Source organism: Macaca nemestrina, chromosome 10 (genome assembly GCF_043159975.1).
Source record: "Macaca nemestrina isolate mMacNem1 chromosome 10, mMacNem.hap1, whole genome shotgun sequence".
NCBI lineage: Eukaryota > Metazoa > Chordata > Mammalia > Primates > Cercopithecidae > Macaca > Macaca nemestrina.
The window spans coordinates 26509189-26738415 of NC_092134.1; the positions used below are offsets into that span (position 1 = coordinate 26509189).

General features: G+C 42.4%; 1 protein-coding gene, 2 long non-coding RNA genes and 1 pseudogene across 19 annotated transcripts; 3 read left to right on the forward strand and 1 right to left on the reverse strand.

The window, feature by feature from the left end:
* Window positions 1–5498: 5498 nt before the first annotated feature.
* Window positions 5499–183919, reverse strand: LOC105497686 (regulatory factor X4). Of its 9 annotated transcripts, XM_071071192.1 has the most exons (20): window positions 165179–165381; window positions 157672–157758; window positions 128437–128497; window positions 113141–113264; window positions 84906–84967; window positions 79561–79774; window positions 77274–77351; window positions 69814–69977; window positions 57126–57226; window positions 55067–55125; window positions 51004–51148; window positions 46775–46869; window positions 45931–46048; window positions 34604–34723; window positions 33768–33938; window positions 22023–22145; window positions 19211–19373; window positions 16019–16157; window positions 6932–7077; window positions 5499–6439 (listed from the first exon to the last, which is right to left on the reverse strand). In XM_071071192.1, the coding sequence occupies exons 1-20, from the start codon at window positions 165246–165248 to the stop codon at window positions 6382–6384; spliced, it is 2298 nt and encodes a 765-aa protein (XP_070927293.1). In that variant the 5' UTR covers window positions 165249–165381; the 3' UTR covers window positions 5499–6381. The 9 variants fall into 9 exon arrangements, with proteins under 9 accessions (XP_070927293.1, XP_011767264.1, XP_011767262.1 ...); XM_011768962.2 differs by lacking the exon at window positions 165179–165381 and adding an exon at window positions 183463–183919 and having other exon boundaries at window positions 5499–7077; XM_011768960.2 differs by having other exon boundaries at window positions 5499–7077; window positions 33768–33935; window positions 165179–165385.
* Window positions 51145–88570, forward strand: LOC105497685 (uncharacterized). Of its 8 annotated transcripts, XR_011608886.1 has the most exons (6): window positions 82336–82443; window positions 83170–83244; window positions 84791–84969; window positions 85814–85893; window positions 86243–86358; window positions 88379–88570. It is a non-coding gene; the product is annotated as an uncharacterized lncRNA (long non-coding RNA). The 8 variants fall into 8 exon arrangements; XR_011608889.1 differs by lacking the exons at window positions 82336–82443; window positions 83170–83244 and adding an exon at window positions 51145–51480 and having other exon boundaries at window positions 88379–88567; XR_011608890.1 differs by lacking the exons at window positions 82336–82443; window positions 83170–83244 and adding an exon at window positions 55913–55933 and having other exon boundaries at window positions 88379–88567.
* On the forward strand, window positions 115306–128541 carry LOC105497683 (uncharacterized). Of its 2 annotated transcripts, none has more exons than XR_011608891.1 (4): window positions 115306–115495; window positions 120914–121125; window positions 122138–122279; window positions 128382–128541. It is a non-coding gene; the product is annotated as an uncharacterized lncRNA (long non-coding RNA). The 2 variants fall into 2 exon arrangements; XR_011608892.1 differs by lacking the exon at window positions 128382–128541 and adding an exon at window positions 123013–123220.
* On the forward strand, window positions 144758–145684 carry LOC105497682 (large ribosomal subunit protein eL6 pseudogene; annotated as a pseudogene).
* Window positions 183920–229227: the final 45308 nt, after the last annotated feature.

The following is a 229227-nucleotide window of genomic DNA, read 5'->3' on the forward strand; positions in this document are numbered from 1 at the left end:
GATTTTTCTCAACGTAATGAGCATAATTATACCTACTTTGCAGTAAGTTGGAAGGGTTAAAAGAGATGGCTGTCAAAGTGGCCAGCAAGGCGGACCTGGCGTGGAGTAGCCACTAAAATGTTAGCTGAACTGGAATGAAAAATGCAACCTTCCTTAGAAAGATGTGAAGATTCAGGGCTAAACATCTTGCTGTTCCTATGGATGCACAAATGCATGAGTTTTGATGTTGCTGCTGTTGTTTTTAACAATAGCAAAGTGATTCCAATGCGCTGCTTTCGTCTTTAGACTTTGAAGTTAACATTTTAACACTGACATGCTGTAAGACAGTTTTCGGATAGTGACTGTTATGTGTATGTGTGTGTAAATAGGAATCTAAAACACTCTTTCAGTACCCCCTTCCCATATCGATGCCTTTGCAATTAAGTTTATTGAGATTCACATGTCAGAGGAAATATATTCTCACAACCTTTCTTCCCACCACCTCTTTTGCAGTAAGGCATTAATTTACTTACCAACATTTGATTAAACTCTTAAGGTTCAACCCTAGGAGGAGGTGGCGGTGGACAAAGGATTATTGTCATTCATGATCAACACATTTTAGTCTTCCCCTCGAGTTGCCTATGAAGGATTAGCATTTCCCTGAAAGGAGGAGGACAGAATAAATTGCGTCTACCGCCAAAGAACTGCCAGCTCCTTTCAGCTGGGGGCACATACCGGGAGCTTTTCCCATATTAGTCAGCTTTATCTCAACTTTTGGGCAGTGCCTACATCTGAATTTCATGGGTTTCAGGGTCAGTCAAAACAGAATTGTAGGGCTGTTGAGGTCAGAGGCCACCTCTGTCAAAGGGTAGTGACCTTAACAGCAAGAGGTAGCCAGTCTCCTCCGTGCTCCTTCCTCCCCCACCCCAGTGACTTCATTCTAGTGAATGCTTGGCTCATTGCACGCCCCCCTGCAGAGCTTTTTTTTTCGACCTGGTAATAAAAATCCTCTGTGACCTGGTATTTTTTTTTCATTATTATTGATTTTCTTTTATTCCTGTTTCTATATAGAATAACCAAATCTCGGTCATACATAATGCACTGGTTTGTATGTACGTTGGGAAATGACAGAGGGAAAGGTAGTCTGCTATTTATTTACAGTGAGCAGAATGCCACCTCTGGTTTAGGGGAAGATCTGGTGCCCAGCTTAGAAACTGCCTGCATTTTGTGAGCACAAAAATTTCCCAAAACTTTTGAAACTCTCTTCCACCCCAGTAAGTTCTATTACCGCAGTCAAGGTTGATTTTTAAAACTGCAGAACTGCTCAGGAGAGGCGAATGGAAGTTGGGATGGGGTGGGAGGGTGGGAAGAAAAGTAGGAAGGAGGAAGAGTGTGCTTTGGTAGAAAAAGCACAGACAGGCTCTGGAGTAGTATTTCTTTTATTGTGTTTTAAAAATTAATATATAGAGAGAGACAGAGTCTCACTGTGTTGCCATGGTCTTAAACTCCTGGCCTCAAGTGATCCTTTCTCCTTGGCCTCCCAAAGTGCTGTGATTATAGGTGTGAGCTACTGTGCCTGGAGTAATTTTCAGATCCCAGCTCTGCCCCTTAAACTGTAACCTTCAGCAAGGCATTAAGCTGCTCATAGTCTCCGTTTCTTCACCTGTAAACGGAAGCAATTATGCCACTGGTATTGCAGGGAACTTGTGAGAAACAGACATGGCGAGTCTAATGTGCCTGGTACAGAGAAGACTTCAATAAATGGGAGACTCCGTGGATTAAGGCAGATCTATTTCAGAAATGTGCCCCTGAGTGTGAGGTGAGGAAAGAGTGTTGCAGACTTCTCATTTAAAGATCATCCTTCTGCCTCAACTATATTTTGGTTCTTAAGACACCTTGCAGTTTATTGTTTCTGAGAGGTATAGCATATGCCAAGACATTCTGGATACTGTCCCTCACAGGGGCACAGTTTGATAGTTCCTTGAGAAGTTACTCTTTTAAACTTCACTCAGAGGCTTTTCTTTTCTAGGAGAAGACATAAATACCAAGTATCAGCACTTCAACTCTTTCTAAGGCTGATTCTCTTACCCCTGCTGTCACGGTCAGACCTCATTATTTTTCATAATAGATTTTAAACAGCTGGTTTTAGCTCTTGAGGCATTTATGATGAGAAAGGGAGGCATATAACTGGGGAGTCCTATTTCTCCCGCCCACCATCTCTCTTCACCCACACTCCTTTCCTAGCAACAGCTCTTTCTTCATCTCTTGTGGCCCACGTCTTCCGTCCCACCTACACCACAGCAGCAAAATATGGGGGTGAGAGGGTGGCGGCAGGGTTGGGGGAGGTTGAGACACAGGAGGGGGATTGGGGGAAGAGCTTCAGGGAGGAGGCTGGTGAAGCACAAAAGGTTCTGACCTCCTTGGAACAAGAGGAAGCCCCAAGCACTGTGTCCAAGCTGGCTTAGCTTGGGAGGCTGCCAAGGAACTGAAGCAGAGAAGTTCCAGGTTAGAAGGGCAGGCAGCAAAGTGGTAGGGAGGTGGGGGTAGCTGAAGGGAGAACAGAACAGCGCAGTTTAGGGAAAGGTTTGTCAGCTAAGGGAAAACTATGCACGGTGTAGGTTACGGTGGAGTGCCAGTACTTGCACAGAGCATGGTTCTCCACTCTGGACAAACAACGCTGCAAAAGAGAAACTTGGGCCACATGTTCAGGGAATAGTAGTAGTTCCTGAAGTTTAGAACTTGAGGGTGGAAGGGATCGTGTTTCTCAACCTTGACTGCATATTCAGTCACCTGAGGAGCTTAGGAAAATACTGATGCCTGAGTCACGTTCCAAGTCACTATTCATTGTGGGTGGGACCTATACATCAGTATTTTTGTCTTTATTAATTTATTGAGACAGGTCTCTGTCCCCCAGCCTGAAGTGCAGTGGCCCATTCATAGCTCACTGTAAGCCCAAATACCCGGTCTCAAGTGATCCTCCCACCTCAGCCTCCTGAGTAGCTAGGACCGCAGGTGCGTGTCACCACAACTGGCTAATTTTTAAATTTTTTGTAGGGATAGGGTCTCACTATATTGCCCAGGCTGGTCTCAAACTCCTAAGCTTGAGCTCAAGTGATCTACCCATCTCGGCCTCCCAGAATGCTGGGATTACAGGTGTGAGCCACCATGCCCGGCCTTAATTGTTTTCTAATCTTGCAAGTCTGCCTTTAAGCAGTGCAAGAGGTTGGAACAAAATAGCTGTTTGTTTTTGCTATCTTTCCTTCTCTAGATTCACTTCAGACATTTCGACTTTACTTTAAAGCAAATATTAAGGCCAGTTTTGAAGAGAGAGGAAAATTGCCAAACACTGCTCTCCAGAGTTGTACAAGGGAGGATGGGGTTGGACTCATGAGCCTCACTCTGTGTTATAGCACCAGCTGGTGGAGCCAGTGCCTTCTCTCCTGTGGCTCCCTCCCTGAATCACTGCCCAGCTGCCAGTCTTCTCCGTTTTTTGTTTTCCCTAAACAGCCCATCCATCCTCCTCATCCAGCTCTGCCAGCCCTGGTCCATCAGTGCAGACTGTAAGTTGGAATGTCATAATCATGTAACACACCTGCTTGAGGTCCAGAGTGGGGAGGTGAACCGTTCAAGGTCACATGGCAGTTTCCACAATTTCCCCTCCCCCATTTGGGTTGGACTTACTCCATGGCAAACATTTTGGGTTGGTCTGTGCCTGGGTTTCAGTCTCAGAGGGGCGACAAATTCTCTTTCTACCCAGAGCTGGGGTGTACCAGAGGCCTGACAAAGAACACAGCAGGATGGAATCTGAGGACACCAGAGGCCTGCAATGTGGGTGAGCCATCCTGGCTGCTCTTCATGACTTCAGCCAGTTTCAAGCTGGCAGAGTTCTTTTCAGAAAAAGTCCTAAGAGGGGAGGGTCCCTTTACTGCCAAGACTCTTCTGTTCTTCCCCTGACAAGTGACTGGCCCCACTCCCAGCTGCCAACCTTGCCCGAATTTCCCGTTCTGGTGACTGACTGGGAGCTATCAGAGGGAAAGAAGGTGCATTTGAGTCATGTGCTCACAGCAGCTGCCGCCTTTTCCTATTCAGATCTTTCCTGGTTCCAAAGTTGAAAGTTTTAAAACAATTGGGAACATAGGTACTACTCGGCTCCCAAGAGGTAGGCACCTGGTGCTCTGGAGAGGAGGCCCAGTGGCCTTTTGCCTTCATCTGAAGCTGCCTTCTTTTCCAGGGTCTTGGTTGTGCTGTGAAAGGGAGGCACACATTTTCTTCCTTGCAAAGTTCCTGAGGTGACCTGTTCTATGGGCTTCAGACCCTTGTTGATTATGACTCGTTTTGCCTAAAGATTTGTGCAGTTAATGAGCTTGTGGCTGTTATGTGTAAATGGGTGTCCTATGCCCTCGTTACCTGACTAAAGAATTTGGTGATTACTTTTTTGTGCTTAGTAAGTAAAAAGTCTGACTTCCTACACCCTTTCATTTATTTAAGGGAGCTCTGGCTTTGAATTGTAAGAGAGACTGGTCTGGTCACTCTTAGGTTTATTTTTGGCAGTGACTAAATCTGAAATTTCATTCTTCCTTTTCTTTACTTTCCTTATATGAAAGCCAATTAATGGATTGTGGACAAAAGATCAAACTAATTGACCATCAGAAAGTGAAATTCAACATCTGCTTTCTTTTTGTAGAACAACATAGCTAAATATAAGGGGATGTTCTGTATTTAATTTTAATCTTAAAAATCATGTTCAGGTATAAATATATTACGTAATAGCAAGTAAGAACTTGGCTTTAAATATAAATCTTTCAAAATGCAAATTGAATTGTCAAGTTCTCATGCCTTTTAGTTAATATACTCACTACTCCCATTTCTGGACATCTGTGGTTCTGAACTTCTCATAGATCCTAGACTCTTAATGTTTGAGAAAAACACCATCATTGTACTTTGATACCCCACTCCTCTCAACCCCAGAATAAAAATACTGTGCTGGAGAAGAATTTGTTAATACTTATTAAGTATTCAGTAATGTTACTATTCTGTTCCAGAAGTTTATTAGCATTTAAAGCACTGCACTTGAAATATCTTTACACCCAGTGATCATTAAAGCATAATGAACTAAGGGATCTCTTAATGGTGTTGGTATCGAAGAATAGTATTCCCTATAAGAGCTGAAAGGTTCCTGCCTTTGGGTGACACTAACCACTGTGCAAACTTACGACACATCTCTGTGTGTAGAAGAACTAGTCCCCTACAAACCTCTATCAGACTGTAGGTACTATTTTTACTTAATCATTATTCAAGGACAGGATGTGTGGTTTATACACATTTTAATTATTATATGACAAGATGATGGGGAACTGGATAAACACAGCCATATAAGACTACTTAGTTTTTCCCTGCCTACTTACACCCTAAGTATTCAGAATGTTATTTATACACACACACACACACACACACACACACACACATACACACACACAGAGGTCATGTCAAATGAAAAGTCAGAAGAAAGCAGGTTATTTCAATATTTTTTATTTGAGTGTGAAACCATTCATATCTTGCACAACTGTACAGATAAAACTATTTCCATTTTAGCTGTAGACACAATTATCACACTGAGTGGTGTGATCAAAGATTTTATTTACAGAACAATTGCTAAAACATCCGATGTCGTATTTCCATTTATTTCTTACCCATAGGGTAATAGGTCCACCATAATTGCTTGGTGCATTTTATAATACAGAAAGAAAACCTATATTAATCTCTAACAAACCTCACAAATTACTACAAATCTGACAGAAAAATGCCTACAAAAAAATTCTCCAAAAGTACAATACATTTTTATTTCCACACATACACAGTATAGTATAGGCTCAAAGGCACAGCTTTGAATTTTTTTCTATCAAAGTGTCGGATATTATTATAGTTTTATGAAGGAACCATGAAAGTCATTTTCACACTTGGTGCTTGGTAAGTTAAAGTTTGTTCCATCCAGTTTCACAAAGTTAACACAGCAGAGCTGAGTGTGATACTCAATGCCATAAATCCACATTCTCATAGAACTTAAAAAAAAAAAAAAACCTTCCTGCCTTTTGCTGACACTAGCCATTGTGCAAACTTAAGACAAATCCTTGTATGTAGAAGAACCAGTCTCCTACAAACCTCAATCAACTTAAGGCAATACAGAACAGACCTCTTCCTTCCCTCAAGACAGTGCTTACATTCCAAGACAATGCAGGTACTGTGACAGATGTGGGTTATGACAGATAGCTCCCCATTTAGCCCTGGTGCTCCAGGAAGCAGTGATGATACCACCAGGAAGAAGGGATGTGCAGAACACGTCTGAGGGCTGTTCCTTGTACAGTACGATGACAGACAGATGGCAAGGTGAATGCTCTTGGCAAATTATGTGCCCATCCAAGAACACAAACCAGATTCTGTCTCCAGTATCCATCCTTCAAGACTAAAGAGATTTTGTCAACAGGAAAATCAGTAGCTTACTAGAAGTGGTTGCCAACACAAAGCAAAGTCATGGAACAGAGGGAAAAGGCACAGAATGGCCTGCCCGAGATAGTGCTCTATAGAAACAGTCAAGTCTGGCTTGGCTACAGAAACCCAATCCCGCTGACTTTTAGTAAGTCCTGTTTCTGAACTAAAGTTTATTCATCCCACATTGAATCCCATCCTCATGTTCATTAGGAAAATGGACACTTAGGAATAGCCCATGAGTTACAATGTATAGAGATAAAGTCTTCTGGGGGATGGGTGTTGGGTTTATTATTATTAATAATTATTATTAATATTAAATATGGATGCCTATGATAGCAGTCATTTAGCCCATCCTGTAGAGGCCTCTCCGTTGATGTAAGCAAAGCCAGGAAAGTGTTGCATGTGCTCATACTCAGAATTCCTGCGCGTTGTCAGGGGTGTATACATGTCACTAGAGTTTCCGTACCTCGTGGAATGCACAGACGGGCTTGTGTAGCACGTGTTGGCGGAGGGCACCTCTGGCCAGCGGGGAGTGACTGGGGTAGGATGCAGTCTGGGAGTACTGCTCATCAAACAAGGTTCCATCCGGGAAGTGGGGCTATTAAAAGGGTACTTGTTGAGGGGAAAGAAATTCCACAAAGTAAAAATTAGCTTGAAGTTGCATATACACAATATCAGTCATGTTTATAGTTTAAGTTAAATTTCTTAAGATGCTATTAATGAGAGCTGATGGAGAGGAATCACTGAACTTCTGCAAGATTGAATCTTGGTCTTAGGGAAGTCAACAGGAGAAATGCAAAAGATTTCATAGCCTGAGTTGGGCTGGTGTTTACTCATGCGGTTATACTGGCTTTCTGTTCCTAATCTGCAATATCTTGGGAAGTCAAACCCAAAATGAGAAATAGCCACACCAGGAATACAGAAAAGTGTGTGTTTGTCACACGCACAAATACACTAGTAACTGCATGTCCAGATAAATAAATATGGATGTACAGATGGATGGTAGTGAGTTTTATTGTTAGTTATGGAGATGTGATAGGTCCTAGTCCATCAACCCAAGAGCATAACACTGCCAAGTAAAATACAATGACGTTATTAAAAAATAACATTTTACAGTTGAATTCAATTATAAACTTCAGCCTAAAAGCAGGCTTTTGAAGAGGAAGCAAGTCAACAATTTCAAAGGTTATTATTAGTGCCTATCATTTAGAGAATGTCTTTCTTTTTGGCTCACATTTGCTGAACTCCTGGAAGATACACGAATAGGAATTGGACTTGGTGTGAATGTGGAGGAACGAGTCAAGAGAAACCAATTGAGAGCGGCGGGGAGGGGAGCTTTTGTGCAGGTCAGAGGAACAGGTGTTAGTAGCTACAAGAAGAGGGGAAGTAGTTCTAGAAAGGATTAGGAGTAAGAGAAGTGCTTCTGAAGTGCTGCTTCTTTTACATTCTTTTCTGTTACCAAGACAGCTATGCAAATAAGCCCGGGTTAGTAGGATCAGAGGGGAGGAAGGAGAGGAGCTATGGGCTCCCTTTGAGAGCTCCCAGTCTGCAGGCCAGTCAGCACAAAGATTTCTTTGCTGTGCTGAGGGATACCCCACCAAGGACAGGAGCCAATCAACAAGGATGGCCAGAGCAGCGAGGAGGAGAGTGTGTGAATGTATGAATTCTTCTGCTCCCCATCTGTCTTCCCTGACAGTTGGAAAGTGGAGCCCCAGGAGATTAGGTGGGAGGCTGCCTCCTATGAGGGAGACAGACAGGCTGAAGCCTAGACAGCAGGGAGAAGGGGCTATGACAACAATGGCTGCTCCCTGGAGTCTAGGTGGCTACAGGGAACTGCTCTTCCTCTGTGAGTGAGAGCCTAAGGGGAGCTGGGGCAGGTGCTTAGGCCTGAAGCATGCAAAGAGAACCAGCAATTCAGAGGTCAAGAAAGAGGGATCCTAATTCGAGTAGCGAGGGACTTTTCCCCCTACATAGGATGGCATGCCTTACATAGCAAGAGTACAGCCACTTCACAACCAAAAGAACAGTTAGAAAAGACGGAGAAGGGCGTAGGTGGTGTCTGGGAACTCAAGGGAGAAGGCACCAAGGGCTGTTGCCAAGGAGACCATGGACAGCACGCCAAGGCTTTCCTAATCCCAAATCAGATCAGAAACACTGGCACATACCCCTGTGCTCTGCATCATGGGAACCTGCAGGATGCTGTTTGTGTGGCAGCAGTGGTGGACTCTCAGGTCTGCACAGTGGGATTCTAGCACAGGAACTGCTCTAAATCCCAGTGAGACCATAGTAAGATTGGGCCCTGTCCCAAAAAACCAAGATCCCAGGTGTATTAAACAGATAACATTAGGAACTATTACTACAAAACGATCCTTTTTCAGAAAGGTTGCTGGCCCCACCTGATCTTCTCTCAAGTGAACTCCTGGGTGTCACCTCACCTCCTGGTGCTCTTCCTGGCACAGAGGCCTCCCTTCTGGTCCCATGGCATGCCAAGCTGGTTCCAACTCAGGGAATTCTGTCCTACCTGTTCCTTCTGCCTAGAACCTTCTCTACCACCCCTACCCCGGCTCCTGCCATACCTGCCATTTTGTCATTCTTTCTAGCTCAGCTTAAATGTCACCTCCTCAGAGAGACTTTTCTGGAACCCTATCTCAAGAACCTAAATACCCCAGCCTGTGCCTCTTGGGCCGGGGCCTTACCATCCTGCCTGGCAGCTAGCTAGGTCTTTCTTTTGGCTTATATTCATATACTCCTGATGGGGCTTTGCTGTGTTCAACACCATGTGCCCAACATCTGGCATGGTGCCTAGCACCTAGCAGGTGCTAAATAATAGTTAGCAAATGAACATTGGGACATTACTACTAGAACGAATTTTAGGAATCCTGGGATCCAACCCCATGTTGTACAGATGAGAAAGCCAGGCCCCATGAGATCACGTGTCCTGCCCAAAGTCACACAGCAAGCTAGTGGAAGAGCTGGCATAGAAACCCAGTTGGGGAGCATGCTTTCCCCACATTGATATGACCGTCCCAAAGGAGGCTGACCTGCCACTGCCAAGTTACCCAGGAGCAGGAGAGCACTCCCTTTTTGGAGGCCAGCCCATTAGACTTTAATCTCTCTGCTGCTCTTCCTTCTCTAAGCTCCCTCTTCCCCGACAGAGCTCTGGGGCCTTAGAATTCTCACCTGGCCTCAGCTTGCTGGTTCCAACAGAGTCCGCCTTGCCTTGGCTCGTGTAAGTAAAATGTCACAGAATGGACTTGGGCTCTTTCCCACAGAACCCGAGAGTGTGGCTTTTGTGCCTAGTCAAGGACCCTCGACACAGCTGTGCTCAGAAGTTGTGTCATACACTCAAAAGAGTAATTGCCTGGAAACGAGACTGGCTCAAAATATCTCTAATGTGACAATAAAATTCTGTTACCACAGAATCCAGCATGGAAAATTCTGTCCTGTTAGGTCAGCTAATTGCAAATGAGTCAGTGACTCGTTTTCCCTGTAGTGAAGAGACCATTGAAAGGCCAGTTAGCTGAAGTGCTCACTGCCTTGGCTTGGTCATTAACATGACCAATGAAGCTTCTATTTAGTCTGGTGGGAGTGGCAGAGGCTGGCCCATGGCACCCGCCTCACCTCTCACACTTTACATCCGGTTTCATGCAGGGTCCTTAAGCATGCTGGGCACAAACTCCGGGGTCCAGAGATCTCTGCTGGAATAAGGCACTTTTTGTTGAGGGCCCGTAACAGGAAGTTACCATTCTCTGGATTAAATCATATGCTGTTGCTACTGATTTTAAAAAGGACATAAGTCACCAGTTTACCACCCCTTGAGAGGAGGGTATGAGGGGTGCCTGTGTGCACGTGTGTGTGCCTGCACACACAGTCCAACGTTCATCAGATGCCTATGGCATAAGCCCATCTCAGCTACGATTGACTCTTGGTCTCTTTGGAACCATATTAGGAAGATCTATTTTGAGAAATGACTCTCCACACCAAGGGCTGACTTTCCTACACATGGAGAGGGAAGAAAGAGCCCTTTATTCCTGACCCCTTACCAAATGAGCTGCTACTTGAACAAGGGGTGAAAGGTGGTCCAGTCAGGAGCACAAACTGTTTTCCTATGAAAGGCAGCTCTCACTGCACCAAAGTACTGCCAGAGGGCTCACCCCTAGCCTCTTAGCCTCTTCTCTTAGCCTCTTCTGGAGAAGGATGTAGTTCCCAAAAATTCTTTGTCAGACAGTCCACATCTGCTGAGCTTTTTTTTTTTTTTTTTTTTTTTTTGAGACAGAGTCTTGCCCTGTCACCCAGCCTGGAGTGCAGTGGGGTGATCTCAGCTCACTGCACCTGTGCCTCCCAGGCTTAAGTGATCCTCCCACCTGAGCCTCCCAAGTAGCTGGGACTACAGGTGTGTGCTACCACTCTCAGATAATTTTTAAATTTTTTGTGGAGATGAGGTCTCACTACATTGCCCAGGCTGATCTCGAACTTCTGGGCTCAAACGGCCCCCCTACTGGAATTCCTGGGCTCCCAGCCTCCCAGAGTGCTGGGATTACAAGTGTGAGCCACCATCCCCCCGCTGCTGAGGTTTTAAAGTCAGGATTAGTTAAGTTATTACATGTGAAACACTTAGAACTCCTGTGTAGTAAGTTTTCAAAATGTGTCAGCTGTTATTAATGTTATTTTTAGAATCATAGGGTCATGGTCCATTAATGGTAGGAAGAGCCTTAGTGACTAACCATCTGGTTCTACCTCTGGTTTTACAGGTGAAATAATTAAGGTCAAGAGAAGGGAAATGATCTACTGCAATCACACAGCAACTTAGTACCAGTCATTCATTTGTTTCATTGACAAGTATTTACTGAGCACTCACTGAGGGCCAAGCTCGGTGCTAGGCCATGGGAATATAATGGGGAGAGAAAAAGGACTTGGTGCTTGCTTTCACAGAGCTAGTACAGTGAGGGAGACAGATCTTAATTATAAAATTACCCTAAATATGATAACTGTGGTGTTACAAAGGATAATAATAAAATGTGTTAACTATGAGCCAGGCCCTGTTCTGACCTTTACTAACTCACTTGACCCTCACTACAACCCTATGAAATAGATACCATAATTATCCTCATTTTTCAGATGAGAAAATTGAGGCACAGGGCTAATTGGAGGCAAAGCTGGGATTTGAACCCAAGGAGCCTGGCTCTACAGTCAGAGATCTTACAACACTATCATTGATTGATTTTTTTTTTTTTTTCTTTTTGGCCCAAGACGCCAACCCGAAGTACAGTGCCCTAAGCAAACGTTGTAGCACCCAGTGGTCCTGGGTTGGTTTGGGCCAGACTGCTGGAGATTCTGTGAGAGGCAGTAATTAGCTGATAAGGCTTGGCCTCTGCCTTTCAGATGATAAATAAGGGACAGCTTTCCAGTCTAAGTGTGATCAAATGGCTTTTGAGCTCAAGGGCCCCAGTTCCACTATGGCTGCTTGACAGGGTAGAGGTTCTATGAACATGTATTGAATGAGGCTCAGAAAGATTTTGTAGCTATGTACTTGGTCTGGTTTATTTTCTCCTTTCGGTTGGACCTGGGAATGGGGAACCTGGAAAGAGGCAGCTTACTTTGATGTGAACAAGTGCAGCACATGTTTTTCCAAAATAATTCAAACCTTACACTGTGAAACCTCATTCATCTGGACTAAGTCAGAAGTTATAAGAATCTAAGCAGGGCTGGGAGGCTTACCTTTGTATTACCCAGGAAGAAAGTATGTATTATACAAATAAGTAGTGTAAATAAAGGCATACACATATTCTATTTTGAAAACAAATGACTTAAAATTATTTTGAGCATAGAAATGCTGGGACCCCTATAATTACTGTGCTTCACAGATGTATCAGCCCTCTAAGGAAACCTAGCTGGCATTGATTTGCAGTAGTTTCAGTTACTTTTGTGCTGATGACCAATTGCATTTCTCCAACCATATTGCATACTTGCAATTTTTCTTCCAATTCAGACTCTCCTTTTCCCTGGTGAGTCTGACGTAGTGAATTGTGATATTCAGTTACTCAGAATTGGAACAGCTTGACCCCTGCTCTGAAAAGCTAAAACTAATTAGCCCTGCAGTGGATTTTCTCTATGCTCAACCTTAAACCAAAAAACCAATAAAGGAAAGAAATAAGGTTATCTTGGGGTGTGTGCTTCTCTTTGGCAACTTGAAACTTACTGAGAATAGCAGCAGTAACCTCTTGAATTTACCTTCCACTCTCCAAAACAGTAGTATTCAGTACCACTGGTTTAGCATTGGGATTGAGAGCTAGAGGATTTGCATTTGAGTCTGCTTTGTCCCTTACTGGATGCATGGCCTGGGGCGCATTACCTTCTGAGGCAGTCTACTTATCTTTAAAAACAGTGAAAAGGCTAGGTGCAGTGGTTCACACCTGTAGCCCTAGCACTTTGGGAGGCTGAGGCAGGAGGATCACTTGAGCCCAGGAGTTTGAGACATGCCTGGTCAACATGGCAAGACTTTGTCTCTACAAAAACACAAAAATCAGCTGGGCTTGGTGGCATGCGCCTATAGTCCCAGGTACTAGGGAGACTGAGGTGGGAGGATCACTTGAGCCCCGAAGGTGGAGGTTGCAGTGAGCCAAGATTGCACAGCTGCACTCCAGCCTGGGTGACAGAATGAGATCCTATCTCCAAAAATGCCTTCTTCCCAAGGTTGTTATGGCAATTAAGTGAGTCTGTATATTTAAATATGCCTAGAACAGTGCTCTGAATAAATGTTAATGAAAACAAAACAAAGGATACTTTGTCTTTAGACAGTACCTTCCCCCAGAGAGGTACCCCGTTTTGAACACTGACCTCACTCATCAACCTAGGTAGAGACCGATGTAATAAATTTCTCTCCACCCTATTTTACATGTGGAGACTAAGGCATAAACCACGAAGTGTGGAGTGTGTGTGTTGAGGGGAATGTCAGAGGCACTCGTCTAAGAGTCACAGGGCATGGTGGCGAAGAGCCTGGCCTAGGACCCTTTGGACTCTCACACCTTGTCTGGATTAAAAGGGCCCTTCCATGGGCTTTCGCGTGTCCTTGGGCCATTCTATTAAGACCAGCTATTAAATGACAGTGTTCCAGTTGGGGACTGTTGTGGCTTCCAGAGCAGGACCTCATGGGCCTTGAGGAGACCTTGGCTTCTTTTTATGGCAATGGCTTTAAAAATATCACCCCAGAAAACCAGCTTCTGCCATTTCATGAGGGGGAATGAGGAAGTGAAGAAGGAGGGAAGACAATGTCCAGAGTTGTGGCTTGATGATGCTGTCTCCCACTGGAGCATAAGCTCTACCAAAGCAGGCATGCTCTGTCTCCTTCTCACTGTGCTCCCAGTGGCTAGTGCAGTGCTTGCACATAGTAGTTACCCAGGAGCCATTTGAGAAATGAATGAATGAATGAGATGCTTGGAGTGTGTGGAGTGATTTAGGCTGTTGCAGCCGTTCTCAGTCATGCAGTGGGTCACAGTGAGGAGCACAGAGTGCCCCCAAGAGAGGGAGCTCCTAAGGAGCTGGCATCTCTGTGTGATACAGTTGGAAACCTGTAATGAATGCCCCAGGTGATGATTTAGTGGAATCAACTTCTTGGCTTGTCTGGGGATTAAACCAGGGCTCCCCTTGGTACTGCAGATGGAAATCAAAACAAACACCTGTTTGCCCAGAGTGCCATGTGTTGTGGATACGTTCTCCTTGGTGCCCTCCTTCAGAGACGAGTCTGTGTGCTAACAGCTGATGTAATTACAGCCTCCACGCTAGCGTCAGTCCTGCCATCTCATTCCTAAACTTCTACAAGTGCTTTGGAGCAGAGCCCCCTGCCTCCACCAGCCCCCCTTCTTGGTTCATTCTGTGGGGACCCTGAGAGCTCTCTTTGTTAATCATAGCTCTAATCTTACCACTCCCTAGCTTCCTGTGCCTGCAGAATAGAGTGAGCATGCTCAGCACACCGTACTATTGTTCATGCTGACGCCACCTCCCATGTACTCATCTGCTCAGTGTACACTTAGTGAATGCCTGCATCTGAGAGGCGGCAGGGGGTGGTGCCTGAGAGCCTGGACAGGAGTCACAGCTCCTGGGTTCAACTCCTCAGGCAGGTTACTGTGAGTCTCACTTCCTTTTCTGCAGGGGTTATCCAAGGGATGTGGAGAGTGCTCAGCGCAGAGCCTGGCATATAGCACGTGTTCAGGAGAAGGTAGCTCCTCTTTTTATAGGTGCCAAGTGCTGTGACTTGAGGATACTGGACTTAATCTTTGCCTTCAGGGAGCTTAGGGTCTCTGTGCGTGTCAAACAGGAAAGTTGGTGATGATAACAGGGTGTGAGAAATGCTACTGAGAGAGGAAACCCAGGGAGTGGCACCTAATAAGGTCCTGGAGGAAGCAAGGGGGTACTTTCAGGAATGCCACAAAGACAGCAAGATGCTTGTCATGAATGCCCAGCAGAAGAAACTGGGGAAGAGACACCCAGCCCGAGGAAACAATATCTACAAAGACACGGAGGAACTCGGCACATCCGAGACAACCACATGAGGGCTGGCATGGCTGGGGGGAGGGAGGGAGTTGGTGAGTAGGCCAAAAAGGTAACGAGTCTTAAGAGACATACTAAGGAATTGAACTTGACCTGGAAAGCGATGACGTGCCAAAGACAGCTAAAGTATCATGGTCAGTTGGGTTTTTTTCCGAAAGACTCCTCTAGCTGCAGTGTCGGGGATGAACCAGAGATGGGGCACTTTTTAGAGGCATAGAGATCATCAGGAAGGCTTCTGTCTTCATCTAGGTTGGATATGATAAAGGCCTGAGCTGAGACGAGCACAGAGGGCATACAGAGATACTTAGGACGCAGAGTGGAACTGGCAACCAGTCGGATCAGAGCCAATGCACAGGAAAGTGTTAGACAGATAGAGTGTCCAGCGGTGGTTTTCCAAATGCAGCCAGGTGCCATGGCCTGTCCATTCCCCACAGACCACGGAGGGCTGGTTTGGCTTATTAGACAGTGCGGAGCCCAAGGAGATATAGGGCCTGAGAGTGATTTGAAAAGGGATCCATTTCAGGAGGATTCTTCCGCTTAAGATTACGTGTGTGGGCTGGATGAAAAGAGCAGACACGGGACACCACGAGACCAGTTAGAATGATGTTGAGAGACCAGTCCTGACAAGACTCCATGAGGGTCTGCACCAGGAGAGTGGTGATGGGAAAGGAGACCCAAGGCCCAGGGTGAGGGTAGCTGCCCGAAAAAGGGCAGCAGACATGCGGCCGATTAGATCTTGGCATGAAGAAGTCAAAGAGAGGATAGAATGAAAAACAAACTGTTTAGCAACCAGGCATGTGAGAGCAAATGGAGCATGAACGCTGGCCGAGCACCCACTGTGGGCCAGCCATTGGAGGCCAGAAATGACGCTGATGAAAAGACTGTCCTCTCCTTGGGGACATACATGCTGCACACACAGCATGCATAACAGTTTATGAACTGTGTTAACCAGATTTGGCACCAAGTATACCAAGGTCTGGGCAAGAAACCAGGACCACTGACTCACCTGTGCAGAGCTCCTGTGGTAAGGGGCATAGTGGAGTGGCCCGGAGATGGCTGTGTCATGAGGGAGGGCCGGATACTGGCTCTGCATGGGGTGAGGATGCTGGTTGCCATAGCTCCCATAGTTATAGCTTCCCGTGTATCTAAAATGCATCAAGCACATTGAATAGTGTGAGTAATAGCAAGAACAGATCAGTTTGACAACTTTTTAAAAACCTCATCTATGTTTTTCCTTTTTCTTTTTTTCTCTCTTTTCTTCCCCCTTCACCCCCCAACCCCATTTTTCATTCTTTCGTCTTTTTTTTTTGTTTTTTTTTGAATCAGAGTCTCATTCTGTTGCCCAGGCTAGAATGCAGTGGCATGATCTTGGCTTACTGCAACCTCCGCCTCCTGGGTTCAAATGATTCTCCTGCCTCAGCCTCCTGAGTAGCTGGGATTACAGGTGTGCGCCACCATGCCCGGCTAATTTTTGTATTTTTAGTAGAGATGGGGTTTCACCATGTTGACCAGGCTGGTCTCAAATTCCTGACATCAGGTGATCCACCCACCTTGGCCTCCCAAAGTGCTGGGATTACAGGCATGAGCTATCGCGTCTGGCCTCTTCCTTTTGATTCTTACCATTTCCACTTTTGTGGCCTTGTTATGGTTAACTTAAAACCCCAGGCTGATTTTCCTACTCCCTCAACACCTAGAACATACCTCCCTTCCCCCAGCCAGCGTTCAGAGATGAAATCTAGCCCTGAGCCAAACATCATTAGTGATGGAAACCTCTACTCCTGCTGTGTTTAAAAGCCCTGTTGTATCCTGGAATCAAATAGGGATAACAAAAAAGAAACCACTGTGAGATTTATGTTTTTATATCACTCAGGCCTCTGCTTCCACATCATGGGGAAGGATATAGTGGGGTTCTGTAAGCTGTCTCCTGGGGGGATAACACCATGGCATGGTCAAACAGGCATCAAAGACCCCGGTTCTAAGCCAGACTCCACCACTTTCTAGCTGTGACTTTCACGACCCTGTTTCTCACATCCATAAAAATACTGTGCACGGTCATTCTGAGGATCATATGTGTGAACACACTCTATAAACCAGAAAGTCCTGTGTAGACATAGCCTATTATTATCACTGTTCTTCTTAGTAACATCTTTATAGCAAAGATGCTGACCTATGACCATGTGAGTATTTTTTCTGCTATTTCTGCTGAATCAAAAATCTCTCTGAAATAGGGTTTTCAGAGTCTATTCTAAATGTGTGGAAATACTCTCAAAGGCCTCCTGAGAAAATAATGGCTGCCCGATTGACTGCTTGGGAGCACTTGAACCTATGGAAAAGTACACCAACATCCAGGCCTATGCACACTGTCAGGTCACCGCTGTGCTGCACTATGCTGGGCCAACTGTGGAAGGGACCTGAGAGGTCCTCCCCCTCCTCCTCTCATGTACCCCACAACTGGTCTGTTGGAACCTGGCCTGGGAGTGGTCAGGCCCACTGCACCACATGGTAGGATCTCTCTCTCTTTCTTTTTTTTTTTTTTTTTTTTTTTTGAGATGGAGTATTGCTCTATTCTCCAGGCTGGAATGCAGTGGTGCGATCTCAGCTTACTGCAACCTCCGCCTCCTGAGTTCAAGCAATTATCCTGCCTCAGTCTCCTGAATAGCTGGGGCTACAGGCGCCTGCCACCACGCCCATCTAATTTTTCTTTTTTTGTTTTTTTGAGATGGAGTCTCCCTCTGTCGCCAGGCTGGAGTGCAGTGGTGCAATTTCGGCTCACTGCAATCTCTGCCTCCTGGGTTCAAGCGATTCTCCTGCCTCAGCCTCCTGAGTAGCTGGGACTATAGGCGCGTGCCACTACATCCAGCTAATTTTTGTATTTTCAGTAGAGATGGGGTTTCACCATGTTGGCCAGGATGATTTCGATCTCCTGACCTCGTGATCCACCCGCCTCGGCCTCCCAAAGTGCTGGGATTACAGGCACGAGCCACCGCGCCTGGCCCATTTTTGTATTTTTAGTAGGGAGACAGGGTTTCATCATGTTGGCCAGTCTGGTCTCAAACTCTTGACCACAAGTGATCCACCCACCTTGGCCTCCCAAAGTGCTGGGATTACAGGTATGAGCCACTGTGCCCAGTCAGGATCTCTTTTTAATATCCTAAGTGCTTTTCAGATCACTGCTCATTAGACATTGAAAGGTTAGTGTCTTTTGATAAAGACAATGCATAATGGCAAAGAACTACGAGGATTCAAGTAACACTTTTGTATGGATTTGTAGTTCATTCATCACAGCAACATCACTCCACACATTTGAAAAATATATACGTATGGGCAAAACAAATGATGCATCTTTCCAGGGCATAAAGCACCGCTAGAACCTATGGGGAATCCCCTGAACCTCATGAATAACTGCAGCCCTAAAGGGACCTCCAGCCCTCAGGTGAGGAAGCCCTTCTCTAAGTGGAATCATAAAAGACTTGAACTAAGATGGCGCTCTGTAAGTCTGCAATTTGTACAAAGAGCCAGCCGGGAGAACTGCGGAAAGGGGTTTTCAGCTGAGGCGTTAAAGGAGTGAAGAGGGAGGAACACAGGCTGTGGAGTCAGATATGTGCTCAGTTAGGTCCTACCATCTGCCAGCTGTGTGACCTTGGGGAACTGAAGAGAACCAAATTTCAATTTCCTCATCTAAAATGGGGTCACTAACACCTTCTTACCTACCTACCTACCCTGGTTGTTGTGGGGATTACACAATACAGTGCTCACGATATTGTGGGAACTCAGCAAAGGGTAGCACCCTTCCTGTTCTTTAAGAAAATAGCTGTTAAGGAAACCCCTCTTTAGATCTTTTTTTTTTTTTTTTTTTTTTTTTTTTTTTTTGAGACGGAGTCTCGCTCTGTCACCCAGGCTGGAGTTCAGTGGTGCAATCTCGGCTCACTGCAACCTCTGCCTCTCAGGTTCAAGCAATTCTCCCACCTCAGCCTCCCAAGTAGCAGGGATTATAGGTGTACGCCACCATGTCTGGCTAATTTTTGTAGTTTTAGTAGAGACAGGGTTTCACCACGTTGGCCAGGCTGGTCTCGAACTCCTGACTTAAAGGCCCACCTCGGCCTCCCAAAGTGCTGGGATTATAGGGTGTGAGCTGCTGCACCCATCCTCTTTAGATCAAATTTTAAAAGTCCAGCAGCATCCCTGGAAAGTTACCTACCCATGTTCCTCTCTGTGGGGATAAACTGGTATCCTGTGTGTGACGGAGGAAGAAGGCACATGAGTGTTCCTCATACAGGGCAGCTGTTGGGAGTTCTCAGCTGGGGACCCAGCAGCCGTCGTCACTGTGTATGTGAGAGACCACGTGTATGACTGCATTGCTCCTGCAGAGACAAATTAAGACGTCTCGATCATTAACAGTTCTCACATCCCTTGTTCTTCCTTACTTTAGTGGCTTCCCTTTGTTCTTAAGTTGAAGGCCAAAATCTTTACAAGACATGTATCTCTGACTCTGCTGAGCTCACCAGAGGCATCCCCCATCCCCTGTCTTTGTTTTATCTGGTCCAGCCACATTATCTTTCATCGTCTCCAGAGCACCACAGTTCCCAGCACCTCGGGGCCTTTGCACATGTTTCTGCTGCCTTATTACCCACTCATTCTTCCTCTCACAGTCCAAAAAGCTGTCGTCTTCCTAATCCCAGACTAGGCCAGATCCCTCACTGTACTGTAGGCCTAAGTGGTACCTACTGCAATTTGTAATCCTACACCCATTAGTGAATGTGATTTGATTAATGGTCCCCTCACCAGACAGAAAGCACCAAGAGGGTAGGGGCCTGGCCAGGATTTTGGCCACCAGTGGATTCCCAGTGCTTAGTACAAAGCCTGGCCGCCAAAGGACTCAATAAAAATTTTAGAAGGGAGAAAAGGGAAGGGAAAGATAAGAAGAAAGGAAGGGAGGGCCAGAAGGAAAAGGAAAGCCTGGGGAAATACAGCCTAGATAGGCACTGCCAATTAACTTTTCAGTGCTTAACTCAACAGGTATTAAGGATCCAACAAATTGCTTTAAGCAAACATAAGTAGATTATTGGGATCTGCCAGCTCAGGTCTTTTTGAAGATTATTAGACAGTGGCCTGGACAGTGACCTATTCTATACAAATTATGAATTCCCTTTGTCTATTTTTTAATTTAATTGGATACCTTGAAAGTGCTAAAGACTGGGGGATAAAAACTTGACAAAATTAAATGCTTAATATTTTATGAGATGGTTAGTTTTTTGTTTTTTGGTTTTTTTGAAACAAGGTCTTACTCTGTCACCCATGCTGGAGTGCAATGACATGATCATGGCCCTCACTGCAGCCTTGACCTCCTGGGCTCAAGAGATCCGTCCACCTCAGCCTCCCAAGTAGTTGGAACTACAGGTATGTACCATCATGCCCAGCGAATTTTTAAATTTTTTTTTTTTTTTTTTTTTTTTTTTGAGACGGAGTCTTGCTCTGTCTCCTAGGCTGGAGTGCAGTGGCACAATCTCAGCGCAGTGCAACCTCTGCCTCCTGGGTTCAAGCGATTCTCCTGCCTCAGCCTCCTGAGTAGCTGGGATTACAGGCGCACACCACCACACCTGGCTAATTTTTGTATTTGTAGTAGAGACAGGGTTTTGCCATGTTGGTCAGGCTGGTCTCGAACTCCTGACCTCATGATCCGCCCGCCTCAGCCTCCCAAAGTGCTGGGATTATAGGCATGAGCCACCGTGCCCGGCCTTGAAATTTTTTATAGACACAGGGTCTCACTATGTTGCCCAGGCTGGTCTTAACTCCGGGTCTCAAGTGATCCTCCCACCTCAGCCTCCCAAAGTGCTAGGATTAGAGGCATGAGCCACCACTCCTAGCCTAGAATTTTTTTTTAATGATAATTTAATAAATCATTAACAGCAATATTAAACTCATCAGACAACTTAATTTCTGATAAATTTTAAAATATGTTAATATGGTGGAAATAATCAAGCTTGTTTCAGAAGGCAGAGGGAATGGGATCCAACATCCCCCTTTAGGTACATGGAAAACTGAAGAATTTAAGGGAGGACATTTTTAAGGTGAAGTAAAAGAGAAAATTTGATCTCCCGTTCTGTATTTTCTTCAGTAGACCATTTCTATCTAAAAATTCCTCTGGGAAGATAAAGGAAAGGTTTTCATTTTAAAAATTAGTCCATTCCATCCCAGGGACTTTGCAAATAGCATATGAGAGGAGCTGCATTGACATGGAGTAGTGGGAGGAAGCAGTCGGTGGATCAGCACAGTGCCAGTTATGTGACAGAGACTAGGTAAGGAATACCCTTGAAGAAATGTGGAAATGGTATCCTATTTTAAATACCTTGGCTTATTGTTAAAAGAACCCTTTGGTGAGCCATTTCATAAATTGAAGAATCTTTTGGAATGCAAATAATGTCCTTTGTTGTAATGAGGCAAAGATTTATTCCAAGAGTATGAAAGAAGACACCATTATTGAGCATCTCTTACAGACCATGCAGTGTGCTGAGTGCTTGTCACACACCCTTAAAAGAACATTATCCCCCATTTTATAGGTAAGGAAACTGAAGGTTAAATCCAAAAGAATTTAAGGGAGTGTATAGCAATATAAAAGATTCGAGACAATAAAATGGAAGTGGGAATGAAAGAAGAAAGAAAAGCAGAATTGGAGGCAAAAAGTGCAGTCGGAATGAGGTGAAACATGCCGCCCAAATTCTTCCTATATGTGAATTTTAAACTTAGATACGAGTTTTCCAGGAGCCAGTGCTCCTGGAAACCTGAATAGTTAGGAGCACTAAGATTGACGATTGCTCGGGAGTATACTGTCCTCCATATTCAGAGCAAACAGAAATATCTTTAACTATGAACTGTTCAACAATGTCCTCAACACCCTTACAATGGACTTCATCTTAATTCTAAGGATGGTTCCTTTTGTCAACACTAACTGCAGGCTAATGGCATCACACAAAAGTCCAGTTCAAGGAAACTTAGAATGTTAAATAACTTGCCCAAGGTCCTGGAGTGGGTGGGTGGTTCAGTCGGGCTCCGAACCCAGACACTTTCTGCCACACACTTTCTACTCTCTACTGTCATGTCTCTTTGCTCTGGGTTCTGGTTCTGCCAGGTGCTAGCTGTAAGATATTGGGCAAGCCTGTTAAACTTTATGAGCTTCTGTTTCATCATCTTTAAAACAGGAGTAATCATATCTATCTTGCAGGACTGTTGTGAGGGTTAACTGAGATAATATATGTCAGAGATCTTGGCATGTTGTAGGCTTTTAATGGTATTCAAGCACTCTTCATTACGAATTCAGGTATTCTTACATGAAAACTTCTTAAAATAGATATTTCTGTATATCTCATTTCAGACCCCAAGGAAGAAAGGCAAGTTTCTTGGGTGAGATTCTATTACCAGTGTTGAAACATTTGAATAGCAACGGTAATTTGGCCAATTACAGCAAATTTCCTAACATGTTTTTCTATAAAATTACTAGTGTCCTTACTCACCAGCACAGCTGAAAGTACCCCTTCCTGCTTTGCACATCTACTCCATATTCTTCCCCCAAAAGATAATGACTTTAGCAGGCTTGATTTGTAAGGCTTGATAATGATTTGTCAGGCTTGATTTATAAGTACAAGAAAATGGGAAGGGAAGATCCCCAAAATGATCACGACTTAGATGACTGGATTATGCATAATTGCCCTCCTCTATGTTTTGAACTTCATGTGAAATTATATTACTGTTATAGTTTTTAAAAAGTCATGTTTATTAAAACGGATTATCATTAGTGGTGGGATTGAGGAGAGTTTTAAAATGTTCTCCCTTATTTTACTTATCTGTATTTTTCTGTAATGAATGTGTATTGCCTCTGTAAAAAGAAAAATATGAATACATTAAACAAAGTTTAGAATTGGAAATGGAATCGGAGAGGGTGGGCAGTTTGGGAGAACAATGAACCAGCCCCAACAAGCGAGTAATTAACCCTTAAAGCCTCTGGGACCTCAGGGGAGCACAGCGAGGTCAGTGGATATTTAAATGGGACAGCCAAGGAAACCAAAGAATTTTTTTTTCCAAGCAGTGGGAAGAAGTCATGATAATAGCCATCACCTGAGAGAATGCAACAGAAGTTACTTTTGTGTGAGCCCCTGGAGCACAGCAACTGTTCCTTATTCATCTCTGTATCCCCAACAGAGGGTGTGCCAAATAGTAGGTGTTCAGTAAATTTTCGTTCCATTGAATTTGTTGTTGAAGGAGTAAATGCTGCTAGAAATAGACGTTATCAAACAAAAAGCTAGTGGAACTCTTGGAAAAATGGGCTCCTGTGGTCTGGGGAACAAAACCCCTAAATGGCCATGTGCCAGCAATCTAACACATCCACTCAGGCAGGCTTAAGCAGATTAACACCTACTGGCTTGGGTGAGAAACCCTTTTTGCCTGGGGAGCAGAAAAGAACACCCCTTGAATTCCCTTTCCTACCAGTGAGACCTCCAGTGAGAATTGCTGCTGCTTCTTTTTTAAGGAAGCTAATAAAAGAAAATCTGTGCAGCTTACAGTTTGTGCTTAGTTTTTAAGACAAGTCTAATGCTTTTTATTTGTCGGTAAAACAATAGCAAATCTTCCCTATTTGTTCAATTCCTATATTTTTCTCTTATTCTCCCCTCCCCTCCTCACATTTCTATTTATTTAAAGGTCTGAGGATAGCGGTGGAAGCCCCTGATATTTGAGAATCCTGTAAAGATCCCAAGAGAAGCAGTTGTTGGTCACCTTACAGTATTGAAACTGCCACAGGGGAACATTTTCTTCCCCTCCCATCCCCAACAAAACACTCTTCTTCCCCTTGCTTTGTTTTGGAACAGGTTTTAAGCACAGGACAGGAAGGGTGCTCGGAATATAATAGACAGTCAGTAATGATTTGTCAAATAAATGAATTAATGATCATCTAACATAAACCAGATTTCATGCTCATTTCCTTTTATACATTGACCCAGTCTTCACAACAACCTTTTGAGGTAGGTAGTATTACCTCCTTTTTCAGGTGAGAAAATTGAGGCCCAAGAGGTTAAATGACTTGCTCAGGTAAGTGGCAGAGTTGGGATTTGAATGTGGGTCTGCCCAACCCCAAACCCTTTCCATAGCAGTGTTTCTTACACTTGAATGTGTATTTGAATCATTGGAGATCTTGTTAAAAATGCAGATTCTGATTCAGTAGGTTGGGAGTGAGGCCTTTATATCAGACTTCTAAATGATGAATGTGGTTGGTCGGTGAACCACACTTTGAGTAACAAGGCTCTATAACATACTGCCTCGTGTCACACATCCTGTATGTTAAGAGCCATTAAAAATCCAAGTTGGCCAGGCGCAGTGTCTCATGCCTATAATCCCAGCACTTTGGGAGCCTGAGGTGAGCTGATTTCTTGAGCCCAGGAGTTTGAGATCAGCCTGGGCAACATGGTAAAACCCTGTTTCTACAGAAAATACAAAAGCTGGATGTGGTGGTGTGTGCTTGTAGTCTCAGCTATTTGGGAAGCTGAGGTGGTAGGATCCCTTAAGCTTGGGAGGTAGAGGCTGCAGTGAGCTGTGCTCACACCACGACACTCCAGGCTGGGCAACAGAGTGAGACCCTGTTTCAAAAGCAACAACAACAACAAGAAACCCAGAAGCTTTGAGATTCTGCTACACACTTGTGAAAATTTAGAGTGCTTCCCAAGCTACCTGGCTGTACCCTTTTTTTCAGATCTTGGACTGAATCCTTTAACCCAGGGGTCACCAACCCCAGGGCCAGTACCGGTCCATGGCCTGTTAGGAGCTGGGCCACACAAGAGGTGAGTGGTAGGCAAGCAAGCGTTACTGCCTGAGCTCTGCCTCCTATCAGATCAGAAGCAGCATTCGATTGTCATAGGAGTGTGGACCCTCTGAACTGCACATGCAAGGGATCTAGGTTGCACGCTCCTTATGAGAGTCTAATGCCTGGTGATCTGAGGTGGAACAGTTTCATCCTGAAACCATCGCCCCCACCACTTCCCTAGTCCATAGAAAAATTGTCTTCCACAAAACCGGTCCCTGGTGCCAAAAAGGTTGGGGACCACAGTTTTAACCTTTTCCTTAGGAGGATTCTGTGAACCATCACAGATGTTGCTCAAGTTTTCAGCTAACCTATGCCTTTTGTTTGTAAGCTCATTTAAGTGTGTCAAGATTCTAGAGCTGCTCTGCCCTATCCTATAGCCACTCGTGGCTATTGGAATTTAAATGAATTAAAACTAAATACGATTAAAAATTCAGTTTCTTAGTTCCACTAGCCACATTTGAAGTGCTTAGTAGCCACAGGTGGCTAATGGCTACTGTTTTGGATAGCTAAGATAGAAATAATTTCCATCTCATCACAGAAATTTCTATTTGGACAATGTTGCTTAACAGTATTTGCTATTAAACAAGCATTTCCTGTAATCTTCATGACTGAGACAGGGAAAGAAGACTATATATTGATATTTACCTATATCTCTAGGTATGCCATTGGCTATCTTTTTTTTTTTTTTTTTTTTTTGAGACAGAGTCTCACTCTGTCACATAGGCTAGAGTGCCAGGGGCGCGATCTTGGCTCACTGCAACCTCCGTCATTGGTTATCATCTATCCTTAAGACAGCTGTGTTTAAAGAGACCACCTATTGAAGCTGGAAACCTCACCTGTTTGAGTTACACTTTACCAATAGTTCCGTGGTCAAAATCTGATTGACAGAACTGACCAGGGGCAGCAAATGAATCAGTTCCTTCTTATGTTGCTGCATAATCTAGCCTCTGCCTAGCTCTGCAACTTCCTCTCCTGCCACTGTCTTCCTTACTTATTATATATACATTTGTCAGTTCCCACTACGCCAAGCTCTTTGCTGCCTGAGGCCTGCGCACGTGCTTTTCCCCATCGCATAGAAAGTTCTTTTTCCCTCCCCAACCTCTATGTAGCTGGCTCCTTGTAAAACTTCGGGTCTCAGATAAATGTCACCTCATCAGAGAGGCATTCTCTGACCACCAACTAAGATGGGTCCCCACTTTATACTTTTTAATAGCACACTAATATTTTTACACATAACACTTTGACCATTTGAAATTGCACCTTTACCTGGCAGTTTACTTCTGTATTGACTCTTACCCACTAGAATGTAAGTACCATGCAGGCAGTGACTATGACTCCTTTTTTTCACTTCTGTACTCCCAGGACTTGGTACAAATTAGACACGAAATATATATTTGTTGAATGAATGAACAATGAATGAATGAGGGAGCCCAAAGTCCCAGCAGCAAGCTAAGATTTGATTTTGTGATCCAAAAAAAAAAAGAGTCAATTAATCTATTTTCAATCCCAGCTTTTTTTTTCGTGATTCCATTACTTTAAAGAAAAAGCAGCAGCAGGGACGAAAGAAGGAGGAATTCACTAGCAGTGACAACTCTGAGGTCCTGTAATGAGTCATCGCAGACTCTGTGACGGAGCTGAAGTGTCCATCTTATCCCACTCGGTTTAGCTGCCCTCAGAATAACTGGGCTTTTGTTATTTGGAAAGACTAAGGATCAGTTATCTTTGTTACATCCTCGACTGATGTAGAGAAAATGCAGCTGGGCAGGCCAGATGTTCTACAGTTAGGGCCATTTATGAGGAATTCGCTTTTATTTCATTAAGTATCCTAGTATCTCAGTGATTTAATTTGCTGGTTTTGTGTTGCAGGGAACCCATGGTGGGAAGTTGAAAACATGAGTTTAATAGTTAACTTTTATTGTCATTGCTGAAGGAGGGAATACTTAAAATGACATCATAAATGAGGTTTTAGAACCCTTTGGTGGCCTGATGGGACAGGGTAGGAGCTTAACGTTTTTCTTTAGATGACATGAAAGAATTGCAGCCCAATGTCATGTTAAATAGACTGATCAGTTTGGCACTGTCTGCCATGCTTCCGAGGAGGAAAGGAGCCAGTTTTCCTTAAAGAAAGTTAAGGTTTCTAAACTTTGCCAGGTCATGAGGGAGGGTAGCAAGCCTACAAATTTGGGGGAGAAAGTGAACAGACAGGCTAGATTTTACCTTGCGGAAATCTGTTGGAATGGAATCCTTTAACCAGCCTCTTATCATGACATTGCCGTAAACCCAATCAAAATTGGCCATATATCAGGTTTAATTTTAGGTAGCCGAAATTTATTTCATTTCCCTTTCTTTGCCCATTAAAAAAATCAATTAATAAGTACAATCTTAGTAAAATATATTTAGAAACATGGATATGGAACTAGACGTAGATACAGATAAGCAGAGTGACTGTTTTCCTAGTGAGTCATAACTCATTATCTGTACTACCTTGTGTTCCCTAGTCCTTGTATCAGAGGATGCCAAAAGGTTATGCGCAATGAATTAATTTTAGCTTTGTGCCACCAAGCACACATGATACCGTTCCTTTTTCACAGCGGAAAAATGGAGAAGTGTCCATCCAAAGTGGGACATTTGTTTGTGAAAGAGTCCCAGGTACTTGATTGGCCTTAATTCTCAACAAGTCAAACCTGGTAATATTTACATTGTCTGATCAGCGATAAGCTGGAAACCCAGCAAAATAACTGGGTCACATAACATTTCACGTATTAATAAGATTTTAATAAAATTTTAAAGCTAACATTTGTTTCATTTAATTTTCCTCACCTTTATTTCTTTCTTCCTGGTTTTGGTCCTTTTTATGAAATTGATTTTCCTCTATTTATTATAAACTGCTTCAAAACTTTTTGGAAAGTAGATGGGATATAAATCAAGCGATAATTTTTAAATAGAAATAAAAATTAACTGGGCATGAAAACCATGTGCTGAGTTGACTTTTTTAAAAAAAACATGGCAAATACATTTTAAAAGATTTACATAATTTTTTTTACAATTTACACTATTGTTCAATGAAAATTTGCACAAATTCCAAATGTAAGAAGCCTACCATAATAGATTTCCTAATATTTAGCTTTCTGTCATGGGTAAATAATTTGTGCTTTATAATATAATGTGCCTATACAATCATACATGTTGTTAGGAAATTAGGTTTCTTTTCTCCAAGACCATGACCTACATTACATGCCCAGATCCAGTATAATTTAGCAATGGAGTATTTCAAAAGTGGTACTTGAGAAAAATATCATACATAGTCTTATATAGGATGACATTTTTAATGCCCCCTGGAGATATCTGAGAACAAAGCTGGAATGTGCCAAAATCTTCAAAGCTTGAAATCATCTGAAGAGAACCTGTTTCACATTTGTATTTCTAAGAAGCTACTTTTATGGCTCTTGAACACATTGCACAGAAATATCTGAAGACATTTATGATATTCCTGTGGCCTTGTCTATCACACCTGCCATACTTTGAGGCCTCCACATTGCTTCGAAGAAAGCCAGGCACACTCACTAGCTGGATGAGAACTATGAGAAGATCCTAGACATGTTTCCTTCACACTCTTCCCTCCCATCCCTTATTCCCTTAGAGTGTGTCTCCTTATTTGAAATGTTGATACACTTTGAGAAATGTTGCATCCAAATGGTTTCTGCTTCACAATGCAGAACTGTATTATTTGTATAATTTCCCTGTTTATTTCAGAAGTAAGGATGTTATCACTAGCAGACTCATGTGTGTCTCCCTGGTGGTGACAGGGATATTTGGGTAAACGGCTCTTTCTTTAGGGAGAAAGGAGACTGGGGATGGTTGCCCAATAATCCCAGTCTTTGAAGAACTCCTCAGACCTGCATGAAGAGCTGTGAACGGTACTTGAATTCTCTTTCCTTTTAATGTTCAGTGAACAAAGTCATTCTTTTCACTACACTTACTTTTTCTGAGCCTTCTAAGCAGGAACTACAACAACCCACTATGGAAAGAAAATGGGAGGGAGGTGGGAGCCTGATCACTTTCTTCCTCCTCAAAGCAGAAAACAAAATACAGTTTGAGGCGCATCTATATAAACAAATGTGGTGATCTCACATCTAAATTTCCACAGAAGAGGGCTCTCTAGCTGTGTACCCAAAGTGAAATCAAAGCTTGATCTAATGCCATTTATCAACAACCCAACTTTTCAATACTTTGAAGAATCCAATTTCCTTAGCTGTCCCCGACAGAGGGCCACTGAGTTTATGGGCTAGTACACAAGACAGCAAGTCCTTCTAGTTTCTTAAGCATCTACTCAATCCCTCTCTAAGTAGGTGTAGTTCCACAGAGAGGAAACTCTGGGGAAGGAATTAATCAAAAGTCTCCAGGATATATACTTTTAAGTTTCCTGAAAGTAACATGCTCTCTCTTGCCTCTACTTGGAATACCTTTTCTCCCCTCTCCTTCATGCTCCCATAATACTCTGACCCTTCTTCCAACCTAGCACTCCTCACACTATATTGTTACTGTCAGTTTGTTCATCAAGAACCTTAACCTCTAAACATAAACCCCCAGGGGACAGGGACCACACTTCTATTGTTCACCATTGTATCTGCACCTATCTGAAAGTGTTTAGCACATCCAAGCCACCTGAGAAATATTTTTTGGATAAATGGGTAGATACGTGATAGAATGATAAAAGACATCCTGAATGGAGCAATCTGACCCTATTTATTTGGCCCCCCACAAAACAACAACAACAACAACAACAACAAACACTTTAGTTCTGAGTCTATTCTGGAAATAGTCCTAAATAGAATTAGGATATAATTAAGTCCATGCTGTGAGGGTCTGGAGGAAGAGTCTAACTTGGAGGGTGAGGGAAGCATCAAAGGAGATGAGTAGAATTTTATCAGGCAGAGGGTGGAAAGAGGCTAGCCCAAGAAGAAGGAACAGTGTGAGAAGTGATTTGGAGAAAGAGAGCTCTTTAAGGCTTTTAGAGTGAGGCAGTGGGTTCTTTGCCCCAGCACTTTGAGGAGGCACAAGCTTCATGAAAACGAGACTTAGTGGGTAGAATGAGAGAGGACAGAGTGGAGTCTGGAGGTAGGGTATCAGCTTGAGAGTCACTGTGGATGTCCGTGAGAGGTGGGGGTGGCCTGAACCAGAGGCACAAGTAGGATGGGAAGGAACAGATCAATCTAGATTAGTATTAGAACAACTGGACTTGGGAAATGTGATGGAGAATGCCTGCTGTCGCCCCTACAGCTGTTCCCCCTTCCCTGCCTGGGTACATGCTATTCTACATTTCCCAGCCTCTCTTGCAGTTACATGAGGCCACGTGACTAAGTCCTCGCTGATGGAATATAAGTGGGAGTGACGTGTGCTACCTTCAGGCCAGGGCTTTTAAGAGAGTAGGTTTTCATCCTCCATGCCCTTTTTCCATTTCTGCCGGCTGGTTGCAGACTTGACAAAGCCCTCAGGCTGTGGTCCTTAACCTAGTGAGCATCAGAATCACCTGGAAGTTTGTTGAACAACATTCCTGGGCCGTGCTTCTAGAGTTTCTGATTCACTGGGTCTGCAGCGGGACCAGATATGAGTATTTCTAATAAGTTTCCAAGAGATACTGATACTGCTGGTCTTTGGATCACAGTTTGGGAAACACTGCCCTGGGGTATGATGGAGCGTAATATTGAAGGAGCACATGTTTCCAAATGGCTACATTACAGAGAGCCTCCTTTATGACTGAATACCCTAGCAGTACTGCCTTCAAGCATGAAATAGATTTCTGTTTTGTTAACTCCACCTGTGTTTGGATCTATTTGTCACACCAGCTTAGCCTACCCCAACTAATACAGGAGTTTAGGGAGAGGAAAGATTTGAAGCTGATGCCCATATTTGTTGCCTGGGTAACAGGAGGGTAGTAGAGCAGGTTTGGATGGAAAGATAATGAATTAATTATCACAGCCTGACCAAGCCCTCCACTCCACAAAGCTTGGAATCTTTGTGAGGTCTTCCCTGATACTTCCAGCCACAAAGAATCTCTCCTTCCTTGGGAACCTCATAGCATTAGTTTATATCTCACTTATTGCATATACCACATTCTTCCTTCCATAACAGTTGTCTCTGTACTTTTCTTTATCCTTGTGTTCCCTCTTGGTAGCAAGACCTTGGCATATTAATCTATTTATTTCCCAGCACAGGACTTGACACATAAAATGTCCTCACAGGGGGAAAAAAATACATGTGTGTACATATATAAATGAATAAACATATATAGGATTCTGGATCCAAAGTTTTCAATGCAGTTTTTTTCTTTACACTTCAAAAGTATGGTTTCAGATATTGAATCTAATGTTGCAGATAAGAAGTCTGTTATCAGTCTGGTTTTCTCTCCTTTGGAGGTTATCTATGCATTTTCTTTGGGGAAGCTAATAAGATTTCTTTCATCTTTGATTTTCTTCAGTGGGCTTAGAGGTGATTTTTTTTTAATTTTTCCATTTATTCAGCACATGTTCAATGAGAGCTTTTGGTCTAAAAAGCCTTGTCTTTATTCCATTTTATAAAACTGTCAGCTATTATAACCTTCACTTTCTCTCTATTCTTTCTCTGGACACTTATTAAATGAATATTGCCATTTCTGACTTTATCAGTCCTTTTTCTCAACATCACTTTTATACTTAGTATTTCTTTTGCCACATTATCAGAGAATTCCTCAGCTCAGTCTTTCGGTTTACTGATCTCTTTCAGTTAGATCTAATTTTCTAATATTCAACCTATCTATTGAAATTATTATTTCAACAATTATATATTTCCTTTTGAAGATATTGACTCTCATGGGTATGATTTCTTTTTCTTCTTTCTTTCCTTTCTTTCTTCTTCTTCTTCTTTTTTTTTTTTTAAAAAACAAGCTATCACCCAGGCTGGAGTACAGTGGCCTGATCATAGCTCACTGCAGCCTCGAACTCTTAGGATCAAATGATCCTCCCATCTCAGCCTCCTAAGTAGCTGGGACCACAGGTGCACACCACCATGCCCAGCTAACTTTTTAAAAAAGTTTACGTAGAGATGGGGTCTCAATATATTGGCCAGGCTAGTCTCGAACTCTTGACTTTAAATCCTTCCACCTTGGCCTCCCGAAGTGTTGGGATTACAGGGTGAGCCACCGTGCCTGACTGATTTATTTTTAGTTCTCATCTTAACAGTACTTTTCAGGTTGTCCCATTAACTTTATTCCTTTGGATATAGACTCTCTGTGTTTTTAAGTTTGTTATTCCTCCTTCATGGAACTGGGCTTCCACAGATGCTTGGGTGACTTTTAATTGTGGTAACATATATCCATATTAACCCCTTTTTTTTCCTGAGATGGAGTCTTCCTCTGTTTACCAGGCTGGAGTGCAGTGGAGTGATCTCAGCTCACTGCAGCGATCTCAGCTCACTGCAGCTTCCACCTCCTGGGTTCAAGCGAGTCTCCTGCCTCAGCCTCCTGAGTAGCTGGGATTACAGGCGCCAACCACCACACCTGGCTAATTTTTGTATTTTTAGTAGAGACAGGGTTTCACCATGTTGGTCAGGCTGGTCTCAAACTCCTGACCTCATGATCCACCCACCTCGACCTCCCAAAGTGCTGGGATTACAGGTATGAGCCAACATGCCCAATATTAACCATTTTCAAGTGTACAGTTCAATGGCATTAAGTATATTCACCATGTTGTGCAACCATCACCACCATCCATCTCCAGAGCTTTTTCATCATCACATACTGAACCTCTGTACCTATTAAACACTAACTCCTCATTTCCCCTCCCTCCAGCCCCTGACATCCACCACTCCATTCACTGTGTCTGTGACTTTGACTCTTCTAGGTACCTCATATAAATGGAATCATGTATTTGTCCTTCTGTGTCTGGCTTATTTCATTAAGCATACTGCCTTCAAGGTTCATCTGAGTTGTAGCATGAGTCAGAATTTCATTCCTTTCCAAGGTTCAGTAATATTCCATTTATATATATACACCACATTTTCTTTATCCATCATCCATCAATAGATGCTTCGGTAGTTTCTGCCTTTTGGCTATTGTGAGAAATGCTATTAGGAACACTGATGTACAAACATCTGTTTGGATCTCTGCCTTCTTTTGGGTGTGTATCCAAGCTTGGGTAATTCTTAGTTGTAAATTAATCTTAGGAGACTCCTGTGCACATCTTGGACTGTGTGGGCAGTAGCATCAGCCTCATGCCATGTGCCCGGCAACTCTAGCTTAGCTCAAGACTCACTCACATTCCCAGCCCCTGCCTGCTTGTGGTTGCCATAGTTTAGTGTAAGGTTTCCTGTCTGCCTCCCTTTCCAGAGAAAAAGAAAGCAGCTCAGTTTTTGATTCAGAGAGTTCCCTTTCTTGTTTTCAAGAATGTTTGTGTATTTATGTTATATAGCATTATAATCATTTCTGGCTTAGTTTTTGGATTGTATCATGTGCTTAATTTGCCAACTTGAAAACAGCAGCATACAGAATGTGTACCAATGAATAAATGAGTACCTGTACGTCATTCACAAATCCAGGAGATACCTAGGTTTTGGCATTATCTTTTGGAGATTGTGGGGGAAGAATGTTTTTTCCAGAAAGCTCTTTTTTTCGTTTTTTTAGACAGGGTCTTACTCTATCACTGAAGCCAGAATGCAGTGGTGCGATCATGGCTCTTAGCAGCTTCAACCTGCTGGGCTCAAGCGATCCTCCTACCTCAGCCTCCCAAGTAGCTGGGACTATAGGTGTGAGCCAAGATGCCTGGCTAATTTTTAGTTTTTTGTGGAAATGAAGTCTCACTATGTTGCCCAGGCTGGCAGAAAGCCCTTTCTTCAAACATTCACTCCCCAAAGTTTTTGAGGGACTTCCCATTACCTGTAGTGCTGAGGCCAGTGTACTCAGGGGATGGATTGCTACCAGGGGAAGAGGGAGGTGGCACTTCCACAGATGGGGCAGATTTTGCTGGAGAAAACGATGGCACTGGTGAAGGGGTTGGCGCCGTGGCCTCTGCAGCCTCTGTCAAGATGATCTCTTCTCGGACTTCTGCTGTGGATAGACACAGGGGAAGTTTTTAGAACCAAATGTAAAGGCAGGTGTCTCTAAGATACTTTAAAAAGTGAAATATTCTTCTAATCTGTGTGATGTCACTCTTGCTTAAAACTTTCCGTGGTTTCCCATCACCATCATGGCACTCAAGGCAATTTGCATATATACACATGCCCACTTTATTTAATTTGTTTGTTTATTTATGTACTTATTTTGAGATGGAGTCTTGCTCTGTCACCCACTCTGGAGTGCGGTGGCACAATCTGGGCTCACTGCAACCTCCGCCTCCTGGGTTCAAGTGATTCTTGTGCCTCAGCCTCCTGAGCAGCTGGGACTACAGGTGTGTACCACCACACCCAGCTAATTTTTTGTATTTTTAGTGGAGATGGGGTTTTGCCGTATTGACCAGGCTAGTCTCGAACCCTGGCCTTAAGAGAGCTGCCCGCCTTGGCCTCCCAAAGTGCTGGGATTGCAGGTATGAGCCACCATGCCCAGCCCACATGCCCACTTTAAAGAGGAAAAAGACACGATTGGTTTGATACCACTTGACCTGTTTACCATAACTAAATTCTTTGAGATACAGAGTTAAAGAAACATAAAGCACAGAAGTAAGGATACAAATAACATTACTAAGTGGTGCAATTCCCAGGAAAATGCTGGCTTACCAGTGCTTCCCTCTCCCTTCATGGCTCGCATGAGCTCATTGGCCCGCTCCTGACAGTGCAGAGATTCTAACAGGTAGAGCACGTAGTCATCAAACATTAAGTGAATTAGGTGAAAAGACCCTGGTGAAAAAAAGGATCAAACAGAAAGTGAGTAGTGCTGTCTCATGTAGGCCCCCTCTGTCTGGTCAGCTGCACAAGTTACACAGTGTTCTAAATGGTCTGCTCAAGAGTCTAATTTTCCACTCACTTATGATCTCGTCACGGTCAGCGGTTGCATTTCTCAGCTGTATCCTCAGCTTAGCCTAGTGCTTGGCAAGGTAAGTGTCATTAACACTTTGTGGCAAGTGAATCTTTTCCTTGCTAAAGTTATATTAGTATGACACCATCAAAAATGGCACCCACCGAGCCACCTCTGAGCTCTCACATACCTACTGGCCTCATCCTCATTGAGCACCCCTCACTCTGTTCAGCATTTATTAACACAGCGTCTCTCACTTTTATCTCTTCCATCAGCGTATGATTCCCCCAACTGGACTTTATGTATGCCCGTGGTGGGGACTTTGCCTTCTATTGCTGTCTACCAATGTACCTGACATAATTCTAGGAGCAAATTTGAAAATTTAAACCTGCAACAAGCTATTTACTTATTTCCCTAAATGTTTTCAAGACCTCATTTAGCACATGGTTCTTAGAAAAGGTAATTCATTGAAGATAGTTGGTCTTTTCAGGTGGCAGTCTTCATTTTTCAATTTAGAGTAGATTATTTTGTAAAAGGGAATGTGAAGAGTCATTTCTAAAGACTTTCCTATATGCCAGTCTCTGTGCTCAAAGTCTTATCTTCTCTAATTTAATAACTACAACCATGTTGTAAGGTGGGTATTTTTATTCCTATTTTGTAGGCCAAGCACTTATGCAAGATGACACGATTAATAGATAATACATTATTTCAAAACCAGCTTTTTTTTTGCATGTCATGCTGCTATCGTGCACAGTGGAATGGTGCACCTACGGTAGGAGCTCAATTAATGTCTACTGTAATCAAGGCCTCATGGATCCAGGGTCAGAGAGAGGGGCCAAGCCTTTATCTCCCATCCCATGTTTCCAGGTCCCAATAGGACATCTCCATGTGGACATCCTGCAGTCCCTTTAAATGTCCAAAACTTTTCACCTCTCTCCAAGCTGACCAGTATACTGCTTGTTTTTTTTCCCATTTCCTTCTAGCTTGCTTTTTTAGAGACTTTTTTTTTTTTTTTTTGAGATGGAGTTTCACTCCCTTGCCTGGGCTGGAGTGCATTGGCACTATCTTGACTCACTGCAGCCTCTGCCTCCCGGGTTCAAGCAATTTTCCTGCCTCAGCCTCCCTAGTAGCTGTGATGATAGGCACGGACCACCACACCTGGCTAAGTTTTGTATTTTTAGTAGAGGTGGGTTTCGCCATGTTGGCCAGGCTGGTCTAAAACTCCTGACCTCAGGTGATCCACCTACCTCGGCCTCCCAAAGTGCTGGGATTACAAGCATGAGCCACCGCGCCCGGCCTTTTAGAGACTTTATGAGACACTCTGGCATTATTTTTTTTGTCATTCTATCTTCGTCATGATCATTACCACCACCATTATTATCATCATCATATCTACTGTTTATTGAGCGTTTACTCTGTCCCAAAAACTCTGCTAAGCACTGAACGTATGTTTCTTTCTTACAACAAACTGTAACGTAGGTGGTATTATCCTCCCTTACCAATGAGGAAATGAGTCTCTTCATTAGTGATCAAGTAGGGATTTGCCTCAGTTTGGTCTGGCTCCATAATCTGTTCCCATTCCCCTATAAGTCATTTAGTTCAATATCTTCATAGCACAGATGGGAAAATAAGGCCGAGATGGCATAAGTGACTTGGCCCCTAGAGGGGCCACTTGAGTTGGGAACTAGGTCTCTCCAAGTCTCAGAAATAAGGTGGTGGAGGCTAGTTGGGGGCTTTTGGAGCACTCCTTGGTGAAATTTATTTATTTTCTCCTTAACTGCACCTGGCTTCTGTATACATCCACACCCTTCATCTCGGATCAGTTAATTCTTTTGGTCTAGAAAGGCTAGAGAGGAAAATCCCTGGCTTAACTGTAAGGCCACTAGATGCCCAGCAGGTCATGAACATGACCCTCTGTCTCTAGAACCTGCCACAAACTCCTGTCCTTGTTCCCACAGAGCTCAAGGCCAAGGTCCACTGTCCTGCACCTCCTTCACATCCTTCTTCCATCTCCAGTACTATGTCGGTTTTTCAACCCCATTTGGAATTCAGCAAAGTCCAGGTTCTGCTCAGTCATTGTGAGATGCGGTCTCTAACACTAAACTTTCCATCAGTTTCCCTGAAATGGGATCCTGTGAGCCACTGAGGAGGAACAGCACCGTGTGGGTAATTATACGGGCTGTGGATTAAACTGCCCAGGTTGAGATCCTAGCTCTGCCACTTAGTATCTGAGACTTTAGATGAGTTACTTTACCCTCCCTAATGCTTATAAATACTGAAAACAAAATCCGACATTTATTGACTGCTGACTCTGTGGCAGCCACTGTGTAAACCACCGGAGATTTACTTTGGCATTGAATCCTCATCACAACCATGTGAGGTAAGTTACACTTTCCTTTTACAAAGGAGGAAAGTGAGGCTTAGGGAGTTAAAGTTGCTGTCTAATGTCACACAGTCATTAAGTGGCCGAACCAAGACTTGAACCCCGGACTGTCTTGACTCTGAAGTTGCTCTTCAATCATTATGCACTACAGCTCTCTAAAAGGACAGTAAAATGTACATTATAGAAGTACTAAAATGAGGGAAAGTATCTATTAGATGCTTAATAATTGGTAACTATTGTTATTATCGCTAAGGTCCCTTTTGCTACTATGTTCTAAGATCCCATGACACGACTGTTGTGTTCATAGAGTCAAAGAAGTCAAAAGATAGCATCAAATAAGGAAAGGGTCTCCAAAATGAAGAAATTATTTGCTGGGATGTTGATCTGAAGTCAACATGGATAGAAAGAGAGAAATGTACTATGAAATAATGAATTAACATGGAAAGCTTAGATGATAAAAATCCAAGCTAGTCGTTTTAGGATGAACAAACATTTTCATTTTATTCCATCCTCCTGTTTTATAAGACAAGGAGACAAAGATCTGATGAGGTGAAGAAACTTGCCTAAGATTACTCTTAGAAAACATCAGAGCTGAACTTGGAAGCCGGTACTTTAGGGAAAGTGCGGATTTGACATGGCGCTTCAAGCTGTCTTCATTAATGCCTCTGATCAGTTACCGGTTAGTCTGTTAATTTTCCATTGTAAATTTTAATCCTTGAAACAACAAGAGTTTGTAGAGCTACTGCTACTTGCTAACCATTGCGCTAAGCGCTCTGACTACAAAGGAGCCATAAAGCTCAGTCTCAGACTCCACAGAAGCTAAGTCTTCTTCGTAAGCAGAAATTAATCATTAAGATTATTGGGCAGTAAACAGTTCAGTGCCAGGGTGTTACAGCAATGAGGATAGTGCAAATCGATGAAGACAGGAAAAATGAAAAGGAAATACAGAAAGACTGATGAGAGAGACAGACATCAAAAACAAGAGGGGAGAGGCAGTTATAGCGAACATCCTGCTTTATCTATCTCCTTAGCATTTCTCACCATCTAAGTTAAATACTATATCCTGTATTTAACTTAATTATTATTGCATGCCTCCTCCACTAGATTGTAAGCTCCATCTTGCAGGGATTTTTCTGTCTTGACCAATGCTTTATACCCAGTGACCACGACAGTGCCAGGCACACAACAGAGACTCAATGGATATGTGTTAGATGAATGAATCAAATAGATAAGCATTGACTACTTCCATATGCACCGCGCTAAGTAAGCTCTTTTAACTTGTCAACAACACTGCAAAGAAGGTATTATCTTCAGTTAATACATGAGGAAATGAAGGCTCAGAGGGCTCGAATAACTTGCTTAAAGTCACAGAGCTAGGGAGCAGCAGAGCCTGTTACAGAAAAAGGCATTAGGATAGAGACAAAAGGAGATTTTATTTTGTTATTGTTATATGGTAATATAGTTAATTGCATTTGGTAGAATCAAAGCATTTCATTTCTTATGAAAAATATCCATCATAGACAAATACAGAGAATTCTAAAATGAACACCAGTGTAAAATGAACACCACCAATTTTTGTTAGAATTATTTCCAGGTACCTTTTAGTTTCTATTGCTATTATGAATTGTGTGTGTGTGTGTTTTAAGTTATATTTAAGTTATATAGTGAAATTAAGAATGCCAATGATTTTATAAAAACTGAATTCAGGGCCAGGCGTGGTGGCTCACGCCTGTAATCCCAGCACTTTGGGAGGCCACAGCGGGCAGATCATGAGGTCAGGAGTTTGAGACCAGCCTGGCCAACATGGTGAAAAGATACAAAAAATTAGCCGGCTGTGGTGGCGCATGCCTGTAATCCCAGCTACTTGGGAAGCTGAGGCAGGAGAATCGCTTGAACCCAGGAGGCAGAGGTTGCAGTGAGCTGAGGTCATGCCATTGCACTCCAGCCTGGGCGACAGGGCAAGACTCTGTCTCCAAAAAAAAGAAAAAAAAAAAAAAACTACTTTCAGTAACTTGACTGAATTCTTATTGGTTCTATTAGTTTGTGGATTCTTTTTTGCCAGCAATCATGACATCTATAAATAAAGACAATTTTGTGTTTTCCTTTCTAATTCTTGTGTTTCATTTTCTTTTTTTAAGGCATTGGCTAGGACCTCCAGTACATATTTATCAGACATCATATTAGAAGGCATTCCTGTCTTTTCATGATAGCAATGGGAAATTTTCTAACATTTCGCCATTCAGTGTGATGTTTGCTGCAGAATTCTAGATGCCCTTTAAGATATTAAATTCCCTTCTATTCCTAGTTTGCTAAAGGTTTTTTTAAAACCATACTTGAGAGCTGAATATATTAAATGCTTTTTTTCTCTGTATCTATAATGATGATTATATGATTCTTCTCTTTTTATTAATATAGTATGTTAATTAGTAATTTTTCCTTTTAGGATTTTTGGCATAGTCTAATACTGATTTTAAAAATTTTGCCACTAACTTTGATCTGCTAGTGTTTTACTTAGAATTTTTTTCACCTATGAAAAAAATATGTGTAGGCGGGTATGGTGACTCACACTTGTAATACCAGCACTTTGGGAGGCCGAGGTGGGTGGATCACTTGAGATAAGGAGTTCCTGACCAGCCTGGCCAACATGGTGAAACCCCATCTCTACTAAAAATACAAAAATTAGCTGGGCATGGTAGTACACGCCTGTAATCCCAGCTGCTCAGGAGGCTGAGGCATGAGAATCGCTTGAACCTGGGAGGGGGAGGTTGCAGTGAGCCTACATTTCACCACTGCACTCCAACCTAGATAACAGAGTGAGACTTTGTCTCAAAAAAAAAAAAGTGTGGTTGAGTCATAATTTTCTTTTCCTCTGCTTTTCTTGCCAGATTTTGATATTGAGATTATGTTAGCTTTGTAAAATGAGTTGTATATTTCTTTATTTTGAATGTAATTTAAAAACCAAAAACTAATTTGTATATTTGTTTTAAAAAGTTAAAAATAAGTTCTAGGTAAAAATATAACACGGAGTAATGAGAAGAGAATCTTCAAGGAACAGTTAAAGCATGCTAAGGTCTTTGTCTTTTTTAGGAATACTAAGTCACTTTTGACTTCGTTGGAGAAATTCATAGTTTGGATTTAATAAATGTTTAGCATATATGTTAATCAATTAAGGTATCATTACTAAAAGAATACAATCATTTCCTTATTTTGTGGGGGCAACCATTTTATTGAAGGAAATGAGGTGGGCAAAGCAGCACTGAGGACAATGAAATCAGACATCCTAGGCTGGACCAGGATGTCCTAAGCTTTGCAGTCACTGAAAACAGATTTTCTTTTTTTTTTTTTTTTTTTGAGATGGAGTCTTGCTCTGTTGCCCAAACTGGAGTGCAGTGGCATGATCTTGGCTTACTGCAACCTCTGCCTCCTAGGATCAAGCAATTCTCCTGCCTCAGCCTCCCGAGTAGCTGGGATTACAGTGCGTGCCACCATGCCTGGCTAATTTTTGTATTTTTAGTAGAGACAGGGTTTCACCATGTTGGTCAGGCTGGTCTTGAACTCCTGACCTCGTGATCTGCCCGCCTCGGCCTCCCAAAGTGCTGGTACTATAGGCGTGAGCCACCTCGCCCGGCCTCTTCTTTTATTCTCTGAAATATTTATTTTCATGTTTATTTTCATAAACTAAAGATTTTATATTTTTTATAACTTTCTTATAAGTTTAGTTAAACTATAAAAACATTTATGCCTGATGTTTTTTGAAGGAAGAGACTTACTCCTTTATTGTGATTATCATTTGGTCTTTATTTCTACCATCCTATTTTGTGCTTTCATTTACCATCCATTTTCTATGCTGCTTTTATCTTCTCAATTCTTCTTTTCCATTTAATGTTTTATCTCTTAAGTTTTCATATTCTTCCATTTTCTTCTATAATCATGATTGTATTCTTTTAGTAATGATACCTTAATTTGTTAACATATATGCTAAGCATTTATTTAAATCCAAACTATAAATTTCTCCAACAAAGCCTAAAGTTACTTAGTATTCCTAAAGAAGACAAAGACCTTAGCATGCTTCAACTGTTCCTTGAAGATTCTCTTCTCATTACTCCGTGTTATATTTTTACCTAGAAATTATTTTTAACTTTTTAAAACACATATATAGTTTTTAGTTTTTAAATTACATTCAATAGTTAATTAAATATGTTTACATATTTTTACATTTCTCTCATCTTAAAACAGGGTCCCTAAATTCTTTGATGTGCCCTCTGTTAAGAACTGGGGTCTGTGCACCTCCTTGAGCCATGATAGGCTTGGGACTGCCTTTGACCAATGGAGTATGAGGGAAGTTACACTGTATCTAAGACTGGATCATAAAAGCAAAGTGACTTCACATTTGGGGCACTTGCATGTGGAACCCCAAGCTGGCACATGATCCTGACTTGAAAAATTCATAAGCATAATAAAATGGTTGTCTTAAAGCCATTAAGCCTGGGTAATTTATTACACAGCAACGGCAGCAATAACTAGAACTTTGTTGTTTCTTGTATTCTAGACCTCAGCTATGGCTTTATTTTTCTTCTCGCTCAGGCTGGAGTTCAATGGCGTAACCTTGGCTCACTGCAACCTCTGCCCGCCTGAGTTCAAGTGATTCTCCTGCCTCAGCCTCCCAAGTAGCTGGGTTTATAGGCACCTGCCACCACACCCAGCTAATTTTTGCATTTTTAGTAGAGACGGGGTTTTGCCATGTTGGCCAGGCTGGTCTCAAACTCCTGACCTCAGGTAATCCACCTCCCAAAGTGCCAGGATTACAGGTGTGAGCCACCGTGCCCAGCCGAAATGCATCCTTTAATAGTTTTTTTTGTTGTTTTTTTAAGTGAAGATCTGTGGGTGCCAAATTCTGTCTTTGTATAACTGAGTATGTCTTTATTTTGCCCTCACTCTTCAATAATAGTTGACAGTTCTTTGTTCTCAACACTTAAAAGATATTACTCAATTGTCTTCTGGCATCTCTTACTACTCATGACAGTCTAATAATTATTCTTGTCTCTCATAGCTTTAAAATTTTTAATCTTAATCCATAGATTTTTAAAAAATATTAATAATATCATCAATGTGGATTAAACAAATGTTTCTAACTCTATTGTGGCATGCATCTGAGCCCAGAGTATTTGCCTTAATTGTGATAATCAAAAAGGAATGGGCTTTGTAGTCAGGGAGATTTGATTTTCAAACAGAATTCTGACATTTGCTGCATTGATCTTGTGCAAGGAAATTCTCCAAGCTCCCTTCTCAAGTCTTTAGAAAAGTATCCATTATTACCTACATTGCAGAGTTAATGCAATAATTCAATGACAGTATGTGCTTCCAAAATATTTCTTATAATAGTCGTCATTATCTTGTCTTTGCTTCATTCTTATCTCCAATCTTAAGCAAATCCTTCAAGTTCTACCTCAGCTTCCTCATCTGTCATATTGAGGGCAGTAATTCAGACCTCACAGGGTTGTGTGAGAAGTAATTGAGAAAATGTAATGTCTAAAGTATATCCGGCCCTCAATAAATGTTGCTGTGTTGTTATTATTAATTTTCTTTTACCCAAAGAAAGGTAAATGAGGTGGTGGCAGTGTAGCATGTCAGGAAAAACTCCAGCTTTAGCATGGGAATGATTGTGGGTTGAATTCAATCTGCCACTTCTCTGAGTCCACACGCAAGTCCTCTCTTCTCTGGGTTTTTACTTCCACTCCTGACTACAGGGAAAGCAATTCCTGTATCCTAGTGCTTGGTGGGGACCTGAATGACATTGCGAACATTCAGGTCCTGCAATTTAGCAGATTCTGCCTAAAAGGGAGCCAGGCCAGGCCATCTAAGCATAGAGAAGCAGTTGGGAAGGCTTGGTCGTGGCTACTTGTTCTGGGAGCCACTCCCTGACACATGCCCACATGGTCTCCCCGGCCCTGCCCAAGTGAGTGAGCTTTGATGCTAGGTCAGACAACAGGTGTGTAAAAAAGTGAAACCATGGAAGTGTTGTGCAAGTGTGCCATCAGCTGTGCCCACACCCAGGCTGCTTTTTAAACTGACTTATGCTGGAGTGCTTCCGGGAACTATTATTACCTTCCAGATGTTCGTAACAGTGAACTAAGCAGGCATTTGGTGAAAACCCAGAATGAAAGGGTAAAGGCGCTAGCACCGACTTGAGATCTAGGTACTCTAGGAACTGAAATCAGATCAGTCGACTAAAAAGATGGTGTTTTTTTAAAAAACAAAACTTTGATTTGCTCAGTTCCATTAGGACTAAAAGTTTGCCTGATAGCCTACCTTTGCTCACTAATTTTGCTAAAAACACTGCTTGCAGCAAAGAAAGAAAGTCTGGCTACTTTAGTTCACAGCATAGGTTCTTTCAGTTAAAAAGAATTAAGGAGAAGAGAGTGAAAAGGAATTAAGGAGAAGAAAGGAGTCAACTACCTTTGAAAGAGGCTGTTCTGGGAAGAGGTGATAGAGTCCCCTACGGGATCATTGTGATATTCCACACGATCATTGTAATGGTCAGCCTGTTACGCTGACACACAAACCCTGTAGCCATTCACAGCAACAAGGACCATGTGGGAGTTATAAGATATATAGAGCTGGCCCCTGTGGCTGGGGGAGGGGACCAGGGAACAGAGGGCTCTTTTTCCTAATTAGCTGTTTTCATACAGGGAACACATGACCCAAACACAACCACCAACTGGGTCTTTGACATATACAGGCAGAAAGGGGGAGCTGGGCTTTTGTCTGCCGCAAACTCTTTTAACTTGCCTGTCACCCCAAGCTGCAAAACTCAACAATGAGTCAGATGAGCTGGGCCGCCATTTCAGATAGTTTGCTAAATGGACTTGGAGACAGGTCTTATTTCAACCCACTCAGGGTTGAAAAATACTGTAAAACTGAGACTGGGTTAATATCTCTTTTTTTCCTTTTCTAAGTGATTTGTGATCATCTTTTTTTGCCATTTGCCTGAGTTTCCAGTATATCTATCCCAAAATAGTGTGTGGTTCAAAAAGAAACACATTTCAAAGAACCATATTTCTTAGTAATAAATTCAACCCATTCATAAAGCCTAATCATTCTCCTGTTCAAACTTTCTTTTTTACATTGACTGTTAGTAAGCACAGATGCATTTCCAAGAATATTGCAAGGGAATTACTTTCCCTGTCTAATGAAAGGCACCTGCTAGCACACGTGGTCAGTTTAAAAATCAGCAAATTGAAGAATAAAGGATAAAGCATGGAGAGGATGCTCACTGTGTGGATGTGGATATGTGTGTATTTGTGTGTCATATTGTTGATTCTCTGACTTGGAAGCAATGAAAAAAATCTCAAATATTTTCCAACAGTTCACTTAAGGGAAAACAGTTCTGCATGAATGATTTCTCCAGAGCTAGAGGTAACATGTGCTAACACTAACTGTGCTGAACTGGAAGTCATCAAAATGCCGTGCCTGATGCCACTGCCCAGGTAGCAGTCAGCGGAGCATTTCCATATACAGCTCAAAGAGAATTTCCATCTGTAGCCATGGTGCAGGCAGGTTCAGAGAAATCTCCAATGCTGAGATTAAAGAAATCCACAACAAAACGCTTCTCCAAGTGGGTAAACACAGTCTTTCATGGACAGGGCTGTTTAGAAAAAATACTGCCTTCTTTGTTTTCCCACATATTTACTTCGTTGTATAGCACAACTGGAAAATGGTGACAAGACCATAAAAAGCTAGATGGAAAAGTGTCAAATTAAACCCACAGCAAAACCCAGAGCTGATTGGCTTAATTGGAGATAATGAGAAACAAAACCACAACCCTTACTTGCAAAGCGAAATAGAGAACTGAAGCAATTACCCAGAAAATTTACCAATGCTCCTTTGCTGAAATGCCTAGAAAATTGAAACCAAAATGTTTTGGGATTTCAAATGTCTGGATAATGCCCAAAAGTCCCATCTCACTTTGCCAGTGATGATCTGGACTCGGTACATATTCCTTTCTTTCTGGTGAAAAGTAGAAAACTGTCCTACGATGTAGCGTAACATTCACCCCGATTCAGTAATCAGGTTGCTGCCCGCAGAGACTATTATCAGTACCTTTGGGCAGAGAGTTCAAGCCGTGTTTTACTAGAAAGCAGCAGATGAAGACTTGAGGTGGGGATGTCTCCTATCTCCTGGAGGTGATGAAGACTTAAAGGGTTAGTGAAACAAAAGGGAAAGTGAATGCAAATGACCTCTTTTAGGGATTAGACTAGAGTACAATTTTAAATAAAACTTAAGGTCATCTGCCCACAGCTAGAGTATGGTCAATCGAGACATTTGCAAGTGTTCAAACTCAGAGGTTTCTTCACATGCTCAGTCTTGGGAAGTGCACAAATACGGGATTCTATGAAATCGTGCTGTGGAAGCAGCAATCACTGAGGACATCTAGGCATGGAGAGCACAGCCACTGCAATTTATTCCTCTTTAAGCTCAGATAATACTATCTGTGGGCAAAACGACTCATTTTCAGATTGATACTCCACCTTTAGCTCGTAACGCCATCTCTCTCCCTGAAAGTCCTAACAATGTCATGTCTCCCCAGAACAGATGTGTTTCAGGGTGATGACGTTGCAGAAACAGCAAGTTAGGCTGTGGTAGACTCAATGCACGGAGCCCAGAGAAAAAGGTGTTTGGAGATGGGGAGGGCTGGGGTGGCTTTACCGAAGCTGGGGGCGCTGTGCAGGGTCATATCCCGGATCACCCTCGTGCCAAAACAGGACCACATCAAGAGGAACTGCTGGGCCACCTTCTTCAAGGACCCTTGTCTCTTGGCAGCCACCTACAAGAAAGTGAATGGCTTTAATAGTGGTCAACTTGACCTTTCATTTATTACTGTCTCTTTGAAAAATAAGGCCAGTTGCAGTGGCTCACGCCTGTAATCCCAGCACTTTGGGAGGCTGAGATGGGCGGATGATCTCTTGAGCCTAGGAGTTTGAGACCAGCCTGGGCAACATGGCAAAACTCCATCTCTACAAAAAATACAAAACTTAGCTGGGAATGGTGGCACACCCCTGTAGTCCCAGCTACTCAGGAGGCTGAGGTGGGAGGATCACATGAGCCTGGGGAGGTCAAGGCTGCAGTGAGCTAACTGCACTCCAGCCTGGGCAACAAAGTGAGACCCTGTCTCAAAAATACATACATACATACATACATACATACATACATACATACATACATACAGAAAAATGACAGGAAGGCTTATGGTCTTCAAAGTCATTGCTATGGAGCAATGGTTTTTGTTTTGTTTGTAGCAGCAAAAATACTGTGAAAAAATGAAATCTTATGCCAAGACTCAGTGTATACTGCAGATAAAAGAGATGCTGACCTGGTTGAATCAGGGATGGAAGACTCAAGAGTCCTGCCTTGTGCCCCCTTCACCTCCTGGGGCCTCTCCTCAAAACCCTGTTCAGACAGCTCACCATGGGGCTTTGTGTTAGCCAAGTTCACAGTAGGCGGTGGTGGGCTGCAGGACCCAAGGCTGCCCCCTCAGCGCTGGTTTACCAACCTTCACAACACAGTGGTCAACCATGGTATCCAGCCACTCAATGTAGGACTCGATGGGAGACTGTTCCTCCAAGAGGTGGTCAAACTCCTGATATACTGTCAAACAAAGGAGAACCCCACACGCGTCACTGCAGTTGTATTTAACAAGGGCTATGTCTTAAAAGAACAGGGGAACAAAACTTTGAATAAAGTAAAACTTTAAATAAATAAAACTCTAAGGTCTTAGCAGAGCATTCAAGACTTTATAAAACATGCCCCAACTTACCTTTCCAAGATCATCTTCCATGCCTGTGAACACATTAAACTGTGGCTATCCCATATTACTTGCCATTCCCCCAGCAAGCCCTACTTTTTTCATAGCCTTAGTCTGTTTTTTCAGGCCATTCCCACTACTTGGTTCCTCATGGCCCAGCTGAAATGGCCCTGGTATGAAATCCCTTTAACCTTCCATGCCCCTTGCCAACAGAACTGATCACCCCTCCTTTGCACTCACATAGCACTTTAGTATCGGTTTTCTACCTTTATTATATGACTAATGGCACTGGCATAATTGGATGGGCATGTGTGTCTCCCTGCTAGTTCTTCGTCTGGTATCTTTATTAGCTGGTGCATTATCTGTGACATAGTTGTTACCCAACAAATTCTTGCTTGAATTAATGGGTGAGGCATTGCTGCTCTCTTGCTCTCTGCCCAGGGTAGGGCACATTTGATAATTCAAATGTTTCTGGACCACAACTATATCAGGCAGGTAGCTTAAGCAGCCTCTCTGTGTGGCATGTAGTAGGTGCTTAATAGATACTTGCTGAGTAAGTGCAACAGTCTCTCTGCTGCTCATTTTCCTCATTGGAGAGAGAATCCTACCACTTTACAACCTGTCTTCATCTTAATTCAGATAACTGAATCTGGAAGTGTTTTTTAATCAATGAAGCGCTCTAGAAAATAGAAACATGGCTCTGGTGATCTCTAGTTTGAAGCATCTCTTTTCATCACATTTTTGTGTTTCTGTATGCAGAGATCAATAAATCAAACCACAATTCAAGATCCATACGTTTCTTTCATTTTCACTTGAGCAGTTTTTGTTCTCTCATTTTAAAGGACTGGCCACTTTGCTCTATTTTACTTAGTAGATGCTTGCTACAAGAAGTAAGATTCTGAGACCAGAGGGTCATAGCACTAGAATGCTCAAATGTTTGTTGACTGAACGGATGAACAACCCAAGGAGGTAGGTACCATTATTATCCTCCATTTTACAAGTGAAGAAACAGAGACAAAGAAAGATGAGTAATTATCCAAAGGTTGTTCTTTCACAGCTAGTGAATTGCAGAGACAAGATTCAATCACAGCCTGACTCAAGTGCTTGCCTCCTAACTACTTCACTATGCTAATACTAGACTGTGTACCAAGCAGGTGGCACAGATAGTCTCATTTAATCCTTTCACATTAGCCCCATTTTACAGAAATGAAAACCAAGGTCACAGTGCACTGGAGCCAAGATTTGAATCAAGGTCTTTTGGGCATCCCAGCCCCATGCTGTGTAAGAGCAAGGTTTGAACCATGGTCTGTTGGGCATCCCAGCTCCGGGGATCCCAGTCAATGGAACTTGGACATGGGGCTGGGATGCCCGACAGACCTTGTGCAGTTACAATGATAACTCATTCTAATCAGCTTGCTTAAGTACTAATGTGCACTTTTAAAATCTAAGGTAAGCTGAGCATTGCTGGCTGAGATCTGTATCACAGAGGTGATGGTAACCCCCCGCCCCCAAGCAAGAGTTTGCAGATTTGTCAGCTCGCTGTGAGGAAAGAAGAGTGCTGCACACAGTGTCCCAGCCCTGCTCAAGATGACCTTTGGTCCAACTCCATGTGTGTTCAGGGACTTCCCAGCTGTCTGCTTGGGAGGTACAGGGTTGACACACATGTGCTGGACTGCCTTGAGGCTTGGTACCCTACCTCAATTCCCCCTTCACAGCACTGCATTACATGGCACTGTTCTCTTTGGTAAGATGCAACACATCTGTAAATACATGTTTGAGGTCTGATTTACCATTAACTGTAAACTCCATGTTGGTAAGGGTTGTGTCCATCTTATTCGCTGCCCTCTGGCCAGCATCTAATACAGTACCTGACTTAGGACAGGCATTCAGTAAGGACTAGCTGGGTTGAACTGAACCACAGCATTTATGTCCTCAGAAGAATGCAATCACAGCTTTAAAGGGCACCATTCTGCCCTGTACCTAAGGAAACTTGAAGAGAAAGCCACAGAGGTTCTTTCTTGAGAGAGGCAGCAGTGACCTCCACGGTGCTCCAGCAAAGGCTCAGAGCCTGGTCCCTTAAGCAAGCAATGCTGATTGTATTTTTCCCCATGAGTCTGGTTCACATTTTCCTCCCTCATGAAAGGTGCTGAGGCGGGAAGAGAACTGAGTCTAACACTACTAGGAAGATTCGCAGAGCTAAGAACTAGGTTCACTCTGGGTTTCCACTCATCTCTTTGGTATTCCATGAACCTTGCTGGACACCTGCTCTGTGCCTGGCCCATTGGGAGTTCCTGGGGACACAATGATCAGAGGTACCCCCAGTGCTATTAGGGTATGCAGGGCCATGCTTTCTGTTGACGTTCCATCCAGGGGACAGGAAAAAACAGAACAGGAAGCATGATTGTAAACACTTGGAAAGATCCTGGAACCTCTGAAACTCACCCACATTTCCCTTTTTTTTTTTTTTTTTTTTTTTTGTCTCCCCTGCACATGAATACATGAGCAGCATTAAGGCCTGGTGGTGAAGCTGAGACTAGATGTGAGACCAGACTTGGGTTCAGCTCTATTGCTTAGTGGCTGCGTGACCTTGAGTTAGGTTCACCAGCTCTCTAAGCCTGAGTTTTCTGATCTGTAAAGTGGGGGTGATAAGAGTGTCTTCCTCATGGGCTTGATGTGGAGATTCAATGGGACCACGCATGTGTTGGATCTGACACAGGAGCTGGCTTAGAGCAGGCAGTCAATAAGCTGAATTATTATTTTAGTGATGATCTCTAAAATTCTTAACAGGGGAAAAGTGGGCTGGGGGCAGCTGTGAAGGAAGAAGTAACAGCCTGAGTAAGCTTTGGGCTAAGTCAGGAAAGAAGTCCTGGGGAAGGTCCACATGTTCAGACATTTCAACTATTCCATTTGCTTTTGAAAAGGGCTTATTGGGAAAGAGATCTCTAATAGGACCCTCTTAGGGAACTTTATTTGTTTAAAGGCACCTCAAGTTTAAACTGGGTAGCTGAATGAAGAGTTCCCTCAAGACAGCAGTGCAGAAGGCATATACTAAGAAATCTGAAGGGGCTTGGGGCTTTCAGAAAGACCCCTCTTGGTGGGGCAGCCTCTCTGCAGCTCCCCAGGCAATGTCACTTTTGGGATCCTGGGCCTCACCACCCTACTGAGAACATGGGAGTGCATGCTCTTAACACCTTTCTGAGACCTGATGGGAGGAGTGTCCCCTCACGTTTCCTGACCTCATGTTCTCTAATTATGGAGGTAGCCTGTAGACACCAATGGATCCAGGGTCATTGGGCTCAGGGGATGCCCTGGGCAGTCAGCTGGGATGGGCGTCTGAGGAACAGCAGGGATGTGCTAACAATGATGATGTTCTCTGGCCCTCTCATATTGCTTTAGTACTAAGAACAAACATCCTGCCTACATGGGGTTAATATTTGGAGCAGTATACCTGCAGTCTGCATGGTAGAAATCTTTGTTCGCCGGGACATGAACATATATTCACAGAAGTAAAACTGAAAACGCCATCCACCTGCTTCTCAAACATTTAACGTGATTGAAAGGTTCACCTGCCAATAAGTGGACTGACTCATGTGACCCTCAAATGAAAAATAGACAGCATATCCAGCTGACCCCAGACTGACATACACTGAGATAGGCAATAAGCTTTTGTTCTCATATTTAATGCCACCTCCATGGAACCAGGGCTGGCATTCAGGTCACACGTGGGGCCCTTTGCATGACATTGTGTGCTGCCCAATTGCACCAGAACCCTCTTTACCCAGCAGTGCTGACACATGTCCTCTTAAGTCAATTAGCCCTTCCTTCTGGACCGACTCATTTAAAAGGAACAATGAGGAAGAAGAGATGCTGGGAAGGAGGACAGGGTGGGGATGCCACTTCAGTATTTACTAAGATACTTTTTCTTTCTTTCTTTTAAAAACAAAAACAGGACAACAATCCCTGGTGGGACAGCTTACATTGGATGATGAGTTTCCGATGTTCATCGCGAGAGTCTTCCATGGTGTAAAGGGTTTGCTTGGTGATGCTGTTTAGGTCCACATTCCTCCAGTCTTCCAGCATTTGGAACGTGATGTCTGCACTGTGGATCACTGTTCGAGATGCCTGTAATCCAATCCAGTCAACTCATTAGCTCATGGGTTGTTAAACCCCTTCACTGTATTTCCTTTTATGCCTTGTTAATGCATCTGCTTATGGTATTTTGCAAACTACCTTGAAATTCCGGGAAATTCAATTTCAGGAAAGCACCGGAAGACTCCATAACTCAGAAGATGCGGACACTGTTTTCTCCTGTGGCTCTTTCCACACATGTCTTTTTCTCTACAAGCAACTTCCAGGGTGGGCTGGGCCAGACCAAACCCTGCTGATTCCAGTCCCTTTGGTCTTGACCCCATGGAACAATGGGATGAAGCCCAGAGATCTGTCAGCTTTCTGAGGTAAGCCTGTGGGATGGGAGCTCTGTGCCGAATAATCCTTGTATCTCTAGTCCCTGAGAAGCTACAGGCCGGGATTTAGAAGTGTTCTTGCTACCCCAGGGCCTAACTTAATCCCAGATATTTCAAAGTGTATATTTTTCATATAAATACATTCTGAAACAGTTTATGCTCTAGTTTTCCATTTTTGCTTTTTTAAATGTAACTATAATGATTAAAACATATATGAATAATTAGGTTGGAGGAAAAGGGAAACTATACCACCATACATCTCAGTAGTTTGTTAGTGGATGGAGGGATGTGTATAGTGTGTGAATAAGTTTTTATATTTATATATGTGTGTGTGTGTGTGTGTGTGTGTGTGTATGTGGTTTTTTTTTTTTTCTTTAAAGCTGTGGCTTTTTCATGGAACCCTCATTAGTGAACTTAAATTTACAAGTTGGAACAATACCTGGAACAATATCATCAAGTTGAAACAATATTGAGAAAAGAAAAATATATATCCAGGATCATTTCCTTTACTTGCATGTTTTCACAATGTCTTTTAATAAAATAAAAAAAAAGATTTAAAATACACAAAGACATTGCCAAGTCTCCTAATGCTTGTAAATTCCTAGGCAAAGGTAAATACTGACAACCCCTTGTTGTACCCCGACCATCCAAGCACAAGTAAAATCTGAGTTAAATAATTGGAGAACTCTTTAAAGGTCACAAAGGCGTAGAATATATGAGTGAGGTGAATCTCTAATGATCGGCGTAGAATATATGAGTTAGGTGAGTCTCTAAGGATAATGAAAACAACTGAATAGAAAGGTAAGGTGTCCTGCATTCAAACATAACCTAGTTCAAATCCTGGCCTCATTGCTGACCAGCTGATTGATTTCGGGTGGGCAAGTAGATTAACCTCAGCCTCCTAATCTATAAAATGGAGATACAATAGTACCTACCTTTTTTGTTTTTTTCTTTCCTGAGCATGTTCCTTCAGAGATGCATTGTGAGCCACTTTATTACAATGAAATGAACTGTTTACCAAAGAGTAAATTCTGTAAGCAAGTGTTTAGAACATGCTATTTTTTTTATTTTTATTTTTTGAGATGGAGTTTCACTCTTGTCGCCCAGCCTGGAGTACAGTAGCGCGATCTTGGCTCACTGCAACCTCTGCCTCCCAGGTTCAAGTGATTCTCCTGCCTCAGCCTCCCTAGTAGCTGGGATTATAGGTGCATGCTGTCACACCCAGCTAATTTTTTTATATTTTTAGTAGAAACAGGGTTTCGATACATTGGCCAGGCTGGTCTTGAACTCCTGACCTCAAGTGATCTGCCCACCTAGGCCTCCCAAAGTGCTGGGATTGCTGGCCTGAGCCACCGTGCCCCACCTAGAACATGCTTTTTAATGGTGTCTCTTACCATCGTGTTTAGGGCCTTAGTGCTTACCTCTTAAAGAAGGGCTGCTGTTGAGGATTCCTTGAGATAGTGTTTAAAAAACAGAGTGCATAGTGCAGGGAGCTCAATAAAAGTGGCTACTGTTGTTCAGATCGCTTCTCTTTCAGTGACTGTGTTGATACCTCAAGGCCTTTGCACATGGTGTTCTTGCTGGCTGGAACATTCTTCTCCCTCCTTGCCCCAGCAGCCCCACTACGATGTATGCTCCAGCCTAAATGTCACACCCATGGAAAGGCCATCTCTGACCACCTATTTCCATTCTGTTTCTTTCATCACATTTAACACTTTTGTTTTCCTGCTGAGGGCAAGTACTACTAAGCACAGTATTGGGCACACAGTAGGCACCCAAAAGATTTTGTAAAGTGAATGGTTAAGATAGGAATGCCAAGTGTTTACTTGCCTGGTGTATCTGAAAGAGCCTGGACGTGCGAATCTTGGGTCTAAATATTTGAGGTGAGTCTTCAGTTGGACGTTGTTTAGTCTGACTTGCTGTGTGTGTGTTTAGGAAAGCTCACTGGGATGTTAGCTGGTGTTTCATTCCCAGACTTAACCCTAGTCCTCTGTCTGATCTGGGAATGTGTCTGAAAGTTGTCCAGTAGAGATGGAAAGGGGGCATTTGCTGATTAAATTACATGCTATGTTTGTGCGGAAGGTGGAGAGGGAACATGTGGGCACCCCCACGCTTGTGCAACACGTGGCTATGGGCATGGGTGTGGACGCTTTTATCTACATGTGTGTTAAAGGGACAAAGTCCTCTCTAAATTGTCTGATCCCCAGAGGGAGGCACCAAAACCACGTCTAGTTCCCTGATACGACCCAAGAGCCACTCTTCTAAGCTGGAAAAAAAGAACCAGAGGGCCAGGCTGGCATAGCATCCGCAGAAATAAGGCAATGTTTCTTTGTTAGGCCAATATTAATGTTCTTCCCTGAATCCCATTAATCTGTCAGGCTCTGCACCGTCACCAGAACAATGCTCAGGTGTAGCCTCTGTAGCAGCCTGCATGAATCTGGAAGAATTTCCCTCTGGTCTCCAAATCAACCCCTGTGCTGTCCATGCCAGGGGCAGGACAGGAGCAGGGAGGTATGTGTGGCTGTTGTGTTATACTTTCTGGTTCCTGGCCTGGGGCCCTCCTTCAGACCACTCTAACTAGAAACCCCTCCCTCCCATCTTGACCTTGAACCCACCCAGAACCAACAGCACCTTAAAGGAGAGGCTGCAAACAGAAACACAGGAAGGGGGCAGGCAGGTGACATTCAGGAGTGAGGTGGGCCAAGTGTGACAGAGTTGGTGGAATGAGGATGGTGGCCACTGTGGAGAAGTTTGGCCCAACAGCTGACAGCTGCCTGGGGAAACGGGGCTCTGGGAGCAAGTTGTCAGCTCTTGAAGGTTTAACTGTCATCTCCCAGTTCCAACTGTTAGTGACCATGTGAAAAAATTGTTTTGAACATATTCAAGCCAAACAACAATAACCCCACACATCTGAGGGCCAGATTTGGCCTGTGGCCACTGGTTTGCCACCTCTGCTGTAACGTCATTAATATTTTAATGTAATGTTAATCGGTTGCCTTAACAGACTTAGAGTCCCTTCATTAAAGTGCAAAATTAATAGAAATGTACTTATGTGCCATCAAGCTGTAACTACAGAGTAGGTAGGGGCATGCAGTGGGATCTTCCACTTCTACTTAATACACTTACATTTTTAAATGTTTTTGATAGCAAGCATATGTCACTTTCGTGCTAAAAATAATGCAGATCTGGAAAAAAACTAAACAAAATTGGGCAAATATTGAATATATTATATGACTTTGAACTCCGATGATACAACAAACAAATCATCCTCTTAATCTGTTTGAATCATTTGATTCAACCACTACATACGTTTTGGGCTGGATAATTAAGAGAAACACAGAACTGTGGACCTAGAACATATCTGAAAGGTTAAGGGGCAACTGATATCAGAAATTATTTTGTATATTAGTTGAAACTATTTAGTTATTGGCTAATGTTTTCATTCCTTATCTGCAGAAATGAATAGAGAGAGTGCCCTGGTAACCTGAAAGATCCTGCAGGAAGTTGTTTTTGCGAATTTGCCCCCTCATTTGCAATGACTCAGCAGTGGTTAAAACACATAGCGCAGGACAGCTACCTGGCAGAGATGATTTAGTGATGTTTGCCGTCTCAGAATTTGGGAGAACCTTCTCGACACTGCAAAGGGAAAAGAATTAGTTTGAAATATTTGCAATCTTTATGATTCTAACTTGGATTTTCCAGGGGCAGATTTCAAAACGTAGGCTGCTTATTTTGCCTACATTTGTCTCACCGCCCAATCCCATTTTATATACCCACTGGCAAAACCCTGCACTTGGTTCTTTGTTCTCCCATGTGAGCTTCAACAACTATTTCCTAATGGTGACATTCGGGGTACATATTTCAAAGTCATGCACACGATACACTCGCAGGTGTGAGAAATGGTGGCGTCAGTCAACCGTGAATAAAGGCAATTATTGTCTTCATTTCACTAATTGCAAGCTCAATCACTTCTCCTCATAAATAATTGCAGGAATCAAGTGGAAGCTTTGAAGAAGGCCCTTTAAAAAGTAGTATGTCTAATAGTAAATCCTGATTGAGCCTCAGCGGTGTGTGGGGCTAGGAGGTGCTTCTGGGATGGAACCTGGCTTTGCATTCATAATCTGTCCTTTTTATCAAATGAGCTCCATGACCTATTTGCATGTTTCGATGATGACTGCAGCTAGGAAAAGGTCTTGTTTGCTACACTGACATAATAGGCTGATAATTTGAAGTAGGGTGATCTTATATCTGCGGATTTCAATGCAGACCAGACATGTGCTTGCCCTAGCTCTTCATTCTTACAGAGCTGTTGGAGTGGGGCTTGTTTCCACCCCTTGCACATTCAAAATACACTCCCAGGCTGGGCTCCCTGGGAAGAAGAGCCTCCGCCCGACACACACAGGTGGAAGGTCCAACAAACCTCCTCGCCGCCGACTTTGAACAGGTTTGTTTTGTCGGCATAATTAAAATGGGTGCGGGGGCATTCTTCTTGGTAATTTCTGAACTGGTCAAGTAATAGTCAGAAATTTCCCTAGGATTATTCTAATTTGTACTCAGAGCTGGCTTGATTTGAAAAAATAAGGTGTGGGGTGGAGGAGTGGGGGTGGGAGGGGGCAGATGGGAGACTTCTAATTTTCCAGGCTGATCAATCGTTAATCCTTCTCCTTAATTACTTTTTCTTTAACTTTGTGATGTGGAATTTAGTGCTCATGAAAAGAAAAGAGCTGAAAGCCATGAAATAAAGCGGGCTTTATCAATAGGTGATGGCCACTGCAGGCAACCTCAAAGCGCGTCTGAAAGGGCTCCCTTTGCCTGTGGAGAAAGGGTAATTTGATCGCCTTCATTTTGCTCACTGGCACTTATTTCGGGCAAGAATAGCAAGCTGTTGTATTCAAATGGGGCTTTAAAAATGTATATTTTAAAACTTTGTTTTACTGAAAATCATTTCATCTTTAATAGCAATAAACAAACCATACATGAGTCTCCCCGCAAGTACAGGCAGATTGAAACAGAAAAACAAAACTAATGCTGGGGAATGGGTGCCAACACTCAGCAAAGAAAGGGTTCACGGTCTCAATCCCTTTATGAGAAATATTAATTTGGCTTTCTAATTAGGCAGAGAATGAGTGAAGCCCTTAAGCTGTTCTCTCTCTCCTGCTACCACCATTTTATGGGCAGGAACTTCAAGGAAATCTCAGACCTGAGTTTGATTCCTTGCCCCTACTTACAGCTGTGTGGCTGCGTGGCTTTGGGGCAACTTTCTTTGCCTCTCAGAGCCTTATCTGTAGAATAGAGATACTACTTCCTACATGGCAGAGGCAGCATGAAGATTAAATGAGATAAGGAGGATGGTGGTGGTAAGCAGAAACTTTGGTGTCAGACCTGGGAGAAAATCCTGTCTCTGCACTACCTCTCTAAGCTTGACTCCTCCTCTGTAAAGGAAGAAGTGTGCCACCTATAATAAACATTTTATGAGGATTAAATATGTGTATATACATAATTAGTATAATACCTGGTGCTTTATAGTTAACCAGTAAACAGTAGCTGCTGCTACTATTGTTATTAACAACTTACGTAAAATATTTGGCACTAAAATGTAATTCTCTCTTCCCTTTCACTCCCAACTCAGTACTTACATTCGAATTTGATGTTTCGCAAGTTTTCTGGGAGGTCGTGGAGAGCCACTTTTAGCCACTCATCCAGTTGCTTGGCAAACTTTCGAATCACCTGAGTTAAGCTAGAAAGAGAAACGATGAGTTTTAAGTGCTGCCCATGTTGCTCAGTTCCTCCCACAGTCCCCTACAGGGTTTTATTTCCCCTAATCATGTTTGGGCTGCTACCAATAGGTGCCATTTGTAAGAGCAACCTCAGAGACAGTGCCAACAGCCCAAGCCCTGCGGAGAGCGGGTGGGTCTGGGAAGGGCACGAACAGAATGTACTCTGCTGGTCACTGATGCCCACTGCAAGGCTTGGTGGCATCCAGAACTAGTTAGATGCAAGCAAAACATGCTCCTTTATGCTTTTGAAGAGCTTGTGTGAGGGGTGAAGACAGTGGGCCGTGGGCCTAAGAAAGCCCAGTCTTGTCCAATCCTCCCAGGCAGGCAGGAACCCCGTTTGCAACATAACTGCCATGCCTGCTCACCCAGCTTACCAAACTGCTTGCCATTTGGTGGGAACTGGGAAGCAACAGCATATTTTTAAATTGGCGAACAACCTTGATATGGGCCTTGAAACCATATTAGATTCCAAGAGTCAAAGACAGTATTGGAACAGGAGGCAGGAGGGAACTGGAGAGGTGAAGCACTGAGCAGGGCAGTAGGTTGCAATAAGATGGGAATTTGGAGTTGAGAAGACACTGGGCCCCCTTTTCTGGCTCTTGCTATCAAAGCCATCTGCTCACAGGCCTAGGTTCGTTCTCCACGAAGTCCTCCTTGGTTGTGCCAGATATAGGGACATCTCCCCTGTTGACCATCCACACCATCCTTGCCTTCCACCAACACCGCCTAGCCTGCTGCCCTGGTTCAGCCTTTCGTCCACTGTCTCCTGTCAGACACAAAAGCACCAACCTCCACCCTGCTGGGCAACCCCATTTCTCTCTGGTCACTCATTCTTTCCTTTCTCATAGCTATCTCCAACCTTCTTCAAGACCCTTATGCCTCCAATTCCCGAAATCTCCCCTCCCTGCCAGTGGGTGGAATCACCTCCTACTTCTCAGGGGGAGAAAAAAAAAAAACAGAAAAACACAGAGGAAGGATGTCATCAACACTCAGCTACCTGCCTGGTTCATCTCTTCCTCCCTAATAGAATCCAGGAGCGATCCCTCCTCTTGCCGTCCCCTGCTGCTTTCTCAGGAATTGTACATTGCTGACGGTCCCTTCTCCTGTATATTCAGCTTTTTCTTCTCTACTAGATCATTCTGCTCATCTGTTTTTTTAGGAGACAGTCTTGCTCTGTTGCCCAGGCTGAAGTGCAGTGGCACAATCTCAGCTCGCTGCAACCTCCGCCTCCCAGGTTCAAGTGATTCTTGTGCCTCAGCCTCCTGAGTAGCTGGGATTACAGACACATGCCACCATGCTCAGCTAATTTTTTGTCTTTTTAGTAGAGATAGGCTTTTGCCATGTTGGCCAGGCTGGTCTCGAACTCCTGCTCTCAAGTGATCCGCCCACCTCGGCCTCCCAAAGCACTGGGATTACAGGCGTGAGCCACTATCCCCAGTCCTGCTCATTATTTTAATGTATTTAAGAATGTCTCACTTTAAAAACAACAAAAACCTCTTTATTTCCTCCACTCTATCCCCTCGAGCCACTGCCCTTTCTCCCACATCACAGACAGACTTCTTCAAAGTGCTGCCCAATTCTTTGTCTCATTTCCTTCACCTCCCATTCCCTCCTCACCTCACTCCTGACCTCAGCCTAAACAGCTCTCACCTAAGCAGCCCCCATGCATGATTCCAAACCCAGTGGACTTGTCATGGTTCTTGTCTGCTTAACATCTTGGCGGTATTCGATTCTGTCACCTGCGCCCTCCTTTTGGAAACACTCACTTCCCTTGGCTTCTGTGATCCCTCCTTCTGGCTGCTCCTCCCCAGTCACAGAACTCCTGCCCTCTGCCTGGTCAGCATGCCTTCCAGTTCTTCATATCTAGTCCTGGGCTCTCATCTCACAAAGCTTTCTTCCTTCCCTGGGTAGTTTCTCCAGGCCCACAGATTCACTGAATCTGTGAATTTCCCGTCTGTGCAGATTTACTGTCTGCACTTACTTTTGCACCTCTGGCCCAGAGGCCTCCAAGCTGAACTCGTGATTTCCCCCTTGGACATGCTTCTTTTCTTGTGTCCTCTATTTCAGTATGAACTCTATTTTTCATCATTTTATTTTTATTGATAACTTTTTTATTTTCAAGAATTTCAAACATACCCCAAGACAGATAGTATAATAAACCTCCAAGGACCCATGACCCAGCTTCAACAATTGACATCATTTTTGCCAGTTTAATAGATTATATTCCACTTTTTCTTTTCTGGAGTGTTTGAAACAAATCCAAGATGTCATTTAACCCCTAAAAACTGAGTGTGCATTTCTCATTGGCAAGGTTTAAATATGTATGTGTACGTGTATACACACATATGCACACAAAGTGTGTGCAGCATTTAAATCCTCCATGCCATTAGTTTATCTAACAGAATGAACAGTAATTCCTTAATATCATCTACAGCCCAGTCTGCATTCAGATTTCTGTATTTCTCCCACAGATGTTTAGTTTGTTTGAATCAGGATCCAAACAAGGTCCACACATTGCATGAAAGATACAACATTGCCCTGTTCTGTTTCTTAAATCTTTTTTCCCCCCTATTTTGTGCCATTTATTTATTGGCAACATCATGGTATTTGTTCCCTGGAATGTCCTACACTCTGATTTGGTTGAGTTCTGTCTTGTAATGTCATATAGTCTATCCATCTATCCTGTCTGCTTCTAAAGACTTGATTAAATTCAGTTACAATTTCTTTAGGCAAGTATCCAGTTTTGCATACACTATTTTGGACATAGTCTCTCTTTCCGTTTACCACATATTACAGATTTTGCTTCCAAATTACTTCCCAAGCACAGCCATGTCTCTCCCTTTTCTCCCTAGTTCAGGCTGCCATCAACTCTCATCCAGACTTATAGTAGCTTCCTGAGTCCATCCTGCCCTGCTCACCTTCCCACCTCCACTCTATCTTCCACATTGTGAGAGGGACATTTCCAAAACACCTGTAATTTTGATGAAAACTCCTCAATGCTTTCACATCATTCTTAGGATAAAAAACCCAGTTCTTGCTGCAGCCCCCAAGGCCCCACCTTGCACCTTCTCCCTTTCTCCTCATTCTGGACCTCTGGCCTCCATTTGGTCCTCTCCCCTCAGGGCCTTCGCCCCTGGTATCCTTTCAGCCAAGAGCATCTCTTCCCTCTTCACCTACTCAGTTCCTTGTTATTCAGCTAATCTCAGACTAGATGTTACTTCTATATGCAAACCTTCCCCGAAGCCCCCAGACCAGGTCAGCACCCCTGATGATTCCTCTTGAATGGCCATGTAGTTATGACAGTTTGTTGTTATATACCAACTTGTGTGATTATCTGATCATTGTACATCTTTCTCACTGTACCCTCCATGCAGAGGGCAGGGACTATGTCCATTTTGCTTATCACTGTATCCTCAGTATCTAGCATAGTGCCAGACACATAGTAGGCACATAAGAAATGCTTGTTAAGTGAAATGTAAGAATGAATGGCTCTCCATCCCCAGATGGACAACGGGCCTTGTCCTAACTGCCCCCCTCCCTACCCTCCTTATCTCTGGCTGCAGCTCCTCCCACTGTCCGCTCAGCTTACTCCATCCCCACAGCACTAGCCTCCATTCAGTTTCTCCAACACTCCAGGCCCTTGCTTACCTCACCAGGACCTTTGCACTTGCCATCCCTTCTGCCTGGACGCTCTTGCCCCAGATAGCAGCTCACCTGATCACCTGATCTAAGAGATGCCTTCCTAAGCTTCAACTGACTCCATCTCCTGCAGCATCTATGCCTTCTTGACATACTGTCCTCTGTGGGTGTATACCTGCAGTTCGACCTCCTTCCTCTGCTTTCCCTCCACCTCTCTCCTTCCCAGACTGGGATGCCAGGGTGTGTCCTCCACTTCTAGGGACATAACTTTTCCTCCGTCTTGTGCAGGTGGTTGCCAAGTCTACACCTCCAGCTTCAGCCCTTCTCCTACATCCTACATTCACACTCATAGCTCCCTGAATGACCATCAGTGGTGATGCTAGTAAAACTGCAACAATGGTGATAACAGCAGTTACCTTTTAATGAGTGCAATGTGCCAAGCTACTAAACACTTCGCATGTACTTTCTTAATTAATCCTCACTTCAGCCCTAGAAGTACATACTGTTGTTAGTCCCAAAATAGAGGTGAGAAATTGAGGCTCACAAAAGTTATTTTACTTGTCCAAAGAGATGCAGCAAGTGTTAGAGCCAGGAGTCAAGCCTAGGTCTATCTGACCTATAACCACTGTCCTACTTCTCTTTGATGAAAGTACCACATCGTGCACTTTGACATGCCTTGGATATGCTCCCCATATCTGGTGCCTTCTGCTTTTCTGTTCAGTGTTGCTATTCCTTTGGCATTTCAGGCTTGGTCTTCACTCTTTTCTTTGCCTCTTTGACTTCTCCTTCCTGCCCATACCACACACGCACGCACACACATGCACACACACACACACAGATGCATACACACATACTTTCTTACTTTAGCTAACCCAATTGTTATTAACAACCACTGTGCCAAGATTGCTTGGAAGAAGTGAAAAACTCCAGTTTGAGAGTGATTTCCCTTTCCTATAAATGGGAGTGTGTGATCCATGGTTATCTCTATAATAGTGTATTTTTATTCCCCTGAATTTCAATATGCTCTTCTGAGTTGGAAAGGATGGGATGGGTCTGAGCTAGGGGGTGGGGAGCTGTGCCTCAGCCTGGGCCTGCCCAGGGTCATGAGTGAGAACTTCTAGTGCCAATTCTTATTTCCATGATGCCAAGCACAGGGCTTGGTACAGAAAAGGCACTCAAACAAGTTTGAGGGATGAATGAGTATATAAAACTGAAAAGTCAGTTGGAGCCTGATCTTTTGAATAAATTTGTCTTCCTGATTTAATGAAAAAGGCACTTGATTTGTAAGCCAAAGATTGCAGTGGTAATTACGTAGCCACGTAATTTTTAACAGCCTCCTTTGGCAGACTGTAACTCAATGAGGGCAGGGAGCATGCTTATCTTATGTAGTGCTGTATTCCAGGACCTAGCACAGTCCCTAGCACATTGTAGTAATCAATAAACATTTGTTTAATGAATGAATGAACATTTGTGGTTTTCTTGAATAAATATTTGAGTCCTGACCATTTTATTTATTTGCAGGTGAAGGTAAACAAGTCATTTCAACCCTCTTTTTATTTTATTTTATTTTTTTTTTGAGACAGGGTCTTGCTCTGTCACCCAGGCTGGAGTACAGTGGTGCGATCTCAGCTCACTGCAACCTCCGCCTCCTGGATTCAAGTGATTCTTGTGCCTCAGCCACCCAAATAGCTGGGATTACAGGCGCCCACAACCACGCCCACTTAATTTTTGTATTTTTCATAGAGATGGGGTTTCGATACATTGGCCAGGCTGTTCTCAAACTCCTGGCCTCAAGTGATTCATCGCCTGGGCCTCCCAAAGTGCTGGGATTACAGGCATGAGCCACCATGCCTGGCCCTCATTTCAGCTTTTAAACTTTAACCTCCACATCTGTAAAAATAAGTCAATTATAGATAGGAAGGGAGGGGTTAACATTTCATTTGTACCCCACAAACTGCTTTGCAATAAACAGCAAATGCCATGTGTGTATGTGTGTGTTTAATACCTATAAAGCATTATTAAAAGTATGTGAATCTTTCTTATAAAGATGGGTTTTATTAAATCCTCAGAAGATACCTTTGTGGTAAAAAATATAAGTGGAGATTTAGCCTCAGTTCGCTTGATCAGTGCCTGAGAAAGATTTTAATAACACGAAGCCCTAAATGGCTCCTACATATATAATATAGACATATACATATTAGTATAAAAATTGAAATTTGGTCTTAATGTAGAACATTTGAATAATGCAGAAAAGGATGAGACTAAAATTTGGCCATAATCGCCTCTGGAGGTAACCTTTGTTAGCCTATTTGGGTGTATTTCTGTTCCATCTACAATGTGGAAAGCTGGAAAGAGCATCACTCCTACCATAACAAGAAAAAGCCAGATAATCTACAAAATTACAACTTTTCTTTAAACCATTAGAGAGCTGAGGTCACAATCACGTAGCCTGGAATTTATGGAAAGAAAGGCACCTCCAATGAGAGAAGGACTTGGGAACTGGCTCACTTGCAATAGAGAGAAGAAAACAGGGCGTTACATACATGTGGGTGAAATAAATTTTGCTAACAGTTTTAACAAATAGCTAACGGGCCAGTATGAACTACCATGAGAGTATAGAACTCTTGGAATGACAGATACAAGGGAAGTTCACATCTATTTGCAAGCCCTTCTGCACAGGCCTCACCAGGTGTTCATGAGGAAGACTGGGGACAGGACAGGAGGACAGAAGAAGCCTTTCTGAGAGGTATATGTTTGGAGGAAGGGAACAGCTGTTGCAGTGGAAAAAGCATGAAGTTCCACCAAGACCTTTCTCCCTTATGGATCAAAAGCCTCAGTTGACTAGGGGAAGAGCAGAAAACACTGTTGACCCCAGGGAATAGGGAAGACCCATTGTAGGTGGGGGAAAGATGAAAAGAGAAAGCTCTCTAACCCTGCTGGAAACCACCAAGGGCTCAGATCACTAGAGATATGTCTCTGCAATGAGTCAAGATCACTGAGAGTGCCCAACTCTGAGATCCAAAGCACAGGGCTTGCTTGAGACTGAAACAGGGCTGAACAAAAGAGAACCCACTTCCCGACTTTTCAGCTCCAATCAGGCTAACAAGCACCAAGTCTTAAGCAACTGTGTACATAGGGACGGCCTAAAGGTAAAGGAGCAGGCACATTAAGGGAAACAACCCAACAAATCTCCAACTTAAGCACAAAGTACCCCAGAATAATTTAAATCTGGTGCTACACTAAAGGTAACCATAGGAACAACAAAACCCAAATGCAGTGAAGTCCCAAATAGACTGCCTCAATTCATATTCAGGAACCTAGGGGAAGGAACCTAAGGGAAATGGGAATACTTATCCCATTTCCAGGCTTAAGTATTATTTATCCCAGTCTCTACTCTTCTACACACTGTTTGGCAGCCAATAAAAATTATGAGATAAACAGAAAATTAAGAAATAGAACCTACTGTCAAGAAACAAAACAATCAACATAACCAGACTATCAGACAGGTAATTTAAAATTTAAAATAACTATGACTAATGTGTCAAAGGCTCTAATGGAAAAAGTAAACAAGCAGGAACAGAGGAGGAATTTCAGAAGAACATATAAATAATTCCTATTATTACATGAATTATTAATTAATATATTAATAATTAATGTGATAATAATAATTATTAGAGATAGGATCTTGCTCTGTCATCCAGCCTGGATCATGATTCACTGTAACCTCAAATTTCTGAGCTCAAGTTATCTTCCCACCTCAGTATCTTTAGTGGCTAGACTATAGGCATGAGCTACTATACCCAGCTAATTGTTTTTGGTAGAGACAGGATCTTGCTATGTTGTCTAGGCTGCCCTCAAGTGATCCTTCTGCCTCCGTCTCCCAAAGCACTGGGATTACAGGTGTGAGCCACACTGCACCCAGCCAGAACACAGAAATTACTTTTAAAAGAATTGTAATATTAGAAATAGACATAAAAACAAAGTACAGTAATGGAGATAAAGAATGCCTTCAATAGTCTCATTAGTAGCATTGACATAGCAAAGGAAAGAATCAGTGAACCTGAAGATATGTCAATAAAAATTACTCCATTTAAAACACAAAGAGAAAAATGAGTAGAGAACAAGCAAAATCGAGCATCCGGGAGTTGTGGGACAGTATCAAATGGCCTAACATACTTGTAATTGAAATACCAGGAGAAGAAAAAAGAGAGAAAGCAGAGAAGAAGATAATGGATGAGTATTTTCCGAAAATAATGAAATACATCAAAGCACAGATCCAAGAAGCTCAGAAAGCCCCAAGCAGGATTGAAAACAACACAAAGCATTGAGATACATCATGGTTGAACAGCTGAAAACCAAAGACAGAGACTGAAAAACCAAAGACAGAGAAAGTCTTGAAGGCATCCGAGGAAAAAAGGCACACTGCCTACAGAGGAGCAAAGATGCACAAAAAACAAACATGCAAGCCAAAAACAATGGAGTGAAATGTTTAAAATGCCAAAAGTGAAAAACTTGTTAATTCAGAATACCATACCCAGTGAAAGTATTTTTCAAATTGAAAGAGAAATAAAGACTTCTTCAGACAGAGAAAAACAAATAATTTGTTACCACTAGACCTGCAATATGAGAAACATTAAAGAAAATTTTGCAGGCAGAGGACTATGATTACATATCCAACTCATATATTATACAGATGAGTTGGATATACATAAAGAAATGAAGATTAGGAATCATGCGAATGAAAGCAGATATAAAATATTTTTTCATATCTTTAATCATTCTCAAAGATAGTTATCTAAAGCAAAAATAGTTATAATGTTTTAGGAGTTTATAGCATATACAAAAACAAAATCTATGACAACAATAGCATAAAAAATGGGATACAAATTGGGAGTATAGTGTTGAGATTCTTATATACGTGTGAAGCAGTATAATATTATTTGAAGGTATATTATAATTAAAGATATACAAACTTAAAACAACTAGTAAAAATTTTTTTTAAAGAGGTATTTTTAAAAAGACAATCATGGCCAGGCATGGTGGCTCACACCTGTAATCCCAGCACTTTGGGAGACTGAGGCAGGAGGATTCCTTGAGCCCAGGAGTTCAAGCCAACCTAGGAAACACGGCAAGACCCCATCTCTATGTAAAAGTAAAACAATTAGCCAGGCTTAGTGGCACATGCCTGTAATTTCAGCTACTCAGGAGACCGAGATGGGAGGATTGCTTGAGCCCAGGATGTTGAGTCTGCAGTGAGCCGTGTTTATGCCACTGTACTCCAGCTGGAGCCTGGGTGATAGAGTAAGACCTTGTCTCAGAGAGGGGAAAAAAAAAGCCAGCCATGGAGATAAATGGGATGATGAAAATAATTAACACAAAATTAGACAAAAAAAGAGGAATAAAGGAGCAAAAACTGATGAAACTAATAGAAAACAACTAGGAAGAGGGAAGATCTTAATTGAACCATATATTTAATTACATGAAATATAAAGATCTATACATACCATACCAACTAAAAAGGAAAATTACCAGACAATAAAAAAGAAAGACTTCCCTCTATGTTTGCATGTTGGCTATAAGAAATCTACTTCAAATATAAAGACAAATTAACAGGGTGGAAAAAAAAGTCATGCAAACACTAATTTTAAAAAAACTTGGAGTTAGCTGTATTAAACAGACAAAGTAAACCTCTGAACAAGAAATATTATGAAAGATAAAAGAAGACATTATGAAAAGAAGTCAATTCACCAATAAGACATAACAGTTCTAATTTGTATGCGTTTAACAACAGAGCTTCAAAATACATGAAGCAAAAATGTATAGAAATAGACAAATTTACAATTAGAGCTGGAGGTGTCTATATTCTCTATTGCTAATCAGTAGAACAAATCAACAGAAAATCAGTAAAGACAAAGAAAATTGAAACAATACTATCAATTAAATTGACCTAGTTGACAATTAACCTAATGATACCAGAATATATAGCTTTTTCAGGTACACATAGAACATTCACCAACATAGGCCACATTCTGGAGCATGAAACAAGTATCGACTTAAAAGAATTGATATAAAACGATATATATAATATGACCAGAAGGGAATTAAACTAGAAATTATTAGTAGGAAGATATCTTGAAAATCCCCAAATATTTAGAAATTAAACAGTTTACTACTAAATACCCCATAGATCAAAGAGGAATTCACAGGAGAAAGTAGAAAATATTTTGAATTAAAATGAAAACCCAACATATCAAAATTTGTGGGGTGCAGCTAAGTAGAGATTAGAATAAAATTTATAGCATTAAATGCTTTCATTAGGAAAGTAGAAAGATTTATAATCAACAACCTAAGCTTTCACTTAAAGAAATTTTAAAAAGAAGAGCAAAATAAACCCAAAGCAAGCACAAAAAGGGAGGAATAAAGATAAAAAACAGAAGTCAATAAAATTGAAAACAGAAAACAAGAAACCAGAGAAACCAAAAGCTATTTTTTGAGATCAATAACATTGATACATTTCTAGTCACACTGACCAAGAAAAAGGACAGAAAACACAAATTACCTACATCAGGAATGAGAAAGGACACATCACTACAGAGCCTACAGATATTAAAAGGATAAGAAAATATTATTAATTTAAAAAATTTAGATAAAATTCTACACTAACTCCTCCAAAAAAAAAAGAGAGGGAACATTTTTCAACTCATTTATGAGGCCAGGGTTCCTCTGATATCTAAATAAGAGAAAGACATTATGAAAACTAAAGATGAAAAACTTTCATTATTGATCAAATAACTTTGATGAAGTATAAAACCCTTTGAACAAAATATTAACAATTCAGATCTAGCAATATGTTTTTTTAAAAATTTATGACCACCAGCCTAGGCTGAATAGTGAGACCCTATCTCTAAAAAAAAAAATTTTTTTTTTTTAAATTAGCCAGGTCCTGTGATGCATGCCTATAGTTCTAGCTATGCCACAGGCTGGAGCAGGAGGATCACTTGAACCCAGGAGTTTGAGGCAGCAGTGAGCAGTGATCAATGATTGCACCACTGTACTCCCGCCTGGGCAACAGAACAGACTTCATCTTAAAAAAAAATAATTGGCCAGGTGCCGAGGCTCACGCCTGTAATCCCAGCACATTGGGAGGCTGAGGCGGGTGGATCACTTGAGGTCAGGAGTTCGATACCAGCCTGGCCAACATGGTGAAACCCCATCTCTATGAAAAATACAAAAAATTAGCCAGGCATGGTGGTACACACCTATAATCTCAGCTATTTGGGAGGCTGAGGCAGGAGAATCACTTGAACCCGGGAGGCAGAGGTTGCAGTGAGCCAAGACTGTGCCATTGCACTCCAGCCTGGGCAACAAGAGCAAAACTCCATCTCAATAATAATAATAATAATAATAATAATAATACACACACACAAACACACACACATTCAACCTGATATTAAAAACCTGTAGCTAGCATTGTATTTTATAGTAAATACTGAATGCTTTCCCCTTAAGGTCAGGGAAAATGCAAAGATGTCCACCCTTGCCTAGGCTAGGACATCATCCTAAAGATTTTAGCCAGTGCAATAAGACGGGGGTGCGGAAAAGGTATACAGATTGAAAATCACACACACACACAGAGCAGGAAGCACTGTGAAGGTGTAGGCAGAGATTAGAGTGATGCGTCTGCAAGCCAAGAAACACCAAGGATTGCTGGCAACACCGGAAGCAGAAGACAGGCATGGCACATATTTTTCCTCAGAGCCTCAGTAAGGAACCAGCCCTGCCAATGCTTGATTTGGGACTTCTGGCCTCCATAAGTGTGGGAGGATACCTTTTCTGTTATTTTAAGTCACTTTGCCAGTTTGTGGTAATTTGTTACAGTAGTCACAGGAAACTAACACACTTCACCATGTTTAAAAAAAAAAAGGTAAATGAAATGTCATTCATCACAGTGTTGTTTGTAGTAGGACAAAACTGGAAATATCAAGAGAATCAACTAAATGCAAGATGGTGGAACCCTATACAGTTGTGAAAAAGAGAAAAGCTCCTTATAGATGGATGTGGAATGTGCTTTGTAACAGTCCCCACAGGAAGGAGTGCCACTGTAAATGGGTGGGTTTATTTACAAGGGACATGTCACAAAGGTGTGGACGGGGTAGAGGAACTGTAAGGGAGACTGCTGCGACCTAAGGCTCAGACCACAGGCTCTCATCCACCCTGTGCCCAAGGACAGCCTGGAAAGTTGCCTGGAAGGGAACACAGCCCAGTGAAGGAACCCAGCCAGCCTGACACAATCTCACAGGGAGGGGGCCAGATAATCCATCTCCTGACTTCACTCTCCTCCCTCCATCCCTCCCTGAGAAGCACCCTGTGTGGTGGCCCATGCTGTCAGCATATGCCCCACCCCCAGCCCCAGCAGAAGGCAGCATGAAGTGTGGAGAGTGCATCTGGAGGGGCATGGAAGCTGTCCAGCACAAACTTCAAGGTTAAGTTGTTTGGTTTTACAGCAAGGCACAGAACAGTATATAGTGTATGTCACCATTTCAGTAAGAAAAACAGTATATTATACGTATTGATTACATGTGCATATCAGATCTGGTCAGACTCCAAGAAAATGATTCTATCTCATGTTCTGGGAAAGGACTGGGTTGTCTGGGGACAGGAGTCTGGTGGGGAGATTGCTTACTGTACACCATCTTATACCTTTGAATTTTAAGCCACACAAATGGTTCAAAATATTAACGGTTTATTTATATTCCAAAATATAAATAAACGTTAATATTTAAGAGTTCAATATTAATGGTCTTTACAAGGGAGGCCTCTGGACAGTGCATGGTTTTCAGTACAAGAGAAGCAGAACAGTCCCTTCTGTGGACCAGCCATGAAGGAAGACAAGAATAAGCATGCCCACCTGTCAGGTAATGCCTGCAGCACGGTGGGCATCAGCACCCCGGAGATAGCTTTGTAGAGGATGGAGTCACACACGCCGACAATGTTCACCACTGTGGAGGAGCCCAGCACAGGCAGCATGTGGGGCGGCATTCCTTGCCAAAAGTGCAGAAGGAAACTTTGAACCTGTATTGACCCACAGAGAGAAGAACCATGAGGTTACCCAGGGCCCTCCCAACAGAAACTTGGGACTCCACCAAGGCCAACCCAGTCTACAACGCTGTCATTTACTTCCCCTGCGGCAGCAGAAGGCACCCCCAGCCTGCCATGTTGTAGGAGGCCCTGGGAGTTTCTCCCACTTCAAGTCTTCCCTCTGCCTAGGCATGCAACATGCTCACTGCTGGAGAACTGCCTAGCCTAGCAGGCTGGGGTCTCCTCTGCCCCAAAAGATGAAGCACTTTCACCCATCAGCCCCTTCAATGCTTACTAGGGTCTGGGAAGAGTTTAAGGAAAGAAAGGTGGGGCATTGTTTTTAAAAAGGTCGGAGCACTAGTACTCACTATTCTTTGAGCCCACTGAACCTCAGGGGCCCCTGGGTTTTCTGGGAAGGAAGGGAAAGGTATGGGAGTTGCGCGTAAAAGGAGTGTGGCTGAAGGGAGGAGAGTAGGTGCCACACACACAAAATTCTCCTGATTCAAATTTGTGCATCAAAGATTGGGTCAAGTGCAAGAGGCTTTTCATGTCGGAATTCTTCCATTTCCCAAATCTCCCTGCCTGTGGGTGCTATATGGGATGCTAGATGGTGATACCTGAGTGGTAAGCTATGTGGACACGTGAAGTGTGTGTGATTGACTTTTTAAAACTCCCCAAACCACTAGAAAGAACCAGATTATAGCAGGCACCCAGAAAGGCAATTATTATTATTAATATGACGACAGCAGGAACTTGAGCCGCATTGTTACTGAATGAAGGGCAGAGTGAATGTCCAAAGCAGAGAACCCATTGCTGCCTCCCCTACACCTCTGTCTTTTAGCTGTGGGTAGAATAGGAGGTGGAGGGGTGGGAAAGTTAAGGGAAGTAAAGAGAAATAGTAGAAGATATTAACTGATGTATATAATAACATTCGAGAATATCTAGACTTCAGTTATCAACTAACATCTGCAGCACTTCTTCAGTTGGGGAGCAGCCCATCTCCAGTTGGGGAGCAGCCCATCTCGAAGCTGGGGAACACATAACTCTGAATTTTTATACATTCCAATGGGTTTCTGTATCATGTTTCCTTCTCCCCTCAACAGATGGGCACTCTTGAGTTCCACATGTAGCATTATCCACATCCCTGGTTCTCCAAATCAATCCTGATTTGGTGTGGGAGATAATTGAGTCCCTCTAGTCTAAAACTTTGGAGCAAGTATTATTGCCATTTTAGCTTTCTTTTTGGTGGGGACAGAGTCTTGCTCTGTCGCCCAGGCTGGAGTGCAGTGGTGTGGTCTTGGCTCACTGCAACCTCCGCCTCCTGGGTTCAAGCAATTCTCCTATCTCAGCTTCCTAAGTAGCTGGGATTCTAGGTGTGTGCCACCACACCTGGCTAATATTTGTATTTTTAAAGTAGAGACGGGGTTTCGCCATGTTGACCAGGCTGGTCTCGAACACCTGACCTCAGGTGATCTGCACGCCTTGGCCTCCCAAAGTGCTGGGATTACAGTGAGCCACCACACCTGGCCACCATTAACTTTCTTTATTGAGTACCTACTATATGCCAGGTACTTTGCTTAGGTTTCATGTAATACTCATAATACTATAGCTGAGAATCATTACTCTTATTTGCAGAGATATTAGTTGTCCAAAGCCAGACAACCAGTCAGGGAATGGATGAGATACAGCCCATGTCTGCCTCAGTCCTTCCACAGTCTCTCTTATGGCTAGTTTGTTCTTCACATGGTAACTGGGTTTCTACCCCATTCCTGAGGCTCATGTCTCTCCCTAGGCTGCTGTCCACTTCCCAGCTTTCTGCCCCTGCGCTGGTAACCTGCAGCATCCTTCAGGCCCCTCCAAGGAGTAGGGCCTAATTTTCCTCTGACCAGGCTGCCTCTGGCTAGTGGAGCCATGCCCCGACTCTAGCCTGGTGACTCCATCTCAGCCTCGTGTGAATAGGCTTCCTTGCCTGCAGCCTGGACTTCACTGGATGGAAGGCTTGGAGGATAAGGAACAGGGAGAAAGGCATGCCCCTCTGACTTCTTAGGAGGGAAGTGGTGATTACCGAAAACATGGTCATAGTGGTTAATGAAGTCAGGTCTGTAAATCGAAAAGACTTCAGTGAGAGTCTTGTTTATTCCATGACAGTGGAAATACTGCAAAGTTTTCATCCAGATTGAAAATTAAAACAAAATCTGGAGGAGCGAAGACTGACTTGCAGGGTTCTAATCCTGGCTCCACTACTGAGGAGTATCACATCTCTAAGCCTCCATTCCCTTTCTGTGAAATGGGGATAAAAGCAGTATTCTCTGTATAGGTTTTGGTAAAGATTTCTAAAAAGTGCTTCTAGTGCTTGGCACATAGTAGATGCTTAATAAAGGCTAGCTGTGGGCTGGGCGTGGTGGCTCATGCCTGTAATCCCAGCACTTTGGGAGGCCAAGGCGGGTGGATGACGAGGTCAGGAGATTGAGACCGTCCTGGCTAACACGGTGAAACCCTGTCTCTACTAAAAATACCAAAAAAAAATTAGCCAGGCGTGGTGGAGGGCGCCTGTAGTCCCAGCTACTCTAGAGGGTGAGGCAGGAGAATGGTGTGAACCCGGGAGGCAGAGCTTGCAGTGAGCCGAGATAGCGCCACTGCACTCCAGCCTGGGTGACAGAGCAAGACTTCATCTCAAAAACAAAACAAAACAAAACAAAAAAAAAACAGGGTAGCTGTTATTACTACTATGATATTATGGAGGCACTACCACTGCTGAGCTCAAGAGATCAGTGTCCTGCTCTAGGTGTTTGAGATTTTCTTGCCTACGTTTCTGAGTGTCACCCAGCCAGGATCCCTACTGTGGCTCCACTCACCTATCAAGACTTTTGTTCTGTCATTGAGGAACCCGGTGGCTGACCACTAGCGTGGCCTGAGTCTGGAGATGTCCACGGCTTTTGGACAAGGTACTTGCCCTCCAGAGGACCCTCCACTGTCCCTGATTCCAGCTCACTCCCTGGGCATCAGGCTCAGGTCAGGTCCTGGGCCTTCTTGTCTGCTCCTCCAACTCTGAGTAAGAAGCTCTGCCCAGCTGATTCTTGAGTTGATAGATTTTGAATTCATTTGCCTTACTTAGCTCTTCTTGCAGGCAGCCGTACCCCTTTTTTTTATATGAGCAGTCAATTTCTAGCAGAACATCTAGAAAAGATCAGCTGTTGTGTGGATTCAAACAAATCTGTGCAAAATCAGTGTCCTTAGCAGGCATCTGTCTGTTTGAAGCCTGTTCAAGCTGCACAGGGAAGGCTGATCAGTCCTCAGTTTCCTGAGTGGCTTTTGTAGAATATGTATTCTTCCTTCCTACTCTCTGCATTTTAGGCCATTTATTGTTCAATGATACTTCTTCCTCCGGGTGAGAAGGAAAAGGAAGGAGGGAGAATGGCTATAGCTCAAGCGCTAAGGCTTGGAAGTTAGGCATGAAATGGACAGATGCAATGTTTCCCTGTAGAAGGTGGAACTGACAGGATCTCCCAATGGACTGAATCTGAAGGGTGAGGGAAAGGGAAGAATCAAAGTTTGTGACTTAAGCAATTGGGTGGAGGGGAGTGGCAATCTAAGACCTGGGAAAAACAGATTTAGGGCAGAAAATTAAGAGCTCTGGTTTGGCCGTGTTAAGTTAGATTTCAAGTCAATTGAATCTGGAGCTCAGGACTAAACATATAACTTTGAGAGTTACCAGCATTTGTAAAATGAAGATAATCATGTCTTCCTACTATTAGGGTGAAATAAGATAGCTTATGTAAAATGCTTGGCATTGTGCAGGCATTTAACAAATGGAAACAGTATTAGGCAGAAGGGAGAGTTCTGATAAGTTCTTAACACCTTGCAAGCATAAACAGTGAAATAATCAGAGGCAAATGATTCCAAATTATTAATAAAATTCAGTTTCCTGAGGTATCTGTTTCAGTCTTCTAAACTCTCTGCCCTTTGTCTCTCAGCTCAGTGAAGTATGAGGAGATGATTTCCTTAGGAATACTAAGCAAATTTTCTATTTCTTTTTCCATGTTCATATTTAGTTCATTCTGAACATTGGTACCTTGTGGAAACACCTGTGCTGACTTGCAATTGGAGTCCCTACGTGTTACAGGATTGGAAGGATCTCAACAAAATAATTACAAAAATGCCTAACATTTATCATGTTCTAGAACAAAATCAGACACTTTACGTACACAATTTCATGTTCACTATGAGGTAGGTATAATTATTATTTTCATCTTGTAGCAAAAGAAATCCAGGCTCAGAGAGGTTAAGCGCCTTGCCCAAGGTCTTAGGCTAGTCAGTGGGGGATTTGGGACTCAACCACAAGACTACTGAACTTTACAGCTTATTGGGCAATGTAGTCTGGAGAAGACATTCCCAAGTCCCTTACATGCAGATTTGCTTTTTTTTTTTTTTTGAGAGAGAGTCTCACTCTGTCACCAGGCTGGAGTGCAGTGACACAATCTTGGCTCACTGCAACCTCCACCTCCCAGGTTCAAGCGATTCTCCTGCCTCGGCCTCCTGAGTACCCAGATAATTTTTGTATTTTTAGTAGAGACAGGGTTTCACCATGTTGACCAGGATGATCTTGATTTCTTGACCTCATGATCCACCCACCTCGGCCTCCCAAAGTGCTGGGATCACAGGCATGAGCCACTGTGCCCAGCCTCAGATTTGCATTCTTTAGTTGCTTGACAATGTTATACGTCAATGGCATTTCTACACCTGTTCGTCCATTCATCTACTCATTCACCCAACAAACATTTACTGAGAACCTAAAAGTATGGCTGGATAGGATACAGTAGTGATCAAGACAGATGAAGTTCCTGCCCTCAAAGGCTTACATTATAGTGGTAGAGACAAACAATGAACAAGTGAACAAACAAGATAATTTAGGACTGTGATACTAGCATAAGTTGTAACCTCAACCAATATTAAAGACCTGGAAGACTTGAAACCAACTGTAAAGTCAAGGTGTGCCAGATACATCCACCGTCCATTTACCAATGACTTTTCTCAGCTATAGGAGAAAGCCATCCTCATCAGAGGTAAAATATCTCCCTTCATTATTCTGTGGCTGAGAAGAGTGAGTCACATCTTGATTAGCCATCTTAAAAGCAGCCACCAAATATTCCTGCCAGTGGCATGGAATTGGCCTAAGAGTGTCAGGTGACAAAGGACCTTGACACACCTTTGGCCCTAACCAACTGTGTGCTCTTGGCCAAGTCTCTCAACACCCTGGTTGATCCATCTGAAAAGAACAAGCATTTGTATGACCTTTTGCAGTTTACAAAGAGCTTTTACCAGGCATAGTCTTATCTCCTCCTTCTTGTAACACTGTGAATTCAATAGATGGGGATGAATTTTTAAATCTTCATTTCTAGGATGAGGAATTGAGGCTTGAAAGGCAGAGCCAGCTCTTGAATCCAAGCTTGGGACTCAAAGCCTGGCACTCTTCCCATAGCAGCATCTGCCCCTCAACGATTCTGCATACTAGTTGCTAGTTACATGCCTTCCCCCTATCCCATCAGCTGTGTCTTACTTATCTCTCCAATAATGTATGGGACCCAATAGGTGTTGGAATTAAGCTAATGAAATGAAATGAAATGGGAGTGAGTTTTGAGATGAATAAGCTACATACGAACATAAGAGATGACTGCCACTAGTTGTGTTGTTGGTAACTGTGGCAGAGAGGATAATGTATGGGACCCAAGTTTTGAGATGAATACGCTACATATGAACATAAGGAAGAACTGCCACTAGTTTTGTTGTTGGTAACTGTGGCAGAGAGGAAGAGCTGTCCATTAGAGATGTGAGTAGTGGAAGCTGCTATAAGTAGTGTAAGGGACCACATTCCCCAGCCCCCGCTGCATTAAGGTGGGGCCATGGGACCAGCTCCTGTCAATGGAATATGGGCAGAAGTGCTATTGTATTTCTGGGCTGACAAGGATAAGTAGGGGGTATGCCTTCCTAGTAGTTCTTTTCCCCACCCATCAGCTGAACAAAGAGGACTCCAAGGCTTTAGGGCAGGGTGGAAGGAGCCTGAGTCCCTGAATCACCCCCAGCAACCAGCCTTCCAACCAAGAACAACTGCACTGGATTGTGACATGAGTGGAAATAAACCTCCAGTGTGCTAAGATTTGGAGAGTTATTTGTTATAGCAGCTAGTGTTGTCTTAGCCAGTCACGAATCATTATTTGTCCTGATCTCAGTGATCTTTGGAATGTAAGACAGAGCCAAACCACAGTTCAAAAGAAAGCAGGGAGTTTTCTTTCTTAAAAGAAAAAATCCACTGAAACGGTTGCTCAAGTAATTTGGGAGATTTTAAAGTACGTTTTAGAAGTCTAGTGGATAAAAGTCAAGAGAAGGAAGAACAGTACTTCTTTACCAACACGCTCTCCCATCTCATCTGCAGCTGTGTCTATGAGCAAAGTGATAGTGGAAGTGCTCAACAAACATTTGCTCCTAAAGCACACAGCCGTGGGAAGGCAGAAAAGTACGGGAGAAGAGCATTTTGTACCTGACATCGTTTTATACCCCTCCACCTACAACAGCACCCCCTCCCCACAACACACACACCAAAGGAGTCTCTGGGATCTCTTCCACCAATAGCTACTGGGTTTTTTATAGTCCTTTTAGAGACCATATTCTCTCAAAAAATAATAAAGTTATATAACTTTATTATTGGTTATTGTTCTTCCATCCTTTCTCATTTCCTCCTCTCTATTCTTTAACTACAATATTTTAAAATAAAATGGACTTCTTACATTGTTTGTATTTAATGATGGCCCTACTGATGGGATTTGATGGAAATCTATGGATCAGATCTTGGGAATGGAGGGTAACTGGCTCCAGATGTACCAAAGTGGACAAGCCTCAGTAAAAGCCTAAATATACAAAATAGAATAAAGTTCTTTATATATTTTTTCCAAAATGTAAGGAAGCTTTTCTTTAGCTTCTGTGAACCTATAATCCTGGGTGTAATGATGCACTGGCAAAATGATCTTCCTAACGGACTGATAGGCCTGGAGGCAGTTCACCATTTCAGTCAGACGAGGAGGCCAAGTCCACTGCTATACACACGTCATGTCTGTAAAGTGGGGATAATAGTCATACCTGCTTCATGGGCTCCCATGAGGATGAAGTGAGCTAATGGGTATCCAGGAAGGGCTTCCAGATGCCAGGCCTGGCACCTAGCAGGAGCTCATGAAATAGGAGCTAGTGCTATAAGATTTTTAATACTGAGTATTCACAGCTCAACCCTTCTTGACCTACCTCATCAAAGTTGGCTCTTATTACAGTGTCCAGTATTCTCTGACAGTGTGTTCTGTACATCATGATAAAGGTAGAAACCTGTGGGGGTGGGTAGAGGATCAACAACAAAGACATACATTAATATCCATTGCTGCTGCCTTTGGACTTTCAGTTTTTAAGTCATTTCTTCCCTTTGGTGGGGGATGGAATTCACTTAACACCTGCTCAGCCTACTAGACCCAGGTGAGACTGATTTTCATTGGGTGGTATTCTCTGACCCTCAGCTCCCTCCTCTGTGCTCACACAGCATGAGTGGGTTTCTCCCTGAGATACGGAATGTGCTGGTTTCTCCTTCTGCCCCCATTTTCCACCCCCTGAGACTGTGAGCTCTAGGAAAACAAAAATGCTATCTTATTCATGCTCATGTATCCAGCACCTAGCACAGTGCCGGGCACACAGAGCTAAGCAGGGCTTATGGAACTAAATTCTCTTCATTGGCTGAGACCACTACAAAGTTGAAATCAGTGCATAGTTATATGAAGGTGATTCTGCCTAAGTCACCATAAGACATTTGGAAATTCTCTGCAATGTGCTTAGCAAAAAAAAAAAAAAAAAGAATAAAAAAAAGTAAAAGAAAAAATCTCCCCCTTCATTTATTCAATAATTTTTTAATTTTTATGTTTTTTTAATTATCTGAGAATTTTAAATCCATGGTACAGGAAGTTCATTTGTGTGTTTATTGACCAAAAAAGCAAATTAAGAAAAAATATTTATCTATTTCTTAGATTTAATGTATCCTTTACAGATATAAGTTCATTTTCTTCATTTCAGAACATAGACATGCATTTTACGTAAACTTAAGTTGACTTATAGAAGCATCTGTCTCCCTGATTGACTCTAAACTTTCTGAAAGCAGGACTCATCTCATTCTTCACTGCATCCCAGATCCTAGTGTGACATGGAGACTTAGTAGAAGCTCAATGTGTTAGAGCAGCACTGGGTTGCATCAATAGGTGCATTAAAGATATGATACTCGGCTGGGGGCGGTGACTCATATCTGTAATCCCAGCACTTTGGGAGGCCGAGGCGGGCAGATCAGGAGGTCAGAAGTTTGAGACCAGCCTGGCCAACATGGTGAAACCCCATCTCTACTAAAAATACAAAAATTAGCTGGGTGTGGTGGCGGGCACCTGTAATCACAGCTACTTGGGAGACTGAGGCAGGAGAATTGCTTGAACCTGGGAGGCAGAGGTTGCAGTGAGCCAAGATTGCACCACTGCACTCCAGCCTGGGTGACAGAGCAAGACTCCATCTCAAAAAAAAAAAAAAAAAAAAAAAAAGGTGCAATACTCCAAGGGAAACTTCCCCAAATTTGTTTTTCCAGTAACTTGCTCCAAATATTCCATGATCAAAACTATCAGATTCACTATACCTATAAAATCTTCTTTTACTGTTAGACTATGATTTCACCAAATCCCCTGCAGCACATGGGAAAATGAACTTTATCCTGTGGAAAAGCAATTCAGACGGGAGCGGTTCTTTCCTCATGAAATGAGACAGCATAAGATCATAGGACAGGTATGCAGGTAGACAGAAGATAGATGATAGGTAGATAGACAGATAGGCATACATGATAGAGATTGACAGAGCAAATTTGATTTTAGAATTGTTTTGGATTTACAGAAAAGTTGTAAAGATAGTACTGGGAGTTCCCATATGCCTCACCCCTGTTGTTAACATCTTGCATTGCTAGGATATATTTGTCACAACTAATAAACTGATGGTGATAAATTGTTATTAACTACAGTCCATGCTTTATTTGGATTTCTTTTCTTTTCTTTTTCTTTTTATTATTTTTATTTTTTTTTTGAGATGGAGTTTCGCTCTTGTTGCCCAGGCTGGAGTGCAATAGTGCAATCTTGGCTTACTGCACCTTCCGCCTCCCAGGTTCAAGCAATTCTTCTGCCTCAGCCTCCAGCTGGGATTACAGGTGCCCACCTCCACACCCAGCTAATTTTTTGTATTTTTAGTAGAGACAGGGGTTCACCATGTTGGCCAGGCTGGTCTCAAACTCCTGACCTCAAGTGATTTACCCGCCTCAGCCTCCTAAGTGCTGAGATTACAGACGTGAGCCACCTCTCCTGGCCTGGATTTCTATCTTTATATTTTTAAACTCACTGTTTTGCAATAAACGTGTGTGTGTGTGTGTGTGTGTGTGTGTGTGTGTGTGTGTGTGTGTGTAGAGAGAGAGAGAGAGACAGAGAGAGAGAAACCACCCACCCCAAAGAATCACTTTAGTTGTGGTTACCTTCTCCTCAGGCAGGCTGGCTGGCAGATTTAGATCTTTGACATTGGGAAATTCTGGCAGCAGCGTTCCGAGTTTGGACCGGGGTGAATATGCCACTGTCTGTTTGCTCACTTCTTTCTTGCCTGTCTCACTCACCCAGGCGGCTCCTTTCTTGGAATACATCACATCATAATATTGGGAGCTTTCTTTCACTGCAATGCCATAGTAATGGTACCTGGGCCACAAGGGGAGGGAGAGAGAAAGAGAGAAAAAAAAAAAGAGAGAGACCAACATGTACTATTATTAAATGAGGTTTCCTGAGTAGGGGGTGTTGCCCAAGGCCAAGGAAAGCTGGGGCCATCCTACCTGGGGATAGAAGAGTTAACTCTCCTGTAAGGCTAAAATCTCTGAAATATAGAATTGAAACAAAGTGCCAGCCATCAATCAGGCAGGTAAAAATAACCAAAATTGCCTCCTACAGAAAACGTTAAGTCAAATACTTTGCAAAGCAGAGAGGGGATGAAAAATTTTCCATTAGTACTTGATCTCTCATGTCTAGCCAAATGGGATCCCAGCACTTGAGTGTCCCTTCTCTGTGGGGACCCAAGCAGGATACATTTGTGACTACTAACTGTACCTCCAACAAAAATTCATTTGGCCTTTGTTTTTCTTTTCTTTTCTTTTCTTTTTGAGACAGAGTCTTGCTTTGTCACCCAGGCTGGAGTGCAGTGGTGCAATCTCAGCTCACTGAACCTCCACGCCTCCTGAATTCAAGAGATTCTCCTGCCTCAGCCTCCCAAGTAGCTGGGATTACAGGCATGTGCCACCACACCTGGCTAATTTTTGTATTTTTAGTAGAGATGGCATTTCACCATGTTGGTCAGGCTGGTCTTGAACTCCTGACCTCGTGATCTGCCCACCTTGGCCTCCCAAAGTGCTGGGATTACAGGCGTGAGCCACCATGCCTGGCCTTGGCCTGTGTTTTTCTTTTTCTTTTCTTTTTTTTTTTTTTTTTTTGAGATGGAGTCTCGCCGTGTTGCCTAGGCTGGAGTGCAGTGGCGCGATCTCAGCTCACTGCAAGCTCCACCTCCTGGGTTCACGCCATTCTCCCACCTCAGCCTCCGAGTAGCTGGGACTACAGGCGCCCGCCACCACGCCCGGCTAGTTTTTTGTATTTTTAGTAGAGACGGGGTTTCACCATGTTAGCCAGGATGGTCTCGATCTCCTGACCTCGTGATCCACCCGCCTCAGCCTCCCAAAGTGCTAGGATTACAGGCGTGAGCCACCGCGCCCGGCCGGCCTGTGTTTTTCTTAATTAAAACGTGGTAGTCTCAAAGAACTGTATTTTTAAAAAGGTAAATTCGGTGCTTCAGTTGACACTGAATGTAAAACGGAGACCAGAACTTTTTATTAACTCAAAATGGGCTTAATATTAGCAATGTTTTCAATTAAGACTAACAAGGGATTGGAGGCTGCATTTTGTTTAGATTTTAGCTATAATCTATTGAGCATTAGCTATATGCCAGGCACTTTGCAAAGGATTTTGCATGCATCAATTTGTAAAATAACCAATAATGGAAATGATTACAGTCTTTCTACACATGAGAAACTGGAGCCAAGAAAGCTCAAATAATTTGTTTAAGGTCATATAGCTGTTTAGGGGAAGAACAGGTTCTTGAACACAGACAGGTCTTTTTGACTACGAAGTCACAGTGCTATCCTACTGAAAACACTGCAAGGTGGTCTTATAAACTTTGATTTTTATCAGAATCATTTATAAAGTTTAATCAAAATACAGATTCCTGGGCCCTCTCTCAGGACCTACTGATTCAGAACATCTGGAAATGGGGCCCAGGAGTCAGCACTGAATCCAGCACCACAGGGGTAATTCTAAAGCACATCAGTTTGAGATCTCTGGTGCTGAGTGCTTGACACACATTATCTTATTTAATCTCACAAAATCCCCATAAGGCTGGAATTAATTATTATCCCCATTTTTATAGATAAAGAAACTAAGGCCCAGAGAATTTAAGCCTCACACCGAAGATCACCTAGTGAGTAAGTAGCAGAGGCAGGATTTGAACCTCCCAAGTGCTTTGAACCACTAAGCCAGTGAGTCTCAAATTTTACAACTAATAAAAAGCACCTACAAAACATATTAAAATATCCCTGGTAGTCTAGTGGCTAGGAATAAAAGAAGAATAAAAAATATATATATGAAAATAGAGACTCCTGGGCCCTGCCCCACCCTTAAAGATTCCTGTTTAGTAGGTCTAGAGTAGATTTTCACAGTCCCATGGCAATATAAATGTTAGGTCATCCATGGACCTCGGTTTCAGAAATACTGCACAACATATTAACTACTTTTCTCTACCCGTGGAGATACGATGAAAGTCACAAAATAATACAGATGAGAAGGCATTTTGAATTATGGGAAGGGCTTTCGCGAGGAGGGAAGAGATGAGCACGTCAAAACCTTCCCTCTCCCCAACCCTCCTTTACTCCTGATACCATTCCGTGATATTTCTGCTTAGTGGGCATCTTGAATCTATGTGAATGCCTTCTGGGATGAAGAATTCAGACCCTCCGAAGGCAGCCCAGTTCATTTTGCCAGTATGGTTATCAGAAAATTCTTCTTTGTGCTGAGCAAAGTCTGCCTTCTGTGCCTTCTGTGTCTTCTACTACTTCCCAACTGTCATAACTGCCTTTCCACCTGGAAGTCACTCCGTGGGTGGGGGAGGAGGGGGCTTCCGGTGGCTTCAGGTGGGATGACAGTTATGACACACCACCCTAACCTTAAAAAGTTCACCTTTATAACTTCTTAAGAGCCAGATTATTTAATATCTTCAGACCAGACCACTTCTTGACTATTCAGAGATCATGTAGCTAAAATCAACAACCACAGTTAAGCTACTGCTCTGATCTTGAGTTCTTCTATTTCAGTTCTGTAGGGCACGACAACACATTCCTCACCAGCCACCCCCAGATTTCTTTTTTCTTTATTTCTTCTAAAAAAAGAGGGGGGATACATGTGCAGAATGTGCTTTTTTTTTTTTTTTTTCTTTAGACAGGTGTTGCTCTGTTACTCTGGCTGGAGTGCAGTGGTGCAATCTCAGCTCACTGAAACCTCTGCCTTTCAGGTTCAGGTGATTCTGCTGCCTCAGCCTCCTGAGTAGCTGGGACTACAGGGGCATGCCACCACGTCCGGCTAATTTTTGTATTTTTTGTAGAGATGGGGTTTCACCATGTTGGCCAGGCTGATCTTGAACTCCTGACCTCAAGTGATCCACCCACCTCGGCCTCCGAAAGTGCTGGGATTACAGGTGTGAGCCACTGCACCTGGCCCACCCCCCAGATTTCTTCTGTCATGGTCAATTTGCCAAGGGAGTTTCTCTATAAGGCCATGATGCAGGTTGGAGACAAGAGCTTCTTACTGCCTTTCAACTGGTCAAAGGTGTGATCAACTTTGGAGTATCCTTATGGAAGAGGATACAATAAAATTGATTATACAGAATTTTTAAAGAAGATATTGCCAATTTGCCAACCTCGAGGTTAAAGAAAAAGAAAAACAAACAAAACAAAAACAGACTCTCCCATGTGGACAGAAGGAAATTTTCTCTGTTTATACAGGATGGGAAACTTCTCTGCTCTCTCTTTACTATGTGTCTTTACTATTGCTACTCTTCTTAGAAATCAGCAACAAAGGTATTGGAGCCACTGATTCCTCAAAGACCAAGAGCTAGAGGAAAATAATTCATTTTCATTTATTCCATATCCTTCTATCCATCCACTCTTCTGTTTGACCAACATTTTGAATTGACTACTATGTGTTTACCAGCAAACAAGGAAGAATCTGGCTTTTGTAATCTATAATCGTACCAAGGCTGAAACCTCACTTTTAAACAAATACTAAAATTTTAAAATTATAACTGAGGCTTTTTTTTTTTCAGAATAGTCATCTTGGAAAATTATTAGGAATTTATTCCAAGAGGTCCTTTGTTCAATAGTCTTCTGGAAATCCCTTTAGAGACTGATTCTAGAGCTTCTGAGCCACACCAAAAAAATTAGTCTCATTATTTTCAGAACTTTACCAAAAAAGGGTTCTTCCCAGTTTGATCAGCCATTTTCTTTCCCCACCTTGGCTCCAAAGTGAAGCCCACCCTTGGAGGATGGGAATGTGCTGCCCAGGGATGAGAGGAGCTGTTGACAGACAGGGGTTTGGCCCAGGGTGAGAGCACTGGACATGCTTCTCACACATCCTTCAAGACAAGTCTTTTAAGTCCTATATGGTTGCCTTTCTAAAAACTTACAGTGTTTTATAGGTCACTATGTGCTGACCTGCTCAACACGGTCAAAATGCTTAGACATGCTGCATAATAAGGCACCCTCTAGTGGAGTCACCTTGTACATTAGCATAATAAGGGTTCTGAGAAGTCTTGCAGTAAAGGAAACTGTTAAACGTAGTGTTTACCAAACTTAAAGGGCCTGCTGCTCTTCTTCATGGAACACCTATTATCATCCAACAATTTTTGAAACATCCTTAGAGGCACGTCCTGTAAATCCAGATTTTCATGAAGGCCGAGCAGTACAGGAAGAGATTCCCTTCCCACGGACTCACACCTAGCAGACAAGTGTCTGCACAGCCTTCTGCGCTCCCCTGCTCTTTTCTTCAATGTAACCTCCTCCGAAAGACCTTCCCTGGTCATTCCTCTTTTGTTGCTCTCTGTTACAACTTTCTTTGTCACAATCTGATTCTCGGTTTTGTCTGTGTTTCCCACCTGAATGTAAGCTCCATGAGGGCAGCAACTGATTTGCTCCTGTGTTCCCAGTACCTAGCACCACATATGTGACATACAGAAAGTATAAAGCATGAGTTGGTTGGTTGCTTGATGAAACTGATGAGTGGGAAGCCATGAGCCCTCATGGACCATGGTGCACCTGCACCTTTCTGCCCCATCTCCCATGCCGGGAATAGCACAGTTTTGCTTCTCTGGTCTACTGGATACTATCAGAGCAGAGTTTACTCAGCAAAACAGTCCAGATAACCTGGTGATCATCCAAGAAGCCACAAGGCAATCCTTTCAAAGATGCCCAAGACTATTTTACAAAATATGCCTAAAAACAGGGTGGTAGAAAATCAGATTCCTTAAACAGCAGAGCCAACTCGTCTTGGGCTTTTGGACAACCTCTCTTTCAGGAGTCCTGAGAGAGGGGCCCTGGCCATCATAAAGCTCCTCCATATTCCCTCTAGGCACAGACTTCTGCCAGGCCTGCAGACAGAGCTCAGGATAAAGAACCAAAGGTCTGCCCTGTCTCAAGGCCCATAGATGTGTGCTCTGCAGGTGGAATGGCCGTCCGGTGCTTACTTTGACTGTCCTCGGGTCCCGAGTCTTCTGGTGGTTAACTGAGGAAACTGCTGCCTTATGATCTGTAAGTCAACACAAGAATCAGTTACCCATTGGGAAGAGTTGGGAGCACAGTGACTGAGTTTTATAAACAGCCATCTACAGAAGGGAGGAAAACATAGGTCCTTGGTTGCAATGACTTAATAGGAGTCTGTGAGGACCCTGGAGAAGACTACTGGTGTCAGAGTGGGGAGTGCTTGGATGGTTGTGGGGCTCTGGATACTAAAGGGGTCTCACTTGGCCACTCTGTGCTTCAGCCCCTCCTACTCACAATGGAAGGAGAATTCTGGTTGGTCTAGAACATGCCACTCCCCTGTTTAAAACCCTCCAGTGGTTTCCATGGCACCTGGAACTAAAACCCAAACTTAGCCTCTGTAACTCATCCTGCTTACCTGGGCTTCTTCTCTTACAATTCTCACCTTTACTCACCAGATCCCAGCCACACTGGCTTTTTATTGTTTTCTCTATTACTGAAACACATGGGCATTGCTCCACATGGTGGGGTGGCGGGGAGGGGGGCTTTGTACTGCAGCCAGGAGTGGAATTTCACTCAGCTCTTCACAAGACTGCCTCCTCTTAAACCGTTCAGGTGTCTGGACAATGTCCTTCTGCCCAGAGGCCTTCTCGACCAGCCAGTGTGGAGTAGCACAAGGGTCACATGGCCCTGCTTTGTCTTCTTATCACTTAGCACTGTCTGAAGTTATCTTGTTCCCTTACTCTCTGGGTGCTTAGTTTATGTCTCCTCCTACTTGAACACATGCTCCATGAGAGCAAGGACCTCATGCAGGGTTTGACACATGCAAAGACCTCAATCCACATTTGTTGAATGAAGGAATGAAAGCCTAGGGGTATCTTTTTTCTGTCTGCAGAGCAGAGGATGATAATTGCTGTTGCCCAGGACAGCCACATCAATTCACAAGAAATCTGTGAAGAGAGAGCATCTCTCAAGGTGAAAACACAACCATGGGGCGCCTTTCCTTGGGGTTTAAGATGATGTTTGTGGAGAGGCATGACTGGGCAGGGGTTACGTGCAAGAACTCTGGAACTCAACTACCTGAATTGAATGCAAGTTCAGGCATTGGTTAGGCTGGGTGCCCTTGGGCAAGTTATTTAGCATCCACATGACTCAGTTTCCCCATTTGTAAAATAGGAATGATAATAACCTCTAGAGTTATTGTGAAATTTAAAAAAGTGAATGTACGTAAATGGCTGGCAGTAGTGCCTGGCAGTTAGTTAGGTGCTTAATAAATGTTACCCATTATTACCACTGATTGTCCTGATGACCCTTTTACTTCCAGGGATTTTTCGAATGTAACGAAGACTCCCTTCCCTCCTGGCACAGCACTGAGCAGGCATGCATGGCCAGAGAGAGTGAGCCTTCATGAGAAGAGATGCTGTTGCTGATTTCTTATTGGTAGGGTATGAGCCTTGAGTGCTTTCTCTAGGGATGGGGGTGAATCTCTATTCATCTATTCACCCCTCTTTTATCCACATCAATACTCTCATTGATTGATTTACTCACTCACTCAACAAATACAGACTATGACCCTGTTAGCTGTTTGAATTTGGACATACTATTTAACCTCTCTGTGCCTGAATTTCCTCCTGTGACATTTGAGGACTAAGGGGTTGTGTAGTCTTCCCCTAATTGGAGGGCTAGGTGTTGGTGATCTCAACTAAAATGGCATCAGTGGGATCGATAGAAGTGCACAAATTAGTGAGAAATTGAGAACCTTGAACAGGTAGCAGGAAGACTGACCATTTCTCTACACTGGGGAGCTGACCACGTCCAGTGTGGAGAATGGGTGGGGCAGCATTTCAGTATCTGAAAATGGTTGACAAAAAGATGCACCTCACAAGAATGTTTAGAGAATCTAATGTGGTAGCATCATGAAACCACTTTTGGAAGTAAAAAAGGCTTTTAAAATACCATCTCGTGGTGATAATACTGAACAAAATGATGCAACAAGTCTCTGAATTCTTTAAGGGTACCACTTTGTAGGCAATAAATCCCCTCTCTTTAACTCTGACTTTTGTAAACTGAGGATCCAAGCTTTTTACTTTATGTCCCTCTCAAATTGTTGTGACCTGAGTAAAAGGCAGTGATTCAAGATGAGGTCAGTAACAGTGCTCTTTAAACACCTTGTCTAGCAGTGCTGCCTAAGACTGCATCCAGGTTTAGTGGCCTCATCACCTTGGATTTGTATTAACCTGTAGCCAAGCCCTTCAGACTTTCATCATATGAATGGCTTCAGAGCCAGGATTTGAAGCAGCTGTTCACAAAGGCACACTACTGAACAGACTAGACATGCTAATAGAGATAGAAAGAAAACAAGGGAAGCATAAAAATTGAGCCAGGGGATTTTTCACATTGGTTAAAAGTGGGTTCTGAGTTTCCTAACCACCCAAGCAAAGAAGATAACACAATAGAGTGCCAAGAGTCCCAGTATCAATATAAGTCCAAACTAGTTCCTTAGAAAAAGTAGAAATTTTTCTATGTTTAGGTCTGGAAAATTTCTCCTATACAAATGGACACAACAGTAAAATATCATATTTTTTGTTTTCTGTTTTTCTGAGACAGAGCGCCCACTCTGTCGCCCAGGCTGGAGTGCAGTGGCACGTCTCGGCTCATTGCAACCTCCGCCTCCTGGGTTCAAGTGATTCTCCTGCCTCAGCCTACCAAGTAGCTGGGACTACAGGTGCCCACCAACACAACTGGCTAATTTTTGTATTTTTAGTAGAGACAGGGTTTCACCATGTTGGCCAGGCTGGTCTCGAACTCCTGACCTCAAGTGATCCGCCCACCTCAACCTCTCAAAGTGCTAGGATTACAGGTATGAGCCACTGCGCTCGGCCAGTAAGGCACCATGTTTAACCCTCTGTTATTCACAGACATTTTGGAAAGGATAATATTCAGTGCTGTCAAGGCTGTAGTAAAACTGGAATACGCAGATGGCTGATGATGTAATTTATTAGCACAACCCTTCCCCAAAGCATTTTTAAAATACATAGGAAGCCATAAAGTACTCATATTTTTTATCTATTAATTCCAAGGAAATAATCTACAATAAGAAAAGCTAAATGTGAGGCTACTAATGAGAGTGAAAAATTTGAAACAACATAAAAGTCTAATGATAGGAAACTGTCTAAAAACATGATAGCATATATACACCCTGTAGAAATTATGAAATAGCCATTAAAAATGATGGTAACAAAAACTGTGTCACAACACAGAAAATGCTTATAATGTTAAATGAAATAGCAGATCTCAATCTATGTTTATGTTATATAACAGAATTATTTATAAAAATACAGGAATAAACAGGTAGTGTGGTAAAATGAAAGTGGATATTCATTAGGGTATTGGGATTGTGGGTAGAACAAAAAGAGTTTGTATATTTATGTACTAAATCAACTTTTTTTTTTGCAAATAGAAAAGGATTTCCTTGTTGAAATAACAGTGAAAGTTCAAGATAATCTCGGAAGAAGCACCTAAAATCTACCAGAATGTTATGCTGGTTTTTTTTTTCTTTCTTTCCTTTTTAAAAACATAAATCATTTCCTATTTTCTATAAACAATATGTAGATAATTAAAGAAAGCAGCATTGTTTTGTTTGGTTGCTAAGTCTTATGATTACTTAATTTAAGAGACTGGGCTAAGTTCTGAAATCTTTCTAAGTGTTTATCCAAATGGTATCCTACATAACATCTATAAAGCAACACAGGCCAAGCCCCTGATGCCTGGCCCTAGGTTAAGGTACCAGGGGTTGCTGACTATATTCTAGAGATGTGCCAGAAGGCCCCTGGGGAATGACTGGCCTTCTGGAGCCATTTGTTCTACCCCTGTGAGGCAATAACATGTACAATCAGTGTGTTTAGAATTCTATGCACTGTGATCTTGAGGAATTATCAAGCCATAGCATGGGGCCTGGGAATTCACGGATCAATTCAATCTATGACTCCCTTCATTCCTGATGTTTTTTACTTATTCTTTTTGAGTAATGTATAGATCAATACATGCAGTTTTAGAATCTGTGTGACCAGCATCAACCTCCGCTGAGTTACCTAAGACAGAACAGGAGGGTCCTCCCTGACTCCTCTCTTCCTAACACTGCACAACCCCTACTGATTCTGCCTTCAGGACGTCTCCCGAACTTAGCCCCTTCTCTCTATCTGCCCTTACCCCCACTGCTGCACTAGTCCACTGTGATCTCTCGCTGCTTGGACCACAGAAACATTCTTCCAACTGGTTTCCCTGCCACCAGTCTTGTTGCCTCACCAGTGGGATTTGTTTTTTAAATTTTTTTCAGACAGGGTCTCTCGCTCTGTTGACCAGGCTGGAGTAGTAGTGCTATCCTAGCTCACTGCAGCCTTGAATTCCTGGGCTCAAGAGATCCTCCTGCCTCAGCCTCCAGAGAAGCTAGGACTATAGGTACATGCACCACACCCGGCCTCAGCAGCAGGATCTTTCTAAAATGCCAATGTGATCATTCACTTCCTCATTGAAAATGCCGGGTGTCTTCTCGCTGCCCACTCTGAATAAAAATCCAGGATCCTAAGGCTGGTCCATGAGGCCCTCTGTGATCAACTCCCACCCAGCTGCCCAGCCTAAAATCCAGCCACTCCCCAGAGCTCCAGGCTCATGTTGCTCCCACATCCACAATGCTGTTCCCTGTGCCTGGAATGCCAAGGCCACACTGTTTCCGCTCACCCCCAAGGAACTCCCTAGCTTTCTCGGAGCCTCTCCCACTTGCCCTGTGGCCCTTCCCATGCAACCTTAGCTGCCTCCTTTCTCTGTGTTCCTAGTGAATTGGGAAACAGTGGTATACAGTGGTTAGGCACACAGGCTTCGAAGTCAGGCTCACCCACGTTCCAATCCTGGCTCAGCCACGGTGCTAACCACTTTACGTGTATTATCTCAGTTGATCATCACAATCCAGTGCCAGGTTCCACTGCTATTCCCTCGGTATAGATGAGTAAACTGAAGCTTAGAGAGGCTAAGCAACCTGCACAAAGCCACACAGCTCAGATGCAGACCTACGATTTGAATGCATCCAGTCCGACTTAACACTCTACCACCACGATGTTACGGTTTTCTGGATGAATGAAAATGTCCCCAAGCTTCTCATTCCTTCCTTTAACAGCAACCTTTATTTCTTTTATGTCATATTCCTGCATTTACACATTGGGTGTGTTTGAGGAATGAAATGATTTCTCGTTCTCATCGACTCTTCAGTGAAGATTTATCTTCTCTTCTTTTCACGCTGACCCTCTTGGAAATGTCCTGGTGGCCTCTACTATGAACAGGATCTGAGGGCCCTGCACCCAATAGGCTAGGGAAGGTGGGAAGCAGCTGAGGGGATGGTGACATCAGCAGGCAGCCCCATGTCTCCTCCTGGATGAAATTTACCCGCATCCACTCAAGTGGCAATCTGGCAGTGAAATGCTCCTGCTTAATAAAATGCTAATCAAAAATCATTGTTTGCATAATTGAGGTCCCCAAGTAGGTTTACTGAAGGAATGATCCAGATCATTACCTGTCTACCTAAAGGCCTCTGGCAATTCTCCATGGTCACCTGACTTAGTAGAGGTTCTTTTGATTGAAACTCAGATACCACTCTTTGCTTCCATCTTTTCTCCCTAAATTTCCTTCCATGAACTCGAGGTTCTGTCCAAGTCAGACTACTTGGTGCTGCACTATTCCCTGAATGCTGCTTCCCAGGCCCATACCTCTGCACTTTCTACCCTCCACTCTCTCTCCCTCCTTACTACCTGCGCCCTCAGAGCCTATCCAGCCACCCAGCATGCACTCCGCTGCTCTATGAGCCTTTCCCCGTTACCTGACCACACCAGAGCTCGCCCTTCCTCAAACCATGATTGTACGTGCCACTTGTACATGCCACTTCCAATCTGTGACCAAGTTCTACCCTCTATCTTCATATCCTGATTCTACCCATATCCTCCTATCTCCATGCATCCCAGGACCACGGTCTTGCACCTGGATTGCTGCAATGGTCTCACTGGCCCTGCTTCCTGTCATGCCCCATCACGACCACTTCTCCATGAAGCCTCTAGACAGAATCCAGACCCACCAGGTCCTGCCTGATTGGCCCTGCCTTTGTTCCAGCTTACCTCTCCCCTTCCTCTCCCAATTCCTGTGCTCTGGCCATACGGAATGGAACTTCTTCCAAGTTTCATGAACACACTATGTTTTGTCTTACTCTGGCCCTTCCCACAGGATGTTCTCATTGTCCGGAGCCCTTTCTTCACACCCTTTTTCTGCCTAATGTGTACTTATCCTCACATCTCAGCTTGTGCCTTACTTCCTCCCAGAAACTTTCCCTGAGCCACTTGTTTGGGTGACCATAGTTATGCAATCCACAGAATCTTTTTTTTTTTTTAATTAAAGTTGACAAACAAAATTGTGTATATTTATAGTGTACAATATGATGTTCTGAAATATGTATACATTGTGGAATAGCTAAATTGAGTTAATTAACATAAGCATTACCTCCCATACTTGTTATTTTCTGTGGTGAGAACACTTAAAATGTACCCTCTTAGCAATTTTCTTGTCTTCTTGTTTCTTTTTTCTTTTTTTGAGGCAGAGTCTCACTCGTCACCCAGGCTGGAGTGCAGTGGCGTGATCTCAGCTCACTGAAACCTCTGCCTCCTGGGTTCAAGTGATTCTTGTGCCTCAGCCTCCTGAGTAGCTGCGATTACAGTCATGCACCACCATGCTCAGCTAATTTTTGTATTTTTAGTAGAGATGGGGTTTTGCCATGTTGGCCAGGCTGGTCTCAAGCTCCTGGCCTCAAGTGATCCACCCATCTCTGCCTCTAAAAGTGCTGGGATTACAGGCCTGAACTACGGTGCCTGGCCAGCAATTTTCAAGAATACATTGTTATTAACTATAGTTACCATGCTGTGCAGTAGATCTCTCGAACTTACTCTTCCTGCCTAATTGAAAGTTTGTATTCTTTGACCAAATTTCTCCAACTCCGCCACCCCCATAGAATCTTTATAAATAATCAATGTTACTTAGCTTTGTAAAGTCCTTACCTAGACCTGTAAGATTCCACACAAACTAGATCTCCAGTCTCATTTTCCCCACATTCAACAAGCTGCAGCCTCAATAATCATAATAGGTTGGCTAATGGTACAAAGCTTGGATTCATTCACCAGCAGATATCTACTGAGATTGTGCTATAGGCCGGACATTTTGCTAGGCACTGAGGAACACACTGAGCAAAACAGAAACCGCCTCTGTTCAAGAAGCTTACGTTCTAGTGTGAGAAGACTAAAACTAAATGAAAAAGTCAATGTGTCTTCTATCAGGTAAGTGCTCCAGCGGGGAACACAAAAGCAGGGCGAGAGGAGTAAAGAAAATGGAGATGGAGGCCGGGTGTGGTGGTTCACACCTGTAATCCCAACACTTTGGGAGGCCGAGGCAGGCGGATCACGAAGGTCAGGATTTCGAGACCAGCCTGGACAACAAGGTGAAACCCTGTCTCTACTAAGAATATGCAAATTAGTTGGGCGTGGTGGCACATGCCTGTAGTCCCAGCTACTCAGGAGGCTGAGGCAGGAGAATTGCTTGAACCTGGGAGGCGGAGGTTACAGTGAGCCGAGATCACGCCACTGCACTCTAGCCTGAGTGACAGAACAAGACTCTGTCTTAGAAAAAAGAAAGAAAGAAAGAAAGAAAATGGAGGTGGGGGTGTTATTTTGTTTGGGGCGATTAGGACTCCATGATCATGTGGCATCTGAGTGGTGACCTAAAGGAAGTGAGAGAATGAACTTTGTGGATATCTGGGGGAAGGAAACTGCAAGAAGGAATAGCCCATGGGAAGGCCCTCGGTGGGAGCTTGTCTCATTTGTTTCAGGAAGAACAAGGAGGCCCATGTGGCTGGAGCAGAGCCGGTAGGCGAGGGAGTGACAGGAGGAGAGGTTGAGGGGCTGGAGGGGTTCGCAGGGCCTTGCAGGCCTTTGTAAGCATGTCTGCCTTTACTCTTAGTGAGATGGGAAGACTTCAGAGGGCTTTAAGGAGGGGAGTGGGGAACAAGATCTGACTTACCATGCAAAAGGGTCACCCTGGCTGCTGTGTGGAGAACTGACTTAGGGGCAAGGGTGGAAGCAGGGAAACCAGTTGGAAGGCTACTGCAGCAGTCCAGGTGGGAGAGAAGGTGGCTCGGTGCATTAATTCGTTGACTCAGTGAATGAAAGAATGAAAGAATCATTCCTCTTTGATTGGCCATTGAAGTTGTCTCCAGCATTGTGTTAATGCAAATAATGCTATAAGTAATATCTTTGTGTGTCATGATTTTTGTTTTTTATCCTGGATACTTTGTTTTGGGATTTCCTCCTCATAATAGTTTCTCAAAGATGGAGCTGCTTTATCCAAGGGGAGACACATTTCAGTGTTCTTAAAACACATTATAAAGTATAGGACAGCATTAACACTTTATAAAAATGTGCTAAATTGAAAAGCCACAAAAGACCTTTTGCTCTTTCTTCCATTTGAGCATCAGGTTCTTCATCTATAAAGTGGGGATTATAACACTCGCTCAGCTTATCTCACAGGCTTGTAGCAGAATCAGAGAGCCTAGAGACTGGGTACCCAGGCTTGCCTCTTGGGACTTCACCAGCCGGAAGTAGGACAAGAGTGGAGGGCAAGAGCTCAACCTCAGCAGCCTTTCACAGCCCGCTGGCTGAACGGGAGCAAGGAGTGACCAGCTGCCAGGGAGGGGCCGGAGCAGGGGCTCTGTATCTACTAACACTCCTCTCTGCCTCTCTAGTGACTCGACCTCTGGTTATCATTCTTTTCTAGCCCTTTCTCTTCACTGATGGAGTTAGCCCTATATACTTCCATCCTTTCATGGATTTGCAGACGCTCCTCATTCAATCTAGTTTTGGGGCTTTTGTGGTATATTACGCTTTCCCAAGGAACATATTAGTGTAGTTGGAATATTTGGTTCTGTTTGTGAAAATTCTTTTACCTAAAAGTATCTGATGGGCAAATCTTCTCCTCCTCCTCCTCCAAAGAGAGAAAAAGGCAATCTCAAAGAAATGAGAGGCAAGGGAGTTTGTTGTGAGTAGGGGATGGGGGATGGGTGGAAGTGCTGCTGTATCACATCACATTCTGCCCAAATGCAGGTCAAGACTTTTCCCACTCTGAGCAAAGAAAGGGCTGCTGCAGATAGCACCTCCTCCTTGCAGCTGCAACAAAAACCTGTGGGAAGGGGGTTTGCCTTTTTTTTTTTTTTAAGTGTTTCTTATGGGCTGCAAATTATAAATTATTCTCTTCTCCTTTCACCAAATAATAAACTGGTCCCTGAATCTGAAAGCCCAGCACAATTTAGTTTGAGTCTCAAAATGCAGGGTCGGTTCAGCCCCGCTCAGGCTGCTCAGCTTTTAATTTCTGGAGCAAGACTCAGCAAACAGTAAAACACTTTTGTGGAGCTGTGAAAGTTGAGCTTCGCTGTTTGATAAATGAGCAGACAGGCAGGCAGCCCCTCTTTCTTTTTTTGTATGGATTCAATGAAGCCTGCCTAAAGAACGCCACATGCTGTTCTAGCTACTGATCTAACATTCCGCAACATCCCAGCCTTCCAAATTCCCTTTAATTACTCATGAATCCCACCCTTCTCTCTTTCAGCCTGGGCAGACAGAGCTGGGGGCTCCACGGGGATGGGGGTGGGAAGCAGAGCAGCTCTGGAGAACTACTCTCTCTGGGGCAGTTAGAGTTCTTCAGGTGGTGGTGGCCATGTCACTCATCTCCCCTGTCCGTTCTCCTCCCCATACACCGCACTCCTGTTGAAGGTAACCCAGCATGCAGGATACTCTTACATCATTTTGTGGGTGCAATTTTTTTAAAGAAACACGAGTTTTAAGCAAGAATTTCCGAGATGATATGTCCAAACAATTGCCCTTCTAATTTAAGATGAGGAAGGGAAAGAGTGAAAAAGGGAACTGTCAGCCACTGAGCATCACTAAGCACCATGCCCTAAATGAGGTGTTTTTATACGCGGTAGTACATTTCGTCTTAGAAATGGAGGAGGCCGGGTCCGGTGGCTCACACCTGTAATCCTAGCACTTTGGGAGGCCGAGGTGGGCGGATTGCCTGAGCTCAGGAGTTCGAGACCAGCCTGGGTAACACAGTGAAACCCCGTCTCTACTAAAATACAAAAAATTAGTCGGGCATGGTGGCGTGCACGTGTAGTCCCAGCTGCTCAGGAGGCTGAGGCAGGAGAATTGGGTGAACCTGGGAGGCGGAAGTTACAGTGAGCTGAGATCATGCCACCCTACTCCAGCCTGGGTGACAGAGCGAGACTCCATCTAAAGAAAGAAAGAAAGAGAGAAAGAGAGAAAGAGAGAAAGAAAGAGAGAGAGAGAGAGAGAGAGAGAGAAAGAAAGAAAGAAAGAAAGAAAGAAAGAAAGAAAGAAAGAAAGAAAGAGAAAGAAAGAAAGAGAAAGAAAGAGAGAAAGAAAGAAGAAGGAAGGAAGGAAAGAGAAAGAAAGAAAAGAAAAAGAAAAGAGGAAAGGAGGAAAGAAAGGAGGGAAGGAAGGAGAAGGGGAAGGGAGGAAGGGAAGGAGAAAGAAAGAGGAGAGAGAGAGAAAAAGAAAGATTACAGAAAGGAAGGAAGGAAGGAGAAAAAGAAAGAAGAAGAAAGGAAGGAAAGAAGGAAGGAAGAAAGAAAGAAAAGGAAAAAGGAAGAAAGAACGAAAGAGAAAGAAGGAAAGAAAGAAAGACAGGAAGGAAGGAAGGAAGGAAAAAGAAAGAAAGAAAGAAAGAAAAAGAAAGAAAGAAAGAAAGAAAGAAAGAAAGAAAGAAAGAAAGAAAGAAAGAAAGAGAAAGAAAGAAAGAAAGAACGAAGAGAAAGAAAGAAAACAACACTGGAGAAGAGTATGATGATCCCACTTTACAAATGAGGAACTGGGATCTAAGGTGATTCAAGGCTGCCTTGATTCAGTCTCTGCCCAGCTGAAGAAACAGGAATCTGATTCTCCTACCTGTCATCTTCTTTACTGTGGCTGACACACGCCCACACATGCCAGAGCCAGCAAGGTGTCCCCTCATTGTGAATGACACCCCCTGCCCCACTGCCTCTCTTGGTGTTGCTTCAAGAGATACCCCCAGAGCCACCAAGGAAGGCCATTCAGTCTCATCACTCTACATAATACAGCCTTCAGTTTTGACCCAAAATAATATGATCTTGATCAGCTTGATCTCCAAACTTAGTCATCAGGCTTTTGTTTTCAAAAATTCCACCCACCCTCAGTAGGTAAAGATTTGCCATCAACAAGAAGTGATCTAAAAGAAATTCTAATGCAATGGAATCAGTAGATGTCCTTCCACACATTGAAGGAGATACACTCATGTAGAATAGAGTCAAGTATGCTGAACACAGTTTAAAAATGAGAGTTGCGGGTCTTATTTCAGGGTCATTTTAGGTGTGGGAAAAGAAGGCTTTTCGAGTAGCAAGAAATTAGAAATTTAACACAATGACAAGTTCCTGTTTTATAACCATGTATTGTGGAAATCTCATGGCATATTTTTAAAAACACACATAAGAAACAATTCTTTGAACAAAAGAGAGAAATGATTAGGGAAAGAAGTTGGCTAAAGGGAACTAATGGTCACAAATTTAACTCTGAAAGCGGAATATTCACTTTTTTTCTTTTGACAATAAACCTAGTCTATTTTTCCGAAAAGAAAAAATAATTAAAGTGGTGATATGAATGGGGACTGTAAAACATCCTATCTCAATGCTTCCATATTAAAATGAGTGTTTGCTGGGGTCATTTTACTATACTGACATAACTCTTACCTATTCAACAATTTTTATGGCACTTCCTGGGTGCCAGGAACTGGGGAATGAAAGGGTTAGGGAATGCTACAGATTCCACAGGAAATTCCCTAAGAGAATTTGCAAAATTTCTATAAGAAATTCATACTGAGTGCAATGAGACAGAAGTGGAATTTCAAATCATGCATATGGATTGATGAAGGATTCCTTGAAAAGCCCCAGGGCTGGAAAGGTAACAGTGAATCTGTTGCCCCTTGAGGGGTACCACGGATGGCAATAACAAGAATTCCAAAAATCCGTATGTGAACCCCTCATTGTCCTCAGGGTGACTGGATATGTGTCACATGTACATGAGAGAAGACAGTCATCACACACTGATTTAGTTAGAATGAGGTGAGTTACATAAGATACAGGTTAAGTCAAAAATGGAATAATTCTGAAGATGATAATAAGAGAGGGCGAGGGTGGTGATGGCAGCATGTGTGTGATGTAGGACATTTTTAGAACAATTGTTCTCAAAATTGTTCAGAAAGAAGAGCACCTAGAAAGGCTGGAACACTGATATGGTAGTGATAATATATTAAAAACATGATGTGTTCAAGTCATGAAATGTTGCTATAATAAACTGAAGTCCTAACTAACAAGCATTGAGTGTTTATATTTATCAGGCTCTGTGCTAAGTAGCCCTTTTACAGTCATTATCTCAACAGTTCTCCAGGTGATTGATTGCTATCAATATTCCATTTTACAGATGAGGAAACTGAGGCTCAGGGCTGTTAGGAAATTATCTGAGCTCACACAGCCGCTAAGTGGTACAATCAGGATTCAAATTCAAACCCAAACAGTTTGACTTCAGAGTTTTACATGGCACTACACACACACACACACACACACACACACACACACACACACACACACAAACACCTTTAAAAACCTGGTGTGAAATCAGGCATTCTGACATGGACACCCCACAGCAGATTAAAAAAAATTAAGAAAAATATATGCAAGAATTAAAAGTAGAAGGAAAGTCTATGTACATGTTTTTTTCCCTTTGATAACTAGGAAAAAGACCATCTTTGAAGAATCCTAAAGATGCCTCAAGAGTGCCCTCATCTTCTACTGTGTCAGTTCAGGGGTGTGCGAGTGACCCCAGGTCAGGGTGGGAGGTGGGTGGGCAGACTGGTGGGACTAGAAGAGGGCCAACATGTAAATGAGGGGGTCTCCATCCTCCTCTCCAATGCAGGTAAGTGCAGCTGATGAAGCACAGGTCCCCAGAACACACTTGGCTTTTTTTCCCCATTGCTCAAGGATGGTCAGCAAGGAGAAAGGAGCCAAATCTTCAAGGATGAGCCACCCACAACCCAAACTGCCAATGACCCATGTCCTCACTGGAAAAATGCAGGCTCTAAATAAATTCAATTCATACAAGCACATCTGTCACCCCAGCTTCCCTTTCTCCAGTCTCTCTACCTCTTACTGGTGTCTCTTCCCCACTCTCAGCCCCACCACTGGATCCAGTGTGGGTGAGGGGGAGACCTGCCACTAAATGTAGGAAATGGGGAAAACCACTCAGTCCCTCTGAGCTTTAATTTCCTCATCTGGAAAGTGAAGGGATAGCATCAACTGATCTCTAAGTCTCCTTAATAGATTAAACTCATACATACTGAAGTGTTAGTAAGTGATAAGTATTAATGAATGAACTTATCCTGTTCTAGTTGCATTTTTACAGATATAAAGGAGTGGAATTCAGGGATTTAAGACATCATTAAGCCTTTATTTTGGAAGGTATATTTTCGAGGCCAAATGGCCTCTCCACATATTCAAATTACACTATATCACAACTATCTAGTGCCTATCCATAAGCCAGCCTTTTCCTGAAAAGTTCAGTAAATTCCTGACCATGAATCATGTCACCCTCCACAGTCTTTAGTGATCACATTGTACCACCTACGTTACTTCCCATGAGCTCATAATTCAAGAGAAAAACCTATACTCTTCCAGGATCCTGAGTTCCATTTCATAGCTGTAGCATATACAATGATACATGGATGTGTGAAATGCCCTTATGTGGATAAAATGGCTAGTTGCCTACTCCTTCCCCACTAAACCCTAATTATTTTTTTCCCTTTCATCCTTAGTCCAAGATAAATAAATCCTAATTATTTATTTAAATTAAAAAAACTTTAAGAGATGGGCTCTCACTGTGTTGCCCAGGCTGGACTCAAACTCAGGGGCTCAAGCAATCCTCTCACCTCAGCCTCCTGCCTGAAGAGCTGGGACTATAAACCTGCACCATTGCACCTGGCTCAAACCATTGTTTTTATTCCAGGATAGAGTGGACCACATTTTCTTGCCTTCCTGATAGCCAAAGGCAGACAATGAGATGTAAGGGAAAATCACTGGGCTGGGTCCTGGGAAAGAGTCTAAAGAGGGCTGACTGAACTGGGAGCTTTGACTTTTCTCCCCTCACCCCATGTTTTTCTACTTCTTTCCTGGAAGATAGTCTTTGGAGTCTAGCAGTCATTTTGGACCATGAGGTGATATAGAAACTGGAAGCCATCTACTAAAAAGGGCAGAGCACAAAGACAGAAAGAACCTGGGTCTCTGATGCTCTTGTAGAGCTGCCCAACTACAGCTGGGTTACCTTCTTCTAGACTTAGTTTATGTAAGAAAAGTAAGACCACTAATTTATTTAAGCCACTATTGAGGAATGGGGAGGGACACCTTTCCCCACAGCCCCAATTTCTATAATAACTCAGAGACCTTCTGGTTTCCACCCAGGATCTACTTTATAGAGAATGCTCCAGTGTTTAGCTCCTTTGCGTTATCAGAAATCTGATATTGACAACATAGGCCCTGGAGCCAACTACCTCATCTTTAAATGGGAATAAAAACAGCATTTTGACTTCCAGTTTCTGGTTCTGTATATAAGAAGCTTTGAAGTCACCACTTCATCCTAACGAGTACAAAGCAAAACAAACTGAAAAATCAACAATTCTTCTTGGGTCCCTAAGAGAGGGGAGGACACAGAGCAAACTACTGCCCCCAAGATTGGAGAGACAGGCAAATACAGGGAGTCGTGGCTTCCTGGAGCAGAGACTCAGGAGTGGGAACTGCCTCAGGAGCCAGTGCTGGGGTAGGAACACCTGAATTGTAATTGATGAGTTGTGAAGGCTTAATGCAGACAAGGCTGAGAGTTAAAAATAACTCCAGGGAGGCCCAATCATAGAGGAACCCACACAATATTGAGAGATGTACCTCTAGGAGTGTGACCAGATTCCCACAGTAAATATCAGAGCAAAAGTCCCTCATGCTTCCGGCAGGCGGGGGAAGAAAAGGGCCCATTTTGAAATATGCCGGAGCACTCTGTTCTTCTTAACAAGGCCTGCTTTCAGGAGAAGCTAGTTAACCAGAGCCTAATCTGCTGAGGTATTATCAGAGCCTAACTGACTTGGGAGAAGGGAAATACCCAACTCCAGTCAGCTCTAGCCTTCCATGCAGAGAAGGAAATAACCGAACACCAGTCACCTCTAACATTCCATGTGAAAGAAGGGAAATATTCAATTCTAGCCAACTTTAGCCATCCTATGACATCTAAGAGGGAGGGAAAAAATTGAGAAACACTTGTAGCAAAGTTCACAGTCCAGAGGCATAGGCTCACTAAAGGATTGAGACCTAATCACAGGACAATAGATTGCTTCCCCGCCACCACATGCCTTACCATCACATGACTAAAGGTGATTTACAGCAATTCCTTTCTTACCTGGCCCATCATGTTCAGCCACCAAGAAAAAATTACAAGGCATGCTAAAACACAATTTAAAAAAACAGCAAGCATCAGAACCAGACAAGGCAAGGATGTTGGAATTTGACCAGGAATTTAAAACAACTGTGATCAATTTGCTAAGGGCTCTAATTGATAGATTAGACAGCATGTAAGAACAGATGGGCCATGTGAGCAGAGAGAGAAATCCTGAGAAAGAACCAAAAAGAAATGCTAGAGATCAAAAACACTGTAACAGAAATGAAGAGTGACTTTGATGGATTTGTAGGTGACTAGACACAGCTGAAGAAAGACTCTCTGAGTTTGCGTATATATCAACAGAAACATCAAAAACTAAAAAGTGAAGAGAATAAACACTGAAAAACAGAACAGAACATCCAAGGACTATGGGGCAACTACAAAAGATGTAAATACACATAATAAGAATATCAGACAGAGAGAAAAGAAGCAAAGAAATATGTGAAACAAAAATGACTGAGAATTTTCCCAAATTAATGTCAGACACCAAATCACAGATTAAAAAAGCTAAGAGAACACCAAGCAGGATAAATGTCAAATAACAAACAACAAAAAACCAAGTCACAGGAAAACTACATCAAGGTATATCATTTTCAAACTATAGAAAATCAAAGATAAAGAAAAACATCCTGAAAAAAGCCAGAGAGAAAAACAACCCAGTTACCTATACAGGACAAAGATAAGACTATCTTTTGACTTCTGCTTGGAAATCATGTAAACAAGAAGAGGGTGAAATGAAATATTTAAAGTATTGAGAGGAAAAAAACCTACCAACCTAGGTTTCTGTACACTGAGAAATTATCCTTCAAAACTGAAGTAGTCGTAGAGACTATCTCAGACAAACAAAAATTAAGGGAATTTGTTTTCAGTAAACCTGACTTGCAAGAAATGTTAAAAGAAATTCTTTAAGGAGAAGGAAATTGATATAGGTCAGAAACTCAGATCTACACAAAGAAAGGAAGAGGACTGACGAAGGAATAAGTGAAGTAAAATAAAAACTTATTTTTCTTGTTTTTTAATGGATCTAACAGATGACAGTGATTCAAAATAATAATGGCAACAAAATATTTTATTATATGTGTATATCAATTAAAACACATATGTAAGTATGTGTGTATGTGACTTTTTACAGAGGGCTCCAAAGTTAAGATTTTCTCATTATAAGGTGCTCACCCTTCTTGTGAAGTGGTATAGTGTTATTTGAAAGTGGGCTTGCATTAGTTGTAAATATATATTGCAAATTCTAGATGGCCATTTAAAAGATTTTTTATGTTAAAGTATAACTGATCTGCTAATAAAGGAGAAAAAAATGGAATGATATGAAATGCTCAATTAAAACCACAAAGGGCAGCAGAAGAGTGGAAGACAAAAATAGTAACAAATAACAAGGGTAACAAATAGAAAACAGTAACAAATATGGTAAATATTAATCCAATTTTATCAATAATCACTTTGAAGATCATGGTCTAAATGCATCAATTAAAAGACAAAGATTGCCTGAGCAGTTCAAAAAACAAGACCCAACTATATGTTGTCTATAAGAAACCCACTTTAAATATAAAGACCCATATAGATTAAAAGTAAATGAATGGAAAAAAATATACTATGGTAATACTAATCAAAAGAAACAGGAATAACTATATTAATTTCATATGGAGCATACTTCAAAGCAAAGAAAGTTATCAAGGATAAAGAAGGGCATTATATAATTATAAAGGTATCAGTCTCCAAGAAGACACAACAATTCTTAATATACATGTGCCTAACAACAGAGCATTAGACTACATGAAGCCAAAACTAATAGAACTGCAAAGAAAACTTGATGAATCCAGTATCATAGTTGGAAACGTCAATACCCCTCTATCAGAAATGGAAATCAGTAAGGCAGAAGATCAGTAAGGACATGAATCAATTAAATATAATTGATATTAATAGACTACTTAATCCAAAATAGCAGAATATATATTCTCAAACTTACATGAGACATTCATCAAGATAGATCACATTCTGGGTCATAAAACACAAAAATTGTATAATGTCTGCTCTCAGGCCACAGTAGAATTAAGCTAATATTCAATAACAGAAAGATAACTAGAAAATCCTCAAATATGTGAAAATAAAATAACAATTCTACATAACTTATGGAGCAAAGAAGAACTCTCAGAGAAATAAAAATATTTGAACCAAATAAAAATGAAAATGCAACATTAAAATTTGTGAGATGCAGTGAAAGCAGTGAGTAGAGGAAAATTTATCACACTGAATGCATATATTAGAAAAGATATAAAATCAATAATGTAAGTTTCCACCTTAGGAAACTAGAAAAAGAAGAGTGAATTTAATCTGAAGAAGAAACAATAAGAATTAGAGCAGAAATCAGTGAAATTGAAAACAGGAAAGCAATAAAGAAAATCAATGAAACCAAAAGCCAGTTCTTTGAAAAGATCAATAAAATTGATAAGCCTCTAGCAAAGCATAACAAAGAAAAAAAGAGAGCAGACCCCAATTAGTAATATTAGAAATGAAAGAGGAGACACCACTACAGATCTTATAGACATTATAAGGATAATAAAGGAATACTATAAATAACTCTATGCCCACAAATTTGATAATCTAGATGAAATGGACTAGTTTCTTGAAAGATTTGATTTGCCAAAACTCACACAAAGAAACAGACAGAATAGGTCTATATCTATTAAGTATATTGAATCAATAATTAATAACCTTCCAAAACAAAAAGGTTCAGATGGGTACACTGGTAAATTCTACCAAACATTTATAGAATAAATTTTGTCAATTCTTTACAATTTCTTTCAGAGGACAGAAGCAGAGGGACTACTTCCTAACTCTTTCTATGAGGTCAACTGTTACCTAGTACCAAAACCAGACAAAAGACATTAAAAAAAGTTATGGACCAATTTTCCCATAAACATAGATGCAAAAATTCTTAACAGAATATTTGCAAATTGAGTCCAATGATGTACAAAAGAAATTATACACCATAACCAAGTGGGATGTATCCCAGATATGCAAGGCTGGTTTGACATTCAAAAATCAAGTAATGTAATCTATCACATCAACAGGCTAAAAAATTATATGATCATATCAACAGATGCACAAAAGTATTTGGCAAATTGCAACACCCACTCTGATTTGAAAAAAAAAAAAAAAACCCTCTCTGCAAACTAGGAATAAAGGGTAACTTCTTCAATTTGATAAAGAATACCCACAAAAAACCCACAACTAACATTATACTTAATGGTAAGAAACTCAAAGTTTTCCCACTAAGATCAGGACCAAGGCAAGGATGTCCCCTGCCACCACTTCTTTTTAACATCATACTGCATTAGCCAAATGCAATAAGACAAGAAAAGGAAATAAAATGCATGTAGATTGAGAAGGCAGAAATAAAACTCTTTGTTCAAAGGTGACATAATTGTCCAAGTAGAAAATCCAAAAGATTCTACAAAAGAAAAAAAATATCTCCTGGAACTAATAAGCAAGGTTGTAAGATACAAGGTTAATATACAGAAGTCAATCACTTTCCTATATGCCAGTAATAAACAAGTGGTATTTGACATTGAAAACACAGTACTATTTTTGTTAGCATCCCCCCAAAATGACATACTTATGTAGAAATCTAACAAACTATGTATAAGAGCTATATGAGGAAAACCACAAAATTCAGATGAATTCAATCAAAGAAGAACTAAATAAAAATAGAGATTCCACATTCGTGGATAGGAAGATGCAATATTGCCAATATGTCAGTTCTTCCCATCTTGATCAATAGATTCAATACAATCCCACTCAGAATCCCAGCAAGTTATTTTGTGGCTATCAATAAATTGATTCTAATGTTTCTGTGGAAAGGCCAAAGACCCAGAATAGTCAGCCCAATATTGAAGAAGAATAAAATTGAAGGACTGATTCTATCCATCTTCAAGATGTACAATAAAGCTACAGTAATCAAGACAGTATGGTATTGGCAAAAGAATAGACAAATAGGACAACAAAACACAATAGAGAGTCCAGAAATAGACCCACATAAGTATAGTCAACTGATCTTTGACAAAGGATCAAAGGCAATAAATGAAGCAAAGATAATCTTTTAAACAAAATGATGCTGGAACAACTGAAAATACACATGCAAAAAAAAAAAAAATGAATCTAGATACCGACCTCATACCCATCACAAAAATTAACTCAAAATGGATCATAGATCTAAGTCAAACACAAAACTGTAAAACACCTAGAAAACAACATAGAAGAAAACTTAGATGGCCCTGAGTATGATGATGACTTTTTAGATAAAACACCAAAGGCACAATCCATTAAAGACATAATTGATAAATGGGACTTCCTTAAAATTAAAAATGTATGCTCTGTGAAAGACAATGTCAAGAGAATGAGAAGATAAGCCACAGGCTGGGAGAAAATATTTGCAAAAGACACATCTAATAAAGGATTGTTGCTCAAAAGATACAAAGAACTCTTTAAAAACAATAAGAAAACAAACAACCCAATTAAAAGACGGACCAAAGACCTCAACAAACACCTCACCAAAGAGATACACAGATGGCAAAGAAGCAAATGAAAAGATGCTCCACATCACATATCATCAGGGAAATGCAAATTAAAACAACAATGACATACCACTACATACCTATTAGAATGGCCAAAACCTGGAACACTGACAACACCAAATGCTGGTGAGGATGTAGAGCAACAGGAACTCTCATTTATTGCTGTGGGAATGCAAAATGGTACAGCCACTTTGGAAGACAGTTTGGCAGTTTATTACAAAACTAAACAAACTCTTACCATACAATCTAGCAATTGCACTCCTTGGTATTTACCCAAAGGAGCTGAAAACTTATGTCCACACGAAAACCTGCACATGCATATTTATAGCAGCTGTATTCATAATTGCCAAAATGGGAAGCAACCAAAATATCCTTCAGTAAGTAGGTGGATGAATAAACTATGGTACATCCAGACAATGAAATATTATTCAGCACTAAAAAGCAATGTGCTATCAAGCCATAAAAGACATGGAGGAAACCTAAATGCATATTATGAATGGAAAGAGGTCAATCTGAAAAGGCTACATACTGTATGATTCCAACTATATGACATTCTGGAGAAGGCAAAACTGGAGACAGTAAAAAGAGCAATAGTTACCAGGGGTTAGGGGACAGGGAGAGAGGACTAGGCAGAGAACAGGGGATTTTTAGGGCAGTGAAAATACTCTGCATGATACCAAAACAATGGATACATGTTATTATACATTTGTCCAAACTCACAGAATGTGAGTGAATTCACCAATGTAAGTGAATTCATCAAGATTGAATTCTAATGTAAACTATGGACTTTGGGTGATGATGTGTCAATGTAGGTTCATCAGTTGTAACAAATGTACTACTCTGGTGAGGGATATTGATAATGGGGGAGGCTGTGCAAGTGTGGGGATGGGGGTATATGAGAAATCTCTGTACAATGTATTCTTTGCTGTTAAAACTAAAATTTCTCTTTTAAAAAGTTTTAAACAAACAAACAAAAAACCCAAATCACAGCATCTCATTCACAGAGTATGCAAGGATTAAAATGAGATAATCCATGAAAAGGTCTTACCCAGGAACTGGCACAGAGTCAGTGTTAGCTATTTTATGATTTCTAGTTGAAAAGTGTTTTGGGCTAATATGGTAAGGATCCTCATATGCTTGTAGACTAACTTCACCATTTGATAGATGGAGGAAGTGAGGTTCAGAGAGGGAAAAGGACCTGCCCATCATCACATGGTGAGTAAGGGTGATAGATCCTTAAGTTCAGGGCTCAAAACCTGACATTATTGGAAATTCCTGGGCTACAGCACATGGGGGACCCTCAATAAGTGTTAGTTGAAGAAGACATTCTTTCACTTTGTGGCCTCTACTGCAGCAGTCCCCAACCTGTTTGGCACCAGGGACTGGTTTCATGGAAGACAATTTTCCCACGGACAGGTTGAAGGAATGGTTTCAGGATGAAACTGTTCCACCTCAGATCATCAGGCATTAGATTTTCATAAGAAGCACACAACCTAGATCCCTCGCAAGCACAGGTCACAATAAGGTTCTCACTCCTATGAAGATCTAATGCCACTACTGATCTGACAGGAGGTGGAGCTCAAGAGGTAACGCTCGCTCACTCGCCCACCTACTCACCTCCTGCTGTGTGGCCCAGTTCCTAACAGGCCATGGACCAGTACCAGTCCACAGACCAGGGGTTGAGGACTGAAATGCTCTACTGAAATGCATCTTTCAAATGCTTGGAAAGCAACTCATTTGTAGGTTAGAGATGTTCTCTTTGCTCAAAAATCTGAGGCTCAGTTTTTCTTTCTGAAAAGGTTTAGCTTGTTGGCCAAATGCAGTGATGTTCCATCTTTGTGTGGGTAGAGTTTTTGTTTTAGAGTTTCTGAAAGACAAGTGGTCAAGCAGGAGAAGGAGGTTTCTGGTGAAATTAAAACACTCACTTTAGCTTTCATGGATCTTCCAGGGTTGTGGGCTGAGGGAGGGGGATGCTCAGTACCTGGAGCTTTTCCATGACTAGCCTGGTTCTCAGGCTGCCCCTCACCCCCACAAGGAGGAAGCATCCTTCCAATCCTGTGTCCTTCCAATCTTGCATTCATACTTGGGAAGTGCATTTGCCATCTTGTTTTGCAGTCACTCATGTGTATATGTCTCTTCTACAGGGTTGTTACCTCAAAGGCAGACTTCACTCTGCATCCCATCTCCCAGCATGGAACTTGACCCACACAGACATAAGATAAATGAATATCAGATAAATGGATGAACCCGGGTGCTGGGGGTGGTAGTACTCAGTACCCCAGACTCCACAGTACCCAGAACACCCCAGCTGGGAAGATTTGCGAAAGCATTTCTCAACTGTAGTGGTCAGCACACTTGACCCCTGAGATACAGAGAGGCTGAGACTTCTCTCCAAAATTCCGTCACCTAGGAGGTCACCAGATGACTACTAACGACTACAACAAAGTCAAAAGGACAAGTGTGTACACAAAACCTGCCTCCACACATACCTAGCCTAGCCCTGAAATAACTCATCCTGTGTAAACGAGGTGGCTAAGGGCATGGGCTCTGGAGCCGTATTTCCCTGGTTCACATCCTAAGTCCACCACTTACTGGCTGTGTGAACTTGGCAAATCACCCAACTTCTCTGGGACTCAGTTTACCATCCATGGAATGGGAACAATAACAGTATCTACCTCATAGAGTTATTTAGAGGACTATACAAGGTTGATACATGTAAAGTGCTTAGAACAGTACCAGGTATACACAAAGCCCTACATAAATGTTTGCTATTTAATTGTATGAAAACTGAATGTTGCATTCTAAGTTAGACAGAGCTAGACACTTCTACCATCTGTTAAAAAACTGCCTATTGGTAAGCTTGGACAACATCAAGTGCATGCCAATTCTGATCCCTATTACTATATGTTTGTTTCAATTTATAGTTCTGTTGTTCTCTAAAAATTTATTTCACTGTTTCCCTGGAGAGCTAGAGTTATATTCTGGAAGTATTTTTTCTCAGTCTAACACACCTAAAGGGACCAGGAGCAGGAGGGAAAGGCCAGGGAAGGGAAGAAGATCAGATCACACTCTTCCCTTCCTTACTGTGGGTGTCCAAGCCAGAGATAGGCAGACCCAAGCTGGGCTAGGGAGGAGTTTTGAAGTAGATGTGAGACTGCAGTTTTAAATTCAAGAACTGGACTGGATGGAGTTTTAACATCTAAAAGAGAGTCTAAATTATTGAGAAGATGCTTGTTCTTATAATCAATAACCCAAAAGCTATTCAATCTGCCATGCAACCATCAGGGGTCAGGGAAGGAAGTGAGCCACAGACAAACTTGGAACAAAGCAAAGCTATTTTTTGTTTATGCTTCATTGAGTTCTATCTGCCAGTTCTGCTTTGTGGGGCTCCTCTGGGCATCTCTAAGAATCAGGGTGTAAACAGTGTGCAGTGAGTTGGCCAGAAGCTTCCAACACAATAACAGAGCGACAGAGGGACTCCTCAGTTACCTGCAGGGCCAAAGCAGCCTGTGAGTGGAGGTGGTAGGAGGTTGGCTAGAGAGTGCATCTCTCAGTTAATGTGGACAGAGATCCACAGTGGCTCCCCCAAAACCTATGACAGGACCCCTGGCCCCAGCATTTGGGTGACAGTCATAGCAGAAGGCATTGATAGCTAGGAGAAGCCCCCAGTGAGCACCAGTTGGTCGAATGACTCTTGCCTTTCCTCCTCTACTGTCTCCCACCCCCAACCCTGGAGGAGCCAGAAAAGGAAGGAGAAAAAGCTGACCCTACCCCTCTTTCCCAGAGCAAATTTTAAGCCACAAGGAGGAAGAAGCCCTGACTTAGATGTGAGATTGAAGTTTTAAATTGGACTGAACTGCACTTTTTAATAGCTGAGAATGAGCTGTAATTATTCAACCAAGACTGATGTGATGGGTGAACATGGCCAGATGCTGTGGGATTTCCTCTGAAGACATCATCATCAGAACAGGAAGAGTTGGACAGAGAACTCTGAAGGCGATTTTTCAAAGTAAGTAAAAATACAGCTAGTTTCCACGTGTACCTCAATAAGTTCGTTCCTACTCAGTAAATGGGCTAAAGGAAAATGGATACAACACCAGTTTCATAGAGTTATTATCATGAAGGTTAAATGAGTTCACATACCTAAAAATGATTCACATCATCCCTGACAAGTAATGTAAATATAAATCATACAACATGTAACAAATATCTGAGGGCTTATTCTGTGCCAGGCATTGTTCCGGGTGTAGGGGATGCATAATGAACAAAAAAGTCCTCATAGAGCTTTCATTCTAGAGGAGACAGACAAAACAAAATCATTATGTATATATAATGCTTCTCTATACTCACATGGTAGGTGTAGATATAGATATAGATACAGATATTTGGCAAGCCTAGAATAGCAGTAGGGAAAGTTAGCTATATATCTGTAGAGAGAGAGAAAACTATACTGTATAAATGTATAAATATATCTATTTCAAGTCATGATAAATGCTATAAAGAAAAATAAAGCACGGTAAGGAAATACAGGAGGTAAGATGGAATGAGGCCCTCATTTAGAGAATGATGATTTTTTTGATGGGCAGAGCACTTTATAGTTTCAAAAAACACCCTCATAAGCACTGTCTCATTTTATCCCTAGTTTCGTGAGGGATTATTCCTGTCTAAAGATAAGGAAATGCGAGCTCAGAAAAGTTCAATGACTCCAAGTCGGGTGACTTTTTATTACCCTTAACAGAGAAAGCAGGTACAAGACCAGTTCAGCTAGAAGCTTTCACATTCTCTACACTCCCTAAATTAATTCTGGGACCCAAAGTCAATACAGCGTTACTGGAAGTTGGTGCTTATGGGGCTTGGCCAGAGACTTGGAAAGAGGATTTATATTTCAGATCTTACTTGCAGCGAAGCAATGGCTGCCACCTACTTTATGAAGAATGGTATCCCAACCAGGTCACCCTGGGGAACAGCTTCAGCATTGATCTCTGTATTGCCTCAGCCCACTTGCAAGCTGGGTAGAGACTACTACTGATATATTTGTTCTCCAAAAGCTAAGCTGAAATATTAAACCTCGTCTGCTCTAAGTTAAAAGTTCATCAATGAATCATAAGTTTGGATGGATCTGCTCAAAGGAAGACTGTCCACGATTTCACCTCAAAGTTTCACAGAACAACTAGTCCCTTTCTCTCAAGGAGATGACAGCTGCAGCATGCTGGAATCCTCAGGAAAGGCAAATGTGTCTGGGATTTCAATCCAGCAAGCTCAGTGTGGAAACCCTTAGCAGGCAGCTCCTGTCCTCTGTGGCTGGAAGGACAGCCCCAGTTCCCAGTGCATTCGAAATTGATGGCAAGGCAGCTGCACAGAGCATTTGCATTTGTGCTCTTAATGCCATTTGAGTATTTCCTTGTTTTCAGGCTGAAGATAAGATGGAGTTTAGATTTTTTTTTTTTAATGACTATTTTGGAAGCAGCTGGCAGTATAATTCTTAGGGAGAAAATGTATTGTTCGGAAAAATAATTTGACAAGCTATTTGGGGTAAGTGAGATACCTCTACGGGCATAGATGTCAGCAGAAACCAAAGATTGCAGAAGAGAGACATTTGGTGGGGGGTGTCTCAAGGAGGAGGGGGAGAGGAGAATGAGGAGAAGGGAGATGGAAGAGGAAAAAAGGGAGACAGCAGGGTGGAGAAGGGCTGGGACTAGTTTTGGGAACCAGCAGGGGCGGGACCAGTAAGCCCCCACTGTGGTGAAGAGACTGAAGAGCATTTTGAAGTGGGGTATGTCTGTTCCGTAGGACCCTGTTTGGGAAGTAAACCCTGTTTGGGATGTAAACCTCTCCTACAAATCTCACTCTACTGGGATCACAGAGGCTTCCTGTGGGCTGTCTTGTGAAAAGCAAAGGGGGTGCTGAGTTTCCTCCTTGACTCACTGCAGTGTAACACAGGACTGTCTGATAGAACTTTCTGTGATGCTGGGAACGTTCCATTCTGCACTGCCCAATATGGTAGCTTCTAGTCACATGTGGCTCTTGAGTATTTGAAATGTGGTTAATACAACTGCTAGTGAACTGAAGTTTTTATTTTGTTTAACTTTAAGTTAAACAGCCACACATGGCTAATGACCAGAAGGAAGAGTCCCAAGTCAAGGTGACCCTGAGAATGCAAATGCTTTGAGATTTGCTGAAGTCTTGGGGCAGGCTTGAGACTTAAACTGAAAATGGGACTGGGGTGCTGAGGTGAAGGCGTGAGCTTAAACTGATTTTACCCAGATCAGGAGGTCAAGAAAACCACAAGCTAATAGGGTTACAAAAGTAGTTGAGAAAAAGAGAATAGAGGCTTCTTATGCAGGCAAATCCAAGTTTCTAAAAGTGGTGAGGGTTCTTGTTTGTTTTGCAGAATATAAGCTAACAAATATTCTTATATTTGTTATGCACAGACATCTCACGCGAAATTCGTAACAGCAACAGTTGTAATAGCACATGGTAGGTGCTTAATAAATGTCTGAGTTACTGGATGACTGAGTAAACAGTACCTTCCATCATCCACCGACATCATCTTAGTTGACTCTTGCAACATCCCCCTGAGGAAGCTGGGGCAGCTGAGGCTCAGAGAGGTTAGATAATAAGTCCAGGAAACTGAGGATTCCTGGTCTTTTGGTTCACCTAACCTGTCCCCCAGCCCGTACGTAAGAGGCCTCATTTGGGCTCTCCACTGTGGCCTCTGCGAGGGGGTTTGTAGGTGCCACTGAATATTCCAGGACCGCAAACACCTGACCAAGCTCTGGTAGCATACACATCCACAGTGTGTGCTCTCCCTTCTCCCACCTGCTGAGGGGCACCTCCATAGCAGAGCCATACCGAGTTCCTTTCTGGGTCCCCACTGCCACTACTTAACACAGGGCCTGCCACACAGCCAGTCTCTACCAATACTGAAGGACTGAAGAAATGAATGAAAGAAATAGTCAAAGGTGGTTTCTCCATTGACTTTTAAAAAACATCCCTTTCACTTTGGAGAAATTGTGTTAATCAACACAAAAACATTTTTTCCTCCCCAAGTCATCATAGAGCATCCTCCCAATTTATTGAATGGAGCCATTTCTCAGCCACTCCGTTTTTGGGCTCTCCAGGGTGGTTGGCCCAGCCCTAACACTGCTCTTTGTTTTTTCCTACTGATGATTTATCTGCTGGGGATCTGAAAAGGGAATTCCTGAAACTCATACACTGACCTCTTTCTGCCATTTCAGCCCTTCGTATTCCTGCACTCAGAAAACTGATAAAGAATCGTGGTACAGAACAAGCCTATTTTTGTTAGCAGATGCAGGAAAAATTACACGTAGAAAAATGAAGCTAACAAAAGGAGGAAGGGTTTAGGTGTATTGACTCAAATTGGGTGTTTTTTTGGTGTAAAATGCAGATTTTTAGCCATCGAATAAATAAATGATCAATCTTAAAGAATGTCCCAACAGCTTTCCTTGGCCTATTAAATGGGAATGATCAGTGCTAACAATTTTTTGTAGACATGGCTCTAAATGTGGATTGTATTTTTATTATAAGGTGGAAAGAGAACAGTTAGGACTGTGGTGATAATGCAAATAGTACCCCTCCTTGCAGAGGACTCCCACACCTCCAATCTAAGGATACAGGGCCATTTCCAGTTTCTCCAAGCATCTACATGACTAAGCCAAGAAGGTTGCCTGTCCCAGGTTGATTGACATCCGTGTAACACACTTCTGAGTTCAATATTTGCCCCTCAGAGAAAATAAGTTGCTTTGTGAAAATTAAGTACTGAGGAAATTCAAGTTAGACATACCCTTCTTACTTTACAATGTTTTTGAATTGTTTGAAATTTTGATAGCAAAGTATTACAGTGAAGTTGAAGTTGTCAAAGTACCAAAGTAAGTACTTTGATTAAAAAAAAAAAATAGCTAAAATGCTTTAAAACCGTGTATAAATGACTTAAAGTTGGGGTGGTGGGGAGGACAAGCCTGATGAGGTTGGACTCACCTTTCCAAAGCTGGCAGCATTGACAGGTTGGGTATCATTCTTCTCGCAGAAATCCAGGTAATGCATATAGAGGGCACTGCGAGGGATGCAGACCCCCTCTGCAATCTCATAGTTCTCCTCCAGCCTAGGGAAATAAACGCCCAATGAGCAATGTGTTACCTTCCCCAAGCAAGAACGGTCTGTTCTTTCTAGTCCTCCAGAGATGGGCAGACCTTAAAAATAGCGTTCTTTCTACAGGTGGAGAAGCTGGGGCCCAGGAAGGCAAAGCAAGCTACCCAAGGTCAAGCCTGGCATGAGTGGCTTGGCAGTGTCAGAATCCTGGCCCCTTTGGGTATAACACGAGGCTACTTTTTCAGCCCAAATTCCCAGATCCTCTACTCTGTACTGTTATTGGCCTGGCCTTGTTCTGGCTAGATCAGATACCTGCAAACTCCAAAAACTACATAGGGTCTTGTGGATGCCCCAATCAGCCAGGAATGAACCACAGACCCACTTGAGGAGCCACTTGTAATAGCTAAAAGCCAAAGGAGGATGTGTCAACATCTTGGAGCTCCTTGGCTGACAAACGCAATGGAGGGGGATTGTCTGGAAAACCAATGCCCTGAGAGAGGCCTATACAGCTGTACAGCCACTAATCTGCTGACTGAAGGGAGGTCTCATGACCAGAGAAGGAAGTTGGCTCCGTGATTACTTTAGAATCCTCTTCTTCTCTGCTGTGCTAGGGGTAATGATTCTATACCCATTACCTTCTTACTGAGTCTCTGTTAGGAATTCTATAGGAGAGATTTTCTACAACTGGGTTTACATCCCAGCCTTGTCACTTGCTGGCTTGGTGACGTTGGGCAAGTTACTTAATGAAGCTCAGGCCTCAGTTTCCTTTTGGAGGGACTGAATTGTAAGTGCCTTCTAAAGTGGTTATAATGATTAGATGAGGTAATGTGTGACAAGCATCCGCATCGTGCCTGGCACGTGCATGGGAAGCACTGAGAAGACGTCAGACCTCCTCATAATTCATTCTTCCTCTCCAGAAAACATTTTTGGGCACGATATGTCCTGACTCTGTGCTAGATATTGGGGATATAAACAAAAATTAGATACAGGGTTTAAATAATTTATTATTCTTTAACCCAAACACCAGAATGTAGGCATCCAAATGTATCTTGCCTCCATTGTCCTAGGCACTCTGGAAGTTAAATACCTTTCCCAAGAAAACTGCTGTGGCACAAGGCAATTTGGGAACTTCTCTTAGGGTCATGCCTTCGAAGCCTGGGGCACCTACTGCTAAATCAACTCACCAACAGAAACATTTCTCCTTTGATCATTAACTAGATTTTAGGAAACAACCCAAAGTGATTTGGAAGCAAGTTTGGGGGATAAAGTAACTGGAAACCCATCCCCCAGCCCCAATTTTTTGGGTCAAAAATAAGGCGTAATTCCAAAGTGATGAAACAAATGTCCTCAAGTGGCTTCAAAACTCCCTCTGAGAGCATTTGCCAAAGAAGTGGCCCAGCACTGTCGTAAGTGAAGTGGAATGAGGACACGGCCCCCCAAGGTGCCCACTTGAAAGGGCAGCGCTTGTTCAACTCATTCCAACATGTGATTGCAAGAACATCGGTTCAATCATTTCATATCCAAACCCCGCAGAGGGGGAACACAACCCTAGGGACACAGACCTGTCAGCACCAAGACAAAACCTGGTGCCGAACAGTCCCCGATCATCTCATCCACTCCCCGTCTTCTGGGATAGGGAACACTGAGTAACTTGGGATGGTTGTTAGAAATGTTCCCAGAAACAGTTGATGTAATCCTTTCTAGGTGATCAAATTCCTTGAGGCTGGGATAGTGTCTGAGTCACTTCTGCATCCTTGAGATACAGCATATTCCTTGGCACACAGTAGGTGGTCAGTAAGTGTCTTATGGATAGATTATTTCAGTCATTTATTCATTCAACAAATATTTATTGATCTTATCACCTGCCAGGCACTGGGGATATCACAATGAGCAAGATAGTTCATGTTTGCATACAGTGAACAGATTAATGGTAGACAGATGGACAAAGACATAGATAACCTTTAACTCAACAAGTATTTACTAAGTGCCAGGCGATGTTCTAGATTTTAAGGAAACAGTGGTGAACAAAACAATGGTCCTGTCCTGAACAGGCTTACATTCTGATGTATGTCTCTGACATCATAAATTGGAATTCTAAGTGTGTTTTCCGGTGGGAAAAGGGTTTCACATAAAGAACAGGTTTCTTAGGACTGTCCTAAGCTTCAGGTCCAGTATGAATGAAATCAGCCTGGGAGGTTAGCCTGGACCCCTAACTGCCATTCACGGCATTGTTTCTCTATAAAAGTGAGTTCAGAGGTCCAAATAACCAGCTCGCGTACAAACTTGTAGGGGCCATCTGAATAAGACAGCTTTCTCAAACTGGGGTCTCACAGACATGCTTTGTTTTGGCCTGAACAGTGTTGGCCCAATTTTTAAAATTCAGGACATTGCACATAAGAATCTGGATTTCTGGCTTCTTTTGAAAAAGCTGAGATCTGGCAACACTGGACCCATATTCCCGCACGACAACAATTGGCCAGAGCTACATGTGCCCTGGAGTTGGCCAGAGTCCTCACTCCTCCCTATTTCTTTGTACCCTGTCTATTTTCTGTTCCTTGTCTGGCTCCTGTAGGCACTTGTATTGGCATAAGACATGATCTATGTCCTAGTTAACTTTGCAGTCTATTTGGGGAGAAGCATGCATAAGAAATAATATTTAATTACTATAAACTCATGACCATAGGTATAGTTGAAGGTGGGAAAACAGAGAGATTGATGTGTAGATGAGAGTAGATAATTAAAGTTTCATGGAAGAATTGGGTTTGGAATTGTGTAACAACAAACAACAACAACAGCTAGCATCTGTTGAGCTCTTACTAGGTGCTGGGCCCTGGGTATCCATGGTCTCATTTGATCTCACAATAACTGTATGGTATGAGGTAGGTATTTATACATATGTTTCAGGATAGGAATCTGAGGCTCAGAGGGTGTAACTCATTTACCCAGTCATGCAGCTAGTAAATAGGAGGGTTTGTCTCAGTCCAAACCTCTCTGGTATTCTGCCATAGTAGTTGGGGGAGGGAGGGAGGTTCCAGGCAAGTAGAACAGCGAGGATGGGAGACAGTGCCATGTGTTTTGAATGATGGAGATGCCGATCCAAGTGGAGAGAGAAGGAAGGGGTATCTAAAGGGAAGAACCATGGGAGGTGGAGGGAGTCTTTAAATGCCACACAAATGGATATTATTTGGCTTAAGAATTTAGCACTCCCTTGGAGTTGAAGAGTTACTATAAAAATGTTATTTTCAGAAGAAGGCAGTAGAGTTGTACTCAGGAGGACTGAAAGAAACAAAGACTCTTCTTCCAGGATGCTATAGGAATAATAATAATGATAATGATAATAGTATCATCAATAACAACAATAACTGACATTAATTTAAACAAATTTAATTTAATAATAGTTTAATAATTTAAACAATAATTTAAAGCTTAATATGTTCTATTTGCCAGGAATGGCTTGAGTATAATAAAAGAACGTCAAACAACAAAAACAACAACGAAACACCTGTCTCATAGGTGTCATCTTAGACTTTTTTTTTTTCTTTTGAGACAGAGTCTCACTCTGTCACCCAGGCTGGAGTGAAGTGGTGCCATCTTGGCTCACTGCAACCTCCGCCTCCCGGGTTCAAGCAATTCTCCTGCCTCAGTCTCCTGAGTAGCTGGGATTACAGGTACCCACCACTATACCTGGCTAATTTTTGTATTTTTAGTAAAGATGAGGTTTCTCCATGTTGGCCAGGCTGGTCTCGAACTCCTGACCTCAAATGATCCTCCCGCCTTAGCCTCCCAAAGTGCTGGGATTACAGGCATGAGCCACCGTGCCTGGCCATCTTTGACTTTTGAGAGTTCCATTAAGCAGTTTTTAAAAGAGATTTGACTTCAACACTTGTAGTGGAACATTTTCCATTCTCATGCATACGTAAGAACAATTTGGGCAACTGCAATTTTGTGTATGACAAGTTGTGGGGAAGATAAAAGTATCCCTTTTTGCTTATTTTTGCTAATGGCTTCCTAGATTTTTTTTGGCTAAAAAAAAAATCCATGAACATACTAAACAAATGTGCATTTCAAACCATTCAGAATTCATCTTGCATATGATTATTTAAATTGATAGAAATCCTTTAAAACCAATTAGATTCTTTTTTAAGCATGGGAGTGGCATGCTCAATGCATTCTTTGGAAAGTTTGCTCTGCGCCTCTAGGGGAGGTGGCCCAGGAGGACGATCAAAGCCTGGCACGTAGTGGCTGATTAATTAGGACTTGTTGAATGAATGAATGAACACAGGAGACCAATTAGGAGCTACTATAATAGTTCTGGCAGGAAATGATGTGGCATGAACTGAAGCAGTGGTTGTGGGGGCAGAGATAACACTTAGGGTGTGGGCCTCATGCTGCCAGATGTGAGGAGGACAGGAGCAACCAGGCAAACTCTCAGGTTCCTAACTGGGCAGAATGCATGAATGGAGGGCTCCATTCCCCACGATCAGAAATGCAGAAGGAGAGGACAGTTAAGGGTGAAAATCATGCTTTCAAATGCGGCGTCAAACAGCATGAGTTTCCAAGGACATTCCTGGCACCTTCACTCATTAGTTACTTTATTTAAGCTCCCTGTGCCTCAGTTTCCGTTTGTTGTTCTTGTGACTTGTGTGCTCACTAAATCTGGCCAAGAGGTCAAGATTAAAATACAAGATCATGGTTAAGAAACATCACATCAAATGAACCCATAGCAGCAACAAACTATTCAAATCAGATAGGTGTAAGTCATGGTTCACACAGGCTGAGCTAATTAAACAGTTACCTGTCAAAGGCCAGAGCCTCCTAAATAAGTATATTTCAGCCCGCGTTTTGTTCCTCTTTCCGGAGCTTCTGAGCCTCAAAGTAACTAGGTGGCTTATAACTACCAAGCATTTTAATAAGCTCTATGAACAAATGGATGTAATTGGCACGGAAGGGCCCCTTTGATGCTTGATGAGTTTCTACAGGAATAGCATCATGACACCTTTGCCCAAACCTCACAAAATCCAGAGGTTCTGTCTGTCTACTAAAGTTGCTAATTGGAATGTCCACTTCCCTGACCAAGGCATGGCAGAAAGAAAGGCAGTTAATTATTCTTCTTCATATCTGATGAAATTTTCCCGTTTCCTCCTCTCTTTTAGAGGACATCATTAGTCTGACATGGTGAACAATACTCCATTATACCTGGGTTTTTTTTTAATGATCAGAAAAAAATTCCGCACTTCTTCCATTTTCCTTATCTTCTATTTAACAACTTGATTATATTTGAATTGAGCCTATCCTATTATGGAGAGATAATGAGCTCAGTCTGCTAGCTAACATGAGTCATTATCTGAGTTATATATTTTTAAGAAGACTTCCTCACAAGGTTTCAGCATGTGGCCTCCTAGGGCACATGGAGGAAGCTTTGTATCAGCACTTAAAATGAAAAGCAAATGTTTCAGCACCTGGCATAATGTCCCACTGTCCTCATTTTAAACCTGTGATTTCTTATATGTATACACAGAGATCTGTTAAACCAATCAGCTGTTTGATAGCATGGGAGCAGCATGATTGATGTATTCTTAGGAAAGGTCGCTCTGCATCAGCTCAAAGTACTCACTTCTCAAGTTCTTGAACACATGTCAAGAACAGAAACTTTTTTATTCTCTTTTACCAAAAAAGAAAAAAAAAGACAACAGGAATTTTTTTTTTTTTTTTTTTTTTTTTTTTTTTTTTTTACAGAAAGCCCAGACTTTACAAGGCAACAGGATTTTTAAAAATATTAACAATTATAACTTATCATTGAAGTTGTCACAGAGATCTGAGACTGTAAGCTATGAAAAAAACAAAAAAAACAAAAAAACAAAACAAAAAAAAACCCTTGCTAAGCAATCAGGACAAGACAGTAGTCTACACCCGTCAGTGGCTCCCTGTTCCTTCTCCACAAAAATCCAGATTCCTGACCGTGGCATCCAAGGCCCCTGGCTCCTTTTCCGGCCTGCTTTCCCACACGTATACCTCTTTCCAGCCAACTGGACTGTTTCCTGCTCCTGAGACACACCTGGTCACCTTCCACTCCCACACACGATCTGTTATCTTCCTACCGCAGGGGATGACCTCTTCCACCATGCTCCACGCATCAAGGCTCAACTCACATTTCTCTTCCTTGGAACTACATTCAATGCACACCCAACCCCATCTGCTAACCACTTCTTCATCCTTTCCTCCTTGCCAGATTCGTTTATTCCTTCGGTAACATGTAGAGTGCTGCAGTGGTCTAAATGCCAGCTATTGTTATGTCTGTAGAAAAGCCACATCCTCTACTCATAAAGCTCTCACTACTTCCCAGGCATGGCCATAGTTCCTCATAGTTTATGGCCCAAATAGCTTTCCTCAGGAGGCAGCACCGGTTTTAGAGTTTGAGATCACTGAGTTTGAATCCTGCTTCCGCCACTTACAAGCTGTATAGCCTGGGGCACGTTACTTGAACTCCCTCACTTCCTTCACCTGTAAAATGAGAGAAACTGTACCATCTCCCAAGCTTGCTGTGAGGACTAGACAAGAATCCATGCACAGCCTGAGGCCCTTTATTGTGGGGAACACTCAATAAAGAATAACGATCAGCATTATTTTACAATATTGTGGAATATTCAGGTAATGTTTTGTCTCTTAAACTGAAAGTCCTTCAAGGGCAGGGACCAAGCCAAATTCCCATTGAAGTTAACATGGTTCCTAGCACTGTGTAACTAGGTGTAACATGGTTGTAACATGGTTCCTAGCACATGGTTCCTTACACAGTCGGTAAACACTGCAGGAGGAAGGAGGGGAAAGGAGGAAAGGCTGACAGGAAGGAAGACAGGCTTTTGCACAGGTCAAGGGACTCTGGTATTTTATTAATCTTACTATCTGGGTGGTTAAAGGAAAAGCACGGTTAATATTAATACATTTGATTTACATTTTCAAGTGCCTACCGTGCGCTAGCGATGTTCATACTTGCTTTCACTACCCGCACAAGATGAGTAACACTATGCCCTAGGACATAGAGGAAGAAATGGAGGGTCAAGGAAGTAAAGTGGCTTGTCCACAGCAACTCGGCTGGGAAAAGCTAGGCTAAAAAGTATGAACTCAGGTATGATGCCTCTAAAGTTCTCACTGTGTGCTAGAAACTGACATGCATTTGGTCAGTCAGCATATATTTACTGAGCACCTACTATGTCCCAGCCACTGTAGAATACAGCCATGAACAAGAAGACACTACCCTTGCCCTGGCCTTTAAGAAACCGACAGTTAACCAGAAGGAAGATGGGAGCTAGGGAGATAACACCACCAGACAGCCAATGAATAGAAAACAGTGGGCTTTGGCTCATATGGGCTCTGGTTAGGACTGAGGCTGAGTCTAGAAAACTCCAAAGCAAAATAAAACAAACGAAAAACAAATCTATTTCATTATACAACAGTTAAGCCATGCTTTGCTGCTAAGTAGACAAGCCAATCAGAAACATGCGTTTGTGTGGACCCTGACATTTCTCAAGGGACCTCAGCTGACCCAGCTTCCTCGTTGTTGAGGATTTTCTTGGGGAGTCAGGAATGTCCCCCTCTTTGTGTAGAAAGAGACTACCTTGGTTTCCTCCTCTTTAAATACAGGTAACTGTCCCGCCTTCTTTACAGGATTTTCATGAGGATTAGGTGTGCTCAGCAGTGACATCACCTGACAAGCCTGGCATCCCACAGGTGCACTGAACGTGTAGGTTTCGCTGATGCGGGGCAATGGACTGAATCAGAGATTTTTTTCTGCCATTGTAATGTCTAAACTGGACCAGAACAGTAGCATCCGATTCCTACCCTGGGTTTGACCTACAACATACTGAACTAGTGTTCCGGTAAGGCCTGGGCTTAGGCAGCTTCTGGAATCTCTCAGCTCAGTTTTTGGTTATTCAAGTCCCTTCTTCTTTTTTTTTCTTTTTCTTTTTTTTTTTTTTGATAAAACTAGGCAATGTATTAAGCACAGTGTTGCAATTTCCATTCGGTTCCCAAAGCTTCTATTGGGGCCTAGGCTACGGGTTTGCAGCCCAGAACTCTGGTGGTCCTGGACAGTAGCTGAGGTGATTTTGGCACCATCCCCTACCAGAAGCTACCTCCTCAGCGGTCCCTTTCCACCTATACCCAGTGTCTACTCATCTCTACTGCACTTTGCCATTATGAATAGGGCCGTGCAGAACATCTTCATATGTGCCCCCTTACACACCTGTGTGGGAGTGTTTCTCCCTGCCGGCATCAAGAAGCAGAGCTGCTGGGTACATGTGCTTCAAATGCTAATGGGATTGCAAAATTGCCCATCAAATGGCTTTACCATTTGACACATTTACCCACAGCACAAAATACTTTTTTTTAAAAAAAAAGTTGTGGCTCCACAACACAGCATCTCATTCCCTGAGACATTTCTGCCCTTGGCATTGGGTTGTCCAGCTTAACTGACCTTTCTCCATCTGTAGCTGAGGTCATCTGGAGGGACACAGTCACATCTAGCGGTATTATCTATCAACACTGGTTGCATTCAGAGCTAAAAGTGTTCAGCCTCTCTTTTTAGAACTATGTTACCTAACTCATATTATGAAAGCAGACAATGTTCTGCCGCTGTTGAGTAAGAATCAAGTCACAAACGGGTGCAGAACGTCAGTTATCGGTTACATCCAATGAGTCTGGTCTAGCAGCTGTGATCTGGTCTAAAACTTCAATGTATTTCTTCTTTGGAACAATGCCAAACCCAATTTCTTACCTATGACCTTCCAGAACATTCTAAAGAGAAATTCTAAATTTCTTTTGTTTCATATTAATTTGGAATATTGATAGCTTGTCAACCAGCCAAGTCCTCAATTTATTTTTTTTCAACAGAAAGGAAAATCTGCCTCCAATCCCCCCGCTGAAAGTGACAATTTGATCTTCTGTCCTCCTCCTTTTTGGAAGAGCCTCATTTCTTCGGTAAATTGCTGGAAGGGAAAATGTCCCCACCCACTAGGCGCACAAGGAGCTCTGGGTAAGGGCGGCAAGGGTGGCGGGCGAGGGCGGGGCACAGAGGGGGCATGTGTTGGCAGCAAGTAGGCCAGGACTGCGGAACAGGCTGCTTTCCATTTCGAAATTCTCTGCATGAATAGAGGTTATTGTGCGGCTGGGATTCCAGCAGCGCTCACCATCCCCAGTGAGTTGGGATTTACTAACCCTCGTGACCGAGGATGCTGGAAAGTGTTTGGCAGAAGGCATTTGACAATATTTGCCTGTTTTCTGCTGGGAGTTGCCTCCAGATCACGTGGCCCCAATTATTTTAGGCTGCTTGGCTGCTGTATTATTTGTTCTTAGAGCGGTGTTATTTGTTCTAGGGGGAGGGGGAGGAGGTTTGTGGCAAGGAAGGGGAAGAAGGAGAAGCAAATAGCTCCTAACCCAATTCCAATAACAAGCCAAATGTCCCAGGAGAGCTCGGCACTGTCAGGCGGGTGGCGGGCGCCTTAGTGGTGCGGCCAGTGTCCTTTCCTGCGCCTGCCCTGCTCTCTGTCCTCAGGGGCTGGCCACTGCCGCTGGAGAGAGGGCACAGCATGAAGGACATAAATGCCTCAGAGAATGAGATGCTTGTCTTAGCGTTAGGTTCCTGTTTTGTTTTGTAAGTATTTTGCACTGCAGATGAAGATATAAAATGGTAAAGCCATTTGATGGGCAATTTTGCAATCCCATCAACACTTCAGGTGTTAATGGAGCAATTCTGCTTCTTGATACAGACATGAAGAAACACTCCCACGGTGTCCAAGGGGGCACACACGAAGATGTTCTGTGAGGCCCTATTTGCAATGGCAAAGACGAGATTTGAACATAACTTAAAAGTTCATCAAAAGGGAAGTGGTGCCGGGTGTGGTGGCTCATACCTGTAATCCCAACACTTTGGGAGGCTGGATCACTTGAGGTCGGAAGTTCAAGACCAGCCTGGCCAACATGGTAAAACCTCATCTCTACCAAAATACAAAAATTAACTGGACATGGCGGTGTGTGCCTGTAATCCCAGCTACTTGGAAGGCTGAGGCAGGAGAATTGCTTGAACCTGGGAGGCGGAGGTTGCAGTGAGCCGAGATCACGCCATTGCACTCCAGCCTGAGTGACAGAGCAAGATTCTGTCTCAAAAAAAAAAAAAAAAAAAGGGAAATGGCAACATTAATTCTGCCATTGTCTTAATTAATTCTGCCATTGTCTTATGCTGACCACTGCGCTGCAGTTAAAATGAGGTTGTTCTTTATGAACCATAGGTGTAGCTTCAGGACATTCTACTGAGGAAGAAAGCAAGTAGTGGATCAATACAGCATAACAGGTTGTGGGTCCATGTTTTTAGTGTGATACATCTTCATGCTTTTTATAAAGGAGACAATGCTAAATTAAAAACTGCAGTTCAGAAACTTCTACAGATACATATGTGTGCAAATGCATATCTGTAATACATATCTACACATATGTATACACACAAGTGCACACATGCACACACATGTCTCACTGGTAATAGGGTTGCTTTTGAGGAGAAGGCAAAGAACTACAAGGAGAAATGGACTGGACTCTTACCTATAATGTTTTTAATTTTTTAACAAGGAAATGTATTTCTTGTGTAAATAAAATAAAAGTAAAGCAAAAATATACTTTAAATGCACCCAGGATATGAGTAAATTGTCCATCACTGGATACAGGCTGCCCCCAGGGTGGGGTGTAACTTGGGAGAGGCAGTTCCCTTCATGTTTTGCTAAGGATCACTCCTTGAAAGGATTCAGCCTCCCAGCAGGGGGAACAATAAGGAACAACAGGATAAATTTACTTATATCCTGTTATTTTTTTTTTAAGCTTACAAAAGAAGAAGAAAATTAGACAAAGGAAAGAAGAGATTGAAAAAGTATGTAAGCATCAGATTTTGCTCTCAACCCCATGGCAGCCAGAGCAAAAAGGGGGCACACTGTAAATTATGTCACTTTTCCTTGTAAAATGGAGGGTGCATCCACTCTCTTTTCAGAGAGAAAGTTTTTATACTGAAACCATATTTTTAAAAAAATGATACATGTGCAGCTTTACATAGGAGGTCACACGTCCTCCACCACCATTTTAAGCATGACTGTTCCTATCTAAGTTTAATGTCCTACTTTCTCTTCCTTACTGCTTCCATACCCTCTCCCCTGCCCGCTTTTCCCGCCTCATCTTGTGTCACTCTCCTCCTTGTGTGCTATGCTCCAACCACATGGGCCACCTTCTCGCTGGTCCTTCAGCAAGCTCAGCCTACTCCCATCCCAGGAAGGAGTGGTGGATGTTGTGTGTGCCCAGACTGCCCTGGGGCACTGAGACACTGTTCCCCCTGCTGGGAGGCTGAATCCTTCCAAGGAGTGACCCTCAGCAAAACATGAAGGGAACTGCCTCTCCCAAGTTACACCCCACCCTGGGGGCAGCCTATATCCAGTGATGCACAATGGGGCTGGGGATAAAGGCCTGGATCTGTTGCTTTGATTCAGGTCATCTTTAATGGGCCGTCCCCACCTCAGAACTCCCTGTAGGATTGGCTGAAGCCTCTGTGATAACCTCTTCACTGCCCAACACCCCCTCTGTGTATCCAGCGTCCCTCACACTCCCATGGGTGTGGAGGCTGGGCACATGCCCTAATAAACCACCTGTATGCAGAACTCTGCTCAATCTGGAGAGGCCACCTACAACAGTGGGGCCTTTGTAGAAGCTGTTCTCTCCACCTGGAACATTCCCCTGTCCCTGGTTTTCGCACTGTCATGGTGTCATACATCTATCCACGGAAATGTCACCTTCTCAGAGAAACTTGCCCTTACTGCTCAACCTGAAATAGCCTCTCAGACACTACCCTATTAGCCAAGTTGAAGTCTCTGCACAGCGCTTCTCACTATCTAATACATTATTTGTTTATCTGTCAATCATGAGTAATTTTTAAAAATAGAGACAGGGTCTTGCTCTGTCACCCAGGCTCGAGTAAAGTGGCACAATCAGTCTGCTACAGTCTTGAACTCCCAGGCTCAAGCCATACTCCTGTCTCAGCCTCCAGAGTAGGTAAGACTACAGGTTTATGCCACCATGCCCAGCTAAGATTTTTGTTTTTTGCAGAGACAGGGTCTCACTATGTTGCCCAGGCTAGTCTTGAGCTCCTGGCTTCAAGTGATCCTCCCACCTCAGCCTCTCAAAGTGCTTGAATTACAGGCGTAAACTAATGCGCCCTGAGTGTCATTAGTTTAACTATATCTGTATATATTTCGGCTGGGCATGGTGGCTCACACCTGTAATTCCAACACTTTGAGAGGTTGAGGCAGGTGGATCACATGAGGTCCAGAGTTCAATACCAGCCTGACCAACATGGAGAAACTCTGTCTCTACAAAAAAATACAATATTAGCCGGATGTGGTGGTGCATGTCTGTAATCCCAGCTACTTGGGAGGCTGAGGCAGGAGAATCACTTGAACCCAGGAGGTAGAGGTTGCGGTGAGCTGAGATCACGCCACTGCACTCCAGCCTGGGCAACAAGAGCAAAACTCCGTCTCAAAAAAAAAAAAAAAAAAAATCTCTCTCTCTCTCTCTCTCTCTCTCTCTCTCTCTCTATCTGCCTACCTACCTACCTACCTATATCTATATCTATAGATGTAGATATAGATATTTCCCCTATTTCCCCCATCATTGGCTCCTTTTCTTCGTCTACCTCATCCACCGTTGCATTTCCAGAGCCTAGAACAAGGACCTAGCAAATACCAGGTGCTCAGTAAACATTTCTTGAATTAGTTAATGACTGAAATTCTAAAACATATAAAGATAATTAGAGGAAACGTTAATGTTCTTTAAACAACTTGATGGCTTTTGATAAGAATAAGGCTAAAATGTGCAAATTCCCAAATTTGGTTTGGCTTTGAAAATAGACGTATCATTAAAAACAGTTCACTGACCTTGTGACTTGGAGAGTAAAATTTCTTCTGGAATGATCTATGTGACCCTTTATTTAGAAGAACAGATATTTTGTGCAGAATTAGGTAGCATAGAAGGAGATGTGGCTGTGCCTATGCCAGGGAGGAGACGGGGCCTGCTCCAGGCTGTCCTTGTGGGTCTCAGAAGGAAGGTGTGAGCTGAGGGATCGACTGAACCCCCACCCCATGCCAGATGCTGTTCAAGCACCTTCTATGGAACAACTGATTTCATCTTCATGACTACCCTATGAGCTAGACACTATTGCTCTCCCCATTTTATACGTGAGTAGACTGAGGCACAGAGACATTAAGGACCTTGTCTAAGATTTCACAGCTTGTAAGTGGCAGAGCTGGGAGTTAAGCCATGACAGCTTGATTTCAGAGACCGCACCATTTACAGTCTCACTGTTGCCAGGCAGATGTCCTGCAACCACAGAAAAATAGACATGAACAAGGTGATTTTCTTCTAGTTCCTTTCAAATTTTTTACTCTGAAACATATGACATGTTCAGGTTATTAAAGCAAGAATGTCTGTTGGCCGAGTGTGGTGGTTTACACCTGTAATCCCACCACTTTGAGAGGCCGAGGCAGGAGGGTCACCTGAGGTCAGGAGTTCAAGCCTAGCCAACGTGGTGAAACCGCATCTCTACAAAAAGCACAAAAATTAACCAGGCGTGTTGGCAGGTGCCTGTGATCCCGGCCAGTTGGGAGGCTGAGGTAAGAGGATCACTTGAACCCGGAGGGTGGAGGTTGCAGTGAGCCAAAATCACGCCATAGGACTCCAGCCTGGGCAACAGAGTGAGACTCCACCTCAAAAAAAGAAAAAAAAGTCTGTCAATTCCGTGCATTTCTAAAAACTCTCACTCCCAAAGTCCTTTACATCGATGCCTCATTCGATGTCTTGGCACTATGGGAACTTGCGTGGCTGTAATACTTAGGGAAGGGTGAAGGGGGAGATTTGATCTGAGAAGTAAAGTCGAATTTTAAATAAAGCAAAAAGCAGGAAATGCAATGAGGAAAAGGTCTATAGGAACAAATGATGGAAAGAAGCCAAAAGGCTGGAAATAGAGCTCTTGAAAACAACCTTTGCTATTCTTGAAGCAAAACAAGCTGACTGCTGAGGCTCTTGTTAGAGAAGATTGAGTTACGCTCCTGAGTGCTTTCTCCCAGTGTTGTTTTCCTCTCACCTCTGGATGGATTAGACTAGAGAATCTAATATGATTTGCTCATTAAAGCCCATCTGCTTCCTTTTCTGATCTGCCCTCTCTTCTCTATCCTTCCTAATGTTTCTTTTCCTTTCTTCCCAAGCATGAGCTTTGCAGTTAAAGAGACCCAGCCAGGTTCCTGCCTCTGCCACTGATTGGCTGTGTGCCTATTCAGGCAAATGATTTAACTGGTTCAGCTTTATTTTCCTCATCAGTTAAACGGGCACAACAATAGCAACTCCACAGAATTGTGAGAATGAAATGAGGCGTATATATAAAGTGCCTAGCATGGAGGGGTGCATATAATGCACCCCTTCCTTTCTTTTCCCCATTTCTCTTTCCTTCCCCTTCATTCCTAATTCTTTCATATTTGCTGGGCTGCACTGCTAGGGCAATAATTGCCTTCAATGGCCAAGATTCTCCATGGGGTGAATCTCATAGAGAGCTCTAGTGTTCAAAGCTACAACATAATTTCCAAATAAAGCTTTTAGAGGAGAATTTATCTGTAAATATCAAACACAAAGGCAATCACTTAAACATCATTAAATATTTCATCAAGCCCAGGAATGCCGAATATTAAAGAGAAAGCCATTCTAGTAGATTACTCTTGTTAGTGTTATTAATGTTAAAATAATTATATATAGTTGCAATTAATTATGAATTAAGGGTTCATTGGTAAGAGTCAACAGACATCTGTTTCTATTATAAATTGTAATAATGGATTCTATTAAAATCAATTAATAACACCATGGGGAATCCAGTCCTTGCCAGTGTTTGGATAACAGAAAAAACATCTACCCTAAAATAAAATATGAAAATTCCAATCCCCAGGCTAGATCTAAGGCTAGTGGAGCATTTTACATATACTGCAAATTAAATAGATTTCATGTTGGTTGTGGGATGTCAAGTTATGACAATGTTAAAATATCCAAGTGATATCCTATCCTATAGGTAAGAAGATACGAGCATCCTCTGAAGAGAGAACTTGCTAAAAATGGAAACTTACCATTGCAGAGTAGCAGGAGTGGAGTGGGGCTTGGATGCTCTATTATTTTCTTTTTCCTCATCTGTTAAAGGAAAGAAAAAGAAGCTAACTTCAGTAGGAAACAGTAGGAAAAAGTAAAAGTCGTGTCGACTCTCCCAAGTTTCAAACGACTATGTTTCTCTGAAATGTTGATGCTTTGAAACAATATTTTGGCTTTTCCAACATGTTAGACTCATCATACTTTAATACAAAAAAAAGCAAAATTGACTTTTATTTTAAAACTCTTATGTCAATTTTGTTTTTATTTGACACAATGTGTTAGAGTTTGAAGAGCATTTCCCTTTATCACTGACCAATGTGATCACATTCATCCACTCGGTATTTTCGTAACTGAAGCAGGACAGACTACAATTTCAACCCTAAAAACATAGGGACCTCACTCACTGCTATGGACTGAATATTTGTGTCCCCCACAGAATTTATATGTTGAAACCTAATCCCCAAGATGATGATGATATTTGAAGGTGGGGCCTTTAGGAAGTGATCAGTCATGAGTCTTATGAATGAAATTAATGTCTTTATGAAAGAGATCCCAGAGAGCTTCCTCATACCCATTTCTCCCCTCTGAGAAGACAGAGAGAAGATAGTGAGAAGATAGCCATCTATGAACCAGGAAGCGGGCCCTCACCACACCCAAATCTGCTATTGCCTTGATCTTGGACTTCCCAGCCTCCAGAACTGGGAGAATAAATCTCTGTTAATTAATCTTTGAGGATAAACAATAGAGAAATAAATCTCTGTTGTTCATAACCCACCCAGTTTATGGTATTTTGTTATGAAAACCTGAACAGACTAAACTCTTCACCATTTGTTCTTTGTAACCCCAATGAAGCAGAGCCTTAATGTAGGGTAGGGAAAGTGTAAGTGTTCAGGAGAAGAATCGGGTTAGCAATGCAATGGAGCAGGGTTTAGCACATACTTTCTGTAAAGGACCTGATAGTAAATATTTTAGGGTTTGTGGACCAATAGTAAAAATCAAGAATATTGTATAGAATTTATATGACGGAAGAGAAAACAAGTTTCCATGAAATATTTATTGATAAAATTCAACGTAAGCCCAGGCACAGTGACTCACACCTGTAATCCCAGCACTTTGGGAGGCCAAGGTGAGTGGATCAGTTGAGGTCAGGAGTTCAAGACCAGCCTGGCCAACATGGTGAAACTCTGTCTCTACTAAAAATACAAAAATTAGCCAGGCATGGTGGTGCACACTTGTAATCTCAGCTACTCAGGAGACTGAGGCAGGAAAATCACTTGAACCTGGGAGGCGGAGGTTGCAGAGAGCCAAGATCGTGCCACTGCACTCCAGTCTGGGCAACAGAGCAAGAATCAAAAAAAAAAAAAAAATCCAATGTAATAGTAATAATTGAATATAATTTTTGTAATATATGTCTATTAATGAGAAGAATTAAATTAATTTTGGGGGTGTAGGTAACATTCTTCTAATTGGGATTAGAATTAATGTTGCCTATTATTAAATAGATTACAAACGTTGATCTGTAAAGGCCATTTTTAGCTTGCAGCCCCACAAGCATCAGGCCAGATTTGGCTCACATGACCCTGATTTGCTGAGCCCTGCAATACCACAGTCTGAACAACAGATTAATTTTCAGCATATCTAAAAAGAATTTGTCACAATTTCATCATGGATTTACTGAGAAACACATATAATCAGTCTCTTATCCAATTCCTAATAAAGATTATTGATAGGAACAGTCAACATAAAATTCCTTGATTCACAAAATTTGGCCCAAGATAATTAGGACAAATAAGAGTCTCAAGAAGAAAACTAATAATGTCAAAGCCTACAAATATTATCAATAAAATTTAATATAGACATTAAAAAGATAAATGAAATCAATCTGTGGCATAAAATTTATATGGAAAAGAATTGGTATCTATGAAAACAGTTTAAGTAAAACAAAAATGAAAATGGAAAAAAATGAAAATGTCATATGATGTACAGAAAAATTTTTCTAAAATTAGCTCATCAAAGCTGAATCCAGAAAATATCTTATTGATGAAAATGTATCAATATTGGTGTAATTCTGATTTAAATGTCTACTTATAAGCACTGTGGCAGATATTGTTGTTGCTTAATCAAAACCTACATGTACCCACCTTCTTCCTTATATGTAGAAGCCCAGTTTAGAGAGGATTGTGTGCTCAAGGAGAGTGACCCCCTTTCAAATCCTAGAAAGGTGAATGTTGATTCATTTACGACAATCATGATAATTAATTTTATGTCATCTAGCCACTGATTGGATTAGGTGGAGCATGTAACATGATGTAGGCTGATCACATTTCAGAAGACGCTCTCTCTCAGGGCTTCTGGGAAAAGTATTTTTCCCTAATAAAATTGAAGGAGTGAGAGATTCTCGCCTGTTCTACTTTTGAATGTGGCTTTGAGATGACACAATAACTAGATTAAAGCAGCAAACTTGGGATGGGGAAAAACACAATCTGAGGACAAAGTCAACACCTAGGAAGGCAGAGAAAAAAAGGGAAAGCTTGGGGGCTCTGATTATCACGTGGTGCCTCTGATGAACCAACCCAAACAATGGCTGCCTCCTATTCTATGAGACAGCACAGTTTCTTCGGTTGATAAAACTTCCTTTCATTGGGTATTCTCTTCCCTGCCACTAAAACTATTCTAACTGATGGTTAGAACCCGAACCACACTAATGCTAAATGTTCTCAGGAACGGAATGTAAAATACATCATAGACTCAACACCTGTTCATGATGCTTTGTCAACCTGGAGTTCTTCTAAATAGATGTTTCTCATCCCTTCCAGCCTGGAATAAATGCCACCAACTCTTTGAAGCTTTCCTTGATACTCTCTTAGTCAGGAATCAATCATTGATCCTAACTCTGTGCTTCTATAACACATTATTCACCTCTTAGCTGTCCTGTGTAGCCACCTGGATCACTATTTCTTTTCTTTTTTTTTTTTTTTGAGACGGAGTTTTGCTCTTGTCGCCCAGGCTGGAGTGCAATGGCATAATCTCAGCTCACTGCAACCTCCACCTCCCAGGTTCAGATGATTCTTCTGCCTCAGCCCTCTGAGTAGCTGGGATTACAGGTGCCCATAACCACGCCCAGCTAATTTTTGTATTTTTTAGTAGAGTCGGGGTTTCACCATGTTGGTCAGGCTGATGCCAAACTCCTGCCCTCAGGCGACTGGATTATTATTTCTGTACACATCCACCCCTTCTGCTCAAGCATAAACTCAGTGAGAAGGCAGGGGTGGTATCTCAGTCAGCTGCATTACCTCCTGCAGGACCTAGCACAGCACCTTCCACTTAGTATTTAAGTAGTTAAGTGTGCCTTCTCCAGTCTTAAAGAACAGCACAATATAGAGCGTGAACATGGGGGTCTCACAAGAATGTGGGTAAGTGAACACCTAAGTACACAGAACAATACTCAACCTCAGTTGTTCACAAATAAATAAAAAGGAAACAAATAATGAGTCATTCTTTATATCTCTGAGGGAAAAGCAAATTTAAATAATGACAATTTTTGATGCTGGTGTATACATGGTGAAATTGACACTCTCAGAGTTCTTTATACCTGAAGATAGTGTTAATGTTTTTAGTATGCAATTTGGCAGTAATGTTAAGAACCATCTAAAATGTTCAGCTGCTTGTCCTCACAACCCAACTTCTAGAAATTATAATACTAAGCAAATAATCGAAGAGAAAGAAAGGGCTATATAAAAAACATGGGACCACGTGCGGTGGCTCACGCCTGTAATCCCAGCACTTTGGGAGGTGGAGGCAGGCAGATCACTTGAGGCCAGGAGTTTGAGACCAGCCTGCCCAACACGGTGAAACCCTCTCTCTACTAAAAATACAAAAATTAGCCGGGCATCATGGCGCACACCTGTAATCCCAGCTACTCGGGTGGCTGAGGCACCAGAGTCTCTTGAGCCCGGGAGGCGGAGGTTGCAGAGAGATCACACCACTACACTCCAGCCTGTGTGACAGGAATGAAACCCTGTCTCAAAAACAAACAACAACAACAAATTGTCAATTGTGTTTTTTTAAACAAAAAAAAAAACATACAAACAACCTAAATCTACCCCTATCTAGCTTGCACTGGCACGTTGCTAGTATTTTTGTTCCCCCTAAAACCGGCGGGGTTTTAAATTTTTGTTTCTTTAAATTTCAGCGTTTTGGTCAACGTGGACAGGTTGTCAAAAGACCTAGATTCGAATAATCCTAACACTTAACCGGCCAGAACTGAGCAAATCACTCAACTTACTCGAGCTTCATTTTTCCTCTTTTGTAAAAAGGTCATCTTCTATGGCAATTATAAGAATCCTATTAATTTGTTCAACAAATATTTATTGAATACCTTATTTGTGCCAACTAGTCACCACAGAGAAAGAAATTAAACTCTTGCCCTTGAGTTTAGTTGGGGAAAGAGAAAGGCAGAGGAGACAGAGGACAAGTTCAGCAAGAAGTGGTAAGTGCTGTGATACAGGTAGGCACGGAGGAGTTGGCCAACCCAGACTACATGAAAAAGCAGAGCTTGTCAGAGAAGGTTCCCTGGAGGAAGTGATAGGTGAGCCATGTCCTGGAGTGAGTCAGAGATGGGAGCCAGACGGGGGTAAGGTGGGATGGAAGTCAGGAGTAGGGTGGGGAAGGTGAGAGCAGATAAAGACAAGGGACCTGACAGATTGTGTCACTTTCCCAGAAGCAAGGTGGCTGCAGCATGGGTCTTTGCTGGATGTGGCAGAGTGGATCCAGGTGAGCATGGAATGTGATGTTTAACAATCTAATTATCCCGTTTAAGTCTTAAGACAGTCGTCTCTAAACGGAGGATAATAATAAGCCCTACCTCAAAACGTTGTTGGGAGGATGAAGTGAAATGAGCTAGCCGTCTGCGGAGAAAGGTTGCCCTTGGCTATGCCTGGCCGGCCAGGGGGCGTTTGGAGCAATTCTGTCTGCTGGGATCTGCTGCTATGGAAGATTTACAGGGGCAAAGACAACCGCGTTGCCAAGGACCTCACAAGGCAAACACACACCAGGGGACGTCACAGCTCCGTATAGGAGACGGCACTTGAGCTGAGCCCTAAAGGGATGGTTGAGGTTTTTAAAAGATAATGTTGTTTTATATTCACAAAAGTAATGCATGTTCATCTTTTTAAAATGAAGAAAGTATGGAGAAAATATCTCAGAATCCAAGCCCCTCTCAACAGAGGGAACGACTGTTACCTTTTTATCCTATTTGCCTCGTCTTTTTTCAGGGTTCTTTCACACACAAACACATACATATCTGCGCTTAAAACATGTGAGGGTCATACAGTCCATCCTAGTTTGTAACCTGCCCTGTTCATTTTGAAGAGGACACGTCAGACTCTCGGAGGAGGCCACCAAGGGAGAGGGTACTCCAAGAGTCAGAAGCAGCAGGAGGAAAGGCAAGGAACTGGGACCTGGGGCCCAGGGAAGATGCACGTGGTCCCATTGGTGGAGCCAGGGAAGCTCCCTGTTCTGGGATTCCATAGCAGTGTCTCCCACTCAGGCAATACTGCCTTTGTTATATAAGATTTTTTTCCCAGCTAGATTTTGTTATGGCCCCATTTCTGAGTATCAGTGAATAAAAAGAACTTGGCTTTGAGGACAAGCAGACATGGGTTTAAATTCCAGCATTGCCCCCAACTGTGTGGACTTTGAGCGGCAACTTGACTCATCCAAGCCTGAAGGCCCTTATCTAAAAAAAATGTGAATCATAACTTATGTCACAAGGATGTTTTGAGGATTAAATATAATATGTTAAGAACTAGAACAAGAACAGTTTTTAAAAATGCCATACTAATAATAGCACTCATTGGTCAAGTACTTAGGCCAGGCACTGCACATCACTTTTCGTATGCTACCTCATTTTATTCCTCCAAATATTGCTATGAAGAAATGTTATATCCCCATTTTATAAATAAGGAAGCAGAGTTTGGTGAGGGTGAATAATTGCATGAGGCCATGTAGCTGGTGAATGCAGACAGGACCTCACTAGGTGCTCAGAAATCCAGTGGCTACAGATAGTGTTTAGAAGAGAACTGGTCTACCCCAAAGCCAATGTGGGCCCTCCAGCTCAGTCACCAAACAGGTGCTGTCCACCTCTGCTGGCTCCTTTCCTTAGATCACTGGCAATTTTGTGCCCAGGGTCTGAATGCCCAGCCCTTTTCTTCTAAAGTAGGAGGTGTGTCACACCCAGGCCTGACCCTCCTGTTTGATGGCTCTCTATCTTAGTTCTCCTGAAGTGCTGGCTATTTATTTACTCATTCATCAGATATTCATTGAGTGTCTACTACATTTCAGCCCCATGACAGGTGTTAAAGGGTAAGAAAAAGCAGACATAGTCACTGCTGTCTTGAGGTCATAAATTATCAGCCAATTGAATGTAAGTCCAAGTCAGGTACAGTGGTACGCACCTATAGTCCCAGCTACTTGAGAGGCTGATCTGGGAGGATCACTTGAGCCCAGCAGTTCGAGACCAGCCTGGGCAACATGGCAAGACCCGATTTCAAAAGTAAAGTAAAATTAAAACAAAACAAAACAAAAAGAAACCCCAAACTTTAAAAGTAAGTCCTAGGCAAGAGCTGTGAAGTGCAGGTCCAGAATGCTATAGCAGCACCAAATGTAGGGTGTGAGCCTGGCTTGGGGATCTGAGGAGGAGCAAGAACCTTACCTAGGTAAAGAGAGTAGAGAGTAGGGGAACACATTTTAGGTAAATGGAAACAGCCATAGTTGATAGAGACTTTAGGAACTGGTCCTGCCAAATGCCTTTTCATTTTCACTGGGAGAAATGCCTTGAACCAAACAAGATTCATCCATAAAGCATCATTTCAGGCCAGCAGGATTCCTGGAGCCATTCGCAGGCACACCTGCAGTGCCCCCCTGCTGGTCCTGCCAAGGCTGGAGAGCTGCAGTCTGCTTTAAAAAAAAAGCTCCTGCCAAGATGCTGCCCTGGCGCCTGGTCTTCTTGCCACTCTGTTCTGCTCCCACTTTGCAGTAATGATTCCTAACACGGTGCAGGGATCTCAGTCCAGTTCCCAGTAGTGAGCATCTCTGCTCTCCTCTCTGCATCTACCCCCAATATAAACTCTGGGGCCAAATTTCCAGGCTCAAATCCCAGCTCCACTACTTATTAGCCACCTGACCTTGAACACCATTTTGGTTCCTCAGTTTCATTATCTGTAAAATAGGGATAATAATAGGACCAACCTCATACCGCTATCGTGAGTATTAATCGAACCACTTCTGGTTCAAAGGACTTGCTATCTAAGTGTTCCCTGTTCCTATAATTGCTATTGCTTCTCCAGAGGGACCATGCGGCTGGCTCCCCACCCTGTCCGTGAGGTTTGGCAAGCTCTGCAGCTGGGAGGGTTATTCACTCTGTGCTCCCTCAGCACCTGACTGCTCCCCAGCAAAGTCCCCATGGTCGCTGCCCATGGATCGTTTTAATCCATTCAGGCTGCGGTAACAAAATACCATAGACTGGGTGGTTTTAAACACAGAAATTGATTTCTCATAGTTTTGGAGGCTTGGAAGTCCAAGATGAAGGCATCAGTGATTCGGTGTCTGGTGAGGGTCTGCTTCCTGGTTCAAAGACAGCTGTCTTCTCGCCTGTGTTCACACATGGCGGAAGGGGTGAGGGAGCTCTCTGGGGCCTCTTTTATAAGGAGACACTAATCCCATTCACAAGGGCTGAGCCCTCATGACCTAACACTTCCCCAAAGCCTCATCTCCAAATACCATCACATTGGGGGTTAGAGCTTCAACATTTGAATTTGGGGGGAATACAGACATTCAGTCTGCAGCACTGACCACTGTGTCTGCCTTGGTAGCTTGTAAGCTCTGCAGGGCGCAGACCTTGCTCACCATTGGGTCTCCAGCACCCACATGTGGTAGGGGCTCAGGAAGCATTTGTGGAATGAGTGAATGAATACAATGACATCACAATTAAAAGTGGAGTGATTCAGTAACATACAGAAAACATGATTTCATATATTAAATGTTCATATAAAAAACATATGATTTCAGTAACATATAAAACTGCAGTACTACCGGGGAATGTTTATTAAGGACTTATATTGTGCCAGGCACTGTGGAAAGCTCTTCATGGTATGGCATTTAGCTTTCACAGCTGCCCTAGAAAGTGAACAGTTTAACGCATGTGAAACATCAAATGCAGGGCCTTAGTGTACTTAGTGCTTAATCAATGTTAGTCCTAATTATTAGTATTATCCCCATTTACAGAGGAAGAAACTGAGGCTCAGAGAAGTGAAGGAATTTGTCTGAGGTCACACAGTGAGTGGCAGAACAAAGACAAGGACCCAGGCTAGTTGATGTCAAAACCTCCCCAGACCCAAACATTTATGAGCCTCATTCTGTCTTCAAACTCGTAGTACTGGACTGAAGATTTTAGAGAAGTTATTATCTGCCTCATCATTTCTTTTCTGCCTCCATGTCAAATGAATTCACACTTGGGAATCTATTCTAGAATATTTCTTGCCTGGAGCCAGTGTGGCAGAGTTTAACATTGAGGAAGCACATTTCTAAATTAATTACTTCTTTTCAAATCCCAGGAAAGGTTCAAGTTTATGTGAGTCTCAAATTTCACTTCAAAGTTCTAATTCTATTTCCTTTCATTATACTGACCTGGCTGCACCTGGTCAGACCTCACCTGTTGGGAACATGGGGCTGCCAAAGGTTTCATTTCCCCTCATTCACCTCCTTTCTAGCCCCTGCAAAGGGCACCAGCTGATGAGCAGGGTGCCTGGCACCCAGGCCTTTGGCAGTGGGCATCAGCCTCTGGCAGCAAACCCTTCTCCCCCGTGGGAACGGGGCTAAATCCCAAACAAAACTGTGATGTTGGCAGCATTTGCTGTGAGGGGCCCACACCTGCTTCCTCTTGCCTCCTCTGGGTGAATTCCTTCATAATCTTGGAGTGGGAAAGAGGCTGTCTAACTTTGATACAAAATCAAAAAGCCATAAAAGAAAAGATTGATAAATTTTATGACATAAAAAATCCAAAATTTCTATGTGAGGGGGAAAAAAAAAAACCACAACATGAGTACAAAGATAATGACTCACTCAGGAAAACTGCAATCATTCCACAGACAATGGTCTCATCTGCCCACCATAGAAAAGAGCTCCTGTAAAAGTAGCAGGAAAAAGACCAAGAACCAAAAGCAAAAATAGGCGATGCACATGACACACAGTTAATGGAAAAATTACAAATGCTCTTAAAAGGTGGAAAGATGGTCAGTTTTAACCAATGAACATAGAAATTACACCAAGATGACATTTCTTACTTATCAGATTGGCAAAAATCCAAATCACAACCACGCAACTCTGCTGTGAAGCTAATGGGAAACAGGTACCCGCCCACCTTGCAGGGGGAGAGTGAACCGTGCCTCCTGGCCAGACACAGTGGCTCACACCTATAATCCCAGCACTTTGGGAGGCTGAGGCAGGAGGGTCATAGTAAGACTCCGTCTCTACAAAAAAATTTTGAAAATTAGCTGGAAAGGCTGGGCACAGTGGCTCATGCCTGTAATTTCAGCACTTTGGGAGGCCACGGTGGGCAAATTGCTTGAGCTCAGGAGTTCGACCAGCCTTGGCAACATGGTAAAACTCCATCTCTATAAAAAATTAGCCAGGCATGGTGGTGCACACCTGTACTCCCAGCTACTCAGAAGGCTGAGGTGGGAGCCATCACCTGAGCCTGGGAGGCTGAGGCTGCAGTGAGCCGTGATTGCACCACTGCATTGCAGCCTGAGTGACAGAGAAAGACCCTATCTCAAAAACAAAAACTAAACAAAACAACAAAACAAACAAGCAAAACCCAGGGCTTCTCTGTATGGAAGGTCATTTGGCAGAATCTACTGAAATCCCATGTACCCTTTATCCAGCAGCCCCAGGTCTGTGAACTGATCCTACAGCTATACCTGGACACATCTGAAACGATGCATACACAAGGTTATTTGTTGCAGCTTGTCTGTAGCAGCAAAAGTTTGGAAACAGCGCAGGCGTTTATCTGGATAACTAAATTAGAATGCATCCTCACAATGGGATACTATGCAAGTATTTTTTTTTTTAAGATGAAAACCAAAAAAGAATGAGGACACTTTCTATATTCTTACTGATATGGAACACTCTGGTTTTTATTATTAAGTGAAAAAAGCAAGTCACAACACAGTGCATATAGTACGCCACTTTTTTGTGTTAAAAAAGTAACAAATGGCTGGGCACGGTGGCTCATGCCTGTAATCCCAGTACTTTGGGAGGCCGAGTCAGGTAGATCACTTGAGGTAAGGAGTTTGAGAACAGCCTAACCAATATGGCAAGACCTTGCCTCTACAAAAACACAAAAATTAGCCGGGCATGGTGGTGCATGCCTGTAATCCTAGCTACTCAGAAGGATAAAACAGGAGAATCGCTTGAACCTGGGAGATGGAGGCTGCAGTGAGCCAAGATGGCACCACTGCATTCCAGCCTGGGTGACAGAGCAAGACTTTGTCTCAAAAAAAAAAAAAGGAACACATATTTGAATTTTCCATTTGCATAAGGAAATACTCGAAGAATACATGATAAACAAAAGTGTTTATTACTAGGAAGCTGGAGTAGAGGGTTGCAGGGGAAGATGGGGGTGAGACCAAGACTTCTCAATGAGTACCTTTTACAGCATTTTGATTGTTGGACCATATGGCTGTATAATCTATTCAAAACTATTCTAACTTTTAAGTATGAACAAATTAAAAAGATCCTATAGGGGAGGGGCAGCCAAAGGAAGAATCTACTCAAATGGATAAGTGGTCCTGGAGTGCCAAAAACTGAAAGCAAATTATAAACACCCATAATCTAGTGAGGCTTTATGGTCTATTTTGTTTTCCTAATATCCATATGCTTACTGAGCACCTACCATGTACCAGGCCCTACTATGTTAAGTGTTGATGAGATACAGTCAGACACAGTGCCTTCCCCTCAAGATGTTTTGGCCCCATGGAGAGACTAAATGGAGGGTGGAGGGGCCCTGGCCTGACAGTGTGCTCGAAGCCCAGAGGAAGCAGTACGTCCTTCTTCCCCAGAGGAGTGGGGAAGGTCAGCTGGAGAAGAAAGGACAGATAGGCTGACACTGCGGGCAGAATGGGCAGCCCTTGATGACACTGTGGGCACGGAGGTGAGGAACGGGAGGAGCCAAGGGGGCCATCTTAAATCACAGCCTAAACACTGGGGCCGCGCCAGCCAGCTAGCAGTCTCAACCCTGGGTTCCCAGCCAGCACTAAAACTGCAGCAGACACCCCATGGGGGCAATCCAATTCTTTGCAAGTGACCCAGGAGGTTTCTCCTGTTGAACCTATCCTCCCAGTTTCTCTAATTTCTTCCAACCCTCTAACACCAGCCTAGTCTAAGGTCTCAAACTTGGAGTAGTAGCCTTCCTGGCTTGAATCCACCTGCATAGAACCTCCACACCAACCTTCTGAAAACACCACTTTGATTTGTCACTCCTCAGTCAGCTCCTTCAGTGACACCTCAGACCTCAAATTCTAGACTTCTTGTTTGGAATTCAGGTCCCTCAGTGATGTGGCCCAAACTCATTCCTAGCCCTGTGTGCCATGATTCTTCAACCTCTCTGCTCAAGCCAACCTGGAAAACTCTCCAAGCTCAAGACCAGTCTCGTAGCTTTCTGCCTCCCCCATTTTCCCATCACTGCAGGAACCACATGGATCCTTTGAGGGCGAAGACAAATGTCACCTCCTCCAAAATGCCTTCCCCAGAGTCACCTTCCAATCTCGTGACCTCTCCAAACTTCAGCATGCATAATTAGTAAATCACCTGCAAGTATTATTAAAATACAGAGCATGTGTCAATGAGTCTGGGATGGGCCTAAAATATTGCATTCCTAACAAGCTTCCAGGAAGGTCTATGCTCTAGGTCAGTACCACACTTGGTTTGGCAAGGTCTTAAGTACACCTCATATCCTTTGAATGAAGTCGATCACATATGGCCTTGCATTATGAATATTCAAGTATGTGCCTTAACTTCTTTTCTCGATTGAAAATTCATTGAGAGTAGGGATCCACGGAAAAGACAGTTTATGTAGTCGAAAGAGAACCAGCAATAAAATCAGATAGCTCTAAATTCAAGTCTTAACTCTACCACTTACTTGCTATGACATTGAATAAGTCACATAATCTCTGAATCTCAGTTTCTTCATCTGTAAAATGGGGAGAAAAAATACTTTCCCTCCAGAGGATTAAAAGAAATCATGGTTGTGATTATGCCCAGCATACTGCCTGGTGCTGAATATATTTTAATATTGGCTCCCTCCTCTTTCTTTCCTTACATAATCTTGGGATTTCCATAGAGTCTAGCATGTAGTAGGTGCTCAGAGAATCTTCTGGGCCCAACTTTTGCAGAAACTTCTGTTCTACCCATACAACTCTGTCCAATCCACACTGCTGAGCTTTCCTCTCTGGATATGATGCTCCAATAGTCACTGACTTTTTAATATTTTACAGTCACAATCCTCCTGTTTGTTGGTGAGTATGCTATCAGAAGCATACATATCTACTGACATCTGCTAGTGGAAAAATGCAATTGTTTAGGTTGGAAGTGAGAACTCATGAGACCTGAATTATGGCAAATAACCCATCCACTCTTGCTCGGTTTCTTCACCTATCAGGCATTTAGGACTTGACCCCACTGGTCCAGGGTTTTCTTTCCAACTGCATTCCATCAAAAAATATCAGTCCCATATCACATTTCCTCACACTCACTGAGTCTCTAGCGAATCAACTAAATTAATCTTTTCTGGGTTGCTAAGCGGACATAACAGAGCATTTGACAGATATCAGAAGGCCTCAGTAACAGTCCTGATTCTGACACTAACTAGGAGTGTGATCTCTGGCAAATCACATCCCTTCTCTGAGCCTTAGTTTCCTTAACTGTAAAACGGGAGAGTTGGGCCAAGATGATCCATAAAATCTCATACTCTTTTATTCTAGGCTAACAAACTGAATAGTCTCCCATTCCGAACAGCACATTTTCATTTTGACCAGGTCCTTGGTGCTGATACTGAAAGGCTCATGCCAGCAAAAGAAGTCCTCTCCGTAGGCAGAATGTTGACCTCTCTCAAATCACACCCCGAGAAGGCATTTTTTCCATTGGCCTGGTCCAGGGATACATTCTATGGCAGGCCACCCAATAGCCAATTGTTCATTTTTTCCTGCTTGCTAATCAAACCCCAGTTTTATCCAAGGCAATATTATGATAGCCCAAGAGGTAAACCATGATTTTTCTAAGCCAAGAGTTGGTAAACTTTTTCTGCAAAGAGCCAGATAGTCAATATTTTAGGCCCTGTGGGCCACACACAGTCTATTCCTTTTCTTCTTCTTCCCCTCAACCTCCACACACACTCTTTAAAAATGAAAATAAAGGCCAGGCGCGGTGGACTTTGGGAGGCCGAGGCAGGCGGATCACGATATCAAGAGATCGAGACCATCCTGGCTAACATGGTGAAACCCCATCTCTACCAAAAAAAAAAATACAAAAATTAACTGGGCATGGTGGTGAGCTCCTGTAGTCCCAGCTACTCGGAAGGCTAAGGCAGGAGAATCGCTTGAACCCGGGAGGCGGAGGTTGCAGTGAGCCAAGATCACGACACTGCACTCCAGCCTGGTGACAGAGTGAGACTCCATCTCAAAAAATAAAGTAAAATAAAATAAAAATGAAAAAAATTATTAGATCATGGGATGTATAAAAACAGCCCACAGGCTAGATTTGATCTGTGGTCAGTCCAGTTATAATCTTATTCTTTGGACAAATTCTCTTTCATCCTCCCTTTCAGCTATAAATGATAGAGTTCTGGACAAAAACAACATAAAATAAGTCTATTGGGGGCTTCTGGGAAAGATTTTGTTGTTTTCTGATAAAAGAGAGACACACAAGAAGAAAAGTAACTGGCACCTCCCCTTGTTCCATTTTCCTGTCTTAAATGTGGACCTGATGCCTGGACCTGCAGCAGCTACCTTGTGATTATGAAGTACTAACACGGGGACAAAATACCAACAATGTAGGGGACTCAGCAGAAAGACATAAAGAGCCTGGGTCCTGGAGGATGTTGAACTGTTGAATAAACCCTGGAACCTCATCCTTCCCGTCTTTGGTTAAATAAAATAATAAATATCTACATCATTTAAACCATCAGGTTTCTGTCTGTTAAAATCCAAAGCATTCTTTTGGATTTTTGTTTTTTGAGATGGGGTCTCACTCTGTCACACAGGCTGGTGTGCAGTGGCATGATCTTGGTTCACTGCAACCTCCACCTCCCCAGCTCAAGCAATCCTTCTAACTCAGCCTCCTGAGTAGCTGGGACCACAGGTCAAAGCATTCTTAACATGCTAAAGCAGACTGGTTTTTTCCTCATAAGTAATTTTTTTTTTTTTTGAGACGGAGTCTTGCTGTGTTGCCCAGGCTGGAGTGCAGTGGCCGGATCTCAGCTCACTGCAAGCTCCGCCTCCCGGGTTTACGCCATTCTCCTGCCTCAGCCTCCCGAGTAGCTGGGACTACAGGCGCCCGCCACCTCGCCCCGCTAGTTTTTTATATTTTTTAGTAGAGACGGGGTTTCACCGTGTTAGCCAGGATGGTCTGGATCTCCTGACCTCGTGATCCGCCCGTCTTGCCACTGCGCCCTGCCCCTCATAAGTAATTTTTAAAACTTCAACCATGTCCTGTAGTAAGCACCGGGGTTACAACAGTAAACCACACAACATTCCTGCCTTCTTGGGGCTTTCTAGTCTAGTAAAGGAGATGACAAGGCACAATCAAATATTGACACATCAGATCAGTCACTAAATGGGGGTGATGAGCTCTACTTTTGGTGTTCCTACTGGCAAATTATGAAATCTCCAATGCAAAGTCTTTGAAACATGACGGTTTATTACTTTCTGAGAGGCAGACAAGTGCAAAAAACACTATAAAAGACTAATGCTGAAAGGCAGACATATAGACCTAAGTTCAAATCTCAACTCTACCACTTAACAGCTATGTGACTTTGGGCAAGATTCTTGACATCTGCTAGACGGGAAAAATGCAATTTGGGCCAGGTGCAGCGGCTCACGCCTGTAATCCCAGCACTTTGGGAGGCTAAGGCAGTCAGTTCACGAGGTCAAGAGATCAAGACCATGCTGGCCAACATGGTGAAACCCCATCTCTGCTAAAAATACAAAAATTAGCTGGATGTGGTGGCACGTGCCTGTAGTCCCAGCTACTCAGGAGGCTGAGGCAGGAGAACTGCTTGAACCCGAGAGGCAGAGGTTGCAGTAAGCTGAGATGACTGCACTCCAGCCTGGCAATAGAGCGAGACTCCATCTCAAAAAAAGAAGCAATTTGGAGTGGGCTAAGGACTTGAGGGGAATTTGAATGCAAGTAGGCTTGAGCTTCAATTTCTACACATGGAAGTAAAGCTCATAATCATAAGCCGCCTCTTTGGACTATTGTGAGAAAGAAATGAGATCATGGAATTAAAGCACTTCTCATTGCTCAGTAAATGATAGCTATATATACATATTAACTATAAATAAATATATATATATAATTTTGCTTAACAATATATTCTTAGAAAAAAGACTGGAAGGAAACACAAAACATCAAGAGTGGTTATCTCTACATAGTGGGATTAGAGGCAATTATTTTCTTTCCTCAGATATTTTTCCAAATATATGTACACATAACTTTTAAAGTTGTGGGACTTTTTTAAATGTGATCTTTGTGTTTTGAAAATAAATGCAAAATGTGAACTGAAACTCCTTTATTCTTTTATCTGGACAAGAGTCAGGTGGCCCATGTTCTAGATCTAGCACTGGTATTGACTTCTTGTATAATCTTAGAAAGGCACGTCACTTCTCTAGGTCTCAATTTCCTTGTCTAAGAGTTGTTGATAATCAGACTTCCAGTTCCCTCCATGATAAAGTAGCTTGCACTAGATTAACTCACCCACCAAATTGTAAAAGCTAGAAAATATACAAATAGCTATTTGAAAACATTGGAGAGCAATAAATGCAGACAGGACTAGAGGAACTACAAGCCTTGAAATAAAGGAAGCACCACAAGTAAGCTCTACAGTCACCTTGGCGTTTTCCTGAAAGATCTTTCCAAATTGCTACACTGGGAAATAGAACCCAAGCAAAGAGTATAGTCTATTGAGCTAAGGAGAGTTTGGGGATAACAGAGTAGCTAATATCTAAGGAGCAAAATCCCAAAGAGAAGAGAACTTTAAAGAAAGAGACACCTCTTTCCCATCTTGCAAGATGGCGGGTGAAAAAGTTGAGAAGCCAGATACTAAAGAGAAGAAACCGGAAGCCAAGAAGGCTGATGCTGGTGGCAAGGTGAAAAAGGGTAACCTCAAGGCTAAGAAGCCCAAGAAGGGGAAGCCCCATTGCAGCCGCAACCCTGTCCTTGTCAGAGGAATTGGCAGGTATTCCCGATCTGCCATGTATTCCAGAAAGGCCATGTGGAAGAGGAAGTACTCAGCCACTAAATCCAAGGTTGAAAAGAAAAAGAAGGAGAAGGTTCTTGCAACTCTTACAAAACCAGTTGGTGGTGACAAGAACGGCGGTACCTGGGTGGTTAAACTTCGCAAAATGCCTAGATATTATCCTACTGAAGATGTGCCTCGAAAGCTGTTGAGCCACAGCAAAAAACCCTTCAGTCAGCACGTGAGAAAACTGTGAGCCAGCATTACCCCCGGGACCATTCTGATCATCCTCACTGGACGCCACAGGGGCAAGAGCGTGGTTTTCCTGAAGCAGCTGGCTAGTGGCTAGTTACTTGTGACTGGACCTCTGGTCCTCAATCAAGTTCCTCTACAAAGAACACACCAGAAATTTGTCATTGCCACCTCAACCAAAATCGATATCAGCAATATCAAAATCCCAAAACATCTTACTGATGCTTACTTCAAGAAGCAGCAGCTGCGGAAGCCCAGACACCAGGAACGTGAGATCTTCTACATAGAAAAAGAGAAGTATGAGATTACAGAGCAGCGCAAGACTGATCAGAAAGCTGTGGACTCACAAATTCTACCAAAAATCAAAGCTGTTCCTCAGCTCCAGGGCTACCTGTGATCTGTGTTTGCCCTGACGAATGGAATTTATCCTCACAAATTGGTGTTCTAAATGTCTTAAGAACCTCATTAAATAGCTAACTACCAAAAAAAAAAGAAAGAGACAAACATACTTGTATTCAAATTACCCCTCAAATCCTTAGCCCACTCCAAGCTATACATGCAGAGTGAGTAACCAAGAAACTGAGGGGAAAGTAGCAGCTTAGAGACTAAAGAGCCAATCATTAATTGGTTAGGGTTGGGGTCTAAGCTGGTTGGTCAAAGTAGAGGGAAGTTGGTAAACACCCAGAAAGGCCAGGCTTTAGGAATAAAAACCATACCCTAGTAGTACAGACAAAAGCGAAATATACTAGGTTTGACAAGATTAAGGAGATCTGCTAGCTCTCTCTCTGCCTGCTAGAACAAAACTCAATACTTGTTGGAGAAAGTTAACATCCTTCACCCAAAGGCTCTTCAACTTTGCATCCATAATGTCCAGTATTGGATAAAAACTATGAGGTGTTATTGAAAAACCTCAAAAGGACCAAAAATACCTGAAATCCAAGAAATAGCCAGATAATAGAAATAGATCCAGAGATAATTCAGATACTAGACTTAGCAGACAGGAACTTTAAAATAACTATGGATAATATGTTCAAGGAGATAGAGAAAAATATGGTCAAATTAGAGGAAATGATGGACAAAACAGATGAAAAATGGAGACTATCAATCAAGATTTAGAAACTATGAGAAAAGAATCAATTGGACCGCCTACCACAGAAGAATACAATATCTGAAATTAAGATCACTTGGATGGGTTTAATAGAAGACTAGACACAATAGAAAATGGGAATTTAGAACTGAAAGGCAGGTCAATTAAAAAAATACAAAACTGAGGTACAAAGGAATGAAGATGGACAAACCAGAGCAAAACATAAAAAAAGAAGTATAATCAAAGGTCTAATATTCATGTAACTGCAGCTCCAGAAGATGAGAAGAGTGAGGAAGACAAAATATTTGAAGAGACAATGGCAAAGAATCTGCAAATTTGATGAAAGACAACATACACATTAAAGAAGCTCAGTGATCCCCAAGAAGAATAAAAACAAGCAAGCCGTATCTATGCACATCATAGTCAAACTACTGAAAACCAAAGACAATGAAAAAAATTTTAAATCAGCCAGAGACAAAAAGACACATTGCATTCAAAGGAGTAAAAATACGTCTGATGACTAACTTTTCAATAGACATTTTTGGACCCCAGAAGACAGTGGAATAACTTAAAAGTGTTGAAAGGAAAATTAAAATTTAAAAAAATCTCACCAACCTAGAATTTTATCACTAGCAAAAATATCCTCCAACAATATATGTGAAATAAAGATGTGTTTCATGATCTACACTACACCACACAGTATGATAATAAATCTGCAAGGAATTTCTCTGAGTTAAAGAAAAAATGATTCCAGATGGAAGCATGAAACTGCTGACAGGAAGAAAGAACCCTGGAGAGGGTAAATTTCTGAATAAATAAAAATAAATATTGACTGCTTAAAACAATAATAATTATGCCTTGTGGGGTGTATAACATATGTAGAAGATGTATACATTAAAATGAGAGCTCAGAAGATGAGAAAGAGGAAAATGAGGTTAAAATATGATGGTGTTCTTCCCCTGTGCTTGAAGTGAGGGAAGGAGTAATGTGAGGTAGATGTATTAATAAGTGAAGAATGCAAAAATGCATATTGTAATCCCCAATAGTACCACTCTAAGAGAATGTATAATTGAAAAGCTAGCAGAAGAAAACATCGAATATTTTTTAAAATTCTATTAATCCCTTCCCAAAAAGCTAAAAAGTAAGAATAAAGGAATAAAGACAGATGGGACGAATAAAAAATAAATAGTAAGTTTGTTGACTTAAACTCAATAATGTCAGTAACAATATTAAATTTAAATGGTCTAAATTCAAAGATTATCAGACTGGGTTTTGTTTTTCAAAAAAGCTATAGTTAAAAACTTTACTGGACTAAATATAGTAAGATTATATAGTAAGACTGAAAATAAAAAGATGAAAAAGATATACCGTAGCAACCTATGTGTAAAGAAAACTGGTGTAGCTGTATTAATATCAGACAAGATAGACTTCAAAGCAAAAAGTATTACTAGAGATAAGGTAGAAATATTTAACAATAATAAAAAAAGTCATTTCAATAAGAGGACATAGCAATCCTAAATTTCTAAGAAATTAATACTTCAAAATATGTAAAGTAAAAATTAACAAAACTAAAAAGATAGACAGCTACAACCATAATCAGAGCTGGAGATATTAACATACCTGTCGCAGTAACTGAGAGAACAAACAATAACAACAGTAAAACAGTAAGGATATGGAATATTTAAATAACATAATTAACTAAATTCACATAACTGATATCTATAAAACACTCCATCCAGTATACATTCAAAATGTACATTCAAAACGCAAAATACTCATTCTCCTCAAGTGCACGTGGGCATTAACCAAAATAGGTTATATGTTGGGACATTTAAAATGTACATTCAGCTGGGCGTGGTAGCTCACACCTATAATCCCAGCCCTTTGGGAGGCTGAGGTGGGTGGATCACTTGAGGTCAGGGGTTCAAGACCAGCCTGGTCAACATGTGAAACCCTGTCTCTACTAAAAATACAAAAATTAGCCAGGTGTGGTGACAGGCACTGGTAATCCCAGCTACGTGGAAGACTGAAGCAGGAGAATCATTTGAACTGGGACGTAGAGGCTACAGTGAGCTGAGATTGCTCCACTGCACTCCAGCCTGCGTGATGGAGTGAGGTTTTGTCCCAAAAACAACAACAACAAACCCAAAATGTACATTCAAAATGCAAAATATACATCCTTTTCAAGTGTGCATGGACATTAACCAAAATAGACTATATGTTGGGACAGACACTAAGTCTCAACAATTTCAAATTTTGAAATAATACAGAATATGTCCTCTGACCATGGTGGAACTAAAAGAGAAATCAACAACAGAAAGACAATTAGGAAATCTATGAATGTTGGGACATTAAGCAACAGATTTCTAAATAAGCCAAGTAAAAGAAGAAATCACAATAAAAAATTGAAAATGTGTTTAACTGAACAATAATGAAAGTGTGGTATCAGAAAAATGTTGGGATTAATCGAGCAATGCTTACGGGAAAATTTTTGACTTTAAATGTATATCTTAGGAAAGGTTGAGAATCAATAATCTAAGCACCTATCTCAAAATCTGGAAAAAGACAGCATATTAAACTCTAAGAAAGTAGAAGGAAGGAAAAAAGATAAGAGCAGAAATGAATGCAATTCTTAAAAGATGTAAACTGAGAAAACAACAAAGCCAAAAGTTGGACCTTTGAAAAGACCATTAAAATTGATAGACCCTGGCAAGGCTGCTGAAGAAAAACAGAGAAAACATAAATTGCCAATATCAAAAATGAAAGAACATCAACATAGATGTTAAAAACATGACAAAAGTGGCCAGGCATGGTGGCTCATGCCTGTAATCCCAGCACTTTGGGAAGCTGAGGTGGGCAGATCACAAGGTCAGGAGTTCAAGACCAACCTGGCCAACGTGGTGAAACCCCATCTCTACCAAAAAAAAAAAAAAAAAAAAAATTAGCCGGGCATGGTGGTGGATGCATGTAGTCCCAGGTACTCAGGAGGCTGAGGCAAGAGAATTGCTTGAGTCCGGCAGGCAGAGGTTACAGTGAGCCAAGATCATGCCATTGCACTGCAGCCTGGGCAAAAGAGTGAGACTCCATCTCAAAAAATAAATAAATAAATAAATGCAAAAGTAATAAAAGGAAAGTTTGAACATTATGTAAATAAACTTGAAAATTTAGATGAAACAGATTCCTTAAAAGTAACAATTTACTAAAAGTAAAAAAAGAAATAAAAATATAAATAATCTAATAACTATTTAGAAAATTGAATCCATCATCAAAAACTTTCCCTCAAAGAAAATTCCAAACCCAGTTGTTGAATTATTCCAAAGAGTTAAGAAATAAAGAATACCAATCTTATATAAACTCTTCAAAACAATAGAGAAGTATGAAACTTCCTACCCCTGTTCATGAGACCTGTATAATCTTGACACCAAAACCTGACAAGAACATCATAAAAAAGAAATATCATAGGCCACAAATCTCATGAACATAGACGCCAAAGTCCTTAACAAAATCCAGCCTGAAATATAGAAAAATCACACCCAGAAGTATATAGAAAGATCATACTTCTGACCAAGTATGATTTATTCCAGGAATGCATGTTTGACTTAACATTCAAAACTCAACCAATGTAATTCACAGTATTAATAGAATAAAGGAGAAAAACATATGATCATCAAAACAGATGTAGAAAAAGTGTTTGATAAAATTCAACACCCATTTAAGAAAAGTCTCTCAGAAAACCAAAGATAGAAGGGAATTTTCTCAACCTGATAATGAGTATGTACAAAAATCCACAGCAAATATCGCACCTAATGGTGAAACACTAAACGCTTTCACCACTTAGGTTGGGAAAAAGGCAATGATGTCCACTATCACCACGTCACCTCAAAATTGCACTAGAGGTCCCAGCCAGTACATAAGGCACACAAAACAAATAAAAATACAAAGATTATAAAGGAAGATGCAAAGCTGTCATTATTCTCAGGTGACATGATGATGTTCATAGAACGTTCAAAAAATGCAAATTTTAAATTAATAAGCAAATTTAGCAAAGTGGTTAAATACAAAGTTATCTAAATAATTGCATTTTAATATGCTAGCAACTAACAATTAGAAAAAACTTCAAATGTACTACTTACTTTAGCATTGAAAAACATCAATTATCTAGGAATAAGTCTAAAGAAAGATGTGTAAAACCTCTACAGTGAAATCTACAAAACACTGCTGGGAAAAATTAAAGATGATCCAAATACTTGGAGGCCTAATGCAACATATGTTAATTGGAAATTTGATGTTGTTAAGGTGTTCTTCCCAAATTTCTTATAGATTCAATGCAATCCCCATCAAAAATCCTAGCAGATATTTTGCATATGTGAAAAAATGACAACTAATTCTAAAATCAATATGGAATGGTTAAGAATGTAGATTAACCAAAGCAATACTGAAGAAGTAAACAAGAACAAGAGGGCTTATGCACCAGATATCACGACTTATTGTATAGGTGCAGTAATAAAGACTGTAGTATTAGCCCAAAAATAGACAGTAAGGCCAACAGTTTGGAATAAAACTCCAGACCCAGATCCAAATATATATAATCTGCCAATTTATGATGAAGGCACCACTGGAACTCAGTGGATAAAGGGTGACCTTTTCAAGAAATCATGCTCTATCAGTTAATTAATAAGAAAAAAAAAGAACTTCGACTCCTCCTTCACACCATACACAAAAGTTCCAGATGAACTATTGATATAAAAATGAAAGGTAAAATAGTAAAGCTGCTAGATGATCTGTTAAAAAGATCTTCGTGAATTTCAGGTAAGCAAAAATTTCTTAATAGGATACCAAAGCACTAACTATAAAAGAAAAACATTAATAAATTGAATTTTATTAGAATGAAAAACTTGTATTCATAAAAGTTACCATTATGAGAATAAAAAGGCAACCCACAAACCAAGAGAAGATATTTGTAATACTTTTACCTGGCAAATATTAATATCTCCTATTCAAGATATAAAAACAACTCTTACAAACCCTTAAGGGGAAAACCAACAACATAATTTTTAAAAAACACACAGGCAAAAGACGTGAAGAAGGGCCGGGTGCAGGGACTCACGCCTGTAATCCCACCACTCTGGGAGGCCGAGGTGGGTGGATCTCGAGATCAGGAGTTCAAGACCAGCCTGGCCAATATGCTGAAACCCTATCTCTACTAAAAATACAAAAATTAGTCAGGCATGGTGGCATGTGCCTGTAATCCCAGTTACTTGGGAGACTGAGGCAGAAGAATCACTTGAACCTGGGAGGCAGAGGTTGCAGTGAGCCAAGATTATGCCACTGCACTCCAGCCTGGGTGACACAGCAAGACTCTGACTCAAAAAAAAAAGACGTGAAGAGGTAATTCACAAAAGATATACAAATGCCTAATAAGCATATAATAAGATGCTATACTCATTATTTATCAGAAAAAATGCAACCAAAATGACATATGCTATACACCCATGAAAATAGCTAATATTAGAAGGAATGGCTATCTCAAATGTTGACAAGGAAGTGAAACACTGAAACTTTTATAAATTGATAGTGGGAGTCTAAATTGGCACAACCACTTTAGGAAACTGTTTCGTCAGTATCTACTAAAACTAAATATACCTATACATTACAATCTAGCAATTCTACTCCTGGGAACATACCAACAAAAATAAGTGCTCATGTTCACCAAAAGATATACAAGAATATTCAGAACTCCAATCCTCAAATTCCTTCAAAATAATGAAAGAGGAGGGAACACATTCAAATTTATCCTATGAGGCCAGCATTATCATGATCTGAAAGCCAGATAAAGATACTACAAGAAAAGAAAACTACAGGCTAATATCCCTTATAAATATTGATGCAGGCCAGGTGCGGTGGCTCACACCTATAATACCAGCACTTTGGGAGGCCAAGGAGGGTGCATCACCTGAGGTCAGGAGTTGGAGACCTGCCTGGCCAAAAACATGGTGAAACCCCATCTCTACTAAAAATACAAAAATTAGTTGGGTGTGGTGGCGGGCGCCTGTAATCCCAGCTATGTGTGAGGCTGAGACAGGAGAATTGCTTGAACCTGGGAGGCGGAGGTTGCAGTGAGCCAAGATTGTGCCATTGCACTCCAGCCTGGGCAAAAGAGTGAGACTCCATCTAAATATATAGATAGATAGATAGATAGATAGATAGATAGATAGATAGATAGATAGATAGATGCAAAAATCCTCAGCAAAATACTAACAAACAGAATTCAGCAGCACAGTAAAAGGATTACAGATCATGACCAAATGGGATATATTCCGTGAATGCAAGGATGGTTTGGCATACAAAATCAATAAATACATTATATCAATTGATTTCTGTTTGCCAGACCATCCTTGCATTCAAGGAAGGAAAACTACATAACTATTTCAACTGATGGTTCCTACAAAATGAAGGAAAACTACGTAACCATCTCAACTGATGGAGAAAAAAAATATGACAAAACTCAACACCATTTTATGATAAAAGCACTCAATAAACTAAGAACAGAAGAGCATTACCTCAACATAATAAAGGTCATATTTTAAAAAACAACAGCTAACGAAGGTGAGAGACTGAAAGCTTTTTCTCTAGAATCAGGAACAAGACAAGGTTGCCTGCATTCACCACTTCTATTTGAAATAGTACTGGAAGTCCTAGCCACAGCAATTTGGCAAGAAAAGGAAATAAAAACATTCCAAATTATTAAAAGGAAATAAAGTTATTATTATTATTATTTTTTGAGATGTAGTCTCACTCTGTCACCCAGGCTGGAGTGCAGTGGTGCGATCTTGGCTCACTGCACCCTCTGCCTCCCAGATTCAAGCTATTTTCATGCCTCAGCCTCCCAAGTAGCTTGGATTACAGGTGTCTGCCACCATGCCCAGCTAATTTGTGTATTTTTAGTAGAGATGGGGTTTTGCCATGTTGGCAAGGCTGGTTTTGAACTCCTGACCTCAGGTGATCCACCTCCCTCGCCCTCCCAAAGTGCTGGGATTACAGGTGTAAGCCACTGCGTTCGGCCGAAATGATCTTATATGTAGAAAACTCCAAAGATTTAACACATACCCAAACACAAAAGTACTGTTAAAACTAATGAATGAATTCAGCAAAGTTGCAGGACACAAAATCAGCACACAATAATCAGTTGCATTTCTATACACTAAGAACGAGTAATCTGAAAAGGAAATTAAGAAAATTTCATGTACAATAGCATCAAAAAGAATAAAATACTTAGGAATAAACTTAACCAAGGAAGCAAAACACTTGTACACTGAAAACTACTAAATGTTGTTGCTGAAAGAAACTAAAGACACCAAATAAATGGAAAGACATCCTGTGTTCATGGATTGGAATACTTACTATTAAGATGTTAAAACTACCCAAAGCAATCTACAGATTCAATGCAATGCCTATCAAAACCCCAGTGGCTGTTTTTTTGGTTTTTTTTTTGCAGAAATAGAAAAATCCATTCTAAAATTCATATGGAATCTCAAGGGACTTTGAATAGCCAAAACGATCTTGAAAAAGAAGAACATGAGAGGTCACACATTTCCTGATTTCACAACTTACTACAAAGCTACAGTCCGGTTCTGGCATAAAGACAGACATACAGATCAATGGAGTAATATGGAAAGCCCAGAAATAAACCTCCACATACATGATCAAGTGTTTTTTGACAATGGTGCCAAGACCATTCAATGGGGGAAAGAACAGTCTTTTCAACAAATAGTGCTGGGGAACCTGGGGAACCTGGATACCAACATGCGAAAGAATAAAGCTGGACTCAGACGGGCACAGTAGCTCATGCCTGTAATTCAAGCACTTTGGGAGGCTGAGGGGGGCAGATCACGAGGTCAGGAGTTTGAGACCAACTTGACCAACATGGTGAAACCCTTTCTGTACTAAAAAAAAAATACAAAAATTAGCCTGGCTTGGTAGCACATGCCTGTAATCCCAGCTACTTAGGAGGCTGAGGCAGGAGAATCACTTGAACGTGGGAGGCGGAGGTTGCAGTGAGCCAAGACAGCACCACTGCACTCCAGCCTGGGTGACAGAGTGAGACTCTGTCTAAAAATAAAGAATAAAGCTGGGCTCTTACCTAATATCATATACAAATATTAGCTCAAAACAGATCAAAAATCTAAATGTAAGATCTAAAACTGTAAAACTCTCAGAAAAAAAAAAAAGGCAAAACTTCACAACATTGAATCTGACAATGATTTCTTAGATAGGACACTAAAGGCACAGACAACAAAAGAAAAAATAGTTAAATTGGATGCATTAGAATAAAAATTTCTGTGCATTAAAGAACACAATCAACAGAGTGAAAAAGCAAGCCATGGGATAGGAGGAAATATTTGCAAGTATATATAACTGATAAGACGTTAATATCCAGAATATATAAAGAACTAAAACAACAGAAAACAACCTGATTTTAAAACAGGCAAAGAACTTAGACATTTCTTCAAAGAAGATATGCAAATGGTGAATAAGCACATGAAAAGATGTTCAACATCACCACAACCATTAGGTAATTGCAAATGAAAACCACAATGAGATACCATTTTATATTCATTAGGATGGCTATTATTTAAAAAAAATAATAAATGATGATTAGGAACTGGTAAAATTGGAACTCTTGTGCCTTGCTAGTGGAAACGTAAAGTGATACAGCCACTATGAAACCATTTTTGTGGTTTCTCAAAAAATTAAACACAGAGTTACCATATTATCCAACAATTTCATTTCTGGGTCTGTACCCCCAAAAGAATTAGGTGCAGAGACTTGAAAAGATATTTGTATGCCTGTGTTCACAACAGTGTTATTTACAATGACCAAAGGATAGAAACAACTCAATTGCCCATCAATGTCTTAATGGATAAAGACAATGTGACATATCCATACGGTGGAATATTATTCAGCCTTCAAAAGGAAGAAAATTCTGACACATGCTACAACATGGATTAATCTTGAAGGCATTATGCTAAGTGAAACATGCCAGTCATAAAAAGACGCATACTTTACAACTCCACTTATAGAAGATACTTAGAGCAGTCGAATTAACAGAGGCAGAAAGTAGAATAGTAGTTGTCAGAGACTGAGGGAAAAGGATAATGAGAAGCTACTATTTAACGGGTACAGAGTTTCAGTCTCGGAAGATGAAAAAATCTCTGGAAATGAATGGTGTAGATGACTGCACCACAAGGTGAATGAATGTACTTAACGCCAATGAATTGTACATTTCAAATGATTAAATGATACATTTTATGTTATGTAGATTTTGCCAAAATTAAATAAAACTTAGAATATTCAGATATGTTTTCTTCTTCTTCTTTTTTTTTTTCCAGATGGAGTCTCGCTCTGTCGCCCAGGCTGGAGTGCAGTGGCACAATCTCGGCTCACTGAAAGCACTGCCTCCTGGGTTCATGCCATTCTCCTGCCTCAGCTTCCCGAGAGGGTGAGACTATAGGTGCCCACCACCACGCCCAGCTAATTTTTTGGATTTTTAGTAGAGACAGGGTTTCACCGTGTTAGCCAGGATGGTCTCGATCTCCTGACCTCGTGATCTGCCTGCCTCAGCCTCCCAAAGTGGTGGGATTACAGGCGTGAGCCACTACGCCTGGCCTTATTCTTTTATTTTTTTTGAGATGGAGTCTCACTGTGTTGCCCAGGCTGGAGTGCAGTGGCATGATCTTGGCTCACTGCAAGCTCTACGTCCCGGATTCATGCCATTCTCCTGCCTCAGCCTCCCGAGTAGTGTTTTATTCTTAGTAATCAAAAACTTGAAACAACTAAATATTCATCAACACTTAAAAGATCTGTAAATTGTGATATATGCATACAGTGAAATACTATACAGCAATGGGAAAGAAATAACTACTGCTAGAGACAACAACATGAATGAATCTCACAGACATTATATTGACTGAGACAGACATTATATTGACTGAGAAAAGTTACCCACAAAAGAATACAGAGTCCATTATCCCATTTATATGAAGTTTTAAAAGCAGGCAAAAACAGGCTATACTGATAAGTCAGGACAGTAGTGACTGATGAGGAAGCCTCCTGGGGGACAAGAAATGTTCTATATCTTTTTCTGGGTGGTAATGACACCAGTGGATACAATATGTAAAGAAAAAAGACATAAAACTACTCACATAAGATTTGTATAGTTTATGTTCAATGTAACTCAGAGTTTTTTTTGTTTTTTGTTTTTTGTTTTTGAGACAGAGTCTCACTCTGTCGCCCAGGCTAGAGTGCAGTGGCACAAACTCAGCTCACTGCAAGCTCCACCTCCCAGGTTCACGCCATTCTCCTGCCTCAGCCTCCCGAGTAGCTGGGACTACAGGCACCCGCCACCACGCCCGGCTAATTTTTTGTATTTTTAGGAGAGACGGGGTTTCACCGTGGTCTCGATCTCCTGACCTCATGATCCGCCCGCCTTGGCCTCCCAAAGTGCTGGGATTACAGGCATGAGCCACCGCACCCGGCCAATGTAGCTCAGTTTTATAAAATGAAGTGACATGGTGATGACAGAATGACAACCTCAGCTAAGACTCAGGAGGGGGCTATTGAGTAGATCTAGCAAATGTTTTAGGGGATTGTGGAGCAGGTGGGCCGGGGCTCATGCTTTCAGAAAACTGAACTAAGGAGATGCACTTTACCAACCATGGAAGAAAGTCATTTCTGACTCTGCAAAAAATTGGACTTATAATAAGCTGATCCCTCTTTTTTAGTGTTTAAGGGGAAAAATACAAGTTCCGAGTAGCCTACTGCTCTTAATATAGCACCCAGAAGCCCCAGTCTGACATAAAACAGGGCAAGGTGTAAACACAGGAGTGTACATCTTTCAGTCAACTCTAGCTCTCTAGTCCGAGAACTGGAAGAAATTTCTGCTTTCTGATATCAAGGCCATTTATGACTAAAACAACAATCCTGTGACACAACTACTTTGAACCCATATTTACAGTGGACACTGAGAATGGCCTTTCCCAACCAGGGACCACGTTTGCCCGACTGGAGCATCACTATAACAAGGTCTTTGGGAACACAGGCTAGCAAGTCCCCTGCAGAAGTTGAGTCTATAAACAGTTTAAACTGTAAAAACACAGTTTTTGCTGTGGCCTCAGTTTCCAGGTCTACCTGAATGGATTCCACTCCCTATTGTGGAATATTACAGAGAGGTCCTGGGATATTTCATAAATAGTTGGAGAGCATCTTGTTCCAGGTGACTCGGCCCAGCCTAGCAATCTAGAGGCACTACTCTCCCATCAGGACACTGGCCACGTCTGAGATGTCATGGAAGAATGAGTTTCAAGCACTTACTTTCATCATTAGAAACATTCCCCAGAGATGTGTGGCTGGAATAACGTTTGTTTTCACTTTCGTTGAGACATCTTTCAATCCAGCTCTCTAAAAAGAAAAAAAAAAGAAAGAAAGAAAAGAAAAAGAAAAAGAAAATCACAGAACTGCTGTGGGTGTTTGAGGAGAGACAGAACATCATAAATGCATTAGATTTAAATGCTCATCAACATGCATGTGGCATCTGCCCAGACTGGAATGGGATTTTACACGGAGTTCCATGTGCACCACTGCTGCTGCTGCTGAGACTGCTGAGTAGTTTGGATGCAAAATGGCTTTTTGAAGCCTCACTTGAGTATTTCTTGGTCAGATTCTACGAATTCTGGAGTATTTGTAGTACCAACTGAGGATTATCTTTCTGAGCAAAGAAGGTATGTTCCTGAGTAGCAGTTTGTAAAACCAGACTTGGTCAACTGAATCACTGGTGGTGGTTTGTAAACTTGTGAATTAGCAGCAGAACTTTTCTTCAAGTGAAAACAAAAAGAAAAACAGGTAAAACTTTAGGGACTCTGGTTGGAAGAGGACAGGGAACCTTGTAGCTTGCCTCCTTTTGGCCAGGGACCCCTCAAAGAGCTCTCACAGACTGGAAGCCATAGCAGGAAAAGAAATCAAAAGCACTATGGTAGCTATGCAGCCCCCCACCCCTTTTTTTTTTTTTTGAGATGGAAGTTTGCTCTTGTCACCTAGGCTGAAGTGCAATGGCGTGATCTCGGCTCACTGCGACCTCCGCCTCCCGGGCTCAAGCTATTCTCCTGCCTCAGCCTCCTGAGTAGCTGGGAAGGCGCCCGCCACCAAGCCCTGCTAATTTTTGTATTATCAGTAGAGACGGGTTTTCACCATGTTGGCCAGGCTGTTCTCGAACTCCTGACCTCAGGCGATCTGCCTGCCTTGGCCTCCCAAAGTGCTGGGATTACAGGCGTGAGCCATTGTGCCCAGCCGCTATGGAGCCCTTTTAAAATCCAAGACTATGGGTTGTTTTTTTTTTAATCCAGTTTCAAAGGCTACAAATACAAATGTATTTGTCGCAATGTAGTGTAATACTTATTCTGTTTTCTAGACCACCCACCATTCATTCATTCATTCATTCATTCATTCATTCATCATTCAACAACATCAGCTAAGTACAGTCAGCTCTACTATAACACTTGTCTTGAGAAAACAAATGTGTCCCAATGCAAGTGATATATTTGGGAACAATCTGAGCAGAGTGCAAACTTTGTGTCTCTTTATGCTCCATTTATTTCATAAAAAACATTAGGTGAATGCAGAAAACTCCACGCCCCTCCCCCGCCATTATACTGAGCACCACAGAAATATGCAGAACGCACTCATGTTCACACCTCAGACATCTACCAGCTACTTTGGTCCACATTGTGCTATGAGTCACACCTGCTCACTTCATAATAACTCACAGGCTGCAACCCTTCCGATATCCACCTCTAAAGGCAATCTTCAGGTCTTTTCCAAGGTGAAGTGCCATTTTTATTGGATTTGTGTATTTCTAAACCATTTAACATGTGCAAAACTGTGATATCATTTTTATTAGGTTTCTGTCTTTTATTATGTGTCACTGACAAGGTTTTTCAGTATTGTGGCCCTAAGCTTATTTTTCCAGTAAACTCAGTGGTCTTTGTTGGCCAATTCTGTATAATGTGGAAGGCATATGGGGTGTTATAGCAGAAATGGCTACACCTATGGCTGCAGGCTTTTGGGCAGTGTGGTTCCCCATTGCCTTCTTTATGATCTGGGAGCTGGTATTTATTGTACACCTATTTGAACATGCCAGCCCTCTGCATAAGTTATTTCATTGAATCTTCACAACAACTCTCTGAAGCAAGGATTTTAATCTCTATTTTTCCTAGAAAGCAACTGGGATTTAGAGGGATTAAGTAATGTGACTCTTCATAATTCAAAGAGCTGAGGAAAAGATCATTAGTTAACACCTTAGGTTACACATTGTAAAAAGAAGCCACGTAGACGAGTAAGCTATGTGGAGAGGGGAAATCAATGTCAACAGCCGGGAGAGATGTCGGATTTTTGTTTTGTTTTGTATTTTATGTCCCAACAAACTGCTCTTTTAAAAGCTGCTTCCAAAATTGTGAATAAGTAGGGGGAAAATATCTGAGGGGAGGAACAAGGGCCAGCTTGTTGAGAGGATATGGAAATCTGATATTTCCCAGGAAATACTGAGGAGCAGAGAAATTCAAAACATTAAAACGCTGCCCCTTCCAGATATCGAATGCACAATGTGGAGACAGACAGCTTGTAATGTTTCAAAGCTGGGGGTAGGTGTCTGTCATCACACTGTATCCAAACGCATATCTGCTTACAAATCTCCAGAATTCGTTTCAGGATTCTCCAGAATGTCTCCACTTAGATCTTCTCATCCTTTCAATTCCTGGCTCATTTTCCCTGGCAGCAGCCATGGCTACATGTAGATGGCATCTGCTGAAGTTGGCAGCCCCTGCCTCCACCAAACCATACCATCAAAAGCAATATCTATAGTTCTGGGCCAACCCCTGGTCTTCCTAGATAGGTATACACACCCAGTCACTCTCACACGCACTCACATCTACACCCCAATCCCCACATTGTCAGAAACAGGAACTAAGGGAAGCACTCTCCCTCTCACCCATTTGCCTGCGCTGGATTCATGCCTGTTAACATCAGAGTCCTTAGAAGGGCCTGTTCTCGCAGGTGAGAACCCCCGTGACTGGTGGGACATTCTCTGAAGAATTTGTGGCAACATTCCCGAGACGAGCTTGTTCTAATAACCAGGTAAGCCAAGAGAGCACAGCGCCCACCCACAAGAGCTCAAGTAAAGAAAGAACTTTCCTGACGGCAGCACCTGTCCTCCACACTGTGCAATCCCACATTGGAGAGAGATGAAAGCAAGGCTACGAGAAGTGGGAGAGGGTGGGAGGTACCGTGAAAATGAAAGAGAACACATCTCACCCATCGCACCCACTCAGATCTCTCTGACCCAACAGTCTATGCCTGTAGCCAACTGTGCTCCCTGGGGCAACCCACAATAAGTCTGGTCTCACTGGCACATTGCAGATATGAGAAGATAACCATCATTTCCCCATATTTCTGGTTGAAGTACCCCCATCAAAGAACTGCATTGTTTCACCTCTTTCTTGGAAAAAAATGTTCCCATTTCTTTGCCATCCAGTTCACCTGCTTCTGGGTGTCTTCTAGTTAATCAATGTCCATGTGAACACGTGGCACTTGGGATAGACTCTGAGGGTTCAGACCATGGTGTGAACAGTGAAAGAACCATCACCTGTGTTGTTCTGGACAGTTGGAGTTCTCATGCATTCAAGGGTCTTGCATTCCAGACTATGTGGATGCAACACTCTGAGATATCCAAACCAGATACAGGCCTTGAATCTGCAGGGGCACTTTGACCTTTGTCTTCTTCCCTAGTGGAGCTCTTAGGAGTGGCATCTCCAATTCATGTCTCATAAGCCGGGTAGCTTCCTATGACTGGAAGGCCTCTCTTTAGGTCAGCTGAAGTCAACGTTATGTACTTTAAAATTATTTTTAACAATGGATTTCGGTCTTGCAGAGGTCAAGAATTACTTGGGCAGAATGACATGTATACTGAATTTTGAATGAAACACTGTGTTCTTCCACCTTATTGATTTGTAGGTGATGTGATTTTATAATAATAAAGTTCAGTATATATTGAGCTCTCACTATGGGTGAGGTATCATATAACTGCATTACATACATCATCATACTTAATACTTATTACAGTCCTAGAGGTGGGTGCTATTAATAGGCCCATTTTAGAGACAAGAAAACTAAGGCTCAGAGAGATTCAGTGACTCGTCCAAAGTCATCTGGCTAGTAAGAGGAAGACCAGCATTCAAACTCAGGTAATAATCACAATGCTCTCTCCAAATGTGAACTGAGCTTTCTCCTCCTATGTCCCATTTAGTCCTCAGAACAATGTGCCAATTCTGCAGCATTTTTCTCAGTCTGCTTTGTATTCGAACTTTTGCTAAAACTCTACTTATATAATGCGCTAAATTCATTTACATATTTTTTGTCAGCCTTTGTCACACACAGAAGCCTCTTCAGTTTAGAATTTAAACCTCTTAAGAATGGAGCCTGTTTTATTCTATTTCTTTTGACTCTCCACTAGTACTGTTATAAAGTTTTTCCTGTAGTCTGGCCTCAATAAGTGTTACATCAGTGACACATATGTCAAAGAATGCATAGCTTATAAGTAGATACATCCACATATCTATAGAATTTCCTAATCATTTTCTCTTTTTTTTTTAACCGCATAGGCATGGAAAAGTATAACACATTAAAGGCGATTTTCCAAATAAAGCAAAATTCAACACACATTTATTTTGTGCCTTCTAGATGCAAGAAGCTGTGCTAAAGAGAAGCTGTAGTGGCCAGGCGCAGTGGCTCATGCCTGTAATCCCAGCACTTTGGGAGGCTGAGACAGGCCGATAAAGACCAGCCTGGCCAATGTGACGAAACCCCGTCTCTACTACAAATACAAAAATTAGCTGGGTGTGGGTGGCATGCACCTGTAATCCCAGCTACTCAGGAGGATGAGGCAGGAGAATAGCTTGAACCTGGAAGGCAGAGATTGCTGTGAGCTGAGATTGCACCACTGCACTCCAGCCTGGGTGACAGAGTGAGACTCCATCTCAAAAAAAAAAAAAAAAAAAAAAAGAGAGAGCAGTTGTAGTGATATAAACATGAACAAGACTGGCTTCTGCCCTCTAGTTACCAAGTAGAAAGTAAGGCATGTGCTACCCCCTGAGCTCATGAGTGCAGGACCCTGTCATTTTTGTCCATCATCTCACACCCAGTGGCTGGCCCTGTGCCTGGCTCCATAGATGTTGCACAATAAATACATGTTTTTTCTAAAAAATTAAGTTCCTATTGAGTGCCAGGTACTATAGAAGCCATTTTCACATATGTTGTCTAAATTGGACCCAGAACAACATTACATGTCATGTTTTCATATCTCTAATTATAGATATGGAAAGTTAGGCTTGAAGCAAAAGTTCTAAAGGAAGGCAGACTGTGATCAATGCTGCAATACTGGTACTGAGTTCTGGGGACTGCATGGGACATAGGAGAAAGAGAGTTCAGTTCCTACTGAGATAACTTCCTATTCCCAATTGCCTCATTCTTGATCTATAAAAATCATCTGACCTGTTAGTAAGGACCAAGCTTGTGCAAGTGCCCAAGAGGATTTGCCTACAGCTGTGAGCAGAGGCTCCTGGGCTGTGAAGCATCCCTTCCCCTGATTCATCTGGGATTATGGGCAGGAAGGAGGAGGCAGATAATGCCTATGGATTTTCACTTTCAGGGAGTTCAGCCCACATTCCTTAGAGGAAGATCTTTGTGCCTCTTCACTTTGGACTGAAGATTTGGAAACCCCAATGTGAAGTTATTCTCCTGGGTACATATAATGAGGTTGAGCAGAGCCATGTATAGTTATCAGGTTTTCTACAAGGCTTCATTCTCTTTACAGCAGCAAAGAATAACTCAGAAGTAGCCGCATCAGGGACATGGCACATCCAAGGCAGTTCAAGGTTCAGAGTGGTGCTTCACAAACTCATATTGACCTGGCAGAGAGGGCCTATTAAGAAGGTTATCAAGAGCCAGGTAATCCTTGAAGTTTATAGGACACATTGACAGGAATCTCTTAGATTATCCGTGCATCCATTTATTCATTTTCCAAATAATTATCAAGTATCTTCAGTGTTCAAATAGAAGAGATGAACAAAAGCTATTCAACAGGACACACATACATTACATAGGATATCTCTTGTGGACTAGCGTCTCAAGACCTAAAAGTATCTGGGTTTTTGTTGTTGTTGTTGTTTATTCCCTTTTTAAAAAATCACTTATTTTTCCCACCCTTAACACGTAAATTCTAATGACCTTGTGTATCTTGTTCAGTACCTTGTCCCCAAGAGCCTAGTACAGTATTGGGCACATAGCTGTAGTGATGCTTGTGATAAAGAAAAGTAAAGGAAGAAAATAATGGAGAATGAGAGAGGAGGAGCGGGGATTCTCCAGTAGAAAGGCCTCTGGGAAGAAACAGCCCGTGAGCAGACACTGAGTTTAGTGAGGGAGCAAGGTTTTCCAAGATTCAGAAAGACGGGACCACAAGGGTGAAGGTTACCCCCAACCCCAGGAAAGATCATGCTTGACTTGTTTGAGGAATGGCAAGAAGACTCAGGGGGCTGATGCAGAGTGATCAAGGGGGATATGGTACAACATGAAAGAGAAGACAGAGATGGGCTTGGTAGAAAGTGGGGTTTGGAGCTCAAATCCGACTGGATTTCAAATCCCAGCCTGGCCACTTACTAGTTATGTAACATTGGGACGGTTCCTAAACCGTCCTGAATTCTTACCTACCTGATTTCTTCAAAGATTAACTGGAATTATAAAGGTAAAGCACTTAGTGTGTTTGGCTTCAAGAGCCATAGAAAAGTGAGGAAGGCATGGTCTCTATCCACCAGGAGCTCACAGCTGAGTGACAGGGACAGATGCCCAATGGTGACGTCTGGCATTTATTGAGTGACCTCCAGTGCTGGTCGCTCCGCTCCACATGCTTCATCTCTGTTGCTCACAGCAACTGAAACGGAGACTTGACTAACTTTGATTTGCAAGAATGAAACTCAGACCCAGAGAAGCTAGTTGGTGGCTGAGCTAGGTCAGGTCTGTCTGACTCCAAGGCTGGGGTGTGCTCACTGCCCACACTGCCCACACTGCCCACACTGCTTCTACAAGCAGGTACCAGGAGTGTTTGGTATTATAATAAGATGCTGTGGGGCATAGAGAGGAGAGCTTCCATGGAGAGGAAAGCCTGGCTGCTTCACAGAGGGGGTGGCATTTCAGCTGGTCCTTAAAGGATTCAGCACCTGCCAGACCAAGGAGGGAAGCAGGGCATTTCAGGCAGGAGGGCTGCCTTCAGGACAAAGGCACAAAGCTGTGAAAGGCCTGGTGGTTCTGGGAAAGGTGAAGAGTTCGCCGACCTGTGACTCCCAGTGCTGGGAGACAGGTGGAAGAGTCCGTTAGGAGCAGATTGCAAAGGCCTTGCCCGCCGGGCCCACCAGGCCACGAAGCCTGCAGGCAGCTGGGAGCCAGCCGTGGTGTTCAAGCAGTGGGGAAGTGAACACGCTGAGTTTTGTTCCTGAGGCACTGGATGAGAACACGGAGGTCCTGACTTATGCAATACCTGTAGAAAACGCCTCCTGACTTAGAAAGGGTCACCGGGATTTAATAGAGGCTGTTATTCACACTGTATCAACAGTCTCTCAGGGCACTGTGCTGGGGCCTATTTTAGGAACTTGCAGCTCCAGAAACGCTACAAAAGAGTTGACACGCCACACTCACAGCTACCAAGGGCAGGCCTGGCCCCGGTTCCCCCTGGGGGTGCCAGGCCCACCCCAGTCTCCTCTCCCTGGGCCCTGGTCATTACCAGTGGAACGGCGCCGTCGAGGCCTGGTCCTGTCGCCTCCCGCACCAGGGTGGGCTCTCCTTTTGATCATTCTCTCTCAGCCCCTTTCTGTCTCTCTCCTGGCTCCCTGCCGGTGGCAGTGGCGACACACAGAAGCTTGGAGAAGCCCAGGAAGCCAGCAGCTGTGGCCTCTCCAGGGGGTGGCTCAGGTCAGTGGGTTGCCATGGCAACGCCACAGGCCCTGCCCCAGGGGCTGCTGGGTTCCAGGAAGGGGCCCTGCCCCGCCTCTGCTTTCACTCCTTCCCTCATTTACCAAGTATTGATTTAGCACCTACTGTTTGCCAGGTTCTGAGCAGCTAGTGATGAACATGGCAGACAAGGTCCCTGCTCTCAGAGAGCTTATATTCTGTGGTGGAGACAGAGACAAATTAGCAAGAAGACAGCAGAAAGTGAGTGTTATGAAGAAAATAAAGCCATAGAAAGGGAGATCAAGAGAGGTGGGGGTGCTTTTTGGGCAGTGGGGACACTGAAGGCCTCTCTGATGAGGTGATGTTGGAGTGCAAGGGTCTGGGTGGCCTTGGGTGTGTGAGGAGAAGCCAGGAGGCCAGCATGGCGAAGCGAGAGGTGGGGAGAGCAGCAGGAAATGAGGTAGAAAGTTGGGAAGAATCCAAAGTATGTAGGGACTTGCAGACCCTCCTAGGAACTTCACATTTATTCCAAGTGTGCTGAGAAGCTATCGGAGGACTTTAAATAGGTGACGCGGACTGCACTGGCTCAGAAAGGGTAGCCCACGTTCATTCATCCCTGTCTTCATTTGGCAACTATTTATGGGGTACCATGCACCAGGGGCTGACTACACAGGAGGGACACAGCCTCAATGGACAGTTCAGTCTTTCTGGAAGATTAGAGTTTAGTGTGGACAACTATAAATAATCACACAGCGATGCAATTGCCAAGAGTGCCACACGAGAGAAAAAAAGGGGGATTCGGTCTAATCTGGGGGTAGTTAGGAAGCTTCTTGGAGGAAGCAGCATTAAATTGGCAGCTAAAGAATGCGAAGGCACGAACCAGGTGGAGGGGGAAGAAGCATCTTCCTGGCAGAAGGAACAGCATGTGCGAAGTTCTTGAAGCAGGCAGAAGAAAGATGCATTCAAGAAACTGACAAGCAGCCTGAGCATGACTACACACATTGATTCAGGTATCAATACGTGTTTCCTGAGATCATGCTACTTGATAAGCACTTTACGATATGCTATAGGGGATGCACATACATAAGCCTTGCTTCTGTACTCAGTGCTGGGTTAGGAGTCTGGACTGTATTCAGTAGGTCGTGGGGAACCTCATAAAGTTTTTTAGTAGAGTGGGGCATAAGTAAAGCAGTTCTGTGGGCAACTTCATCTGGTGCTGCTAAACATGTTTTAGAGGGGAGAGAATAGAAAAGGAGGCCACGGAGTAAGGGTGACCATATCCCTTATCATCCAAACCTGAACACTTTTGAGATTGAAAAGCACTATCATTAATAATTTTGCCAGGATCACATGCATAAACCAGGATCGAGCCAAGCAAACCAAGACTTACTTGTCCCCCTCTGTAGGAGGCCACTAGAAACTCATTATGTCTTAAAGACCTGAACTGGATGGATGAAGTAATTTGTTTAAAAAAAAGAATGCTGTGAAGAAAATATAGGAATTCTTTCCAGTTGACTGTGTTCACTCCCCAGACAATCCATGTGATCACTGGCTCTGTGTCTCTTCCTCATCAGCTGGAGTCTCAATCACAACAGGACACAGGTGAGCCTGAGATGACGCTAATATCATTCTCCTGGAATATGGCCTCCCAACACAAGCACCATAACCTTCATCATCATCATTGTCATTGTCATCATCATCACAGTGATGACTTGCCCAAGATCACGCAGTCGTTAAGCTGCTGAGCAGGGATTTGAATCTGACTTGATCCTAACCACTCACCTGTGCTATAATACTGGTAATTATTATATGCACATTAAAGTCTCACTGTGAATTCTAAGCTGTGTCTAACATAACACCAGACATACAATAGGTGCTCAATAATGTGGCTACCCTCTCCCTCTTTAGGGAAACTCAGTATGTAAAACTCTAAAGCAGGCAAGGAAATTAACTAAGGGGTCATTATCTGCAATGTACAAGAAAAAAGAAAAGAACGAGGGAACTCCCAATGATACACCAATGCCGTTTGTTCAGAGATCATGAACTCACCAAGAGTCTTCAGACACTAGAGAAAATTCAACCTAAGGTGTTCAGTGCCATCTCCTGTCGAAGATAAATTCAGTGTAAAAGCAGATCTCGGCTCTGAAAATATCCCTGGGAACACTAGCATTCATGTACATTATTGCATAACCAGGTTGTAAAAATTTCATTTTCCCTCAACTTCTGCAGAAGGGTGTACCTACTACTACTTAATGTTAGCAGACTTTTTTCTTTGTTTCTATTTCTACTATAACAATATTATTAAAATATAAAATTAGGAAAAGAATCATTGAGGCCAAGGTTACTTGCTCTGCATGGCATCTGATATTATCCCATCCTTGACATCATTGCCTTTTCCAGTTTTGGGTTTTTATTTTATTTTTACCTCTCCTGCTCTGTTTGGGGATGTGGATTCTCCCAAAACCTCAGGAGCCAGGCACCCCTGGCTACAGAAGCTGAATAGATTTTAACCCAGCCTGAACTTTTGAGGTAAGCCACCAAAACATCCTTCTCGTAGGCAAAATGCCTTTATCTTTCCTGTAAGTTTATTGCAGAAATTACATTTTAAAATGTTGAAAAGAGAAACATATTTTCCCACAATCCCACCACTCTAACCTGGTAACTACCTTTCTTTTCTTTTTTTGTGTGTATTGGTCGCAAGTCTCGTATCTATAAGCGCACGTAAGAGAACTGTAACTCCAGCAAACATAGCATTTCTATTCGTTTTTCTCTTAATGTTCTACTATTATGTAGATTTTTCCTAGGGCACTACAGTCTTCATAGTCATCATTGTTTGAAAGATGACCAATGTTCCATTGAGCAAGTGTTTCTATTTTCCATAATGTTTCAATAAACGACTTGGTGCATATCATTTTTTCTTTGTTTTGATCATTTCCTGAGAGTCACTTAGAAGAAGGAAAAGTTACCAGGTGGGATTAGTGACTAATTACCAATGAATTGTCTGAATTTCAGGCTTAATACTTACTAGTTCAATGAATCAAGGCAAATTAACTTCTCCAAACCTCGGTGTCTCCTTAGGCGTAATATGGATAATAATAATCTGCCTACCTCATCTTAATAGTGTGAGATTTAAGTGAACAAATGCACAGAAAGCACATAGAATACTATGCTTATTCTGGACCAGAGCAAGTTCTAGCCACACGGAACAACCATAATCCCAAGAGTTTGCTTCTGACAGAGGCACCTTTTTTCCTCTTTTTCTTTATTAGTTTTTTGCACCCCAGTCCTGACCACCTTTTTTAGAGATGGGATCTTGCTCTGTTGCCTTGGCTGGAATGCAGTGGCACCATCATAGCTCACTGCAGCCTCAAATTCCAGGGTTCAGGTGATCCTCCTGCCTCAGCCTTCCAAAGCACTGGGATTATAGGCTTCAGCCAGCACACCTGGCTTTGTTATTATTGTTTTTAATGTCAGTGTAACAGTTAAGACCATGGACTGACGAGCCAAACTGCTAGATTCAATTCTGACTTCTTTGCTCTGTGACCTTAAGGCAAGTGACTCAACCTCCTTGAGCCTTGGGTTCTTCATCTGCAAAGTGGAGTAATATCAGTAACAGCTCACAGAGTTTATATAAGAATTGAGTGAATAAGGCACATCAGGTGCCTACATGATAAGCATTATATGTCTTAGCTAATGTATCATGCCCACCTCTAAGGCATCCCACCTTAGTCTGTACCTGAAATCACCTTTCCTGTTTGATTCTTGGATCTCCCAATACAATTAAAAGAACTTGGCCTTGGAAGCCAGAAAGACACTAATTCTAATCCTCCCCTTAAACAATTGACTAAGTAAGCTCTGCAACCCTAGGCAAATTACTTAACCTTGTGGGCCTCAATTTCCTTCCTATTAAATAAAAAAAAAACTATCCCATGAGGTTATTATGAGGATTAGAAGAAATAATATAAGCTCCTTAAGTGCTGATTGTATTTTATTCACTCACTATTTGCTGTATTTAGGACAGTGCTTGGCCCAGAATAGCAGATCAATAGAAGTGGAGGAAAGGACAGAAAGGAGGGAGGGAAAGAAATGAATGAATGAAGCACTAACACCATGCCTAGCACATAGTAGGGGATCCAAAGAGTGTTAGTTAATCTGTAATTTATCAGGCACAAACAAGTTTGCAGGGGCCCTTGGGGCCAGGCTTCCTAGAAAGTAAGGAAAGAGATGCGGAATCCTTTGCAATATTAAAAACGGTTTGATATATATATTAAATAAACATTTATTAAGCACTAACTATGTGCAAGCCACTCTAGCAGATGCTATGCACTGTGCTAAACACAGAAAACAATGACACAGGCGAAACTCTTGAAAAACAAAGGAAGAAGCTTCAAATAACCACATAAAATCAGAATGAAAAATACACTTCTTTTTAAGTTTTTAATTGGGATGTAGGTGGCCTGATTTAAACAAAGCAGGATCAGCTTTGGAGCAACAAACCTCAGTTGCCATACAGACCAATGCATGTGACTGAATCTTACTGGTTTTCCCAGGTGTACAATGGGAATGAATGATCATTCCAAGTCACAGGTTTATGAGATATTGCCTCAAAAGACTGAACACAGTGGAAGAACAAATTCTATAAAATTTTGTTTTCTTTTCCTATGTATTAGTACAATTTCATGCTGCTGATAAAGACATACCCGAGACTGGGCAATTTACAAAAGAAAGAGGTTTGATTGGACTCACGTCACAGTTCCATGTGGCTGGGAGGCCTCACAATAATGGTGGAAGGCAAGGAGGAGCAAATCACATCTTACGTGGATGGCAGCAGGCAAAGAGAGAGCTTGTGCAGAGAAACTCCCGTTTTTAAAACCATCAGATTTCATGAGACCCATTGACTATCACAAGAACAGCACGGGAAAGACCTGCTCCCATGATTCAATCATCTCCCACCAGGTCCTTCCCACAACACCTGAGAATTATGGGAGCTACAAGATGAGATTTGGGTGGGCACACAGAGCCAAACCATATCATCCTATGTGGTCTTTGTGTGTGGGGGTTGGGGGAAAAGGTCTTGGAAGCCACTAGAGGACCCCAAGGTTCTCCTTGCAAGTGGTGCTCAAAGCAGCTTTTGTTTATTGAGCTTTTATGATGTGCCAAGACCTGTGCTGGTCCCTTTACATATTATTTTATTTAATCCTCACAATACTCCATGAGGTGGGTATTTGAATAGTGCCATTTTACTGAAAAGCAAACTGAGGCTCAGAGAGGTTACCTAAGTTGCTGAGTTCATACACCCAGCCCATGGCAAAACCAATTCTCAGGAAGCCTGTTGGATTCCAGAGCCCGCACTGTTAATGATTCTATCCATGATTATAGACTACAACATGCTATACAATGGAAGGTGCTGTTCTTTTAACAGCAAGGTTTTTATGTTGAACCTATTCTAAGTGAAATCATGTCTGTAAGTAAATAGACATGGAGCCCTTGATGATATGTGTAAGATGTCAAATTTCCCAAAGTAACTGGCAGGTGGGAAGATACCGGCCTAGTGGTGGTGCCAGGTTGAACTTAGAAGCTCTGAGAATGATTTGAGATGAAAGGCACACATTGCATGGAGGCACCCACTCGGGGAGGATTGCCCGTGGGCATCCTCAGCAGCCTGCTGCTAGAGTCACATCTCAATGCCAGTGGCTCCCAGTCGCCATTGACACCCATGATGGTGCACTCCAAAGAATGGCAGCTGTCTCCCACCAGGATGAGGGAATGACTGAACCTCCTGAACTTGATGCAGTAGAGGAGGTGAATGAGAATGTACAGCTCTCAGGTCTTCCTTCTAGCTCTGGAGCTGAGGAAGCAAGGAAGCAGCCTGGCTTTGGAATCACAGTAATCCGTGTTCAAATCCTGGTTTGACACTAGGGGTTTGGCCTGGACATATCGTTACCTAGGCTGTCTGAATCTCAGTTTCCCCATCTGTAAACTGGGGATAATAACACCATAGAATCAATATGCAAGTTAAATAAAGTAACATGCATAAGTATTCACACAGTGCCTGGAAAAAATTACAAGTTTGATTAATCTGCTACTCAATTTCCAAAAGGGACTCACTTGTATAAAAAAGAAACTAATAATTTTGAAAAAACTCACCAAATCAGCCTGCTGTCAATTACAGAAATGATTCTGATGAAGCCTCTTCCTTGCCTCCCATCCTCCCTTCGGGTCCTCCTCCCTTTCTTTGTCCCTTCCTTCTCAAAATGCTCAGTTTATCATCAGCTATCGATATACAATTTCATTTCTTTTTAAAAAATCCCTCTCAATGCCAAGAAAAACTTTTAGCAGAACACGGGATCCGTGGGGCATCCTTGTGTAGGTCCCCGGTGGACTGCTCAGCTCGGCAGGCTTTCCAAGCAGCGCTCAAGGCTCAGCCCGCCTCGGTGCGAGGCTGCCCAGTACATGTGGGGCGAGGTCTGGACGGACCGCACTCCCACTCCCAGCGCCTCCGCAGCTGTGCCTTGTGAGGTAGCCGAGGCGAGAATGCCCCGCAGCCTGGGCACCCAGAGGAAACCCCAGCGTAGCAGAGAAATAATTTATTCTTGTCATCACACCAAAGTTTTCAAACTTTAAAACGCAGCCTTGATTAGAAGAAAAGCTCTGTTTTTTCTAAAAGCCTGGCATTTCTGAAAAGGTCCCCTACCCAAACCACAGAAACCTAAAAAACTCTGCCCACTGAGTTGAAAATAAAAGTTCACGGAGACCAAAGCCTTTCTCACAACAACGGCTCGACGCTTTAGAAATCTTCTCTCGAATGCTTATACGTTTTAATGTTTTAACTGAGGGCCTCAAGCCCTCTGGAATCTTTCTTCCTTGTAAACTCCCAGAACTTTCTAAGCCAGACTTATTTTCTGTGATGTCCAATAACGCTTGGTGGAGAAATTATTTTGCTTTTGAAAAAGGAGTCACTGAGTAAAAGAAATAAAAGTAAAAGAAATTTTAGCCCGGTTAGTAGCCATTTAAGGATGAAACAAAATTTGTTGATTTGCTTTTTGGGGAGGCAAATAACTTTATAAAGACACCCCACTTCTTCCCTCACCCTAGACTTATTATCAGCAGTGGAAATGAACACCAGGAAGAAAACTTGGCAAAATGTTGAGAATAATCCATCAGTTCCACCATGGGTTTGAGTTTATGCCATGGACCCAATTCTAGAACTTTATAAAATCCTAATAACTTCAATAGAAACTTGACTTATTCATGAGCATTTAGATTCAGTATACAAATTATAAATATGTTCCATGTATGGACACCCCAAACTTGGACTAATCACATTCAGAAAAAGATAACACAGAACTCAAAAAAGTCTCTCATGCTCACTTTTAAAAATTATAAATTCTGGCCGGGCGCGGTGGCTCAAGCCTGTAATCCCAGCACTTTGGGAGGCCGAGGCGGGCGGATCACGAGGTCAGGAGATCGAGACCATCCTGGCTGACACGGTGAAACCCCGTCTCTACTAAAAAAATACAAAAAACTAGCCGGGCGAGGTGGCGGGCGCCTGTAGTCCCAGCTACTGGGGAGGCTGAGGCAGGAGAATTGCGCGAACCCGGGAGGCGGAGCCTGCAGTGAGCTGAGATCCGGCCACTGCACTCCAGCCTGGGCGGCAGAGCGAGACTCCGTCTCAAAATAAATAAATAAATAAATAAAATAAAAAATAAAATAATAAAAAAATAAAAAATAAAAAATAAATAAAAATTATAAATTCTATAATCACAACATTCCAAGAAACACTTCTTTCTTCAAAAGTGTAATGTAACTTGCGATGATTTGATGGCCAAGATTCAAAACAAAGGCACTGACGTCACTTTATTCACAAAATGCATTTGTGTCTCAAAAATTAGATGCTGGCGTGGAGGTGTAATTGTCAATCACTAATCACTCATTAGATTATCCAAATGTCCATTCAAAATTTAGTTCAAAGACTAGTTTGCTTGCATTGACTGATACTGTATTTTCTCCAACATGATGGATTCAGGACATCAGTGCTTATGAAGTGGTAAATTTCCATTCGGATTAAATAAATATCTGCTACATTCAGCAGTCTCACTTAGGTTGTGTCTAACCACCGGTCTTTAGCACAATTACTGGGTAGCCGGAAAACACACAGGACACAAAGTGCTAACTAACCTTCACCGGGTGGCAGCCTTTTCAAAGGCTTTCTCATTGTTCTTTTAAATGAAAACAAAGCAACTGCAAAAACACAAATCAAACGTGTCCATGTTCACCTCTCTACTGATAATTATTGATTGCTCAGAGGCAGAATGATGTTTTTATATTTTATGGAAGAATAACCAACCAGAAAAGTGGAAACTGTACACATCTTTTGAAGTATTCCTGCCTTGAGGGTGGGATATGACACACATAAACCCCGTAATCTCCCGGCACAGGTCAATCCAGCCCTAGTTGCCTCAGTTTGGACTCAATTCAACTGAAAATAATACGGCTGCATTTCATTCTTTTCTGCTTTTTATGATCTCTTTCCCTCTGGTAAACATTTCAAGAACTCAAAAACTGCAATGTTAGTAAACATCAAATTATAAAGACAAAAACAGAACAAATGGATGTTTTATCCTTACATTAAAAATATATATATAAATGCAAGAAAGGCAAAAGAACCAAACTCTCTAAGCATCCTGCTAAAACGAGTTCCCGAGTATGGCTCACTTGAAACTGAGTTTTATACTTCCTGAAAACCAAGTGTGAAAATGGTTTAATCCTTAAAACAGTGATGCCTGCAAACATAAGAGGGTTGGGTGGTTGAGGGGGCTGGGGTCGGGGGAAGGCAAGAGGAAGAGGTATGAAAAATGTGGGCCATCACATTCCAGAACTGGAAGGGCATCAGGAGTTGTGGAGGGGCCTCTATCAGGGTTGTGCAACATATGTCACCTCTGAGTACGCCATAGATCTCTCTTCCAGGATTTAAATTCAAGCCCACAGGTGTTGCCTCGACAAAGACACATTTTCCACTTCCTTTAACAGACTGGAAAACACAAGGATGAAATAATGGCAAACAGGGGCACACAAAATGCCTTCTTCGTGGGGAAGGTGGAAAAATAAAAATAAAATTAGTCTTTTGGTCTAAACCCTTCAGAAAAAAAAGACTTATCGAAACATTAAAACTGGGGTTGTATCTACACAGTACAAGCACATCTAGGTATTCTAAAACAGTCTACTTTTTTTTTTTTTTTTTTTTTTTTGGTATTCTTATCCCCTTTCCCAACTAGGCACCTAGAATAAAGTGTAGGAAGCCCAGATAATTATTGTTAATAATAATAATAATATCTGCCATTTACTGAGCAACTTTTAGGATTCAGGCATTAAATCAAATACTTAACATGTACAATCTTACTGAATTTTCATAACCATCCTAGAAGGTAGTGAGTAGACATTTTCACAAAGAAGGAAACTGAGGCTTAGAGAAGTAAGATAATTTGCTCTGGATCACACAGCAAGAATGTAACTGATACAGGTTTTGAACCTTGTCTGATGGCAAAGCTCCTGTTCTTTTCACTAAGTCACACTATATACCCCTGAAGCCATATTTTAACACATATCTGTGAATGACTTCTAGATGCAATATATTAAGTTACCTAAAGGCTCCATATATTATCATATTACTTAATTGTTTTTGCCTCATTCTATTATTCTTCCTGTTGCATGAATGAAGCCTTGACTTTCTCAGAGACAAAGCAAATATTAGCCAAAGTCTGAGTGAATCCAAAAAAAGATGAAAGTACATTTCGTATGTGTAGTAAAGGTATGAATGATTTACTTACGTCCCTATTTTTGTCAACAACAATTATAAATTTTGCCCTTACAGTTCAAAAGATTATTTTAGCTGGATGTGGTGGCTCACGCCTGTAATCCCAGCACTTTGGGAAGCTGAGGCAGGTGGATCACGAGGTCAGGAGTTCGAGACCAGCCTGGCCAACACAGTGAAACCCCGTCTCTACTAAAAATACAAAAAATCAGCCAGCGCGGTGGCGGGCACCTGTAATCTCAGCTACTCAGGGGGCTGAGGCAGGAGAATTGCTTGAACCTGGGAGGCAGAGGTTGCAGTGAGCCGAGATTGAGCCATTGCACTCCAGCCCGGGTGACAGTGCAAGACTCTGTCACAAAAAAAAACAGAAAGACTTTTAACATTTTTATATAGGGAGAAAATAGCAAGTCTTTTGCTAAAATGCTATGTGTGTTATTGGGCATTCCTCCCACTGCCACCCTCTCCCTAATGAGAAAAAAAAAAAAAGGAAGAGATAGTCAATACAGCTTCATGACTAAGAGTGTAGATCTAAGAGCCAGCCAGGCTGGGCTGTGGGCCCTCCACTCAAATCCTGGTTCTGCCACTTACTCATCTCTTGGATAGGCTTTCTTTTTTTTCTTTTTCTTTTTTCTTTTCTTTTTTTTTTTTTCTTTTCCTTCCTTCCTTTCTTTTTTGTTTTTTTCTTTGACACAGAGTCTCACTCTCACCTAGGCTGAAGTGCGGTGGTGTGATCAGAGCTCACTACAGCCTTAAACTCCTGGGCTCAAGTGATCCTCCCATCTCAGCCTCCTGAGTAGCTGGGACTATAGGCATGCACCACCATGCCCGTCTAATTTTTGAAATTTCTTGTAGAGATAGAGTGTCGCTATGTTGCCCAGCCTGGTCTCCAACTCTTGCCCTCAAGTGATCCTCCTGCCTCACCTCCCAAAGTGCAGGGATGATAGGCATAAGCCACAGCGCCTGGCCATTGGATATCCTTTCTCTGTCACAGTGTTTTTAAAACATTTGCTTTTTAAAATACAAATGGAAAGCTAGGTCTCCTACTTGCATCCTGCCTCAGGAAAGTTAGGAGCACACAATAAGAGTGATCAAGCTTCCCAAGCAATCGAGGTATAGCTTGCCAGCCCAGCTTCCTGGGGCTCAGAAACTTATTTAACATGTCCATTTCTAGTTTCAATTATTCCTTTAACTTGTTGGTTTTTCTATTTAAACTGTAAATAATAACAGTTTCTTCTTAATAATAACAGTTTCTTCTTAATGGGATTGTTGTGAGCATTACACAGATAATGTACTTAAAATGCTTAGCAAAGTGAAGACGTAGTAAGTATCGAACGTATGTTAACTATTACCACTTTCATATTTCATGTTCACTACAGCTCTATCAGATGGTTTTATCAATCCCATAAGAAAATTGAAGCTCAGCAATGTTAAGCTTCCAGACCAAATGCTTGCAGCTTTATGTGGCAGAGCCACCCTCTGAAGGCAGCAACTCCATCACCATGCTCTGTCTTTATTTCTCCAGATAGGTTTTTCTTCCCCCCTTCATATTGCTAATCACTTACTGAAATTATCTATTTTTGTGTTTACTTATTTGTGGGTCTGGGACTTATGCTCTAGAGAAGCAAAGATGACATTTTTGTTAAGCCCAGTATCTAGCAGAATGCTGGGCACATAGGAGACACATAGTCTTCTTGGATGAATGAATGAACACATGAATGAAGAAAGCCAAGATTTGTCTGTGACCCAAATCTCTACTCAACTGCTGTGATACACTGCCTCCCATTGCTGCCACCATTTAAAATCCTCCTCAAAGGCAGAGTCACAGGATTCCTTCAGAGGGGTTTTTTTCTGGAGCCCAGGGAAGACAACATTCTGATTCTCCACTCTCATCCACCTGTTTCCCTTCTCACCAAATGGGATTCAAATCCACCTAAAGCCATTGTCATAACTAAACACTGATATATCATGACAGCAGTGTCTAGGTGATATGGCCTGGGTGGGGAGAAGGCATGAGTGTTCCCTAGTCTGCTCTCCAATCTAGCTCTGCCATGTACCAGTTGTGACCTCAGGCAGGTTTCAGACCCTCCTTCAGCCTAAAAAGAGACTATGCAGAGTTGTGATAGGGCTTCATTGGCTAATGTGTGAAAAAGTGCCTGTTACAGAGCTGATACATGGTAGGTACTCAGCAAGAGAGAGCATCCTTTCCTCTAGGCTCCAAAATGACTCAACTTTTATGTTCCTTGTAGTGCTCACCACTCTCAGTGTGTCCATACCTTCTCTTATTAAATGCATTCTGAAGTCCTTGACAGTAGGGACTGCGACCTTGTTCAACTTCAGGGTCTGCCACCCAGCAGGTAGTCAGGAAGTGAGACTGAATAAAACCCAAAGTAGCCTCTTTGTTTTCTTCTTTTTATAAAATTTCACTTTTACCTGATACCTCCAAATAAACTCTTCAAGTTCATTCTCTCTCCCCTAAACCTTAATAAAATTGCAAATATCTAAAATAGAGCGGAAGAGGTAAAAACAACATTGGGGGTTTCTCCCACCGTCTCCATCCTGCAGAGCCTTAGGGTCATCAGAGGAGCAGCTGAAGAGTTTCCCAAGTGACCTGCAGAACATATAGGGTGGGCTCTCAGGGACCTGTGGAGTGGAAACCTGAGTGTCTGGCATCCCAGCTTGTGATGTCATCATTTTATATCTTCTCAGCCTTTTTGCAAAAGACGCTGAGGCAAACAGACCAACTTGGCTTAAAAATCAGTCTTAAAATGTTGGAAATGAAAGAAAAACCCTATGCTTCACAGTAATGCCATGCTCATGGAGTGCCTGGGAGGCTCAATGTCAGTAAAACTACTCTATAAACAAAGCACCCAGAAGATTTCACATAGATGTGAGAAGACAAACACGACATAGGCATATCATTGAGAGGTAGAATTTCATTAGGTTGATGCAAAAGTAATTGCGGGTTTTACCACTGTGGCACATTTTGCCACAGTGGCAAAACCCGCAATTACTTTTGCACCAACCCAACAGACCATATCAACTTTTACATCCAATCCATTTTTTTGCAAATGAGGCAATGGAATCTCAGGGAAAGAAGAAGGGCTCCTTTGCCCAGATTGTCATCGGGAGGGGTGCCTCGGCGTGAGAAGAGACGTCTTCCCAAAACCTTGAGCAGTGGAGGGTAGAGTGATTTTCCTTTGATGGCTGCATTTTAGCACATTGACCAATGTGCATTCCTGTCTAACATATGTGAGGGTCTGTGATGCTGGCTTCATCATCTAGAAGCATTTCAGTGTTCCCTAAATTGGCACTGGATACAGCCCCATAAAGTCTAGTGTCTTTTAGTAAATCCTTTGGGGATGGAGGGAGTTGGCCAAACAATTAAGAAATGCACTGCAGGTGGGCAATGAGAAAGGACATCTGGGCCTTTTAAAAGAGTTGTTCATGGTTCTTGACTCTTAAAATCCTAAATGACTTGCAAAAAATAGTGTATTATTAGTTCGAGGAGAAATTAACTAATTGTGCAGTGGGTCATAGTTCAGATAGTGGTAACCAGCCCATATATTGCTTCCTGGATTCTACAGTAAAGTCAAAGGAATAGAGGGAAATGTCTACGTTGTCAGAGAATCCCAGCCTGTGAGCTGTCTAACCCTTCATTTTACAGGCAATTAAAAATAATCTTGGAAAGGCTAGAAGATTAACCTAAAGTCACATTACAAGTGGCTGAGTTGGAATCACGACCTAGCGCCTTTCTTACTGTAAAAAGTGGGGGTGGGGGTGGGGGGTGGGAATCAGAATCTCCTCTTTACCCATTCCCACTCCCAAGATTTCTGGCCAGACACTCCCTTCTCTTCTCGTTCTGTTCCCGCCTTATTCTAACCCATCACCCTTTCAGATCGGGTTTGAGATAGGGGGTGAGAAACTCACCCTGGGCGACCCACGGGTCGTGGGGAAGAAAAGCCAGAACCTTTCACGTTGGTGAGCCTGTGGCTCTTAGGGAGGCGGGCGCACTGCCCAGCTGGCGCCTAACCTCGGGACGGGTGAGGGGGGAGGCTGGAAGAGAATCCGGAGAGGAAGGGAGGGAGCAAGGGCTCCAAGGCGGGCTGAGAAAAGGTATAGCTGCTGGAGAGAAATTAGACCTCGGCGCCTCTGGGAAGCAGGATGGTCCAGCACTCACACAGCGGCGGGGAGGGCCCGTGCAAACTCCTCTCTCTTCCTCGCACTGGGCCCTTTGTTGTCAGCCTCTGCCTCTGGCTCCCGCTCCTGCCCTCCGGTCCCCCGGCCCCCCTGAAGTCACCCCAACTGCACTCATAATATTTTGCTTTGCGCCAGGTCTGTTTTCTACCACAAACTTCCAGCAGTCTCCATGGTGACGCGCTGGGGAGGAGGGCGGGCGCGGCTTTGGAAATCCCAGGCCCGAGGCACTGGGCGGCCCCTGCAAACTTTTCCGAGTCTCTGGGACCTGCAGGACGGGTAGGAAAGCGCGCTGTCTCAGGCTGCCGCACGGAGTCGCGTGCTGAATCCGGGACTCCGAGGGCCCAGCCTGCGTGCAGCGTCTGCGCCATCAAGGGTTGCAGCCTCGGGGACCCGGAACCCTGGTACCGTGTGGCTCTCACTTGACCCCGCTGACAAATCCAGACGCCCGCGCTTAGCAGGTGGCAGAATTGGGGGCGCACATGCCCCGTTTGCCCGCGCGCATGCACACACACACGCACACACACACGCCCAGGGAGGGCGAGACTGCCTGGTTTGGGCACCGGAGCAAGGCTCGGACCTCCGGCTCCTTGCTTTCCCAAGCCCGCAGACAGTGGCTCCTTCCCCAGGGCTGTGCCTGGGCAAGAATGGAGGAGACTCGGGCTCTGTTCCCTCCAGGACGCACTTTGCCTTGTGGGCATGGCGCCAAGGCCACTGGACATCCCTACACCGGGCCCACAAAGGCATATAATTAATTTGGTGGTAGAATTTTAGACAGAATTTGTGCTGAGCTGGGGGCCTGTAGACTAGCGTGCCCTCCTACTGATGCGACCCGGGGAACTCAAATCCGGCTCCAGGAGTACTTTGGCCGCCTCAGCTCTGGGTTCTGGAGATGGAAGCGGAAAGTGGATGGAGGCAGAAGTTTCCAGCTCCAGCTTGGCAGTGGCCCTCTCTAACGCGCCATCCCGTTTTAAAAGAAATGATCCGTCTGTTGCGTAGGCGACCGAGCCGGCCCGGCCCACTTTGCACAAGTTCTCGGTGGTCTAAAATTCTACCCACTTTCCCCCATCGTTCTGGAATTTCCGGATAACTTGAGTAACTGAGCAACGATCTCCCGGGCAGAGAAGCCCAGATTGGACCCGGCGGACACAAACACACAGCTGCCGGTGGCCCGCGTGGGGAGGGCAGGCCACGCGGGGCTCAGCACCCACTTTTGCGCGGCGTGGGGCTGTAGCGTGGGCCGAGCAGAACGCGCGCCTGCGCTTACTGCAAACCGCGCACCGGCCAGAAGGTGCTTCGACTGCCCCTGCGCGCGCCTGTCGCCTTTGCCTCCTGCAGGAGCACCGCGGCGCACCGCACCCTGGGGCTTTGCCTTGTCCGGCTCGGCCGCGAGAGAGCCTAGGGCCCAGGAGGCGCGCGCCGGCTGTCCAGCTTCCCCCGACGGGGCCATTGTCTTAGCTCCACACTTGTCGAGTATTTTGGGGAAACTCGAGGAATATATTACTGGCTCGGTGTGCGAAACAAAGGGGCGCGTTTCCGCAGGTCATGCTGAAGTGGCCCCAAAGCAGGCCACTAGAGCTCTGGCCCCTGCAAAACTGTTCTCCCGGGCCCGAGGCACTTCGCGGGGATTTTCCTTTTAAGAGCAAGGGACAGTGGCCCAGCTCGCCCGCCTCTCTTATCCTGGACGTTTCCTACTTCGCCCCAGCACTTGCTGTGAGTCGGTTGTTCCAGTCCTTTCGGAATGAAATAATAACAGCAATATCCTGGTTCTGATGGCGCGCGATCTTATACAAAAGGAGCAGAATTGAACTGCTCCGTGGAGCGCCCGTCTCTGCAAGCCAAGGAGAAAGGACCTTTACATAACAAGGGAAACTCAGAAGAAAAGCTAATTGGATTAAATTCTCTGGAAGGGAGGTGAGGGAAGGCTTCTGGACTGGACCGCGCCGAGCCGCACTTCCCTTGTCGTCGTCGGTTTTGCAAGTCCGTGTGAAATGTCACCTGGTGCGCCTCTTGTCATTTCTTCACACTGTCGTGTACCAAAACTTTTGATTTTGCGTTCAGGGTGGTGACCTAGGGATGTCTCGGGTATACAAAAGGGGGAGAGGTGGATGGGGTAAGGATTTCTGTTTCAGAACCTCTTTGGAGTGTTTGCAGTTGAGGTGAAGAGGACCCGGTGCTCCCACGACCACCAGTTGCATCCAGAACAGAAAACACCACGTATCCACAGTCCCACAGTCCTCCCCAGAAGTACCGAGGGGCCCTGGTCAGGTGGAGGAGGCAGCTAAAAACCCCAGCTGGGCCACTCTGCAGGTTTGCGATGTAGGCAGACCCTATGTCCCTGCGTGGGGCGCTCGAAAATACTTGGCCACAAACTCTGCAGACATGAGTTTAATTTTGTTAAGGATATGCATTTTTAAAGTTAGGGTTCTCAGGAGGTGGTGAAGGCGCAGCGCTTGAGATGAAAAAATGGTGGAAAAGGCGCTTTTCCTTCTCTGGGCTCCCGCTTTACCGCCAGCAGAGACCTCAGCGGGGCCCGCTGTGTCCGGAGGCGCACGCGGGCAGGCGACTCTTCTCCTTGCCTTCGTTTGTCATCGGGTATAGGAAGGAGAACTTCGGGGCTTAGCCTTTCCCCACTCCCTGGGGGCTCACACCCACCCAGAGGAGAGCAATCAGGGAGGGCCTTGACTCTAGGAATCAGAGATCGACAACTACCCTAAAACACCGAATATCCCCCCTGGCAAGAGCAGCCCGGTGTCCGGGCCACCAGGGCTGCAGCGGAAACCTGGAGAGGGCTTAAATATTTCTGCAGGGACTGAGGAAAGACCTTCTGGGGCAATGCCCCATGATCCCAGCCTCCACCCCACTTCCATATCCAGCCTGCCTAGGGGTGGAGTTGGGGAGACATTCGTGCGGCATTTATTTGCTCAAGGAAGGGACGTGCATGCTTAGGGGACGGCCGGGGCTGGAAGGCACTTGTTGCTCCGCGCTGCAATGCCCAGCAGCGTATGCGTGCAGGCATTCTCTCAAACCTCGCCACGGCCCAGGCTGCGTCCACTACCCTATTTCTGCTTCTCCCTGACCTCATCACCCCAAGAAACCCTGAGGCTGCAGCGGGGCCAAAATGAGAATAGCTTGGTTGCAAGAATGAGCCTGGGGGGGTGGGTGAACTGTAAGAGAACTTCCACCTGCATGGGACTTAGGAAGCGTAACAGATCTAGAAGTGTGACGGTTCTTCAAAGGTGCTAGGAGTGGGAGGTGGCGAAAACTACTGGAGGAAGAACCGAGATACCGGGCATTTTTGTTGTGAAAGATTCCTTGGCATCCCTTTTTCGTTGTTAAGGACCGCGGCGCCCCCAAAACCTGACGCCCAGCAACTCTTGAACTGCAGAGCAGTTTGCAGACCCCAACGCCGAGTTTAGCGAGTTATTCTGCGTCCTGCCCTCCCTCCAGCAAGGTCACAGCCCCCGAGTGGAGCCCGGCGTTGGGTGCCCCTTCCTGGTAGAAAAGCTAAAAGCCCGCCCCCACAGCCCAGGACTCCCACCTCCCGTTTCTGTGGATTCCCCAGGACCACCGGGTTCGCCGCCGCCACTCCCTCCAGCTGCGCGTCTCTACCAGCCGGAGCTTCGGTCCCCACCTCCCAGGCGCAGTGCGAAGCAGTCACCCTCCCCTGCCTCGGGGCGTTCCGCTCGGCTTCCCGGCCCTGGCCGCCAGAACCCGAGCGCACCGCTATTCCGAGGCCCCCATACCGGAGGAGGACCGGGCCCGGGAGGGGGCGGTCGGCTGGCAAAGTTTCTGCAAGTGGCACCTCGAGCTCGCCGCGAGCCAGCGCATCTTTACGTAACTTTGTGTCCAGGGCAAGCGAAAGCGCGCTCCTTCGCGCGCGCGCACGAACACACACACGTACACAATCACACGCTTATACACATACTTCCACTCATCCACTTACACACATCGCCTCCAATTGAAAACTTCTGCAAGCTCTCCGTTATTCCTTGGGGTTCCACTGTCAAGTTGACCCGTCTGAACTTTTCCCAACTTCTTTCTAAAGTTCCCCCTCTCCCTTCTCCTTCCCTCCCAACGTATCCCCCCAACCCCCCATCAGTAGCACTAACCTGTGGAATCCATGTCGGGTTCCTCCAGTAACCCACAATGCATGCTCTTCCCATGGACAGCACAGGCGCCCCCCAAAAGTCCTGATGTTTGGGGATCCCCTGTGCTAGAGATGCCCAGGGAGGAAGGGAGTGAGGGAGGGAGAAGGGGAGAGAGAGAGACGCAGAGTGTGAGGGGGCACAAGGATAAAGAAGGAAAGGAAAGGAAAAGAAAAAGAAGAGGAAAGAAAAGAGAAAGAAGAAAAGAGGAGAGAGAGGGTGAGAAGGGAGCGAGCTCGGTGAAGGGGGAGAGAGAAAAAGCGAGCGAGCGAGGGGACACTCAGTAATCCAGCCGGGCAAAGCCAAACCCGTCAAAATGTTTGCGGATGTTTCATGGGAAAAAGCATCATTTTATAGGAGCCCCGATGGGAGCAATGTCATTGATAGGCCAGCCGGCCTGATGAATGGCCGCTCGTCAGATGGGGCCGTGGCGAGGCGCACTGTGAAGCCCATTGTGGGCCTGTTTTGAATAAGAAAAGCCGCCTCCGAAAAGGGGGGCTCAGAGCGACGCAATCCCAGCCCTCCGACTTCCCCCTTCTATTATAGCATTAGCAACGTTTTTCTTATTTAAAGTTCCAGAGGCCTTCTCCAGCCTTCGCCCGGCACTCATTATAGGCGAAATCAAAATTGGCTTAGATGTGGCCCCCTCCCCCTCCCGGCCCTTCCCCGCCATCGGGCCCCGCGTAGCGCAGGCAGGCGGGGAGGGGAGTGGGGGGTGGGGAGCCGCGGGGAACTCCTGGAGCCTGGGGAGTCGCCTGCGCTACCACGAGTGGGGCCCCACTCCCTTCCTTCTCTTGTGCCCTCACCCCCCATTTTGGTCCTGGGTTAGATTTCTGGTGGTGGCCCTGGGAATGCGGGAGGGGATATGTCTTGACCCCTTATACGCGGATCCACAGACACGCGTGGGGGAGTGAGGCGAGCTTGAGGGGGAAAGGGCGGAGAAGGGGAACTGAAACCCTAAGATCCCATCCCCCAATCTGAGCGTGAGAAGGCCGCTAGGCGGGTAGGAGGTGAGTGGCTGGTTCGCCACCTCCAGAACTTTCTGTCTTCCTCTGGGCCTGGGTCCTTCATCCGGTTTCTCTCCTTCCATCTCGCTCTCTCCGCCTGTCTCCCGTTGTCTGTCTCTAGCTCTCTGTCCCTCTCGTCCTCTGTGCCTCTGTCTCTGTCCCTCTATTTCTCCTTCCTTGGCTGCAAGTGTCTCTGTCCAGACCCTGCCTCCACTTCTCTTTGTCTCCCCCTAGGACTCTGCCCCTCTCTGTCTCTATCCCCCTCGGTCTCTCTGTACCGTCCTCCCCCTCCCCCGCGCCTCTTCCCGTAACTCTGTCAGTCTGTCTGTCTCTGTTCCTCCGCCCTCCCCCTGCCCTCCCTACCCTACCGCCGTCCCCCAGTCGGCCTCCAAGTTTGTGAGAAGCCCCGGCGTCCAAGTGGGGACGCGGTTTTCCCAGGGACCCCCTCCTCGGCGGAGTTGAAAGTGCAGAAAGAGGGGGGCAAGGGCCGGGGGGGTGCTGGAAGTGGAAGTCGGGGGGAGCAAGCTGCGTCTCCTGCGGGCCCCGATAAAGTGGCCGTTCGCGGGCCGGCCGCGCTGTGATTAGAATATGAATGGGGCCCGGCGGGCGGAAGAGAAAGGCGGATTACCCCGGGTGCTTTGACCATGGACAGAGGCAGCGCCGGCCGGCCGCGGCGGGGGCGGGGAAGCGCGGAGTCCCTAACGTCGAGCGGGGGTGGGGGTCTCTAACCCCCGGCCCCTGGCTGCGCGCTGCTTCCAGCCATCCTTCGGAAAGACGTCCCCCGCCCCCCGGTCCGTCCCCCTCCCCACAATCAGAGCTGAGTGAGACAATGTATGGGGGCTGGGGGGCCCGAGGGGCCAGCACGTGCCGAGTTAAGGTCACGGTGCGGGAGGAAGGGGGCGGCGCGCGGTACCGGCTGGACAGAGCCCGGGATGGACTGACGGTAGCGCGGGGTTCGAATCCCAGCTCTGTAAATTCCTTCACACTCTGGGCCTCAGCTTCCTCGTCTGTGAAATGTAGCAAAGTTGCCCCCTCTCAAGGTTTGGAGGAAGATAACTGAGGCAGTGGTTATACAAGGAGCCGGGCATTTGCTGTTCCCTCTACTTGGCATTCTGCCTGCTCCTCCTTCCTCACAGGTGCCTAACCAGCCGACACCTTTGCGTCACCCTGGTCTCAGCTGAACGTCGCCTCCTCGGAGGGGCTGTGCTTGATCACTCTCTGCGAAGGTCCCTTCCTGCCCCGGCCGCTGCCCGGCTCATTATCCGGTTTATTTCTGGAGGACTTTGTTCACCACCTCATGCCCAGTGCCCAGAACGGCGCCAGGCACATTCTTTCCCGCTGCGATGCTGGTGATGGGAAAGAGGTCGATAGAAACCTTTGGCAGCCGAAGGCCATGGTGGTGGTCACCGCGCGTCCTCGTGGTATGCCTGGCAGCAATGACCGCGGAATTCGAAGTCAGATCTGACTGTCCGCGTTCGCCTCTTGCAGCCTTAGCTTCTCTGCCACTGGAGTAGGCTGAAGAGTAAAAGCCTCCTTCAGACGGCGGGAGGGTCTGACTGTGCGTAGATGGAGCCTGGCCGGGGGCTTTCCCGCGGCCAGGAGCGCGTCCCCAGGGTGGGCGGCTGCCACCGCCCGGAGTGTTTCGGACCTCGCGAGAGAGTCCTTGAGGGATGCCACGGGGGCACTGGTGGTCTCCAGGGCGGATGAGATTATTATTGTTGCTGTTATTATTATTTTAATTTTTGCACGCAGAGTGAACGTGGGTAGGGTGAGGTGAGCCAGGCTCACGGGCCAGGAGTGAGGCGGAAGAACCCGGAGCCGTGGGCGGCAGGAAGCCCGGACCCAGCCCAGCACAGCTCAGAGCCGGGCCAGGTGCGGCTGGTCCAGGCCCAGCGCTGCTTCACCTGGGAGGACGTGAGTGCTCGGCCATGACCGTGCTGCAGCGCCTGGGAGCTTAAAGAAATGAAAATAATAATCGCTCACTCATTTCTTGGTAAATTTTTATTGTGCAGCTACTATGTGTCCACAACTATTCTAGGAAGCAGGGGATACAGAACTGAACAAAACAGACCCCCAAAAAAAAAAAAAAATCTTGCTCTCCTGAAGTTCACATGGGAGTGAGGGGAAAGAGATAATATACACGACATAGAATCAGGAGATGGGAGAGGAAGTCAGGCAGGGCCTCTCTGAGAAGCTGACATTTGAGCTTAAAAATAATGGTATCCAGGGTCCAGTCACAAGGGTGTGTTCATTTGTGACAGTTCACTGACTGTGACACTTGTGAGTTTGCGCATTTTTCGGAACGTATTTCATACTTCAATAAAATGTTTGCTTAGATTTAATGCTGTCAACATCATAAATAGTAAGAGCTACCATTTACTATTAATATATTCATTACGTGTTTCCACGGGGCAGGCATCTTCCATGCATTAGTTCATTTCATCCTCACAACACAACTAAAACATTATTGTCTCCACTTTTAGGAGAACAACTGGGGTTCAGTGTGGCTCTCTTGCCCTTGACAGACACTGTGGACACGGTCATGAATTATCCAATTCCTATCCTGCAGAGGCTTGAAATCTCAATAGAACATAGCACAGGGGCAGGGAGGGGCTGATGGGGAAAGTGTGGGTGCTGTGAGAGCAAAGAGAGGGCCATGTGACTGATCCTCAGAGGCTGGTGTCAAGACAGGCCTCCTGGAGGAAGGGGTGACCCAACCAGGAGCTGAACTAACCAGAGAAGGGGGTTGAGGGTGTTACAGACAGAGGTACGGGGAAAGAGGAGTGTGTTTGGGACTGGAGCCTAGCCTGGCTACACATGGAACCCAAGAGAAGAAGAGAGGATTAACAGGCCATGTCATGAGGAGGTAAGCTGGGGCCATGCCAAGAAATGTATCCTGGAAGGGTTTGGTGCATATAGGACTAAATCTACATTTTGAAGAGATCACAAAATGTGAAGAGATCTCAAAATGTGTGGCGGCCAGATGGGGGTTGGTTGTAGGACGGGGTGGTCATTGGGAGGGATTGGGATGACCTGACACAGGTACATGGCAGTGGGGGCAGGGTTCAGGAGATACCAAGGAAGCTGTATTCTCACGCTTGATGTTGATTAGTTGTGGCCAGGGATGGGGAGGGAGAAGGGATGCCCAGGTTTCTGACTTGGGCAATGAGTAGCTATTGGTACCAGGATGTGACATGAGGAGGGAAGACTTGGCAGCAAGAGAGAAGGATTTGAAGGGCCCTTAAAACTTCCCAGTAGCCCAGTAGCAATGACAGGCAGGCAGACCCACAAAGGTGTGGAGTTGGCACTGCTTGTGTAGACCTGGGTAGCTGCTGAATCCCCTGGAATGGATGAATGAGCAGCAGGAAAGAGGAAGGTGCAGGGTGGATCCCTTTTAGATGATGGCGTGTGCTCTGCCTCCACTGCTGTAATCTCAAAATCCCTGTACTTTCCAAACCCAGCACTCACTTCATTGTAATTATTGACTTGTCTGATGTGGTAGATGGTATTACTTATTCCTAATTCTCTCTTCCCTCTCTGCCCTGCTCTGGCTTCCCTTCCCACTGATTTGGGGTTTGGCTATTGGCTTGCTTTCGCCAACAGAATGTGAGCAGACAACATATGTTAAACCAAACCAGAGGCCTTACACATCCTGGGGGTGGTTTGGCTAGTACTCTTGGACTCCTGACTTGCCTTGAGCAAACTCCAAGTAGTCACTGGTCCCAGAATGAGAGACACATGGAGCCAACCAGAACCTGCCGGGCAGTTTGAAGAGCTCCTCTTTTTCCCAGGGACCCACAGAACTGCGAGCAAGAAATAAATGTTTGTTGTTACAAGCCACTGAAAGTTGTTGGTAATAGTCTTACCATCTTAAAGGGGGAAGACAGGTCTATAAGTAGGGTTTTGATATATTAATGTCTTTTCCTTTAAGATGGTGAGACCATTACTAATAATAGCTAATGCTTATTAAGCATTTACTAAGAACCAGGCACAGTTCTAAGGCTTAATTGTCACAAAAATCCCGTGAGATCGGTATTTTTATTATACCCACTTCCATGAGGCACAAAGAGGTTAGGCAACTTACTTAAGGTCACACAAGTAACAACAGGGTCAAGATTTGAACCTAGGCAATCTGCAGACATAAGGGGAGCTATAGAGGTGCTAGTGAGGAACATCTCTCTGGTGATGGCTTCACCACTGTGAATCGCCTTAAAGCGTTAAGTCTATGGAAGAACCCTAGCTGGCTACTCTCAGCATCCATTTCAGCTTAAGCCAGCCTTTCTGGAAGAAACCCTTGGGACTATAGCATGTGCTTCAGATCTGAGCTCATCCCCAGAGCCACCAGAAGCCAGGCCTCCAGGTTGCCCAACCTACATGAACCTTTATTTCCACAATGCACTATGACTGTAGCCTGAAACAGGACTGCCTAGCCAACCAGCAGACCTGTGATATATGCTTGTTATTGTAAACCACTATGTCCTTGCGTGGTTTGTGATACAGCCTTGTTGCAGCAGTAATAGGGTTAGGGTAAGAGTAGGGATAGGAGTAGGGGTTAGGGTTGGGGCTGGGGTCCAGGCAAATTGTATGGTGACTTCTTAAAAGATGGTAGGTATGGAGATAGGAGAAACAGACAGGTTCGGGGTATACGTTGGAAGTAAAACAAGGCCTGCTGATGGATGGAGGTAGGGAATGAGAATAAGAGAAGAATGCAGAAACTCTTGTGTTTTTAACTCTAACAACTGGGTAAATTGTGGTCCTATTTACTAAGATGGAGAAGTCTGGGGTCAAACAGGTTTGGGGCAAAACCAATACCTCTTCTCAGCCATGTATGGTTTGAGATGCCTCTTGGGCATCCACTGCAGATGTCAAATTGGCATTTTGATATATAAGTTTAGGGTTTAGTGGAGAGGTTAGAACTGGAGATATAAATGGGAGGGGATTGTTATCCATAGAACACTGTTCCTTAAATTCAGTGTGTTGCAGAATCAGCAGGAGGGCTTTATATCGAAGCACACTAGTGAGTCTTGTCCCCTGAGGTTCTGATTAAGAAGCTCTGCAGTGGGCCCAGCAATATGTACTTCAAGAAAGTTTTATCATAAAACAATTCAAATAAATATAAAATAAGAGTAATGCAGAGAACCCCCATAAGAAAGTAACCATAAGGCAATTATTATCAACGTGGGATCAATGTCAATTCATCTGTAAATCTACCCTATTCCCCTCCCTGGCCCTTCACCTCTAACAGGTTTATTTCAACACAAATCCAGACATCATGTACTTCATCCATAAACACTCCCAGCATGTATCTATAAAATACAAGGATTTTTAAAAATATCACAACCATTATCACTCCTAAAACATCAATAATAATTCCATAACCATCAACTATTTATTGTCAAAATTTGCCTATCTGATACTTTAAGTTGGTTTGTTTGAATTAAGATCCAAACCAAATCCATGCAATGCATTTGTTTGCTATATCTCTTAGGTCTCTTTAAATATGGAGGTTTCCTGTCCTTATTTTATTCCTTCTATTTAGTGACAAAATCAGGTCATTTGTCCTGTTGCATGCCCAACATTCTGCAATCTGCTAATGACATCACTGCTGGGTTGTTTTACATGCTCCTCTGTCCCCTGTAGTGTCTGTAAATTGGTAATTGGGTCTAGAGATTCGATCAGGTTCAGATTCAAGGTTTTGGCAAGAGTAGCACAGGTGGTGGTGTGTACTTTCTGTTACCTAACATTGGGATTCATATAATGTCTGTGTTAAGAAGATCAGTGGGTTCAGGTGTTACCAACCTGATCCATTTTTATAAAGTTCCTCATCAGTTGTTCACCTAGTGGTTTTAACAGCCATTGATGACCATTACTTAGATCCATTATTTTTTCTTAGGGTCTGCAAAATGGTAATATTTGATTTTATTATCTCTTCTGCATGTATAGCTGGAATTCTCTATAAAATCCCTTCTGCATGTATAGCTCGAATTCTCTATAAAATTATTTCCATCCAGTATTTTGTTGCCTTGAGACAGAGTTCATATAACAAAGGCAGGATAAATATTTGACTTTCCCCCTTTACTTGCCAGTTTTTACAATAATAATTTTGTTTCCTAAATTCTTCCAAAGGTGGCCCTTATTGGATATTTTGTTGTAGTAGTATTATGATCTTAAAGAATTTAACAAATTTGAGATGCTTCAATCCATTACATTATTCTTTTTACACTAAAATTATCCTATCTGTCAATTGGTCCCCAAGCCTTTTGACATGACCCTTGTGGCTCTTGATGGCTTCCTTGCTCTGTGGCATGACAAGATGATCCAGGTTCATCTTTTACATTTATTTAAATTTTTTTTTTTTTTTTTTTTTTTTTTTTTTTTTTTTTTTGCCTTAGACATGGAATCAGCTATTTCTCCAAGGAGTCCTGGTTCCTTTCAGTGGGAAATGGTATTTAGAGCATTTGGTAAGCTTCTAAAATGGTGGACTCTACGCCTCTAGTCTCCCTCTCTTTTAAAACACCCTCCAGCCTCTATACCACTGTTTAGTAATCTTTCTCTAAGGCAAATCTGATTATGTTCCTTACCTGATATTAATTGTCCACGGTGTATCATCATTTACAGGTTCAAGTATAAGCTCTTTACATTGGTATGCAAGGCCCTTTTGCCTACTTTAGTCGCTCACTTCTCCATATTTCTAGCCTTCTTTTCTGGGTATACAGTGTTCCCCGTTCCTGTCAAAGCATTTTTGTAGCTTTCCAACCAAGCCATGCCTTTGTCTTCGTAAATTTTCTTGGCCTGGATTGCCGTTCTCACTTTGTACTAGAAATTCATATATAGTGCAATTGTTACTTCTTCTGGGAAGCTCTGCCTGACCTTATCACAAAAAGTTCAGTATTTCCTCCTGGCTATTATCCTCGAATCTTGTTCATATCTCTATTATATTATTTATCATGTTGCCATGATTATTAGCTTTTATGTCTGTCTCTTGCACTTGGCTATAAGTCCTGATAAGACAGTATTCTTTATAGTTATGTGTGTGTATAATCGTTTCAAAATTACAATTCTGTATTATTACTAACAATATGATTATGGGAAACAGTTTAAGGTCATTTTATTACAGTGCTCTTTGTCATTAGAGTGTATTTTGCACAAGCTATACAGTCAAATAATTGTTTCAAAATCCCTTGGGGAAAAAATCTGGATAAATTATCAGCTTTATTCGATTGTTATACCTTCTTGGAAAACTGATCCTTTCATTATTATTTAGTGCCCTTCTTTGTTCCTGATAATTTCTCTCGTTCTGAAGTCTGTTTTGTCTGAAATTAGTAGAGTTATTCCAGCTTTCTTTTCTTTTGACGGAATCTCGCTCTGTTGCCCAGGCTGGAGTGCCGTCGTGCGATCTCGGCTCACTGAAACCTCCGCCTCCTGAGTTCAAGCAATTCTCGTGCCTCAGCCTCCCGAGTAGCTGGGACTAAAGGCGCACGGAGACATTTTCACCGTGTTGACCAGGATGTCTCTCTCTATCCCCATTACTTATAATCTATCAGTCTTTATATTAAAAATGTGTTTCTGTAGACAACATACATTGAATCTAGTTTTTAAAAATCTACTTTGATAATTTTTAATTGGCATATTTAGATATTCATATTTAAAGCAATGATTAATATATTTCTGGGAGTGTCAACTATGTTTGTAACTGTTTTCTATCCATTGTCAGAGACTTCTTTTACTACCTTGTTTGGTTTTAATTGTGCATTTTATCTTCTCTCTCAGTGCATTGTAGTTGGCTTTTTAAAAAATGTTATTGATTCCTCTAGAGTTTTCAACATACCTTTCTAACTAATGTAAGTTCATGCTCAAATAGCATTATTAACCTGTAGCACAGGCACTTTATAGCAGAACATTCCCAATTCTTCTCTCCTGTCCCTTATGACATTGTTGTCATTTATTTACTTATCTATATGCTATCAACACCCATTATATTATTAATATTATTCCCTTAAACTGCAGTAATCTTTTAGATCAAGAGAAATGAAAGATTTTATTTTACCTTTATTTATACTTTCTCCAATGCGCTTATTTTCTTTACACAGATCTGAGTTTTTGCTTTTGTTTTCTTTTGTTTTTGTTTTTTTGAGACAGGGTCTCGCTCTGTCACCCAGGCTGGAGTGCAGTGGTGTGATCTTGGCTCACTGCAACCTCCACCTCCTGGGTTCAAGCAATTCTTGGCTTCAACCTTCCAAGTAGCTGGGATTACAGGCATGTACCATCATGCCTGGCTAGTTTTTGTGTTTTATGATAGAGATGGGGTTTCACCACGTTGGCCAGGCTTTTTTTTTTTTTTTTTTTTTTTTTTAATACTAGATATGGGGTCTCACTTTGTCACCCAGGCCAGAGTACAGTGGCACAATCACAGCTCACTGCAGCCTTGCACTCCTGGTCTCAGCCTCCCACGTAGCTAAGATTATGGCTTTAAGCCACAGTGCCTAGCTAGATCTGAGTTTCTGATATCACTTTCTCTCTCTTTGAAGAACTTCTTGTAACATTTATTGTAAGGAAGGTCTGATGACAATGAATTCCTTCAGTTTTTGTTAAAGAATGTCTATATTTCTCCTTGACTTTTGAAGAATAATTTTGCTGGATATGGAATTTTTGGTTGGTGTTTTTTTCCTCATAACACTAAATATATCACTCCATTCTCTTATTTGCATGGTTTCTGATAAGTTTATTGTAATTCTTATTCTTGGTCCTTTATAGGTGAGGTGTTCTCTTCCTTTTTTTTTTTTTTCAATTTTGTCTTTTTTTGTTTGGTTTTGTTTTTGCATTTTAAATGTGATATACCTAAGTGGGGTGTTTTTTATTTTTGTTTTTGTATTTATTCTGCTTGGTGTTATCTGAGCTTCCTAGATCTGTGATTTGGTGTCTGTCATTAATTTTAGAAAGTTCTTGATCATTATTACTTCAAATATTTATTTTGCTCTGGTTTTTTCTTCTCCTGATATACTAATTATATGTACGTTACATATTTTGAAAACTGTCCTACAGTTCTTGAATATTCTCTTCTGTTTTTTTGTTTTGTTTTGTTTTGTTTTTCCCATTGTCTTTGCATTTCTGTTTGGGAAGTTTCTGTTGGCTTATCTTCAGGCATGCTGATTTCTCTCTTCAGTTATGTCAAGTCTATTAAAGGAGTCATAAAAAATATTCTTCACTTCTGTTAACAGTGTTTGTGATTTCTAGTATTTCCTTTAGATCTTTTCTTAGAACTTCCATCTCTCTGCTTAAACTGTCCATCTGCTTTTGCATGTTGCTTACTTTTTCCACTAGAGCTCTTAACATATTAATTATCGTTGTTTTAAATTCCCTGACAATTCCAACATCTGTGTCATACCTGAGTCTGGTTCTGGTGCTTGCCTTGTCTCTTCAGACTGCTTTTTTCTTTATATATATATATATATTTTGTTTGTTTGTTTGTTTTGAGAAGGAGTCTTGCTCTGTCACCCAGGCTGGAGTGCAATGGTGTGATCTTGGTTCACTGCAACCTCCACTCCTGGATTCAAGTGATTCTCCTGTCTCAGCCTCCCAAGTAGCTGGGACTACAGGCATGTGCCACCATGCCTGGCTAATTTTTTGTATTTTTTTTTTTTTTTTTTTTTTTAGTAGAGACAGGGTTTCGCCATGTTGGCCAGGCTGGTCTTGAAATGACCTCAGGTAGTCCACCCACTTTGGCCTCCCAAAGTGCTGGGATTACAGGCGTGAGCCGCCGTGCCCAGCCACCTTATAATTTTTTTGTTGAAAGCTGGACATGTTGCATTAGGCAACAGGAACTGAGCCATTAGTGTGAAGACATACATAAATTTGAATAGGAGGTGGACTTTAATGTTTGCTGTAGTCTGGTGTCAGAGATGTCAGAGGTAGTCAGGTATCAGAGGCTTCAAACTCCTTCAGTGTCCTTGTTTTTAATCTTCCGTCTTGACTTCAGGCTTCCCTAAAGTATTCCTCTTACTCAGATACAGTCTGAGTCTTGCAGCTGTAAGATGTCATCTGTAACCCATTATTATACGGGAACCCTGTTGGTGTTGTAAGGTGTGAGGGAGGGGGAGCCTTCTATAATATTCTAATTAAACCTTTTAGTGGGCCTGTGTCTCTGAACTGTTTTTTGTTTTGTTTTGTTTTGTTTTGAGATGCGAGTCTTACTCTGTTGCCCAGGCTGGAGCACAGTGGCACAATCTTGGCTCACTGCAATCTCTGCCTCCTGAGTTCAAGCAATTCTCCTACCTCAGCCTCCTGAGGCTGGAGCTATGGCCATGGGCCACCACACTCAGCTAATTTTTTTTTTTTTTTTTTTTTTTTTTAAGTAGAAACAGCATTTCACCATGTTGGCCAGGCCGGTCTTAAACTCCTGACCTCAAGTGATCCACCTACCTCGGCCTCCCAAAGTGCTGGGATTACAGGTGTGAGCCACCGTGCCCAGCCTGAACTGTAATTTTCACAAGTATTCTTCTACAACTTCTCTTTTCCCCCTCTCCTTAGGTGAGACTGGGAGGCTAGAGGGGGCTGGAATGGGATGCTCTTCCCTAAAGGCTCTGGGACAAGGCTCTGATGAAGATTTTTACTCTGGAGAATAGACCTTTATTACGGAAAAAGCTCTGAACATATTTCACAATTATTAGTCTTTTCCTCCCCATGATAGAGCCACGAGGGGATCTTTCTTAGATCTTCACCATGAGAGCCTGGCGGGGCTGCTAGAGGTAAAGCCCATGAAAACCGTAAGACTGAGGTCCCCGAGAATGTCTTCCTATTATGCTAATTACACTTAACCTTCAACAATTCAAGAAAATGACCATTTAAACGTCCTATTAATTCATGGCTCCAGTGACTTCTGCTCCAGATAAGTAGATCTTGGCTGTGACTCTTTGGATCCTTCGGTCACTCTATATTCTGGGGCAGCACTTGCTTGGCAATCTCAGTTCTCTAGTGGATCCAAAAAAGTCGTAGCCTTTCAGTTTGTCGAGCTTTTTATTGTCACGAGAATGGGAGTAACAACTTCTGATCTCAAGGGCTAAAATTGGAATTTGATTCATTTAGCTTTTTAAATGTAGTCTTCTTTTCATTTTATTTTTTTAAAAAAACCAGGTAACTCATTTACATGTTTTAAAAGTCAAATCTGCACACAAAAATCTGTGAAACAAAGTATGTTAAGGATTTCTTATCCCATTCCTATCCCACTTACCATGTATTCTCCTTCCCTTATAGTAACCATTTCTTTAAAAAACAAAAACTAGGCTGAACATGTTGGCTCAGGCCTGTAATCCCAGCATTTTGGGAGGCTGAGGCGAGCAGATCACTTGAGTCTAGGAGTTGAAGACCAGCCTGCGCAACATAGCGAAACCCTGTCTCTACAAAAAATACAAAAATTAGCCAGGCCTGGTGGTATGCACCTGTAGTCCCAGCTACTCAGGAGGCTGAGGCAGGAGAATCACTTGAGCCTCAGAGGCAGGGGTTGCAGTGAGCCAAGATCATGCCACTGCACTCCAGCCTGGGAGACAAAGTGAGATCCTGTCAAAAAAAAAAAAAAAAAAGAAAAACTTTTGGTTTATCCTCCTATTGCTGTTGTGGCCTTTAAGTAAATGCCCTATGTAATCGTGATGCAGAAGGGTCTTGGATCCACTTTGAGAGACACTGCCCTATAGAAATATGTCTCATAAGGGGGTCAGCAAATGTGCATTTACAAAAAGAAAGAGAGGAGAAAAGAAAGAAGGATGTAAAGAAAGAAGAAAGAAGGAAAAGGAAGGAAGAAACAAAAGAAGGAAGGAAAGTGAAAGGTAATGAAATGAAATGAAAAGGAAAGGAGGAAATAAATGAGTTGCCAATTCAGAGAATTACAAGATAAATAACCACCTCACCATTTCTACTAAGTTCTAGAAACCTAACTCTAAAGGCCTAAATAACATAAAGTCTGATCATAGGAGGATTCCAAGTTTGGATAATTGAGAGGCTCAAGAATGTCATCATGGCCCCAGGTTCCTGCCACATTCAAGCTCTGCTTTCTGCTTGCTCTCATCCTCTGCTTATCTTTCCTCGCCATCACAAAATGGCTGTAGTTGCTACAGCATCATGCCTACCTAACACACTTCTCAAAGACTGAATGGAGGAAAGAGAATGTGTCCCTTCCTTCTGTCCTTTCTTAAGAGTAGAAGAACTTTCTCAAAAGCCTTTGAAAGATTTTCGCCCTTATACCATCAGATAATTGATTTTCACCTGCCCATTCCTTAACCAATACTAGGCAAAGGGGAAATAAATACCATGATAGACTAAGATGAACCAAAATTCTCCCCTGGGTCTGGATAACGGTCTGTCTTCCTCTGAAACACACAGGAATAGGTAGACAGCCAGGAGAGTATGCCATACCATTTAAAAGATCAGCCTTGCATAACTTCATGCTGTGTAGTGGGAAGGACCCTTTTGCTCAACTAAAAAATACACATCTTGTTTATTAATACCTTCACCCCAGGTCCTTCCCTTCCAGAGCACATGACCTCCAGCTCTCTCCTGTTTGATTCCCATTAACAGTTCACTTGTGAGAAACAGTATTCACTGCACAAAGATTTGTGTCCCACCCATTTCTCAAGATGGTATCTTCAAAACGGGTTCTATGGTTTGGTTTGACAGGTGTAAAGAAGACTCATGTTCCTAGCTCTGCAAAAATACCTCTCCTGCTTCTTCATGAGAAGAATGGATTCACCACAGTGAAAGGCTTTACTCTTTGTAGCCAGTGCTTTTGCATAAAATAGGCTGTTTTAAGGGAATATGCATTGAATGAGTGACTGAATGAAAATTCACTTTTAAAATGCACAAATAACTGGGAGAAAATAATTTACACATTTAATACATTTCCAAGAGAAGTTTCCATGTGCTTTTATTTCATTTGGAAGTATAAATTGGTAGGACTTAAGACAACTTTTTTCTTTTTTAAAAAATTCTTTTTGCCTTTGTTCAGTAACAGAAGTAATAAATGTTTGCCATAAAACTCAAATTATGGCCAGGAATGGTGGCTCACACCTGTAATTCCAGCACTTTGGGTGGCCAAGGTCAGTGGATCACTTAAGGGCAGGAGTTCAACAACAGCCTGGCCAACATGGTGGAACCCTATCTCTACTAAAAATACAAAAACTAGCCGAGCGTGGTGATTCATGCATGTAATCCCAGCTACTTGGGAGGCTGAAGCAGGAGAACTGCTTGAACCCAGGAGACAGAGGTTGCAGTGAGCCGAGATCATGCCACGGCACTCCAGCCTGGCGAGAGAGCAAGACTCCGTCTCAAAAAATAAGAATAGTTACTATAGGCCGGGCGTAAAAAAAAAACAAAAATGCCATAGACTGGGTAGTTTAAATGACAGAAAATGATTTTCTCACAGTTCCTGAGGTGAGATGTTCAATTCTGCCAATTCTGTGTCTGGTGAAGTCTCTCTCCCTAGCTTGTGGACAGCCACCTTCTTGCTATGTCCTCATATGGCCTTTCCTTAGTGTGTGGGCAGACAGATAGAAAAACAGATTTCTCTTTTTTTTTTTTTTTTTTAATACTGGTGCACAAAATTATTTCAGGGAGAAAAATCTTCATTAATCATCATGAGAAGAAACTCAACTCTTTGGACCATAAAAATACAACACCCAGGTATCACTTGTAGCCAAGTGCCTGATTTATACCTAGAAGGAGTTAAAGCAGCTATGGCACACCAGCCTGGAAAACACACTTATGGAAGGTCATGGTCTAGTTCTCTAAAACAGAAGGCAGGCTGCTTGTGGGGAAGGCTGCCCAACAGGATCCCACCACACAAAAGATTCTCTCTTCCTTGATTGCTCATAAAGGCTCATCCACTCTCCACACCCAAAGACAGCCATATGGGTATCTGACTGGTGTGGCCTGAGATGATCCAGAGGAGATTCAAGATGCAGATGCTATTCAGTGCAGAACAGGTGTTTCCTGGTATCTTTGTGGTGACACATTCTTTTGCCAAGAAAAGCATTTCAAAGCATGGTCCATGACTCCTAGAAACCCTTTTCCTCTGCTTGGGGGCAGTGAGAGATGGGTCAGGTCAATCCATCTGCTGGATTCTGTCTCTTTTTCATGCCTCTTAGTCAAAGGCAGATCCTGTAACTGGCCCAAGGTGACTCATGTGCAGGTGATGCCCTGCAGTCTGACCCCCACCCCGGCTGTCACATAGACAGTTCTAGGCCCAACAAGGCATTGAACCCACCAAATTGGTTCCAGTTTTTATAAAGGTAGTTTTTAATGCTGGTGAGATGATAATGAAACAGATGTGGACATTTCAACTCAGGAATAGCCAAATGGAAGAGATGTGTAGGGCAAGCTATGAGTGGGGAGGGATGTGCTTGTGTGTATGTGCAGAGCTGTCATGTCTTCTCTTGGGTGCCACCTTCCCAAACCTCAAGGTATTCACCAACCTGGAAGCTCCTTCTCCCTCTTCTTATAAGGCCACCAATCCTATTGGCTTAGGGCTGCATTCTCATGACCTCCTTAAGCCTGAATTACCTCCTAAATACCCTGACTCCAAATACAGTCACACTGGGGGCTAGAGCTTCAACATATAATGTTGAAAGGACAGAATTCATAATTCAGTTCACAGCAACTATCTGTTCAATAAGCCATATTTTCCTCACTGGTTTGTGGCACCACCACAATCATACTCTAATTTCCCACATAGGCACTCTTTAGTCATTTTCTTTCTTTTTTTTTTTTTTTTTTTTTTTTTTTGAGACGGAGTCTCGCTCTGTCTCCCAGGCTGGAGTGCAGTGGCGCGGATCTCGGCTCACTGCAAGCTCCGCCTCCCGGGTTCACGCCATTCTCCTGCCTCAGCCTCCCGAGTAGCTGGGACTACAGGCGCCTGCCACCTCGCCCGGCTAGTTTTTTGTATTTTTTAGTAGAGACGGGGTGTCACCGTGTTAGCCAGGATGGTCTCGATCTCCTGACCTCGTGATCCGCCCGTCTTGGCCTCCCAAAGTGCTGGGATTACAGGCTTGAGCCACCGTGCCCGGCCTTTAGTCATTTTCTTTCATCTGTTTGCCTCTTCCTGACCTGGTTCTATTCTGTCTTTATCACTATGTCTTTGTAACATTTCTTTATGTCTGGTAAAGCAAGTTTCCCTTTCTCTTCTTTTTCAAAATTGGCTTAGTGGTTCATGGAATTTTTTCATATATATATTTTAGAAGAAATTTGTGATATTTATCAAAAATCCTTGAACAATTTCTTTCCTTCCTTCTCCTTCCTTCCTTCCTCCCTCCCTACCCCCTTTTTTTCTTTCTGTCTTTCCTTTCTTTCCCTCCTTCCCTCCCTCCCCTCCTTTGTCTCCCTTCCCTTCCTTCCTCCCCTCCTTCCATCCCTCCCTTCCTCCCTCCCTCCACTGCCCAGGTTGGAGTGCAATGGCACAATCACAGCTCACTGCAGCCTTGACCTCCCAGGGCTCAACCGATTCTCCTACCTCAGCTTACTGAGTAGCTGGGACTACAGGCACACACCACCACACTCAGCTAATTTTGTTTTTTTTTTGAGAGATAAGATCTCATTATGTTGCCTAGGCTGGTCTTGAATTCCTGGGCTTAGGTGATCCTTCCACCTCAGCCTCCCGAAGTGCTTGGATTACACGTGTGAGCCACCATGCCCAGCCCTTTGAGTAATTTCAATTGAACTTGCATTAAAATTGTTTTGAGCTGAATCAGTATGTTTACATGTCATTCCATATATAAACATGGAATAATCTGTTCTTTTTTTTTTTTTAAATATGTCCTTTAAGTTTGTTGGTAAAAGTCTGCCTTAGTTTGTTCAATTTAGTCAGGAACCTATGGTTTGGTTTCTATTATTAACGCTATCTTGTTTATTCTGTTTTATATGTAGTTATTGCTAGTATAGAGGAACACTACTGAATTTTTTTCTCATAACTTTACTGAGGTATGTGGCAGTCAGGTAGATGTGCTACTCAGATCTCTTTTAAGAGAATCTGCTGTGGAAGCATGGTTGACAGACAGCTGCTGCTGCTGCCTCTCTGTGGCTACCATCACGGTCTTGCCTATGGCTCCCAATGACTGGGTACAATAGGGATAATAACGCTGCTGCATTCTTGCAGAATGCAAGCTTTGTCTGAAGGCCCCCCATTTGCCCGGCTGAACCATTTTTAGAACATTGCTGCAGACTGAGAGTTGTCCTACCTAATGTTTCTTCTTTCCCCCTTTCCTTTCACAGATATGAGTCATGTGTTACCATGTGAAGATTCTCTCCATCTTTTTCTGCTCTGTTCTTTTTTACTCTTCACAAGAATTTCTCTCCAAATACATTTCTTGCATGTATAATCTTTGTCTCCTGATTCTTGGATGACTAGAACTGAGAGAAGGGATGATTTACATTTAGTGAAATGCACAGATCTCATTTACAGTTCCATGAGTATGACAAATGCTTACACTTGTGTGTCTCACACTACCAACTCTACTTGCTGTCTTAGTTATTTCTTTCAATTGTCATTTAAAAATATGTATTTCAGCACTTTCTTAGGTAAATATATAGGTATGATCATATATCTGTTGAAATATGCCTTACCAATACATATCTTCCTTGTCACTTATCTATTTGTTCTGATAATAAAATTGTCTTTTTTTAAGATGCTATTTCTCTGGTGTATTTATCTCCCTTCTTGCATTTTTTATCTTTTTGTATTCTCTTGCTTAAAGTGCTTCTCTCATAGATAACATTAGATATTAATCCTCTCTGCATCTTCATCTTTTTATGCTAGTGAATTTTATACATATGACCTTCTTTTCATGTATTCTATTTACCACACTTTCTGTTGCTTTTATTTCCTCTTACTACTTGCCATTAGAAATGGTAAAATTAAACCAGGTTTTTGTTTTAGTAAGTTATGAACAACTACCCAAATAATAAAATTGAATGTATAATTTCAAGCAAGAGACATTTCAATCTGTCTAATCATTTTTAATTAATTGTCACGTACATGTTTTGTTTATTTCATTGTAATGGTTGCTGAGTTTTACAACAGTAGAATTTACCAAGTTATTTACCCTTCCATTTTTGGTCACATCCTCCTTGTTTTCTTCTTCTTGCTAGAGCACTTCCTTGAAGATTTTCAAAGAGGATGTTTCTATGGCAAACATGAATTATTAACATTAAATATTACTATTAATAATCACATTTAAATGATAGTTTAGCTAGATTTAGAATTTTAGGTCCTAAGTTCTTTTACTTTAATACTGAAAATATTACTCTGTGGTTTCCTTGTAGATGTCACTGTTGAGAAACCTGATGTTGGTGATTCTCGTTCCTTTTCAGGCAATTTTTTTTTTTTGTATCTCAAAGTGTTTAGAATTTTCTCAGTGTCTCTGATGTGCTTAAATGATATGAACATGTATCTAGGTATGTTTTTTTCTTATGTTCCTTATCTTGTTAGGAGTACTTGTACTTTGAGGTCTTAAAACTCTGAGAAATTCTGTTACTCTTTCTTTAAATATTCTACTCTTGTTGTTTTTTTTTCTTCTGAGACTTCTCTTAATTGAATGTTGGTGCTTCTATTTTCCATGTCTCTTTTCTTTTTTATATTACAACTATAAAACCCATCATGAAGCTATCTGGAACTAATACTCCACTTCTTTGATTTCTTATATATGTATTCTGCTATTCAATCTACTAATCAATAGTCAATTTATTGAGTTTTTGTTTCAATTTTTATACTCAGAAATTCTTCTTGGGGCTTCATTATGCCCCTTTGGCTTCACAGTATCCTTTCTTATATGTTTAATATGCTTTGTTGTTCTGTCTGGTCTGCTAAGATTGCTTTATCTAAGATTAGATTTTTCCATTAGTTGCTTTTCTCTTATACTAGCAGCTAATTTTACCCAGGGGTCTATTTAATTTTTTTTTCCTAGGAGTTCATACTCAGAGCTGTCACACTGCAGTACAGTGGCCCTATACCTATTCTTCTAGAATAGAGATTCTCAACCTGGGGTGAATTTGCCCCAACAGAAGAAATTTTTGGTTTTCATCACCTGGGGTGGAGGGAGGAGGAGTGTTACTACTGGCTGTAGTGTGTAGAAGCCAGGGATGCACTTAAAAATCCTATAATGTACAGGAAGTCCTCCCACAACAAAAACTTATTTGGCCAAAATTTCAGTAGTGCTAAGGTTGAGAAATTCTGTCCAAGAAGTGCTAGATGCCTAAGCCGGCGAGAAAGGCTAAAGCATAAGCCCTAACTTCTATCTTTCTTGATAAGTTTGGCATTGAGGGAGCAGAGAGAGAGCGAGAGAGAGCGAGCGAGAGCGAGCGAGCGAGAGAGAGCTCAAGATGTTACAGTTTGGACTTCCATCTGGGCCCCCTTGTTTTCAAGATTTGTCTGTGAAGGAGGAGTCACTATAAAGCAGGGTGGAGTAAGGAAGGAATGCTAAGGGGCTGACCACTTTACTTGTACCCACTATTAACCGATTCTTACCACCCAGCTTGGCTACAGTGCCTACTCTGATGTTATCTTGGCAACTCTGGCAGTCCTAGACTGGCTGCTTTTTCTGCTTCACTGTGGCATTGAGGTGGACACATGTCCACTTAGGACAATGTTAAAGAGAAAATGGTGCATCTAAAAGTCTCTTTGAAACATAATCTTCCTGCCACCATCCGTGGGACTCAGCCATGCTGGGTTCTGGACTTCTATTTCTCCCTTACATCAGGACCTAAATACCTACTGTATACCACAGATTTTTAAATGTGTTTATGTTAGTTTTATAAACATAGTTTCAGGCTTTTGTGAAATTTATGAGGAGGGATTTGGAGGAAAAAATTAGTGAGGCTAAGCTAATCTATTATTTTGTCAGTAACTGGAACTCCCAAATTATTTGAGTTTTAAAACTGTATAGCTATGTCTGTCTGATAAAACAAAAATTAACTTAAAAATAAATAAAAGGAAAAGCAAACTGAAGAAACCAAGAGGATGTGCAAAATTTACCATCTGAGTGGTACCAAATGAGGAGTCTACATTAGTTAGAATTGGTTCAGCTGGAATAAAAGATTCAGAATAACAGTGGCTTATTCAGGATATGAGTTTTATTTTTTAATATAAATGTGTGAAGCAGAGATACTTCAACTTATTTTCTCTTGCATGATCTCCATTTCCAAGATTGCTGAATGAAAGAGAACATTTATTTTAGAATCAGCTTACCAAGTACCATGAACACCTCATTAGAATCGTTGTTGGATTTTGTTAAGTCTATAGATCATCTTGGGGAGAATCATCATGTTTATGTTACTATCTTTCTATCCATCAACATAACAAGTCTCTCTATTTAAATATTTTCTCTTAGTTGATGTCAAAGAATAAGGCTGAAAGAAGTCAGTATCCTCTAAAGAATAAAAGGAAAGAGGAGAACCTTGACCTACCAGCTATTAGGGCTGACTGTGAAGCTCCAGTAGTTGATAAATTTGTCTCTATAAGAACTGTTCAATAAAACACATTGGAAAGAAAGTGAAAATGCAAGTTATTAGCTATCTGCTTTAATGATTGCTACATCAACTTTTTTTGATTAATATTTCCTTGGTATATATTTTTCTTACCATTTGATATGGTTTGACTGTGTCCCCACTCAAATCTCATCTTGAATTTTAACTTCCACAATTCCCACATGTTGTGAGAAGGCGATTGAATTATGGGGATGGGTCTTTCCTGTGCTGTTCTCATGCCAGTAAATGAGTCTCACAAGGTCTGATGGTTTTAAAAATGGGAGTTTCCCTGTACAAACTCTCTTCTCTTCTCTCATCTACCACCATGTGAGATGTGCCTTTCACCTTCCCCCAATTGTGATGCCTCTCCAGCCACGTGGAACTGTAAGTCCAATAAACCTCTTTTTTTTTTTTTTTTTTTTTTTTTTTGGTAAATTGCCCAGTCTCAGGTGTGTCTTTATCAGCAGCCTGAAAACGAACTAATACATCATTCGTTTTTCAATCTTTATATGTGATTTACTTTTAGATATAGCTTTTGTTCTCAGTGTGTAGCTGGATTTTAAAAATCCAATTTGGGCCAGGCACAGTGGCTTACACCTGTAATCCTGGCATTTTGGGAGGCTGAGGTGGGAGGATTACTTGAGGCCAGGAGTTCAAGACCAGCCTGGGCAACATAGTGAGGCCCAGTTCTACAAAAATTTTAAAAATTAGCTGTGTGTGTGGTGTGCACTTGTAGTCCCAGCTACACTTGAGCCCAGGAGGTTGAGGCTGCAGTGAGCCATGACTGTGCCACTGCACTCTAGCCTGGGCAACACAGTGAGATCCTGTATCAAAAATCAACAAATAAAAGTCCAATTTGATAGTTGCTTTTTTATACCAGGTAAGGTAACTTATTTCATGGTTTGAATGGTGGTGCCTAAAAAGGTGTGTCCACTTCCTTACCCCCAAAATCTGTGAATGTGACCTTATTTGGACAAAGAGTAGATGTAATCAAGTTAAAGATCTTGAGATAAGATCATCTTGGACTATTCAGATGGGCACTAAATACAATGAGAAATGTCATTCTAAGAGATAACCAAAAGAGAGAGAGAACAGAATGGCATGTGAAAGAGGCAGAGATTGGAGTTACTCAGTTACATGCTGTATTAATCCATTCTCACACTGCTATAAAGAACTACCTGAGACTGGGTAATTTATGAAAAAAAGAGGTTTAACTGATGCACAGTTCTGCAGGCTGTATAGGAAGCATGCTTGGGGAGGCCTCAGGACACTTATAAAAATAATCATGCTAGGAGGTAAAGGGGAGGCAAGCACATCTTCACATGGCCAGCAGGAGAGAGAGAACAAGCAAAGGGAGAGGTGCTACACACTTTTAAACAATCAGATCTCATGAGAACTCTATCAGGAGAAAACACTAAGGGGATGGTGCTAAACTATTAGAAACCACCCCCATGATCCAATCACCTCCCACCAGGCCCCACCTCCAACAATGGGAATTACAATTCAACATGAGATTTGGGTGGGGACACAGTGCCAAACCGTATCACATGCCAAAGAATGCCTGAAGCCACCAGAAACTGGAAGAGACAAGGAAGGATCTTCCCCTAGAATCCTGAGGGAATACTTCCCTGCTGACATCTTGATTTTGGACTTCTGCCTTCCAGAATTGTGAGAGAATGAGCTTTGGTTATTTAAGCCACCAAGTTGGTAATAATTTGTTATGGAAGCCCTAGGAAATTAATATAATCTATAACATAATCTATAAATATAATCTATTATTAATGTTTATTTATATTTATTGGTATAAATAGCATATTTAGACTTTTAACAACTTTTAACACCTATTTTTGTGTTTTGCTTACCATCCTTTTTATTTGCTGCTTTACTTTCTTCCCTGATTTCTGTTGGATTGAAAATGTTTTCTATATTTTTTCGCCCTCCTCTGTGCTGATTGTCTTTCTATTCTTCTAGTGGTTTCCCATGAAGTTTTAGCTATATATTCAATTAATCTTCTTATAAAAAGACTAAAGTCACAAATGAAACAAGCTTAACACACTTTAACTGCCCATTGACTGTAACTCTCACTTAATGTTGGTTTATGGATTTTACCTTTTTTGGGGGGGCAGGGGGTGGAGTCTCACTCTGTCACCCAGGTCAGAGTGTGTGGCATAATCTAGGCTCACTGCGACCTCCGCCTCCTGGGTTCAAGTGATTCTCCTGCCTCAGCCTTCCAAGTAGCTGGGATTACAGGCGTGAGCCATCACGCTTGGCTAGTTTTTGTATTTTTAGTAGAGACAGAGTTTCACTATGTTGGCCAGGCTGGTCTTGAACTCCTGACCTCAAGTGATCCACCCACCTCGACCTCTCAAAGTGCTGGGATTACAGGCGTGAGCCACTGCGCCTGGCTGACACTGAGATTTCTTAATTTGCTTTGGAATTTTGTCTGTAGCCTCATTTTGAGAAGAAGAATCTCCCTCTACCAAACCCCCTTTTCCTCCTCCCTCTCTGTCCCTCTCTTTTTCTCTCTGTTCACTCTCCTACCAGGCAGCCTATTGGCACAGTTCCACTCAGTCCACTCCATCCTGAACCAGGTTTTATTTGGCAATGTAAGGTTCCTGCCCCATGGTGATATTGAAGAAATGGCAAATATGCTACCAAGCTGTCAGAGGACAGTTTAATTTAATTCCTGGTCATAAACTGTGCTATGTTTTTTTCCTCCCTAACACCACAGTTCATACAAGCCTTGCTCCAGGCAACAATAATTTTTAAGCCTTCTTTCACAGGTAGAAGAACCCTGGGTGCTGCCTCTGGTTTCTGGTGACAACGTTGGCTGCATAGGACAGCGTTTAGACCCAGTTACCCTGCAGAGGACAAACTCCCACCTACAATGGCTAGCTGAGCCTAGTTTGCCTGTTTCAGTACCTGGGATTGTTACTCTGTGTTACTGTCCTATTTGCCAGTGCATGGATCTGTTTAATTTGTTTTTGAGCCTGGATATCTTGTTTAATTTTCTGTTTGTATATTTTATCCATTATTGCTATCTCTTTGGGTACCTCAATACAGGGACTTACAAAGCTGTATTATTTAATGTTTCAGAAAAAAATGTTAAAGTACTAGAGTTCCTAAAATTTTGGTTGAATTCCTGCTGGTAAACCATGTGGGATGTTTTCGTGGAAGACACCTGGCTAAATCTTCAAAACTTCATTTTGTCTATGTAATTGATCTGTTGAGATTTTTTTCTCTAAGCTGAATACTAGACAATATTTCTTCTTTTCCTGAAAAATCATCTTATTCCATTTGAAGTTTTATTGTGTTGTTAGCTGACACATAATAATTGTACATATTTAGGGGGTACAGTGTGATGTTTTGATACATGCATACAATGTGCAATTAGGCTAATTTACATATCAATCACGTCAAACATGTATCATTTCTTTGTGGTAAGAGCATTCAAAATCCTGTCTTCTAGCTATTTTGAAATATACTACGTATTATCTTTAACTAAAGTCACCTAACTGTGCAATAGAAGACTAGAACTTATTCCTCCTATCTAACTATAACTTTGTATCTGTTGACTAACCTCATCCTATCCCTCCAACCCGCCTACCTTTCCCAGCCTCTGGTAACCACTATTGTTCTAATTCTATGAGATTAATTTTTTTTTTTAGATTCCACATATGAGTAGATCATTCAATATTTGTCTTTCTGTGCCTGGCTTACTTCACTTAACATAATGTCCTCCAGGTTCATCTGTGCTGCCAAAAATGACAGGAATTCATTCTTTTTCATGGGTGAATAGTATTCCATTGTACAAATACACTACATTTTCTTCATTCATTCATTGATAGACACTTAGGTTGATGCCATATATTGGCTATTGTGAATAGTGTGCAACAATAAACATGGGAGTGCAGATATCTTTTAGATTTATTGATTTCATTTCCTTTGGATACATACCCAGTGATAGGATTGCTGGATCATTATGGTAGTTCTATTTTTAATTTTTTGAGCAACCTCCATACTGTTTTTCATAATGGCTGTGCTAATTTATGTTCCCACTAACAGGGTGTGAGGGTTCCCTTTTCTCCTCATCCATACCAACACTTACCTTTTATCTTTTTGGTAATAGCCATTCTAACAAGTATAAGGTGGAGAGATTGTTCCAAGATGGCCGAATAGGAACAGCTCCAGTCTACAGCTCCCAGTGTGAGTGACACAGAAGATGGGTGATTTCTGCATTTCCAACTGAGGTACTGGGTTCATCTCATTGGAACTGGTGGACAGTGGGTGCAGCCAATGGAGTATGAGCCGAAGTAGGGTAGGGCATCACCTCACCTGGGAAGTGCCAGGGGTCGGGAAACTCCCTTTCCTAGCCAAGGGAAGCCCTGACAGACGGTACCTGGAAAATTGGAACACTCCCACCCTAATACTGCGCTTTTACAATGGTCTTAGGAAACGGCACACCAGGACATTATATTCCACGCCTGGATCAGTGGGTCCCACGCACACAGAGCCTTGCTCACTTCTAGCACAGCAGTCTGAGATTGAACTGTGAGGCGGCAGTGAGGCTGGGGAGGGGCATCCGCCATTGCAGAGGCTTGACTAGGTAAACAAAGCGGCAGGGAAACTCTAACTGGGTGGAACCCACCACAGCTCAACAGCAGAGGCCTGCCTGCCTCTGTAGACTCCACCTCTGGGAGCAGGGCATAGCTGAACAAAAGGCAGCAGAAACATCTGCAGACTTAAATGTCCCTGTCTGACAGCTTTGAAGAGAGGAGTGGTTTTCCCAGCATGGAGTTTGAGATCTGAGAATGAACAGACTGCCTCCTCAAGTGGGTCCTTGGCCCCAAATAGCCTAACTGGGAGACACCTCCCAGTAGGGGCCAACTGCCACTTCATACACCTGGGTGCCCCTCTGAGATGAAGCTTCTAGAGGAAGGATCAAGGCAGCAACATTTGCTCTTCTGCAGCCTCTACTGGTGATACCCATGCAAACAGGGTCTGGAGTGGACCTCCAGCCAACTCCAACAGACCTGCAGCTGAGGGTACTGACTGTTAGAAGGAAAACTAACAAACAGAAAGGAAGAGCGTCAACATCAACAAAAAGGACATCCACACCAAAACCCCAGCTGTAGGTCACCATCATCAAAGACCAAAAGTAGATAAAACCACAAAGATGGGGATAAACCAGGACAGAAAACCTGAAAATTCTAAAAACCAGAACACCTCTTCTCCTCCAAAGGATCGCAGCTCCTTGCCAGCTACAGAATGAAGTTGGATGGAGAATGACTTTGACAAGTTGACAGAAGTAGGCTTCAGAAGGTCGGTAATAACAAACTTCTCTAAGCTAAAGGAGGATGTTCGAACCCATCACAAGAAAGCTAAAAATCTTGAAAAAAGATTAGAAGAATGGCAACTAGAATAAACAGCATAGAGAAGACCTTAAACGACCTGATAGAGCTGAAAACCATGGCATGAGAACTACGTGACTCATGCACAAGCTTCAGTACCTGATTCGATCAAGTAGAAGAAACAATATCAGTTACTGAAGTTCAAATGAATGAAATGAAGTGAGAAGTTTAGAGAAAAAAGAGTAAAAAGAAATGAACAAAGCCTCAAGAAACATGGAACTATGTGAAAACACCAAATGTACGTTTGATTGGTGTACCTGAAAGTGACGGGGAGAATGGAACCAAGCTGGAAAACACTCTTCAGGATATTATCCAGGAGAACTTCCCCAAGCTACCCAAGGTAGGCCAACATTCAAATTCAGGAAATACAGAGAATGCCACAAAGATACTCCTCGAGAAGAGAAACCTCAAGACACATAATTGTCAGATTCACCAAAGTTGAAATGAAGGAAAAAATGTTAAGGACAGCACAGAGAGAAAGACTGGACTACCCACAAAGGGAAGTCCATCAGACTAACAGTGGATCTCTTGGCAGAAACTCTACAAGCTAGAAGAGAGTGGGTACCAATATTCAACGTTCTTAAAATAATTTTCAACCCAGAATTTCATATCCAACCAAAGTAAGCTTCATAAGTGAAGGAGAAATAAAATCCTTTACAGACAAGCTGAGAGATTTTGTCACCACCAGGCCTGCCTTACAAGAGCTCCTGAAGGAAGCACTGAACATGGAAAGGAACAACCAGTACCAGCCACTGTAAAAATATGCGAAATTGTAAAGACTATCAATGCTAGCAAGAAACTGCATCAACAAGCAAAATAACCAGCTAACATCATAACGACAGGATAAAATTTACACATAACAATATTAACCTTAAATGTAAATGGGCTAAGTGCCCCAATTAAAAGACACAGACTGGCAAATTGGATAAAGAGTCAACACCCATCAATGTGCTGTATTCAGGCGATCCAACGCATGTGCAGAGACACACATAGGCTCAAAATAAAGGGATGGAGGAAGATCTACCAAGCAGATGTAAAGCAAAAAAAAAAGCCAAAAAACAAACAAACAAAAAAACCAGGGGTTGCAATCCGAGTCTCTGATAAAACAGATTTTAAACCAACAAAGATCAAAAGAGACAAAGAAGGTCATTACATGATGGTAAAGGCATCAATTCAACAAGAAGAGCTAACTATCTTTAATATATATGTACCCAATACAGGAGCACCTGGATTCATAAAGCAAGTTCTTAGAGACCTAGAAAGAGACTTAGACTCCCATACAATAATAATGGGAGACTTCAACACCCCACTGTCAACACTAGACAGATCAATGAGACAGAAAGTTAACAAGGATATCCAGGCCTTGAACTCAGCTCTGGACCAAGCGGACCTAATACACATCTACAGAACTCTCCACCCCAAATCAACAGAATATACATTCTTCTCAGCACCACATCACACTTATTCCAAAATTGACCACATAGTTGGAAGCAAAGCACTCCTCAGCGAATGTAAAAGAACAAAAATCACAGCAAACTCTCTCTCAGATCACAGGGCAATCAAATTAGAACTCAGGATTAAGAAACTCACTCAAAACCACACAACTACATGGAAACAAAACAACCTGCTCCTGAATGACTGCTGGGTAAATAACGAAATGAAGGCAGAAATAAAGATGTTCTTTGAAACCAATGAGAACAAAGACACAACGTACCAGAATCTCTGGGACACATTTAAAGCAGTGTGTAGAGGTAAATTTATAGCACTAAATGCCCACAAGAGAAAGCAGGAAACATCTAAAATCAACACCCTAACATCACAATTAAAAGAACTAGAGAAGCAAGAGCAAACATATTCAAAAGCTAGCAGAAGGCAAGAAATAACTAAGATCAGAGCAGAACTGAAGGAGACAGAGACACAAAAAACCCGTCAAAAAAATCAATGAATCCAGGAGCTGGTTTTTTTAAAAGATCAACAAAATAGATAGACCGCTAGCAAGACTAATAAAGAAGAAAAGAGAGAAGAATCAAATAGACGCAATAAAAAATGATAAAGGTGATATCACCACCAATCCCACAGAAATACAAACTACCATCAGAGAATACTATAAACACCTCATGCAAACAAACTAGAAAATCTAGAAGAAATGGATAAATTCCTGGACACATACACCCTCCCAAGACTAAACCAGGAAGAAGCTGAATCCCTGAATAGACCAATAACAGGCTCTGAAATAGAGGCAATAATAGCCTACCAACCAAAAAAAGTCCAGGACAAGACAGATTCACAGCTGAATTCTACCAGAGATACAAAGAGGAGCTGGTACCATTCCTTCTAAAACTATTCCAATCAATAGAAAAAAGAGGGAATCCTCCCTAACTCATTTTATAAAGCCAGACTCATCCTGATACCAAAGCCTGGCAGAGACTCAAAAAAAGAGAATTTTAGACCAATATCCCTGATGAACATCGATGTAAAAATCCTCAATAAAATACTGGCAAACCGAATCCAGTAGCACAACAAAAAAGCTTATCCACCACAATCAAGTTGGCTTCATCCCTGGGATGCAAGACTTGTTAAACATATGCAAATCAATAAACATAATCCATCATATAAACAGAACCAAAGACAAAAACCACATAATTATCTCAATAGATGCAGAAAAGGCCTTTGACAAAAATTCAACAGCCCTTCATGCTAAAACACTCAATAAACTAGGTGTTGATAGGACGTATCTCAAAATAATAAGAGCTATTTATGACAAACTCACAGCCAATATCATACTGAATGGGCAAAAACTGGAAGCATTCCTTTTGAAAACTGGCACAAGACAGGGATGTCCTCTCTCACCACTCCTTTTCAACATAGTGTTGGAAGTTCTGACCAGGGCAGTCAGCAGGAGAAAGAAATAAAGGGTATTCAATTAGGAAAAGAGGAAGTCAAATTGTCCCTGTTTGCAGATGACATGATTGTATATTTAGAAAACCCCATTGTCTCAGCCCAAAATCTCCTTAAGCTGATAAGCAACTTCAGCAAAGGCTCAGGATACAAAATCAATATGCAAAAATCACAAGCATTCCTATACACCAATAACAGACAAACAGAGAGCCAAATCATGAGTGAACTCCCATTCGCAATTGCTTCAAAGAGAATAAAATACCTAGGAATCCAACTTACAAGGGATGTGAAGGACCTCTTCAAGGAGAACTACAAACCACTGCTCAATGAAATAAAAGGACATAAACAAATGGAAGAACATTTCATGCTCATGGACAGGAAGAATCAATATCATGAAAATGGCCATACTGTCTAAGGTAGTTTATAGATTCAATGCCATCACCATCAAGCTACCAATGAGTTTCTTCACAGAATTGGAAAAAACTACTTTGAAGTTCATATGGAACCAAAAAAGAGCCCACATTGCCAAGACAATCCTAAGCAAAAAGAACAAAGCTGGAGGCATCACACTACCTGACTTCAAACTACTACAAGGCTACAGTAACCAAAACAGCATGGTACTAGTACCAAAACAGAGATACAGACCAATGGAACAGAACAGAATCCTGAGAAATAATACCACACATCTACAAGCATCTGATCTTTGACAAACCTGACAAAAACAAGAAGCGGGGAAAGGATTCCCTATTTAATAAATGGTGCTGGGAAAATTGGCTAGCCATATGTAGAAAGCTGAAACTGGATCCCTTCCTTACACCTTATACAAAAATTAATTCGAGACAGATTAAAGACTTAAATGTTAGACCTAAAACCGTAAAAACCCTAGAAGAAAACCTAAGCAATACCATTCAGGACATAGGCATGGGCAAGGACTTCATGTCTGAAACACCAAAAGCAATGGCAACAAAAGCCAAAATTGACAAATGGGATCTAATTAAACTAAAGAGCTTCTGCACAGCAAAAGAAACTATCATCAGAGTGAACAGGCAACCTACAGAATGGGAGAAAATTTTTGCAATCTACCCATCTGACGAAGGGCTAATATCCAGAATCTACAGAGAACTTAAACATATTTACAAGAAAAAAATCAACCCCATCAAAAAGTGGGCAAAGGATACGAACAGATACTTCTCAAAAGAAAACATTTATGCAGCCAACAGACACATGAAAAAATGCTCATCATCAGTGACCATCAGAGAAATGCAAATCAAAACCACAATGAGATACCATCTCACACCAGTTAGAATGGCGATCATTAAAAAGTCAGGAAACAACAGGTGCTAGAGAGGATGTGGAGAAATAGGAACATTTTTACACTGTTGGTGGGAGCATAAACTAGTTTAACCATTGTGGAAGACAGTGTGGCGATTCCTCAAGGATCTAGAACTAGAAATACCATTTGACCCAGTGATCCTGTTACTGGGTATATATCCAAAGGATTATAAATCATGCTACTATAAAGACACATGCACATGTATGTTTATTGCAGCACTATTCACAATAGCAAAGACTTGGAACAAACCCAAATATCCATCAATGATAGACTGGATTAAGAAAATGTGGCACATATACACCATGGAATACTATGTAGCCATAACAAAGGATGAGTTCATGTCCTTTGTAGAGACATAGATAAAGCTGGAAACCATCATTCTGAGCAAACTATCGCAAGGACGGAAAACCAAACATCACATGTTCTCACTCATAGGTGGGAATTGAACAATGAGAACACATGGACACAGGGTGGGGAACATCACACACCGGGGCCTGTCGTGGGGTGGGGGAAGGGGAGAGGGATAGCATTAGAAGAAATACCTAATGTAAATGATGAGTTAATAGGTGCAGCACACCAACATGGCACATATATACATATGTAACAAACTTGCACGTTGTGCACATGTACCCTAGAACTTGAAGTATAATTTTTAAAAAAAGAAAAGAAAAAGTGTAAAGTGACATCTTGAATTTCTCTGATGATTCATGATGTTTAGCACCTTTCCATATACCTGTTGGCATTTGTATATGTTCTTTGGAAAAATGTCTATTGAGGTCTTTTTCTTTTCTTTTTTTTTTTTTTTTTTTTGAGAAGGAGTCTCGTTCTGTTGCCAGGGCTGGAATGTAGTGGCGCGATCTCAGCTCAATGCAGCCTCTGCCTCCCAGGTTCAAGCGATTCTCCTGAGTAGCTGGGACTACAGGTGCACGCTACCACGCCCAGCTAATTTTTTTGTATTTTAGTAGAGACAGGGTTTCACTATGTTTGCCAGGATGGTCTTGATCTCTTGACCTTGTGATTCACGCCACCTCAGCCTCCCACAGTGCTGGGATTACAGGCATGAGCCACCATGCCTGGCCCCTTTTGCCATTTTTTAAATCAGAATGGTGTGGGGTGTTTTGGGGGGTTTTGAGTTGTTCGCATTTCTAACATATTCTGGATATTAGTCCCTTGTCAGATGCATAGTTTGCAAATATTTTTCTCCCGTTCTGTAGATTATCTCTTCACTTTGTTGATGGTTTCCTTTGATGTGAAGGAACTTTAGTTTGATGTAATTCCATTTGTCTATATTTGCTTTTGTTACCTGTGCATTTGGGGTCTTATAAAAAAGTATTTCCCCTTACCAATGTCATGAAACATTTACTCTATGTTTTCTTCTAATAGTTTTATAGTTTGCCATCTTACATTTAAGTCTTTAATCCATTTTGAGTTGATTTTGGTAGGTGGTGAGAAATAGGAGTCTAGTTTCATTCTTCTGCATACAGCTATCCAGTTTTCCTAGCATCATTTACTGAAGAGACTGTCTCCTCCCCAGTATTTGTTCTTGGTGTCTTTGTCAGAAATCATTTGGTTATAAATCTATGGATTTATTTCTGGGTTCTCTATTCAATTCTATTGGTCTATGCGTCTGTTTTTATGCCAGTCCCACGCTCTTTTGGTTACTATTGCTTTGTAGTATATTTTGAAGTCAAGTAATGTGATGCCTCTAGCTTCACTTTTTTTGCTCAAGATTGCTTTGACTATTTGAGGTCATTCATACAAATGTTAGGATGTCTTGATATTTCTGTGAAGAATGTCATCAGTATTTTGATAGGGACTGCATGGAATCAGTAGATCACTCTGAATACCATGGACATTTTCACAATAGTAATGAATTCCAGTCAACAAACATGGGATAACTTTCCATTTATTCGTATTCTCTTCAAATGTTTTCAATCAATGCTTTATAGTTTTCGTTGTAGAGCTCTTTCACCTCTTTGGTTAAATTTATTCTGGGAGTTTTTTTAGCTATTATAAATGGAGTTGCCTTTTAAGTTTATTTTACAGATAGTTTGCTACTGGTATATAAAAATGCCATAGGTTTTTGTATGTTGATTTTATACCCTGTAGCTTTACTGAATTTGTTTATTAGTTCTAAGATTTTTGGTGATGTCTGTAGAGTTTTCTATAAGATTATGTTATCTACAAACGAAGTCATTGACTTCCTCCTTTCCAATTTGGATATTCTTGTATTTCTTTCTCTTACCTAATCGCCTGAAGACTTCTGGTACTATGTTGAAGAGAAGTGGTGAAAAATAGAAGTGGCATCCTTGTCTTGTTCCAGATTTTAGAGAAAAAACTTTTTTTTTTTTGCGCCACTTAAAACATGAAAAAATACTATTCATACGATTATTTTAGTTTACCCTCAGATTTTTTTTATCAACTCTATGACTTTGTTTGTATGCTTTTTCATTTTCTTGATTAGGTTATTATTATTATTATTATTTTTGAGACGGAATCTCGCTCTGTCGCCCAGGCTGGAGTGCAGTGGCCGGATCTCAGCTCACTGCAAGCTCCGCCTCCCGGGTTTACGCCATTCTCCCACCTCAGCCTCCCGAGTAGCTGGGACTACAGGCGCCTGCCACCTCGCCTGGCTAGTTTTTTGTATTTTTAGTAGAGACGGGGTTTTACCGTGTTAGCCAGGATGGTCTCGATCTTCTGACCTCGTGATCCGCCCGTCTCGGCCTCCCAAAGTCCTGGGATTACAGGCTTGAGCCACCGCGCCCGGCCGATTAGGTTATTTTTATCTAGAAAACCTCTCTTATTTTTTAGACCAATTTAACCTTTTAGTACATTAAATTCTGTCTTTAGTTTTTCTTTCTGTTCTTTTTATGTTTACTATCTTATTTTAATCCTTAATTATTAATATTAATGTCTTTGGCTATGAATTTTTCTTTACCACTTTGGTCCTATCTCATAAGTTCAAGGAAATATTTTTATTATTGTCATTTTCTAAATTTTCTGGCTTTTTGTTTTGATTTCCTCTTTGGTTGAATAGTTGTGGTAGTTTTTTGTTTTCTGTTTTCTAGTTTTATCATTTGACTTTTAGTTTTCTTGCATTGTGATTGGATGCTGTTGTATTTTGTATGGCTCCTGAGAAGATATTGACTATCTGGCTTTGGTTGTGTAGAGTTCAATACATTAAACTTTCCTAAAGTATTTTATTTAGGCCTTCAATAAGCATATTTATTATTTTTAAATTATATCTGTATAGACTGAGAGATAGTAAGTATCCTCCTTCTATTCTCTTTTTTGAGACGGAGTTTCCCTCTTGTTGCCCAGGCTGGAGTGCAGTGGTGCAATCTTGGCTCGCTGCAACCTCCACCTCCCTAGTTCAAGTGGTTTTCCTGCCTCAACCTCCCAAGTAGTTGGGATTACAGGTGCACACCACCATGTAATTTTTTGTATTTTTTTTGTATTTTTAGTAGAGATGAGGTTTCATCATGTTGGCCAGGCTGGTGTCAAACTCCTGACCTCAGGTGATCCACCTGCCTCAGCCTCCCAAAGTGCTGGGATTACAGGCATGAGCTACTGCACACGGCCCCTACTTCTATTTCTGCCTCTCCTTTTATTTCCTTATATTTTTGCTTTATGAATTTAGATGATATTTGGTATATGAATAAGTACAAATGCAAGGTCTTTATTTCAGTTTACCTATTATTATAAATTGCCTTTACTCATCCCATATGATGCGTTTTGCTCTAAGTTTTACTGAGTGATAATTTTTGCTTTCTTTATATTTCCCTGAATTTTGCCCTATACCTCCATGATATGGTTTGGATGCCTATCCCCTCCAAATCTCATGTTGAAATACAATCACTAGTGTTGGAGGTGGGGTCTGGTGGGAGGTGTCTGGGTCATGCAGGCAGATCCCTCATGAATTGCTTAGTGCCATCTCCTTGGTTATAAATGAGTTCTTGCTCTGGTAATTCCCACAAGATCTTATTGTATTAAAAGAACATGTCACCTCCCATCTCTTTCTGTCTTCCTCCCACTCTTGCCATGTGATATAACTGCCCTCACTTTGCCTTCTACCATGTTTGTAAGCTTCCTGAGGCCCTCAGCAGAAGCTGAGCAGATACTGGTGCCATGCTGGTACAGCCTGCAGAACCATGAGACAATTAAACCTCTCTTCTTTATAAATTACCCAGTCTCAGGTATCCCTTTGTCATAATGCAAGAATGGCCCAATACAGAAAATTGGTACTGAGAGTGGGGTGTTACTACAAAGATACCTGACATTGTGGAAGAAGCTTTGGAACTGGGTAACAGGCAGAGGTTGGTAGAGTTCTGAGGGCTCAGAAGAAGATAGGAAGATGAGGGAAATTTTAAAACTTCTTAGAGATTGGTTAAATGGTTGTGACCAAAATGCTGATAGAAATATTGACAATGAAGGGCAGGCTGACGAAGTCTCAGATGAGAAAGTTATTGGTAACTGCAGCAAAGGTCACCCTTGTTAATGCCTTGACAAAGAGTTTGGCTGTATTATGTTTGGGTCCTAGGGATCAGTGGAAGTTTGAACTTAGAAGTGATGACCTAGGATATCTGGCAGAAGAAATTTCTAAGCAACAAAGTGTTCAAGATGTGACCTGGTTGCTTCTGACAGCCCATAATCAGACATGGGAGTGAAGAAATGACTTAAAGTTGGAACTTATTTATTTTTTTGAGACAGTCTTGCTCTGTCACCCAGGCTGGAGTGCAGTGGTATATCAGCTTACTGCAACCTCCACCACCTGGGTTCAAGCAATTCTCAAGCCTCACTATCCTGAGTAGCTGGGATTACAGGTGTATACCACCATGCATGGCTTTTTTTTTAAGTAGAGATGGGGTTTTGCCATGTTGGCCAGGTTGGTCTCAAACTCCTGACCTCAAGTGATCCACCTGCCTCAGCCTCCCACAGTGCTGGTATAACAAGTATTAGCTACTGTGCCTGGCCCTGGAACTTATATTTAAGACAAACAGAGCATAAAAGTTTAGAAAATTTGCAACCTGGCACTGTGGTAGAGTGAGTCCAAGCAGAATGGTTTCATGTGCCAGGCCTAGGGCCCCACTGCTCCCGGTCTAGCCTCAGCTTAAAGGTGCCCAGATACAGCTTGGGCCACTGTTCAATAGGGTACAAGCCATAAGTCCTTATGGCTTCCACATGATGTTAAGCTTACAGGCACACAGAATGTAAGCATGAACAAGGCTTGGTAGCTCCCACCTAGATTTCAGAGGATGTATGGAAAAGTTTGGGCTCCCATGCAAAAATCTGCCACAGGGGCAGAGCCACCACTAGGTCAGTGCCAAGGGGAAATGTGGGCTGGAACCCCCACAGAGTATCCCCACCAGGCCACTGTGGCAAGTGGGCTGCTGTCCTTCAGACCCAAGAATGGTAGAGCCACTAGCATCTTGCAACCTCAGCCTGGAAAAGCCATAGGCACTTAACTCCATCCTATGACAGCAGACCTGGGGGCCGCACCCTGTAAAGCCACAGGGGAAGACATGCCCAAGGCCTTAGGAGCCTACTGCTTGCACCAGTTTGCCTTGGATGTGGGACATGGAGTCAAAGGAGATTTTGGAGCCTTCAGATTTAATGGCTGTTTTGCTGGGTTTCAGACTTGTGTGGGGCCTGAAACCCCTTTCTTTTGGCTGATTTCTCCCTTTTGGAATAGGAATATTTACTCAATATTTACTGTATCACCAGTGTATATTGGAAGCAAATAACTTGGTTTTGATTTTACAGGCTCATAGGTGGAAGAAATATGCCCTGAGTCTCAGATAAGGCTTTGGACTTTGGGCTTACTTGGGACTTTTGGATTTATGCTGGAATGAGTTAACACTTTGGGGGACTATTGGGGAGGCATGATTGCATTTTGCAATGTTAGAAGAACATGAGATTTGGGAGGCCAAGAGTGGAATGGTGTGCTTTGGATGGATGTTTGCCCTCCAAATCTCATGTTGAAATGGAATCCCCAGTGTTGGAGGTGGGGTCTGGGGAGAGGAATTTGGATCATGGGGCAGATCCCTCATTAATGGCTTAGTGCCATTCCCTTGGTGTTGAGTTTTTGCTCTCGTACTTCACATGAGATCTGGTTGTTTAGAAGAGCATGGCACCTTCACATCCCCCAATCTAACCCCTGCTTTTATCATGGGATGTACCTGCTCCTGCGTTGCCTTCTGCCATGATTGTAAGCTTCCTGAGGCTCAGAAGTTGAACAGATATTGGTGCCATGCTTGCACAGTCTGTAGAACTGTGAGCCAATTAAACCTCTCTTCTTTATAAATTACCCAGTCTCAGGTATTCCTACATGGTAATACAAAAACAGCCTAATACATTATATTTCAAACTTCCTAGGTTACCATGGTTTTTTGTGTCGGCTCGCTAGTGCAAATGGCTAAGATTTTCTTTGTGGTATAGCCTGAATATTTTCTATTTAAAAAGTTTATCCAGTGAAATCTATGGGTACAACAGGTATATTTGGTGTTCATTTTTTAAATTATATTTTATGCTATACTATGTATTTTTATTCACTTAAAAAATCTTATGTTGACATGATTTGACTGCGTCCCCATCTAAATCTTATCTTGAATTGTAATCCTTGTGATTCCCCACATGTCAAAGGAGGAATCTGGTGGGAGGTGATTGGATCATGGGGGCAGTTTCCTCCTTGCTGTTCTTGTGATAGCGAGTGAGTTATCACGAGATCTGATGGTTTTATAAGGGGTTCTTCCCCCTTCACTACACACACTCTTCTCTTGCCTGCTACCATGTAAGATATCCCTCTTCCCCTTCCGCCGTGATTGTAAGGTTCCTGAGGCCTACCCAGCTATGCGGAACTGTGAGTCAGTTAAACCTCTTTTCTTTATGTATTACCCAGTCTCAGGTATGTCTTTACAGCAGTGTGAAAACTGACTAAGACATATGTGATTTGTGTTATCTGTATTTCATTCATTCTGTGAATGCATTTTTCTGATGATTGGGAAGATTTTGGGGGTTGTTTTGTTATTTTAGTTGTTTATTCTTTTAAAAGTTATTGTAGTGATTTAATTTTATAAAATTAATTATTGTTCTCTTTAAATAGCAATTAATGGCTTTTGACTATGTGCAATACAAATTTAGTATGTGTTCACCTCCTCCTACCTCTTTGTCTCTTCCTTCTATCACCAACATTTAATTTTATAAAGATTTTTAGCTCTTCTAGTATTTCTCTTCATACCTTTAAATATCCTTTATATGACTTTATACAGCTTTGTACCCTTAAATGTCCTTTTACATCTAGTATTTGACTTACAAGTTTAAAAGCTCCTTTGAACTCACATTATAGAAGATAATTAGTACACTTAAATTACTTTGTCTTATTTTCCTTTCTGCAACTCCAGATATTTGTTAGTTGCATTATTTCCAAATTGTCATAATTTATAATAGTTACATAATTCTAATTATATAATCTACATAAATTTTAATTTTTAATTGTATTAGGTATGACCCTACATAAAAAAATTCAGTCCTTATCCTGAGTGTTTTTTCCTGTGGTTTGTCTAGTCATTTTATATTAATAGTTAGCTAGAATTTCCCACATTTTCTTTAATAAGGGCTCACGGGCATAATATTGTTCACATGTTCAAAAATATCTTTTTTTTTTTGCTTTTATATGAGAGAGAAAAAATAGCTGGATATAAATCTTTCATTTATCTGAAAACTTCGTAGATGTTGCTCAACTTCTTCCAGTGTCAATGTTGTAGTGAAGTCTGAAGCCAGCCTTAATTTTTTTTCCCATCATAGGTGATTTGATTTTTTACAAAAAGTCCAAAATAGTCTTCATTTCTCTTTGATACCCAGTAAATTTTCTAATTGCAGCGTTGATTTTCTATATCAAATGTTCCTGGGATATGGTGAGCCTATCAAATTGTGGTTTGGAGGCTTTTTAAAAATAAAATTTTCTTGAATTATATTTTTGAAGAATTTTTTCTTTCATGTGTTTGCTACCCCTTCAGGGATGTCAATTTTGCATTAGTTAAATCTCCATCTCCCAATCTGTCATTTTTTTCTCTAATCCTCTTTAAAGGTCAACCTCATTAGGGAACAATTTATACACAAGAAAATGCACACATTTTAACTGTATAGATGAATGAATCTTGATAAACATATATATCTGAATAATCACTACCATAATAAAAATATTTTTATTATCCTAAAAAGTTCCTTTTTACCCCTTCTCAATCAATTGCCCCCACTCCCAGCCCCACACCACCACTGATCTGCTTTTTATCACTATAGATTAGGCATGTCTTTCCTAAAGTTTCATAAAAATTGAATCACATAATACTCTTTTACATCTAGTCTCCCAGTATAATGCTTTTATTATATTGATCTAGTTTGTTGCATATATAAGTAGATTTGTTTATTTTTCATTCTAAGTAGTATTCCTTTTTACAAATATACCACAACCTGTTTAGCCATTTTTATCTATTAGGTGGTTACCAGTTTTGTGCTATTATAAGTAAAACTCATATGAATGTTTTGGTACAAATCTTTGTGTGTACATATGCTTTCATATCTTTTGGATAAACACCTTGAAGTGAAATTGCTGGGTCATATCGTAATTGCATATGTAACTTTATAGGAAACCATCAAACAGCTTTCCAAAGATGGTTTTTTACACTCCCTTTTACACTCCCATCAGCAATGTATGAGAGTTCCAATGTCCCTATATCATCACCAACACCATCACTTGGAATTGTCATATTAAAACATTTTAGTTATTTTAATGGTTATATTGGTATCTTATTGTGTTTTTTTAATTTTAGCATTCAAAATTGTTTCATTTATTATTTTACTGCCATACATGATTAAATTTCAGTTTATTCACTTTCTGTGATTTTTTAAAGATAAACCTTTTATTTTAGAACAGCTTAAATTTACAAAACAATTACAAAGGTCATACAAAGTTCACATATACCTCATGCCCAGTTCCTCTTATTATTAATATCAACATTAGTATGGTACGTTAATGAGCCAACATCGATACATTATTATTAACTGAAGTCAATTCTTTATCCAGATTTCCTTAGTATTTTCCTAATGACCTTTTTCTGTTCCAGAATCCCAGTCAAGATAACACATTACATGTAGTAGTTATGCCTCTCAGGGTCCTCTAGGCTTGCTCTTGCCTCTGCCACTCCAACAGTGAGAAACCATATGCCGTATCATTGCCACCATATGCCATCATTCACTTAATTGCTCAACCGCAGTGTGTGGTGGTATCAGAATTGTTAACCCATAACTCCATGGGGAAAACTTTATCAACTAGAGCAGTGGTCCCCAACCTTTTTGGCACCAGGGATCAGTTGTGCGGAAGACAATTTTTCCATAGATGGGAGTAGGTGGCTGGTTTCAGGATGATTCAAGAGCATTGCATTTATCATTAGATTCTCATAAGGAGCATGCAACCTAGATCCCTCACATGTACATTTCACAATATGAGAATCTATGAGATTCTCTCCTATGAGAATCTAATGCTACCACTGATATGACAGGAGATGGAGCTCAGGCAGTGATGCTCACCCACCGCTCACCTCCTGCTGTGTGGCACCGTTCTAACAGGCCACAGACCAGTACCAGTCTATGGACCAGGAGTTGGGAAGGACCTAACTAGAGTACATGCTTATATACAGTTTCTTGTGCCTTTAGTCTTACAAACTTAATTCACTTCCAAAGCTACTTAGGTCAGCACCTTTCCCTACCTCCTTTAATGAGGTTGCATACACATTTGTAATACAGGTAGGTTTTTTTTTTGTTTTTTGTTTTTTGTTTTTGTTTTTGTTTTTGCTTTTTTGGCACATTCCACATTCCATCTTGGATCCCTCAACCTCCCAGTTGGTTTTTTTTTTTTTTTCTTTTTTTTTTAAACTTACATCCATTAAGGTTTATTCTTTGGGCTACAAAGTCCTATGGGTTTTAAACAAATGCATAGTATGTCTTTTCCACTACAGTATTATATGGAATAATTTCTCCACCATGGATGGAGGAAAAACCTCCTGTGCTTCACTTTTTCAACTTCCCTCTAAACCCCAGCAACCACTGATGTTTTTACCATTTCTTTTTTACCAACAATTGTTGCCTTTTCTAGATTCTTTCTAGACTCCTTCACTTAGCAATATATAATTAAGTTTCATCCATGTCTTTTTATAGCTTAATACATCATTTCTTTTTATTGTTGAATAATATTCTATTGCATGAATGTATCATAGTTTGAATGTCTAGTCACCTATTGAAGGACATCTTAGTTCCTTCCATTTTTTGGCAATCACAAATAAAGCTGCTATAAACATTCACATGTACAATTTTTGTGTGTGCATGTTTTCAAATCAGTTGAGTAAATACCTAGCAGCATGATTGCTGAACTATATGGTAAAACTATGTTTAGTTTTTTAAGAAACTGCAAAACTGTTTTTCAAAGTGGCTATACCATTTTGCATTACCACCAGCAATGCATGTGAGTTCCTCTTGCTTTGCATCATCATCAGCAATTTGTATTGTCAGTTTTTTGGGACTTTTTTCATTCTATAGATGTGTAATGGCATCTCACTGTTAATTTTTAATTTCCTATTGGCAAATGATGTTGAGCATCTTTTCATATGCTTATTTGCCACCTGTATGTCTTATTTGCTGAGGTGTCTGTTCAGACCTTTTGCCCAATTTTAACTAGTTCACCTTCACTATATAACTTCATGGTAATGAACATACCTTATAACAGAGTCGAGACTGCAGCTCCGACTGGGACAGACAGAGCAGTGTGCTGAGGCTTGCATCATGAATTTTAGCTCCAGGTCAACTGCAAGAAAAAACCAGCAATCCCAAGAGGACCCACAGACCTTCTGAAAAAAGCGGACTGCTCCTTTAGGACCAGGGAGACACCCCAAATACTGTGAGTGCCCCAACTGCAGAAGTGGGAAAGGGAGAGCCTCCTCTCCCAAACATACGCCCCCACTGGAGAAACTTTTGCAGGAGAAGTTTCCAACCGTACCAGCAGCTGAGTCAATTTAGAGAGCTGAGTGAAATACAGGGGTACAGGAAGCAGCAGAAAGGCCCTGGGAGCTTGCTGGATCCCCAAGCAGGCCATTCTTGCCTGGCACCACAGGGATCCATCAGGAGGGCAGCAGTCAGAGGAGTGGAGTACAAGGGGAAACACTACAGGGAGAAGGAAATCTCCAGCTGAACTTTGTAACAGTTTGAACTGGGCAAGAAGCCTCCTGGCCAGAACTTGGGGGAGGGCGTGAATCCGGTGTGCAGACTCCACAGGTGGGGGAAGAACCAAGCCATTTTCTTTCACAGCTGGGAGGTGGGTAGCCTGGGGCAAGTTCTCAAGCCCGGCTCACCCACCACCTGGAAACAGACTCAGGGCTGTTAAAGGGGCATGGTGGGAGTGAGAACTGGCCCTTTGGTTTGTATGGGGGCTGGGTGAGGCCTGTGACTGCTGGCTTTCCCCCACTTCCCTGATAACCTGCATGACTCAGCAGAGGCAGCCATAATCCTCCTAGGTACACAACTCCATTGACCTCACCCCCATCCCCCATAGCAGCCATAGCACGTAACCCTGCCACCACCTAATGGTCCTTCCCTACCCACCCTGGTAGCTAAAGACAAAGGGCATATAATCTTGGGGGTTTCTAGGGCCCTAACCTCCACTGGTTCCTCCCCACACTACCACAGCTGATGCTCTCTGGAAAGTGCCACCTCCCAGCAGGATGCCAAGCAACACAAAAATAGAGCATTAAACCACCAAAGCTAAGAACCCTTATGGAGTCCATTGCACCTCCCCACCCCCCCGCCACCTCCACCAGAACAGGTGCTGGTAACCACAGCTGAGAGACCCATAGATGGTTCACATCACAGAACTCTGTGTAGACAACCCCCAGTACCATCCCAGAACTGGTTAGAATTGCTGGGTGGCTAAACTCAGAAGAGAGACAATAATCACTGCAGTTTGGCTCACAGGAAGCCACATCCATAGGAAAAGGGGGAGAGTACTACATCAAGGGACAAAAGGGACCCATCAAGGTCCCCCTCATGGGACAAAAGAATCTGAGTAACAGCCTTCAACTCTAGACCTTCCCTCTGACAGAACCTACCTAAATGAGAAGGAACCAGAAAACCAACTGTGGTAATATGACAAAACAATGCCCTTTTGCACTCCCCCAAAAATCACACTCGTTCACCAGCAATGGATCCAAAACAAGAAGAAATCCCTGATTTACCTGAAAAAGAATTCAGGAGGTTAGTTATTAAGCTAATCAGGGAGGCACCAGGGAAAGTTGAAGCCCAATACAAGGAAATCCAAAAAAATGATACAAGAAGTGACGGGAGAAATAATCAAGGAAATATATAGCTTAAAGAAAAAATAATTAAAAATTCAGGAAATATTGGACACACAGGAATGCAAAATGCTCTGAAAGTCTCAGCAATGGGATTGAACAAGTAGAAGAAAGAAATTCAGAGCTTGAAGACAAGATATTCGAATTAACCCAATCCAACAAAGACAAAGAAAAAAGAATATGGAAATATGAACAAAGCCTCCAGGAAGTCTGGGATTATGTTAAATGACCAAACCTAAGAATAATCTACGTTCCTAAGGAAGAAAAGAATTCTAAAAGCTTGGAAAACATATTTGGGGGAGTAATCAAGGAAAATTTCCCCAGCCTTACTAGAGTCCTAGACATCTGAAAACAAGAAGCACAAAGAACACCTGGGAAATTCATCACAAAAAGATCATCACCTAGGCACACTGTCATCAGGTTGTCCAAAGTTGAGACAAAGGAAAGAATCTTAAGAGCTGTGAGACAGAAGCACCAGGTAACCTATAAAGGAAAACCTATCAAATTAATGCAGATTTCTCAGCAGAAACCCTACAAGCTAGCAAAGATCGGGGCTCTATCTTTAGCCTCCTCAAACAATACAATTATCAGCCAAGAATTTTTGTATCCAGTGAAATTAAGCATCATATATGAAGGAAAGATACAGTCTTTTTCAGACAAACAAATGCTGAGAGAATTTGCCACTAGCAAGCCACCACTACAAGAACTGCTACAAGGAGCTCTAAATCTGGAAACACATCAAAACAGAACCTCTTTAAAGCATTAATCACACAGGACCTATGAAACAAAAATACAAGTTAAAAAGCAAAAACAAATAAACAAAAAACAAAAAATACCAAAGTACACAGGCAACAAAGAGCACAGTGAATGCAATGGTACCTCACATCTCACTACTAACATTGAATATAAATAGCCTAAATGCTCCACTTAACCGCAGAATGGATAAGAACTCACCAACCACCTGCTGCCTTCAGGAGACCCACCTAACAAGTAAGAACTCACATAAACTTAAAGTAAAGGAGTGGAAAAGGCATTTCATGCAAATGGACACCAAAAGGGAGCAGGGGTAGCTATTCTTATATCAGACAAAACAACTTTAAAGCAATAGCAGTTAAGAGAGACAAAGAGGGACATTATATAATGGTAAAAGGCCTTGTCCAACAGGAAAATATCACAATCCTAAACCTATATACACCCAACACTGGAGCTCCCAGATTTATAAAACAATTACTAACAGACCTAAGAAATGAGATAGACAGCAACACAATAATAATGGGGTACTTCAATACTCCACTGACAGCACTAGACAGGTCATCATGACAGAAAGTCAATGAAGAAACAGTGGATTGAAACTATATCTTGGAAGAAATGGACTTAACAGAAATATACAGAACATTTCATCCAACATCCACAGAATATATTCTATTCAACAGTGCATGGAACTTTCTCCAAGATAGACCATATGATAGGCCATAAAATGAACTTCAATAAATTTAAGAAAATTGAAATTATATCAAGCACTCTCTCGGATCACAGTGGAATAAAACTGGAAATCAACTCCAAAAGGAACCTTCAAAACCATGCAAATACATGGAAATTAAATAACCTGCTCCTGAATGAGCACTGGGTCAAAAACGAAATCAAAATGGAAATTAAAAGATTCCTCAAACTGAACGACGGTAATGACACAACCTATCAAAACCTCTGGGGTATGGCAAAGGCAGTGCTGAGAGGAAAGTTCATAGCCCTAAACACCTAAATCAAAAAGACTGAAAGAGCATGAGCTATCATTCTAAGGTCATACCTCAAGTAACTAGAAAAAGTAGAACAAGCCAAACCCAAACCCAGCAGACAAAAAGGAAATAACCAAGATCAGAGTAGAACTAAATGAAATCGAAACAACAACAAAAAATGCAAAAGATAAGTGAAACAAAAAGCTGGTTCTTTGAATAAATAAAATTGATAGACCATTAGCAAGATTAAGAAAAGAGAAAAGAAAAGAAAAGAGAAAGTCCAAATAACCTCATTAAGAAACAAAACAGGAGATATTACAACGGACACCACTAAAATACAAAAGATTATTCAAGGCTACTATGAACACCTTTATGCACATAAACTAGAAAACCTAGTAAGAGATAGATAGATTCCTGGAAAAAATACAACCCTCCTAGTTTAAATTAGGAAGAATTAGATACCCTGAACAGACCAATAATAAGCAGTGAGATTGAAATGGTAATTTAAAAATTACCAACAAAAAAAATAGTCCAGGACCAGATGGATTCACAGAAGAATTCTACCAGACATTCAAAGAAGAATTGGCACCAATCCTTCTGACACTATTCCACAAGATAGAGAAAGAAGGAACCCTCCCTAGTTCATTCTATGAAGCCAGCATTACCCTAATAACCAGGAAAGGACATAACCAAAAAAGAAAACTACAGAATGATATTCTTGATGAAAATAGATGCTAAAATCCTTAACAAAATACTAGCTAACTGAATCCAACAACATATCAAGAAGATAATCCACCATGATCAAGTGGGTTTCATACCAGGGATGCAGGGATGGTTTAACATATGCAAGTCAATAAATGTGATACAACACATAAACAGAATTAAAAACAAAAATCACATGATCATCTTAATAGATGCAGGAAAAACATTCAACAAAATTCAGCATCCCTTTAAGATGAATACTCTCAGCAAAATCAGCATACAAGGGACATAGCTCAAAGTAATAAAAGCCGTCTATGATAAACCCACAGCCAACATAATACTGAATGGGGAAAAGTTGAAAGCATTCCCTCTGAGAAATGGAACAAGACACGGATGCCCACTCTCACCAGTCCTCTTCAACATAGTACTGGAAGTCCTAGTGAAAACAGTCAGACAACAGAAAGAAATAAAGGGCATCCAGAACAGTAAAGAGGAAGTCAAACTGTCACTGTTTGCTGATGATATGATCATTTACCTTGAAAACTGTGAAGACTCCAAAAAGCTCCTAGAACTGATAAAAGAATTCGGCAAAGTTTCCAGATACAAGATTAATGTACACAAATCAGTAGCTCCTCTATACATCAACAGCAACAAAGCAGAGAATCAAATCAAGAACTCAACCCCTTTTACAATAGCTGCAATAAAATAAAATAAAATAAAATAAAATAAAATAAATAAAATAAAATACTT

What these genes read in the sequence shown, in the direction of transcription:
- LOC105497686 (XM_011768959.2), bottom strand. Translation starts at nt 165,248, where the DNA reads ATGATCAAAAGGAGAGCCCACCCTGGTGCGGGAGGCGACAGGACCAGG. An exon ending in GGGACCCGAGGACAGTCAAA is followed by an intron (nt 79,775 to 84,905) that starts GTAAGCACCGGA and finishes CTTGTGGCCCAG; the next exon opens with GTACCATTACTATGGCATTG. An exon ending in ACCACAGGAGCTCTGCACAG is followed by an intron (nt 7,078 to 16,018) that starts GTGAGTCAGTGG and finishes CCCCTCAACAAG; the next exon opens with TACCCTTTTAATAGCCCCAC.